Here is a 257,500-nt window from a genome sequence, read left to right as displayed (position 1 = left end):
GTTGTATCACCATTCTAGTACTGGTGCATAGGGCACTGCATCATATTGACGCAGTGTTATCTTGATCGTTAGCACATGAAAGAAAGGTGATCAGCCCTCCGCTTTAGGTACCAGTCCAGAGTAATACATATTGAATAATATTAGAGTGAAAAAACACTGATATTTATTTGACCCACCTTGGGAATCGAACCTGGAACCTCCAGTACGGTAGCTTAACACGCTAACCTTTACACCACGGAATCGGACAAGCACATCGCGCGCACAGACTATGACATGAAGGCAGGGTGATCACTCCTGCGCTTCAGGCACCAGTCCAGGATAATATTAAATAAATATTAGAGTGTAAAATCAGTAATATTTGTTTTCACCCCCCATGGGAGTCGAACCCGGGACCTGAAAACACTGCGTCAATACGATGCAGTGCCTTATGCACCATTGGGTGCGGATAAGGGTTAGAATAATAGGAATTCTTTGCAAAAACAGAGTGGTGCGGCGTTCTATTCTCTCTGCCTACCCCCACGGGAAGCAGCCTGATCTTTAGTTAGTTTTTTTTTTTTTTTTACTATATCCATGGTCGCCAAGTTGCAATTGTAAAACACCACGCGCATTCGTGAAGACATTCGCGCGCGTGTACGCGGGGCATAGGCCACACGTGATATCGGCGGATCGATCGATACGGGTTTTCCTTCTCCCCGGAAGCGGTGACTAACCGGTCGCTTTTTGACAAGTCATTTTTTTCTTTGAAAGTGTCAACGCGTTTACGGGACGCCATTGTCCACCGCTTCCTGTAACTATTTACGTAAATTGACATAATACGGCGAAAATTGAGCCGACATTTTGGGTGAACCGCTTGTAAACATACACCCATCCATCAAATAATCAGTATGTACTCGGTTTTGCGTGTAAATATGTAATTATTTTTTTTTGTCCAGGTAGGTACTTGCCAGAAACCAGCGCCTCCTATATCGGGAATTAGATATCGCGTCTTTGAAGTTTGGCGATTGCGGACGTAAACCGTGATCATATTCCGGTTTGGTATTGCAAAGGAAAATTTACATCTTATCTAGTAACTTTGAAGAAAACTACAATACTTTCATAAAATTTCATCAAATCCTTATCAGCACCCGATGGTGCATAGGGCACTGCATCATATAAACGCAGTATTTAACGTTAACTTATGAAGGAAAGGAGATCAGCCCTCCGCTTTAGGTACCAGTCCAGGGTAATACATATTGAATAAATATTACAGTGAAAAATCATTTATATTTATTTGACGCCCCCTGGGAATCGAACCCGGGACCTCCAGCACGGTAGCTCAACACGCCAACTTTTACACCACGGAGGTGGACAAGCACATCGCGCGCACAGACTATGGCAGCGCGCCGCGCAGGCTTGCCAACTTGACGACTAACGCACTTGCTAGTATTAACCCTTTCCGGTCCCCCAAAATTAAAAAAAAAAAAACTAGGTAGACAATTACATTCCATATGGAAAAATCCTTTTCCTCTGCTCCACATACTGTTGTAATAGATACACGAGTGACAAAAATGTAAGCTTGGAATTTAAATTGATAATACTAATGATGTCAAAAAATGTCGAATAACATCCGACATGGGACCTAAGAGGAAAAAATCAATGTCGAATGAGATTCGACATTGGACCAGTAAGGGTTAAGAATAAAAGATGTGGGTCGCTCAATTACGATTTACATTGTAAAACATGAGGACCTACAAAGTGCACAAAATTGGTGAGGAGCAAATTAACGCCAGGGCTTGAACTTAGACTGTGACAGCGCGCCGCGCAGGCGTGCCAACTTGACTAACACAATCGCTAGTCTTAAGAATAAAAGATGTGGGTCACTCAATTACGATTAACATTGTAAAACTCGAGGGTTACAAAGTGTACAAAATTGATGTGGCGTTGCCATGTCACGGCTTGGATTTTCCCGATATAGAAGGCACTGCAAAATTTGAAAAGAATATAATTATTATACATAGTTTTTTTTCATCTCTGTCCCTCTTTTTAATACCCTTAGTGTTGAATCATAGCACACCTTGTAAAATAAAAATATATTTGTGTGTGTGTGTGTGCGTGTGTGTGTGTGTGTGTGTGTGTGTGTGTGTGTGTGTGTGAGTGTGTTTGTGTATGCGTATTTGTGTGTAAATATATCAAACGATATAACATTATACTTTTTTTAAAGATAACTTTAAAGTGAAAACCTGTAATTGTAATAATAATTTTAATTTTTTTATTTTATTGTTATTTTTTTGCTGTAAATATCCTGTTGGTTTGAAAATAATTCTCTTCTTCTTCTTCTTTTTCTTATTATAGGCCTTGCGGCCTGTTTTTAAGAGGGATTAGCCTCCTGCGACGTCGATTCCCAGCTATAGGCCCATCACCTTGGTGGTCTGCCCGGGAGTCGTTTACCATGGGGTTGGCCGTACAGTGCGATGTGGGGGAGTCTGGATGGTTCCGTTCTCCTCACATGCGCATACCATTGTGAAATGGTATGAAAATAATTAATTAAATAAATATATATCTACCATTTACCATTAATAACCTGTACACGGCTCGCAATCTGACTCTCGAAACTGGCAGTTCGTAAACAAACCCATGGAAACATGAGGCTACTGTATAAACCATAGGTCTTTCAGGTAAAAAAAATAAATATGACGTCACAAAGCGGAATATGACGTCGGAAAATATTCGTTTTTCGTTTGATCAAAACGACCAGAGTTTAATTGCTTTGTATGAGAAAAGAACCAATTGACTAATATTTTTTTGATATCATATTGTAAGCAAATAAAAACATACTCTCACTCCTTTAAACAACGTCATATATCAAAAATCGTCAATTTTCAGTTGTGCATGTTTTCGGAATGCCCAGAAAATGTACTATATCCCAGCAAAAGCGGCGTATTTTTAACTTACCCGCTACAGGGCAGAAAGTGTTGTTTTTGCATTTTGAAGAAAAGGTATTGTTTTATTATTTTTTTAAATATACTTAATATTTTTCAAATGGAGAAAAAACCTTCAGGTTTTACCTAAAAAGATCTGTTGCACAGTAAAAAGTTCAGTAAGTGGCTTGATATTTATTTTTAATACATTGTATTATAATTTTAAACTTTAAGAACGTTCTCCTGAAAAATCAAGTTTTTATTTTATTTATGACGTTCTTGAAAGGAGTGAGCGATATATAACCAATATAATTAAACAATACCTTTTCTTCAAAATGCAAAAACAACACTTTCAGCCCTGTAGCGGGTAAATATTAAGATAAAAATATGCCGCTTTTGCTGGGATATAGTACATTTTCTGGGCATTCCGAAAACATGCAAAACTTAAAAATTACGATTTTTTTTATTTGTGACGTTCTTGAAAGGAGTGAGCGATATGTAAACCGTTTTTAAACACCCTACTGTCATTGTAGAATGCAGTTGCATACTTACACATTGCATATAAAAATCTTCAAGTTATAATTAATCCGTTATTCATTAATTATTTATATTTTAATTGTTATTTTTCAAATGGCGCCTCGTAGTTCCGGCCCTCATCATACGACGGCATATATGGTGACTGAACAATAAACGATGCGAGCATGCGTCCATATCCGATGAAAAAGATCCATCACATACTTGTATGTGCGTGGAAAACGCGCAGCGAAACTCTGTCGTTTGTATGTGCGGGCCGAATCCTGGATTGCATTCACATACTTGAGAAACGCTAGAAAATATCATTTTCATTCCATATTCTTCTTCAAAAAAATGTAAAAAAAATATATCCTGATTGAAGATTACCCAGATTTGTGCAACAGATCTTTTTGAATAAGACCCGAATGCTTTTTCTCCATTTCAATAATATTTAGTATATTTAAAAATAATAATTAAACAATACCTTTTCTTCAAAATGCAAAAACAACACTTTCTGCCCTGTAGCGGGTAAATATTAAGATAAAAATATGCCTCTTTTGCTGCGATATAGTTCCTTTTTTGGGCATTCCGAAAATATGCAAAACTGAAAATCGACGATTTTTTATTTATGACGTTCTTAAGAGGAGTGAGCGATATGCAAAATGAATCACAGAGGCTCTCATACACACCTTACCTCAAGGTTTAGAATAAAAATAAAATAAATACACATTTGAAGTGCATTATTATGACACTAATAACATATAAAAATGACAAATTCACGTATAATTTTTCATTTTAAAAACAAGAACATTTCCAACATAGCGTCACGATCGTTGGCCGCGCCCCGTATGATCGAATCCGAAAACCAAACTTAGCAAACAACCCACTTTTTTTTTAAAATTACCTAACGTCCAAGTGACTCTGAAATCTAGCTATGGCTTATGCAACACCGCTTATCATGTCCCTACTCAGGCTTCAACTTTATAAGTTTCATAGCCTACATCTAATCGTGAGTGGATTTACTCTTTATGTTTAAAGTTACTATGGTTTCATTTTTGTCCGCCTCCGTGGTGTAATGGTCAGCGTGTTTAGCTACCGTGTTGGAGGTCCCGGGTTCGATTCTCAGGGGGGTGAAAATATAAAATATTAGTGATTTTACACTGTAATATTTATTTAATATAACCCTGGACTGGTTCCTGAAGTGCAAGAGTGATCACCCTGCCTTCATGTAAGTAATGATCAAGAAAACACTGCGTCAATTCGATGCAGCGCCCTATGCACCATAGGATGCGGATAAGGGTTTGAATGAAAAATGAAATGATAATTTCATGTAATTCATGAGTGAAAATTCTAACCAAAAACACTCGCTCAAACGACCCACTTTCGAATCGGTCGTTTTTCAATTCGCTCGTGCGACAAGCGGGACATATCTCTCGGCCAGGAAGAGAACCCGGGACGCCTAATCTCGCGAGTGGGCGCGGCGAGCTCTATCCCACTCGGCGATATGTGGATGGCGTAATGAAAACGATTCATTAGCGCGGGAAGCTGCATCCTGCCAGCATGTGACGAGCGGGCACAAGAAATTTGATGTAAAAACAAACTAACCTTATGGTATTGACGAAATTCGATGAAAAACAAACTAACCTTATGGTATTGACGAAATTCGATGAAAAACAAACTAACCTTATGGTATTGACGAAATTCGATGAAAAACAAACTAACCTTATGGTATTGACGAAATTAGATGAAAAACAAACTAACCTTATGGTATTGACGAAATTTGATGAAAAACAAACTAACCTTATGGTATTGACGAAATTCGATGAAAAACAAACTAACCTTATGGTATTGACGAAATTCGATGAAAAACAAACTAACCTTATGGTATTGACGAAATTCGATGAAAAACAAACTAACCTTATGGTATTGACGAAATTCGATGAAAAATCTAAATTAGCCTTCTTATATAGACGAAATATGACGAAATAAAACAAACAGACCTTCTAAAATTGACGAAAAAACAAACTAGCCCAGTAATTTTTACGAAATTTGACGAAAATAACAAACTAACCTTCTAATGTTGACGAAAAAAAATAAACGAACCTAATATCGAAGAAATTTGAAAACAAACTAACTATCTAACATTGTTGATATTTGACGAAAAAACAAACTAGCCTTACGATATTGACGAAATTTGTCGAAAAAAAACCTAACCTAATATTGACGAAAATTTTCAAAACAAATAAACAAACTTTCCAATGTTGACGAATATTTGATGAAAAAAAAAAACAGACCAACTTTGTAATATTTTTACATTTTTAACATTTTTAATATGTTACAGTCAATGGAGAGCGCTCCAACCGTGTTAACTGACTACTTCGTTCCACAGTTGAATGGCATTGATGTGACGGAGCTGCGGTATCAACAATATGGCGCAACATGTCACACGGCGGGTCCCACCATCTAACCTAATTGGCGAAAAAAATAAACTAACCTTCCAATATTGACGAAAAAAACAAACTTACTATCCATCGCGTCGCTCCCTCTCAGGGGTAGGCAGAGAGAACAGACCGCCACACCGATCTGCATTTGAAAACAATCTCCGCCTCTTCCGCATTCATGCATCTAACACACACCCGCCGATCATTCCGACCCCTGACCAGACCGCGCCCAAGCATTTTGTACGATATGTATTAGTTACAAAACCACACGTTATTCGATACTTGTAAACTAGTAATAATAATATTTTAAAAAATTCTCTGGGTTAACTTTGATGTAATTTATTCACGAAGTGAATGTCCAAGTATCAAATTATGGTGACAGCTGCTGTCGAATTTAGTCCCCTCCCTTCCCCCTCCCCCCATACGAATGGATCTTTGTCAGACGGGAGGAATATCGGAATATCTAATTTAACATACTCAAACTATAAAGGATTGTATTAGACACGTTGTGTGTTTATAGCAGTCGATATAATCAATATTTTCATTCATCATTTTCTTTTGGAAAATTCGCCTTCGAAAAAACGTCACTTTCGTAAGTTGGCAATGAATGACGTCACAGAAACGATGGAGTTATTTTAATGCTGGTGTCGTTGCTAAATTCTGGCGGCTCTATTTGTTGATGTCTATGGTCCACCCTCCCACTCCCCTCTCCCCTCATATTTGTATAGGCAGAGAGAATAGAACGCCACACCACTCTGTCTTTGCAAACATTCTTCGCCTCTTCCACGCTCATGCATCCCCTCATACATACCCGCCGATTATTACGACTCCCAACCTGACCACTTTCAAGTATTTGGCATACCTGATCGTGCCATGTTTTTATCGGTCTTTCTCTGCTCCCTTTTCCAATTACATTCGCCTGATAAATTTGTTTTAACGTTCTTTCCTCACTCATTCGTTCCACATGCCCAAACCATCTCAACACGCCTTTCTTAATTGTATCTTTTTAATGATTATGATATGATATATCGCTCACTCCTTTCAAGAACGTCATAAATCAAAATACTTGATTTTTCAGGAGAACGATTTTAAAGTTTAAAAATATAACACAATGTATTACAAATAAATAACAAGCCACCCATTGAACTTTTTACTGTGCAACAGATCTTTTTAGGTAAAACCTGAAGATTTTTTCTACATTTGAAAAATATTTAATTTATTTATAAAAATAATTAAACAAAACATTTTCTTCAAAATGCAAAAACAACATTTTCTGCCCTGTAGCGGGTAAATATTAAGTTAAAAATATGCCTCTTTTGCTGGGATATTGTACATTTTCTGGGCATTCCGAAAACATGCACAACTGAAAATTGACGATTTTTGATTTATGACGTTCTTGAAAGGAGTGAGCGATATGATATGATGATATATATATATGATAATATATATATATATATATATATATATATATATATATATATATATATATATATATATATATATATATATATATATATATATATATATATATATATATATATATATATATATATATATATATATATATATATATATATATATATATATATATATATATATATATATATAATGATTAAAGAAAACACTTGTTTTTATACCACTTGAGTTTTTTTAAAGACTACTAGTTTCAGAAGCTAAACATCCATCATTCATTCAGGTCTGAATAATAACTAAGTTGTATTTTACTGTTATAATTCAGACATGAATGATGGAAGTTTAGCTTCTGAAACTAGTAGTCTCTAATAAAACTCAAACAAGTGTTTTCTTTAATCATTGTAACATGTCTTACCACAAAATGAATGCCGAAACAATAAATAAAATAATCTTTTTAACATTTAGTATTGTATACATATTTATTACATATTTTTGTCCGCCTCCGTAGTGTAATGGTCAGCACGCTCGGCTACCGTTCTGGAGGTCCCGGGTTCGATTCCCAGGGGGGGTCAAATAAATATAAGTGATCTCTTCACTGTTATATTTATTCAATATTACTCTGGACTGGTACCTGAAGCGGAGGGCTGATCACCTTTCCTTCATGTGTAAACGATCAAGATAACTCTGCGTTTATATGACGCAGTGCCCTATGCACCTTTGGGGTTCGGATAAGAGTTTTATTATTATATTATTATTATAATACATATTTATATCAACAGGCCTGTACGTGTCCATGTAACATAAAACCTAAAACGTATCAACGCCAAAAAAATGAGAATGTCTGTTTATTTATTTTTTATACAGTATCCGATTTCAAAATTTCAAGGTGCTGTCGTAATTGCCGTAACGCAATACGGAGTACAATGAAGAATTATCAAATGCGCAAGTTCGTAGGAATATGTTAAATAATGCAAAGATGTCGAAATATATTTTAAGTAATGCAAAGATCTGAGTGTGAAATATTGGTGTAAACGGAGAGGTTTTGGAACAGGTAGATGATTTCGTATATTCGGGTAGTATGTTTTCTATGGATGGAAAGATTGATAAAGACAGAAAGGAGAGTGAATGCTGGGAACAAAGTGAATGGTGCACTGAAATCAGTTATTGCGAATAAAAACCTGTCAGCGGAAGCTAAACTAGCAGTGCACAACGGTTTCAACTCTAATGTATGGAAGTGAAACATGGAGTTGGCAAAAGAAGGATGAAAGTAGACTGAATGCAGTCGAAATGCGGATCTCTCAGAAGAATGTGCGACAAAACGATGTATGATAGATGTGCGAATAGTGAAATAAGGAAGGAATGCAAAGCTGAGATAAGCATTATCGATAAAATTAAAAAAGGTGTGTTGAGATGGTTTGGACATGTAGAACGAATGAGTGAGGAAAGAACGGTAAAACAAATTTATGAGGCGAATGTAAGTGGAAAAAAGAGCAGAGCAAGACCGAGCAAAACATGGCACGATCAGGTATGCCAAATACCCGAAAGTGGTCAGGTTAGGAGTCGTAACAATCGGCGGGTATGTATGAGGAGATGCATGAACGTGGAAGAGGCGAAGAATGTTTGCGAAGACAGAGTGGTGTGGCGTTCTATTCTCTCTGCCTACCCCTTCGGAGAAGCGGCGTGATGGTTAGTTTAGTTTAGTTTAGTTCAAAGAGGTCGGAAACTCCGACCTATAAATATATGATAATAATAATATAATAATAATAAAACCCTTATCCGCACCCCAATGGTGCATAGGGCACTGCGTCATATAAACGCAGAGTTATCTTGATCGTTTACACATGAAGGAAAGGTGATCAGCCCTCCGCTTCAGGTACCAGTCCATGGTAATATTGAATAAATATTACAGTGAAAAAATCACTTATACATATTTATTTGACCCACCCTGGGAATCGAACCCGGGACCTCCAGAACGGTAGCCAAGCGTGCTGACCATTACACTACGGAGGCGGACAAGATATGATAATAACAATGCTAATATATACAAGTATGGACAAAGGAGGTTAGAATTCGCTGCTGTATGTATCTGAAATCGTTAGGAAATGGACACGCTCGAAGGATCAAGACGAATCTACAAAAAAAGGCCAAAACGAGGTACCTACCTTTAACTAGGTTACCTAGTACAGTATTTATCACCGACGAGTAAATTAAGAAGAGAGTATTTCGCAAACGTGAATGGAAGAACAGAACGAGGACGGCCGAGAAAGAGTTGGCGCGATCAAATCAGGGCTTGAATGCTAATCAACTAACTAACCACCACGTCGCTTCCCCGCAGTGGTAGGCAGAGAGAATAAAACGCCATAACAATCTGTCTTTACAAACAATCTCCACCTCTTCCACATTCACGCATCTCCTCATACATGCAACCGATTATTCCGACTCCTGACCTGAAACGCCCAAGTATTTGAAATACCCGATCATGCCAAGTTTTCCTCGGTCTTCCTCTGCTTCTATCACCAACCACATTCACCTAAATCTAGTCGCTAACTTCACATTCACCTAAGTCTAGCTCGAAATCTAGTCGCGTATAAAGTCTACGTAACCATAGGGCATGTATGACTATGATATAATTGCAGAGCTGTGGTTTCAACAAGATGGCGCAACATGCCACAAGGCGGGTGCCACCATCAATTTATTGCGGGAAATTTGAATTCGTATACCAAAAAACACTTATACATGTTACATATTTCATAAATTGAATTCAAATTAAAAAATACGTAGGTATTATTAAGTTAGAATAATTAATAAAAATGAGATACGTGTAAAACTGCTGTAGTTACTCCCTTTTGTAGTAAGTCAGTATTGTAAACAATAGCCTCGCACGAAAAAATGCAGCTGGCGAAAAATAAACCAAGCTTACTCCGAGTAAAATATGGTATTTTTAACTTTAAAAGAACAATGAAAACTTATAAATTGCGCAATTTGAAGTGTTGATATGTTTTAATTGATAATAAAACCTCGGAAACTCCAAATTATGAGCGGTTCTAGTGAAAAATGTCCAATATAAATGATCAACAAAAGAAGTACGATTTTGCGGTTAGTACGTACAATAATGACATATGCGCCGAGCGCCATTGCATTTATAAACAAAAGAGTTTGTTTATATTTTAGCTGCGTCTGGAATTAGTTGACGAGCATCATTTCCCATTCATCCGGATGTAAAATATTGCATAATTGGATAAATCCTCTTCTAAAACGGGTGTTGAATACAAAATACGTACGTGTTTAGGTTTGTCATACATAAAAACACAAGAGTGGGCGGCGGATGACAGCCGGAAGACGAGAGATTGATGCTAATATTCGGCATTTGCTATTGTTAAAAATACCACGTCTCGTTTAAAAAATGATAGAGATTATTTTGGAATAGATTATTCGGTAGTCGGAGGGGTTTAAAAGGCAGGAAATGGGTTCGTAAAAGTCATGTCGCGAAGGGAGGCTTAAGGCAAAAAATCAATACTAGGACACGAGGATGTTCGTACTCGGCGCTCCGGCCGCTTAATTTATACAATGTACTACAGATGTTTACTGTTTATTGTCAAAAGAGCGGCGTGGATGGCTAATTAATGCACAATTACAGCTCCGCACACATTTGTAATTAGAATACGAGACCCGAGGCGGGCATGCAGACTGACATGACAAGCGGACTGCACACTTTCAACACGAAAAAAGCCCGTTTAAAGAATGCATCGTAATGTGTAAATAGCGCATACTGCTGTATTGGAGCTTCTTGTATATATTTCTATAAATAATTCCTTCTAAAAACGGCGGAGAATACGTTTTATTTATTTGTTTTGTCGGCGAGGCTCGGCCCTCGCACTTACCTCATATTGATGTCCTGGGGCGCTTTTCCTGCAGATCACGCCAACTGGAAGACACAACCACACATTTGAGAAAAGTCTTGTTCACTTATAACACAGTGCACCATTCATCACAAGTAAAAACTTTCCTCATTTGTAGGAAACTATCACATATCACAGTAGACGTCCGAACGTATAGTCAGCCATGTTTGTCATAGAATACACTAATATAGATCGCAAGTTTAGAACATACGAATTTCAGCATTCAATTTAAACGTTTCTTCGCGTAGAACAAGATGGCGCGCTACAAAATGCTCTCTATCTCTGTTTTACTCTATTTTATTGCTGTTTCATTTTCAATTTGGGTCGTATATTTGCAAAAATAGCCACATCCACTCAACATCATTTTGAGAAAAATATGTAAAACGTTTGATACGAGTAAAGCGGAAAAATATTTCGTAATAAAGTTTATGTTGCTCCGATATTTTAAGAAACGTGGGTGGTAAAAATATACAATCAGTAACAATTATGGATTCGTATTTTTAGAGAAAATATACTTTGAACTTGCATGTGTCTAATTTGAAAGTAAATGGTGAATAAAAATGGTTAAGCCTGTTTATTTTTGTATAAAAATGACGTTTTATTTTGTTTTGACAGATTTTTGAGTCTTGTAAACGAACAAAAATACAATATTTTCTGCACATTAATATGACTTTCCGATTTGTGACCGAAGTTAAGATTATTATTGGGCCAAATTGAAACTTATTAAATTGTTGGATGTGGCTACTTTTGCTGGATATACGACGCACATCAGAGTAAAAGAGATACAAACTTTTAATTTAACTCTGGATCCTCTAATACAAAGCTTATAGTACCTGATCTTTGCACTAAACATCGTATTGCTCAGATTGTCTCGATTCTAGACGACACGCAGTTATAGTAAAAGTTATGAGTGCGAGCGAGAAGACAAGAGTATCTAAATTACTTTAAAACTAGAAAGGGTTCTACGACCAACCCTGAAAACGACCAATCACCTCGAAGTTGCTCTTTTGAAATCAAGTATGCAAGTCCATCTAGCGGCAAATGAGTGAACTATTTTATAGTTCTGTCCATTGTGCGTTTCAAAATGTAACTCATTGGTTCTGTCAGAATTACGGTGTTACCATTTCAAAATATTTCAAATTACTTACAACATACAAATAAGCGGGGTATGATCAAATAAGAAGGTATGGGGAAAAATTCTGGGGATTAGTTTATCGATTTAGAATTAAATCGAAATGCGAATTGGACGTTTTCTAGACGAGTTAAGATGAAATCTACTAGATTTGTAAACGAAGATATAAGGAAGGAATCTAAGGTTAAACAATTGATAATTGAAAAGATTGTAAAGATTGTTGAGTTCTTTGCGGTGGTATGGACATGTGGAGCGAATGGATAGCGAAAGAATGTCTAAGAAAATATATGTGGTGAATGTGAGCGGGAAAACAGAACGAGGACCACCCAAAAAGACTTGGCACGATCAGATCAATCAGAATCACATGATGGTGTCAAAGGTCTGCGTAATCGGAGGGCATAGATGACTAGATATATGGATGTGAAGGAGGCGAAGAGTGTATGTCAGGACAGAAGAGTGTGGCGTTCCATCCTTTCTGCCTACCCCTGCGGTAAAACGGCGTGATGGTAGTACTAGGTTTGTACGAAATCTTGGTTCAACGTCAAAACTTGTGGTAAACCAATTTGATTTTTGACAATTCCTGTTTGAAACACAACAGTTAGTAAACTTATGATAATATAAGTTTATGAGCGGAGTGGAATTTGATTTTGTTTGAGGATATGATCCCATGATTGACCCGTCCGTCACCTTATCTTCCATTCTTACCTTTATATTATTTTTCTTTTATTTAGGACTATGTCCTATCATTCTCAAGTCCGCTCCTTTGAGGTGGAAGACCAGCTGTCTCTCCATCGTTTAGGTGGTCTTCCTGGTGGTCTGATCCCGCTTATGCTGTTGTCCGCCGCTGTTATCCTCATGCTATTCTTACCAACAATGTTTTTTTTTTACCTAATAATAAATTATTTTGTATTGTAGCAACACTCGAAATGACTCATTAATATCGCTCGGTTTCCCCCCCTGCCGTGACGTTTCTTTGTGGCCAACTTGTTTTGGCAGCTGTCAAATTCTCCGTCGCGATATGTTTTGAATTCTGTTCGTTTTTCTTTTATTTTCCCGGCAGTTTTCTCAGCGAATATCACAAACTTACTATGGTGGGCGTCCTGCCGGCGCACTTTGTCAAGAACCTGTATAATGAAAGCATGGAAACCGAGGCAGAGGTCGCGAAATCTCAAGATATCGGTGTGGAAAGTCGCATAAGGTGTGATAACTCGACTGGGACCGTGAAATACGTCGGGGAAGTGTTCGGCTACGTCGGCTTGTGGTACGGCATAGACTGGGACGATGTTACAAGAGGAAAGCACAATGGTTCCGTAAATGGTGTCCGGTATTTTGAAGCCAGTGGTCAGACCTCTGGTTCATTTGTGCGTGCGAACAAAATTTCCCCGTCCGTTACTTGTGCAGACGCCATAAGAAAATATTACGGGGAGAAAGAGGTGAGTAATGAAGGAGTTATTGGCTTCTTAACACACTGTTGTCGGGCGGTTTTGTTCATCAACCCCGACCCTAATTATACTCTGGCAGTCTGCCGCCCGACCCTCAGTATACTAATCACAAGTAGCCGCAACACCCAATTCCCATCTGTACAATGTTTGCAGGCGTCTCTCGCGCTCTACCTAAAGTAAGCAAATAGAACGCTCGCAAGCGTCTCCCGCTCTCTACCAACAGTATGGAAAAGGACCCTAATTATACTCTGGCAGTCTGCCGCCCGACCCTCAGTATACTAATCACAAGTAGCCGCAACACCCAATTCCCATCTGTACAATGTTTGCAGGCGTCTCTCGCGCTCTACCTAAAGTAAGCAAATAGAACGCTCGCAAGCGTCTCCCGCTCTCTACCAACAGTATGGAAAAGGACCCTAATTATACTCTGGCAGTCTGCCGCCCGACCCTCAGTATACTAATCACAAGTAGCCGCAACACCCAATTCCCATCTGTACAATGTTTGCAGGCGTCTCTCGCGCTCTACCTAAAGTAAGCAAATAGAACGCTCGCAAGCGTCTCCCGCTCTCTACCAACAGTATGGAAAAGGACCCTAATTATACTCTGGCAGTCTGCCGCCCGACCCTCAGTATACTAATCACAAGTAGCCGCAACACCCAATTCCCATCTGTACAATGTTTGCAGGCGTCTCTCGCGCTCTACCTAAAGTAAGCAAATAGAACGCTCGCAAGCGTCTCCCGCTCTCTACCAACAGTATGGAAAAGGACCCTAATTATACTCTGGCAGTCTGCCGCCCGACCCTCAGTATACTAATCACAAGTAGCCGCAACACCCAATTCCCATCTGTACAATGTTTGCAGGCGTCTCTCGCGCTCTACCTAAAGTAAGCAAATAGAACGCTCGCAAGCGTCTCCCGCTCTCTACCAACAGTATGGAAAAGGACCCTAATTATACTCTGGCAGTCTGCCGCCCGACCCTCAGTATACTAATCACAAGTAGCCGCAACACCCAATTCCCATCTGTACAATGTTTGCAGGCGTCTCTCGCGCTCTACCTAAAGTAAGCAAATAGAACGCTCGCAAGCGTCTCCCGCTCTCTACCAACGGTATGGAAAAGGACCCTAATTATACTCTGGCAGTCTGCCGCCCGACCCTCAGTATACTAATCACAAGTAGCCGCAACACCCAATTCCCATCTGTACAATGTTTGCAGGCGTCTCTCGCGCTCTACCTAAAGTAAGCAAATAGAACGCTCGCAAGCGTCTCCCGCTCTCTACCAACAGTATGGACAAAAATATATTAAAATAACAACGACTTACGTTATTAAATTTTGATTGTGTCCAAATACTTGTACGCAAATCTGGATTATCTCCAATTATAGGTGTTATTTTTCATATTATTTTTTGATATTTCAACAAAGATGAGGAAGAATATGGAGGTCTGGGCATTTACGAGGCATACAACCGTCATGATCACTTTACACACGTGTAACATTCACCAACTCTATCCATGATTGACAGCCGTACTACTCAAATTCTTGGAAGATCTATATATTGTATATGATCCAATTTCGAAACATTGTGCTTGAATCTCTAGAATTTCACTAGAGACATCTATTGGTGAGATAAAATTCTCACTTCTGTCTTGTTTATCTTTACAAAAAAAAATACTACGCTTTCTGTCAGTCTATTCTACAGTATGGGATAATTGGTTGGGTTGGTAGGAGTGACGGACTATTAATTACATTCCATTTTGGAAAATATGTTTCGCGATTCTCACTTTTTTTTTCTAGGATGAGACCACAGAAGCTTTGCATAAGGCTGTTATAGATGACTTGAAGAGGCAGATAAAAGTGCCTTTCATTGAAATGGTGGGGTTTGACTCTATAAGAAAGAAACAGGGGTAAGTTGTTTATTTAGTTTATTATATATTTTTTATTTTTTATTATATATTTATTTTATTATAACAAAATGTTGGATATAACCTGTGTTTCGATGCATTCCGAATCATTGTCACAATAGATTTTTTTAAATAATGGCGTTTAACAAGTAAAACTTAAATTTAAAATGTATAGATATTATCAGTAAACTCAAATGGATATAGATATTACCACAAAGTGACTGCCGAATCAATAAATGTAAGTGTCGGGTTGTGGTCCCGTGGTTAGTGTTGCGGACTCAAGGGTCCGCGTTGGAAGTCAGAGTTTCTCGGTTCGAGCCCAACACAATTTGATACCTATTTCTAATTATGAGCCGCTTAGGCTCACAGAAATATGAAATTTTTGTAAATAATGAAAACACAAATATTTCTCTTTAAAAAAGAAAATAATCATTTTCCTTTAAAATGAAACTCTCCTTATCATTAATCGTTCACTTTGTGTAATATCACTTTAAAACACACTTTTTATACTGGTATTACACAAAGTCAACGATGAACGATAAGAAAAGTGTTATATTACCATACCATAAAGTTTACAACGCTTATAATACACTTGGGAGGAGAAGGGTATTTCTACCCGTTGGGTGGATTGATGCTTAAGGATGGGAAGGGTATTTTTACCTTCTGCGTTGGCCTTATTTCAAAGTCAGAAAAGAAGGAATTATTTAATGGTTTTATATGAATATTATGTACCAATCTCTTTGTTAAGGTCTAAACTATACGTATACAATTATCAAATCCTGTCGCCAACAGTCTATAGGCATAAAGGGTTTGAAAATGTATGATGAGATGCCTGAATGTATGAAGAATGGAAACAGTCTGAAAGAATTTAAACATAAATGTTTTGTTTACTGTAAGGAAATGTAAATATATATATGTAGATGTAGTAAATTAAGTGTATAAAATAATTTATATTTTATAATACAAGCTAACTAAATAATAAAAAAAAAAAAAACACCCGTCCAAATGTGCTAATATACAAAATATATGTTTTGTTTCTTTTAATCAGGACCTTAGACAAGCTGGTTGAGGCGTGCGTGTCGGATATGAACGTTTGGTCAGCGGGAGACCTGCTCACGCTGTGTCCGGCGCTCCGTATCCTCGACCTGTCCAAGAACCTGCTGGCCGACTGGAAGGTGGTGGCCGACTTCGGAGCTCAGCTACATCATCTGGAGACGTTGGATCTGAGGTACGCGGGCTATTATCCACTAAACTGACAAATTTTAGCGAGTAAATTTCCCGGCGCAAGAAAACATCACCTGCAATTGTAAACAAGACTGTCCGAACACCTCTCGGGTTAATAAATAAATAAACCATGTATGCAACATTTTGAGTGTGTCCAAATACTTGTTCACAAACCTGGATTATCTCCAATTATAGGAGTATTTTTCATATTATTTCATATCTCATCAAAGATGAAGAAGAATATGGAAGTCTGGGCATTTACAGAGCTGACAACCGTCATATCCACCAATTCTACCCATTATTGACAACCACAACACTTAAATTCTTGGAAGTTCTATATATATGAACAAATTTTGAAACATTGTTCTTGAATCACTAGAACTTCACTAGACATCTATTGGTGAGATGAAAAGAAGCTTTTTATTGAGCAGACAAGTATTTGGAGACACTAAAAATGTTGTCTATCATACATCGCTTACCGCACTATTACAATATTTTTTAAAAACATTGTTATTTGACCTTTTAAAATTTATTTTTACAGCAAAAATAGGATATCTCTCTCAAATTCAGATCGAGAAATTGAACAATACGCCCCGTATTTTCTTAAACTTAAAAAATTGATAGTTACACATTGCAATCTGGAGTGGCAACACATTCAGAGGGTGTCCGCGATGCTGCCGCACTTGCGAGTCCTGGTTCTCGCCTACAACAGCGTCTCGTGCGTGGCGGCCCCGACTGTGCCCGGCGGTAACCTGGCCAACCTTGCCAACCTGACCAACCTGACTGAGCTCGTGCTGGACGGCAACCCGCTAGCCGGTTGGAGGGAGGTCCTGAGACTCGGTTGCATGAGAAGCTTGACCTGCCTCAGTCTGAACGAGTGTCAGTTGAGAGATGTTCGCTTCGATGACAGATATAAAGGCGAGAAAACCGACTGTTTCCCGAGTCTGACCGTCTTGCATATGAAGCACAATTTAGTAAATGACGTAAGTGTTGGTTTTTTTATTAAAAAATTATCTATTATTTTTTAAAACTTTATAATTATAAATTTATAAAAAACTGGTGACACCTTTAAATCTAGTTGTGTCACACTGTCAACACATGTGCATTACTAAGCAAGTAGGTATTCATAATTGAATATAGCGCAGTTTTAAATTTCTCTTTATTTATAACTCTTCGGATTAACCCGAAAATCGATTATACGGGTATTTTTTTTCTCCATCCCTCCCAAAAATTCGGGAGTGTCCTGTACATGAATTTGTATTCTGTTTTTAGTGGAGGTCACTCAGTGAACTGGATAAATTATCTAACCTTCAAAAGCTGTACTTCTTGAAGAATCCAGTACTGGATGGAGAGGATTACGACACATGTTCACAGCTTATTGTGGCCCGAATAGGAAATTTAAAGGTAGGAAGAAAAAAAAGACAAATTTTTATCAAAAAGCCTTTGACTTTAATTTAAAGTAGGTAGGTGAATATGATCCAGGATTCGGACCTCACATACATACAAATGGAAAAAAAATTCTGCTTAATAAAAGCGTTCCTCATTCTACCGTAGATGGCTATTGTGAACTCTACTCGCATGCCGTAGAACGGGGCTACTTCAACTTTGATGTGTTACTTGAGCCCAGTATAAAAAAGAGATTTAAATCTGTATTTGGTCTACAAAAATGAACGTATCGTGACAATAAGTGTCACCTGTCAGGGAAACAATGAATCATGTCAATATGTTCATTATTATTATTTTTTTTTAACTAAGTTGCGAAATTTATTGAAAATGTGAAACAATATAAAATTGTATCCCGATTTCACTGTGAATTTACATTTAAAAGCTTTCAATATACCTGTCACTGCCAATCTAAATAAATACAAGTTTGTAAGTCCATCACCAAATTTTCTAGAAGTACCCCAGTGTAGGCAGTGAAAGGGATTAGTGTTTAGTTCAATTAGTCAGCTAGATCCGATTCCGACTCGACGTTGGCCGGTACACAGACGCCCACAACCCCGACCAGCACAGCAGACAGACACGGAACAGTGCAAAGACATTTGTTGAACTGTTATGAGGATTTATGTATTAATTTTAAATCAAAACACAGATTTTTTGAGTCTACTAAGTTGTATTTTATTAACAAAAAACACATAAAAAATTATATTGTGACAATTGTTTCGCCTTGTTAGGGCATTATCAAACGAATGTGAAGATCAAATGGACTACGGTCCTTATGTAGCTATACAATTCTATGTGACAGTTTTAACATGTGCAGTAATAATTTATGGGAGACAACAGTCGCTAATGGGGGATGTAGGTATGTAACCTTATATTTGTTTTCTGGGAAGGGAAGAATTTATTGACATGGCCATATTTTAGAGATTTTAATACAATTGTTGGTTATGTATTAAACAATTGTTGGTAATGTAATTAATAAATTAATAAAATACAACTTAGTAGACTCAAAAAATCTGTGTTTTGATTTAAAATTAATACATAAATTAAAATGGAGTTCTACAAATTAAACGCCAAGTCAATAAATAATATGTTATGAGGATGTATGAATGTGGAAAATACGAAGATTGTTTGCAAAGATAGAGTGATGTAGCGTTGTATTCTGCCTACTCCTGTGGTGAAGCCGTGTGATAGTTAGTTAGTACATTGTTCCGTCGCGTGTGTGCCGCGGCACACTGGTGTACCGTGGTGATTAGTTGGTGTGCCGCGGAAAAAAGGTCTAGTTTTGTGAAAATAACACAATGGCTCCAAATTTTTATTGCCGGCTCTCAGTTAAGTAGGCTCACATTTCGCATTGAACATAACATGTTAAATATGTTACCATAATATGGTAAATATGCACCTCTGAAATTTCTTAATTTGGTAGGTGTACCTTGAATAGAAAATGTTTGCGGAACACTGAGTAAGTAAGTATATGCATATATATCGACGGCTCCTACGTAAAGTACTCTATCTGCAAATCGGTTACTTTACAGGAGAGAGCTTAGAAGATTTTTTCAACATATTTTATTTTATTAATTAACGGTTTTATCTGAAATTCTAAACAAGTACTATACATTTGTCCGCCTCCGTAGTGTAATGGTCAGTACGCTCGGCTACCGTTCTGGAGGTCCCGGGTTCGATTCCCAAGGGGGATAAAAATAAATATAAGTGATTTTTTCACTGTAATACATATTTATTCAATATTACCATGGACTGGTACCTGAAGCGGAGGGCTGATCACCTTTCCTTCATGTGTAAAACGATCATGATAACACTGCGTTTATAAGACAAAGTGCCCTATGCACCATCGGGGTGCGGATAAGAGTTTTATTATTATAATATTATACTATACATTTAAAAAAAACACGATAAAATAATGTACTAAATCGTTTTTAAACTTTATTCACTCAAAATTAAGTAGTTGGCGTTTTAGGAGTTCAGTTCGTTACGAGAATTCGATGTAGATAGCGTCTTATACGCCTGAAAACTAGGCGTAATTTATTTTATATATTTTTTTTGTTTGTTTATATATGTAGGTAACGGTCAGTTGATAACATACACCAAATATCTCAAAAGTGACAAAAATGTAGTTAGAGCTCTTTACGTAGGGCACGTCGATATATGTATTTAATCTTTCAGGAATTCAACGGATCTGAAATAGCAAAGGACGCAAGACGAGGCGCCGAATACGACTATTTGAAGAAGCACGGGAAAGAGTGGAAGACGTTAGAAGCGACGAAAGAAGATACTAAACAATTTCTACTAGAACATTCCAGATTTAAGCAGCTCATACAAAGTAAGTATCGAATAAATATAAGTAATATAAAAATTCAGAGGCCAGTCAAACAAACTACTACAGAAGGACCTCTATAATCCGAATGCCAAAAATTTACCCTCTGTTTGGACTAGTGGAGCGTTCGGATTACAGAGAATCTGGAGAGTATTTTTATAAAAAAAAACAACATATCGCTCACTCCTTTCAAAAACTTGTATTTCAGGAGATCATTTTTGAAGTTTAAGAATGTAATAAAATGTATTAAAAATAAATATCAAGCCACTTATTGAACTTTTTACTGTGCAACAGATCTTTTTAGATAAAACCTGAATGTTTTTTCTCCATTTGAAAAATATTTAGTATATTTAAAAAAATAATTAAACGATACCTTTTCTTCAAAATGCAAAAACAACACTTTCTGCCCTGTAGCGGGTAAATATTAAGTTAAAAATATGCCGCTTTTGCTGGGATATAGAACATTTTCTGGGCATTCCGAAAACATTCACAACCGAAAATTGTCGATTTTTTATATATGACGTTGAAAGGAGTGAGCGATATGTATTGTGAACATCAAATAATTGTACTTTATAGTAGCACTTTTAAGCTAATTTTATTTCTGGTGTCTATTATATTCTTGTCAGTGCCCTTTTATTACAATCTAAAACAAAATGTATACCCACACACAGGCCATGCCTTTGTGGGATCTTTTGTTGTATTAGGATTATATATTTTTATGTACCTACTTGTAATTATAATATATTGTAAAATGCAAACGAAATTAAAATAAAGACAAAAAACAAATTGTTGATTGTTTTTTTTTTAGAAATCAAATATTTAATTTGGTCATGATTTATTAACCTTTTAACCACGTTAACTTTGTTCCTGAAAGACGCCAGTGTTTTTTAAATGATTACTTTTATCATGTATTTAGTTAAGAAACGATTTATTTTCCTAAACAAAATTGTTCAATGGGATTCATTGTGCCTTTTTGGTACTCTATAATACACTTGTGTCACATTATCCTTGAAATATATCGTAATATAAACAAATAAGATCGTAACATAAATAAATCAAAGCACCCATCGTGTGTCACTCTTACCCACTGGCGATGCGTAGCGTCGAGAGTGAGACAGATATTGGGCATGATTATGGCGCGGACTAATTATCGACCTTAAGAAAATTCAGGGATCTGTTCTTTTATTTATCCTTGTGATGTTACAAATTATTAGTCAGATATTTCAACAGATGTCATAAGGCCAAAGGATTGACGTAATTTTTTATCCACACTTTTTAAATTTAAAAATTATAGGATTACATTTCTTTCCATGTCCAGAGTATACCCTCCCCGATGACCGCCTGTTAGAGACGGTGCAACAGACGGATATCATAAGAAGTAAACTGATCGAAATCATACTGAAGGACGACAACTCCGGACGCAGCTTCAAGAAGAGACTTCCCTCTACCATGAGCGTCCAGAAGCTCTCCTCCCTCGCTCGAAGACTGTTTGCCACCAGGTTAGGCAATGAAACATTCAGTTACATTTTTGTTCTTCTTCTTCATGAGCCCTCTGACCTCCACTGCTGGATATAGGCCTCTTCCCCTTCTTTCCATCTCCTCCGGTGGGTTGCTGCTTGCAGCCAGTTTCTACCCCCCACAGCGACTATGCCGTCGGACCATCTCTTTTGGGGTCTTCTGACACCTCTTTTGTTCTCCCAAGGTCTCCATCGTACAATTCTTGACTGATGGTCCTTATGTAGCTATACAAGTACGTATATTGCAAGTACCTAGAATTGTATAGCTACATAAGGACCGTCAGTCCATTTAATCTTCGCATTTGTTTGAAAATGCCATAACTAGGCAAAACAATTGTCACAATATTAATATTTATGTGTTTTAAAATCAAAGACAACTTAGTAGACTCAAAAAAATCTGTGATTGATTTCAAAATTAATACATAATTGTATTTTATTGTTAAAAAAAACACATAAAAATCAATTTTGTGACAGTCGTTTCGCCTTGTTATGGCATTTTCAAAGTAATGTAATGATTAAATGGACTGTATCTTTTAACACTAAAGTACAACTTAGTAGACTTAAAAAATCAGTGTTTGATTTAACATTTAGTACATAAGAACAGCCATAGTACATTTAACAGCCCCTCATACTGGAAGTCCTAAAGAGGAGAAGGTGGACATGGTTGGGACATGTCCTTAGAATGCCACCGGAGTGCATCAATCCCTCGTGTCTCTCTTTCCAACCCCGAGGATTCCGGCGCCCCGGAAGGCCGCAGACGACCATTCACCGACTATATTCAGCGGAACTTCGAGACTCCGGACTGACCTGGGAGGAAGCCAAGGAGATGGCCCGTGACAGAGTGACTTGGAGACTTCTCGTGTTGGCCATATGCTCCACCTAGGGAGCGAACATGGAAAGAAAAAGAAGAAAAAAAAATACATAAAAACAATATTCTCCTTCATCTATGTTAAAATGTCGATTTGATTATTCAAAATACTTTAATTTATCGATTGTCTTAAATTTTTCAGGCAAGGAGGATCCATGTCTTCAGAACCGAGCCTCTACTGCTTGTACACCAGCAAGAGCAACGCCAAGGAGATGACGGTCCATCTGGACAACCAGCTCAAAGAACTAGACTACTTCTCAGTCTCCGACGGCGACACGGTCCTTGTCAAATGGTGACAGAAATCACACATCATCCTCAAAAGCCCACACAGTCAAATTCCATGGAGCGACGGACACTACCGTATTTTACGGACTATAAGATGCCATGGACTAAGATGTTGTTCTTAAGAATCTTATTTTTATTAGAACATTTGTTTTTTGTAACGTTTCCAAACATGACAAGATGTTTTATTTGTCATACACCATAGAAAAAACTATTTCAGTATACTTTTTTTATAACACTTAAATTGGGAGTTCAATGTTCAATCATTATTCCACAATGCTAAATGCCAGATGCACTACTCCGTAAACGATCAATATCTTATATCATTAAAGGTAAAATGCAATCTCTAACGGCATGTTCTAATGCATAGTTCCTGTGCGTGTGTGCCGCGGCACGCTGGTGCACCGTGGTGTTTAGTTGGTGTGCCGCAGAAAAACGTCTAGTTTTGTGAAAATAACACAATTGCTCCAAATTTTTATTGCCGGCTCTCAGTTAAGTAGGCTCGCATTTCGCATTAAACATAATATGTTAAATATGTTACCGTAATACGGTAAATATGCACCTCTGAAATTACTTAGTTTGGTAGGTGTACTTTGATTAGAAAATGTTTGCGGTACACTGGGCTAAGAGACGCTTTGGATTATAAGACACTCTTTTATTATTTTTTTAAAAAGAAAAATATTTGTAATTTATTATTAGATTAAAACCAATATTTTTAGCTTTTCCACTTTTTTATTTGACCAGCGACCGGGTTTCGTCGTTACCGACATCATCAGACTGGTCTGATGATGTCGGTAACGACGAAACCCGGTCGCTGGTCAAATAAAAAAGTGGAAAAGCTAAAAATACTGGTTTTAATCTAATAATAAATTAAAAATGCAATTCCATCACGAAGTGTCAGTGGATAGTATAAATCTATTAAAAATATTTGTGTTTTTATTATTTATACAAATCGTAGTCGTACAGGAGAAAGTGACCAACTAACAAAACAAAATGTTCAGGAGGGCCATTTAAGTCACTTTTGCTTGGCAAGAAAATAAACATCAATGCAGTTTTTCACTTTTAACAAGTCAATATATTACACTTCCGAGTTTAAAATCGCTTTGGGATTTTTTCAGGGCAATATTGAAGCTAGTAAGATATCAAATAGTCAATGGTCACATTTTTGTAAACAAATGCAATTGGTCACTTTCTCCTGTATGACTACGAAATATTTCAATTTCATACTATTTCTGTGAGCCTGAGCAGCTCATTGTTAGAAATATGTATCAAATTATGGTAGAGTGGGTTCGAACCGAGAAACTCTGACTTAAGAGTCCGCGACAGTAACCACGGGACCACAACCCGACAATTTTTTTAAATTTTCAAGTAATAACCTTTCCTGTTCTGATCATCCAAAATAACACGCGATCCGAAGGGGGTACCAACAAAACAATATTGCCACATAGAGATACATAAGTTTTCCACTGCATCAAATATATGGCCAAGGGAATTTTAAATGGAACTGGACATTCTTATATTAATTTAAAGTATAAGACACATCTGAATTTCGGAGGCAATTATAGTCTTATAATAATAAAACCCTTACCACACCCCAATGGTGCATAGGGCACTGCTTCATATAAACGCAGTGTCATCTCGATCGTTTACACATGAAGGAACGGTGATCAGCCCTCCACTTCAGGTACCAGTCCAGTGTAATATTGAATAAATATTAGAGTGAAAAAATCACTTATATTTATTAAACCCCCCTGGGAATCGAACCCGGGACCTCCAGAACGGTAGCCGAGCTGCTGACCATTACACTATGAAGGCGGACAAAAAATAAAATAGTCTTATAGTTATTTTTTGACATCTCATCAAAGATGAAGAAGAATATGGAAGTCTGGGCATTTACGGGGCTTACGACCGTCATAGGCTGGTTTAAGTGATCACTTTACACACGTGTAACATTCACCAATTCTACCCATTATTGACAACCACACTACTCAAATTCTTGGAAGTTCTATATATATGAACCAATTTAGAAACCTTGTTCATGAATAACTAAAACTTCACTAGAGACATCTATTGGTGAGATTTATTTAGATTTAGTCTTATAGTTCATTAAATACGGTAACTAACTAACTAACTAACTAACCATCACCCCGCCTTCCGCAGGGGTGGGCAGAGTAAATAGAACACCACACCAATTTGCCTATGCAAACAATCTTCGCCTCTTCCACACTCATACATACCTGTTGATTAATTAGACTTCTGACCTGACCACGCTAATGAAATACTTGATTATGCCAAGTTTTTCTCTGCTGTAAATAATAGGAAATATTAAACAATTTACAACTTATGACAGTCAAGCAACTATACGCTAAAACTATCCTTACATATGCATACGAGAATTACTCTCACATAACACAAGAAGGCACCTCCCAGCAAAGCACACTAATCACAATTAACACACTTAACATATCGCTCACTCCTTTCAAGAACGTCAAAAATAAAAAATCGTCAATTTTCAGTTGTGTGTGTTTTCGGAATGCCCAGAAAATATACTATATCCCAGCAAAGGCGGCATATTTTAAACTTAATATTTACCCGCTACAGGGCAGAAAAAGTTGTAGGTACATATTTTAATTTTGAAAAAAAATGTATTGTTTAATTATTTTTTTTAACTAATAATTTTTTTAACTAAATATTTTTCAAATGGAGAAAAAACATTCAGGTTTTACCCTAAAAGATCTGTTGCACAGCAAAAAGTTCAATAAGTGGCTTGATATTTATTTATAATACATTGTATTATATTTTTAAACCTTAACGTTCTCCTGAAAAATCAAGTTTTTTGATTTATGACGTTCTTGAAAGGAGTGAGCGATATATAGAACCACAAGAACCAAGAAAGGCATCAAATAAAACCTAACACACCTCTTTTGGTCTGAAGAACCTTGATTACTATATTTATTATATTATTTTGTACATTAGAACACTATTAATTTCAAACATGTATAATTGAAGACTGTATAAAAGTATTGAATAAAAATTATCATGTATTAAATGTGAGTTTCATTTTTAATTCTAGTATTTATTACAATTCTGACCTAATTTTTAACTAACCCGCACAGCTTCTATTTTAGATGCTTGTCTGCAGGTAGGATAGTAAGGATAGGGAAGGTAAATGTGAAATACATCACAAACACCCGGACCAATTGAAAATAAATCTTTCTTGAATTCATTTTGCAATTGGTGAGAATCGAACCCGGGACGCCAGTTTCGCAGTCGAGCGTCTACCCAACTACACCGCGGCGCCTCTCATTTGCATATATTAATTGCATTATAATAACCGCACCCAATGGTGCATAGGGTACTGCATCATACTGACACAGTGTTATCCTGATCATTACTTACATAAAGGCAAGGTGATCACTCTAGCACTTCAGGGACGAGTCCAGGGTAATATTAAATAAATATTAGAATGTAAAATCTATTTATTTTCACCCTCCACCCTGAGAATCGAAGCTGGGGCCTCCAGCACCTGCGTAAACCATCTCAACACACCGTTCTTAATTCGAAGGATAATATTATTTTTTGACAACTCATTAAAGATGAAGAAGAATATGGAAGTCTGGGCATATCAGATTTTGTGAACAAGTATTTGGACACTCTCAAAATGTTGTCGAAGGATAATGCTTATCTCAGCCATGAATTCTTTACAAGTGGTGCTCAGGTAGGTCCCTAAATAGACAGATGACCTACTTTAATCCTTCTTTTGCCAACTCCATGCTTTGCTTATTGATTTAAATAGATATATCATGACCTCGTTAAAGATGTCTCTCATTTAATGTAAATATGTAATTTTTAAAAAAAAAAAAGATTTAAATGGAAACAGATATGCAAAAGATGTAGTTGACAAAAAATTATAAGCCAATAGGCATAAAGATCTTATCAGATTTGGCGGTGTCTTATTTAGAAAATATGACAAGTTATTTAGTTATTTATTAAAATATGACAAAAGTTATTTATTAAAATATGACAAAATTATTTAGAAAATATAAAACAAATAAATGAACTATGTGACAAATCTTACAACATTTTGAGTGTGTCCAAATACTTGTTCACAAAATCTGGATTATCTCCAATTACAGGAGTTATTTTCATATTCTTTTTTGACATCTCATCAAAGATGAAGAAGAATATGGAAGTCTGCCCAGATGTCAAAAAATAATATGAAAATAACTCCTGTAATTGGAGATAATCCCGATTTTGTGAACAAGTATTTGGACACACTCAAAATGTTGTAAATAAATTGTCTGGTCAAATTATAAGCTTAAATAATAAAAATGAAAATGGTATTTTCTGGCGTTTCTCATGTGTGTGATTATAATCCAGGATTCGGACCTCACATACTAATATAAGAGTTTCTGCTTAGTAAAAAGCTTCTTTACATCTCACCAATAGATGTCTCTAGTGAAGTTCTAGTGATTCAAGAACAAGGTTTCTAAATTGGTTCATATATACAGAACTTCCAAGAATTTGAGTAGTGTGGTTGTCAATAAAAAAAAACTAACTAACCATCACGCCGCTTCCCACAGGGGTAGGCAGAGAGAATAGAGCGCCACACCACTCTGTCCTTGCAAACATTCTTCGCCTCTTCCACGTTCATGCATCTCCTCATACATACCCGCCGATTGTTACGACTCCTAACCTGACCACTTTCAAGTATTTGGCATACCTGATCGTGCCATGTTTTTCTCGGTCTTCCTCTGCTCCTTTTCCCACTAACATTCGCCTCATAAATTTGTTTTACCGTTCTTTCGTCACTCATTCGTTCCACATGTCCAAACCATCTCAACACACCTTTCTTAATTTTATCGATAATGCTTATCTCAGCTTTGCATTCCTTCCTTATTTCACTATTCGCACATCTATCATACATCGTTTTGTCGCACATTCTTCTGAGAGATCGCATTTCGACTGCATTCAGTCTACTTTCATCCTTCTTTTGCCAACTCCATGTTTCACTTCCATACATTAGAGTTGGAACCAGGACTCCGTTGTGCACTGCCAGTTTAGCTTCCGCTGACAGGTTTTTATTTGCTATAACTGATTTCAGTGCACCATTCACTTTGTTCCCAGCATTCACTCTCCTTTCTATGTTTTTATCAAATATAATGAAATGTATTTAAAATAAATATCAAGCCACTTATTGAACTTTTTACTGTGCAACAGATCTTTTTAGGTAAAACCTGAATATTTTTTCTCCATTTGAAATATATTTAGAAAAATAATTAAACAATACCTTTTCATCAAAATGCAAAAACAACACTTTCTGCCCTGTAGCGGGTAAATATTAAGTTGAAAATGTGCCGCTTTTGCTGGGATATAGTACATTTTCTGGGCATTCCGAAAACATGCACAACTGAAAATTGACGATTTTTGATATATGACTTTGTTGAAAAGAGTGAGCGATATATGAAACCTTTGTAAGCGTATCTTCTCTTGCATTTTTCTAGATAATATTAACAAATAAGTTTTCCAATATCTTGTCATAATGTTTCTTGGTAATATGACTTTCTAAGGAAGTGTTCCGTGTTCACCCATCCAACCACATTGTGTACTTATATGAGCCAATCACGGCTCTGCAAACACATTTGTTTGTTTTAATAGTTCACTCAATGTATGGGAACAGGGGTGCTAAACATTTTACCGTACCATTTTTTTAAAATAGATATTATTTTTTTTTTAAAAGATATAAATATTTTGTTTTCACGCATCTGTTTTTGTTAGATGGGAATTATGTACAAGGTTTAAAGATCATTAAGTGGATTTTTATCTGTGTTGGGAACAGGAGGGATAATCTAGTGTGGGCCAACCAGGAACTTGTCAGCATTTGCTCATTGCTGGGACGAAACCACGTTGCACTCCTCAGGAGAAGGCGGACTGCTGACGGTCCTCAACAGGCCTTCCGTTCCACTAGAAGAGGGTTCGGCATTTTGTGTCCTGGCTTGGTTTATGTTACCAATGTCCTTCACTATTTTTATCATGTATCTCAAACACATCTGGTTTTATCTGCTTAGTTTTATTTTTCATATTAATATCTCATAAATTAAAATTATTACACCTTGTTCCATATAAAGGCCAAATTATGAATTATCTTGAAAATTTAAAAATCCAAAAAAACCTGAATTCTAATAATAATTTATTAAATAATATATTGTTTCAAAATTCTTCACCATTGCTTTCCATTTTTCCTTTGTTTTCAAACTCCATCCCTTGACTAACCCCTTCCCCTTACTTTCCCTCTCCTTATTTATAGAACAATTTTATATTTTATATTTTAGTTATTATACAGACCTGAATGATGGAAGTTTAACTTCTGAAACATGTAGTCTATAATAAAACTCAAGTGGTAAAAAACGAAGTGTTTAATCATTTAATATCTCAGCATAGATGAAGAACAATAGGTGTAAGTATTTACAGGGCTTACAACTTTTCATAGGCTTGTTTAAGTGATTACTTTATACACTACTTCATACCATTCTACCCATGATGGACAACCACAATATTTAAATTTTGTTGAACTCAAATATAAATCATTAATCTCATGACACTGTACATGTGAGATTACTGGAGACATCTATGTCTGGTTTTAGAAACCTTTAATTTGGTGTAAATCCTTTTATTTAGATGTATGCAAGATGCTATGATGTATACTTTAACAAGTCATAAGCCCTGTAAATACCCAAACTTCCGTATGTTCCTTCATCTGTGTTAAGCTGCAAAATGTATAAATAACTCCTATTTCGACACTCGAAATATTTTGAGAGTGTAATGATAATAATTATGTAATGAGAGTGTAATGATTTTATCCGCCTCCGTAATGTAATGGTCAGCATGCTCGCCTACCGTTCTGGAGGTCCCGGGTTCGATTCTCAGGGGGGTTTAATAAATATAAGTGATTTTTTCACTCTAATATTTATTCAATATTACACTGGACTGGTACCTGAAGTGGAGGGCTGATCAGCTTTCCTTCATGTGTAATCGATCGAGATAACACTGCGTTTATATGAAGCAGTGCCCTATGCACCATTGGGGTGCGGTAAGGGATTATTATTTATTATTTAATGATAATAATAACATTTGACGTCCTTAGTCTTCTTCTTAGAAGAGTGTTGGGCATTTTAGGCTTGGTTTATGGTAGCAATGTCCTTCACTAGTTTTATCATAATAATGCTTGAAGGACCACTGGTAGTGAGCCCCTGGCCACCCTGTCCAGCTGAAATTACCAGTGGAGTTTATTATGAGTTGTTAGGCAACGACTATATGCTTTAAGTTCTCTTATACATCAAGAATGTCTGCAAATTAAATTTTTAATCAACAAATATGTAATACTGGGTGTTTACAGGGTTTACGACCTGTCATTTAGAATAACGAGTTTCACTTTATTTATATCTGAAGTTGTAAATATTTTTTACGAGGTAGAGTAATATTATAATAATAATAAAACCCTTATCCGCACCCCAATGGTTTATCATATAAACGCAGTGTTATCTTGATCGTTTACACATGAAGGAAAGGTGATCAGCCCTCCGCTTCAGGTACCAGTCCATGGTAATATTGAATAATTATTACAGTGAAAAAATCACTTACATTTATTTTACCCCCCTTGGGAATCGAACCCGGTACCTCCAGAACGGTAGCCGAGCGTGCTGACCATTACACTACGGAGGCGGACAAAAGTAATAGGACAGAGTAATATTAGTAGACTTTAATCTAATCCTATTGATGTGATAATCCAGGATTCGGGATCTAACATACTAATAAAAGAGTTTCTGCTCAATAAAAAGCGTATTTTCATCTCACCAATAGATGTCTCTAGTGAAGTTCTAGTGATTCAAGAACAATGTTTCAAAAATTGGTTCATATATATAGAACTTTCGACCAGGCACCCAATGATGCATAGGGCACTGCATCGTATTGACGCAGTGTTATCTTGATCGTTAAATATATAAAGATAAAGTGATCACTCCTGTGCTTCGGGGACCAGTCCAGGGTAATATTAAATGAATTTTAGTGTAAATTTTAAATATAAAATAAATACTCCAACTTCCTTGTTTCTTTGTAAAATAAAAACACTTGTTTTTTTACCACTTGAGTTTATTATATTATGTTATAATGAAATAAACTCAAGTGGTGAAAACAGGTGTTTTTCTTTCACAATTTCATCATATCTTACCTCAAAGTGAATGCCGAAATAACAAATAAAATATCTTTGTTTCATTATAGAAATATATTTTTTTAATAAATTTTAAAATTTATCTAAAAAAATATTTTTAAAACCAGTATTTTTCTCCTTAAGAATAACACTTTTAAAAAAAATTAAATCCGTAGATAGGTACCTGCTTAGAAACAAACCCGTGTACAAATTTACTATTTTTACGCTCGGAAAAATAAAATACCCAAGAGGATTAATTAAGGTAGGTACTTTTTTCGAGATTTTTTTTTTATCAAATATAAATAGGTTTATTTTCCATCTGAATAATATCGAGAAAATGAAAGAACGGTTTTCACTAATCACAAATTACTCCAAACATTAAAATAGGTTTGACATCTCAACAAAGATGAAGAAAAATTAAATAGTCTAGTATTTACAGAGTTTGCGACTCGTCAAAGGCTAATTAAGTGATCATTTAACACACATGTAATATTCACCATTCAACACATGATTGACAACCACACTACTCAAATTTGTGGAACTTCTATTATATGGAACTATTTATATCATTAATCTTATGACACTATACATGTGAGCTCATGGGAGCCATCTATGTTTGCTTTGAGAAAGCTTTTATTAAGCAGAGGCTCTTTTATTTAGATGCTATTTTAAAGTGGAACATATCGCTCACTCCTTTCAAGAACGTCATAAATCAAAAAACTTGATTTTACAGGAGAACGTTTTTAATGTTTAAAAATATAATACAATGTATTAAAAATAAATATCAAGCCACTTATTGAACTTTTTACTGTGCAACAGATCTTTTTAGGTAAAACCTGAAGGTTTTTTCTCCATTTGAAAAATATTTAGTATATTTTAAAAAAAATAATTAAACAATACCTTTTCTTCAAAATGCAAAAACAACACTTTCTGCCCTGTAACGGGTAAATAATAAGTTAAAAATATGCTACTTTTGCTGGGATATAGTACATTTTCTAGGCATTACGAAAACAAGCACAAATGAAAATTGACGATTTTTGATTTATGACGTTCTTGAAAGGAGTGAGCGATATCTACACTGTACAAGTTAAACGGTATCTTTCGTTTGTAATCGAAGCATAATAAAACAAGAAAGTAGTTAATAAATATATTTATTTTTATGGTCTTCAAACATTTTCTTACATTTTTTTATCCAGCAAACATTCAGTAATATATTATTCCTAACTACGTTTAAATTAATTTAATCATATTTATTTTTTTATATATTTGACATCTAAACAATGAACATACAATATACCTATCATTTACTGTGCTTATTTATATTTTAATTACTGTATGCAAATATTTATATTTTTACAATTAAAATCATTCGATGTTTAATGAATTCAACAAGTATGGAGAAAAAAACAACATGCAGAGAAAACAGTACATCGGATGCGGTATTCCTACGGAGCAAGCTTGTTAGAATGACCGAGATAAAGGATGAATGGCCCGAGGGAGAAACCTAGCCAGACTTTTCGTGATGTCAGAGGCGTTAGCCAAATGACTAGGTGTAGATGTAAAACATTTTTTTATTGTAATATAATATATATTAAATATAGTTCAAATCGACATCAATTTTCTAAATTATGGAGACAACAGAAAAACACAGAATTGCATATTACAAAACTTATTTTTAAATAGTTTTTATATACACACGAATCTAATTACATGAAAAAAAAACAGCATTTGATACGTTCGAATATAGTGTATAGAAAGATTTTACAGTCACCTGTCAAATGTCAAAAATTTCCCGCTCATATTTAGTGCTGCCATATTAAAAAAATATAACAATAATGCGACTAAAGTACTTACGTATTTAATAATTTTTATTTATTAGATTACATTCATGTATACGTAAAATAATATTATACTAAAAGCAAAACTTAAATAGAGTACATTTATTACATAGTATAATATCTAGGTTACATAATTCTGATATAAAATTATTTACAAAAGTTTATTTATATTTTACATTTTTTAATGTTAGTTTTTCTATATTTTAATTTAAACAGTTATAAATTTTCGTTAATTATTTTAATAAAAACATTTTTTAAATTACCATATTTCTTTTAATCTAGTAAAATTTTAAATATATTTTATATCGATTAAATTAAACGTAAAAATTTTATATATATTTTTTATAAATATGAGTATAAAAAGCTGGGCTCAGAAGCTTTTTAAACAAATATTTAATAATAATAATAATGATATTTATACCATTAATTAATTTTACTTTTTTAAAACATTATAATACTCCTATTGTAATACCATACTTAGGATAATTTAGAGGTGATAAAAAATTGTATAAAAAGATGTTTTTTTTTGTATAGGTAGGTACTTGAAGAAAATGTACCATTTTTAATATACCTATAATAAATATCCATATATTTTTCAAATATGTTAAACATAAAATAAATGTACTTTTAGGAGTTAAATAACGATATAATAGAGGCGTTTCGCCAAACACCGAATAAGGATCAATCGGAACAAAATGTCGTCCGATTATCAAATATTTTTTTTGGTAAAATATAAAATAATTATACATATAAGGGTTTTACAATCAGTTTCAAGGTTATACATAGAAAAATAGATGTATAAAGGTACATTTTATATAAAAAATAAAATCATAACACACTTATGGCTAATATATTTTATAAAGGTTACAATTTAAAATATTTATTTTTATTTTTTTATATACAAATAGGTACTAACATAAAACATGTATTTTGTTTTTAAAACAATATTTTGTAATAATTACATGAAATAATTACAGTGTTGTGTGTACCTATAATTAAGTTACAAATAAAACTGAATGTAAGGGTAATGTTTAAGGGGATTGAGAGTGAAAATAAGGAATGATTGGAAAATTGAGTGACACGACGTTTTGCAATTCATGATTGAAGAAAGAAGAACAGGTTTTTATCAGTAAGAAGTCATTTTCAACAAAATTTTTCTCTATGCTTGAAATCTAGCTTGACCATACACCACGGGACTTGTTTCAATGTACCTCAATACGGGACCATCTTAAAATGTACGACCATAAGAAAAACTCCGTCGTAAATATTACGAATGTCTTGTAATCTAAAGTTTGTTATTTCGAACGTGCACGAAATGCATTTTTAATTAAACCATGATAAGCACTTTTGAGTTTATTAATATAAACATTACTAGTTTTGAAAACTGCGAGTTTTTACTTTCTTTTAAACGTTTGTTGTTCTCGAAACAAGTCGTGTTTGCAATTATAAACTCAAAAAACAATTTTAAACAAGTGATTTCTTTTACATTACAATATACTTGGTAAAAAAATTTAAGGAACATCAGGATTTTAAAAAATGCGAGACGGAAGATGTCGTTACATGGGGAAGGCAACGTAGGAGACAATGGTATGCGCGTGTGAGGATAATGGAACCATCCAGACTCCCCCACATTGCACTGCACGGCCAAACCCAAGGAAGATAATTCCTGGGCAGACAACCAAAGAGATGAATTGACAGCTGGCAATCGACATCGCAGGAGGCTAATCGCTCTTTAAAAATAGGCCACAAGGCCTAGAATAAGAAGAAGAATTAATTTCACAAAGTTAATGCGAAATTAATAAATAATCTCAGACAGAGTTATTATTTAAAAATTACAATAAATTTTATGAAATCCGTTTAAAATTTAAATATAATAAAAACCACAAATACTTGAATGTTAATGTGTTACAATTATAAAATTAGAATTTTGGATAATTAGCGCTATTTTTGTTAAAGTATAACTCAAAAGTTCTTCGCTGTGGTTTGCGTAATGTATTATAATATAATGATTGAAAATGCCTGTTTTATTTCATCTCGATTACCATTTAATCTCCCCATTTGTGTATTTAAGCTAAAACAACAAACCGATATTCACGTTAATTAAACTGGGTGTACCGCAAAGTCGTCATTTGATATTTAAATTACACGCTTGGCGGCCATCTTGTTTTCAAATTTGACGTTTCTCGTCTCCCGCGCGAATCGAATTTTCGAGAGGGGTCACCTGTGACGTAATCTTGTCTGCGACTTATTCGATTTTAAAACATGATAGCTCTGTTTTTTGTTGTTTTTAAATCAAAAGCTTATAATAAGATTTCGTTATTGGCAAATGAAAAAAATCACAAAGCGATCTGTGCTATTGTCATTTGATTATGTAAATAAATTGGAGAAATACATGAAAGTACAGGTTTTTTTTACTTCGAATTGGAACTTTGAAAAATCGAATTTTACATTTTACAAAACAAATTTGTCGTAATACTGTATTGTATAAAAAGTTTGAATTTAAAACATAAGTACATTCATATTATTACTATATATACCGTCAGTGTGAATATCTGTAAACATTTTTTACTCTCAAGACTAGAAAGTGCGTAAGTCGTCAAGTTGGCAAGCCTGTACGGCGCGCTGTCATAGTCTTTGTGCGCGATTTTTACTCAAGATTTCAGACAAGATTTTCATACTACTTTAAATCATGAGTACTACATTGGATATATTTGAAAAAAAATCAAACTTCTGTATAAAATACAATATAACGTCCGATTTGAAGTCTGAAATTTGTATCACCTTAACGGACTCTATTATTTTACTTTATTATAGTCTATGGCCGTGGTGTTGCCACTCTGGGGCAGGTTTTAATAATTAAATGTCAAATCTGACAGGTCGGGTAGAACAAGGATAGCGTGAAATTAGGCCGCATTTGGGAATTTGTAATAACGTACTATATATGACGCTTACGCTACTAATATTCGATTTAAGCGGCCTGGTCACATATCCAATGTACGCGTAGGTACTGTATAATATATACATCGCTCACTCCTTTCAGCAACGTCATATATGAAAAAAATTCAATTTTCAGTTATGCATGTTTTCGGAATGCCCAGAAAATATACTATATCCCAGCAAAAGAGGCAAATTTTTAACATAACATTTACCCGCTGTAGCGGTTAAATGTTATGTTAAAAACAACACTTTCTGCCCTGTAGGGCAGAAAGTGTTGTTTTTGAATTTCGAAGAAAAGGTATTGTTTAATTATTTTTTTAAATATCCAAAATATTTTTCAAATAGAGAAAAAATATTTAGGTTTTACCTAAAAAGATCTGTTGCACAGTAAAAAGTTCAATAAGTGGATTGATATTTATTTTCAATATATTTTATTATAATATTAAATTTTTAAAACGATCTCTTGAAAAATCTAGTTTTTTGATATATGACGTTGTTGAAAGGAGTGAGCGACATAAACAGTGGAATTTCTCATCACGAGCACCTCTCATAACGAGTAATTCGCATAACGAGATACAGAGAAATGCCAAGTCTCCTTTTTTACGACATTGTAGTCAATCATGGGTAGAATGGCAAATGTTACTCGCGTATAAAAATCACTCGAACCAGCCCATGTTAGGTCGCGACGCCTGTAAATCATTAGGTAGAATAGTGAATGTTGCACGTGTGAAAAGTGATCACTTAAACAACCGATAACAGGCCATAAGCCCTGTAAATATCAAGACTTCCATATTCTTCTTCGTTCATGTAAAGATCATCGAAAAAATCTCGATAGAAATTACTAGTAATTCAAACAAAATCTTGAATTTTTGATCGAAAATTTGGACACACCGAAAATATTGTGATTAAAAATATTTATTTGGGTTTTTGAAGATAGCAATGAAATCGATGCTGGGTTTATACGGATTTTAATGCCAATCCATTCAGAAAATGGTGATTTTATATTAAATTGTTGGGTTACAATGATTAAAGAAAACACTTCGTTTTTTACCACTTGAGTTTTATTATAGACTACATGTTTCAGAAGTTAAACTTCCATCATTCAGGTCTGTAAAATAAATTATTATAGAGACCTGAATGATGGAAGTTTAACTTCTGAAACATGTAGTTTATAATAAAACTCAAGTAGTAAAAAACGAAGTGTTTTCTTTAATCATTGTAACATGTCTTACCACAAAGTTAATGCCGAAACAATAAATAAAATTGTTGGGTAATATATTCAAAATAAAACACGGTTTGTTGGATTGAATTCTACATTTATTTATGTATATGTTAATACGTGACGCGTTTCGTCTTCTTAGGACGAACTGTCTGCAGTTACAAGAACACGAACTGTCTGCAGTTACAATAAATAAGATTTTATATATTATTATTTGAAATTCGTGGGAGTTTTCAAGTGTTGACTCCCCTCTTGGCGCGATTTGTGCTGTAATTAATGTTTGTAAGGGTTGCTCTCGATAGCCTGAGATTATTTCGTCGTATTACGTTTCTAGGTAAATTCAATCCTTGTAATCAATTATCGCCGATGTGTATTTTAAGGTTCAGAGGACATTTTAAGCACTGCACCAGGGGTGATCAAACTTTTCAACATAAATATTAATATTAATGATCTAAAGAAATATTAATAATCTAAAGAAGCTCAACTGGCAGTGCACAACGGAGTCCTGGTTCCAACTCTAATGTATGGAAGTGAAACATGGAGTTGGCAAAAGAAGGATGAAAGTAGACTGAATGCAGTCGAAATGAGATCTCTCAGAAGAATGTGCAACAAAATGATGTATGATAAATGTGCGAATAGTGAAATAAGGAAGGAATGCAAAGCTGAGATAAGCATTATCGATAAAATTAAGAAAGGTGTGTTGAGATGGTTTGGACATGTGGAACGAATGAGTGAGGAAAGAACGGTAAAACAAATTTATGAGGCGAATGTTAGTGGGAAAAGAAGCAGAGGAAGACCGAGAAAAACATGGCACGATCAGGTATGCCAAATACTTGAAAGTGGTCAGGTTAGGAGTCGTAACAATCGGCGGGTATGTATGAGGAGATGCATGAACGTGGAAGAGGTGAAGAATGTTTGCAAGGACAGAGTGGTGTGGCGCTCTATTCTCTCTGCCTACACCTGCGGGGAAGCGGCGTGATGGTTAGTTAGTTAGTTAGTTAAAGAAACAAGCGCCTTCTCGATATATTAAAAGAGTTCCATAAATTTTGTCACCCCATCGAGATAGAGACAGCCAACAGTTATTGTTGCAATGTGTATTTAGTTCATATACTACTACTACTACATCTACCATCACGCCGTTTCCCCGCAGGGGTAGGCAGAAAGGATGGAACTCCACACTCTTCTGTCCTGACATACATTCCTCGCCTCCTTCACATCCATTCATCTAGTCATACATGCCCTCTGATTACGCAGACTTTTGACACCACCAGATTATGATTGATCATTTATGTTACACGTGTATAAAGCGATCACTAAAACCGGCCTATGACAAGTCGTTAGCCCTATAAATACCCAGCCTTACATATTTTATTCATCTGTATTGAGACGACAAAGAGAATAATGATTAATTAATTATTTTTTTAGTTCAATCGTTATAAGGTGTATTTTTAACAGCAAATTTCCGGATCTAAATCGAAGTTGCAATATTTTGGGCCGTCCACCGTTTCCGGTGGTATGTTTCCGTTTAATTACGTTCACATTATCCCGTTTTCAACGAGAAACAAACCTCTGAACGAATGGCAAAACTACTTCAAAGCGATTTTATATGATTTTTCAATTACACCTTCAGATAAGGTTTTTTTGTTTGTTAAAACATGTTCGTAATGTTAGTATATAACCACTCGCCGAGATTTTTGTCCACCGGTTTCGAGACGCACCCGTCTCTTCGTCAGGACAATTACTACACCAGCATGAAACAGTGACACACGACACTTTTTACACACACACACATCGTAAAATATGTTATTTTTTGACATCTCATCAAAGATGAAGAAGAATATGGAAGTCTGGGCATTTACGGGGCTTACGACCGTCATAGGCTGGTTTGAGTGATCACTTTACACACGTGTAACATTCACTAATTCTACCTATTATTGACAACCACACTACTCAAATTCTTGGAAGTTCTATATATATGAACCAATTTAGAAACCTTGTTCATGAATCACTAAAACTTCACTAGAGGCATCTATTGGTGAGATGTAGATGTACGTGTGTAAAGTGATCACTCAAACCAGCCTATGACGGTCGTAAGCCCCGTAAATGCCCAGACTTCCATATTCTTCTTCATCTTTGATGAGATGTCAAAAAATAATATGAAAATAACTCCTGTAATTGGAGATAATCCAGATTTTGTGAACAAGTATTTGGACACACTCAAAATGTCGTAAAATATGTATGAAGAGACGTATGAATTTGGAAGAGGAGAAGAATGTTTGAAAGACAAATCAGTGTGGCGTTCTGAATAGAGAATTCTCTGCTTTTCTGCGGGGAAGCGGCGTGATAGTTAGTTAGTTATTTTCTTACAATATCTCTGTGTATATGTCTGGGGTTTTTCAAGTACTGCTTTTGGAGCACGCGTGATTTTTTGATATTTTGAACGAGGAGGGTTAAAACGTTTAAAAATCAAAAGGACCCATTTCTGTATTTAAAACCTCCCTGCTTTAAATATTTCATTGTGATTCAAATTCTGAAAGCATTCGCGAAAAATATCGCATTTTCCCGTTTGATATTCTGTGGCAAGCTCGCGTGGAGAGAGGTATTTAAAACGTCTGCTCAATCATTATGGTCGCGTTTTTAAAGAGCTTTTGAATTTTTATAAACATATTCAAAAGGGAAATGGCGGTGTCTGCCTGGAGGATATTGCGTACATTGGGAGCTTTCAAAAGCGTTGGCCATTAGGGCAGATCTTTGTGCTTACCTTGAATATTATTCCGACAGAGAGAATGGAACGCCACACCGCTCTGTTTTTGTAAACATTCTTCTCCTATCACCGATAATTCCGACTCCTGACCGGGAGGGATCAAATATCGCTCACTCCTTTCAAGAACGTCATAAATAAAAAAGTTGATTTTTCAGGAGAACGTTTTTAAAGTTTGAAAATACAATGTATTAAAATAAATATCAAGCCACTTATTGAACTTTTTACTGTGCACCAGATGCCTAAAAAGGCAAAACCTGAAGGTTCTTTCTCCATTTGAAAATTATTTAGTGTATTTCAAAAAAAATATTAAACAATACATTTTCTTCAAAATGCAAAAACAACACTTTCTGCCCTGTAGCGGGTAAATATTAAGTTAAAAAATATGCCTCTTTTGCTGGGATATAGTACATTTTTTGGGCATTCCGAAAACATGCACAACTGAAAATTGACGATTTTTGATTTATGACGTTCTTGAAAGGAGTGAGCTATATGTCAAATACACAAATATTTGACATATAGCTAAGTTTTCCTCGATCTTATTCTGCTGCTATTTCTAACTACATTAGCCTCATAAACTTTTTATTTATATTTTAGAAAAAGGAGTCATTTTTGTGTTCTTATTATTCACATTTCATACTTTTTCTGTGAGTCTAAGCGGCTCGTTATTAGAAATAGGTATCGAATTGTGGTAAGGTGGGTTCGAACTCAGAAACTCTGACTCAAGCGACCGTGGCACTAACCACGGGACCACAACCCGTCACTTATACCGTTATTTCCTCATCCGTTCGTTTCACATGTCCAAACTATATCACCACGTCTTTCTTAAGACCTCAAACGTTCAAATTCAGAGCGCGACCGGCCGCGCTAAGGGCCACACGAGTTTCGCGCACATTTTTGTATATATTTTAATATTGGAGTAAATATTAGAATTTGACTTTTTTAGAATACATATTGAAAAATATTAAATTTTTTATTTTTTTAACTACTGATCTTTCAATAACTCTTTTCTTTTCAAAACCATGTATTTATTTGGAATTTTTTAATTTTTTTAAGGTTCCGAGACAGACTCCCACAGAAAAGATATTTAACAAAGTACAACTCAGGACAGTCAAACAACTAATCGCTAAAACAAGCCTTTTAATAATCAAAGTGTTTTCGACCAAAATAGGTTTTGTTTGAAGTGTTACAGTATTTCGGATTTATCTTTGGATACATCGTGAGTTTAATTTACCTTAAAATCTCTAAACGTTAGATTAAAACAGATCAAATAAATAATTGTCTATTTTCCGAAGTGAATTGCCTTTACTAGGTACCCTCTTGACAAGTTTCTTGAGCTATTTTCCGCCGCAAACAGCGTCACGATTCGTCCTTAACGTTACAGAGGGACAGAGACTCTCTTTTCCATAGACAAATTTGTCGTCATTAAGCCGAGATCCTTCTCCGCCGGGTCTGTTTCCCGCGCAAAGTGACAGCTCATTTTTAATTCCATAGAGAAAGAATATTAGACGCAGATTTTTTTTCTTATTTATGGCTGCTCATCAACAACCCGTTCCCGGGTAGGCACACAAGTAGGAGGAGGTACAGCCGATCTGTTTCTATTTCTGATTTAACGGGTGCTTGAATTCTTCGCGCTCTCCGGAGATTTGCACGATAAGAAGTTGGAATATGTGCTACCAAATGTCGAACTCGCCTAGTTTCAGCCTGAATGTGACAGTTTTGAAATTGGATGTGAAACTCGCGCTTTTAAATCATTTACGTTTGAATGAAAACATAAGAATGAATAATAATAATAATAAACAATCCCGTAAAACGTTTCAGTAGTTAGAAGTTAGAAAATATCTACTTACTAAACACACACATACACACACACACAATACACTCGCGCGCACACACACACTGTTATGTTATTTATAGTTTCACATTAAATTATAAAGAAAACACTTCTTTTTAACCACTAGTTACGGAAACTACAGATGCTTCCATCCACAGGTTTCAATGTAAACAGTTTTTTTTACACGCACACACACATAATTATATATATATATATATATATATATATATATATATATATATATATATATATATATATATATATATATATATATATATATATATATATATATATATATATATATATATATATATATATATATATATATATATATATATATATATATATATATATATATATATATATATATATATATATATATATATATGTATATTTATATACATATAAATATTTATATATATATATAAATATTTATATATAAATATTTATATATATATATATATATATATATATATATATATATATATATATATACATGGATAATGGAGAATTGAAGCACAAATCATTTACTATTCATAAAAAATAAAATAAAATAAGTGTTGTAATAATCGGCGGGTATGTATCAGGAGATGCATGAACGTGGAAGAGGCGAAGAATGTTTGCAAAGACAGAGTGGTGTGGAGGTCTAATCTCTCTGCCTATCCCTGCGGGGAAGCGGCGTGATGGTTAGTTAGTTAGTTAAAATAAGTATTGTAAAATGTAAATAAAACGGGAAAACCCATTGAGAGTACTTTCCTGTAAATTGTATTTTGTAAGTATGTGTGTGGATGTTAAAATATAAAATAAATATCATTGACTGCGAGAACGAATGGAATCGCAGAACTCAGAATTGTAGTCACAAATGAAATAAATATTTTATCTCCAGTGTTTATACGCTTTTTTGCAAATATGATCACATTTGTCTCAGGTAATGTGTCTTTTTATATGGAAACACGCGTGCGCTGGTGGGATTCCCCCATCAAATAAAACATTTATTGTGTCTATGGACGGTTATGGCGGACATTTCGGGTTTATCGCAATTTTCCCGCGGTTTGGCCGCCATTTTGCCGTTCGCTCTCTCCCGGGAAAGATTCGATTATTTATGGCGCGTTTCGTGATTCGTCCATAGTGCAGTGGTTAGCGTATTTGGCACTTACTGATGGTACCGGGTTCGATTAATAGAGATAACGAAAAATGCGAAAATTTTCCGTTTTTTTTTAATTTATTTACCAATTACTCGTATCTTTAACATTTATTGACAGAGTTGCAATAACTTTAAATATTATTTGATGAGAATTTAAAACGAAATGTTTTATTTACTATTATGGGTAGGTGCCGTAGCGTAGTCGGGTAGACGCTCGACTGCAAAACTGGCGTTGCGGGTTCGATTCCCGCCAATTGCTAAATAAATTATTTTTTGACATCTCATCAAAGATGAAGAAGAATATGGAAGTCTGGGCATTTACGGGGCTGACGACCGTCATAAGCTGGTTTAAGTGATCACTTTACACACGTGTAACATTCACCAATTCTACCCATTATTGACAACCACACTACTCAAATTCTTGGAAGCTCTATATATATGAACCAATTTAGAAACCTTGTTCTTGAATCACTAGAACTTCACTAGAGACATCTATTGGTGAGATGTAAACAAGCTTTTTTTTAATTTTTAAATTTTTAAATTTAATTTAATTTTTTTAAAGCAGAAACTCTTATATTATATACTCTTATACTATGACGGTCGTCAGCCCCGTAAATGCCCAGACTTCCATATTCTTCTTCATCTTTGATGAGATGTCAACAAAATAATATGAATATAACTCCTGTAATTGGAGATAATCCAGATTTTGTGAACAAGTATTTGGACACACTCAAAATGTTGTAGCTAAATAAATTCAAGAAAGATTTATTTTCAATTGGTTTGGGTGTTTGTGATGTATTTTTCACATTTACCTTCCCTATCCTTACATCCTACCTGAAGACAAGCATCTAAAATAGAGGCTTTGCGGATTGTACCTTAATAAAATAATGATAATAATAATAATGTAATAGTGTCCGCCTCCGACTCCGTAGTGTAATGGTCAGTACGCTCGGCTACCTCCAGGGACCTCCAGCACGATAGTTAAATGCTCTAACCATAAGAGACAATAGTATAATTGTGAATCATGGGTAAAATGGTGAATGTTACACGTGTATTGATTGATTACTTAATCCAGCCTACGACGGATCATAAGCACTGTAAATACCCAAACTTTCATACTCTTCTTTGTTTATGTTGAGATGTCAGAATGTAAGAACAACCTCTGTCTAAAAGTCGAGAATCGTAGATTTGTTAACAAGGATTTGGACACCCAAAATGCCACAGATTATATTAACTTTGCAACAACTTGATGCAGTGCCCTTTGCACCATTGGGTGCGGATAAGTGTCAATATTAAAAGAAGTTAAAAAAAAGGTTTTTTTATTTATTCAATTCAAACCCTTATCCGCACCCCAATGGTGCATAGGGCACTGCATCATATAAACGCAGTGTTATCTTGATCCTTAACACATGAAGGAAAGGTGATCAGCCCTCCGTTTCAGGTACCAATCCAGGGGAATATTGAATAAATATTAGAGTGAAAAAATAACTTATGTTTATTTAACCCTCCCCTGGGAATCGAACCTGGGACCTCCAGTACGGTAGCCCAGTGTGCTGACCATTACACTACGGAGGCGGACAACAATAAAAAACTGTCAAAATTAATAAATTCATTGTATTAAAAAAGAACTCCACCGACAGGACACACAAGGTGGCTTGGTGGGTCTCTGCAAAAAAAAGAGTTCTAAATATGTAAAAATTGTGATTTAAATAAATGTATACAAATGAAAGAAAATTAAAAAAATTAACTGCTTTTATTTTGTGCTTTAACAAAAAAAATTACTTTGAAAACATATACAATACATAAAACAAAATGTCGGTTGAAGCGTCCTTGCGTTCGCCTGTGCGTGGAGTAAAATGAAAATTTGTTTGTAGTTTTGTAATTTATGAACGTTTGGGCAGGGCGTCTCGTTAATCTGCTTTTAAATTGGACTAAGTATTTACGTGAGAAAGTTTGGAGTAGTTAGTTCACTGCCGAAAAGTTCACATTCGGGTCGCTCCTCCAAAGCCGCTTACCGATAGGTCAAAAACCCTAAGTAATTCGCTAGTGTTCGTGGTTATCAAATTTGATTATAACTTTCAACTAGGCGTGGTAGATCGAATGAAAAAACCGACTTGTTTTAAAGATTTAACCGTTACTTGATTTAATCACGTCAATCAACGTGCAATTTTTTTATTGTGCGTTTTTAAGATTTCTTGCATAATTCCTGTCAAAGTTTTTATTCGAAATTATAATACAAAATGCATTGCAGTCATACAGGAGAAAGTGACCGGGTGCATTTATTTTTTACAAAAACGTGATCATTGACTGTTTGATATCTTACTAGCTTAATATTGCCCTGAAAAACATCCCAAAGGATTTTAAACTTGGAAGTATAATATATTGACTTGTTAAAAATGACTAACTGCATTGATGTTTATTTTCTTGCCAAGCAAAAGTGACTTAAATGGCCCTCCTGAAAATTTTACGTTTTGTTATTTGGTCACTTTCTTCTTTACTACTACGATATACGTATTCTTCAAACCCTTATCCGCAACTTAATGATGGGTAGGGCACTGCATAATATAAACGCAGTGTTATCTTGATAGTCAGCACATGAAGTAAAGGTGATCAGCCCTCCGCTTTCACGGAGTGTGTGGAAGTTTTTTGGTGAGAGTATTTTAATGTTTTTAATGTTTTTGAATTAAAATAAACTCAGATGATGACAACGTTCTTGTCGAAACCGGTAGGTTAAATAATATTGGTAAAAAAGTAATTATAACAAAGTTATTTATTTTATAAAGTTTATAAAATGTGCTACAAAGTATCCGCGGAAAACATTCAAGAAATTTATATTAAAATTTAAATAAATTTGTGAGCAAACATCCGGACACACTCAAAATAATTGTGAAATTCAATTAATTTTTTAATTCGATCTCCCATGTCTATGGGTGCTGTTGTGCGCTCATAGCTTTTGGCACTAGAAAAGGGTTGCGAATTCCGGGCTTATTATTTAATTAACGGCGACGTCATACTTGGGGGTTGTTTAGATCCACTTTCAACGCAAGATCCTTTCAAATGCGTACTTAGTACTGCCTGAAAATCTGAAAACTTTGCTTATCCGAGTACTCGGAGTTTGTACGTCGACTTATGTTACTACGTATTATTAATATCGAGTCAATAACACACGATCTACAGGATGGTCCAGCGAGGAATGACAGTTTTTAATTTATCGTTATTTTTTTATGTTCACATCTTAAGGCGAGATAATCGACAGCCCGTACCTTTTCTTTTAACTCAGGTAACATTACTCATATCGCTCACTCCTTTCAAGAACGTCATAAATCAAAATTCGTCAATTTTCAGCTGTGCATGTTTTCGGAATGCTCAGAAAATATACTATATCCCAGCAAAAGAGACATATTTTCAACTTAATATTTACCCGTTTCAGGGCAGAAAGTGTTGTTTTTGCATTTTGAAGAAAAGGTATTGTATAATTATTTTTTTAAATGTACTAAATATTTTTCAAATAGAGAAAAAACCTTCAGGCTTTACCTAAAAGATCTGTTTCACAGTAAAAAGTTCGATAAGTGGCTTGCTATTTATTTAAAAAAAATGTATTATATTTTTAAACTTTAAAAACGTTCTCCTGAAAAATCAAGTTTTTTGATTTATGACGTTCTTGAAAGGAGTGAACGAAATGACTAAAGCCTCCCCCCTATTCTCTATGTTCCCACTGATAAGAAAATTTTTAAAAATTATTATATAAAGGTGCTTTTTGACCACCTTGTTCTTATGAATTTGATAATTTATCAGTTTCATAAAGGTAAAATTTAAAGTTTAATTAAACTGGAGAATTACCGTTACTTCAACAACTTCGTAAATTACTTCAAAACTATTCAATACTCTTCAAACATAACCGATTATTCGTAATATTTTAAGTTTATCCAATTTATACATTAAATGTAAATATCAAACACTGATTTCTATATACAACATTTTGAGTGTGTCCAAATACTTGTTCACAAAATCTGGATTATCTCCAATTACGGAAGTTATTTTCATATTATTTTTAACATCTCATCAAAGATGAAAAAGAATATGGAAGTCTGGGCATTTACGGGGCTGACGACCGTCATAGGCTGGTTTAAGTGATCGCTTTACACACGTGTAACATTCGCCAATTCTACCCATTGTGGACAACCAAACTACTCAAATTTTTAGAAGTTCTATATATATGAACCAATTTACAAACCTTGTTCTTGAATCACTAGAACTTCACTAGAGACATCTATTGGTGAGATGTATTGATTGGTGAGATGTACTGATTTCTAGTCTACAAAATTGTATTTTATTATTAAAAACACATAAAAATAAAATTCGTGACAATGGTTGAATATCACGTGTGATTATTGGCTAATAAATTAATTTGGAAAATCACAAGACGGTAACGTTCTTAATGAAATATGTAGGGAACTAAGGGAGATATGTCCGCCTCCGTAGTGTAATAATGGTCAGCACGCTCGGCTACCGTTGTGGAGGTCCTGGGTCCGATTCCCAAGGGGGGTAAAATAAATATAAGTGATTTTTTCACTGTAATATTTATTCAATATTACATATTACCCTGGACTGGTACCTGAAGCGGAGGGCTGATCACCTTTTCTTCACGTGTAAACGATCAAGATAACACTGCGTCATATTACGCAGTGCCCTATGCACCATTGGGGTGCGGATAAGGGTTTAAAAAAAGGGAGATATGAAGGTTTAAACTTTAGATATTTGAATAAAACGAAAAACGTGCGTTCGCATATGTCATCAAATTTCCGTCATCGAACGTTTTATGACGTCATATGGTTTATTGTTTATGGTTTATAGAGCTGTAATAGTAGTAGTGTGAACGTTTTGAGGACTACAGAAATAATTAGATCATTAACAGATGATTTTTAAAAATTATTATTAAGAAACTGTCGTATTTATTTACAACATTTCAAGTGTGTTCAAATACTTGTTCGCAAATCTGGATTATCTCCAATTATAGGATTTATTTTTCATATAACTTAGATCACTTGAACCACGGCCTATGACGGTCTTCAGCCCCTAAATGCCCAGACTTCCATATTCTTCTTCATCTTTGATGAGTTGTCAAAAAATTGTCGTGTTTACATTAACAATCTCAAAAGAGGTCTTGTATAAGTGTTTCATTTAATATATTCGAGGTATACGTCAGCGGAATTATAATATCCCACACTTAATTTACATTCCCGATCTAAGGAAGCCCACACACACTAACCTAACCTAATTATCGACACTGAACGCGACATAACCTCATTCCGGCGTAAAAAGGCGCGCCATATTCGCGCACATGTCGCTCACTCCTTTCAAGAACGTCATAAATAAATAAAAAACATGATTTTTCAGGAGAGCGTTTTTAAAGTTTGAAAATATAATGCAACGTTTTAAAAATAAATATCAAGCCACTTATTAAGCTTCTACTGTGCAACAGATCCTATGAGGTAAAACCTGAAGGTTTATTCTCCATTTGAAAAATATTTAGTTTATTTAAAAAAAATAATTAAACAATATCTTTTCTTTAAAATGCAAAAACAACACTTTCTGCCCTGTAGCGGGTAAATATTAAGTTAAAAATATGCCGCTTTTGCTGGGTTATAGTACATTTTTTGGGCATTCCGAAACCATAAACAACTGAAAATTGTCGATTTTTGATTTATGACGTTCTTGAAAGGAGTGAGCGATGTCATACTTTCCCGCCAAATTACATTACCAAGTGTCAAAAGAGTATATGAGCCGCCATGTTGGCATAGGATCTAATTTCCCCCTCCCACGAGGCCAATATCGACAGGCTTTACGGAATTGCGTAGCTATATTTTGCAGATAGTTGCAAAGTTCGATGACTGCGCAAAAAATGGATAAGGTTAAGTCATCTGTACCGATGTGCAAACCCGCCAGTTAAAAACAGTAGTTTTGAGATAAACGAGTAAAGTTAATTTAAAATGATGCTTTTTTCCAAAACATGTATCAAATTAATACAATTTTGCGGCTACATATCTCAGTAAAGGAAAAAGATAGAGCAAAATCTGTGATTGTATATGATAGAGGCCAGTTATGAGAATGATTTGAGCCGCGAAACGCCAAACAGCCGCAACTTGAGTTATGGCTAGTTGCCTTTACACGTCACACTTTATTACACCCTTTGTAACGTCACAAATTGGGATTATCTCCAATTATAGGAGTTATTTTTGAAAATTGACGCCTGTAATTGGAGATAATCCAGATTTGTCAACAAGTATTTGGACACACTCAAAATGTTGTAATTTTTTAAATGCATTTCTGCCCGTAAAATATAGTTTTTTTCAAATTTTGTCAGAAATCAATTTACCGTAATGAAATTTTGTTACACTAGAGCAACATACGCAAAATTAATTACACTTTTATTTACATCCGGGAAAATTCCAACTACTATTTTCCACTGAAAAATTTCGTACATTTCCTGAAATTCAGGTTTTCGTCTGCTGAAAATTCTCGGAACTCATTTTGCTCGTTTACTTTTTAGTTTTTTACTGAAAATAAACAGCCGGAAACGTGTTTTTATTATCGTTTTAGTAAAAAATACCGATAAATTAGTTTCATTATAATGTTTCTTTTCCCACAAATGTATTATATTTAGTATAATTGTTTTAGTAAAAAATCATTGATAAATTAATTTAACTTTAAAGTAAGACAATAACTCCGCTATCTCGCTAGGGTAGGCAGAGATGATAGAACGCCACACCAATTACATGTTCAAAATCGTGTTTAATCGACCAAAAACGTTACAAGTGTATAACGTATAAAGTGTTTTAATAAATCGCTCACTCCTTTCAACAACGTCATTTATCAAAAAAACTTTATTTTCAGGAGATCGTTTTAAAATATATTTAAAATAAATATCAAGCCTCTTTTTGAACTTTTTACTAAGCAACAGATCGTTTTCGGTAAAACCTGAATGTTTTTTCTACATTTGAAAAATTATTTAGTATATTTAAAAATATAATTAAACAATACATTTTCTTTAAAATGCAAAAACAACACTCTCTGCCCTGTGGCGGGTAAATATTAAGTTAAAAATATGCCGTTTTTGCTGGGATATAGTTCATTTTCTAAGCATTCCGAAAACATACACAACTGAAAATTGATGATTTTTTTAAAATATATGTTGTTGAAAGAAGTGAGCGATATATACATATATTCGGCATTCACTTTGTGGTAAGACATGATGAAATTATAAAAGAAAAACACTTGTTTTTTTACCACTTGAGTTTATTTTATTATGGCGACTAGTTTCGGAAGCTATGCTTACATATTCAAGTCTAAATATAAACTGAATATTTATATTCACACCTGAAGCTGGAAGCATAGTTTCCAAAACAAAAAAAAAAGTGTTTTTCTTTTGCAAGTACAAAGTGATCAATAAAGCCAGCCAAATACGAGTATATATAAATAATATTGTAAAAATGTCAGACCGTAACAGTTTCAGTTTAGTCTACATTTGACCTTATGATGGAATGATTATTCCGAAACCGATAGTCATGAAGTAATATTTTTTAAAGTGGTATTATACAAAGTGAACGATGAACCTACCAAGTCCTACCAAAAAATCGCTCACTCCTTTCAACAACGCAAATATCAAAAATCGACAATTTTCAGTTGTGCATTTTTTCGGAATGCCCAGAAAATTTACTATATCCCAGGAAAAGCGGCCTTTTTTAAACTTATTATTTACCCGCTAAAGGGCAGAAAGTGTTATTTTTGCATTTTGAAGAAAAGATTTTATTTCATTATTTTTTTTAAATATATTAAATATTTTTGAAATGGAGAAAAAACATTCAGGTTTTACCTAAAAAGGCCTGTTGCACAGTAAAAAGTTCAATAAGTGGCTTGATATTTTTTTTAATACTTTTTATTATATTCTTAAACTTTAAAAACTCTCTCGTGAAAAATCAAGTTTTTTGATATATGACGCTGTTGAAAGGAGTGAGCGATTTTTGCAATGTAATGCTTAATAAAATAGACATTAATAACGTTTTCTTTAAAACGTTTAAGAGAAATATTGTTGTTATAATATTATATATATAAAATATAAAAACTCTTATTCGCACCCAATGGTGCATAGGGCACTGCGTCATATAAACGCATTGTTATCTTGATCGTTTTCACATGAAGGAAAGGTAATCAGCCCTCCGCTTCAGGTACCAGTCCAGGGTAATATTAAATAAATATTACAGTGAAAAAATTACTTATATTTATTTTACCCCCCTTGGGAATCGAACCCGGGACCTCCAGAACGGTAGCCGAGCGTGCTGACCATTACGCTACGGAGGTGGACAATATTATATAGTTAAATTAATATACGTGACAGTTTTTTTTAAAAGATTATTTTTATGTGAAAACCTGTATTGTAATTATTTTAATTAAATTATTTATAAATTGTTATTTTAGTAATTATTTTGTTGGTTTTACAATAAATAAATAAATAAATAAAATGAATGGTAAGGAGACTGTTATTGGAGAATACCTTAAATGTGGATTCTTATCTTAGAAAGATGCTCAAAGTTGTATTTCAGTTATTTGCAAATGCTACGAAAATATATATTTTGCGCTGTAAGTATAATATAACAAATGTATTTGAGATTTTCAGGGTAAATAAATGAAATCGAAGACTCGAGAATTCAATATGAGGGGCGAGGAAGAAAGCGATCGAAAGGAAATTTGCATATAGATGTGAAGTGAAACGGAAGATTGTGAAAGCTAGGAGCGATGTAGTTTCCATATTGAAAAAATATCGAGATAAAATGATAAAGAATTCGGGAGAAAAGATTCTCAGAGAAAATTCTGGAAATATTTACGCTAAAATTTACAATAGACGAATGGAGAAAACATAAATAAAATTAAAATGTAATAATAATAATAATAAAAACCCTTATCCGCACCCCTATGGTGCATAGGGCACTGCGTCATATAAATGCAGTGTTATCTTGATCGTTTACACATGAAGGAAAGATGATCAGCTTTCCGCTTCAGGTACCAGTCCAGGGTAATATTGAATAAATATGACAGTGAAAAAATCACTTATATTTATTTTACCCCCCTTGGGAATCGGACCCGGGACCTCCAGAACGGTAGCCGAGCGTGCTGACCATTACACTACGGAGGCGGACAAATGTAAAATGTAACTTTTTTTAATTTTTTTATTATTGTAAAACCAACAGAATATTTCGACAAAAATAACATAATATGATAAAATTTAAAAAAATAACAATTCCAATAATAGGTTTCCACCTAAGTAATCTAAAAATAAAACAATTTAAATAAACTGTCAAAAAAGTATTACTATATATTTAGAACATTTCCTTATAAACTGGTCAAGTAACTTTGTTTTTTAATCTCGGTAAGTGGTTATATACTAATATTAGTTACATTTTTGTAAAAAAATAAATAAGTAAAAATGACTAACCACAAAGTAAATGCTTTAAATATTAATAATATTGAGAAGACTACCACACTACTCAAATTTCGGCAGTTATATTTATGTACAATATTTTGCTTGACTGGAGGCTTAGAAGCGTGGGTAGGCCCCATAAAAGATGGTCCGATGGCATTAGGAGAGTGGAGAGCCTACACTGGAAGAGAGTCACGTCCAACAGACAACTGTGCAAGTCCAAGAGGGAGGGTTTTGTTCAATACTGGTCACAAGAAGAAGGCTGAAGTAAGTTATTAGTAGTGAAGATGGTTTTGGTAAGGGAATGTAATTAATTATGAGTATTTTAATGTTTTAATGTTTTAGTATTTAATAAACCCTGACGATGACAAGGTTCTTGTCGAAACCGGTAGGTTAAAGTGTACTAATAATAGAAAAAGTGGTTAAAACAAAGTTGTTTAATTTTATACAGTAAGTACAACAGTTAGAAAAATGACTTACCCCGTTATTCCTCGTATATCATCTCAACGCATCCGTTTTGACAGGAAGTCACTACATGAGTACTACCGGAAGTAAGTGAACAATATTTGAACTAAGCGGGAATACGTTTTCCGGATATGACGTAAATATGGGTGAATTCGACGCATGCGCTATCTTATTTCAATGATAATATTATAAAGAAGAGTTTGATTCCATATTTTAGTGGTTATTGGATCTGGCTACCATGCTGGAGATCCCTGGTTCAATTCCCAACGGGTTCAAAAAAATTTAAGTAAATTTATTTTATTTTGAAAGAATAATTGTACAGCATAACTTTGCGGTACGGTAATATAACACTCTCCTTATAATTCGTCGTTCATTTTGCGTAATATCTCTTTTCAGTGGTATTACACAAAGTGAACGATGAATGATAGGGATAATATTATACAGGTTTTTAATTCCAAATTTTTATTTGGAATTAAGCTTTCACGAACCAAATTTTACGTTTATAAAATGTCCAAAAAGTCCAATTTCATTTGCAAAACGTCCAATTTGTTTTGTATAACTTCCAATTTTATTTATAAGCCATTCAATTTGATTTTTAAGACATCTTATTTAATTTGTAAGGTGTCCAATTTGGCATGTGAAATGTCCAATTAGATATTTTAAACGTCCAATATTATTTGTAAGTCATCCAATTCAGTTTGTAAAGCTTTAATTTGGAGTAAAAAAACCTTTATAACATTAATGTTAAATTTATTAAACCCTCCAATTAAATTTTTTAAACATCCAATTTGATTTATAAGGCATTTTATTTGATATTAAACGTCCAATTTGAATTATAAACTTCAATTTGATTTTCAATTCGTTTAATGTAATTTGTTAAACGTAAAATTTGTTTAATAAACGTTTAATTTATTCGATTTATTACGAGTTTTATTTGGTTTTTGAAACGTTCAATTATATTTAAGGCGTCCAATTTGATATAAAAACGTCCAATTTCATTTGTAAGATGTCCAATTTAATTTGTGTCAAGCGACCATTTTCTTTGAAAGGAGTCCAATTTGATCTTATACACTTCCAATTTAGTGTATAAAGCGTCCAATTGGATTAATATACGTCCAATTTTATGTGTTTTACGTCCAATTTTGTTTTTAAGTGAAAAACTTGTATTATCATTTCAATTTTTCAATTCAATTTGAATTTCAATTTATTCAACAAAAAAAAATAATATATACATAACAAACAATATTCAAGGCGTATATATTAAAAGTAAGCAAGAAGACTTAAAGGTGTAGAAGAATTCAGCTTCGGAAAACTCCTTCGGACACATGGAACAGATCAACATTCAATGTGATATCATTCCACTAAGGTTAACAATGCTTTCAAAATACAAAATAAAATATGTATTATGAGATATTATTTTTTGACATCTCATCAAAGATGAAGAAGAATATGGAAGTCTGGGCATTTACGGGGCTTACGACCGTCATAGGCTGGTTTAAGTGATCACTTTACACACAAGTAACATTCACCAATTCTACCCATTATTGACAACCACACTACTCAAATTCTTGGAAGTTCTATATATATGAACTAATTTAGAAACCTTGTTCATGAATCACTAAAACTTCACTAGAGACATCTATTGGTGAGATGTAAAGAAGTATTTGGACACACTCAAAATGTTGTAAATGTATTATGAGTATTATTACGAATTTTCTAACTCCTGTCTACGTTTAAGAATTAGGTCTGTCTATCTGAACACGCCTTGTTTTTTTCGGCTATCATAGGCCACTATTTTGAATTACGGAATTGTTTATGACAGTGCTTTGTAGTGACGTAATCCGATTAGATGTTTTGTTCACGTTTCAAATAAAGCTATTATGCAAAAGCTTTTCAGATTTGAATAAATGAACGAATGGCTTCAAATATTCCATCGTTTTATTTTTTGTACTATTTTCCATAAAGGGAAATGTATGTTGTCAGATATATGTATATTATCGTTTTTGATAAAAGAGATAAGTCCATAATTTTGAATTTTTTATGCCTTACACACATTAAAAATATATTTGCTTTGAAGTATCATAACAGACGATAAAAAACTAACTAACTGGCACGTTGCTTCCATGCAGGGGTAGGCAGAGAGAATAAAATACCAGGTAGTTCTGTCTTTTCACTGACATACTTCGCCTCTTCCACATTCATGCGTCTCCTCATACATACCCGCTGATTACTCCGACTCTTGACCTGACCACTTTTAAATATTTTAAATACTTCATAATGTCAAGTTTTTCTTGGTCTTATTCTGTTTCTATTTCGAATTACATTCGCTTCATAATTTTTTAAAACTGTTTTATCTTCACTCATTCGATTTACATGCCCAAACCATCTCAACACACCTTTCTTAATTGTATCGATAATGCTTATCTCAGCCTTGCATTCTTTCCTTATATCACCATTAGAACATCTATCACACATCGTTTTAAAGCACATTTGTCTGAAAATCGCTACTTTTATCCTTCTTTTGCTAACTCCATGCTTTACATTCATAAACGATATTTGAAACAAGGATTCCAGTTTGTACTGCCAGTTTAGCTTTCGCTGATAGGTTTTTATTTGGTCGAACTGATTTTAGTGCACCATTCATTCTCCATTCTATATCTTCATCAATCTTTCCATCCTTAGATAACATACATTCCAAATATATGAAATAAATAAATTCTACAATTGTAAATTTAATTAAGCGAATGCATATTTCGTGCACGATTCGAAGTGACGGCGTCGCTAGCTTATGGGGATTTTTATCAATATTTCCATCCCTAGTAAACATACTTCACAAATATATGAAATCAATTAATTCTGAAATTGTAAGGTTTAACTAAGCGAATGGGCATTTTGTGCACGATTCGAAGTGACTACGTCGCTAGCTTCCGGGTTTTTTTTATCATACATTGAAAGCTGTCCCACCGCATTCCCAGATCTGATACAGAAGCATCTAGACTTCTTGACGGACTTTCTCTTGCAAAGCAATTTTTTGTTTTTGTCTTATGAACCAAGTTGCGAACTTATAGAAAATTTATTTATTTAAATTTATATATTAAAATAATCAAAATTGTATCCCGATTTTACTGTGATCTTACATTTAAAAGCTTTCAATATTGTTTTATTATATTATTGGTTTTTCTTTTTCAATGTTCGCTCCTTAGGTGGAGCATATGGCCAACACAAGACGTCTCCAAGTCACTCACCACGCGCCATCTCCTTAGTTAGTCCAGCATACCGACTATACTCAGCAGTCCCGCTGAGTATAGTCGGTGAACGGTCGTCTTGGGTTTGGAAGAAGAGACATGAGGGGTTGATGCTCTCAACTGGCATATTAAAGACATGTACCAATCATGCCCACCTTCTCTTCTTAAGGACTTCCAGTATGAAAAGCAGTTGGGTTCTTTATCATAGTTAGGCTAGTTTGTCTGATGCTGTCGGCTATCCTGGTCTGATAATGTCGGCTGCGATAAAACCCAGTTTAAATTATGTGTATAAAACTACATACAGTAGAGTCTCGGTTATCCGACCTTCCGAGTTATCCGACCTACCGGGGCAATGCTTAAGTTTGGTTTCGAAGTTTACTGCATTGTACGTGAGTGTGTACCTACTGTTAAACATGTTTTATTACTTTGCCGTAAGTGTATTTTGATGTTTTAGTTGGTAACATGTATGAACATATTTGTCCGCCTACGTAGTGTAATGGTCGGCTGCCGTTCTGGAGGTCCCGGGTTCGATTCCTGGGGGGGTCAAATAAATTTAAGTGATTTTTTCAGTTTAATATTTATTCAATATTACCCTGGACTGGTACCTGAAGCGGAGGGCTGATCACCTTTCCTCATGTCTTTACGATCAAGATAACACTGCGTTTATATAATGCAGTGCCCTATGCACCATTGGGTGCGGATAAGGGATGAATTAATGAAAATGACATATTTGATAAGTTTTCCATGTGCAAATAAAATAACCATATTTTCAATGTCTTTTTTTAAAATCATTTTCCATGTTATCCGATCTTTTCGCTTATCTGACCTTGCCGCGGCCGGTTTAGGTCGGATAATCGAGACTCTACTGTAGTTGTTATTTTATTCTATAGTTAGGCTAGGTTTAATTTTTAATTTTTAATTTTGAAGTGGTATTTTTCCTTTTCAAGTCTTACAGTACAGTTTCATTGGTACAAGTCCTTGGACCGTTGACCAGCGAATAGCGGCTGGATCCCCCATTCTTCCTGTTAGTGTTGCCGCCTCTGACGAACAACTCCTTGAAAGTCTCCCTAAACTGTCTGGACATACCGCAATAAATGGCGAAATTCACAGGATACGAGGCCATGATGAAGAAATTGGTGATCAAGATAAGGATGTTGGCTATGTTGTAGTCGAGGATCTCCGCGATGGAGCTGGAGATGATGTGAAGGATTGTAACAACAGCCACGGGTATTTCGACCATCAGAAATACAGTCACGACTACGATGAGCATAAGTGTGGTGCAGTTCGAATCTCTGAGCTTTTTGCATTCCGATTTCCTGTTTTCTTTGAAGAGCTTTCTCCTCTTCAGCTGAGCTTCCCTCATGGCTCTGAACAGCAGGACGTTTAAGACTACCAAAGACACACAGGGGATCAAGTGGACAAATATGACTCTAAACATATAGTAGGTAGTAAAGTAGATGTCCTGTGTGATGATTTCGTCTACCCAGGCCGCGATGGTGACGCGGCAGACGTTCTCGATGCGTCCATTCCAGAGGATCTTGACAGGATGGTAGGTCCTGTCGAAGAAGCGGGTAGATTGGTGAAGAAGGGCCATCAGTCCTATGTAGGTCAGACACTTTGTGACGCGAGGCATGGTGCACCTGGAATGAAGAGAGAAATTGGATTAGAGATTGTTTAAAAAAATTGGCAGGTTTCCACGTTGGAGGTTTCATTTTTGATTGAAGATATTATTTGTGTCTCAACTTAATATGAAACACCTATGGTTCCTCTTTTTATTAAAAAAGATGGAAGTCAGAACATCCTAGGGCTTAAAGTCGAATGGTGAGCATATTATCCTGTCAGGAGCTTTAAAACCTTTGCTTCTCTGCATTGCATGTATGTCCCTACTATGTAGAATCAATATCACACACACATCATTTATTTGCTAGATCTAAATTTAATATTTTGTACTAATTTTTATGTTTCTGTAGTTAACTATAATTGGCTTGTAAAATATGTATATTTTAATTGTTTTGTTTTACATATGTTGCTGTGGTTATCCCAAATAAAAAAAAACCTGGCATTGACCTCGCTAAAAATTTTTTTTTGTAAATTTATTATTTGTGTTCCAGTCTTGTTAACCTTAATCCCATGTCCCAAAATGAGAAATAAAAATTACTCATCGGGAATATTATATGTATATATCATAGTCGTACAGGAGAAAGTGACCAACTAACAAAACGTAAAATGTTCAGGAGGGCCATTTAAGTCACTTTTGCTTTGCACGAAAATAAACATCATTGCAGTTAGTCATTTTTAACAAGTCAATATATTATACTTCCGTGTTTAAAATCCTTTGAGATCTTTTTTAGGGCAATATTAAGCTAGTAAGATATCAAATAGCCAATAATCACGTTTTTGTAAAAAATGCACTTGGTCAACTTCTCCTGTATGACTACGATATGATTTATGTATGTTATATGTTTTGAAATAAAAATAATAAATAATAATAAAAATAAATAAAAATAATAATATTTCATATGAAAAATTTATAATAATATGAAAAATCAGCATATGAGGACGAATGAACACTTCAATATATCGGCTGTCCAAACTTAAAACACAGTAAGGGACTTTTTTATGAAGTACGTTTTTTTGCATTTTTGGATTAAGTAGAATCTACTTAGTCCAAAAATGCAAAAAAACGTACTACAAAAATGTCCCTTACTGTGTTTTGAGTTTGGACAGCCGATATCGCACCAAACATTTTTAATTTCTTGCCGAAGTCGGCTATCCAAACATAAAACACACAGTAAGGATTTTTTTTTGAAAAACTTTTTTTTTTGCATTTTTGGACTAAGTAGATTCTACTTAGTCCAAAAATGCAAAAAAACGTTTTTACATAAAAATGCCCTTTACTGTGTTTTAAGTTTGGATAGCTCAGGTAAGAAGTCAGAACAAAGTATGGAACAAGGCAATGGAAAGGAATGGGTAAATGATCAAGAGTTAATTCTATGAAAATTGTAAATTAGCTTTTATTCAATATTTTTTTCCCTTTTTTGTGTATATGGTTAAAATGAAAAAAAAAACAGTAAAAAAAATATATAAAAAGAGAACTCTACCGACAAGATACACAAGGTGGCTTGGTGGGTCTCTGCAAAAATATTTTAAATATGTTTATAATTGTTATTTTAAATAAATATTTACAATTTATGTAAAAAATAAAAGAATTTTCGATATCACCTTTGATTAGTACTTGAAATGGAAAACCGATAACCTTGTCTTTATGTAAAAAACAGTGCCCTATGCTCCATTTGGAAAATCGAAGGGTGAAAAAAAAATAAAAAGTTTATTTTTCATAAGAAAAAAAATTAATGCCCATTACATATAAATGTTGAAAAAAAAAGAAAAAAGACTATTATACCATTAATTATATAAAATTTCCTTTGTCCGCCTCCGTAGTGTAATGGTCAGCACGCTCGGCTACCGTTCTGGAGGTCCCGGGTTCGATTCCCAAGGGGGGTAAAGAGAAAGTAATTTTTTCACTGTAATATTTATTCAATATTACCATCGACTGGTACCTGAAGCGGAGGGCTGATCACCTTTCCTTCATGTGTAAAACGATCATGATAACACTGCGTTTATAAGACACAGTGCCCTATGCACCATTGGAGTGCGGATAAGGGTTTTATTATTAATTATATAAAACATTAAACCTTGAGTGTAAGTCCCTCTCCAAGCACAAGAGCTCAGTTTTTTTTTTGGAGAGGCACAGCGAATCTAAAACTATCAGTTTGCCATATGTATAAATGTCTAGAAATGTTGTACTTAAAAATGTAATAAATAAATATAAAAAATATAAGCCCACAACCCTTAATCTGAAAAACACATTTTAATAACCGGATATGTCTGTTTTCATTGTGCTCATTCTGTTTTGATATTCTCGGTGTGCCTAAATATTCGCTCGTAAAAATATAATATTAGGGAAAATTTACATATATTTAATATTACGTTTTTATGTGCTCACGTGTTTGCACACAAGGTGGATAATATCCCATTGAGGGTAGACTTACTCCGTTTCGCGTAAAGGTCATGTATTCTCATACACCACCATGATGAGCACAGGTGTAGACACATACTTCTATCGTTATATACACATATATATATATATATATATATATATATATATATATATATATATATATATATATATATATATATATATAATATTACATTATTAAGAATAAATATTACAGTGAAAAAATTACTTTCTCTTTACCCCCCTTGGGAATCGAACCCGGGACCTCCAGAACGGTAGCCGAGCGTGCTAACCATTACACTACGGAGGCGGTATATAAGTATATAAATAATTCTGAAAAGTTTAAATGTACTACTATTACATATTAATTTTGACATCTCATCAAAGATGAAGAAGAATATGGAAGTCTGGGCATTTACGTGGCTGACGACCGTCATAGGCTGGTTTAAGTGATCACTTTACACACGTGTAGCATTCACCAATTCTAGCCATTATTGACAACCACACTACTCAAATTCTTGAAAGTTCTTTTTATATGAAGCAATTTTGAAACATTGTTCTTGAATCACTACAGACATCTATTGGTGAGATGAAAAGACTTATATTCATCTTCATCTTTGATGAGATCTCAAAAAATAATATGAAAATAACTCATATGAAAAAATAACTAATATGAGATAATCCAGATCTTGTGAACAAGTATTTGGACACACTCAAAATGTTACTACTGTTACATTTATTACACCGATTGTACGATAGAGAAAAACCAACACACACAAGACAATTTGAGATGTCATTTCTTGGTTTTACAAAGAAAAACGAGTATTTTGAGACTAATATTATAAAAGTTTTAATTTATTATTTTTAACATTGTTTTAAAATCACTTTAAATATTTTATTATAACTTTATTACAATGTCTACTGGTTTCGAAGCTAACCGCTTCTTTGTCAAGACTGATTAATAATAAAATATTTATAGTGATTTTCAAACAAAGTTACATTTTAATTATAAAATGGAAAATCTCAAATGTTAGTGCTTCAAACATAAATTATAAATAACATATAACTTGAAAATAAATGTAAAACTTATGTGAGGCTATATATATATATATATATATATAAATAAATATATTTATATTTAAATATAAATATATATATATATATATATATATATATACATATATATATATATATATATATATATATATATATATATATATATATATATATATATATATATATATATATATATATATATATATATATATATATATATATATATATATATATATATATATATATATATATATATATATATATATATATATATATATATATATATATATATATATATATATATATATATATATATATATATATATATATATATATATATATATATATATATATATATATATATATATATATATATATATATATATATATATATATATATATATATATATATATATATATATATATATATAGAGTTTTTGCGACGTATAGTTGATATATATCCTTGGTATATTCGATGTATCCTTATGGTATATTTTGGTGGGTATGTTTGAATAATACTTGAGTAAATAGAAAAAAAAATCATCTCTCAATAAGTTTGTAGGATGAAGAATGAAACTCTTACATTTGGGGTGGTTTTTTCACGAATTTTTCCTACAACCATAATATTCTGTATACATATGCGTTCGTGAAAATATTCACTAGTGTCTATATAGCGAAAAAGTATGTAGGGGTGTCCATTTTAGAAAATTTAGTCATATCCTGTATTTTCACAATATGGTTCTGATAATCTCTTAGATAATAAGAATATGGCATTAAAATATTACACAGAGATATTTAACGGCATTAAAAATAGCGATTACTTTAACGATTATTACATTTTTAATGAAATTTTTAACGTTGAATAAATGGCTTTGGGAAATTATGAACTTAAATCCGGTATTATATATATACAAAATTTACAAAAGAATTTTATAGTATCATTAAATGTTTTTCAGATTATTCTCTTAATGATTTATTGTGACTTTATTCGATATAAATTATATTAACGATTTAGCTAATTAGCTAATACGCTGCTTCCCGCAGGGGTAGGCAGAGATAATGGAACGATACACCGCTCTGGCTTTGCAAACAATCTTCAACTCTTCCACATTAATGCATCTCTTCATACATACCCGCCGATTATTCCGACTCAGTATGTTTATGTACTCTGCTCTAATGGTTACAGGAGCAGAGGAAGACTAAGGAAAACTCGGCATGATAAAGTATTTCAAAAACTAGAAAGTGGACAGGTCAGGAGTCGGATATAAAAGAAAGGATGCCTGAATATAGAAACGGCGAAATTTATTTTGCAAAGACAAATTGGTGTGGCGTTCTATTATCTCTGCCTACTCCTGCAGATAAAGTAAGATGAAGTAATATTTGGTTCGTTTTTCGACTGCTTAAAACTTTTCTCAAGGATTTTCGATTTAGGTGAATTTCAAGTTATGAAGTTATTTATTTATCTCGGGGTATATATATATATATATATATATATATATATATATATATATATATATATATATATATATATATATATATATATATATATATATATATATATATATATATATATATATATATATATATATATATATATATATATATATATATATATATATATATATATATATATATATATATATATATATATATATATATATATATATAGATAATATGCAAGTTAAAACACGTTTTGACGTATTTGCTACGCAATGCACAAGAAAAACAACATTTAGGAGTTATCAAATCATATTTTTAATCATATTTTCATATGGTATACGGAGTGCGTGGAAGTTTTTGGTAAGGAAGGGGTAATTAATTATGGGTATTTCAATGTTTTAGAATTTAGTACATAAACCCTGATGATGACAAGGTTCTTGTCGAAACCGGCTGGATAAAGTGTACCAATAAAAAAGTGGTTAAAATAAAGTTGCTTTATTTTATAAAGTTTATAAAATGTGCCACAAAGTATCTGCGAAAAACATTCAAGAAAAAACACATTTTCTTCACAGTATTGCTTTTCACATTACATTGTTTTTCACTATAGCAAGGTAGGTACTATAATGCGCCAATTCACTTTTAATAATTTTAAACTAACTAACTATCTAACCATCACGCCGCTTCCCCGCAGGGGTAGGCAGAGAGAATAGAGCGCCACACCACTCTGTCCTCGCAAACATTCTCCTCGCAAACGCCTCTTCCACGTTCATGCATCTCCGCATACATACCCGCCGATTGTTACGACTCCTAACCTGACCACTTTCAAGTATTTGGCATACCTGATCATGCCATGTTTTTCTCGGTCTTTAATAATTTAAAGGAAGAAATCATTGAAAGTGCGGTCATGCATGGTACAAACAACCAGCAAAACTTCCTTTGAAATATGGACCACATAAAAAGAGAAAAAAACATCATTTGGAACCCATTTAAAGTCGAAAAGCGATATAAAATAAGCCCAATAATACGAAAAAAATAATGTAATAAATTCCCCTAATACTTGGAGAGTTCAGACAATAAAAGAATGGAGGTTTAACTAAATGTTTTAAACATGATAAGGGTATAAGAGTCTGCGAAGAAAAATGATGAAAACGTACTTTTTTGAAAATTGTTCATCACATTTTCGAAGTCAGCAAAGGCTTTAATTTGAAATTGTAATTTTGCCCTACGGTGTTTTTGCGCGTAGACTTCGCAAACAGGGGACTCGCTTTAATAAAAACGATTATTTTCTGCATTATGTTTTCCTTAATATATCGCTCACTCCTTTCAACAACGTCATATATAAAAAAAGATTTTTCAGGAGATCGTTTTTAAAGTTTAAGAAAATAATGAAATGTATTAAAAATAAATATCAAGCCACTTATTGAAGTTTTTACTGTGCAACAGATCTTTTCAGATAAAACCTGAAGGTTTTTTCTCCATTTGAAAAATATATAGTATATTTGAAAAAATTATTAAACAATAAATTTTCTTCAAAATGCAAAAACAACACTTTCTGCCCTGTAGCGGGTAAATATTAAGTTAAAAATGTGCCTCTTTCGCTGGGATACAGTACATTTTCTAGGCATTCCGAAAACATGCACAACTGAAAATTTACGATTTTTGATTTATGACGTTCTTGAAAGGAGTGAGCGATATGTTATAATTTCGCTCGTTATATTAAGTTGAATTGTTTTAGATTATTTATTGATTCGGCATTAACTTTGTGATATGACATGTTGAATATTTTTTTATAATTAAACATTTGTATATCCTACATTTTGAGTGTGTCCAAATACTTGTTCACAAATCTGAATTATCTCCAATTATCGGAGTAATTATTCATATTATTGTTTGACATCACATCAAAGATGAAGAAGAATATGGAATATCCAGATTTGTGAACAAGTATTTGGACACACTCAAAATATTGTAAATAAATTATCTGGTCAAATTATAAGCTTGAATAATATAAATGAAAATGATGTTGTCTGGCGTTTCTCATGTAGGTACGTGAATATAATCCAGGATTCGGACCTCAGATACTAATATAAGAGTTTCTGCTTAGTAAAAAGCTTCTTTACATCTCACCAATAGATGTCTCTAGTGAAGTTCTAGTGATTCAAGAACAACGTTTCATAATTGGTTCATATATATAAAGAACTTCCAAGAATTCGAGTAGTGTGGTTGTGAATAATGAGTAGAATTGGTGAATGTCACACGCGTGCAAATTGATCACTTAAACCAGCCTATGACGGTCGTCAGCCCCATAAAAGCCAGGACTTCCATATTCCTCTTCATCTTGATGAGATGTCAAAAAATAATATGCCCAAATAATTTTTAACCTCCACCAAATTCAAAAAGACACTCAAAATGCCATTAAAATGTGTATGTTTTGACCCATAAATCATCGTACTTTCCTCCATAATATCCAGCCACATTTTGGATTTCATTGTAATCGCAAAATTATGCAGACAAATCACTCTCAAATGCGCCATAAAACGCGATATTCCCCTCAAATGCGAGTACTGTCAGCTGAGAAAATTATATGCAATTATTCAGAAAGCTCAAATCCTGTTTTACAGTAAGAATTACATTTGTATGGAAGCGGAACGTGAACTATCGGGCAGGCGGAACGAAAGCGGGTGGAGGCGTTTGGGATGTGGTGCTACAGGCGCATGTTGGGATTCGTCGGTCGGGGCATGTAGGGAACAACGAGGTATCATGTAGGGCTGGGGAGTCTAATCGCTATTTGTTATATTAAAAGCACCCTCCTTATTATTTCTTGAATGTTTTCCGCAGATACTTTGTGGCACATTTTATAAACTTTATAAAATCAATTAACACTGTTTTCACCACTTTTTTTAAATTAATACAATTTAACCTACCGGTTTCGACAATATTTTGTCATCTTCAGGGTTTTAGGATTTTTGCTGAGTGTGTGGAAGTTTTTGGTGAGAGTATTTTAATATTTTTAATGCTTTTGATTTATAATAAACCCCGATGATGACAATATTGAGTATTAATAGAGTATTGTCGAAACCAGTGGGTTAAACTTTATTAATTAAAAAAAAGTGGTGAAAACAAAGTTAATTAATTTTATAAAGTTTACTCTCCTCATCGTTCATAGTTCACTTTGTATAATACTACTTTAGAAAAACCTTTAAAAAATATTCCCATTGTGATTCATTTGTCTTCTTTCTCTCTTTCAAAAATTTATATATGACAGATCGTTACAATTTTATTTTAATCTATCAGCACTAATGTGTGGAAGTGAAGCATAGAGTTGACAAAAGAAGCGCCCGTGAGGTAGTATTTTACGAAATTGGCGCTTTATAAATTATTCAAATTTATTATTATGAAAGTAGACTGAATGTTTGTAAAAACAAAATATTTAAAAAAATGCGAAAACATTTTTTTTTCTTTATCACAGCCCCTTCTTAAAACCTTCACTGCACACCCTTGCCACACATATCTTTCAGTTAGCAAGTAAATTAGTTACAGGATATTCTATCACCCCCCTGAAAAATAAACTGAGGGTTACATTGTCTGTTAAATAACTTTAGTTCTGGCTTTGAAACAATGCGAGGAGCTTTTTCAGTTTTTCAGAATTTCAGCACAAATTATGCCATCGGGATTTTAAAAATATTTCAGGAGTTCCATGGAGGTTTTGTTATGCATGTTTATGGGAATGGCAGAGCTTTGGAACAAGCTCCATTCGAGCTTTGCTGGCAGATAGCCAAAACTTATACTGAGCTTGAAATACTTTTTAAAAATGTAATGGAGTTGCTCGCTGCTACCAACTCGATTAGCTTATATTAAAATAAATGCTTTGAATTTTTATGAGAAATTATATTTGCTATTTTAAAGCTTCACATGCTCTTTTCATTGTTCTATACATATATATATATATATATATATATATATATATATATATATATATATATATATGTATATATATATATATATATATATATATATATATATATATATATATATATATATATATATATACATATATATATATATATATATATATATATATATATATATATATATATATATATATATATATATATATATATATATATATATATATATATATATATGTATATATATATATGTATATATATATATATATATATATATATATATATATATATATATATATATATATATATATATATATATATATATATATATATATATATATATATATATATATATATATATATATATATATATATATATATATTTATATATATATACATATATAAGCATCACGTGGCGAATTTTTACTAGTTTCCCTTCAACTCTTTTCGATCTGAAGCGTCAATGTGTATGTAAAGGACATGTAGAACTAAATGGCAAACAGTTCTGTTTATATTTCATCCCTCCTCGACCATCCCCTCCTGAATAATCAAACGAACAAACATCGGAAAGGGATACTCGTGTACTTCCATTCAACCCCTACAGCTCGGCACTGATTCGGGAGAAATACAATTTTGTGTTTTTAAGAGATTTATCAAAACAAATTTTATTTTTGCACTTTTTCATCCGAGAAAAAAACGGAGTATAAATGATAATATATCATAATATATATCATTCATACTCCTGTACGACTACGATACACTATCATTATATATATAATATAATAATGATAGTATATCGTAGTCGTACAGGAGAAAGTGACCAACTGACAAGATGTAAATTGTTCAGGAGGGCCATTTAAGTCACTATTACTTCTAGTATATACTTCTAATATATTATACTTCCATGTTTAAACCTTTGGGATTTTTTCAGGGTAATATAAAGCTAGTGAGATATCAAATAGTCAATGATCACGTTTTGGTAAAAAATGCACTTGGTCACTTTCTCCTGTATGACTACGATATTTGGGGATACTTGTTGCTGAATTGGAATTCTCTACCTGCATAGTCATAGACTGGTTAAGGCCTTACTCGCAATGGTAAAATTCATTTAGAGTCCTTCTACGCTGAGACGGTCATTTCACGCCAAATTTTTTTATTTTTTTTTGTAGTCGTTTTTTTTTTATTATTTAAAATACTTATTTATTTTTAACTACTTAACTAACTAACTAACCATCACACCGCTTTTCCGCAGGGGTAGGCAGAGAGAGTTGAACGCCACACCACTCTGTCTTTGCAAACATTCTTCGCCCCTTGTACATTCATGCATCTCCTCATACATACCAGACGATTATTACGACTCCCGACTCGGCCGCTTTCAAGTATTTGACATAACTGATTGTGCCAAATTTTCCTCGGTCTTTCTCTGCTTCTTTTTCCGACTACATTCGCCTCATACACTTGTTTAACCGTTCTTTCCTCACTCATACGTTCCGCATGTCTAAACCATCTTAACACACCTTTCTTAATTTTATCGATAATGCCTTGCATTCTTTCCTTATTTCATCATTCAAACTTCTATCAAACATCGTTGTGTTTGTTTATATTATAAAGTTGGTGTATATTATTTTATTTGTTCGGGAATTGTACAGCTTTGCATTTTAATAAATGATCTTATAAACAAAAGTTACATTAACAATAATAAACATTACATTACACTAACGAAAATAGTTTCCTTAAAAAAAGCCAATTAAACAATTCCACATTTATGTTATAAAACTGTTTAAAAACATTCAGAGATTAAAAAAAGGGTATAGTATAAAATAACAGATTGAGCAGGAAGGAGAATGTAAGGATAGGAATTACTGAGGGTGGTTAAAGGATTTTTTTTTTCTAGATAAGTAGTTTAAAAATAATAATATACTTATAAATATACATACTTACATATACTTACGCATACATACACACATACTTACATTTATTCAGTTTTTATAACATATAATAATTTTTTTATAATAATTTTATTCAGTTTTTATTCAGACCTGAATGATGGAAGTTTAGCTTCTGAAACTAGTAGTCTTTAATAAAACTCAAGTGGTATAAAAACAAGTGTTTTATATAATCATTACAAACATATATATATATATATAAATATATACTTATATATAATATATATATATATATATATATATATATATATATATATATATATATATATATATATACGTATACACATAAACATACATATACATATACAGAAAAACAATTGTCATGCACCGTTCACCCAATTAAAAAGTTAAAAAGAAAATTCTTCGTTCGTTGGACTCGCTTGAATGGTTAAATATCCCGAAATGTTGCATGGAACATTCGGTACCAAAGGGTCGAACGCCCGACGTTATGAGTAAGAAGTTATACGTCTTATTACGAGCGAAACCATGTCCTGTGCAAATATTTGCCGTGCGAATATTTCGTATCTACTTAATAAGGGGGTTTCTCATTAACCTAGCCCCCATGTTTCGTATTACGGGTAGAAGAGATGCCTTCACGTAATATTGAGGCTCGTCAAACAAACCGACGGTCCTTGCGCAAAATGCGTCATACAAAAAAAGCAATTTTGTTTAAGGGAAATTCTGATAGAAAGTGAGTTTATTTTTCCGTTTACATATACACACATACAAAAGGAACAAATAAATACTGGGAACAAATAAGAATCCTTACCAGGACCTTGACAGGACACTGCAGACATTTATTTATATATACATATCGTTCACTCCTTTCAAGAACGTCATAAATCAAAAATCGTAAATTTTCAGTTGTGCATGTTTTCGGAATGCCCGGAAAATGTACTATATCCTAGCAAAAGCGACATATTTTACATAATATTTACCCGCTACAGGGCAGAAAATGTTGTTTTTGCATTAAGACACAAAGGTATTGTTTAATTATTTATTTCAATATACTCAATATTTTTCAGAGAAAAAACATTCAGGTTTTACCTAAAAAGATCTGTTGCACAATAAAAAGTTCAATAAGTAGTTTGATATATATATATATATATATATATATATATATATATATATATATATATATATATATAGATATATACATATACATATATATATATATATATATATATATATATATATATATATATATATATATATATATATATATATATATATATATATATATACATATATATATATATATATATATATATATATATATATATATATATATATATATATATATATATATATATATATATATATATATATATATATATATATATATATATATATATATATATATATATATATATATATATATATATATATATAAATATATATATATATATTTATATAAATATATATATATATATAAAACATATTTTAAATGTATAATTTTCCAACCATGCATCACCATCAATTTGTTTTCTCTAGATAAGGTAGTGCGCCTGAATGGAGCCGTGTAGGCAATAGAATCCTTTCAACTGTGAAGCCTATTGCCTACATCAAGGCGCAATCAAAGCAACCACGGCTGTACCCCGAGATGTGTTAGCAAAGCGATTCGTAACTTGAAATTGACTTAAATAAAATAATCTAGAACGAGTTTTGAAGCTGTTAAAAATCTCCAATCACTAAGCCGCCTCCCCGTAGGGGTAGGCAGAGAGAATTGAACGGCACACCAATGTAACTTTGTAAACAATTTTGAGCTCTTTTACATTCATGCATCTCCTCATACATATCCGCTGATTATTCCGACTGCTGACCTGACCGCTTTAAGTGTTTTATAAACTTGATCATGCCAAGTATTCTTTAGTCTCCTTCTGCTCCAACTTCCTACTACATTCACCTCATAACTTTGTTTTACCGTTCTTTCCTCACTCATTCGCTTCTTCACTATTGAACTATCAACACCATTGAATTATTTATTAACTTTTTCGATATTTTTCGATCACCATCAACACCGTCTTTGCAAAGAATCTTTGCCTCTTCAACAGTCATGCATCTTCTCATACATGCCCGCCGATTATTCCAACTCCTGACCATTCTCAAGTAATATACAAACTTGATCATGTCAAGTTTTCCTCGGTCTTCCTCTGCTTCTATTTCCAACTTGTCGCCTCGTAAATTAGTTTTACTGTTCTAGCTTCATTCATTCTATTCACATGCCCAAACCATCTCAACAATTTTTTCTTAAGGCTGAGACCTCAAACGTACTGATTCAGCGAATCATTTTTTTAATAATAAATTATTCCCTATATATTGAAATTAGTATTTTTTTTAGAATACACATTGAAATTTTTCGATCTCCTGATTTGATTCAAAACCATGTGTTTATTTCGAAGGAAATCTTAGTTTTTCAATAAAAAATTAAGTACATAAATATTTTCATTTAAAGATTTGGCAGTCACTTTGTGGTAAAATTAATCCATTTTTAATTAATGTATTACTTAGTAAATACCACTTTTCCTTAAAATCTACTGTGACAAGTGTTTCGATGCATTCCGCATCATTTTCAAACACCGAAACCCGTGTCACAGTAGATTTTAAGGAAAAGTGGTATTTACTAAGTAATACATCAATTAAAAATATATTTATGTTACCTGTGTTATTTATCGTAATTTTGATGGACAATCTATATTCACGATTTGTTTTCCTTCCTTATATCACCATTCGAACAGATTTACTCAGATTTTATGATTTTATTTTCCAAAAATTATATTTTGTGATCTAGCGTAAGTCGAATGGTACGTAGGTCGGGGTGCCACTGTACATCTTCTTTCATTATTCACTCGCTTCTTTATAAATTTTTCGCTAGTAAATAACTTCAATACATGTCACGTAAACGACCTTATATTTCTTTGGCAATACATATGGTATATAAAGCTTTTCTCAGCTTTCTACGAAACAGCAATGCAGATAATTTTATGAAATTTCTAGAAATATCAATGATTTTTTACCAAATAAAGTGATGTATAAGACCTAAACGTTGCTTTCATAGTGTAGTGGTCAATGCGTTTGGCTACCAAGCTGGAGATTCTGGGTTCGATGCCAGGGGGGTAAAAGTAAATATGAGAGTTTTTTTTTAGTCTTATTCACTTATTTATCGTATTTTATGAATATTATTTTAAATATTGCTATCGATAAAATTAAGAATGGTGTGTTGAGATGGTTTGGACATGTAGAACGAATGAGTGAGGAAAGAACGGTAAAACAAATTTATGAGGCGAATGTTAGTGGAAAAAGAAGCAGAGGAAGACCGAGAAAAACATGGCACGATCAGGTATGCCAAATACTAGAAAGTGGTCAGGTTAGGAGTCGTAGCAATCGGCGGGTATGTATGAGGAGATGCATGAACGTGGAAGAGGCGAAGAATGTTTGCAAGGACAGAGTGGTGTGGCGCTCTATTCTCTCTGCCTAGCCCTGCGGGGAAGCGGCGTGATGGTTAGTTAGCAAGTTAGTTTTTATTTAAAAAAAATAAGAATACAAGAATAAAAAAAAAAAAAAACATTTTAACATTTTTAGTCATCTTCTTCTTTGTCTACCGTCTCACTAATGCTAGATGTAGGGCTCTTATTTCCAGACTTTATCTTTAATATTAGATTGCATAGCCAGACTATGAATATTTGTTCACGAATCTGGGTTTCTCCACACAGGAGTTATTTAAAAAATATAAATATTCATCTCAACATAGATGAAAGATAATACAGATTTATAAAATTAAGTTTTACTTAGTAAATACCGCTTTTCCAATTTAAGTTTCATTTCAATTTTATAGTTTAAGGTAAGTAAGTAAAATTTCAATTAAAAATAGATAGATGTTACCAAAAATGAGTGCCGAATCAATTAATGAAAGAATATGGAAGTATAGATATTTGCAGGGCTTATGACCTATCGTAGGCTGGTTCAAAGATCACTTTACACACGTTCGAAATTCACTGTTCTATTAATTTATATTAATTGTTAATTAAAATTTTACTTGGTTTATTAACCGCTATTTATTAAAATCTATTGTTATGCGTATTTCAATGCATTCAGCATCACCAATACCGTATGTCGCGAAATCCATCGAAATACGTGTACAACAGATTTTTTTAAAAAAGTTTTTTTTTAAAAACCCTTATCCGCACCCCAATGATGCATAGGGCACTGCGTCATATAAACGCAGTGTTATGTTAATCGTTTACACATGAAGGAAAGGTGATCAGCCCTCCGCTTCAGGTACCAGTCCAGGGTAATAATATTGAATAAATATTACAGTGAAAAAATCACTTATATTTATTTTACCCCCCTTGGGAATCGAACCCGGGACCTCCAGAACGGTAGACGAGCGTGCTGACCGTGATTACACTACGGAGGCGGACAAAAAAAATATAATATTTACTAAGTAAAATTAATATTAAAAATTGATTGATCGAAAGTGACTGCCGAATCGATTAATGAATTTATATTTAAGTACGCAAATTGCGATAATTAGAAAATTATTCGTGAGAGATTTTCAAACCACCCTGTAGTCGGACATCGAGGAGACAGACATCTTGAAGTGTCAAAGCTGTGACGTCATAACAGGAAGAAGTGTCAGTTTTGACATACTGATTCAATCTAAGGGACCCGTCACTCCAGACTTTAAGAAAAGAAAAATGAGATATTATTATTCCGCGCGGGGATACTTTCTAGGGCATTGGTCGTCAAACTGCGGCCCGCGGCAGATATTTGTGCGGTCCGCGATATAGCAAACAATTTTAGTAGACAATAATGAATAATGACTACCGCAACCGATTTTGCGTGCAAAGTAAACTATATAAAAGTACTTACGCGGGACGGGAATTTGGGAATAAGAAGAGCAAGTGTGCGGGTAGCTATTACATTTTCAATTGACACGACGCAATATTAATATTTGTTTTAAGTTAAGACAGATAATCTTTGACTGTTTTAGCACTGCGACTAACTTTATTTTTACAAAATTTTGAGTAATTAAAATCTCGATAGAGACAAAGAATATTTTAAATTTATTTCAGGGAATAGCATCAAGTGGCCACTTAAACCAGCCAATGACAGGTCATAAGCCCTGTAAATGCCTAGATAGAGGTAGGGGTTGGCTAGGAGTATGTGTAGGAGCTTGGAGCTGGAAGCTAGCATGTAACAGTCGGCTATCGTACATAATACCCAATTCATAAGTGTGCGGCCCGCAGTGATACCTCGCATTGTCCCATGTGGCCCTTGACCAGAAAAGTGTGACGACCGCTGTTCTAGGGAGTCTGGATTATCACACGAATACTACAAAGTCGTTTAACATAATTGTCAAAGTAAAAATGCTCTATAATTATTAAGTACCTACTATTTGTGCAATGGTCAGAATGCTTGGCTACTGGAGGTCCCGGGTTCGATTCCCAGGGGGGGGGGGGGTCAAATAAATATGAAGTGATTTTTTCACTCTAATATTTATTCAATATACCCTGGACTGGTACCTGAAGCGGAGGGCTGATCACCTTGCCTTCTTGCAATTAACGATCAAGTTTAAACTGCGTGAAAAGTTTAAACTGCGTAAAACATGAAAATTGAGACACGCCATGATATGAATATCGACTTACAATGTACGCGATCGCAGTGCTGACAATGTCGAGTAGAACATCGAAGTTCCCATATTCGTCGTTGACCAATTTTGATGAACGATAAATATAGGAAACATATTTAGAGTTTGTTCTACTTGTGGGAAGCGCTAAGGTGTCAGTTGTCCTAATGACCCGACCGGGAAATCTAAAACTTTATTTGAAATAAAGAATGCGTGTAGTACATTCACAGTGAAGCGCCCTTGAGGTATTATTTTACGAAAATGGCGCTATATAAGTTATCCAAATTTATTATTATTATTATTAACAACATTTTGAGTGTGTCCAAATACTTGTTCTCAAAATCTGGATTATCTCCAATTACAGGAGTTACTTTCATATTATTCTTTGACATCTCATCAAAGATGAAGAAGAATATGGAAGTCTGGGCATTTACGGGGCTGACGACCGTCATAGGCTGGTTCAAGTGATCACTTATTTTCTAGCGTTTCTCATGTGTGTCATTATAATACAGGATTCGGATCTCACATACTAATATAAGAGTATCTGCTTAGTAAGAAGCTTCTTTACATCTCACCAATAGATGTCTCTAGTGAATTTCTAGTGATTCAAGAACAAGGTTTCTAAATTGGTTCATATACTTATATATGGAACTTGAGAGGTGTGGTTGTCAATAGTGGGTGGAATTGGTGAATGTTACACGTGTGTGAAGTGATCACTTGAACCAGCCTATGACGGTCGTCAGACCCGTAAATGCCCAGACTTCCATATTCTTCTTCATCTTTGATAAGATGTCAAAGAATAATATTATTATTATTTGTACATATAGTATTTCTGCTCTTATAACGCTTCATCAAGAATTGCACGAGTCTTCAGATACGCCATCAATCTTCTCATCACTTACCCCCGTCGATTTTACCCGATTTTTATTTATTTTGAAGTAAGACTTCTCCCGATTTAAAAATTGTGAATTTTTTAATTAGTTTTTTGTTTGTGTGTAATTAATTACGCCGTATATTTCCGATTGGCGCTAAGCGAGTCGTGTAACAGGATTGCAAAGAGAAATAACTCCAAAGCTGTAATTCGACAGGAATCAAAGGCGAGAGGGATGAATGGGTACACAGGGGAAATTCGCTATGCAAACTAATTTATTAAAAATCCTGAAAAAATAGGTACAATCGAATTTAAAAGAGGTATGATAATCGTAAGCACCGTAAAAGCCCAGACGTCCATATTCTTCTTCATCTATGTTGAGATATCAAAAAAAAAAGTTTCCGCGATAAATTGATGGTAGCAAGTACCGTGTGCTATGTTGCGCCATATTGTTGAAACCACAGATCTTTCACATCAATGCCATTCAACTGAGGTACGTAGAAATCTGTCATGGTTCTGTAGTGCTCTCCGTTAACCTTAACATTATGTGTGTATATGTATATATGTATATATATATATATATATATATATATATATATATATATATATATATATATATATATATATATATATATATATATATATATATATATATATATATATATATATATATATATATATATATATATATATATATATATATATATATATATATATATATATATATATATATATATATATATATATATATATATATATATATATATATATATATATATATATATATATATATATATATATATATATATATATATATATATATATATATATATATATATATATATATATATATATATATATATATATATATATATATATATATATATATATATATATATATATATATATATATATTTAAATATATTTATATATATATAAATATATATGAATATATATATATATATATATATATATATATATATATATATATATATATATATATATATATATATATATACATACATAAATATACGAGTAAACGTGCAATTTAATGCCATATATCACACTCACTCCATTCAACAACGTCATACATAAAAAAAAAGATTTTTCAGGAGACTGTTTTTAATGTTTATAGAATATGATAAAATGCTTTAAATATAAAAATCAAGCCACTTATTGAACTTTTTACTGTGCAACAGAACTTTTTAGGTAAATCCTTAAGATTTTTTCTCCATTTGAATAATATTTAGTATATCAAAAAAATAATTAAACAATATATTTTCTTCAAAATGCCAAAATAACACTTTCTGCCATGTTGCGGGTAAATATTAACTTATAAATATGCCGCTTTTGCTGGGATATCGTAAATTTTCTGGGCATTCTGAAAACATGCACAACTGGAAATTGACAATTTTTGATATATGACGTTGTTGAAAGGAGTGAGCGATATGTGGCATGTGTCATAAAGATTTCACGCTAAACTTTGTCCATCGTTATTACGAGTTATTGTATGTAAGTATTGGTTTTACGTATCAGTCGAAACGATATGATAAATGACACGAATGGATAAGTAAAAAATATAATAATTGCCTCTGGGCGTGTTTGATCTCAGCTAACTGTTCCGCTCCAGATCAAAGCACTTTCGCGACCCAAATCCTCTTTGATGATTAATAGAATTGGGATATTCGGGAATGGCCCATCTTCTTGAATTAACGATATTTATTATAACCACTTCAGTCCAAGGCGAGAGTTCGAAAAATTAATTTTTAAAAATGATTTATTTTTATTTTTTGTTTGTTTGCAGTGGCTCATTACACAAAGAAAGTATGCAAAGTTTATGAAACAAAAATTTATGTTTTGTTAGATATATGTTATTTGCAATTTTAATTATTATTATTCAAAAAAAGAAGAAGAAGAATAAATCTTAGTATTTACACGGATAATGTTATTGGTATTGGTTTAGTGATCAAGGTGTAAACTAACGAAAATATGCATAAATATACACACTGTATAGATACTACCACAAAGTGACTGCAAGAAGAATATGAAGAATATGGAAGTCTGAGCATTTACAGGGGTTACGCCCGTCATAGGTTTAGTTTAGTGATCACTCCACACACGTGTAACATTCACCAATTCTTCCCATGTTACCACACAAATCAATTTTTTAGAACTCCTGAATATTGGCCAAACTCGTAACACAGCATGTGCGAGTTCACAACAACCATCTATGTTAGTAAGTTAGGGAAATAAATTTTCAAAATCAATGCCTTCGTGGTAAGGTGAGAACCTTTAAGACCTGCGTAAGACCGACCTTGACATACGGCACAGAAACAAGAACCGACACCGCGAGAACAAAAAGCCTTTTTAGGCCATCCGAAATGAGGACTCTACTACCCATTGCAGGCCTAACACTTCGCGACAGAGTTATAAATTCTGAAATAAGAAAATCTACGATGTTGAAGATGTTGTGCGATGGGGAAGTGAAAGAAGACGTTTCTGGAGAGATCATGTGGCAAGAGCGAGTTCGGATCGAGTTGTGAGGATAGCAGCGGACAGCAGCATAAGCGGGATCAGACCCCCAGGAAGACCACCTAAACCAAGGGTGGCCAACCTGCGGCCCGCGGATCATTTCATATATTTTTTCTTTGAGTGTATATAAAACCACCAAAAGAACATTTCACCGTGCGTGATTCGTATCATATCCCATATATGGAAGTATTTCACTATCGTGACGATTTTAAGACCCATATAATGGCGTCAAGTAGAATAGACGCTGGACCAAAGGAGAGAAGAGTAACAGAAGAACTGATATATATATATATATATATATATATATATATATATATATACATATATATATATATATATATATATATATATATATATATATATATATATATATATATATATATATATATATATATATATGTGTATATATACATATATATATACATATATAAATATATATATATATATATATATATATATATATATATATATATATCTATATATAAACATATATATTTATATATATATATATATATATATATATATATATATATATATATATATACATATATATAAGTATATATATATATATATATATATATATATATAAATATATATATATATATATATATATATATATATATATATATATATATATATATATTTATATATATATATATATATATATATATATATATATATATATAAATATATATATATATATATATATATATATATATATATATATATATGACCTAAACGATGGATAGATAGCTGGTCTTCCACCTCTAGAAGCGGACCGGAGAATGACAGGACATAGTTCCAAAAAAAGAAGAAGAAGATTACCGTCGTTTTTGCAAATATTTCATAGAGCAGTTAGCAACAGTTGGCAGCAAGACGATCAGTTCCACACATGCCACATTCAGCAGATCAGTTAATCAGTATTACAGAGAGGGTGTGAACATCCCGGGTAATCAGTTACCCGCGAGGGGTTGAACGTGTTAAGGGTTGATTTATCACCCTTCATGGAGCGGACCCGATGGAGCTCGCTCCGACACGTTATTGAAGATTTCCACTAAATGCCGTTAATTATTCTACCGTTCCATCTTCGGGGATGCGAGGCAGACTAAGCAAGGTGGATTAAAAATATTTAATTAAAGAATTAAAAATAAAATATGATAGGTATATACAATATATACAGGTGGCTTTTTAGTTAAATTGGGGATTTTGATGTTTCGTTAACTATGTTATTAATATTTAAAGCATTTACTTTGTGGTTAGTAATTTTTACTTATTTTTTTATACAAAAATGTTAATAATATAAGTATATAACCACTCACCGGGATTTTTATGTCTACCGGTTTTGAGACGTACCCGTCTCTTCGTCAGGACAATCACTACCACAGCATGCAAACAATACCACTCTTCAGCATAGCACCATTTACACACTTAAAACTACAAAAAATGTTTAACACATGCGATTTTTGGTCTACCTCACGACCAACATACTAGTTCACTAGTGCATGCTTAACCTCGGCTCGTAAAGCATGTTTGTGTTGAAACCTTTAGTGCATGTTGGTCTTCGGGTCGACCAAAAATCGCATTTTGTGTAGTTTTAAGTGTGTAAATGTTGCTATGATGGTGAAGGGTGGTATTGTTTGCATGCTGTGTTAGTGATTGTCCTGACGTAGAGACGGGTACGTCACGAAACCGGTAGACATAAAAATCTCGGTGAGTGATTATATACTAATATTATAAACATTTTTGTTGAAAAATAAAAAAAGGAAAAATAAAATATTAAAGGGATATACAATATATTCAGGTGACTTCTTAGTTAAATTGGGGATTTTGACGTTTCATGAACTGATTGAAAAATCATGTTTTTAGAGGCTTTTTAGTATGTAAAATAATGTAGATCTGGCATAAATTCAAATAATAGTCTCTGCTAAATAAAAGGTTTTTCAATCCCGCTCTAGCTCTAGTGAACTCATAAGTACAGTGTCATGAGATTGGTATGTGTAGGAAATCCAAATAATTGAGATGTGTGGTTGTCAATCATGGGAGGATGGTGAATGTTGCACGTGTGTAAAGTAACATGTTGAATGTAAAATCGGCCTGTGAAGGGTCGTAAGCTGTGTAAATACCCAGACATCCATATTTTTCATCGTCTTTATTTGATGGAAGTTGCATTTATTATTTACCTAGCTTATTATGTACAAGGTTTATAGATCAATCAGTGGATTTTTGTTTCTTCTAGCTAATAACATGTTTTAATTTAATCTGTGTTAGGAACAGGAGGATCATCTAGTGTGGGCCAATCAGGAACTTGTCAGCATTTGCTCATTGCTGGGAGGAAACCACGTTGCACTCCTCAGGAGAAGCCGGACTGCTGACGGTCCTCAACAGACCTTCCGTTCCACTAGAAGAGGGTTCGGCATTTTGTGTCCTAGCTTGGTTTATGCTACCAATGTCCTTCACCATTTTACACATTTTCTCTGCCAGTATATAACAATAATATGGCACACTTTAACTCCATTTCTAGGATGCTAAGATTGTATAATAATTTAGAAAATACTGATAATCTGACCATCGACATATTTAATGATGGCACGGAGAAATACAAGAGGACTATTACCGGATTGCTGAAAGCAATTTCAAATTTATTTCACCAATCTGATGGAGTCCTGAATTTCGGACCTTATGTAGCATTGTTTAAGTTCACTTTTAATTTTTACTTCTAATTTTTTTTTCACTTCATTACTTTTAATTGTTATAACCCTTTTTTTTACAACCAAATTTCTATTCTTTATATATGTGTTTAATCTGCACCTTTATTGTTTCTGTAAGCTTGTTGTGTTCCCATCTAATTGATGAAAAACATCAAAACTATTTGTATTGCACTGTATTTCGTTAATTGTAATAGGTTTTTCATTGTTTGTGAACCATAAATAAATAAATCATATACAAAACCATCTTCGTCTATGTTGAGATGCTAATATAAATGAAATATACGTCTTCAGAGGAACCAAACGCTGAGAAGATCATTCTCCATCTCACGCAAGAAGGCTAGCAATATAATAAAACAAAAAGATAATCCCGGAAGATAAAAATAATTCAACCGCCTGACATAAAGATTAAAACCCTTTATTCCTTATTCGGCGAACCAACCCCTAAAGATTTCTTTATTAAATTTCGAGGGAAAAACATCCCCAAAGGATTCCACTCCCCAATTTTCAGTTGCGCAATTAATATAAAGAGTCTCACAGACTCTAAGTCGGGCCCAAATTTTCCTTATTTTTAACTCTGACTTGGTTTTACCGTTCACTGTTATATCACCAGCATTCAATTAAATTCAAACCCTTATCCGCACCCCAATGGTGCATAAGGCACTGCATTGTATAAACACAATGTTACCTTGATCGGTAACACACGAGAGAAAGGTGATCAGCCCTCTGCTTCAGGTACCAGTCCAGGGTAAAGTTGATTAAATGTTAGAGTGAAAAAATCAATTATATTTATTTGAACCCCCCCCCCTGGGAATCGAAACCGGGACCTCCAGAACGGTAGCCGAGCGTGCTGACCATTACACTACGGAGGCGAACAAATAATATAATGTAATCAGCATGGTTGACAAAAAGTATGTTTTTTAATAAAAAAAATATATACGACTATTTTTGAGATTACTAATGAAAAAGTTTAGTTTCGAGAGCTAAAAATGTTTTTTACATTTTGAGTGTGTCCGAATACTTGTTCACAAATCTGGATTATCTCCAATTATAGGAGTTATTTTTCATATTATTTTTTGACATCTCAACATAGATGAAGAAGAATATGAAAATTCTGGGCATTATAGCATGTTTTAAGTGATAACTTTACACCAATTCACCAATATGTTTAAAAATTGGTTCATATATATAGAACATCCAAGAATTTGAGTAGTGTGGTTGCCAATCATGGGTAGAATCGGTGAATGTTATATATCGCTCACTACTTTCAACAACGTCATATTAAAAAAAAATTGATTTATCAGGAGATCGTTTTTAAAGTTTAAAAATATGATACAATGTATTAAAAATAAATTTAAAGCCACTTATTGAACTTTTTACTGTGCAACATATCTTTTTAGGTAAAACCTGAAGGTTTTTTCTGCATTTGAAAAATATTTAGTAAATTTAAAAAAATAATTAAAAAAATATTTTCTTCAAAATGCAAAAACAACACTTTCTGCCCTGTAGCGGGTAAATATTAATAATAATAATAATAAAACCCTTTTCCGCACCCCAATGGTGCATAGGGAACTGCTTCATATGAACACAGTGTTATCTTGATCGTTTACACACGAAGGAAAGGTGATCAGCCCTCCGCTTCAGGTACCAGTCCAGGGTAATATTGAATAAATATTACAGTGAAAAAATCACTTTTATTTATTTGACCCCCCTGGGAATCGAACTCGGGACCTCCAGAACGGTAGCCGAGCGTGCTAACCATTACACTACAGAGGCGGACTATTAAATCAAAAATTTGTTGCTTTTGCTGGTATATAGTACATTTTGTGGGCATTCCGAAAACATGCATAACCGAAAATTGACGATTTTTGATATACGACGTTGTTGAAAGGAGTAAGCGATATGTGTAAAGTGATCACATAAACCAGCCTATGACGGTCGTAAGTCTCGAAAATGCCCAGACATCCATATTCTTCTTAATCTGTGTTGAGATGTCTAAAAATAATAGAAAAATCTTATTATCAGTTTGGGAATGATGATAACGTCTTATCTAAATTTTTCAGTCCATTAAAAAAATGAACAAGAGCCTGTCAAATTTTCAGGCGTCTAAATTTTTGATTTATTTAAACGATTCCTTGGAAGTCATTCAGAGTAATTAATTAGGGGTTGATGAATGAAAGCTAATTACAAAAAAGGATGAGATGTGAAAAGTCCTAGTATAATCTGCAGACGTTAAAATACGAAGAAAATTTCTAGCTTAAATGTGACGTGAAGAACCCAAAGAGATAACGAGAAAATTTAATAATTTCGGAAAATTAAATAATTTTGACTTTGCATTTTTGATATTTAAACAAAGATGAAGAAGTCTATGCAAGTCTAGGTATTTACAGGGCTTTTGACCTTTCATTGGCTGGTAAAGTAGTCTATCTACACACGTGTAACATTTACCAATTCTACCCTGGATTGACAACCGCATACTCAAAGTTTTGAAACTGGTGAAGGTTACACATGTTTTAAGTGATCACTTAACCAACCTTTGATAGGTCATGAGCCTTGTAAACACCAAGATTTTCATATTTTTCTTCATCTTTGTTGTGAAATCAAAAATGTTAAAATTATCTATGCATTTTGCATTAAAGTTTTCTTGTTATAGCACTATTTCCTAAATTCTGTTGTTTCGACAAGTGTTTCGATGCATTCCGCATTAAATACTACATTTCAAATGCTTTATTTTCAAATACTGAAAACGATTCATCGAAATACGTGTCACAATACATTTAAAAAAAAGAGGTAATCACCAAGTACAATGTTACTTGTCTGCCTCCGTGGTGTAATGTTTAAAGTGTTTAGCTACCGTGGTAGAGGTCCCAGGTTCGATTCCTAGGAAAAGGGGGTGAAAATAAATATTACCGATTTTACAATATAATATTTATTTGATATTACCCTGGACTGGTTGGTCCCTGAAGCGCAGGAGTGATTACCTTGCCTTCATGTAAGTAAGGATTAAGATAACACTGGGTCAATATGATGCAGTGCCCTATGCACCATTAGGTGCGTATAGGGTTAAAAGAAGACTATATAACTTAAATTTAAAGAAAATATCGGTAGTGACTGTCGAATCAATTAATGAAAAGATAAATTATGTACTACGTTCTAGGAAAAGATAAGAAATTTTCGATGTTATATTTATTTTTTAATAATTCATATGACCTTTGATATGAAAAGCTAAAAAAGTCGAGTTTTATAAAGAATTATTAACGGAGAGATATTAATAAAGCCTTAGGAAGTTCTCAAAAAGCTTTCGCGTGCTTTCAGTACAGGAAAGCCAACTAAAGCACAGATAAGGAGACAGACAATGGGCATATCTCTCGGGTTGGGAGGACTCCACAAGTCATGTCCCTTATATGAAATCATACCCTTGAGTGAAAAAATCACTTATATTTATTTGACCCCCCCTGGGAATCGAACCCGGGACCTCCAGTACGGTAGCCGAGCGTGCTGACCATTACGCTACGGAGGCGGACTATATATATATATATATATATATATATATATATATATATATATATATATATATATATATATATATATATATATATATATATATATATATGTATATATATATATATATATATATATATATATATATATATATATATATATATATATATATATATATATATATATATATATATATATATATATATATATATATTTTTTTTTTTTTTTTTATCAACGCTTTCATTTAACAGTTAGCTCCAGACTAGAGATTTCATTAAGGCCTTTTCTTATTTTAAAACTTATTAGATTTGAAAAAAAGAGAATGAAAAAATAATTAATAAAAGTAGCATTTCATTTACTTAAGAGGGTTCTCTTATTAATTTGACGAGACCATTTTCTAATTCTGAAGTAATAAAATGGTCAATAAATGCATAGAAAGCAATGTTCAAAACTAACTTTTTCTAGAACCTACAAATAGAACGAGACTTCTGGGTGTATTTAATCAAATATATACGCCATATAAGCCTTACAGGCTTGAACACTCTACCTCAAGGTTTATAGTAGAGATAAATAAATAAATAAACTAGTCACCGAATGCGCGATATACGAGACATTCGTGTGTATTTCAGATAATGTATATGCCACATGAGCCTTACAGGCTTGAACACTCTACCCCAAGGTTTAGAGTCGAGATAAATAAATAAATAAACAAGTCACCGAATGCGCGATATACGAGGTGGGGGGAGGTGTTGCCGGCGTGATCACGTACTGAGGGGGTGGTTGGTATTAGGGTGGGAACAAGGGGGTCGTGTTGGCTGAGGTCGCCTTGCCTTCACAAAACAACTCATTAGTTCATGTTTTCCACCGAGTACAGACCCGAGAATACGTGGCACGTTTTTCAATATTATTTTAGACTTGTTGGGTAATATATCCAAAATTAAACACGGTTTATTTGGTTGAATTCTACATTTATTTATGTATATGTTTATATAGGACGCGTTTTGTCTTATTAGTACATTATCAAACATAATTTTGTTTGTTTATATTATAAAGTTTAGTTTATTTTAAAGTTTATATTATAATTTTTGGGTAAAATATGCAAAATTAAACAAGGTTTATTGGATTGAATTATACATTTTTATTTTTATATGTTAATACGTGACGCGTTTCGTCTTATTAAGACATTATTAAACACTTTTAATATTAGTGTTTGATAATGTCTTAATAAGGCGAAACGCGTCGTATATTAACATATTCATAAATAAATGTAGAATTCAACCAAATAAACATTGTTTATTTTGGATATATTACTTAACAATTCAATATGGAATTCTACCAACTGTCTGTAGTAACAATAAATTATTTCAGACCTTATCAGCGGTTGGAAAACTTATTATGAAAAAAACCAAATTAAAGTGTGTCTTGAGAGATAAATCTGTTTGTGATTCTACTATAACTCTGAAATAATAATGAAAAAAATATATATTTGACAAATGATGTGAATCTGATATTAGAATATTGAATAAGCAAGAAAAGTACAAGTAAATAGAATAATATTAAAAAGTAAGTATGGAAATTTTTTAGTATTTAACTATTCCGACTTCCGCTTCCGTTGCGTAATGGCTAGCGTATTTAACTACCATGCTGGAGACCCAAGGCTTAATTCCTAAGGGGGGTGAAACAAAATTTAAGTGATTTTACACTCTAATATTTATTTCATATTGCCCTAGACTAGTCCATAAAGCACAATAATGATTACTTTGCCTTCATGTAAGTAGCGGTTAAGATAACACTGTGTCATTACGATAAAGTGTCGATCAATGGTAAGGTAGAGGAAAGGCAATTGAGATGGTATGGGCATATGGTGGACCCTGTGTGTTTTGGTGACGGAATGCCAGAGCAGGATATTTAAAAGAAATGCGTACTTACAGTTTGTTTATTGATATAAAATTCTTACACGATTTGATGATGATTTGATATTAACTTATTATAATTTATCTAATTGATTATTGAACTTTAAATTAAATAAGAAGCTAAAATATACGTTCTCTAACAATCAAGCGATGGCAGGCGATTCTCGTCGGCGCGCTCCGGTTGGCCGCTTGGCCAGACCAATATAGTGAGCAAGTGTGTGTGTGATTGACGGGATGCCAGAGCAGGATATTTAAAAGAAATGCGTACTTCAGTTTGTTTATTGATATAAAATTCTTACACGATTTGATAACGATTTGATATTAACTTATTATAATTTATCTAATTGATTATTGAACTTTAAATTAAATATGAAGCTAAAATATACGTTCTTTAACAATCAAGCGATGGCAGGTGATTCTCCCATGGCGTGGCCAGACGGCTACAGGCATTTAGGACGTGGAGAACCTGATTATATTGTAAACCAAGTGATCGCCATACATCTTCCTCGAAAGAAATCTAGAGGGAGACCAAAGAATTCATGGATGCTGCAGAAAGATAATATGAAACGAAGGAATGTCCTAGATGACGTTGTTCATGAAAGCGAAGAGCTGACCACAACAGTCTACAAACACGATACGTCGGGATGATGCCAGGAAGAAAATATATAACATATCGCTCACTCCTTTCAAGAACGTCATAAATAAAAAATCGACAATTTTCAGTTGTGCATATTTTCGGAATGCCCAGAAAATATACTATATCCCAGCAAAAGGGGCATATTTTTAACATAATATTTACCCGCTACAGGGCAGAAAGTGTTGTTTTTGCATTTTGAATAGAAGGTATTGTTTAATAATTTTTTTAAATATCATAAATATTTTTCAAATGTAGAAAAAACCTTCAGGTTTTACCTAAAAAGATCTGTTTGACAGTAAAAAGTTCAGTAAGTGGCTTGATATTTATTTTTAATACAATGTATTATATTTTTAAACTGTAAAAACGTTCTCCTGAAAAATCAAGTTTTTTGATTTATAACGTTCTTGAAAGGAGTGAGCGACATGTTATAAATGATCAGCTTAACATTTCATCCATTTGTTTCAGTGCCCTATGCACCATTGATTGCCGGTACAGGGCAAAAAGTGTTGTTTTTGCATTTTGATGAAAAGGTATGGTTTAATTATTTTTTTAAATATACTTTAAATTTTTCAAATTGAAAAAAAAACTTCAGGTTTTACCTAAAAAGATCTGTTGCACAGTAAAAAGTTCAATAAGTGGCTTGATATTTATTTTTAATACATTGTATTATATTTTTAAACTTTAAAAACGTTCTCCTGAAAAATCAAGTATTTTGATTAATGACGTTCTTGAAAGGAGTGAGCGATATGTGTACATATTTAATACTGTTAAATGTTTTTTGTGAGTTAAGTAAATAAATAGTGAATCATAATATAAAAATCATTGTAAAACTACAAAAACTCCGATTGATAAACTGAGCGCAATATAGCTAGCATACTTCATAAACTCATGTTTATGAAAATAATTGATACAGCTATTTAAAGCAATTGTACGTGTATACTAAATTACTTGAGGTGAGTATGCTTTATTACAAAGAGGCTGTGTATTGCACCCTGTGTGACGTCAGTAATATGTCACAGGACATAGTGAGCGACTCTAATTGAAAGGAGTGTACATCTCATTGTATACACTATACAGTCTGCTAAATATCAAAACTTTTTTTTTACCTTATATTAATATTGTCCCTTATCCACACCCAATGGTGCATAGGGCACGTTTAATTTTTTGCGTTAATTAAATGTGGCATTTAAGATGTGTCTAAATCTTGTTTCACAAATCTGGGTTTCTCATAACATAATATGAAAAACCTACAATTTATGTATTAATTTTAAATCAAACACAGATTTTTTGAGTCCACTAAGTTGTATTTTATTAACAAAAACACATAAAAAATTATATTGTGACAATTGTTTCGCCTTGTTAGGGCATTATCAAACGAATGCGTTATCCCTAATGCCCAAACAAGGCGAAACAATTGTCACAATATAATTTTTTATGTGTTTTTTGTTAATAAAATACAACTTAGTAGACTCAAAAAATCTGTGTTTGATTTAAAATTGATACATAAATTAAAATGGAGTTCTACAAATTAAACGCCAAATCAATAAATAAAAACCTACAACATAACAAAGTTTTTAAAAGTCATACATATATAGATTTATATTATCCACTGACATGGACATGACCAGCCTGATGATATCGGTAACGACGAAACCCGGTCGCTGGTCAAATAAAAAAAGTGGAAAAGCTAAAAATATTGGTTTTAATCTAATAATAAATCATACATACATGATCATTCTCATGACGTTCCACGATTGAGTTGACAACAGCCATCTATTATTAAATTATGTACGTTTCTATTGAGCAGAGACTCTTTTCTTTGTATACAAGATCCGAACCCGGAATACTTTACATACTGGGAATAGTCTGAAACGCTTGATTGTTGTAATGTGCTTATTTGGTTCTTTGGCTATTCAAGTTGCCGACCGCTGGTCTAGATACTACCTGAAATATTCATAGCAAGCTTTGCAGACAAATTAGCTTCCAAAACTTCCATACATTCTTCATGTTACTCTGAAGTTGATTTATCTATTTGAGGAGCTTTACATATCAATGTTTTTTTAAATTTTTATATTCATTTGATATATTTACATTTTTATTTATAACATAATACATTTGAATCATTTCTACATATGGAGAACTTTTATGTTTCGATTCGCTGTGCCTCTCCATAAAAGAGACCGTGCTCTTGTGCTTGGAAAGGGACTTACACTCGTGGTTTAATGTTATATAATAAAAGATATAATATTTTTTTTTAATATTTTTTTTTTAAGATTTAAATGTATAGAGCTTTAATTTTTTTCTTAAGGATTTTTATATCATCTATTTTTTTTATTTCTTTAGGGAGTTTATTGAAATGTTTGATTGCCAAATATTTGAAGTTTTGCTGAAATTGCTTGGTGTTGCATTTTGGAGTAGAAAAATCGTTTGAGAATCTCGATGATAATTTTTTTGTTAAATTTAAATAGTTGCCACCCTTTAGTATTTGAAAAACTGCGGTTTTTTTATAAATGGATTCTATATTTGGGACTTGAAATTTTTAAATAATAATTTTGTTGGAAATATGTTTTTTTTTCAAGATGACTTTAATTATGGTCTCTGTACTATTTTCACTGTTGGTTGTCTGAGATAAAGCTTCATCAATTGAAATTCTATTATTTCATTAATTGATTCGGCAGTCACTTTGTGGTAAAATCTTTCCATTATTAATAAATGTTTTACTTAGTAAATACCACTATTTCTATTGGTATTTACCAAGTAAAACATTAATTTAAAAAATATATTATCTTGTCAAATTTCAAACTCTATAAGACGATGCAATATTTTGAGTGTGTCAAAATTTTGTCAAAAAATACTGCGTTTAAAAATTCTCCACTTATAAGTTAAGAATATTTTATAGTTGCAATTTTGAGTTACGTTTATTATATTGTTATACTTCCGTTTATTATATAGTTATACTTCCGTTTATTATATAGTTAAACTGGCAGTGAACAACGGAGTCCTGGTTCCAACTCTAATGTATGGAAGTGAAACATGGAGTTGGCAAGAGAAGGATGAAAGTAGACTGAATGCAGTCAAAATGCGATCTCTCAGAAGAATGTGCGACAAAACGATGTATGATAGATGTGCGAATAGTGAAATAAGGAAGGAATGCAAAGCTGAGATAAGCATTATCGATAAAATTAAGAAAGGTGTGTTGAGATGGTTGCGACATGTAGAACGAATGAGTGAGGAAAGAACGGCAAAACAAATTTATGAGGCGAATGTTAGTGGGAGAAGAAGCAGAGGAAGACCGAGAAAAACATGGCACTATCAGGTATGCCAAATACTTGAAATCGGTCAGGTTAGGAGTCTTACCAATCGGCGGGTATGTATGAGGAGATGCATGAACGTGGAAGAGGCGAAGAATGTTTGCAAGGACAGAGTGGTGTGGCGCTCTATTCTCTCTGCCTACCCCTGCGGAGAAGCGGCGTGATGGTTAGTTTTTAGTTTATATAGTTATACTTTTATGAACATGACAGTTTATTTTTATTTTTAGATTACTTAAGTGAAAACCTCTAATTGGAATGTTATTTTATTTTATTTTTATTAAATTATTTGATTTTTGTTAAATATTCTGTTGGTTTTCCAATTTAATTTTTTTTGACATGATTAACTAACCAACTGACCATAGGCAGAGAGAATAGAACGCTACACCAATCTAAGCACAATCTTCGCCTTTTCCACGTACATGCATCTCCTCATACATACACGCCAATTATTATCCTGACTTGACCACTTTCAAGTATTTGAAAAACTCGATCATCACAATTTTTTCTCGGTCCTGCTCTGTTTCTATTATTAAATTAACAAACACACACATTCACCTCAAATTTTTTGTAATTATCCTTTATTCACTCATTCACATGCCCGTACCATCTCAACACTCGTTTCTTAATTGTATCTATAATGTTTATCTAAGACAGCATTCAATCTACTTTCATCCTTCTTTTGCCAACTCTGTGCTTCGATTCCACTAGAGTATATGTATACATATATATATATATATATATAAATATATATATATATATATATATATATATATATATATATATATATATATATATATATATATATATATATATATATATATATATATATATATATATATATATATATATATATATATATATATATATATATATATATATATATATATATATATATATATATATATATATATATATATATATATATATATATATATATATATATATATATATATATATATATATATATATATATATATATATATATATATATATTTATATATATATATATATATAGACATATATATTTAAAAAATATATAAAAAAACCCTTATCCGCACCCAACGGTGCATAGGGCACTGCGTCATATAAACGCAGTGTTATCTTGATCGTTTACACATGAAGGAGGGGTGATCAGCCTTCCGCTTCAGGTACCAGTCCAGGGTAATATTGAATAATTATTACAGTGAAAAAATCACTTATATTTATTTTACCCCCTTGGGAATCGAACCCAGGACCTCCAGAATGGTAGCCGAACGTGCTGACCATTACATTACGGAGGCGGACATATCTCCCTTCGTTTCCTACATATTTCATTAAGAACGTTAGCGTCTTCGTCTATATAGTCCGTCTCCGTAGTAACGAAGGCGGACTATATATATATATATATATATATATATATATATATATATATATATATATATATATATATATATATATATATATAGTCCGCCTTCGTTACTACGGAGACGTATATATATATATATATATATATATATATATATATATATATATATATATATATATATATATATATATATATATATATATATATATATATATATATATATATATATATATATATATATATATATATATATATATATATATATATATATATATATATATATATATATATATATATATATATATATATATATATATATATATATATATATATATATATATATATTTATATATATATATATATATATATATACATATATATATATATATATATATATATATATATATATATATATATATATATATATACATTTAAAAATCATTACTTCATACAAGTTTCAAGTCGAAAGCAATGAAAAAGCATTTCAATATAACAAACATTTACTTCAAAAATGATTTGTTTTCTCTCGTAAATTTCATTGTTTCACGTTCAAAATACAAAAGCTTTTGAAAGATTCAAACTTTAGTTATTAGGGACGTTTACATTCTTCCGAAGCTCTTAGCGAAACTACTCAATTGATTGCTTTATTAACAAGAAGTGAAAACTTCGAGTTTTAACTGATGATAAATAAAATTCTACTTACAACACTTTGAACAGAGATAATGGTGCACTGAAACAAGCTATTACAAATAAAAAGAAAAATATTTGTAACATCGCTCACTCCTTTCAAGAACGTCATAAACCAAAATTCGTAAATTTTCAGTTGGGCATGTTTTCGGAATGTCCAGAAAATTTACTATATCCCAGCAGAAGCGGCATATTTTCAACTTAATATTTACCCGCCACAGGGCAGAAAGTGTTGTTTTTGCATTTTGAAGAAAAGGTATTGTTTAATTATTTTTTAAAATAAACTAAATACTTTTCACCTTCAGGTTTTACTTTAAAAGATCTGTTGCACAGTAAAAAGTTCAGTAAGTGGATTGATATTTATTTTTAATACATTGTATTATATTTTTAAACTTTAAAAACGTTCTCCTGAAAAATCGAGTTTTTTTATTTATGACGTTCTTGAAAGGAGTGAGCGATATGTCCAAATACTTATTCAGGGGTTAAATAACTTCTTAACAATACTGAATTAAACTATATAAAATAAAACAACTTTGTTTTAACCACTTTTTGTTGGTACACTTTTTCCAACTGGATTCGACAAGAACCTTGTCATCCTCAAGGTTTATGTACAAATTCTAAAGCATTGAAATACTCTTAGTTAGGTAATAGTTAATTAGGTTATGGTTGGAAAAGTGTACCAATGAAAAGTGGTGAAAACAAAGTTTTTTTAATGTATAAAGTTTATAAAATGTGCCACAAAGTATCTGCGAAAACATAAAGAAATACTAATTTAGTTATTTAATGTTAAAATTGTTTTCAACACAGTTTTTTTTGACATCTCAATAAAGATGATGAAGAATATAGATGTAAGAAGATGTCAGGACCTTTACAGGGCTTACGACCGCCATAGGCTTGGTTAAATAATCACTTTACACACGTGTAACATTCATCAATTCTACCCATGATTGACAACCTCATTACTCAAATTCTTGAAATTTGTAGATACTCGTATATTGATCAAATTTGTAGCACAGTATGTGCGAGTTCACAACAGCCATTTATGTTGGATTAGAAAAGCTTTTATTAAGCAGAGACATTAAAAACTAAAGTTGCGGGAAAGAAATGTGAACTGAAAAATGCAACGGCTGGCCGAAAATGTAACAATCAACCATCATAAAATTCTTTTTCATGTTTACTTAAAAATTCAAATTAATAACACACTCCATTATAGTGATATATTTTTTTGAGTCATTCCTCAAACTTAATTCCCAAAGGAAGAATTACTTTCTTAACTTCACGCGATAAAAACGTCATTTTAGATAATGGTGACTAATTAACCCGTCTCTTATGTAAAGCTTTCGAAAAATGGTCCAATCCACTGGGGCTATTGTCTCTGAGCTTGATTTCAGGACCGTCCCAATTTCCATATTTAACTCTGCCAAGTTTTGAATAACTCTGTTTAATTGCTGGACTGAAAGATACTGAAATGTACTGAAAGGGACTGAAAGATTTCAGGCGGAAAACTAGAGCGATTGGGGGATAAATACGATTTTCAGGCACCCTTCAGGAAATTTTAATCAATTTGACAATGCATTTTTCAGAACAATGAACGCGATACTGTTTAAATTCGTAACGGATTTGAATATCTGACTTCAGTCAGAATAAATAAAATATGTATAATTGTATAATTCAAGTAAAACACCGTTTTTTTTTTATTAATGTTTTACTTAGTAATTACCACAATGTCTTAAAATCTACTGTGACACGTGTTTCAATGCATTCCGCATTTTCAAACACCGTATGATGCGGAATGCATCAAAACACGTGTCACAGTTTTAAGAAAAAGTGGTGTTTACCAAGTGAAACATGAATTAAAAATGGATAGATTTTACCACAAAGTGACTGCCGAATCAATTAATGAAATTAAAATAATCTTATCAAATATAAAAAAATAACAACTATATATGTATTTCTTTTGACCGAATTTCGTAATCGCCGACATCATCAGACCAGTCTAAAAACGACTAAACCCAGTCACTGGTCAAATAAAATATTTGTGGGAGAAACTAAATAGTTATTATTTTATTATATAAAATGCATTTGCACCAAGAAATATCAGTACAAAACCAAAATAAATAAATTAATATACACATAACACTAAATCATATGTTTTTTTGTCGATATGTATGTATAAATATCATATAAATATCATCCGCCTGTGGTGTTATAGTCAGAGTGTTTAGCTACCGTGCTGGAGGTCCCGGGTTCGATTCCCAGGCGGGGTGAAAATAAATGTGAGTGATTTTTCACTCTAATATTTATTTAATATTATTCTGGACTGGTCCTTGAAGTGCAGAAGTGATCACCTTTTCATAATTTAAGTTAGGATTAAAATAACACTGCGTCAAAAAGGTGTTTTGTTCTATGCACCATCGGGTTCGGATAACTGTTAGAGGAGTATATATATATATATATATATATATATATATATATATATATATATATATATATATATATATATATATATATATATATATATATATATATATATATATATATATATATATATATATATATATATATATATATATATATATATATATATACACATAAATAATTTTAAGCTAGTACCTTTAAGATAAGAGAAACCAAATACTCGTATAGAACATATTACTTAAATTGAATGTAGTCTACCCTAATTTTCATTAACGTTTTCAATTTCACGACACATGCGTCCTTTGACCCTTTTCATAAACTGCCTGCAAAAACGTCGCTGTATTCTAGCGTACGAATGTGATAAAAACCACCCCTAACAGAGAATTTAGTTTATCATCCCCTATTTGGCTAAACCTCAAACGTCATGCTGTGTTCACTCTGATGTTCGTATGCATGTATGTACTTATATTTAGTAAGGTCCAAAAGTTTGTCGTCAGGTGGGGTTAATTTTTTTTTAATTTCACTGATTTTTATTTAAAAAAAAAAAAATACTGACTTGTTTGCATTTTATGAAATATAAAAAACCATTTTAAAGTTTTTTCACATTTATTTTATTTGACCAGTGACCGGATTTCGTCATGGATTTTGACCGGATCATCAGATCGGTAGGAGGCTAGAAAAAATTCTATATACCACGATTTATAATATAGGAAATAGGATATATATACGAGTATAACAAGGCAGTGGTTAAATACCTATAATTTTATATCATTTTTCAGAAAAAAAATTGATCAATGAATTGGTAAGTAGTCTAAATATGTTTATTTTTATCAATTGTTATTTTGCGATTATAAAAAAATAACCTTAATTAACTAAAAATATTAGAAAAAACATCAAAAAATGATAAACATGAACATTTTTTTCTAGTTCTGAGCACATTAATGTTTCTTTTATTTTGTTGTTTTATTTATTTTTTTTTAATTATTCTTAACACACTTCATAAATATTATTAAAAGAACATTTTTTCTACCAAATAGTAAAAAGTATTTAAATACAAACAAATATTTTAGGCTACGGGTTTCAAGACTTACCCGTCTCTTCGTCAGGACAGTCGTTACACTTGCATGCAACAGAAATGCTTAGGAGTTATTTCGAGTGAAGTAGTCCAAATTTATGAACAAGTATTTGGACACACAAAAAAATTTGTAAATATTTTTTTAAAATAAGTTTATTACAGACATTTCCTGGTGAAAAAGTATTTTATACAATAAAATAACAACTGAAGAGTTTTTTCCACATTTATTTTATTGGTGCAGTGATCGGGTATTGTCGTTACCAACATCATCAGATTAGTGATGTTGGTAAGGACGAAACCCAGTCATTGGTCAAATAAAATAAATGTGGAAAAAACTAAATATAATACTTTACTTATAACCCTTATCCGCACCCAATGGTGCATAGGACACTGAATCGTCATTACTTACATGAAGGCAAGGTGATCACTCTTGCGCTTCAGGAACCAGTCCAGGGTAATATTAAATAAATATTACAGTGCAAAATCACTAATATTTATTTTCACCCCACTGGGAATCGAACCCGGGACCTCCAGCACGGTAGCTAAACACACTGACTATAACACTACTGAGGCGAACATAATAGATTTATTTTATATTTCTAAAAGGCGTGGCTCAAAACTTTTGGGACAACTTTCGTATACTCTATTCACGCTTTGTAGAAAAGGCAGGCGGCACATAAGAGTAGATATTTATGTATGTTAATAACATTCATCACGGTGAATTGAGCATAGTTTATATAATATTTATGCCCCGCTTACGAAACTCAATCTAATGGTTGTCAGACGAACAGACGTTCTAAATGTACTAACAGGGTTGCCAAAAGGATATTAACCGAAAACAGATTTGAAAAATGATACCGGAGAAGTCTGGATACTGGATGGATAAACGAAAATGAAAATTTTGAACATGTATTTAAAAATAAAATGAATTATTATTTTACAACATTTTGAGTGTGTCCAAATACTTGTTCACAAAATCTGGACTATCTCCAATTACAGAAGTTGTTTTCATATTATTTTTTGACGTCTCATCAAAGATGAAGAAGAATATGGAAGTCTGGGCATTTACGGGGCTGACGACCGCCATAGGCTGGTTTAAGTGATCACTTTACACACGTGTAACATTCACGTGTAGCCCCGTAAATGCCTAGACTCTCATATTCTTTTTCATCTTTGATGAGATGTCAAAAAAAAATTAGTATATTAAAGAATAAATTTAAACATACTGCAGAACTCATTTAAAAAATTATAATTATTCCACATTTAGGTTACTGCTCCACAGTAGAATTTTTGGCAAACGAAGGAAATTTAAATAAATTGGAGATTATATTTTGAATATTGAAAGCATTTACTTTGTGGATCATAGTGATAAATTTTTTTGAGAAATAAAAAGACTTTGTTTATTGATTCACTCACATTTTTATTAACAACCTAGTAGTTTCGGCAACAACCTGTTGCCCTCTTCAGGGTTTATTTTATGACCATAAAATAACCCATTAAATAAAAACTGAAGAGGGCAACAGGTTGTTGCCAAAACTAGTTGGTTTTTAATAAAAATGTGAGTGGATAAAAAAACAAAGTATTTTTATTTCTCAAAATAATATATGAATTAGAGATTGTTCACAATGAACCTATGAGGATAGTGCTTATACAACTAGATAGTTAAGTATTATTATGATAAGTTATAGGTAATATAGTAAATATCTAATGCCTGAGTAAACTCATTTCCTATGTAAACTCCCTTGTATAATCACACAACCAGATAATCGAAACCGGAGCTTCCATTTCGGTCGCTAAAACCGTTAACCATTACACTCTACGGATGCGGACTATGCAAGAGTGGACTAAAAAAAGGTTTTCGACTAATCACATTCGAACAATACTATTCGACAGCTTGTGGCAGCCCTGCCGAGTTCGCACAAGGAGGCGTTAATAGCGTTATAGGCTTTACTTCCTTTGGACGCCCATGCCGTCGGCTTCGCTGGCGTCGCCGTCACGACGTTCCTGAAAAACGTTTTCAGTATCAAACCCGTCCAAGGTGGAATTATGAGCGCTATATCTATGCAAATATATACAGTGTCGGTTACTGCCGTATAAGTGTCGTGTAAGAGATATCGCATTTTTAATGAAGAATTAGATAAAGATGTGCCAATTTCATAACCGCTTAGTAATTCTGATTTTGATATGTCAACATAGATGAAGAAGAATATGGAAGTCTGGTAATAAATAACTTTATACACGTAAACATTTCCCATTTTACCTATAATCAACAACCACACTACTCAAATTTTAGACCTCATCTATATATATCGTTAAATCGACACGTTATTTCATGTGAGTTCTTGGCAGCGTTTATGGTTCACTTGACCAAGTTTTTTTTTAACTATACTAAGCAGAGACCCTTATTTTAAATCAGTGCAAGATTCTGAATTTTTTTATGAAGCTTATTATTTGACGACATATTTCATTCGCAAAATTTTGAGTGCGTCCAAATATTTTTTTAGACAAATCTTGGTTTTTCCATTTAAGGTTTTTCTCATTATTTTATGGGTGATATATATCTAGTTATGATCGGTAGCCTGGAGGGGAAGAGAGGGAGAGGAAGATCCCCACACGATGGACCGATGGAGTTAAGGCAGCAGCAGGCACCTCGGTGGTTGGAGCGCTACGTGCAGTGCAGTCAAGGGATAACTGGAGAAGAGTCATTGCTTCCACAAGGGTCACAACCCTCAGTAATGAGGAATAAGACGGAGAAGAAATATTCGAATGGCGATATAAGGAAATAATGCCAAAGATAAGCACTATCCATGGAATTAAGAAAGATGGGTTGATATGATTTGGACATGTGGAACGAATGAGTAAAGAAAGAACAGTAAAATAAATATATGAGGCAAATGAAGTAGGAAATAGAAGTAGATAAAGACCGATTAAAACATGATCTACTTGAGAACATTTAGGTCAGGAGTTGGAGCAATCGGCGGGTTTGTATGAGGAGATGTATGAATGTAGAAAAGGAAAATAATGTTTGCTAAGACATAGTTTTGTCTATTCTATTAAATCTATTCTCTCTGCCTACCCCTGCGGGTGAGTGGCATGATGGTAGTTAGTTAGTTAGTTACACAAAAATATCGTTATGGTGATTATATTTCCTATTATTTTTTGACATCTCATCAAAGATGACGAAGAATATGGAAGTCTGGGCATTTACGGGGCTGACGACCGTCATAGGCTGTTTTAAGTGATCACTTTACACACGTGTAAAATTCACCAATTATACACATTATTGACAACCACACTACTCAAATTCTTGGAAGGTCTACATATATGAACCAATATTGAAACATTGTTCTTGAATCACTAGAACTTCACTAGAGACATCTATTGGTGAGATGAAAAGAGGCTTTTCATTGAGCAGAAACTCTTATATCCTTTTAGGATTACTATATTATTCTTTTTCGTATTAAGGTTAGTTGGCAAGGAAATGAGGGGTGATTTATTTATTTATTCACATACAGGGTTGTCCAAAAAGATGTAATCGCTTATATGGTACGCTAATATCATAAATTATCGTGTATATGCTAATATCAGTATAATATATTATTAGATTAAAACCAATATTTTTAGCTTTTCCACTTTATTTTTATTTGACCGGCGACTGGGTTTCATCGTTACCGACATCATACACCGTTAACGACGAAACCCGGTCGCTGGTCAAATAAAAATAAAGTGGAAAAGCTAAAAATATTGGTTTTAATCTAATAATAAATTAAAAATGCAATTCCATCACGAAGTGTCAGTGGATAATATAATATCAGTATGTGAGGTCCGAATCCTGGATTATAATCACACACATGAGAAACGCCAGAAAACATTATTTTCATTTTTATTATTTTACCTTATAATTTGACCAGATAATTTATTTACAACATTTTGAGTGTTTCCAAATACTTGTTCAGAAATCTGGATTAATCCAGATTTGTGAACAAGTATTTGGACACACTCAAAATGCTATGTTATGTTAACACTTACATGGAATAGGTATTATACACACACACACACACACACACACACACACACACACACACACACACTCACCCCAACCAAAATTAATTTCATAAGAATAACATTATCGGTGGATTTTTGTAATTGGCTGTAGATTTGTTAATTGATGTTGTATATTGTTTTGTAGTGGCTGTAAAAATCCCAAATAACTAACTAACTAACTAACCATCACGCCGCTTAGAGAGAAATAGGCAGAGAGAATAGAGCGCCACACCACTCTGTCCTTGCAAACATTCTTCGCCTCTTCCACGTTCATGCATCTCCTCATACATACCCGCCGATTGTTACGACTCCTAACCTGACCACTTTCAAGTATTTGGCATACCTGATCGTGCCATGTTTTTCTCGGTCTTCCTCTGCTTCTTTTCCCGCAAACATTCGCCTCATAAATTTGTTTTACCGTTCTTTCCTCACTCATTCGTTCTACATGTCCAAACCATCTCAACACACCTTTCTTAATAAAATAAAAAAAAAAATAAAAAAAAATCATTAATTGATTTAGCAGTCACTTTGTGGTAAAATCTATCAATTTTTAATTAATGTTTTACTCAGTAGATACCACTATTTATTTGAAAGAATTTTGGAAACACTTTTTGTTTTAAACACGATTGATTGAAGTAAATATTTAAACACACAACTCTATATTTGGTCATTAACTTCCTAAAATTAAAATAGTGGTATTTACTAAGTAAAACATTAATTTAAAAAAAAATGATTTTTTTTTTTGTTGTTTATAATTCCGACTCTGTATATACTTGTACAGGTATATCTTCACGGGGCAAGAATATTTAATTCAGATTTATTATACTACTTGAAGGAAATTAATAAAGAGTTTCCGACAAGAATATCAAATATTGATTTTGAGACAACCCTGATTGAATACTGTCTGTTCTTTAAGATATTTGGTCACAATTAACATAATCAAACCGGTATTCAGAAATTCTGTTAAAATATTAATAATAATTTTTGATAACACTGGCCAACAATGATTTTGTAACTGAAATTTTGATGACTGATTTGGACTAAGTTAATCGTTCTTATTCAAAGTCTATATGGTGACAAGCTTGTATCACGTCAAGTTTTGATGTTACAGTCATATTATTGTTTGTATGGAGCCCATACGTTGAAACCGTAATAGTGGTTGGTATCTAGACATGCTTTAGTCTAAGGTCTAAGGGATTCAAAAAAAGTATTGATAATTATGGAATAACAGTGGAAATATATTAACTTATTAATATTGAATACAACATTTTGAGTGTGTCCAAATACTTGTTCACAAAATCTGGATTATCTCCAATTACAGGAGTTATTTTCATATTATTTTTGACATCTCATCAAAGATGAAGAAGAATATGGAAGTCTGGGCATTTACGGAAAAAAAGATGTAAAGCTTCTTTACATCTCACCAATAGATGTATCTAGTAAAGTTCTAGTGATTCAAGAACAAGGTTTCTAAATTGGTTCACATATATAGAACTTCCAAGAATTTGAGTAGTGCGGTTGTCAAAAATGGGTAGAATTGGTGAATGTTACACGTGTGTAAAGTGATCACTTAAACCAGCCTATGACGGTCGTCAGCCCCGTAAATGCCCAGACTTCCATATTCTTCTTCATCTTTGATGAGATGTCAAAAATAACATGAATATTGAATACGATAGCATTATATGTTTATATTTATATATATATATTTTTATACATAAATAATAAGATAAACTTTAGTCGAAATCAGAATAAAAAATATCCATAGCTAAAAAATGTGAAGTGCTACATTTTTTTTGCTTTCGTTTTTGAATTCTGCTCTGCAAAGTGCATAAAGGTCAGGTATTTTCATGTCAGTTATAAAATAAAAGTTGTAAATTGTTGGCCAATGTTATTTATAAAGCGCCATTTTCGTAAAAAAAACTACCTAAAGGGAGCTTCAATGTGATTTTATAGCGTCAAAAGAAAATACATTTTTAAGTGTGTCCAAACACTTGTTCACAAATCTGGATTATCTTTTGAGTGGTTTTTACCTATCAACATCTCAATATAGATGACGAAGAATATGAAGAAGAAGTCTGGGTATAAAAATAATCCGTGGCTAGGATTTTGCACACAAATAAAAAAAATGTCTCCTCATCCCACCATAGATGGCTATTGTGAACTTGCATATATTATGTTACAAGTTTGATCAATGTATCTAGATATTTCAAAATTTTTAGTAGTGTGGTTGTCATTCATGAGCAGAATTAGTGAATGTTACATGTGTGTAAAGTGATCACCTAACCAAGCCTGTGACGGTCCTAAGTCCTGTAAATGCCCATATTTTTCTTCATCTGTGTTGAGATGTCAAAAAATAATGTAAAAAAATAACTCATAATTGCAGATAATCCAGATTTGTGAACAAGTATTTGGACACAAAATGTTGTATATTTATCGTAAGCTCTGGAACGCTAAGACTACCTTCTTTTACAAAAAAAAGATAGAAAGATACACGTTTCTTATTGAGTTGAGATACCATCAAAAAAGCTTTCTATTTGATTTATTTTCCAGTTAGCTAGACTGAGTCATGGCAATGCATGGCCGGATACAGCCGGTATAAAATGCAATACAATAGAAACATTTTGTCTTTTTTCAAAGCAGTTATGAAATTGAACAAAAAAACGAGTAGATATTTCCAATACTTCATTGATTTCATCAAGGCATAGTTGGAAAATACAAGTCTTTTGCTTATTTTCTTTAGAGAGATAGGATAGGGGGTAGAAACGGAGTATAAAGCTTCTAGAAGTGGAGGGGTGGTACAAAGAAACCACCCAGTTTAATATTATTAATCAAGGGAGGTATTATTACATGCCGAAGGGGATGAACTATAGGATCAGAGAGGCTTTCACGTGATTTGCTAGGGGGTACTTCTGATTTCCAATCGAGGTAGAACTTAGCTGCATTAAAAAAAATCTGCTCAGTTTTGCGCTGAAAACAGCATTGATTTTTATTTCATTATAATTTTCTAGCTAGCCTAACAAAAATGTTGTTTATCCGTAGGAATAGATAGAGAGAATAGAACGCCATACCAATCTGTTCTTGTAAATGTGAAAGTCCTCGAATAGTGTATTTAAATATATTTGGCAGTAGTGAAGACATAAGGTGAGTTTGTTTATAAATATATATATATATATATATATATATATATATATATATATATATATAAATATATATATATATATATATATATATATATATATATATAAATATATATATATATATATATATATATATATATATATATATATATATATATATATATATATATATATATATATTTATAAATATATATATATATAAATATATATATATATATATATATATATATATATATATATATATATATATATATATATATATATATATATATATATATATATATATATATATATATATATATAAATATATATATATATATATATATATATATATATATATATATATATATATATATATATATATATATATATATATATATATATATATATATATATATATATATATATTTATAAATATATATATATATATATATATATATATATATATATATATATATATATATATATATATATATATATATATATATATATATATATATATATATATATATATATATATATATATATATAGATATATATATATATATATATATATATATATATATATATATATATATATATATATATATATATATATATATATATATATATATATATATATATATATATATATATATATATATATATATATATATATATATAAATATATATATATATATATATATATATATATATATATATATATATATATATATATATATATAAATATATATATATATATATATGTATATATATATATTAAAATATTTAAATATATATAAATATAAATATGTATTTGTGTCCTAGGCTGGTTATATCATTATTTTACACACGTGTAACATTCACCAAAGACAAAAACACTATCTACACAACCACATATATCTTGAAAATCACGCGCGTGTGTTCTTGCTTCACTCACTCATAGAGTGATCACTTAACCAAACTATGTCAGGTCGTAAACCCTGTTAAAACCCAGAAATCAAAATTCTCCTTCATCTGTGTTGAGATAGATGTTATTTTTTTATTTTTAAGACGTGACTTATCCTTTTTGGCCCCTTACCGCGGGGTAATTTAATCTTCATAATTTAAAGCCAAGCTTTTCCGTTGCAACGAGACCACCATAACCTCCCAAGGCTATTTATCTACCCACCATGATGCGGCGATGCCTCATAATTAGCTTCGGGGCAAGTGGTTCCATCGAGCATGGCGCGATTTTCATTAAGCGAACGGCGACTCTACTAAATATCACTTACTTATGAAAATGGCCGAGGTATTTTTTTCAATTTCGCGCTACAGATGGATAAATTCTCCTTTTAAGGGTGGAATTGAGAGATAAGGGTTAGATCGTAAGCTCTGTTAGTGGTCAGAGTGAAATAAATAGACTTTTTGATTTATAAATTTATATTATTAAAATTAAATTATGAATATTGCCCTGAAAAAAGTCCTTTTAAAAAGGATTTTAAACTTGGATGTATAATATATTGACTTGTTTTTTTGCAAAGAAAAAGTGGCCCTCCTAAACATTTTACGTTTTGTTAGTTGGTAACCTGTAAGACTACGATATACATGTATATATATATATATATATATATATATATATATATATATATATATATATATATATATATATATATATATATATAATAAAAATAATTAAACCCTTATCCGCACCCCAATGGTGCATAAGGCACTGCGTCATATAAACGCAGTGTTATCTTGATCGTTTACACTTGAAGGAAAGGTGATCAGCCCTCCGCTTCAGGAACTAGTCCAGGATAATATTGAATAAAAATGACAGTGAAAAAATCACTTCTATTTATTTTACCCCCCTTGGGAATCGAACCCGGGACCTCCAGAACGGTAGCCGAGCGTGCTGAGCATTACACTACGGAGGCGGACGAAATATAAATATATATATATATATATATATATATATATATATATATATATATATATATATATATATATATATATATATATATATATATATATATATATATATATATATATATATATATATATATATATATATATATATATATATATATATATATATATATATATATATATAAATATATATATATATATATATATATATATATATATATATATGTATATATATATATATGATCCAATTTCGAAACATTCTGCAAGAATCACTAGAATTTTCTCCAGTGACATCCATTGGTGATACGATGAAGATCGTAAGAAAGAATGTGTAGGATTATGGGACCGATTATGGGAGATACATATATATTTTTTGACATCTCATTAAAAATGAAAAAGATATAGCGACAGTCGATTTAGCGACGGTCGATTTAGCGACGGTTGATTTAGCGACGGTCGATTAAACGACGGTCGATTTATCGACAGTCGATTTATCGACGGTCGATTTAGCGATATCCATAAAAAATATTGGTAGGTACATTAACAGACGCCATGATTAGTAATTATAACGATAACTCCCTACGACCGCTCTTCTTAGGCCGCCGGCCGTCTGTGCAGCGATATATTTTTTGTCTCATATATAAACATAGATGTAAATAAACATGAAAAAAGGTTTAAAAGTATTTTTTTTATTTATCAGCATTTTGTACAAATATATTTATTTAATATAACCCTGGATTGGTATTTGTCCCACAAAACTGATTACCTTGTCACCATACATGTTATAAATGATCAGCTTAACATTGCATCCATTCGTTCCAGTGCCCTATGCACCATTGAGTGCAGATTAGAGTCTGTACTACTTCTATAAATACTAATATTTATTGAAAATTCAAACATTTATTGGCTTTAAATTACATTATTTATGAGAACATAACATATACAATGTCGGCAGACCCGTTGTCTGCAATTAAAAACACATGTGGCCACACTGTTCAAAAATTGGGGCAACCCTGCTTTACATTCTAATAATTTTTAATATGCCGACGTATTTGCACACGTACGAACAAAAAACGAGATATTAAATCGCGAATCCGAATTTTTCGTCTCGAATCACATTGGTTGCGTGAAGCGCCTGAATAGCGCCTTCCAGGCAATGCAGCGCACCGGAGCGTACAACCGTTTGCGGCGTATAGGCGCATGCAAAGCTTTTCATTACATAAGTTTACTCAAGTGTATAAGTACATATTTGTTTGGGGTTTGAAGTAATATCAATAGTGAGACTTGCTGTAAATAAACTATTCAAGAAAGGTCGAATTCGTGTTTGTATATTTTAAAGGCATTTGGATTAAAATGCCTATGAAAATGAGTAATTTTTCAATATTCTTCTTCTTCTCCGTCTTATTCCTCATTGCTGAGGGTTGTGACCCTTGCAGAAGCAATGACTCTTCTCCAGTTATCCCTTGACTGCGCTCCAACCACTGAGGTGCCTGCTGCTGCCTTAATTTGATCGGTCCATCGTGCGGGGATCTTCCTCTCCCTCTCTTTCCCTCCAGGCTACCGATCACAACTAGTCGTTCCAGGCTATCCTCGTTGCCACGCGCAACGTGTCCAAAGAACTGGAGAATCCGTCGGGTACAGATATTGGCCAGAGTCAAGCCATCCGAGCGTAGTTCCTGGCGAATGGACTCATTGGTGCGTCTAGCTGTCCATGGAATTCGGAGCATGCGCCTCCAACACCACATTTCGAAGGCATCAATTTTTCTCCTCCTATTCAATAAAATATTTATTTAATATTACCCCGGACTGGTTGGTACCCACAGCGCAGTCTTGATCACCTTATTTTTTCATAGTATAGCGATCAAAATAGTACTATTTGTAATCAGGTTGTGAAATGTGCGAAAAAATACATAAATGGCGCTAACTTTTGATCGTGTTTTAACTTACATAAGCATCTATCTCACCCTCATCCCTTATACGAGTATATAAGCGAGAGGGAGCTTTTAGTAGCACCTTGGGCGCGTCTCACTGACTTGGAAATTAAAGTTTTACCGTGAAAAACGACTTAAGTTAGCTTATAGTATCGGTTTTCTTGTAATATTTAAGTTATGGTATTAGCGATAGGCTATCTGACACCATTACGAGTTATCGCTTCGAGGAAATGGGGTTTGAATAAAGCTCCGCTTTGCGAGGCTTAAACTGAGTATAGACTTAGTGGTTATTAACTGGTGCTCCACGAGCTTGATAAAAGTGCATTTATTTATTTATTTATGGTCCACAAACGATGAAAAACATATAATAATAAAAGAAATACAGTGCAATACATTTAAAAAAAATGTTTTTCATCAATTAGATGAGAACACAACAAGCTTACAGAAACAATAAAGGTGCTGGTTAAATACATATAAAAATAATAGAAATTTGGTTGTAAAAAAGGGTAATAACAATTAAAAGTAATGAAATAAAAAAAAAACATTAGAAGTGAAAATTGCAAATCACATAATAGATACTAATCACTCATTTCACTCTCATAAATTAAAATTATTACACCTTGTTCCATATAAAGGCCAAATTATGAATTACCCAAAGTCTAATAATAATTTATTAAATAATATATTGTTTCAAAATTCTTCACCATTGCTTTCCATTTTTCCTTTGTTTTCAAACTCCGCCCCTTGACTAACCCCTTCCCCTTACTTACCCCTCTCCTTATTTATAGAACAATTTTATATTTTATATTTTAGTTATTATACAGACCTGAATGATGGAAGTTTAACTTCTGAAACATGTAGTCTATAATAAAACACAAGTGGTAAAAAACAAGTGTTTTCTTTAATCATTAGAAGTAAAAATTAAAAGTGAAATTAAACTATGCTACATAAGGTACAAAATTGAAGACTCCACCAGATTGGTCAAATCAATTTGAAATTGATTTCACAAATCTGGTAATAGACCTCTTGTGTTTCTCCGTGCCATCATTAAAAATGTCGATGGTGACATTATCAGTATTTTCTAAATTATAATACAACCTTAGCATCCTAGAAATGGAGTGATGAAAAGCTATGAAAACCAAAATTGAATGTTGGCTTATTTACTGTGCGATTTGAGTTAAAAATATAATGGCTAGATGGCAGCACCGTTGCAAAGTGAAGTTGTGTGCGCTCACCTCACTAGAGCCGTCGAAATATTTTTGATTCTATATCATCATACTTAGAACAACTGTACATATCATTGGAGCTTTGTGTAGCATTTTGTATCGACGGTGCTCAATAGCAGGTTCATTAAAAGGTTTTATGACCCTTGGCTTAGCAATTTGTATGAATAAATAAGGGTAGCTATATCAAATCGAAGGCCCCTACGTAAAGTACACTATCTGCAAATCTGTTATTTTACAGGAGAGAGATTAGAAGATTTTTCAAATAACGGTTTTATCTGAAATTCTAAACTAGTATTATACATTCAAGAACACGATAAAATAATGTATTTAATCGTTTTAAAACTTTATGCTTTGTCAAAATTAAGTAGTTAGCGTTTTAGGAGTTCAGTTCATTTCGAAAATTCAATGTAGATAGCGTCTTATATGCTTGAAAACTAGGCGTAATTTATTTTATATAATTTATTTGTTTAATGGTCAGTTAAATTATAACGGTTGAATGTTATAACGGTCAGTTGATAACATACACCAAATATCTCAAAATTGACAGAAATGTATTTAGAGCACTTTACGTAGGGCACGTCGAAATATTAGAATAAGTATTATTTTTTGACATCTCATCAAAGATGAAGAAGAATATGGAAGTTTGGGCATTTACGGGGCTTACGACCGTCATAGGCTGGTTTAAGTGATCACTTTACACACGTGTAACATTCACCAATTCTACCCATTATTGACAACCACACTACTCAAATTCTTGGAAGTTCTATATATATGAACCAATTTAGAAACTTTGTTCTTGAATCACTAGAACTTCACTAGAGACATCTATTGGTGAGATGTAAAGAAGCTTTTTTATTAAGCAGAAACTCTTATATTAGTATGTGAGATCCGAATCCTGGATTATAATCACACACATGAGAAACGCCAGAAAATACCATTTTCATTTTTATTATTAAGCTTATAATTTGACCAGATAATTTATTTACAACTTTTTGAGTGTGTCCAAATACTTGTTCACAAGTATTTGGACACACTCAAAATGTTGTAGAATAAGTATTGCTGAAATTTGTAAAAGCCGACAAGCTCAGGTGTCACGTTAAATCATTTTTGCCACAAAAAGTTTCATATTAGTACATATTTACGTATTTTTCATGTTAAGTAATTTATCCCTATCAGCGGAAGCTAAACTGGCAGTGCACAACGGAGTCCTGGTTCCAACTCTAATGTATGGAAGTGAAACATGGAGTTGGCTAAAGAAGGATGAAAGTAGACTGAATGCAGTCGAAATGCGATCTCTCAGAAGAATGTGCACAAAACGATGTATGATAGATGTGCGAATAGTGAAATAAGGAAGGAATGCAAAGCTGAGATAAGCATTATCGATAAAATTAAGAAAGGTGTGTTGAGATGGTTTGGACATGTAGAACGAATGAATGAGGAAAGAACGGTAAAACAAATTTATGAGGCGAATGTTAGTGGGAAAAGAAGAAGAGGAAGACCGAGAAAAACATGGCACGATCAGGTATGCCAAATACTTGAAAGTGGTCAGGTTAGGAGTCGTAACAATCGGCGGGTATGTATGAGGGATGCATGAACGTGGAAGAGGCGAAGAATGTTTGCAAGGACAGAGTGGTGTGGCGCTCTATTCTCTCTGCTTACCCCTGCGGGGAAGCGGCGTGATGGTTAGTTAGTTTTTTTTTAGTAATTTAACTTATCCGTAATAAAATAATCGGTTTCATTTTTAATAAAAGTTATCTTTTTATGTTTTTTGAGTCTTTAATTTTGGTGTAAAATTTTTTTATGATCAAAAGTGCTCCCTGACTTTAAAAACGTTCAGAACCACTGAACTAGTGTTATGAATAGTAACTTATACATATTTTTGAAATATTGGGCGTATGTAAATGTAGGATGTAATATGAAATCCAAGATAATATCATTTTAAAATAATTAATTTATTAGTCATTTTCATGAATTTTTTTATCATCACTATTTTTCAAGAAATATCATATTTTCACGGAATCAATTTTATATTATTTTTTGACATCTCATCAAAGATGAAGAAGAATATGGAAGTCTGGGCATTTACGGGGCTGACGACCGTCATCGGCTGGTTTAAGTGATCACTTTACACACGTGTAACATTCACCAATTCTACCCATTATTGACAACCACACTACTCAAATTCTTGGAAGTTCTTTATAAATGAACCAATTTAGAAACCTTGTTCTTGAATCACTAGAACTTCACTAGAGACATCTATTGGTTAGATGTAAAGAAGCTTTTTATCAAGCAGAAACTCTTACATTAGTATGTGAGGTCCAAATCCTGGATTATTGGATGACGGTCGTCAGCCTCGTAAATGCCCAGACTTCCATATTCTTCTTCATCTTTGATGAGATGTCAAAAAATAATATGAAAATAACTCCTGTAATTGGAGATAATCCAGATTTTGTGAACAAGTATTTGGACACACTCAAAATGTTGTGAATCAATTTTATCGATTTGTTAAAGATTGTAAAACATATTTTTAATACGCGAGAAAAATTAAAGTGTCTGAGAGTCATTGTGACTCTCTGAATAGGCTTAAAGGAAGCACAGTGTTTCCCCAAACATTGTCGGACAGGACCAGCCAAAGTTTCACATAAACCAAACAATGGGCTAGCCAAACAACATGTTTACAGCTGTCGGGGTATAGGTATTGCACATCCTTTACCTACACCGTCTCGGCTCGCGGCGCTGTCGAGGCTTTGTCTGATTCAGACAGGTTGGCATGTAGACAAGACATATGAGTGAAAAGGAATGTTGCCTTTTGAAATTGTACTTGAAATGAGCCAAGAAAGATAAAAAGTAAAAGAAAAATACTTCTTTTCTAAGAGTTAATCTAAAAGTGTACACGGCACGCACAGCTACGTTATGAAGGTCCCGGGTTCGATCCCAAAGAGGGTCAAGTGATTTTTACATTTTCACTCTAATATTGATTCAATATTACCCTGGACTGGTACCTGCAGCGGCCGGCTGATCACATTTCCTTCATGTGTTAACGATCAAGATAACATTGCGTTTATATGATGACTTGCACTATAGTTCATTGACTATTTGATATCTTACTTATCATAAACAAGTAAGATATCAAATAGTCAATGATCACGTTTTTGTAAAAAATGCACTTGATCTCTTTCTTCTGTATGACTACGATATATATATATATATATATATATATATATATATATATATATATATATATATATATATATATATATATATATATATATATATATATATATATATATATATATATATATATATATATATATATATATATATATATATATATATATATATATATATATATTGGGTTGATGCAAAAGTAATGACCGTTTTTATGATCCCAGGTAAAAAATTTTTTTTTCATAAATTATGAAAAGTATCTTATTTTTTTATGATTCCATTGTATAAAGGATGCTTTCCCTCTACTTTCTATTCAGTTTTGGCCTGGCCAGAGTACAGTAATAACCCCTTGTATTTTTTCAAAATGTCGTTCGATAAAGTGCATTTACGTCATTGTTTACTTTATGAATTCCGTAAAGACAATACCGCGAGTGTGGCAACCAAAAACATTTGTGAAGTGTATGCAGCAGATGTCATCAAAGTTCGACAGGTACGAAGATGGTTTGCAAAATTCCGATCTGGAGATTTTTCACTCATTGATAAACCACGTACCGGGCGGCCATTGAAGTCTGATGACGACGAATTAAAAGTCATAATTGACACCGATCCACGTCTAACCATCAGGGAGATTGTGTCAATGATGGGAGTCAACCAAACAATCGCATTAAGACATTTGAAGCGTATGGAAATGGTTTGGCGGTACGACGTTTGGATACCTCTTCAATTGTCGGCTGCCAATTTATTGTATCGTATTTCAACGCGCGTTGCTTTGAGTGCGAGACAAAAACATGAACCTTTTTTGCATCGTTTGGTGACGGATGATGAGAAATGGGTCGTGTGCAACAACGTGACAAGAAAAAGACATTGGACTATACCTGGACAAGCCCCATTAACAACTTCGAAGGCCGAAATCCATAGAAAAAAGTTATACTTTGTGTTTGGTGGAATAATACGGGTATTGTGTATTTTGAACTCTTGGAACACGATAAGACAAGTACAACAGAACGATATTGTCAGCAATTATCCAAATTGAACAAGGTCCTTCAAAAGGATAGACCAGAATTGGTAAACAGAAAAGGGGCAGTGTTTCATCACGACAACGCGCGACCACATGTGGCTATGATGACCCAACACAAGCTAAATGAGTTAAATTGGGATGTTATCAAGCATCTAATGTATTTTTCAGATCTTGCTCTTTCTGATTTTTATTTATTCCGATCACTGCAAAAAAAATTAAATGATGAAAAAAATTATTCAATAGAGCAGGTAAAAACATCCCTTACTTCATTTTTCGCATTAAAATCCACGGAATTTTATACTACTGGTATTAATAACTTGATAGAAAGATGGGAGAAGGTTATGAGAACTGATGGAAATTATATAATTTATTAAATAAATAATACACAAGAAAAAAAAATTAAAAAAAAATATATGTAAAAAACGGTCAAAACTTTTGCATCAACCCAATATATATATATATATATATATATATATATATATATATATATATATATATATATATATATATATATACACACATACATATGTGTATATATTTTATTTTATTTTATTTTTATTCATTTAATATATTTACATTTTTATTTATAACATAATAACATTTGAATCATTTATACATATCGCTCACTATATATAAATGCATATTTTAGAAAACTTGCCTTGTTATTTATGTACAAGGATTTATAGCATATTTAGTTTAAATCTCTAAAAATGTTATTGGATATGTATAGTTATATGTTAGAATATGCCATAAATAATAGTTGAAATTTTGTTTTTAATTTTACTGAAATATTTGTAATATTAAAGACGGATAATAAACTTAAAGACGGATAATAAATTTAGACGGATAATATACTCGTATCAGGGATGAATCGACATCGTCCGGAGATATTCTGAAACGGACGCGTCTGATGAGTTACAGGAAGAGGAAATACGTGCGCTTCAAGACACTGTCCGCTGAAATTATGACGGAAGCAATGTTTTCAGGAAACGGCGTGAAGTTTTCAGTTTTTGTGTGAATAATTATTAAAGACGATACTGTTGACTTACCAAGTTCTCGCTACAGGGGCGTGGCAGACGTATATGTACCGCTGAACGGCCAGAGCTAGGGTCAGCCATATGCTGGCAGTGTGGAACATAGCCGGGATGACCTGAAAACAGACAAAATCGTACATCAAAAACTCAAGTAAAAGACGTTTTTTTGAAATATAATACATATCGCTCACTCCTTTCAAGAACGTCATAAATAAAAAAAACATGATTTTGTGGAGAACGTTTTTAAAGTAAAAAAATATAATACAATGTATTGAAAATAAATATCAAGCCACTTATTGAACTTTTTACTGTGCAACAGATCTTTTAAGGTAAAACCTGAAGGATTTTTCTCCATTTGAAAAATATTCAGTATATTTCAAAAATAATTAAAAAATACCCTTTCTTCAAAATGCAAAAACAACATTTTCTGCCCTGTAGCGGGTAAATATTAAGTTAAAAACATGCCTCTTTTGCTGGGATATAGTACATTTTCTGGGCATTCCGAAAACATGCACAACTGAAAATTGACGATTTTTATTTATGACATTCTTGAAAGGAGTGAGCGATGTGAGATAAAAATATGATACAGGTGATATTTCAAAAAATGTATGTAAAATAACTCCTCAGCGGAGATAATCCAGATTTATGAACAGGTATTTAGACACATTCAAAATGTTGTAAATAAAAACTTAAGCTACAAAAAAATTTAAAATCATGGTTTTACGCGGTGCTCAAGTATGTGAATTAAATCTCTTTATCAAATTTCTGTATCAGATCTGGGAATGTGGTGGGACAGCTTTCAATGTATCCAGTAATTGCTGAATGATCCGACGAAGCGTCTATATTGTAATGCTGTGTCCAGGAGAGATCGATAACTGTTCCCTGATCCTGGAATCGCTCAGGAACAAGCAACACATTGTCCAGCTTACAAACAATAGAGTTTTCACTCCAAATCCCTTTACTATGTGTTTAACACGTTAAGACCAAATGAAGCTTACAAACTACCAAATATAAAAAAAAAATAGAATTTAACATAAAGTTACATCAAGTGAGAAAATACATGATATCAAAAAGGCCAGGATTGTGTACAAAGATATATTGGTGTGGCATTTTATTCGCTCTGCCTATCCCTGTAGTCAAACGGCGTGAAGATTAGTTAGTAAGTTGATAAGTTATAAATATATATATATATATATATATATATATATATATATATAAATATATATATATATATATATATATATATATATATATATATATATATATATATATATATATATATATATATATATATATATATATATATATATATATATATATATATTTATATATAATATATATATATATATATATATATATATATATATATATATATATAAATATATATATATATATATATATATATATATATATATATATATATATATATATATATATATGTATATATATATATATATATATATATATATATATATATATATATATATATATATATATATATTTTGTTATATATACGCTTGGCTACCGTTCTGGAGGTCCCGGTTTCGATTCCCAAGGAGGGTAAAAATAAATGATTTTTTTCATTGTAATATTCATTCAATATTACCATGGACTGGTACCTAAAGCGGAGGGCTGATCACCTTTCCTTAATCTGTAAAACGATCAAGATAACACTGCGTTTATAAGATACAGTGCCCTATGCACCATTGGGGTGCGGATAAAGATTTTATTATTATTATTTTATATATATATATATATATATATATATATATATATAATATATATATATATATATATATATATATATATATATATAATATATATATATATATATATATATATATATATATATATATATATATATATATATATATATATATATATATATATATATATATATATATATATATATATATATATATATATATATATATATATATATCGTGGGTGTACTAGAAAAAAAACGTTTTCTTGAAAATATGCAATTTTTAACTTAATGATGCAAATTATAATGTTTTCAATGTTCAAACTGGCAAAATATACTAAGTAGTTTTAAATGTCATATTTATTTGGTTGTTAAAGTAATTTCAACTTAAAGTCACATATCGGGTATTTAATTCAGGCTAATTGCTTAAAATAACAGGGATTATTCAAACAGGGATTTTAGAGTTAAGGTTTTTTGAAAAATGAGTAATACAATACTTGTACTGTTACAATTACGAATAATAAAAAAAAAAGTAAAATGTATGTAGCGTCATTTTCGTAAAATACTATCTCAAGGGCGCTTATAAAGAATTGAATGATAATATGATTCAAACCCTTGAATATGAACCAATTTAGAAACCTTGTTCATGAATCACTAAACTTCACTAGAGACATCTATTGGTGAGATGTAAAGAAGCTTTTTATTAAGCAGAAACTCTTATATTCTGAGGATCGATATCGACCCCACATACTAATATAAGAGTTTCTGCTTAGTAAAAAGCTTCTTTACATCTCACCAATAGATGTCTCTAGTGAAGTTTTAGTGATTCATGAACAAGGTTTCTAAATTGGTTCATATATATAGAACATCCAAGAATTTGAGTAGTGTGGTTGTCAATAATGGGTAGAATTGGTGAATGTTACACGTGTGTAAAGTGATCACTCAAACCAGCCTATGACGGTCGTAAGCCCCGTAAATGCCCAGACTTCCATATTCTTCTTCATCTTTGATGAGATGTCAAAAAATAATATGAAAATAACTCCTGTAATTGGAGATAATCCAGATTTTGTGAACAAGTATTTGGACACACTCAAAATGTTGTAATTAAATATAAGTTACCGGGTGCGAAAAGGTTAGCTATCCGATTTCTCCGGTCGGGTTGACTCAAATTCGCACTAAAGCGCATTAATAAGGGTCATTCACAAAGTGGGCTTAGCGAAAGGGTCAATATTGGGGCTCTGGACGCGGCGCGCGGAGAGACTTCATCTGGATTAACGGACGATTTCACCAAAAGTAAAATTAGATTAACCCTCGACAGGGTGACAAGTAACCCCAATATCAATTTAGTTTTTATATATTATATCTTATACATATATAGAAAAACCACACTACTGAAGAATTTGATATTATTTTTTGAATTTGAAAATGTAAATGCCCAGACTTCCATATTCTTCTTCATCTTTGATGAGATGTCAAAAAATAATATGAAAATAACTCCTGTAATTGGAGATAATCCAGATTTTGTGAACAAGTATTTGGACACACTCAAAATGTTGTAGAAGAATTTGAGTAGTGTGGTTGTCAATAATCGATAGAATTGGTGATTGTTACACGTGTGTAAAGTGATCACTAAACCAGCCTTTGACGGTCGTTAACCCCGTAAATGCTAAGACTTCCATATTCTTCTTCGTCTATACTGAGATGTCAAAAAAATAACATGGAAAATAACACATATAATTGGTGATTATCCAGATTTGTGAACAAGTATTTGGACACGCCGAGAGCTTTTTTCTTCCATCTACTTAGGGGGTCTTTCACGGTAATAAGAATAACAAAATTATTTCCATACAATGCCTTTTCAATCAAGCCACCCTCTTCATCCCTTATATGAGACCGAGCTGGTCGTACAAAAGAACATGATTTCGATACCGCCCCGTGGCCGTAATGAGGCTCCATCCTTCGTAATGATAGGGTGTTTCCGCCGAAATAAGGCTGTAACGACGCCATTATGAGAGCGTCCGGACGCCATAAGTCGTCTAAATATAGACGCATGTAAATACAAAGCCGATGGAACAAATAACAAGTAATAATTTGAACTACTAGTATTTTTTTTGTATATCAAAAGCATTGATAACTTCGAGTCCACTTTTGAAAATATTCCCATTGTGATTCATTTGTCGTATTTCCCTCTTTCAAAATTTAATTAAATTATTATACAAATGTCAAATCGTATCAATTTTATTTTAAATTTTAAAAAATAAATGCCATAATTTCATTTTAATTTTAATTGTCTGATGATGAAATGATTTTCCGAAACCGATAGTCACAAATAAGTGTTTAAAAAATGTGGTATTACACAAAGTAAACAATGGATGGTAAAGAGAGTGTTTTACTAGTATTTTTTATAAAAAACGATAGCGAACCGATAGAACAACTTCGAAGTGATAATTTGAACTATATATTTTTTTAATAAAAACGATACGGAGCCATGTATAAAGTGATCACTTAAACCGGCCTATGATATGTTCGCCTCCGTAGTGTAATGGTCAGCATGCTCGCCTACCGTTCTGAAGGTCCCTGGTTCGATTCCCAGGGGGGTTTAATAAATATAAGTGATTTTTTGACTCTAATATTTATTCAAGATTACACTGGACTGGTACCTGAAGTGGAGGGCTGATCACCTTTCCTTCATGTGTAATCGATCGAGATAACACTGCGTTTATATGAAGCAGTGCCTTATGCACCATTGGGGTGCGGTAAGGGATTATTATGATAGGTTGTAAGCCCTGTTAAGGTTGTAATACACAGACGTTCACATTCTTCTTTATTTTTCCCGAGAAACCCAGATTTGTGTAAAAGGATTTTTTAATTAAAAGAAATCTTACGAATAGTTTTGGAAGCTACAGATGCGTCCTTCTACATATGTTTTCTCGTAAATAAAGCATGTATAGCTTTTGAAACTAGTATAATACTCGCGTGGTAAAAAAACAAATGTTTTATTTATAATTTAACTCTTCATTGGTCTCATACAAGGATTTTGTAGTATAATTTATATTTAAAGAAGTAGTCATCAATAAACTCAAGTGGTAAAAAAAACAAGTGTTTCCTTCATCATTTTTACATGTCTTACCACAAATTAAATGCCGAAACAATAAACAAAATATATTTAAAGAACTAACTTTGTTTTAAAATCACTAAAAACATTTTAGTAAAGCTGAATTTTAATAAAAAATGTAAAGTGATTTTAAAACAAGGTTCCATTTTAATTTAATTTTATAATATTTTTATATTTAATTCATCATTTCATTCCACAAACTCGATACCAGATCAATAAACTCAGTACGGTAGGTAAGTTCAAATCGAATTAAGACCGTCTGGAGGGGTTGGAAGTTATTAATACGCCTTGAACTGTGTCTGTTGCAATAAACCACCCCTGCTCCGACGCTATGGACGCCATCATTCCACCGGCGTCGCTACCTCGTTATAGGGGCGAGTGAGAACAAATTGATGACTTGGCCTGAGATACGATTCGATGACGTCCAATTTATGGATTCAAGGCAAGGCGAACTGTTGTTTCTTCTCCCCCAAGTGGTGAATAGGGCACCTAATTGAATGATTGCTGTAAACATACATATAAACCGATTGAATATATTCAACGATTGAATCAAACATACATATAGACATATTAAACTGATCGTCATTTTATGAAGGCCTTATATTTGTCAAAAAAAAAGTTTATGACGTCCAATTTACTTTAACACTCTCCTTATCATTCGTCGTTCACTTTGTGTAATACCACTTCAAAAATACAATTCGTGACTACCGGTTTTGGAATGATCATTTCATCATTAGGTTATTAAAATAAAATTATTATAGTCTGATATTTGTAAAAAATTTAATCATTGAAAGACAAAAAGAACACATACAAATCATTGAAAATATTCCCATTGTGATGATGATATATCGCTCACTCCTTTTAGGAACGTCATAAATCAAAAAACTTGATTTCTCAGGAGAACGTTATTAAAGTTTAAAAATATAATACAATGTGTTAAAAATAAATATTAAGCCACTTATTGAACTTTTTACTGTGCAACAGATCTTTTTAGGTAAAACCTGAACGTTTTTTTCCCATTTGAAAAATATTAAGTATATTAAAAAAAATAATTAAATCATACCTTTTCTTCAAAATGCAAAAACAACACTTTCTGCCCTGTAGTGGGTAAATATTAAGTTAAAAATATGCCTCTTTTGCTGGGATATAGTACATTTTCTGGGCATTCCGAAAACATGCACAACTAAAAATTGACGAGTTTTGATTTATGACGTCTTTGAAAGGAGTGAGCGATATGTTTATACAAATATATGTATATATATATGTACATGTATATATATATATATATATATATATATATATATATATATATATATATATATATATATATATATATATATATATATATATATATATATATATATATATATATATATATATATATATATATATATATATATATATATATATATATATATATATATATATATATATATATATACATATATATAAACCATATATTTATAATCATCTATGGAATACGATGTGAATATGGAAGCAAAAACTAGTTGCATCGACGTCACACATTGTCTGCACTCTGTCACACCGCTTGACATTTAATACCTCAACGGACAAGCTCGTGACAGCCAATATAGAGTCTCCAGCCGTGGGATGTCATTATGACGTAGGCTCTCAGAAAATGCACAAGCATAGCTAACATTCAGAATGGTAAAGTTCCAACTCTCATTCTGTGAAATGAGACAATAGCCTTAAGTATTGTGTATGTACCATATATCAGTAGTGTTAAGGCAAAGGGATATATCTGTCTCAGACCAAATTTTACAGGAGACCAAAAACAAATTTGTGAAATTAAATAACTCATTCGTTTTATGTTTTATTTTTATTTTTACATGTACATATCGCTCACTCCTTTCAACAACGTCATAAATCAAAAAACTTGATTTTTCAGGAGATCGTTTTTAAAGTTTTAAAACATAATAAAATGTATTAAAAATAAATATTAAGCCACTTTTTGAACTTTTTACTGTTCAACAGATCTTTTTAGGTAAAACCTGAAGGTTTGTTTCCCATTTAAAAATTATATATAGTATATTTAAATAAAATAATAAAACAATACCTTTTCTTCAAAATGCAAAAACAACCCTTTCTGCCCTGTAGCGGGTAAATATTACGTTTAAAATATGCCACTTTTGCTGTGATAAAGTACATTTTTTGGGCATTCTGAAAACATGCACATCTGAAAATTTACAATTTTTGATATATGACGTTGTTGAAAGGAGTGAGCGATATGTGAGTACTACCAGAAAAAATAGAAATAACGAAAGTCGTAAAAATAATTAATGTCGACTTTCCATAATGTAAAGGAGTTTCCTTAAAATAAGGAATTTGCATAGTACAATTTCTAAAGCACTAGTTTATCTCAATTCCCTTTTAAACCTATTATTTTCCATGTTTTTAAGAATTCCTTTATATTACATTAATTCACCAATTTGATTTGACTTACAAAGACATTTTTAACCCTCGATAACTGGCTTGCTATCCAACTAACTAACCAGCACGGTTCTTTCCTCGCAGAGCTGATACTTTTAAGCCATTTATTTTAATAGAAACTAACTTACTTCTCCACAAAAATAACAAACAAACTAACTTACTAGCACCATATCCCCAAAGGGGTAGGCAGAGAGACTTGAACTCCACACCTATCTGTCTTTGAAAACTATTTACAACGTGTATTCATACATACCCGCCGATTATTTCGACTCTTGAATAAACTACTTCACAGTATTTGAAATAACCAATCAAACCAAGCTTACATCAATCTTCCTCTGCTTCTATTTTCAACTTCATTCGCCTCTTAAATTTGTTTTACCGTTTATTCTTCACACATTAGTTTCACATGTCCAAACCATCTAAGCACACTTTTCATAACTTGCATTCCTTCATATTTAACGATTTGTACATTTAACATACATCGTTTTGCCGTACACACGTCTAAAAGATTGCATTACGACTGCATGCAGTCTACTTTTAACTAACTTCAGACAACTTCATATTTTACTTACAGTACAGGTACCATAGCGTAGTTGGGTAGATGCTTGACTGCGAAACTGGCGTCGCGGGTTCGATTCAAGTGCAATATAAATTCAAGAAAAAATATTTTCAAGAAAAAGTGTTTGTTAAATATTTTTCCTTTTGCCCTTCCTATCCTGCAGACAAGCATTTTAAAAGTAGCGACTTTGTGGGTTAGTCCTTAAAAAAACTAATGACCATGATCCCACTAATAAAAAATAAAAAAAATGAATAAATAAATAAATAAATAAAAATAAGTAACAGCTCTTACCTGCTCTTTAACTTTCAAACTTTCAAACCTCCCAAAACACAACTATTTAAAAAAAATAGATTTAGCTTCACAAACGGTATTTTGAAAATTATGCGGAATACATAAAAACACTTGACACAATAGATTTTTAGAAATTGTGGTTTTTACTATTATTTTTTGACATCTCATCAAAGATGAAGAAGAATATGGAAGTCTGGGCATTTACGGGGCTGACGACCGTCATAGGCTGGTTTATGTAATCACTTTACACACGTGTAACATTCACCAATTCTACCCATTATTGACAACCACACTACTCAAATTCTTGGAAGTTCTGTATATATGAACCAATTTAGAAACCTTGTTCTTGAATCACTAGAACTTCACTAGAGGCATCTATTGGTGAGATGTAAAGAAGCTTTTTATTAAGCAGAAACTCTTATATTAGTATGTGAGGTCCGAATCCTGGATTATAATATAAACACACACATGAGAAACGCCAGAAAATACCATTTTCATTTTTATTATTTAAGCTTATGACCTCACAAACTAATAAAAGAGTTTCTGCTTAGTAAAAAGCTTCTTTACATCTCACCAATAGATGCCTCTAGTGAAGTTCTAGTGATTCAAGAACAAGGTTTCTAAATTGGTTCATATATACAGAACTTCCAAGAATTTGAGTAGTGTGGTTGTCAATAATGGGTAGAATTGGTGAATGTTACACGTGTGTAAAATGATCACTCAAACCAGCCTATGACGGTCGTCAGCCCCGTAAATGCCCAGACTTCCATATTCTTTTCATCTTTGATGAGATGTCAAAAAATAATATGAAAATAACTCCTGTAATTGGAGATAATCCAGATTTTGCGAACAAGTATTTGGACACACTCAAAATGTTGTTATTTACTGAGTAAAATTTAAACTTAAATTCATTTTTCTTTCGGCGTGAAAGTAAGTAACTTTCATAGCAAGGCGCCAGAGATCTAGGGTTAAAAGTACTTTCGTAAATTTTCTAAATAGACCCATTCGAGATGTTCATTGTGTTGTTTTAACATTATAAACTGCTTCCAGCTAACTGTTCCTCCAAACAAGGGTAGGGGCTAAACGCTTTTATTTTCGAATTGGCTACATTATACTCGGAAAAAAATGAGAAAATGTCTGTCGAAATTTGTGTAACAGCTGTTGTATTCATTAAATTTCTACGCTTAATATAAAACTGTAATTTTGATTATTAAAAATATTTAAATTTTAATACGACTGATTTTCTGGGAATGTTGCCATCTTTCGATTCGATCGTATTCATTTATTAAAATATGAAATACTTTGCTTATATTAAATCCATTCTCGTATAAATTAAGACACGCTTGAATATACCTTTTTTTTACAACATTGTAAGTGTGTAAAAATACTTGTTCAACAAATCGCTCACTCCTTTCAAGAACGTCATAAATCAAAAAACTTGATTTTTCAGGAGAACGTTTTTAAGGTTTAAAAATATAATACAATGAATTAAAAATAAACATCAAGCCACTTATTGAACTTTTTACTGTACACAGATCTTTTTAGGTAAAACCTGATGGTTTTTTCTCCATTTGAAAAATATTTAGTATATTTAAAAAAATAATTAAACAATACCTTTTCTTCAAAATGCAAAACCAACACTTTCTGCCCTGTAGCGGGTAAATATTAAGTTAAAAATATGCCGCTTTTGCTAGGATATAGTACATTTTCTGGACATTCTGAAAACATGCACAACTGAAAATTGTCGATTTTTGATTTATGACGTTCTTGAAAGGAGTGAGCGAAATATGGATTCTCTCCATTTTGAAGTTATTATGAAATTTTGTCATCTCAATATAAGAGGTATTTATAGGGCTTATAACCTGTCATGATTTGTTTAATTTAACTAATATTTTAAACAGTTAACACTAATAATAATAATAAACAAAACCCTCATCCGCACCCCGATGGTGCATAGGGCACTGTGTCATATAAACGCAGTGTTATCTTGATCGTTTATACATGAAGGAAAGGTGATCAGCCCTCCGCTTCAGGTACCAGTCCATGGTAATTTTGAATAAATATTACAGTGAAAAAATCACTTATATTTATTTTACCCCCCCTAGGAATCGAACCCGGGACCTCCTAGCCGAGCGTGCTGACCATTACACTACGGAGGCGGACAAATATTTTACTTATATAAAATCCATTTTGTAAGAGTTAATATATACTTAAATATCCATAAATAAATGTAGAATTCAACAAAATAAACCTTGTTTAATTTTGAATGTATTACCCAACAATTCAATATGGAATTCTACCAACTGTCTGCAGTTACAAAAATAATATAAAATTCATTCTCGTATAAACGAAGAGACGCTTGAAAAAATGGTTTCAATTTTTTTATTTAACTTTTTTTTACGACATTGTTAGTGTGTAAAAATACTTGTTTACAAATTTTAAATTTCTCCACTTTAAAGTTATTTTAAAATTTTGACATCTCAGTATAGATAAAGAAAAATAAGTCTAGGTATTTACAGGGCTTATGACCAGTCACGATTTGTTTAATTTAACTAATATTTTAAACAGTAAATACTATTTAACAATATTCACAATATTTCGAGTGTGTCCAAATTTATGTTCACAAATTTGAGTTTCGTATCGTTTACATATTTTTGAATCATAAGAAATTTGGGTGATTTATTAACGAGAAAGTGTAAAAAACGGTTTAACGATGATTAATGTAACCATACACATCGCACTGCATGGCCAACTACACGGTAGACGACTCCCGGGCACACCACCAAAGAGATGGGCTGAGAGCTGGGAACCAACATCACAGGAGCTAATCCCTCTTAAAAACATGCCACAAGGCCTACACCTAGGAGAAAAAGAATAAAAAAAGAAAAAAAATGGTTTAAATGGATTCTTTTTTGTATCACAATATATAATGTCATCATTGAAATATATAATTATAATCATTTTTGCTCAGATGTGTATTATTATTTTTTTAAAGTGTCGGGTCGTAGTCCCGTGGTTAGTGTCGCGGACTCTTTAGTCAGAGTTTCTCGGTTTGAACTACTCTACCGCAATTTGATACATATTTCTAATAATGAGCCGCTTTGGCTTACAGAAATAGTATTAAATTGAAATATTTGTGTAAATAACAACAAACAATCGTGCATGTTTAACCTCGGCTCGTACCGCATGTTTGTGCTGAAATATTTAGTGCATGTTGGTCTTCGGGTCGACCAAAAATCACATGAGTTAAAATTTTTGTGTTTAAGTGTGTAAATGGTGCTATGGTGGTGAAGGGTGGTATTGTTTGCATGCTGTGGCAGTGATTGTCCTGACGAAGAGACGGGTACGTCTCGAAACCGGTAGACATAAAAATCTCGGTGAGTGGTTATATACTAATATTATTAACATTTTTGTAAAAAAATACATAAGTAATCTCTCTTTTATTTAAAAATAAAACTAACCTTTAATTATATGATGAACCAGAATTTGTAAACGAGTGACGTCTTTGAAATTTTAAAACCACACGCACATATTTACATCTCACGTTATACAAATTGAGTATTTTCATGATTTCATGAAAGCCATTTCAGTTTCAGCAGTCTGAAATTTCAGGGGAGTCATTGCGGTAACTCCAGAAATGTAGCGAACAAAAAAGGTTCTGGAGCTGAGCCTCACTTAGGAGTGAAGGGTTGGTGCTTTCGGCCTGATCTCGGAAGGGTATAATGTAGTTTAAAACAGAGCTTCTAAATATTTTCATAGTTACTACCTCCGAAATAAAATTATGCAACATTTTAGATTTTATGCCAATTTTGTACGATATTTTTGATTTATAAATTCTTACATGTCATTGTGGGCCAGCCAATGACCATGGGTCTTCATCGAAAGTATTAAAAAATATTTGGGTTAACAGCAGCAACATACAAATGTAAAAAAAAATTAAAATAAATACATTAAACAAGCCAATTAAAGTTAACCACGGAAACATAAAGGTTGGTACAAAATATTTAGTGTGGATATAGCAAATAAACACGTATTTATGAGAAAAAATGTGAGTAAGAGGGTGTGTGTGTGTGATGTTGATACAAGTAGGGACATACATACAATGCTGTCATTGTGCATGTTTTCGGAATGCCCAAAAAATGTACTATATCCCAGCAAAAGCGGAATATTTTTAACTAAATATTTACCCGCTACAGGACAAAAAGTGTTGTTTTTGCATTTTGAAGAAAAGGTATTGTATAATTATTTTTTTAAAATTTACTAAAAAAAATTTCAAATGGAGAAAAAACCTTCAGGTTTTACCTAAAAAGATCTGTTGCACAGTAAATTGTTCAATAAGTGGCTTGATATTTATTTTTAATACATTTTATTATGTTTTTAAACATTCAAAACTACCTCCTGAAAAATCAAGTTTTTTGATATATCGCGCACTCCTTTCAAGAACGTCATAAATCAAAATACTTGATTTTTCAGGAGAACGTTTTTAAAGTTCAAAAATATAATACAATGTATTAAAAATAAATATCAAGCCACTTTTTGAACTTGTTACTGTGCAACAGATCTTCTTAGATAAAATCTGAAGGTTTTTTCGCCATTTGAAAAATATTAGGTATATTTAGGTATATGTAACAATACATTTTATTCAAATGCAAAAACAACACTTTCTGCCCTGTAGCGGGTAAATATTAAGTTTAAAATATGCCTCTTTTGCTGGGATATAGTAAATTTTCTGGGCATTCCGAAAACACGCACAACTGAAAATTTACGATTTTCGATTTATGACGTTCTTGAAAGGAGTGAGCGATATGACGTTGTTGAAAGTAGTGAGCGACATATTCATGTGAATGTAGTTGGAAACAGGAGCAGAAGAAGTATTTCAAAAACTTTTACAGCCAAGATTTACAGGAGATGCATAAATGTGAAAGAGGCGAATTACGTTTGCAAAAACAGAGAGGTGTGGTGTTCCGTTTTCTCTACCTACCCGTATGGAGAAGCGCGTGGTAGTTATATATTTGTCGATATAACACAAGGTTTTCAATATTATTAGTAAGCTCTTTTAAAGCTTTGATCTGTTCAATAGTATGGTATACTTCACTTGAATATCAGTGCCTTATATTAAGTTCAAGGACACATATTTTAAGTGAACAAATATGGTAAACAGTGTTAATTTATTTCAGAATGGTCTCTTGAGAAAATTCAGGACTTTAAATTTCATGGTCCTTTTCATCGCCGATATATTTAGGTCATTATTTAAGCACAGTAGAATTAACTTAGTAAAGATACATAACGCCTTTTACAGTTTTTTGTAATTACGAAATAAATACATTTATTCTTATGACAGATACAAAAAGTATGATGAAAGTACAAAATTTAGAGTTTGTCCAAATACTTGTTCACAAATATGGATTATCTTCAATTATAGGAGTATTTTTCATATCTAATATATAATATTTGTCCGCCTCCGTAGTGTAATGGTCAGCACGCTCGGCTACCGTTCTGGAGGTCCCGATTTCGATTCCCAGGGGGGTCAAATAAATATAAGTGATTTTTTCACTGAAATATTTAATCAATATTACCCTGGACTGGTACCTGAATCACCTTTCCTTCATGTGTAAACGATCAAGATAACTCTGCGTTTATATGACGCAGTGCCCTATGCACCATTGGGGTGCGGATAAAGGTTTTATTACGATTAATATATAATAATGAAAAATATGAAAATATGAAATATACTCCTATAATTAGAGATAATCTAGAATTGTGAACAAGTATTTGAACACACTCAAAATATTGTAAATAAATTATCTGGTCAAATTATAAGGTTAAATTATAAAAATGAAAATGATATTTTCTGGCGTTTCTCATGTGTGTGATTATAATCCAGGATTCGGACCTCACATACTAATAAAAGAGTATCTGCTCAATAAAAGGCGAAGAATTGTCACAATATTAATTTATATGTGTTTTTTTTAACAATAAAATATACCTCAGTAGACTCAATAAATCTGTGCTTGATTAAAAAATTAATACATAAATTAGACATATTTATTTTATTTTTTTAATAAACACTTGTTTTATACTATTTGAGTTTTATTTCATTCATTACATTAATAAATAATAATAATAAAACCCTAATCCGCACCCCAATGGTGCATAGGGCACTGCGTCATATAAACGCAGTGTTATCTTGATCGTTTACATATGGAGGAAAGGTGATGAGCCCTCCGCTTCAGGTACCAGTCCAGGGTAATATTGAATAAATATTACAGTGAAAAAATCACTAATATTTATTTGACCCCCCTGGGAATCGAACCCGGGACCTCCAGAACGGTAGCCGAGCGTGCTGACCATTACACTACGGAGGCGGACAAATATTATATATTAGATATGAAAAATACTCCTACAATTGAAGATAATCCAGATTTGTGAACAAGTATTTGGACACACTCTAAATTTTGTACTTTCATCATACTTTTTGTATCTGTCATAAAAATAAATGTATTTATTTCGTAATTACAAAAAACTGTAAAAGGCGTTATGTATCTTTACTAAGTTAATTCTACTGTGCTTAAATAATGACCAGTGAAGCAGTGAAAAAATCACTAATATTTATTTGCCCCCCCTGGGAATCGAACACGGGACCTCCAGAACGGTAGCCGAGCGTGCTGACCATTACACTACGGAGCCGGACAAATTAAATAATTCAATAAATTAATAAATACACTACACATTAAACTATATAATTAAATAAAACTTAATATGTTGAATTAAAAAAATGTTTAGTTAAAAAAAATAGTTATGTCCATTTTTGAAGCAAGGCCATACATACAAGGGTCGCTAAATTACCCCTTACTGAATTAAATATTAATTCTCTCCCGAGTCTTCTGGACTTCACACATTCTTTGCTGCATACTAAACTAGGCACTGCTTGCTTTCACACCCTTTGAATAGTTTATGCGACTACCCTGTGAAATAATGAGGGACAATGTTTTTCAAGAGAAAACTGAAAAAAGAAAAAAATGTAGCTGAAAACCCATTATTTTTTATTTCTATAAAAGTGAAATGAAAAATTTTCGTTTTGTGTTTTTAAGATTTTGAATAAGGGACATTGGGAGCGGATAAGGATGCACAGAAGAATATATAGATATGTATCAATACATAAATATTAATATATGTTATGTACCTATATATATATATATATATATATATATATATATATATATATATATATATATATATATATATATATATATATATATATATATATATATATATATATATATATATATATATATATATATATATATATATATATATATATATATATATATATATATATATATATATATATATATATATATATATATATATATATATATATATATATATATATATATATATATATATATACATATATAACGTGGTAATATTTTTCTTTGTAAATTGGGTGTAAATAATATGTAAAGTGGGTGTATAATAATAAAATAAACAATGTGTTGCTTTGTAATTAAAGTTTATAATTAAAGTTTATTCTTAATCTATCTTTATAATATTTGTCTATCTATCTATCTGATTCTGACAGTTCAGAATATTATATTTTTTCTATCTGATGTCTTTTGTTGTATAATGTGCGACGCATGCGACATCTGGTGGTAGAACTGTTTTATGTAGGTACTATTTGTAAGTACTTAATAAATGTATAGGTAGGTACCTAGGTATTTTATTACACATATATGTTTACATACACGCATACATAAATAATGTATATTTAAAAATAAATGTTTTATTTGTTTAACATTGAAAAATATTTAAATTTTATTCATTACCATTAAAATTTTATTAACACGTGTCTACGTATATCATATCTTATACTATACTAGTTACGTTGTTCCTCTTCAAAAAAAGAGACTAAGTTCTTGTGCTTGTGAGGGACTTAAACTCAATTTTTTTATTTAATTACAGAAAGTCTTTTTTCTTTTCTTAATTTTTTTAGTTTCCATGTATAATAAGCATTTTGTACAGTATTTTGTTTATTTTTTTTATTTTTTGGCACTCGTATACCTAGAGAAATTGTTGATATATTTGATTCCCAAATATTCAAAACTTTTTCGAGATTGCCTGGTGTTGCATTTTGTTGATCTGAAATCATGTTGAAACATCAGGGATGTACTTTGAAAAAAAAACTATAATTTTTAAATAGTTGAATAATTCATAATTTAAAAAATACGCATATTTACATTATATGTAAAAAAACGTATAAACACAAACGTTGTAAGTGTTTATTGTAATGATTATACATATAAATTGTGCAAGCTTTTAAAAGCTTTATTTGGACATATGTTATCGCTAAAAGACTTTCTGAAATTATTTTTTACGTAGAGGGGTGTGATTGTAATATTTAACATAAAACATTTATTCTTCACCCTCGTCTGTTTCCACCCTAATAAAAAAAATGGAAAATTCCTTAATGTAAACGAAAGCAAGCATTACATTCCACGATAAAATTTCTAAAGCAATATTTTCAAGGAAAACCTGCGTATACGAGAGTCGTTGGATATGTGAGACATTATTAAAATTCCTTAACTTTAAATAGGTATAAAAAATAAAATGTTTTTCTCGGTCTTCCTCTGATTCTTTTCTCACTAACATTCGCCTCATAAATTTGTTTTACCGTTCTTTCCTCACTCATTCGTTCTACATGACCAAACCATCTCAACACACCTTTCATAATTTTATCGATAATGCTTATCTCAGCTTTGCATTCCTTCCTTATTTCACTATTCGCACATCTATCATACATCGTTTTGTCGCACATTCTTCTGAGAGATCGCATTTCGACTGCATTCAGTGTACTTTCATCCTTCTTTTGCCAACTCCATGTTTCACTTCCATACATTAGAGTTGGAACCAGGACTCCGTTGTGCACTGCCAGTTTACTTGAAAGTGGTCAGGTTAGGAGTCGTAACAATCGGCGGGTATGTATGAGGAGATGCATGAACGTGGAAGAGGCAAGAATGTTTGCAAGGACAGAGTGGTGTGGAGCTCTATTCTCTCTGCCTACCCCTGCGGGGAAGCGGCGTGATGGTAAGTTGGTTAGTTTTTTTTTTCGTTTTTCAAGAATTAAATGTTTAATTAATTTTTGAATACCTACATCTTTTTTCTATTCAGCGTTTTCCTTCAACTTTGCCGTGCAATACAATATATTTTACTGTATGTTAATTGTAAAATCAAACACAGATTTTATGAGTCTACTAAGTTGTATTTTTTTGTTAAAAAACACTTTAAAATTAATATTGTGACAATTTTTTCGCCTAGTTATGGCATTTTCAAACGAGTGTCGCTTTACGCTTTACACTTTACCAAATTCTTTTTCATCTTTGATAAAATGTCAAAGAATAATAAGAAAACTAACTCACTTAATTGGAGATAATTCAGATTTGTGGACAAGTATTTGGACACACTCAAAATGTTGTAAATAAATTAACTGGTCAAATTATAAGATAAAATAATAAAAATGAAAATTATATTTTCTGGCGTTTCTCATGTATGTGATTATAAATCCAGGATTCGGACCTCACATACTAATATAAGAGTTTCTGCTCAGTAAAAAGCTTCTTTTCATCTCACCAATAGATGTCTCTAGTGCAGTTTTAGTGATTCAAGAATAATATTTTATTTATTGTTTCGGCATTAACTTTGTGGTAAGACATGTTACAATGTTATTATACAGACCTGAATGATGGAAGTTTAACTTCTGAAACATGTAGTCTATAGTAAAACTCAAGTTATAAAAAACAAGTGTTTTATCATTCAATAATAATGTTTCAAAATTGGTTCATATATAAAGAATATCCAATAATTTGAGTAGTGTGGTTGTCAATAATGGGTAAAATTGGTGAATGTTACACGGTCGTCAGCCCCGTAAATGTCCAGACTTCCATATTCTTCTTCATCTTTGATGAGATGTCAAAAAATAATATGATCGTATTTTGGCTACATTCTTTTATATCATCCTTCCCTTGCTAACTCTTTGTTTTAATTTCTATATATAGGTGTGGTACCAAGACTCCATTGTGTACTGCCAGTTTATTATCTGTGATAGGCTTGTATTGGCTATAACTGATTTCAATGCATAATTCATACTGTTCCTAACATTTTTCCTTTCTTTATCTGTAAACTTCAGCCTGAATGGCGTAAACGTGAATGTAGGCTCTATCTGAAGGCCTTTTATTAATAGTATTTCTCCTTATTCCATTAATTTCTTTTCATTAATCCCTAATACAAAAATTTCTGAAATTCCCGGTATCATCGATAATACCCCATTAATTGTTATGTGCGTGTGTGTGTGATTATAATAATAATAATAAAACCCTTATCCGCACCCCAATGGTGCATAGGGCACTGCTTCATATAAACGCAGTGTTATCTTGATCGTTTACACATGAAAGAAAGGTGATCAGCCCTCCGCTTCAGGTATCAGTCCAGGGTAATATTGAATATATATTACAGTGAAAAAATCAATTATATTTATTTGACCCCCCCTGGGAATCGAACCCTGGACCTCCAGAACGGTAGCCGAGCGTGCTGACCATAACACTACGGAGGCGGACAAAATTTCAATTAATATTTATTTATTTATGTACAAAAATGTTAGTTATATTAGTTTACAACAACTCACCGAGATTTTTATGTCTACCGGTTTCGAGACGTACCCGTCTCTTCGTCAGGACAATCACTACTTCAGCATGCAAACAATACGAATAATATTTGCAAAGACAAAGTGGTTTGGTGTTCTAATTCTCTTTGCCTACCCCTACGGAGAAGCGGCGTGATAGTTATGTAATATGTCCTTAGTAAATGTTGGTCCTCGGGTAGGCCAAAGTGGTGTGGCGTTCTATTCTCTCCGCCTACCCTGCTGGAAAGCGGTGTGATAGTTAGGGGGCCTGGGCCTACACGGAATTTTACTGTCCGGCAGTCCGGTTGCTGATAAAACGGATGATTGGCTGGGATTGGCTTGTGTTTTTGGGAGTCTTTCTTCGGATCGGTGCGTGAACACGTTGCGCGTAAATTAGATCACTGTCGTAGTCGTTTTATTTAAAAAAAAAAACCGGACTGCCTGGCGGTGAAATTCTGTATACTGCACAACCGCTCTTAGTTAGTTAATTAAAACTATGAAATTTTCCCTAGATATCAACATTTCCATGAAATTCCCGCCAATTCTTATTTCGATCTTGCGAATTTCCATTAAAATCTCTCATATTTTAAACGGCCAAGGGATGTTTATCCATCAACAGGATACAGCAGTGTGTGTTTTGAATATTGAAAGTATTAACTTTGTGGATCATATTGATATATTATTTTGAGAAATAAAAATACTTAGTCTTCTGATCAACTCACATTTTTATTATTATTTTATATATATATATTTATACATATATATATATATATATATATATATATATATTTATATATATACATATATATATATATATATATATATATATATATATATATATATATATATATATATATATATATATATATATATATATATATATATATATATATATATATATATATATATATATATATATATATATATTATATATATATATATATATATAAATATATATTTATATATATATATATATATATATATATATACATATATATATGAGTTTAGTAATAAATTAATCCCTAAAGGGGGCAACAGGTTGTTGCCGAAACTAGTTGGTTAATAAAAATGTGAGTGGATCAGAACACAAAGTATTTTTATTTCTCGAAATAATATACAGCAGTGTAATTCCTGGAAAATGGTTGTTGAATAATTGATTTCGAAAACACAACCTGGGACCGTAATCGTACATTAATAATGAGGGGATGATGGGTGGGTAAAAAGCAAAAACGGCAATATGACGAATTTCATTTGTGTTGAAGTATACACCTATAACCACATATTCTTTGTTTGCCCAATAAAAGACCGAATGCCAACGTTTTTTAAAAATCTGGCCCCGCTTATTCCCCTCCCTACAGATATCCATCTCATCCTGGCGAGCAGGAACCCAATTATGTACAGACTTTTAGTTGTTTTTTTTTAATTAAATGGAATAAATTTATAGTTTAATAATAAGTCCATCATATTTTATACTTCAAAACAATATTCAATTAACTTGACATTGGAAAAAGCAATGTATTTCATGTGCAACGCCATTATATATTTAAAAAAAAGTATATACCTACTGTTGCAACTAATGGTACTGGAACATTGAGAATGAGGAAGACGGAAACGCGCAAATTAAGATCAATTATTTCATCAAAGATGAAGAAGAATATGGAAGTCTGGGCATTTACGGGGCTGACGACCGTCATAGGCTGGTTTAAATGATACACACGTGTAACATTCACCGATTCTACCTATTATTGACAACCACACTACTAAAATTCTGGGAAGTTCTATATATATGAACCAATTTCGAAACATTGTTCTTGAATCACTAGAATTTCACTAAAGACATCTATTGGTGAGATGAAAAGAACCTATTTATTGAGCAGAAACTCTTTTATTAGTATGTTTTGTGCAAAGTAGACTCGAGAGTGGCTCGATTATCTGGGGGCCACACGAGCCTAAGTACTCTCTTATGGTAGAGAAAGTCCAAAAGAAGTTTTTGAGGTATCTCTACATGAGAGAGTACGGCTATTATCCTTGGCTCTACCCGACCCAGTTTCTCCAGGGTATGCTTGGCTACAATAGTTTAGAGACTAGAAGGAATGTGTATTTGATTACGCATTTTTATCGATTGTTGCGCGGTATGCTCGATAATCCTGAAATTATCCAGAGCATTGGTCTGTATGTTCCCGATAGTTACCTAAGACAGCGTCGGCATAGATTGTTTCACATTCCTATACACAGGACCAACCTGCCGATGGTTATGCCTGTAGGAAGAGCTACCGCTATGTTGAACAATATCACATTGGATATTGATCTGTTCCATGTGTCCGAAGGAGTTTTCCGAAGCGAGATTCTTCTACACCTTTAAGTCTTCTTGCTTACTTTTACTTTTAATATATACGCCTTGAATACTGTTTGTTATGTATATATTATTTTTTTATTGAATAAATTGAATTGAATTGAATTGAATAATCCAGATTTTGTGAACAAGTATTTGGACACACTCAAAATATTGTGACTTTTATTTCATTGCACAGGACTAGTTTCGAAAACTATAGATGTTTTCATATAAAGGTGAAAAATATATATTTTTATTTATTATTCCTGCCTAGGAATTGAACCCGAGACCTCCAGATCTACATTACTAAGGCAGAAGAACTGGATATTTTTTTAGAAAATATGTATACTCACAAGTATCTTATAAAACAACCCTTAATGCTGTAAATGGCGCGACGTGGAGTTCCGGAAGAATTAACTACCTTCCGGTGTATAATTTCATTATTTCCGGCGTAATTCCGCTTCCGCCGAACGATATTAATTATACTGAGGGCTTGACCGGCATTTTAAGTTGATAAGTTACCCCAGACGGCGTTCTGGTGAAATCGACGCTGTTTTGGTGAAACGACGCCATCTTGCGTCGCTGAATTATACTAAACTGTCGACGGATTATAAACCAAAATTATAATTTTTTGATAACATTTTGAGTGTGTCCAAATGCTTGTAAATAAATTGACTGGATAAATTATTAGCAGAAATAAATTGAAAATCATGTTACACTCTCCTTATCATTAATTGTTCACTTAGTGTAATGACACTTTTAAAACACTACTTACTTACTTAATCTACATTTGCCCTGATGATGGAATGATTATTCCGAAATAGGTAGTCACAAAGTAGTGTTTTTTAATGTGGTAACACAGATTGATCGATGAATGATAAGGAGCGTGTTGTATTACCATACCACAAAGTAATCAATGCTTTTAATAAACCAAATATGAAAATCATGTATTCTGGCGTTTTTCAAGTATGTGAATATAACCCAGGATTCGGACTTCACAAACAAATGGAAAGAGTCTGCTTAGAAAAAAAATGTATATATATATATATATATATATATATATATATATATATATATATATATATATATATATATATATATATATATATATATATATATATATATATATATATATATATATATATATATATATATATATATATATATATATATATATATATATATATATATATATATATATATATATATATATATATATATATATATATATATATATATATATATATATATATATATATATATATATATATATATATATATATATATATATATATATATATATATATATATATATATGTGTGTGTGTGTGTATATATCGCTGACTCCTTTAAACAACGCCATATATCAAAAAACTTGATTTTTCAGGACATCGTTTTTAACGTTTAAAAATATAATGAAATGGATTAAAAATAAATATAAGCCACTTATTGAACTTTTTACTGTGCAACAGATCTTTTTAGGTAAAACCTGAATGTTTTTTCTCCATTTGAAAAATATATAGTTTATTTAAAAAAATAATAAAACAATACCTTTTCTTAAAAATGCAAAACAACACTTTCTGCCCTGTAGCGAGTAAATATTATGTTGAAAATATGCCGCTTTTGCTGGGATATAGTACATTTTCTGAGCATTACGAAAACACGCACAACTTAAAATTTACGATTTTTGATATATTTATGTTTATATTTATATATGTACTTAAATTTGCTTACAACATTTTTAAATTACTTTTTCTTAAGTTAAGGGCGAGTTTAAATTATATTACGTATGTCACGAGCCTCCCTGTATTTTCCTTCCAGCACTTTTGGGAACAAATTTAAGAAATAAACAAGAAAATGGAGTTTGGCATAAATTTCGTTTTGTATTGAAGAACACGGATGTCACCTTTTTCGCTAAAAACATACTTCTCTCCTCACTCATTTAGAACTTTAAATTGAACAGAAACGTTGTAAAGTAGCAATTTTTTTTTGGAAAGTGAATTTAATTATTTTTAACAAATTTTTTGTATACTCCTTACCATCCATTGTTCACTTTGTGTAATACCACTTTTATAAACACATTCGTGACTACCGGTTTTGGAAAACCGTCTCATCATCAAGTCATTGTAATAAAATAATAACAATTTGACATGTATAAAAATTTAGAGAAAAGAATAATGAGCAACGTGAGCATTTTCAAGGAGAAGCAGTCATCTTCAGTTTTCAAAAGTTGAAGGTCTACTGGATTTTAGTCGCTTCAACCAACTGCTTCTCGACCACCCGCAGCAACAATCAAGTTTATCTCAACAATTTAGAGATGAGAATCACGAGCATCGTGAGCATTTTCAAGGAGAAGCCGTCATCTTCAGTTTTTGAAAAACTGAAGGTCTACTGGATTTTAGTCGCTTCAACCAACTGCTTCTCGACCACCCGCAGCAGCAATCAAGTTAATCTCAACAATTTAGAGATGAGAATCATAAGCAACGTGAGCATTTTCAAGGAGAAGCCGTCATCTTCATTTTTGTAAAATGAAGGTCTACTGGATTTTAGTCGCCTCGATCAACTGCTTCTCTACCATCCGCTGCAGCAGTCCGGATAATCTCAAATATTTTGTTATGAGAATCATGAGCAACGTGAGCATTTTCAAGGATAAGCCGTCATCTTCATTTTTTGAAAACTGAAGGTCTACTGGATTAAAGTCGCTTCAATCAACTGCTTCTCGACCACCCGCAGCAGCAATCAAGTTTATCTCAACAATTAAGAGATGAGAATCATGAGCAACGTGAGCATTTTCAAGGATAAGCCGTCATCTTCATTTTTTGAAAACTGAAGGTCTACTGGATTTAAGTCGCTTCAATCAACTGCTTCTCGACCACCCGCAGCAGCAATCAAGTTTATCTCAACAATTAAGAGATGAGAATCATGAGCTACGTGATCATTTTCAAGGAGAAGCCGTCATCTTCAGTTTTCAAAAGATGAAGGTCTACTGGAATATAGTCAACTCAATCAACTGCTTCTCGACCACCCGCAGCAGCAATCAAGTTTATCTCAACAATTTAGAGATGAGAATCATGAGCAACGTGAGCATTTTCAAGGAGAAGCCGTCATCTTCAGTTTTAAAAAGATGAAGGTCTACTGGAATATAGTCAACTACAATCAACTGCTTCTCGACCACCCGCAGCAGCATTAAAGTTTATCTCAAAAATTTAGAGATGAGAATCATGAGCAACGTGAGCATTTTCAAGGAGAAGCCGTCATCTTTATTTTTTGAAAACTGAAGGTCTACTGGATTAAAGTCACTTCAACCAACTGCTTCTCGACCACCCGCAGCAGCCATTAAGTTTATCTCAACAATTTAGAGATGAGAATCATGAGCAACGTGAGCATTTTCAAGGAGAAGCCGTCATCTTCTGTTTTCAAAAGATGAAGGTCTACTGGAATATAGTCAACTAAATCAACTGCTTCTCGACCACCCGCAGCAGCGATAGAGTTTATCTCAACAATTTAAAGATGAGAATCATGAGCAACGTGAACATTTTCAAGGAGAAGCCGTCATCTTCATTTTTTGAAAACTAAGGGCTACTGGATTTTAGTCGCTTCAACCAACTGCTTCTCGACCACCCACAGCAGCAATCAAGTTTATCTCAACAATTTAGAGATGAGAATCATGAGCAACGTGAGCATTTTCAAGGAGAAGCCGTCATCTTCATTTTTAGAAAGATGAAGGTCTAGTTGGTTTTAGTCACTTCAATCAACTGCTTCTCGACCACCCGCAGCAGCAATCAAGTTTATCTCAACAATTTAGAGATGAGAATAATGAGCAACGTGAGCATTTTCAAGGAGAAGCCGTCATATTCATTTTTAGAAAGACGAAGGTCTACTGGATTTTAGTCGCTTCAATCAACTGCTTCTCGACCACCCGCAGCAGCAATCAAGTTTATCTCAACAATTTAGAGATGAGAATCATGAGCAACGTGAGCATTTTCATGGAGAAGCCGCCATTTCCATTTTTCGAAAGATGAAGGTCTACTGGAATATAGTCAACTCAATAAACTGCTTTTTGGCCATCCGTAGCAGCAATCAAGTATATCTCAACAATTTAGAGATGAGAATCATGAGCAACGAGAGCATTTTCAAGTAGAAGCCACCATATCCATTTTTCGAAATATGAAGGTCTACTGGATTTTAGTCGCTTCAATCAACTGTTTCTCGACCACCCGCAGCAGCAATCAAGTTTATCTCAACAATTTAGAGATGAGAATCATGAGCAACGTGAGCATTTTCAAGGAGAAGCCGTCATCTTCAGTTTTCAAAAGATGAAGGTCTACTGGATTGAGTCGCTTCAATCAACTGCTTTTCGACCACCCGCAGCAGCAATAAAGTTTATTTCAACAATTTAGAGATGAGAATCATGAGCAACGTGAGCATTTTCAAGGAGAAGCCGTCATCTTCATTTTTAGAAAGAGGAAGGTCTACTGGATTTTAGTCGCTTCAATCAACTGCTTCTCGACCACCCGCAGCAGCAATCAAGTTTATCTCAACAATTCAGAGATGAGAATCATGAGCAACGAGAGCATTTTCAAGTAGAAGCCACCATTTCCATTTTTCGAAAGATGAAGGTCTACTGGAATATAGTCAACTCAATCAACTGCTTTTTGGCCATCCGTAGCAGCAATCAAGTTTATCTCAACAATTTAGAGATGAGAATCATGAGCAACGAGAGCATTTTCAAGTAGAAGCCGTCATCTTCAGTTTTCAAAAGATGAAGGTCTACTGGATTGAGTCGCTTCAATCAACTGCTTTTCGACCACCCGCAGCAGCAATAAAGTTTATTTCAACAATTTAGAGATGAGAATCATGAGCAACGTGAGCATTTTCAAGGAGAAGCCGTCATCTTCATTTTTAGAAAGAGGAAGGTCTACTGGATTTTAGTCGCTTCAATCAACTGCTTCTCGACCACCCGCAGCAGCAATCAAGTTTATCTCAACAATTCAGAGATGAGAATCATGAGCAACGAGAGCATTTTCAAGTAGAAGCCGCCATTTCCATTTTTCGAAAGATGAAGGTCTACTGGAATATAGTCAACTCAATCAACTGCTTTTTGGCCATCCGTAGCAGCAATCAAGTTTATCTCAACAATTTAGAGATGAGAATCATGAGCAACGAGAGCATTTTCAAGTAGAAGCCGTCATCTTCAGTTTTCAAAAGATGAAGGTCTACTGGATTGAGTCGCTTCAATCAACTGCTTTTCGACCACCCGCAGCAGCAATAAAGTTTATTTCAACAATTTAGAGATGAGAATCATGAGCAACGTGAGCATTTTCAAGGAGAAGCCGTCATCTTCATTTTTAGAAAGTGGAAGGTCTACTGGATTTTATTCGCTTCAATCAACTGCTTCTCGACCACCCGCAGCAGCAATCAAGTTTATCTCAACAATTCAGAGATGAGAATCATGAGCAACGAGAGCATTTTCAAGTAGAAGCCACCATTTCCATTTTTCGAAAGATGAAGGTCTACTGGAATATAGTCAACTCAATCAACTGCTTTTTGGCCATCCGTAGCAGCAATCAAGTTTATCTCAACAATTTAGAGATGAGAATCATGAGCAACGTGAGCATTTTCAAGGAGAAGCCGTCATCTTCATTTTTAGAAAGATGAAGGTCTACTAGATTTTAGTCGCTTCAATCAACTGCTTCTCGACCACCCGCAGCAGCGATCAAGTTTATTTCAACAATCTCGACCACCCACAGCAGCAATCAAGTTTATCTCAACAATTTAGAGATGAGAATAATGAGCAACGTGAGCATTTTCAAGGAGAAGCCGTCATCTTCATTTTTAGAAAGATGAAGGTCTTCTGGATTTTAGTCGCTTCAATCAACTGCTTCTCGACCACCCGCAGCAGCGATCAAGTTTATCTCAACAATTTAGAGATGAGAATCATGAGCAACGTGAGCATTTTCAAGGAGAAGCCGTCATCTTCAGTTTTCAAAAGATGAAGGTCTACTGGAATATAGTAAACTTAATCAACTGCTTCTCGACCACCTGCAGCAGCAATCAAGTTTATCTCAACAATTTGGAGATGAGAATCATGAGCAACGTGAGCATTTTCAAGGAGAAGCTGTCATCTTCATTTTTTGAAAACTGAAGGTCTACTGGATTTTAGTCGCTTCAACCAACTGCTTCTCGACCACCCACAGCAGCGATCAAGTTTATCTCAACAATTTAGAGATGAGAATAATGAGCAACGTGAGCATTTTCAAGGAGAAGCCGTCATCTTCATTTTTTGAAAACTGAAGGTCTACTGGATTTTAGTCGCTTCAACCAACTGCTTCTCGACCACCCACAGCAGCAATCAAGTTTTTCTCAACAATTTAGAGATGAGAATAATGAGCAACGTGAGCATTTTCAAGGAGAAGCCGTCATCTTCATTTTTAGAAAGATGAAGGTCTTCTGGATTTTAGTCGCTTCAATCAACTGCTTCTCGACCACCCGCAGCAGCGATCAAGTTTATCTCAACAATTTAGAGATGAGAATCATGAGCAACGAGAGCATTTTCAAGTAGAAGCCACCATTTCCATTTTTCGAAAGATGAAGGTCTACTGGAATATAGTCAACTCAATCAACCGCTTCTCGACCACCCGCAGCAACGATCAAGTTTATCTCAACAATTTAGAGATGAGAATCATGAGCAACGTGAGCATTTTCAAGGAGAAGCCGTCATCTTCTGTTTTCAAAAGATGAAGGTCTACTGGAATATAGTCAAGTCAATCATCTGCTTCTCGACCACCCGCAGCAGCGATCAAGTTTATCTCAACAATTTAAAGATGAGAATCATGAGCAACGTGAGCATTTTCAAGGAGAAGCCGTCATCTTCATTTTAAGAAAGAGGAAGATCTACTGGATTTTAGTCGCTTCAATCAACTGCTTCTCGACCACCTGCAGCAGCAATCAAGTTTATCTCAACAATTCAGAGATGAGAATCATGAGCAACGAGAGCATTTTCAAGTAGAAGCCACCATTTCCATTTTTCGAAAGATGAAGGTCTACTGGAATATAGTCAACTCAATCAACTGCTTTTTGGCCATCCGTAGCAGCAATCAAGTTTATCTCAACAATTTAGAGATGAGAATCATGAGCAACGTGAGCATTTTCAAGGAGAAGCCGTCATCTTCAGTTTTCAAAAGAGGAAGGTCTACTGGATTGAGTCGCTTCAATCAACTGCTTCTCGACCACCTGCAGCAGCAATCAAGTTTATCTCAACAATTCAGAGATGAGAATCATGAGCAACGTGAGCATTTTCAAGGAGAAGCCGTCATCTTCATTTTTAGAAAGAGGAAGGTCTACTGGATTTTAGTCGCTTCAATCAACTGCTTCTCGACCACCCGCAGCAGCAATCAAGTTTATCTCAACAATTCAGAGATGAGAATCATGAGCAACGTGAGCATTTTCAAGGAGAAGCCGTCATCTTCAGTTTTCAAAAGAGGAAGGTCTACTGGATTGAGTCGCTTCAATCAACTGCTTTTTGGCCATCCGTAGCAGCAATCAAGTTTATCTCAACAATTTAGAGATGAGAATCATGAGCAACGTGAGCATTTTCAAGGAGAAGCCGTCATCTTCATTTTTAGAAAGATGAAGGTCTACTGGATTTTAGTCGCTTCAATCAACTGCTTCTCGACCACCCGCAGCAGCGATCAAGTTTATTTCAACAATTTAGAGATGAGAATCATGAGCAACGTGACCATTTTCAAGGAGAAGCCGTCATCTTCATTTTTAGAAAGATGAAGGTCTAGTTGGTTTTAGTCACTTCAATCAACTGCTTCTCGACCACCCGCAGCAGCAATAAAGTTTATTTCAACAATTTAGAGATGAGAATCATGAGCAACCACCTGCAGCAGCAATCAAGTTTATCTCAACAATTTAGAGATGAGAATCATGAGCAACGAGAGCATTTTCAAGTAGAAGCCACCATTTCAATTTTTCGAAAGATGAAGGTCTACTGGAATATAGTCAACTCAATCAACTGCTTCTCGACCACCCGCAGCAACGATCAAGTTTATCTCAACAATTTAGAGATGAGAATCATGAGCAACGTGAGCATTTTCAAGGAGAAGCCGTCATCTTCTGTTTTCAAAAGATGAAGGTCTACTGGAATATAGTCAACTCAATCATCTGCTTCTCGACCACCCGCAGCAGCGATCAAGTTTATCTCAACAATTTAAAGATGAGAATCATGAGCAACGTGAACATTTTCAAGGAGAAGCCGTCATCTTCATTTTTTGAAAACTGAAGGTCGACTGGATTTTAGTCGCTTCAACCAACTGCTTCTCGACCACCCACAGCAGCGATCAAGTTTATCTCAACAATTTAGAGATGAGAATCATGAGCAACGTGAGCATTTTCAAGGAGAAGCCGTCATCTTCATTTTTAGGAAGATGAAGGTCTTCTAGATTTTAGTCGCTTCAATCAACTGCTTCTCGACCACCCGCAGCAGCGATCAAGTTTATCTCAACAATTTAGAGATGAGAATCATGAGCAACGTGAGCATTTTCAAGGAGAAGCCGTCATCTTCTGTTTTCAAAAGATGAAGGTCTACTGGAATATAGTCAACTCAATCAACTGCTTCTCCACCACCCGCAGCAGCGATTAAGTTTATCTCAACAATTTAGAGATGAGAATAATGAGCAACGTGAGCATTTTCAAGGAGAAGCCACCATTTCCATTTTTCGAAAGATGAAGGTCTACTGGAATATAGTCAACTCAATCAACTGCTTTTTGGCCATCCGTAGCAGCAATCAAGTTTATCTCAACAATTTAGAGATGAGAATCATGAGCAACGTGAGCATTTTCAAGGAGAAGCCGTCATCTTCTGTTTTCAAAAGATGAAGGTCTACTGGAATATAGTCAACTCAATCATCTGCTTCTCGACCACCATTTTATCTCAACAATTTAAAGATGAGAATCATGAGCAACGTGAACATTTTCAAGGAGAAGCCGTCATCTTCATTTTTTGAAAACTGAAGGTCGACTGGATTTTAGTCGCTTCAACCAACTGCTTCTCGACCACCCACAGCAGCGATCAAGTTTATCTCAACAATTTAGAGATGAGAATCATGAGCAACGTGAGCATTTTCAAGGAGAAGCCGTCATCTTCATTTTTAGAAAGATGAAGGTCTTCTAGATTTTAGTCGCTTCAATCAACTGCTTCTCGACCACCCGCAGCAGCGATCAAGTTTATCTCAACAATTTAGAGATGAGAATCATGAGCAACGTGAGCATTTTCAAGGAGAAGCCGTCATCTTCTGTTTTCAAAAGATGAAGGTCTACTGGAATATAGTCAACTCAATCAACTGCTTCTCCACCACCCGCAGCAGCGATCAAGTTTATCTCAACAATTTAGAGATGAGAATAATGAGCAACGTGAGCATTTTCAAGGAGAAGCCACCATTTCCATTTTTCGAAAGATGAAGGTCTACTGGAATATAGTCAACTCAATCAACTGCTTTTTGGCCATCCGTAGCAGCAATCAAGTTTATCTCAACAATTTAGAGATGAGAATCATGAGCAACGTGAGCATTTTCAAGGAGAAGCCGTCATCTTCATTTTTAGAAAGATGAAGGTCTACTGGATTTTAGTCGCTTCAATCAACTGCTTCTCGACCACCTGCAGCAGCAATCAAGTTTATCTCAACAATTTAGAGATGAGAATCATGAGCAACGAGAGCATTTTCAAGTAGAAGCCACCATTTCCATTTTTCGAAAGATGAAGGTCTACTGGAATTTAGTCAACTCAATCAACTGCTTTTTGGCCATCCGTAGCAGCAATCAAGTTTATCTCAACAATTTAGAGATGAGAATCATGAACAACGTGAGCATTTTCAAGGAGAAGCCGTCATCTTCTGTTTTCAAAAGATGAAGGTCTACTGGAATATAGTCAACTCAATCATCTGCTCTCGACCACCCGCAGCAGCGATCAAGTTTATCTCAACAATTTAGAGATGAGAATAATGAGCAACGTGAGCATTTTCAAGGAGAAGCCGTCATCTTCATTTTTAGAGAGATGAAGGTCTTGTTGGTTTGAGTCACTTCAATCAACTGCTTCTCGACCACCTGCAGCAGCAATCAAGTTTATCTCAACAATTTAGAGATGAGAATCATGAGCAACGAGAGCATTTTCAAGTAGAAGCCACCATTTCCATTTTTCGAAAGATGAAGGTCTACTGGAATATAGTCAACTCAATCAACCGCTTCTCGACCACCCGCAGCAACGATCAAGTTTATCTCAACAATTTAGAGATGAGAATCATGAGCAACGTGAGCATTTTCAAGGAGAAGCCGTCATCTTCTGTTTTCAAAAGATGAAGGTCTACTGGAATATAGTCAAGTCAATCATCTGCTTCTCGACCACCCGCAGCAGCGATCAAGTTTATCTCAACAATTTAAAGATGAGAATCATGAGCAACGTGAGCATTTTCAAGGAGAAGCCGTCATCTTCATTTTAAGAAAGAGGAAGATCTACTGGATTTTAGTCGCTTCAATCAACTGCTTCTCGACCACCTGCAGCAGCAATCAAGTTTATCTCAACAATTCTGAGATGAGAATCATGAGCAACGAGAGCATTTTCAAGTAGAAGCCACCATTTCCATTTTTCGAAAGATGAAGGTCTACTGGAATATAGTCAACTCAATCAACTGCTGTTTGGCCATCCGTAGCAGCAATCAAGTTTATCTCAACAATTTAGAGATGAGAATCATGAGCAACGTGAGCATTTTCAAGGAGAAGCCGTCATCTTCAGTTTTCAAAAGAGGAAGGTCTACTGGATTGAGTCGCTTCAATCAACTGCTTCTCGACCACCTGCAGCAGCAATCAAGTTTATCTCAACAATTCAGAGATGAGAATCATGAGCAACGTGAGCATTTTCAAGGAGAAGCCGTCATCTTCATTTTTAGAAAGAGGAAGGTCTACTGGATTTTAGTCGCTTCAATCAACTGCTTCTCGACCACCCGCAGCAGCAATCAAGTTTATCTCAACAATTCAGAGATGAGAATCATGAGCAACGTGAGCATTTTCAAGGAGAAGCCGTCATCTTCAGTTTTCAAAAGAGGAAGGTCTACTGGATTGAGTCGCTTCAATCAACTGCTTTTTGGCCATCCGTAGCAGCAATCAAGTTTATCTCAACAATTTAGAGATGAGAATCATGAGCAACGTGAGCATTTTCAAGGAGAAGCCGTCATCTTCATTTTTAGAAAGATGAAGGTCTACTGGATTTTAGTCGCTTCAATCAACTGCTTCTCGACCACCCGCAGCAGCGATCAAGTTTATTTCAACAATTTAGAGATGAGAATCATGAGCAACGTGACCATTTTCAAGGAGAAGCCGTCATCTTCATTTTTAGAAAGATGAAGGTCTAGTTGGTTTTAGTCACTTCAATCAACTGCTTCTCGACCACCCGCAGCAGCAATAAAGTTTATTTCAACAATTTAGAGATGAGAATCATGAGCAACCACCTGCAGCAGCAATCAAGTTTATCTCAACAATTTAGAGATGAGAATCATGAGCAACGAGAGCATTTTCAAGTAGAAGCCACCATTTCAATTTTTCGAAAGATGAAGGTCTACTGGAATATAGTCAACTCAATCAACTGCTTCTCGACCACCCGCAGCAACGATCAAGTTTATCTCAACAATTTAGAGATGAGAATCATGAGCAACGTGAGCATTTTCAAGGAGAAGCCGTCATCTTCTGTTTTCAAAAGATGAAGGTCTACTGGAATATAGTCAACTCAATCATCTGCTTCTCGACCACCCGCAGCAGCGATCAAGTTTATCTCAACAATTTAAAGATGAGAATCATGAGCAACGTGAACATTTTCAAGGAGAAGCCGTCATCTTCATTTTTTGAAAACTGAAGGTCGACTGGATTTTAGTCGCTTCAACCAACTGCTTCTCGACCACCCACAGCAGCGATCAAGTTTATCTCAACAATTTAGAGATGAGAATCATGAGCAACGTGAGCATTTTCAAGGAGAAGCCGTCATCTTCATTTTTAGAAAGATGAAGGTCTTCTAGATTTTAGTCGCTTCAATCAACTGCTTCTCGACCACCCGCAGCAGCGATCAAGTTTATCTCAACAATTTAGAGATGAGAATCATGAGCAACGTGAGCATTTTCAAGGAGAAGCCGTCATCTTCTGTTTTCAAAAGATGAAGGTCTACTGGAATATAGTCAACTCAATCAACTGCTTCTCCACCACCCGCAGCAGCGATTAAGTTTATCTCAACAATTTAGAGATGAGAATAATGAGCAACGTGAGCATTTTCAAGGAGAAGCCACCATTTCCATTTTTCGAAAGATGAAGGTCTACTGGAATATAGTCAACTCAATCAACTGCTTTTTGGCCATCCGTAGCAGCAATCAAGTTTATCTCAACAATTTAGAGATGAGAATCATGAGCAACGTGAGCATTTTCAAGGAGAAGCCGTCATCTTCTGTTTTCAAAAGATGAAGGTCTACTGGAATATAGTCAACTCAATCATCTGCTTCTCGACCACCATTTTATCTCAACAATTTAAAGATGAGAATCATGAGCAACGTGAACATTTTCAAGGAGAAGCCGTCATCTTCATTTTTTGAAAACTGAAGGTCGACTGGATTTTAGTCGCTTCAACCAACTGCTTCTCGACCACCCACAGCAGCGATCAAGTTTATCTCAACAATTTAGAGATGAGAATCATGAGCAACGTGAGCATTTTCAAGGAGAAGCCGTCATCTTCATTTTTAGAAAGATGAAGGTCTTCTAGATTTTAGTCGCTTCAATCAACTGCTTCTCGACCACCCGCAGCAGCGATCAAGTTTATCTCAACAATTTAGAGATGAGAATCATGAGCAACGTGAGCATTTTCAAGGAGAAGCCGTCATCTTCTGTTTTCAAAAGATGAAGGTCTACTGGAATATAGTCAACTCAATCAACTGCTTCTCCACCACCCGCAGCAGCGATCAAGTTTATCTCAACAATTTAGAGATGAGAATAATGAGCAACGTGAGCATTTTCAAGGAGAAGCCACCATTTCCATTTTTCGAAAGATGAAGGTCTACTGGAATATAGTCAACTCAATCAACTGCTTTTTGGCCATCCGTAGCAGCAATCAAGTTTATCTCAACAATTTAGAGATGAGAATCATGAGCAACGTGAGCATTTTCAAGGAGAAGCCGTCATCTTCATTTTTAGAAAGATGAAGGTCTACTGGATTTTAGTCGCTTCAATCAACTGCTTCTCGACCACCTGCAGCAGCAATCAAGTTTATCTCAACAATTTAGAGATGAGAATCATGAGCAACGAGAGCATTTTCAAGTAGAAGCCACCATTTCCATTTTTCGAAAGATGAAGGTCTACTGGAATTTAGTCAACTCAATCAACTGCTTTTTGGCCATCCGTAGCAGCAATCAAGTTTATCTCAACAATTTAGAGATGAGAATCATGAACAACGTGAGCATTTTCAAGGAGAAGCCGTCATCTTCTGTTTTCAAAAGATGAAGGTCTACTGGAATATAGTCAACTCAATCATCTGCTCTCGACCACCCGCAGCAGCGATCAAGTTTATCTCAACAATTTAGAGATGAGAATAATGAGCAACGTGAGCATTTTCAAGGAGAAGCCGTCATCTTCATTTTTAGAGAGATGAAGGTCTTGTTGGTTTGAGTCACTTCAATCAACTGCTTCTCGACCACCTGCAGCAGCAATCAAGTTTATCTCAACAATTTAGAGATGAGAATCATGAGCAACGAGAGCATTTTCAAGTAGAAGCCACCATTTCCATTTTTCGAAAGGTGAAGGTCTACTGGAATATAGTCAACTCAATCAACTGCTTCTTGACCACCCGCAGCAACGATCAAGTTTATCTCAACAATTTAGAGATGAGAATCATGAGCAACGTGAGCATTTTCAAGGAGAAGCCGTCATCTTCTGTTTTCAAAAGATGAAGGTCTACTGGAATATAGTCAACTCAATCAACTGCTTCTCGACCACCCGCAGCAGCGATCAAGTTTATCTCAACAATTTAGAGATGAGAATAATGAGCAACGTGAGCATTTTCAAGGAGAAGCCGTCATCTTCTGTTTTCAAAAGATGAAGGTCTACTGGAATATAGTCAACTCAATCAACTGCTTCTCGACCACCCGCAGCAGCGATCAAGTTAATCTCAACAATTTAGAGATGAGAATAATGAGCAACGTGAGCATTTTCAAGGAGAAGCCGTCATCTTCATTTTTAGAAAGATGAAGGTCTTCTAGATTTTAGTCGCTTCAATCAACTGCTTCTCGACCACCCGCAGCAGCGATCAAGTTTATCTCAACAATTTAGAGATGAGAATCATGAGCAACGTGAGCATTTTCAAGGAGAAGCCGTCATCTTCTGTTTTCAAAAGATGAAGGTCTACTGGAATATAGTCAACTCAATCAACTGCTTCTCCACCACCCGCAGCAGCGATCAAGTTTATCTCAACGTGAGCATTTTCAAGGAGAAGCCGTCATCTTCTGTTTTCAAAAGATGAAGGTCTACTGGAATATAGTCAACTCAATCAATTGCTTCTCGACCACCCGCAGCAGCGATCAAGTTTATTTCAACAATTTAGAGATGAGAATCATGAGCAACGTGAGCATTTTCAAGGAGAAGCCGTCATCTTCATTTTTAGAAAGATGAAGGTCTTCTAGATTTTAGTCGCTTCAATCAACTGCTTCTCGACCACCCGCAGCAGCGATCAAGTTTATCTCAACAATTTAGAGATGAGAATCATGAGCAACGTGAGCATTTTCAAGGAGAACCCGTCATCTTCTGTTTTCAAAAGATGAAGGTCTACTGGAATATAGTCAACTCAATCAACTGCTTCTCGACCACCTGCAGCAGCAATCAAGTTTATCTCAACAATTTAGAGATGAGAATCATGAGCAACGAGAGCATTTTCAAGTAGAAGCCACCATTTCCATTTTTCGAAAGATGAAGGTCTACTGGAATATAGTCAACTCAATCAACTGCTTCTTGACCACCCGCAGCAACGATCAAGTTTATCTCAACAATTTAGAGATGAGAATCATGAGCAACGTGAGCATTTTCAAGGAGAAGCCGTCATCTTCTGTTTTCAAAAGATGAAGGTCTACTGGAATATAGTCAACTCAATCAACTGCTTCTCGACCACCCGCAGCAGCGATCAAGTTTATCTCAACAATTTAGAGATGAGAATAATGAGCAACGTGAGCATTTTCAAGGAGAAGCCGTCATCTTCATTTTTAGAAAGATGAAGGTCTTCTAGATTTTAGTCGCTTCAACCAACTGCTTCTCGACCACCCACAGCAGCAATCAAGTTTATCTCAACAATTTAGAGATGAGAATCATGAGCAACGTGAGCATTTTCAAGGAGAAGCCGTCATCTTCATTTTTAGAAAGATGAAGGTCTAGTTGGTTTTAGTCACTTCAATCAACTGCTTCTCGACCACCCGCAGCAGCAATCAAGTTTATCTCAACAATTTAGAGATGAGAATAATGAGCAACGTGAGCATTTTCAAGGAGAAGCCGTCATATTCATTTTTAGAAAGACGAAGGTCTACTGGATTTTAGTCGCTTCAATCAACTGCTTCTCGACCACCCGCAGCAGCAATCAAGTTTATCTCAACAATTTAGAGATGAGAATCATGAGCAACGTGAGCATTTTCATGGAGAAGCCGCCATTTCCATTTTTCGAAAGATGAAGGTCTACTGGAATATAGTCAACTCAATAAACTGCTTTTTGGCCATCCGTAGCAGCAATCAAGTATATCTCAACAATTTAGAGATGAGAATCATGAGCAACGAGAGCATTTTCAAGTAGAAGCCACCATATCCATTTTTCGAAATATGAAGGTCTACTGGATTTTAGTCGCTTCAATCAACTGTTTCTCGACCACCCGCAGCAGCAATCAAGTTTATCTCAACAATTTAGAGATGAGAATCATGAGCAACGTGAGCATTTTCAAGGAGAAGCCGTCATCTTCAGTTTTCAAAAGATGAAGGTCTACTGGATTGAGTCGCTTCAATCAACTGCTTTTCGACCACCCGCAGCAGCAATAAAGTTTATTTCAACAATTTAGAGATGAGAATCATGAGCAACGTGAGCATTTTCAAGGAGAAGCCGTCATCTTCATTTTTAGAAAGAGGAAGGTCTACTGGATTTTAGTCGCTTCAATCAACTGCTTCTCGACCACCCGCAGCAGCAATCAAGTTTATCTCAACAATTCAGAGATGAGAATCATGAGCAACGAGAGCATTTTCAAGTAGAAGCCACCATTTCCATTTTTCGAAAGATGAAGGTCTACTGGAATATAGTCAACTCAATCAACTGCTTTTTGGCCATCCGTAGCAGCAATCAAGTTTATCTCAACAATTTAGAGATGAGAATCATGAGCAACGAGAGCATTTTCAAGTAGAAGCCGTCATCTTCAGTTTTCAAAAGATGAAGGTCTACTGGATTGAGTCGCTTCAATCAACTGCTTTTCGACCACCCGCAGCAGCAATAAAGTTTATTTCAACAATTTAGAGATGAGAATCATGAGCAACGTGAGCATTTTCAAGGAGAAGCCGTCATCTTCATTTTTAGAAAGATAAAGGTCTTCTAGATTTTAGTCGCTTCAATCAACTGCTTCTCGACCACCCGCAGCAGCGATCAAGTTTATCTCAACAATTTAGAGATGAGAATCATGAGCAACGTGAGCATTTTCAAGGAGAAGCCGTCATCTTCTGTTTTCAAAAGATGAAGGTCTACTGGAATATAGTCAACTCAATCAACTGCTTCTCCACCACCCGCAGCAGCGATCAAGTTTATCTCAACAATTTAGAGATGAGAATAATGAGCAACGTGAGCATTTTCAAGGAGAAGCCACCATTTCCATTTTTCGAAAGATGAAGGTCTACTGGAATATAGTCAACTCAATCAACTGCTTTTTGGCCATCCGTAGCAGCAATCAAGTTTATCTCAACAATTTAGAGATGAGAATCATGAGCAACGTGAGCATTTTCAAGGAGAAGCCGTCATCTTCATTTTTAGAAAGATGAAGGTCTACTGGATTTTAGTCGCTTCAATCAACTGCTTCTCGACCACCTGCAGCAGCAATCAAGTTTATCTCAACAATTTAGAGATGAGAATCATGAGCAACGAGAGCATTTTCAAGTAGAAGCCACCATTTCCATTTTTCGAAAGATGAAGGTCTACTGGAATTTAGTCAACTCAATCAACTGCTTTTTGGCCATCCGTAGCAGCAATCAAGTTTATCTCAACAATTTAGAGATGAGAATCATGAACAACGTGAGCATTTTCAAGGAGAAGCCGTCATCTTCTGTTTTCAAAAGATGAAGGTCTACTGGAATATAGTCAACTCAATCATCTGCTCTCGACCACCCGCAGCAGCGATCAAGTTTATCTCAACAATTTAGAGATGAGAATAATGAGCAACGTGAGCATTTTCAAGGAGAAGCCGTCATCTTCATTTTTAGAGAGATGAAGGTCTTGTTGGTTTGAGTCACTTCAATCAACTGCTTCTCGACCACCTGCAGCAGCAATCAAGTTTATCTCAACAATTTAGAGATGAGAATCATGAGCAACGAGAGCATTTTCAAGTAGAAGCCACCATTTCCATTTTTCGAAAGGTGAAGGTCTACTGGAATATAGTCAACTCAATCAACTGCTTCTTGACCACCCGCAGCAACGATCAAGTTTATCTCAACAATTTAGAGATGAGAATCATGAGCAACGTGAGCATTTTCAAGGAGAAGCCGTCATCTTCTGTTTTCAAAAGATGAAGGTCTACTGGAATATAGTCAACTCAATCAACTGCTTCTCGACCACCCGCAGCAGCGATCAAGTTTATCTCAACAATTTAGAGATGAGAATAATGAGCAACGTGAGCATTTTCAAGGAGAAGCCGTCATCTTCTGTTTTCAAAAGATGAAGGTCTACTGGAATATAGTCAACTCAATCAACTGCTTCTCGACCACCCGCAGCAGCGATCAAGTTAATCTCAACAATTTAGAGATGAGAATAATGAGCAACGTGAGCATTTTCAAGGAGAAGCCGTCATCTTCATTTTTAGAAAGATGAAGGTCTTCTAGATTTTAGTCGCTTCAATCAACTGCTTCTCGACCACCCGCAGCAGCGATCAAGTTTATCTCAACAATTTAGAGATGAGAATCATGAGCAACGTGAGCATTTTCAAGGAGAAGCCGTCATCTTCTGTTTTCAAAAGATGAAGGTCTACTGGAATATAGTCAACTCAATCAACTGCTTCTCGACCACCCGCAGCAGCGATCAAGTTAATCTCAACAATTTAGAGATGAGAATAATGAGCAACGTGAGCATTTTCAAGGAGAAGCCGTCATCTTCATTTTTAGAAAGATGAAGGTCTTCTAGATTTTAGTCGCTTCAATCAACTGCTTCTCGACCACCCGCAGCAGCGATCAAGTTTATCTCAACAATTTAGAGATGAGAATCATGAGCAACGTGAGCATTTTCAAGGAGAAGCCGTCATCTTCTGTTTTCAAAAGATGAAGGTCTACTGGAATATAGTCAACTCAATCAACTGCTTCTCCACCACCCGCAGCAGCGATCAAGTTTATCTCAACGTGAGCATTTTCAAGGAGAAGCCGTCATCTTCTGTTTTCAAAATATGAAGGTCTACTGGAATATAGTCAACTCAATCAATTGCTTCTCGACCACCCGCAGCAGCGATCAAGTTTATTTCAACAATTTAGAGATGAGAATCATGAGCAACGTGAGCATTTTCAAGGAGAAGCCGTCATCTTCATTTTTAGAAAGATGAAGGTCTTCTAGATTTTAGTCGCTTCAATCAACTGCTTCTCGACCACCCGCAGCAGCGATCAAGTTTATCTCAACAATTTAGAGATGAGAATCATGAGCAACGTGAGCATTTTCAAGGAGAACCCGTCATCTTCTGTTTTCAAAAGATGAAGGTCTACTGGAATATAGTCAACTCAATCAACTGCTTCTCCACCACCCGCAGCAGCGATCAAGTTTATCTCAACAATTTAGAGATGAGAATAATGAGCAACGTGAGCATTTTCAAGGAGAAGCCACCATTTCCATTTTTCGAAAGATGAAGGTCTACTGGAATATAGTCAACTCAATCAACTGCTTTTTGGCCATCCGTAGCAGCAATCAAGTTTATCTCAACAATTTAGAGATGAGAATCATGAGCAACGTGAGCATTTTCAAGGAGAAGCCGTCATCTTCATTTTTAGAAAGATGAAGGTCTACTGGATTTTAGTCGCTTCAATCAACTGCTTCTCGACCACCTGCAGCAGCAATCAAGTTTATCTCAACAATTTAGAGATGAGAATAATGAGCAACGTGAGCATTTTCAAGGAGAAGCCGTCATCTTCATTTTTAGAAAGATGAAGGTCTTCTAGATTTTAGTCGCTTCAACCAACTGCTTCTCGACCACCCACAGCAGCAATCAAGTTTATCTCAACAATTTAGAGATGAGAATCATGAGCAACGTGAGCATTTTCAAGGAAAAGCCGTCATCTTCATTTTTAGAAAGATGAAGGTCTAGTTGGTTTTAGTCACTTCAATCAACTGCTTCTCGACCACCCGCAGCAGCAATCAAGTTTATCTCAACAATTTAGAGATGAGAATAATGAGCAACGTGAGCATTTTCAAGGAGAAGCCGTCATATTCATTTTTAGAAAGACGAAGGTCTACTGGATTTTAGTCGCTTCAATCAACTGCTTCTCGACCACCCGCAGCAGCAATCAAGTTTATCTCAACAATTTAGAGATGAGAATCATGAGCAACGTGAGCATTTTCATGGAGAAGCCGCCATTTCCATTTTTCGAAAGATGAAGGTCTACTGGAATATAGTCAACTCAATAAACTGCTTTTTGGCCATCCGTAGCAGCAATCAAGTATATCTCAACAATTTAGAGATGAGAATCATGAGCAACGAGAGCATTTTCAAGTAGAAGCCACCATATCCATTTTTCGAAATATGAAGGTCTACTGGATTTTAGTCGCTTCAATCAACTGTTTCTCGACCACCCGCAGCAGCAATCAAGTTTATCTCAACAATTTAGAGATGAGAATCATGAGCAACGTGAGCATTTTCAAGGAGAAGCCGTCATCTTCAGTTTTCAAAAGATGAAGGTCTACTGGATTGAGTCGCTTCAATCAACTGCTTTTCGACCACCCGCAGCAGCAATAAAGTTTATTTCAACAATTTAGAGATGAGAATCATGAGCAACGTGAGCATTTTCAAGGAGAAGCCGTCATCTTCATTTTTAGAAAGAGGAAGGTCTACTGGATTTTAGTCGCTTCAATCAACTGCTTCTCGACCACCCGCAGCAGCAATCAAGTTTATCTCAACAATTCAGAGATGAGAATCATGAGCAACGAGAGCATTTTCAAGTAGAAGCCACCATTTCCATTTTTCGAAAGATGAAGGTCTACTGGAATATAGTCAACTCAATCAACTGCTTTTTGGCCATCCGTAGCAGCAATCAAGTTTATCTCAACAATTTAGAGATGAGAATCATGAGCAACGAGAGCATTTTCAAGTAGAAGCCGTCATCTTCAGTTTTCAAAAGATGAAGGTCTACTGGATTGAGTCGCTTCAATCAACTGCTTTTCGACCACCCGCAGCAGCAATAAAGTTTATTTCAACAATTTAGAGATGAGAATCATGAGCAACGTGAGCATTTTCAAGGAGAAGCCGTCATCTTCATTTTTAGAAAGAGGAAGGTCTACTGGATTTTAGTCGCTTCAATCAACTGCTTCTCGACCACCCGCAGCAGCAATCAAGTTTATCTCAACAATTCAGAGATGAGAATCATGAGCAACGAGAGCATTTTCAAGTAGAAGCCGCCATTTCCATTTTTCGAAAGATGAAGGTCTACTGGAATATAGTCAACTCAATCAACTGCTTTTTGGCCATCCGTAGCAGCAATCAAGTTTATCTCAACAATTTAGAGATGAGAATCATGAGCAACGAGAGCATTTTCAAGTAGAAGCCGTCATCTTCAGTTTTCAAAAGATGAAGGTCTACTGGATTTTAGTCGCTTCAATCAACTGCTTCTCGACCACCCGCAGCAGCGATCAAGTTTATTTCAACAATTTAGAGATGAGAATCATGAGCAACGTGACCATTTTCAAGGAGAAGCCGTCATCTTCATTTTTAGAAAGATGAAGGTCTTCTGGATTTTAGTCGCTTCAATCAACTGCTTCTCGACCACCCGCAGCAGCGATCAAGTTTATCTCAACAATTTAGAGATGAGAATCATGAGCAACGTGAGCATTTTCAAGGAGAAGCCGTCATCTTCAGTTTTCAAAAGATGAAGGTCTACTGGAATATAGTAAACTTAATCAACTGCTTCTCGACCACCTGCAGCAGCAATCAAGTTTATCTCAACAATTTGGAGATGAGAATCATGAGCAACGTGAGCATTTTCAAGGAGAAGCTGTCATCTTCATTTTTTGAAAACTGAAGGTCTACTGGATTTTAGTCGCTTCAACCAACTGCTTCTCGACCACCCACAGCAGCAATCAAGTTTATCTCAACAATTTAGAGATGAGAATAATGAGCAACGTGAGCATTTTCAAGGAGAAGCCGTCATCTTCATTTTTTGAAAACTGAAGGTCTACTGGATTTTAGTCGCTTCAATCAACTGCTTCTCGACCACCCGCAGCAGCGATCAAGTTTATTTCAACAATTTAGAGATGAGAATCATGAGCAACGTGACCATTTTCAAGGAGAAGCCGTCATCTTCATTTTTAGAAAGATGAAGGTCTTCTGGATTTTAGTCGCTTCAATCAACTGCTTCTCGACCACCCGCAGCAGCGATCAAGTTTATCTCAACAATTTAGAGATGAGAATCATGAGCAACGTGAGCATTTTCAAGGAGAAGCCGTCATCTTCAGTTTTCAAAAGATGAAGGTCTACTGGAATATAGTAAACTTAATCAACTGCTTCTCGACCACCTGCAGCAGCAATCAAGTTTATCTCAACAATTTGGAGATGAGAATCATGAGCAACGTGAGCATTTTCAAGGAGAAGCTGTCATCTTCATTTTTTGAAAACTGAAGGTCTACTGGATTTTAGTCGCTTCAACCAACTGCTTCTCGACCACCCACAGCAGCGATCAAGTTTATCTCAACAATTTAGAGATGAGAATAATGAGCAACGTGAGCATTTTCAAGGAGAAGCCGTCATCTTCATTTTTTGAAAACTGAAGGTCTACTGGATTTTAGTCGCTTCAACCAACTGCTTCTCGACCACCCACAGCAGCAATCAAGTTTTTCTCAACAATTTAGAGATGAGAATAATGAGCAACGTGAGCATTTTCAAGGAGAAGCCGTCATCTTCATTTTTAGAAAGATGAAGGTCTTCTGGATTTTAGTCGCTTCAATCAACTGCTTCTCGACCACCCGCAGCAGCGATCAAGTTTATCTCAACAATTTAGAGATGAGAATCATGAGCAACGAGAGCATTTTCAAGTAGAAGCCACCATTTCCATTTTTCGAAAGATGAAGGTCTACTGGAATATAGTCAACTCAATCAACCGCTTCTCGACCACCCGCAGCAACGATCAAGTTTATCTCAACAATTTAGAGATGAGAATCATGAGCAACGTGAGCATTTTCAAGGAGAAGCCGTCATCTTCTGTTTTCAAAAGATGAAGGTCTACTGGAATATAGTCAAGTCAATCATCTGCTTCTCGACCACCCGCAGCAGCGATCAAGTTTATCTCAACAATTTAAAGATGAGAATCATGAGCAACGTGAGCATTTTCAAGGAGAAGCCGTCATCTTCATTTTAAGAAAGAGGAAGATCTACTGGATTTTAGTCGCTTCAATCAACTGCTTCTCGACCACCTGCAGCAGCAATCAAGTTTATCTCAACAATTCAGAGATGAGAATCATGAGCAACGAGAGCATTTTCAAGTAGAAGCCACCATTTCCATTTTTCGAAAGATGAAGGTCTACTGGAATATAGTCAACTCAATCAACTGCTTTTTGGCCATCCGTAGCAGCAATCAAGTTTATCTCAACAATTTAGAGATGAGAATCATGAGCAACGTGAGCATTTTCAAGGAGAAGCCGTCATCTTCAGTTTTCAAAAGAGGAAGGTCTACTGGATTGAGTCGCTTCAATCAACTGCTTCTCGACCACCTGCAGCAGCAATCAAGTTTATCTCAACAATTCAGAGATGAGAATCATGAGCAACGTGAGCATTTTCAAGGAGAAGCCGTCATCTTCATTTTTAGAAAGAGGAAGGTCTACTGGATTTTAGTCGCTTCAATCAACTGCTTCTCGACCACCCGCAGCAGCAATCAAGTTTATCTCAACAATTCAGAGATGAGAATCATGAGCAACGAGAGCATTTTCAAGTAGAAGCCACCATTTCCATTTTTCGAAAGATGAAGGTCTACTGGAATATAGTCAACTCAATCAACTGCTTTTTGGCCATCCGTAGCAGCAATCAAGTTTATCTCAACAATTTAGAGATGAGAATCATGAGCAACGTGAGCATTTTCAAGGAGAAGCCGTCATCTTCATTTTTAGAAAGATGAAGGTCTACTGGATTTTAGTCGCTTCAATCAACTGCTTCTCGACCACCCGCAGCAGCGATCAAGTTTATTTCAACAATTTAGAGATGAGAATCATGAGCAACGTGACCATTTTCAAGGAGAAGCCGTCATCTTCATTTTTAGAAAGATGAAGGTCTAGTTGGTTTTAGTCACTTCAATCAACTGCTTCTCGACCACCCGCAGCAGCAATAAAGTTTATTTCAACAATTTAGAGATGAGAATCATGAGCAACCACCTGCAGCAGCAATCAAGTTTATCTCAACAATTTAGAGATGAGAATCATGAGCAACGAGAGCATTTTCAAGTAGAAGCCACCATTTCAATTTTTCGAAAGATGAAGGTCTACTGGAATATAGTCAACTCAATCAACTGCTTCTCGACCACCCGCAGCAACGATCAAGTTTATCTCAACAATTTAGAGATGAGAATCATGAGCAACGTGAGCATTTTCAAGGAGAAGCCGTCATCTTCTGTTTTCAAAAGATGAAGGTCTACTGGAATATAGTCAACTCAATCATCTGCTTCTCGACCACCCGCAGCAGCGATCAAGTTTATCTCAACAATTTAAAGATGAGAATCATGAGCAACGTGAACATTTTCAAGGAGAAGCCGTCATCTTCATTTTTTGAAAACTGAAGGTCGACTGGATTTTAGTCGCTTCAACCAACTGCTTCTCGACCACCCACAGCAGCGATCAAGTTTATCTCAACAATTTAGAGATGAGAATCATGAGCAACGTGAGCATTTTCAAGGAGAAGCCGTCATCTTCATTTTTAGAAAGATGAAGGTCTTCTAGATTTTAGTCGCTTCAATCAACTGCTTCTCGACCACCCGCAGCAGCGATCAAGTTTATCTCAACAATTTAGAGATGAGAATCATGAGCAACGTGAGCATTTACAAGGAGAAGCCGTCATCTTCTGTTTTCAAAAGATGAAGGTCTACTGGAATATAGTCAACTCAATCAACTGCTTCTCCACCACCCGCAGCAGCGATTAAGTTTATCTCAACAATTTAGAGATGAGAATAATGAGCAACGTGAGCATTTTCAAGGAGAAGCCACCATTTCCATTTTTCGAAAGATGAAGGTCTACTGGAATATAGTCAACTCAATCAACTGCTTTTTGGCCATCCGTAGCAGCAATCAAGTTTATCTCAACAATTGAGAGATGAGAATCATGAGCAACGTGAGCATTTTCAAGGAGAAGCCGTCATCTTCTGTTTTCAAAAGATGAAGGTCTACTGGAATATAGTCAACTCAATCATCTGCTTCTCGACCACCATTTTATCTCAACAATTTAAAGATGAGAATCATGAGCAACGTGAACATTTTCAAGGAGAAGCCGTCATCTTCATTTTTTGAAAACTGAAGGTCGACTGGATTTTAGTCGCTTCAACCAACTGCTTCTCGACCACCCACAGCAGCGATCAAGTTTATCTCAACAATTTAGAGATGAGAATCATGAGCAACGTGAGCATTTTCAAGGAGAAGCCGTCATCTTCATTTTTAGAAAGATGAAGGTCTTCTAGATTTTAGTCGCTTCAATCAACTGCTTCTCGACCACCCGCAGCAGCGATCAAGTTTATCTCAACAATTTAGAGATGAGAATCATGAGCAACGTGAGCATTTTCAAGGAGAAGCCGTCATCTTCTGTTTTCAAAAGATGAAGGTCTACTGGAATATAGTCAACTCAATCAACTGCTTCTCCACCACCCGCAGCAGCGATCAAGTTTATCTCAACAATTTAGAGATGAGAATAATGAGCAACGTGAGCATTTTCAAGGAGAAGCCACCATTTCCATTTTTCGAAAGATGAAGGTCTACTGGAATATAGTCAACTCAATCAACTGCTTTTTGGCCATCCGTAGCAGCAATCAAGTTTATCTCAACAATTTAGAGATGAGAATCATGAGCAACGTGAGCATTTTCAAGGAGAAGCCGTCATCTTCATTTTTAGAAAGATGAAGGTCTACTGGATTTTAGTCGCTTCAATCAACTGCTTCTCGACCACCTGCAGCAGCAATCAAGTTTATCTCAACAATTTAGAGATGAGAATCATGAGCAACGAGAGCATTTTCAAGTAGAAGCCACAATTTCCATTTTTCGAAAGATGAAGGTCTACTGGAATTTAGTCAACTCAATCAACTGCTTTTTGGCCATCCGTAGCAGCAATCAAGTTTATCTCAACAATTTAGAGATGAGAATCATGAACAACGTGAGCATTTTCAAGGAGAAGCCGTCATCTTCTGTTTTCAAAAGATGAAGGTCTACTGGAATATAGTCAACTCAATCATCTGCTCTCGACCACCCGCAGCAGCGATCAAGTTTATCTCAACAATTTAGAGATGAGAATAATGAGCAACGTGAGCATTTTCAAGGAGAAGCCGTCATCTTCATTTTTAGAGAGATGAAGGTCTTGTTGGTTTTAGTCACTTCAATCAACTGCTTCTCGACCACCTGCAGCAGCAATCAAGTTTATCTCAACAATTTAGAGATGAGAATCATGAGCAACGAGAGCATTTTCAAGTAGAAGCCACCATTTCCATTTTTCGAAAGGTGAAGGTCTACTGGAATATAGTCAACTCAATCAACTGCTTCTTGACCACCCGCAGCAACGATCAAGTTTATCTCAACAATTTAGAGATGAGAATCATGAGCAACGTGAGCATTTTCAAGGAGAAGCCGTCATCTTCTGTTTTCAAAAGATGAAGGTCTACTGGAATATAGTCAACTCAATCAACTGCTTCTCGACCACCCGCAGCAGCGATCAAGTTAATCTCAACAATTTAGAGATGAGAATAATGAGCAACGTGAGCATTTTCAAGGAGAAGCCGTCATCTTCATTTTTAGAAAGATGAAGGTCTTCTAGATTTTAGTCGCTTCAATCAACTGCTTCTCGACCACCCGCAGCAGCGATCAAGTTTATCTCAACAATTTAGAGATGAGAATCATGAGCAACGTGAGCATTTTCAAGGAGAAGCCGTCATCTTCAGTTTTCAAAAGATGAAGGTCTACTGGATTGAGTCGCTTCAATCAACTGCTTTTCGACCACCCGCAGCAGCAATAAAGTTTATTTCAACAATTTAGAGATGAGAATCATGAGCAACGTGAGCATTTTCAAGGAGAAGCCGTCATCTTCATTTTTAGAAAGAGGAAGGTCTACTGGATTTTATTCGCTTCAATCAACTGCTTCTCGACCACCCGCAGCAGCAATCAAGTTTATCTCAACAATTCAGAGATGAGAATCATGAGCAACGAGAGCATTTTCAAGTAGAAGCCACCATTTCCATTTTTCGAAAGATGAAGGTCTACTGGAATATAGTCAACTCAATCAACTGCTTTTTGGCCATCCGTAGCAGCAATCAAGTTTATCTCAACAATTTAGAGATGAGAATCATGAGCAACGAGAGCATTTTCAAGTAGAAGCCGTCATCTTCAGTTTTCAAAAGATGAAGGTCTACTGGATTGAGTCGCTTCAATCAACTGCTTTTCGACCACCCGCAGCAGCAATAAAGTTTATTTCAACAATTTAGAGATGAGAATCATGAGCAACGTGAGCATTTTCAAGGAGAAGCCGTCATCTTCATTTTTAGAAAGAGGAAGGTCTACTGGATTTTAGTCGCTTCAATCAACTGCTTCTCGACCACCCGCAGCAGCAATCAAGTTTATCTCAACAATTCAGAGATGAGAATCATGAGCAACGAGAGCATTTTCAAGTAGAAGCCGCCATTTCCATTTTTCGAAAGATGAAGGTCTACTGGAATATAGTCAACTCAATCAACTGCTTTTTGGCCATCCGTAGCAGCAATCAAGTTTATCTCAACAATTTAGAGATGAGAATCATGAGCAACGAGAGCATTTTCAAGTAGAAGCCGTCATCTTCAGTTTTCAAAAGATGAAGGTCTACTGGATTGAGTCGCTTCAATCAACTGCTTTTCGACCACCCGCAGCAGCAATAAAGTTTATTTCAACAATTTAGAGATGAGAATCATGAGCAACGTGAGCATTTTCAAGGAGAAGCCGTCATCTTCATTTTTAGAAAGAGGAAGGTCTACTGGATTTTAGTCGCTTCAATCAACTGCTTCTCGACCACCCGCAGCAGCAATCAAGTTTATCTCAACAATTCAGAGATGAGAATCATGAGCAACGAGAGCATTTTCAAGTAGAAGCCACCATTTCCATTTTTCGAAAGATGAAGGTCTACTGGAATATAGTCAACTCAATCAACTGCTTTTTGGCCATCCGTAGCAGCAATCAAGTTTATCTCAACAATTTAGAGATGAGAATCATGAGCAACGTGAGCATTTTCAAGGAGAAGCCGTCATCTTCATTTTTAGAAAGATGAAGGTCTACTAGATTTTAGTCGCTTCAATCAACTGCTTCTCGACCACCCGCAGCAGCGATCAAGTTTATTTCAACAATCTCGACCACCCACAGCAGCAATCAAGTTTATCTCAACAATTTAGAGATGAGAATAATGAGCAACGTGAGCATTTTCAAGGAGAAGCCGTCATCTTCATTTTTAGAAAGATGAAGGTCTTCTGGATTTTAGTCGCTTCAATCAACTGCTTCTCGACCACCCGCAGCAGCGATCATGTTTATCTCAACAATTTAGAGATGAGAATCATGAGCAACGTGAGCATTTTCAAGGAGAAGCCGTCATCTTCAGTTTTCAAAAGATGAAGGTCTACTGGAATATAGTAAACTTAATCAACTGCTTCTCGACCACCTGCAGCAGCAATCAAGTTTATCTCAACAATTTGGAGATGAGAATCATGAGCAACGTGAGAATTTTCAAGGAGAAGCTGTCATCTTCATTTTTTGAAAACTGAAGGTCTACTGGATTTTAGTCGCTTCAACCAACTGCTTCTCGACCACCCACAGCAGCAATCAAGTTTATCTCAACAATTTAGAGATGAGAATAATGAGCAACGTGAGCATTTTCAAGGAGAAGCCATCATCTTCATTTTTTGAAAACTGAAGGTCTACTGGATTTTAGTCGCTTCAACCAACTGCTTCTCGACCACCCACAGCAGCAATCAAGTTTTTCTCAACAATTTAGAGATGAGAATAATGAGCAACGTGAGCATTTTCAAGGAGAAGCCGTCATCTTCATTTTTAGAAAGATGAAGGTCTTCTGGATTTTAGTCGCTTCAATCAACTGCTTCTCGACCACCCGCAGCAGCGATCAAGTTTATCTCAACAATTTAGAGATGAGAATCATGAGCAACGAGAGCATTTTCAAGTAGAAGCCACCATTTCCATTTTTCGAAAGATGAAGGTCTACTGGAATATAGTCAACTCAATCAACCGCTTCTCGACCACCCGCAGCAACGATCAAGTTTATCTCAACAATTTAGAGATGAGAATCATGAGCAACGTGAGCATTTTCAAGGAGAAGCCGTCATCTTCATTTTAAGAAAGATGAAGGTCTACTGGATTTTAGTCGCTTCAATCAACTGCTTCTCGACCACCCGCAGCAGCGATCAAGTTTATTTCAACAATTTAGAGATGAGAATCATGAGCAACGTGAGCATTTTCAAGGAGAAGCCGTCATCTTCATTTTTAGAAAGAGGAAGGTCTACTGGATTTTAGTCGCTTCAATCAACTGCTTCTCGACCACCCGCAGCAGCGATCAAGTTTATTTCAACAATTTAGAGATGAGAATCATGAGCAACGTGACCATTTTCAAGGAGAAGCCGTCATCTTCATTTTTAGAAAGATGAAGGTCTTCTGGATTTTAGTCGCTTCAATCAACTGCTTCTCGACCACCCGCAGCAGCGATCAAGTTTATCTCAACAATTTAGAGATGAGAATCATGAGCAACGTGAGCATTTTCAAGGAGAAGCCGTCATCTTCAGTTTTCAAAAGATGAAGGTCTACTGGAATATAGTAAACTTAATCAACTGCTTCTCGACCACCTGCAGCAGCAATCAAGTTTATCTCAACAATTTGGAGATGAGAATCATGAGCAACGTGAGCATTTTCAAGGAGAAGCTGTCATCTTCATTTTTTGAAAACTGAAGGTCTACTGGATTTGAGTCGCTTCAACCAACTGCTTCTCGACCACCCACAGCAGCAATCAAGTTTATCTCAACAATTTAGAGATGAGAATAATGAGCAACGTGAGCATTTTCAAGGAGAAGCCGTCATCTTCATTTTTTGAAAACTGAAGGTCTACTGGATTTTAGTCGCTTCAACCAACTGCTTCTCGACCACCCACAGCAGCAATCAAGTTTTTCTCAACAATTTAGAGATGAGAATAATGAGCAACGTGAGCATTTTCAAGGAGAAGCCGTCATCTTCATTTTTAGAAAGATGAAGGTCTTCTGGATTTTAGTCGCTTCAATCAACTGCTTCTCGACCACCCGCAGCAGCGATCAAGTTTATCTCAACAATTTAGAGATGAGAATCATGAGCAACGAGAGCATTTTCAAGTAGAAGCCACCATTTCCATTTTTCGAAAGATGAAGGTCTACTGGAATATAGTCAACTCAATCAACCGCTTCTCGACCACCCGCAGCAACGATCAAGTTTATCTCAACAATTTAGAGATGAGAATCATGAGCAACGTGAGCATTTTCAAGGAGAAGCCGTCATCTTCTGTTTTCAAAAGATGAAGGTCTACTGGAATATAGTCAAGTCAATCATCTGCTTCTCGACCACCCGCAGCAGCGATCAAGTTTATCTCAACAATTTAAAGATGAGAATCATGAGCAACGTGAGCATTTTCAAGGAGAAGCCGTCATCTTCATTTTAAGAAAGAGGAAGGTCTACTGGATTTTAGTCGCTTCAATCAACTGCTTCTCGACCACCTGCAGCAGCAATCAAGTTTATCTCAACAATTCAGAGATGAGAATCATGAGCAACGAGAGCATTTTCAAGTAGAAGCCACCATTTCCATTTTTCGAAAGATGAAGGTCTACTGGAATATAGTCAACTCAATCAACTGCTTTTCGGCCATCCGTAGCAGCAATCAAGTTTATCTCAACAATTTAGAGATGAGAATCATGAGCAACGTGAGCATTTTCAAGGAGAAGCCGTCATCTTCAGTTTTCAAAAGAGGAAGGTCTACTGGATTGAGTCGCTTCAATCAACTGCTTCTCGACCACCTGCAGCAGCAATCAAGTTTATCTCAACAATTCAGAGATGAGAATCATGAGCAACGTGAGCATTTTCAAGGAGAAGCCGTCATCTTCATTTTTAGAAAGAGGAAGGTCTACTGGATTTTAGTCGCTTCAATCAACTGCTTCTCGACCACCCGCAGCAGCAATCAAGTTTATCTCAACAATTCAGAGATGAGAATCATGAGCAACGAGAGCATTTTCAAGTAGAAGCCACCATTTCCATTTTTCGAAAGATGAAGGTCTACTGGAATATAGTCAACTCAATCAACCGCTTCTCGACCACCCGCAGCAACGATCAAGTTTATCTCAACAATTTAGAGATGAGAATCATGAGCAACGTGAGCATTTTCAAGGAGAAGCCGTCATCTTCTGTTTTCAAAAGATGAAGGTCTACTGGAATATAGTCAACTCAATTCCAACTCAATATAGTCAACTCAACACCCGCTGCACCCGGAATATAGTCAACTCAACACCCGCTGCTGCGGGTGCTTCTCGACCACCCGCAGCAGCGATCAAGTTTATCTCAACAATTTAAAGATGAGAATCATGAGCAACGTGAGCATTTTCAAGGAGAAGCCGTCATCTTCATTTTAAGAAAGAGGAAGGTCTACTGGATTGAGTCGCTTCAATCAACTGCTTTTCGACCACCCGCAGCAGCAATAAAGTTTATTTCAACAATTTAGAGATGAGAATCATGAGCAACGTGAGCATTTTCAAGGAGAAGCCGTCATCTTCATTTTTAGAAAGAGGAAGGTCTACTGGATTTTAGTCGCTTCAATCAACTGCTTCTCGACCACCCGCAGCAGCAATCAAGTTTATCTCAACAATTCAGAGATGAGAATCATGAGCAACGAGAGCATTTTCAAGTAGAAGCCACCATTTCCATTTTTCGAAAGATGAAGGTCTACTGGAATATAGTCAACTCAATCAACTGCTTTTTGGCCATCCGTAGCAGCAATCAAGTTTATCTCAACAATTTAGAGATGAGAATCATGAGCAACGTGAGCATTTTCAAGGAGAAGCCGTCATCTTCATTTTTAGAAAGATGAAGGTCTACTGGATTTTAGTCGCTTCAATCAACTGCTTCTCGACCACCCGCAGCAGCGATCAAGTTTATTTCAACAATTTAGAGATGAGAATCATGAGCAACGTGACCATTTTCAAGGAGAAGCCGTCATCTTCATTTTTAGAAAGATGAAGGTCTTCTGGATTTTAGTCGCTTCAATCAACTGCTTCTCGACCACCCGCAGCAGCGATCAAGTTTATCTCAACAATTTAGAGATGAGAATCATGAGCAACGTGAGCATTTTCAAGGAGAAGCCGTCATCTTCATTTTTAGAAAGATGAAGGTCTTCTGGATTTTAGTCGCTTCAATCAACTGCTTCTCGACCACCCGCAGCAGCGATCAAGTTTATCTCAACAATTTAGAGATGAGATTCATGAGCAACGTGAGCATTTTCAAGGAGAAGCCGTCATCTTCAGTTTTCAAAAGATGAAGGTCTACTGGAATATAGTAAACTTAATCAACTGCTTCTCGACCACCTGCAGCAGCAATCAAGTTTATCTCAACAATTTGGAGATGAGAATCATGAGCAACGTGAGCATTTTCAAGGAGAAGCTGTCATCTTCATTTTTTGAAAACTGAAGGTCTACTGGATTTTAGTCGCTTCAACCAACTGCTTCTCGACCACCCACAGCAGCGATCAAGTTTATCTCAACAATTTAGAGATGAGAATAATGAGCAACGTGAGCATTTTCAAGGAGAAGCTGTCATCTTCATTTTTTGAAAACTGAAGGTCTACTGGATTTTAGTCGCTTCAACCAACTGCTTCTCGACCACCCACAGCAGCGATCAAGTTTATCTCAACAATTTAGAGATGAGAATAATGAGCAACGTGAGCATTTTCAAGGAGAAGCCGTCATCTTCATTTTTTGAAAACTGAAGGTCTACTGGATTTTAGTCGCTTCAACCAACTGCTTCTCGACCACCCACAGCAGCAATCAAGTTTTTCTCAACAATTTAGAGATGAGAATAATGAGCAACGTGAGCATTTTCAAGGAGAAGCCGTCATCTTCATTTTTAGAAAGATGAAGGTCTTCTGGATTTTAGTCGCTTCAATCAACTGCTTCTCGACCACCCGCAGCAGCGATCAAGTTTATCTCAACAATTTAGAGATGAGAATCATGAGCAACGAGAGCATTTTCAAGTAGAAGCCACCATTTCCATTTTTCGAAAGATGAAGGTCTACTGGAATATAGTCAACTCAATCAACCGCTTCTCGACCACCCGCAGCAACGATCAAGTTTATCTCAACAATTTAGAGATGAGAATCATGAGCAACGTGAGCATTTTCAAGGAGAAGCCGTCATCTTCTGTTTTCAAAAGATGAAGGTCTACTGGAATATAGTCAAGTCAATCATCTGCTTCTCGACCACCCGCAGCAGCGATCAAGTTTATCTCAACAATTTAAAGATGAGAATCATGAGCAACGTGAGCATTTTCAAGGAGAAGCCGTCATCTTCATTTTAAGAAAGAGGAAGATCTACTGGATTTTAGTCGCTTCAATCAACTTCTTCTCGACCACCTGCAGCAGCAATCAAGTTTATCTCAACAATTCAGAGATGAGAATCATGAGCAACGAGAGCATTTTCAAGTAGAAGCCACCATTTCCATTTTTCGAAAGATGAAGGTCTACTGGAATATAGTCAACTCAATCAACTGCTTTTTGGCCATCCGTAGCAGCAATCAAGTTTATCTCAACAATTTAGAGATGAGAATCATGAGCAACGTGAGCATTTTCAAGGAGAAGCCGTCATCTTCAGTTTTCAAAAGAGGAAGGTCTACTGGATTGAGTCGCTTCAATCAACTGCTTCTCGACCACCTGCAGCAGCAATCAAGTTTATCTCAACAATTCAGAGATGAGAATCATGAGCAACGTGAGCATTTTCAAGGAGAAGCCGTCATCTTCATTTTTAGAAAGAGGAAGGTCTACTGGATTTTAGTCGCTTCAATCAACTGCTTCTCGACCACCCGCAGCAGCAATCAAGTTTATCTCAACAATTCAGAGATGAGAATCATGAGCAACGAGAGCATTTTCAAGTAGAAGCCACCATTTCCATTTTTCGAAAGATGAAGGTCTACTGGAATATAGTCAACTCAATCAACTGCTTTTTGGCCATCCGTAGCAGCAATCAAGTTTATCTCAACAATTTAGAGATGAGAATCATGAGCAACGTGAGCATTTTCAAGGAGAAGCCGTCATCTTCATTTTTAGAAAGATGAAGGTCTACTGGAATTTAGTCAACTCAATCAACTGCTTTTTGGCCATCCGTAGCAGCAATCAAGTTTATCTCAACAATTTAGAGATGAGAATCATGAGCAACGTGAGCATTTTCAAGGAGAAGCCGTCATCTTCATTTTTAGAAAGATGAAGGTCTACTGGAATTTAGTCAACTCAATCAACTGCTTTTTGGCCATCCGTAGCAGCAATCAAGTTTATCTCAACAATTTAGAGATGAGAATCATGAGCAACGAGAGCATTTTCAAGTAGAAGCCACCATTTCCATTTTTCGAAAGATGAAGGTCTACTGGAATTTAGTCAACTCAATCAACTGCTTCTCGACCACCCGCAGCAGCGATCAAGTTTATCTCAACAATTTAGAGATGAGAATAATGAGCAACGTGAGCATTTTCAAGGAGAAGCCGTCATCTTCTGTTTTCAAAAGATGAAGGTCTACTGGAATATAGTCAACTCAATCAACTGCTTCTCGACCACCCGCAGCAGCGATCAAGTTTATCTCAACAATTTAGAGATGAGAATAATGAGCAACGTGAGCATTTTCAAGGAGAAGCCGTCATCTTCATTTTTAGAAAGATGAAGGTCTTCTAGATTTTAGTCGCTTCAATCAACTGCTTCTCGACCACCCGCAGCAGCGATCAAGTTTATCTCAACAATTTAGAGATGAGAATCATGAGCAACGTGAGCATTTTCAAGGAGAAGCCGTCATTTTCTGTTTTCAAAAGATGAAGGTCTACTGGAATATAGTCAACTCAATCAACTGCTTCTCCACCACCCGCAGCAGCGATCAAGTTTATCTCAACGTGAGCATTTTCAAGGAGAAGCCGTCATCTTCTGTTTTCAAAAGATGAAGGTCTACTGGAATATAGTCAACTCAATCAATTGCTTCTCGACCACCCGCAGCAGCGATCAAGTTTATCTCAACAATTTAGAGATGAGAATCATGAGCAACGTGAGCATTTTCAAGGAGAACCCGTCATCTTCTGTTTTCAAAAGATGAAGGTCTACTGGAATATAGTCAACTCAATCAACTGCTTCTCCACCACCCGCAGCAGCGATCAAGTTTATCTCAACAATTTAGAGATGAGAATAATGAGCAACGTGAGCATTTTCAAGGAGAAGCCACCATTTCCATTTTTCGAAAGATGAAGGTCTACTGGAATATAGTCAACTCAATCAACTGCTTTTTGGCCATCCGTAGCAGCAATCAAGTTTATCTCAACAATTTAGAGATGAGAATCATGAGCAACGTGAGCATTTTCAAGGAGAAGCCGTCATCTTCATTTTTAGAAAGATGAAGGTCTACTGGATTTTAGTCGCTTCAATCAACTGCTTCTCGACCACCTGCAGCAGCAATCAAGTTTATCTCAACAATTTAGAGATGAGAATAATGAGCAACGTGAGCATTTTCAAGGAGAAGCCGTCATCTTCATTTTTAGAAAGATGAAGGTCTTCTAGATTTTAGTCGCTTCAATCAACTGCTTCTCGACCACCCGCAGCAGCGATCAAGTTTATCTCAACAATTTAGAGATGAGAATCATGAGCAACGTGAGCATTTTCAAGGAGAAGCCGTCATCTTCTGTTTTCAAAAGATGAAGGTCTACTGGAATATAGTCAACTCAATCAACTGCTTCTCCACCACCCGCAGCAGCGATCAAGTTTATCTCAACAATTTAGAGATGAGAATAATGAGCAACGTGAGCATTTTCAAGGAGAAGCCACCATTTCCATTTTTCGAAAGATGAAGGTCTACTGGAATATAGTCAACTCAATCAACTGCTTTTTGGCCATCCGTAGCAGCAATCAAGTTTATCTCAACAATTTAGAGATGAGAATCATGAGCAACGTGAGCATTTTCAAGGAGAAGCCGTCATCTTCATTTTTAGAAAGATGAAGGTCTACTGGATTTTAGTCGCTTCAATCAACTGCTTCTCGACCACCTGCAGCAGCAATCAAGTTTATCTCAACAATTTAGAGATGAGAATCATGAGCAACGAGAGCATTTTCAAGTAGAAGCCACCATTTCCATTTTTCGAAAGATGAAGGTCTACTGGAATTTAGTCAACTCAATCAACTGCTTTTTGGCCATCCGTAGCAGCAATCAAGTTTATCTCAACAATTTAGAGATGAGAATCATGAACAACGTGAGCATTTTCAAGGAGAAGCCGTCATCTTCTGTTTTCAAAAGATGAAGGTCTACTGGAATATAGTCAACTCAATCATCTGCTTCTCCACCACCCGCAGCAGCGATCAAGTTTATCTCAACAATTTAGAGATGAGAATAATGAGCAACGTGAGCATTTTCAAGGAGAAGCCACCATTTCCATTTTTCGAAAGATGAAGGTCTACTGGAATATAGTCAACTCAATCAACTGCTTTTTGGCCATCCGTAGCAGCAATCAAGTTTATCTCAACAATTTAGAGATGAGAATCATGAGCAACGTGAGCATTTTCAAGGAGAAGCCGTCATCTTCATTTTTAGAAAGATGAAGGTCTACTGGAATTTAGTCAACTCAATCAACTGCTTTTTGGCCATCCGTAGCAGCAATCAAGTTTATCTCAACAATTTAGAGATGAGAATCATGAGCAACGAGAGCATTTTCAAGTAGAAGCCACCATTTCCATTTTTCGAAAGATGAAGGTCTACTGGAATTTAGTCAACTCAATCAACTGCTTCTCGACCACCCGCAGCAGCGATCAAGTTTATCTCAACAATTTAGAGATGAGAATAATGAGCAACGTGAGCATTTTCAAGGAGAAGCCGTCATCTTCTGTTTTCAAAAGATGAAGGTCTACTGGAATATAGTCAACTCAATCAACTGCTTCTCGACCACCCGCAGCAGCGATCAAGTTTATCTCAACAATTTAGAGATGAGAATAATGAGCAACGTGAGCATTTTCAAGGAGAAGCCGTCATCTTCATTTTTAGAAAGATGAAGGTCTTCTAGATTTTAGTCGCTTCAATCAACTGCTTCTCGACCACCCGCAGCAGCGATCAAGTTTATCTCAACAATTTAGAGATGAGAATCATGAGCAACGTGAGCATTTTCAAGGAGAAGCCGTCATTTTCTGTTTTCAAAAGATGAAGGTCTACTGGAATATAGTCAACTCAATCAACTGCTTCTCCACCACCCGCAGCAGCGATCAAGTTTATCTCAACGTGAGCATTTTCAAGGAGAAGCCGTCATCTTCTGTTTTCAAAAGATGAAGGTCTACTGGAATATAGTCAACTCAATCAATTGCTTCTCGACCACCCGCAGCAGCGATCAAGTTTATCTCAACAATTTAGAGATGAGAATCATGAGCAACGTGAGCATTTTCAAGGAGAACCCGTCATCTTCTGTTTTCAAAAGATGAAGGTCTACTGGAATATAGTCAACTCAATCAACTGCTTCTCCACCACCCGCAGCAGCGATCAAGTTTATCTCAACAATTTAGAGATGAGAATAATGAGCAACGTGAGCATTTTCAAGGAGAAGCCACCATTTCCATTTTTCGAAAGATGAAGGTCTACTGGAATATAGTCAACTCAATCAACTGCTTTTTGGCCATCCGTAGCAGCAATCAAGTTTATCTCAACAATTTAGAGATGAGAATCATGAGCAACGTGAGCATTTTCAAGGAGAAGCCGTCATCTTCATTTTTAGAAAGATGAAGGTCTTCTAGATTTTAGTCGCTTCAATCAACTGCTTCTCGACCACCCGCAGCAGCGATCAAGTTTATCTCAACAATTTAGAGATGAGAATAATGAGCAACGTGAGCATTTTCAAGGAGAAGCCGTCATCTTCATTTTTAGAAAGATGAAGGTCTTCTAGATTTTAGTCGCTTCAATCAACTGCTTCTCGACCACCCGCAGCAGCGATCAAGTTTATCTCAACAATTTAGAGATGAGAATCATGAGCAACGTGAGCATTTTCAAGGAGAAGCCGTCATCTTCTGTTTTCAAAAGATGAAGGTCTACTGGAATATAGTCAACTCAATCAACTGCTTCTCCACCACCCGCAGCAGCGATCAAGTTTATCTCAACAATTTAGAGATGAGAATAATGAGCAACGTGAGCATTTTCAAGGAGAAGCCACCATTTCCATTTTTCGAAAGATGAAGGTCTACTGGAATATAGTCAACTCAATCAACTGCTTTTTGGCCATCCGTAGCAGCAATCAAGTTTATCTCAACAATTTAGAGATGAGAATCATGAGCAACGTGAGCATTTTCAAGGAGAAGCCGTCATCTTCATTTTTAGAAAGATGAAGGTCTACTGGATTTTAGTCGCTTCAATCAACTGCTTCTCGACCACCTGCAGCAGCAATCAAGTTTATCTCAACAATTTAGAGATGAGAATCATGAGCAACGAGAGCATTTTCAAGTAGAAGCCACCATTTCCATTTTTCGAAAGATGAAGGTCTACTGGAATTTAGTCAACTCAATCAACTGCTTTTTGGCCATCCGTAGCAGCAATCAAGTTTATCTCAACAATTTAGAGATGAGAATCATGAACAACGTGAGCATTTTCAAGGAGAAGCCGTCATCTTCTGTTTTCAAAAGATGAAGGTCTACTGGAATATAGTCAACTCAATCATCTGCTTCTCCACCACCCGCAGCAGCGATCAAGTTTATCTCAACAATTTAGAGATGAGAATAATGAGCAACGTGAGCATTTTCAAGGAGAAGCCACCATTTCCATTTTTCGAAAGATGAAGGTCTACTGGAATATAGTCAACTCAATCATCTGCTCTCGACCACCCGCAGCAGCGATCAAGTTTATCTCAACAATTTAGAGATGAGAATAATGAGCAACGTGAGCATTTTCAAGGAGAAGCCGTCATCTTCATTTTTAGAGAGATGAAGGTCTAGTTGGTTTTAGTCACTTCAATCAACTGCTTCTCGACCACCTGCAGCAGCAATCAAGTTTATCTCAACAATTTAGAGATGAGGATAATGAGCAACGTGAGCATTTTCAAGGAGAAGCCGTCATCTTCATTTTTAGAAAGATGAAGGTCTTCTAGATTTTAGTCGCTTCAATCAACTGCTTCTCAACCACCCGCAGCAGCGATCAAGTTTATCTCAACAATTTAGAGATGAGAATCATGAGCAACGTGAGCATTTTCAAGGAGAAGCCGTCATCTTCTGTTTTCAAAAGATGAAGGTCTACTGGAATATAGTCAACTCAATCAACTGCTTCTCCACCACCCGCAGCAGCGATCAAGTTTATCTCAACAATTTAGAGATGAGAATAATGAGCAACGTGAGCATTTTCAAGGAGAAGCCACCATTTCCATTTTTCGAAAGATGAAGGTCTACTGGAATATAGTCAACTCAATCAACTGCTTTTTGGCCATCCGTAGCAGCAATCAAGTTTATCTCAACAATTTAGAGATGAGAATCATGAGCAACGTGAGCATTTTCAAGGAGAAGCCGTCATCTTCATTTTTAGAAAGATGAAGGTCTACTGGATTTTAGTCGCTTCAATCAACTGCTTCTCGACCACCTGCAGCAGCAATCAAGTTTATCTCAACAATTTAGAGATGAGAATCATGAGCAACGAGAGCATTTTCAAGTAGAAGCCACCATTTCCATTTTTCGAAAGATGAAGGTCTACTGGAATTTAGTCAACTCAATCAACTGCTTTTTGGCCATCCGTAGCAGCAATCAAGTTTATCTCAACAATTTAGAGATGAGAATCATGAACAACGTGAGCATTTTCAAGGAGAAGCCGTCATCTTCTGTTTTCAAAAGGTGAAGGTCTACTGGAATATAGTCAACTCAATCATCTGCTCTCGACCACCCGCAGCAGCGATCAAGTTTATCTCAACAATTTAGAGATGAGAATAATGAGCAACGTGAGCATTTTCAAGGAGAAGCCGTCATCTTCATTTTTAGAGAGATGAAGGTCTAGTTGGTTTTAGTCACTTCAATCAACTGCTTCTCGACCACCTGCAGCAGCAATCAAGTTTATCTCAACAATTTAGAGATGAGAATCATGAGCAACGAGAGCATTTTCAAGTAGAAGCCACCATTTCCATTTTTCGAAAGGTGAAGGTCTACTGGAATATAGTCAACTCAATCAACTGCTTCTCGACCACCCGCAGCAACGATCAAGTTTATCTCAACAATTTAGAGATGAGAATCATGAGCAACGTGAGCATTTTCAAGGAGAAGCCGTCATCTTCTGTTTTCAAAAGATGAAGGTCTACTGGAATATAGTCAACTCAATCAACTGCTTCTCGACCACCCGCAGCAGCGATCAAGTTTATCTCAACAATTTAGAGATGAGAATAATGAGCAACGTGAGCATTTTCAAGGAGAAGCCGTCATCTTCTGTTTTCAAAAGATGAAGGTCTACTGGAATATAGTCAACTCAATCATCTGCTTCTCGACCACCCGCAGCAGCGATCAAGTTTATCTCAACAATTTAAAGATGAGAATCATGAGCAACGTGAACATTTTCAAGGAGAAGCCGTCATCTTCATTTTTTGAAAACTGAAGGTCTACTGGATTTTAGTCGCTTCAACCAACTGCTTCTCGACCACCCACAGCAGCGATCAAGTTTATCTCAACAATTTAGAGATGAGAATAATGAGCAACGTGAGCATTTTCAAGGAGAAGCCGTCATCTTCATTTTTAGAAAGATGAAGGTCTACTGGATTTTAGTCGCTTCAATCAACTGCTTCTCGACCACCTGCAGCAGCAATCAAGTTTATCTCAACAATTCAGAGATGAGAATCATGAGCAACGAGAGCATTTTCAAGTAGAAGCCACCATTTCCATTTTTCGAAAGATGAAGGTCTACTGGAATATAGTCAACTCAATCAACTGCTTTTTGGCCATCCGTAGCAGCAATCAAGTTTATCTCAACAATTTAGAGATGAGAATCATGAGCAACGTGAGCTTTTTCAAGGAGAAGCCGTCATCTTCATTTTTAGAAAGATGAAGGTCTACTGGATTTTAGTCGCTTCAATCAACTGCTTCTCGACCACCCGCAGCAACGATCAAGTTTATCTCAACAATTTAGAGATGAGAATCATGAGCAACGTGAGCATTTTCAAGGAGAAGCCGTCATCTTCTGTTTTCAAAAGATGAAGGTCTACTGGAATATAGTCAACTCAATCAACTGCTTCTCGACCACCCGCAGCAGCGATCAAGTTTATCTCAACAATTTAGTGATGAGAATAATGAGCAACGTGAGCATTTTCAAGGAGAAGCCGTCATCTTCTGTTTTCAAAAGATGAAGGTCTACTGGAATATAGTCAACTCAATCATCTGCTTCTCGACCACCCGCAGCAGCGATCAAGTTTATCTCAACAATTTAAAGATGAGAATCATGAGCAACGTGAACATTTTCAAGGAGAAGCCGTCATCTTCATTTTTTGAAAACTGAAGGTCTACTGGATTTTAGTCGCTTCAACCAACTGCTTCTCGACCACCTGCAGCAGCAATCAAGTTTATCTCAACAATTTAGAGATGAGAATCATGAGCAACGAGAGCATTTTCAAGTAGAAGCCACCATTTCCATTTTTCGAAAGATGAAGGTTTACTGGAATATAGTCAACTCAATCAACTGCTTTTTGGCCATCCGTAGCAGCAATCAAGTTTATCTCAACAATTTAGAGATGAGAATCATGAGCAACGTGAGCATTTTCAAGGAGAAGCCGTCATCTTCATTTTTAGAAAGATGAAGGTCTTCTGGATTTTAGTCGCTTCAATCAACTGCTTCTCGACCACCCGCAGCAGCGATCAAGTTTATCTCAACAATTTAGAGATGAGAATCATGAGCAACGTGAGCATTTTCAAGGAGAAGGCGTCATCTTCAGTTTTCAAAAGATGAAGGTCTACTGGAATATAGTAAACTTAATCAACTGCTTCTCGACCACCTGCAGCAGCAATCAAGTTTATCTCAACAATTTGGAGATGAGAATCATGAGCAACGTGAGCATTTTCAAGGAGAAGCCGTCATCTTCATTTTTTGAAAACTGAAGGTCTACTGGATTTTAGTCGCTTCAACCAATTGCTTCTCGACCACCCACAGCAGCAATCAAGTTTATCTCAACAATTTAGAGATGAGAATCATGAGCAACGAGAGCATTTTCAAGGAGAAGCCGTCATCTTCATTTTTTGAAAACTGAAGGTCTACTGGATTTTAGTCGCTTCAACCAATTGCTTCTCGACCACCCACAGCAGCAATCAAGTTTATCTCAACAATTTAGAGATGAGAATCATGAGCAACGAGAGCATTTTCAAGGAGAAGCCGTAATTTTCATTTTTTGAATGATGAAGGTCTACTGGAATATAGTCAACTCAGTCGACTGCTTTTTGGCCATCCGCAGCAGCAATCAAGTAAATCTCAACAATTTAGAGATGAGAATCATGAGCAACGTGAGCATTTTCAAGGAGAAGCCGTCATCTTCATTTTTTGAAAACTGAAGGTCTACTGGATTTTAGTCGCTTCAATCAACTGCTTCTCGACCACCCGCAGCAGCGATCAAGTTTATCTCAACAATTTAGAGATGAGAATCATGAGCAACGTGAGCATTTTCAAGGAGAAGCCGTCATCTTCAGTTTTCAAAAGATGAAGGTCTACTGGAATATAGTAAACTTAATCAACTGCTTCTCGACCACCTGCAGCAGCAATCAAGTTTATCTCAACAATTTAGTGATGAGAATCATGAGCAACGAGAGCATTTTCAAGTAGAAGCCACCATTTCCATTTTTCGAAAGATGAAGGTTTACTGGAATATAGTCAACTCAATCAACTGCTTTTTGGCCATCCGTAGCAGCAATCAAGTTTATCTCAACAATTTAGAGATGAGAATCATGAGCAACGTGAGCATTTTCAAGGAGAAGCCGTCATCTTCATTTTTAGAAAGATGAAGGTCTACTGGATTTTAGTCGCTTCAATCAACTGCTTCTCGACCACCTGCAGCAGCAATCAAGTTTATCTCAACAATTTAGAGATGAGAATCATGAGCAACGAGAGCATTTTCAAGTAGAAGCCACCATTTCCATTTTTCGAAAGATGAAGGTCTACTGGAATTTAGTCAACTCAATCAACTGCTTTTTGGCCATCCGTAGCAGCAATCAAGTTTATCTCAACAATTTAGAGATGAGAATCATGAACAACGTGAGCATTTTCAAGGAGAAGCCGTCATCTTCTGTTTTCAAAAGGTGAAGGTCTACTGGAATATAGTCAACTCAATCATCTGCTCTCGACCACCCGCAGCAGCGATCAAGTTTATCTCAACAATTTAGAGATGAGAATAATGAGCAACGTGAGCATTTTCAAGGAGAAGCCGTCATCTTCATTTTTAGAGAGATGAAGGTCTAGTTGGTTTTAGTCACTTCAATCAACTGCTTCTCGACCACCTGCAGCAGCAATCAAGTTTATCTCAACAATTTAGAGATGAGAATCATGAGCAACGAGAGCATTTTCAAGTAGAAGCCACCATTTCCATTTTTCGAAAGGTGAAGGTCTACTGGAATATAGTCAACTCAATCAACTGCTTCTCGACCACCCGCAGCAACGATCAAGTTTATCTCAACAATTTAGAGATGAGAATCATGAGCAACGTGAGCATTTTCAAGGAGAAGCCGTCATCTTCTGTTTTCAAAAGATGAAGGTCTACTGGAATATAGTCAATTCAATCAACTGCTTCTCGACCACCCGCAGCAGCGATCAAGTTTATCTCAACAATTTAGAGATGAGAATAATGAGCAACGTGAGCATTTTCAAGGAGAAGCCGTCATCTTCTGTTTTCAAAAGATGAAGGTCTACTGGAATATAGTCAACTCAATCATCTGCTTCTCGACCACCCGCAGCAGCGATCAAGTTTATCTCAACAATTTAAAGATGAGAATCATGAGCAACGTGAACATTTTCAAGGAGAAGCCGTCATCTTCATTTTTTGAAAACTGAAGGTCTACTGGATTTTAGTCGCTTCAACCAACTGCTTCTCGACCACCCACAGCAGCGATCAAGTTTATCTCAACAATTTAGAGATGAGAATAATGAGCAACGTGAGCATTTTCAAGGAGAAGCCGTCATCTTCATTTTTAGAAAGATGAAGGTCTACTGGATTTTAGTCGCTTCAATCAACTGCTTCTCGACCACCTGCAGCAGCAATCAAGTTTATCTCAACAATTCAGAGATGAGAATCATGAGCAACGAGAGCATTTTCAAGTAGAAGCCACCATTTCCATTTTTCGAAAGATGAAGGTCTACTGGAATATAGTCAACTCAATCAACTGCTTTTTGGCCATCCGTAGCAGCAATCAAGTTTATCTCAACAATTTAGAGATGAGAATCATGAGCAACGTGAGCTTTTTCAAGGAGAAGCCGTCATCTTCATTTTTAGAAAGATGAAGGTCTACTGGATTTTAGTCGCTTCAATCAACTGCTTCTCGACCACCCGCAGCAACGATCAAGTTTATCTCAACAATTTAGAGATGAGAATCATGAGCAACGTGAGCATTTTCAAGGAGAAGCCGTCATCTTCTGTTTTCAAAAGATGAAGGTCTACTGGAATATAGTCAACTCAATCAACTGCTTCTCGACCACCCGCAGCAGCGATCAAGTTTATCTCAACAATTTAGTGATGAGAATAATGAGCAACGTGAGCATTTTCAAGGAGAAGCCGTCATCTTCTGTTTTCAAAAGATGAAGGTCTACTGGAATATAGTCAACTCAATCATCTGCTTCTCGACCACCCGCAGCAGCGATCAAGTTTATCTCAACAATTTAAAGATGAGAATCATGAGCAACGTGAACATTTTCAAGGAGAAGCCGTCATCTTCATTTTTTGAAAACTGAAGGTCTACTGGATTTTAGTCGCTTCAACCAACTGCTTCTCGACCACCTGCAGCAGCAATCAAGTTTATCTCAACAATTTAGAGATGAGAATCATGAGCAACGAGAGCATTTTCAAGTAGAAGCCACCATTTCCATTTTTCGAAAGATGAAGGTTTACTGGAATATAGTCAACTCAATCAACTGCTTTTTGGCCATCCGTAGCAGCAATCAAGTTTATCTCAACAATTTAGAGATGAGAATCATGAGCAACGTGAGCATTTTCAAGGAGAAGCCGTCATCTTCATTTTTAGAAAGATGAAGGTCTTCTGGATTTTAGTCGCTTCAATCAACTGCTTCTCGACCACCCGCAGCAGCGATCAAGTTTATCTCAACAATTTAGAGATGAGAATCATGAGCAACGTGAGCATTTTCAAGGAGAAGGCGTCATCTTCAGTTTTCAAAAGATGAAGGTCTACTGGAATATAGTAAACTTAATCAACTGCTTCTCGACCACCTGCAGCAGCAATCAAGTTTATCTCAACAATTTGGAGATGAGAATCATGAGCAACGTGAGCATTTTCAAGGAGAAGCCGTCATCTTCATTTTTTGAAAACTGAAGGTCTACTGGATTTTAGTCGCTTCAACCAATTGCTTCTCGACCACCCACAGCAGCAATCAAGTTTATCTCAACAATTTAGAGATGAGAATCATGAGCAACGAGAGCATTTTCAAGGAGAAGCCGTCATCTTCATTTTTTGAAAACTGAAGGTCTACTGGATTTTAGTCGCTTCAACCAATTGCTTCTCGACCACCCACAGCAGCAATCAAGTTTATCTCAACAATTTAGAGATGAGAATCATGAGCAACGTGAGCATTTTCAAGGAGAAGCCGTCATCTTCATTTTTTGAAAACTGAAGGTCTACTGGATTTTAGTCGCTTCAACCAATTGCTTCTCGACCACCCACAGCAGCAATCAAGTTTATCTCAACAATTTAGAGATGAGAATCATGAGCAACGAGAGCATTTTCAAGGAGAAGCCGTCATCTTCATTTTTTGAAAACTGAAGGTCTACTGGATTTTAGTCGCTTCAACCAATTGCTTCTCGACCACCCACAGCAGCAATCAAGTTTATCTCAACAATTTAGAGATGAGAATCATGAGCAACGAGAGCATTTTCAAGGAGAAGCCGTAATTTTCATTTTTTGAATGATGAAGGTCTACTGGAATATAGTCAACTCAGTCGACTGCTTTTTGGCCATCCGCAGCAGCAATCAAGTAAATCTCAACAATTTAGAGATGAGAATCATGAGCAACGTGAGCATTTTCAAGGAGAAGCCGTCATCTTCATTTTTTGAAAACTGAAGGTCTACTGGATTTTAGTCGCTTCAATCAACTGCTTCTCGACCACCCGCAGCAGCGATCAAGTTTATCTCAACAATTTAGAGATGAGAATCATGAGCAACGTGAGCATTTTCAAGGAGAAGCCGTCATCTTCAGTTTTCAAAAGATGAAGGTCTACTGGAATATAGTAAACTTAATCAACTGCTTCTCGACCACCTGCAGCAGCAATCAAGTTTATCTCAACAATTTGGAGATGAGAATCATGAGCAACGTGAGCATTTTCAAGGAGAAGCCGTCATCTTCATTTTTTGAAAACTGAAGGTCTACTGGATTTCAGTCGCTTCAACCAACTGCTTCTCGACCACCCACAGCAGCAATCAAGTTTATCTCAACAATTTAGAGATGATAATCATGAGCAACGTGAGCATTTTCAAGGAGAAGCCGTTATTTTCATTTTTCGAAAGATGAAGGTCTACTGGAATAAAGTCAACTCAATCAACTGCTTTTTGGCCATCCGCAGCAGCAATCAGGATAATCTCAACAATTTAGAGATGAGAATCATGAGCAACGTGAGCATTTTCAAGGAGAAGCCGTAATTTTCATTTTTCGAAAGATGAAGGTCTACTGGAATAAAGTCAACTCAATCAACTGCTTTTTGGCCATCCGCAGCAGCAATCAGGATAATCTCAACAATTTAGAGATGAGAATCATGAGCAACGTGAGCATTTTCAAGGAGAAGCCGTAATTTTCATTTTTCGAAAGATGAAGGTCTACTGGAATAAAGTCAACTCAATCAACTGCTTTTTGGCCATCCGCAGCAGCAATCAGGATAATCTCAACAATTTAGAGATGAGAATCATGAGCAACGTGAGCATTTTCAAGGAGAAGCCGCCATCTTCATTTTTCGAAAGATGAAGGTCTACTGGAGTATAGTCTCTATATGTAACTTACTCCCATCATACATTAAGTCATTAAATAAATTGTAAGCATGTAAATATAAGAAAGAAAAAACAAACACATACAAAAATAAAATGAAATCATCAGACTGGTGATGGTGTCGGTTACAACGAAATCTGATTGCTGGTCAAATAAAATTCATGTAGAAAAAATTACAGTTGTCATTTAATTCTGTAAAATGCAGTTCCACCAAGAAATATCAGTACAAAACATAAAAATACAAAAAATTATTTTTATAAAAGTAAATTATATTCCAAACAAAAATAAACAATAAGCAATGAGCGTAAGTCCCTCTCCAAGCACAAGAGCTCAGTCTCTTTATTGGAGAGAACTGCGTTATTCATTTTGAGATTGTAAATGTAGAAATGTCAGAAAATGTATGAAATTAAAAAAAAATTGTGGCAATATTAACAATAATAATAATAACAAAACCCTTATCCGCACCCCAATGGTGCATAGGGCACTGCGTCATATAAACGCAGTGTTATCTTGATCATTTTCACATGAAGGAAAGGTGATCAGCCCTCCGCTTCAGGTACCAGTCCAGGGTAATATTGAATAAATATGACAGTGAAAAAAAGTGGCCATATTAAATAAATAAAAATAAACAATATCCACAAATTAACATATCTTGAATTCTTCTTCCTTTTTTTAAAATTCCGATATTTCTTTAATCATGTATTTTCATATGAAATATGTAGGTACATATTTTTTATTTATTGATTCCGTATTAACTTTGTAGAATGAGGTGTTGATTATTTTTTTAAGAAATTTAACTCCTGAATATACCACAAAATTAGTTTTATTTTTATATACGACTAGTTTCGAAAACTTACAAATGTTTTCATCTACTGGTAAAAATTCTAAACGGGCAAAAAATATTTAGGGGTATGTACTGATAGGGTTATATTAATACATATTTTTCCTTAGTGTGTTGAACAATGTCAATGCTACATTTGGCAAGTGTGCTAGCCTCTACGGCTCATTAGCCGTAGAGGCTTGCACACTTACATCTTCTTCTTTTTTAGGACTATGTCCTGTCATTCTTCGTCCGCTTCTGGGAGGTGGAAGACCAGCTATCTCTCCATCGTTTAGGTGGTCTTCCTGGGGGTCTGATCCCGCTTATGCTGCTGTCCGCTGCTATCCTCACCACTCGATCCGAACTCGCTCTTCCCACATGATCTCTCCAGAAACGTCTTCTTTCTCTTCCCCATCGCACAACATCTTCAACGTAACAGATTTTTCTTATTTTTGAGTTTCTAACTCTGTCGCGAAGTGTTAGGCCAGCAATGGGTCGTAGAGTCTTCATTTCGGGTGTCCTAAGAAGGCTTTTTGTCCTCGCGGTGTCGGCTCTTGTTTCTGTGCCGTATTTCAAGGTCGGTCTTACGCAGGTCTTATAGATTCTGACCTTATAGATTCTGACCTACCACGACGGCATTAATTTTTACAATTTATTTTCCTAACTTTCTAACACAGATGGCTGTTGTGAACTCGCACATGCTGTGTTACGAGTTTGGCCAATAACCAGGAGTTCTAAAAAAATGAGTTGTATGTTTGTCTATCATGGGTAGAATTGGTGAATGTTACGCGCGTGTAGAGTGATCACTAAAACAAACCTATGACGGTCGTAACCCCTGTAAATGCCCAGCCTTCCATATTCTTCTGGCAATCACTTTGTGGCAATATCTATCCATTTTTATTTTAAGTTTTACTTGGTAATTACAACTATTTCTTCAAATCTTTTCTTGTTTTCGATAACATTGCTTACAATATTTTGAGTGTGTCCTAATCGTTGCTAACCAATCTGGATTTTAAATCTATTGATATTTTGGGTATAAAAGTAAATGGTTTATGTAAATATATATATATATATATATATATATATATATATATATATATATATATATATATATGTATATATATATATATATATGTATATATATATATATATATATATATATATATATATATATATATATATATATATATATATATATATATATATATATATATATATATATATATATATATATATATATATATATATATATATATATATATATATATATATATATATATATATATATATACTTAATTAATAATAATTTAACCCTTATCCGCACCCCAATGATGCATAGGGCACCACGTTATATAAACGTTGTTATCTTGATCATTTACACATGAAGGAAAGGTGATCAGCTCTCCGCTTCAGGTACCAGTCCAGGGTAATAATATTGAATAAATATTACAGTGAAAAAATCACTTATATTTATTTTACCCCCCTTGGGAATCGAACCCGCGACCTCTAGAATGGTAGCCGAGCGTGCTGACCATCACACTACTGAGGCGGATATATATATATATATATATATATATATATATGTATAAATATATGTAAATTCATATATATATATATATATATATATACAATATATATATATATATATATATATACATATATATATATATATATATATATATATATATATATATATATATATATATATATATATACATATATATATTTATATATATATATATATATATATATATATATATATATATATATATATATATATATATATGTATATATATATATATATATATATATATATATATATATATATATATATATATATATATATATATATATATATATATATATATATATATATACATATATGTATATTTATTTATTTAAATATATCTTTATATGATAAATTAATATATTGAGTGGTTTATTAGATTGACGACTCGAATCGGATATTAATTAATATTCATTACATATAATTGGGAAGAATGTAAAATTTTAAATTTAATCGAGCCACGTCCGAACTGACTGCCATTAAACGGCAGTGAAACGAAGATAGGGCTGAGAAATAAGGGTGACTTTTACTTTCCCCCATCTAGCATAATTGCAATGCCTCCTAGATAGGGTTTAGTTTAAAATACGCAATATTCAGTCGAAGTGCCTCCACACACAATTACTGAAGCAATCCTAGGGAATTTATTTATTTAAATATGGTATATTAATAAATACGGAGCGTTGAGAAGCTGACCACTTTCAAGTATTTGGCAAACTTGATCGTGCCAAGTTTTTCTCGGTCTTCCTCTGCTCCCTTTTCCAATTACATTCGCCTCATAAATTTCTTTTACCGTTCTTTCCTCACTTATTCGTTCTACAAGTCCAAACCATCTCAACACACCTTTCTTAATTTCATCGATAATGCTTGTCTCAGCCTTGCATTCCTATCTTATTTCACTATTCGAACATCTATCATACATCGTTTTGTCACACATTTTTCTGAGATATCGCATTTCGACTGCATTCAGTCTACTTTCATCCTTCTTTTGCCAACTCCATGTTTGACTTCCATACATTAGGGTCGGAATAATAGATATGCGAATGGTGATATAAGGGAATAATGTAAGACTGAGAAGAGGATTAACGATGGAATGAAAAAAAAGGTGTTTTGAAATGGTTTACGCATGGGAATCGAATGAGTGAAGAAAGAATGGTAAAACAAATTTACGAGGCGAATGTGTTTACTAATAGAAGCAGAGGAAGTCGAAGGTACAGTTGGTATGAAAAATATGATATTTTGAATACTTGAAAGTGGTCAAGTCAGGAGTCGTAATAATCGGTGGGTATGTATGAGGAGATGTACGAATGTAGAACAGGCGAAGATTATTTGCAAGGAAAGATTGGTGTGGCGTTCTATTATCTTTGCCTAGCTCTGCGTGGATGCAGCTTGATAATAAGTTATTTGGTTATTTGGTACATGTTTAGGGATTCTTCTACACCTTTAAGTCTTCTTGCTTACTTTTAATATATACGCCTTGAATATTGTATGTTATGTATATATTATTTTTTTGTTGTTTAATGAATTGAAATTGAAATTGAAAAAATGTTGGCCAGATCAGCCGAAAAACATATTTGGTCAATTTGTGTGTCTGGGCATTTACGTCATAGGCTGGTTTAAGTGATCACTTTACACATGTGTTACATTCACCGATTCTCCCCATTATTGACAACCACACTACTCAAATTCTTGGAAGTTCTACATATATATATATATATATGAACCAATTTTGAAACATTGTTCTTGAATCACTAGAAATTCACTAGAGACATCTATTGGTGAGATGAAAAGAAGATTTTTATTGAGCAGAAACTTTTTTATTAGTATGTGAGGTTCGAATCCTGATGAGATGTGAAAAAATAATATGAAAATAACTCCTGTAATCGGAGATAGTCCAGATTTTGTGAATAAGTGTTTTTACACACTCAAAATGTTGTAAATATTTGTGTGGTTGTGAGTATGTGAATAGTAGTAGTTATTGTCCTGACGAAGAGACGGGTACGTTTCGAAATCGGTAGACTTAATCAATGGTGAGTGGCTACATAGTAACATAACTAATATTTTTGTAAGAAAAAAATATAATGACGTTATTCTTGCATATTATATAGTTGGCATTGGATAGTCATAAAATAGGTACTTACCTTCTTTCATTTTGTTTTAAAGCATAAAAGAAAGTACCCTGTTGTTATAAATTAATAAATAAACTGCTATAAAGTCATATAATGTGTTTTTAGTTACGATCGCTTTCCAAGGTAGGGAAAACGAAATGCGATTCTATTCACCCCTTAAGCGTAATTTAAAATACAATAAAAGCACACATCAGATAATGACTAATTATTTGTACTAACTAACTAACCATCGATGCACTTCTCCGCGAGGGTAGGCAGAGAGGATAGAACGCCACCACTCTGTGCTTGCAAAAACATACTTCGCTTCTTACACGTTCATGCATCTCCTCATACATATCTGTCGATTATTTCATTTTAAGAATACATGCTTATAATATTTCGGCTCGGCTCGAACCCACTCTACCACAATTTGATACCTATTTCTAATAATGAGCCGCTGAGGCTCAGAAATAGTATGAAATTAAACTCCTTTCAACAACGTCATAAATCAAAAATCGTCAATTTTCAGTTGTGCATGTTTTCGGAATGCCCTGAAAATGTACTATATCCCAGGAAAAGCGGCATATTTTTAACTTAATATTTATCCACTACAGGGCAAAAAGTGTTGTTTTTGCATTTTGAAGAAAAGGTTTTATTTAATTATTTTTTTGAATATACTTAGTATTTTTCAAATGGAGAAAAAACCTTCAGGTTTTACATTAAAAGATCTGTTGTACAGTTAAAAGTACAATAAGTGGCTTGATATTTATTTTTAATACATTGTATTGTATTTTTAAACTTTAAAAACGTTCTCCTGAAAAATCAAGTTTTTTCATTTGTGACGTTGTTGAAAGGAGTGAACGATATGTGCAAATAATAAAAACACAAATATTTAAAATAAAAAATAAATAAAAATGTTTTATAAAAGTGAAAAAGTCAAAATGAACTATCCTAAATTTCTTTCAAGTCAGTTTTTTCTCAAACTATGGGGTGGGTGGGTGGTGGGGAGAGGGTATACCGGATCACGTGACCCATGCAGTATCTCCTCTGTTGCCATGCCAACAAGGCTACAGATACTGCTTCTAGTCACGGTAGACTCGACATATGTAAAGGAGAACTATCCTCATCCACCTGTTCTCAAACTGTGGAGTTGGATTATTTTATAAACTTATTTTTTTCTTGTCTGCCTCCCCTAGTGTAATGGTTAGCACATTCGGCTACCATTCCGGAGGTTCCGGGTTTGATTCCCAGGGGTGTCAAATAAATAAAAGTTGTTTTTAAACTCTAATATTTATTCCATATTACCCTGGACTGGTACCTGAAGCGAAGGGCTGATCACCTTTCATTCATGTGTTAACGATCAAGATAACACTGCGGTTATATGATGCAGTGCCCTATGCATCATTGGGGTGCGGATAATGTTTCGATTTTTTTTCTTAAAATATTCAAAAAGCAAAATAAGTTATACTATAATTTTTTATTATGATTTTTTTTGACATCTCATCAAAGATGAAGAAGAATATGGAAGTCTGGGCATTTACGGGGCTGACGACCGTCATAGGCTGGTTTAAGTGATCACTTTACACACATGTAACATTCAACAATTCTACCCATAATTGATAACCACACTACTCAAATTATTGAAAGTTCTACAACATATATGAACCAATTTTGAAACATTCTTGAATCACTAGAACTTCACTAGAGACACCATATTTTCATATGGTGTACGGAGTGTGTGGAAGTTTTTGGTATTGTAAGGGAAGGGTAATTAACTATAACATAACTATGAGTATTTCAATGTTTTAGAATTAGTACATAAACCCTGATGATGACAAGGTTCTTGTCGAAACCGGTTGGATAAAGTGTACCAATAAAAAGTGGTTAAAAAAAGAGTTGTTTTATTTTATAAAGTTTATAAAATGTGCCACAAAGTATCTGCAAAAACATTCAAGAAATAAATGACTTTATTCAACACATTTTGATATATCGCTCACTCCTTTCAAGAACGTCATAAATCAAAAATTGTCAATTTTCAGTTGTGCATGTTTTCAGAATGCCCAGAAAATGTACTATATCCCAGCAAAAGAGACATATTTTTAACTTAATATTTACCCGCTACTGGGCAGAAAGTGTTGTTTTTGCATTTTGAAGAAAGGGTATTGTTTAATTATTTTTTTAAATATACTAAATATTTTTCAAATGGAGAAAAAACCTTCAGGTTTTACCTAAAAATTTCTGTTGCACAGTAAAAAGTTCAGTAAGTGGCTTGATATTTATTTTTAATAAATTGTATTATATTTTTAAACTTTAAAAACGTTCTCCTGAAAAATCAAGTATTTTGATTTATGACGTTCTTGAAAGGAGTGAGCGATATGTCCAAATATTTGTTTATATTTTTTATTTGTCTAGATGAATGTTTGAGAAGCACTAGTTTCCAGTCCAGCGATTTCCCAAATGAACGATAATTCCGCCATCCGCTTCTCTCTCGTCTTGTGACTCGTAAGATATAACAACACACAAGTTCTCTAGTCACTGCACTGCTATGCAACTCGAAACGGACTTAGGGAACTTGTCTCAGTTACATCACCACGTTTCTGAACATACACGGCTACACGTGAGGAGAAATTATGCAAAGGTGGGTGATATATTTGGAACACCCCTTGATAATTTGGATCGGATCAAACTACATAATTAAATTTAATGTTTTACTATTATTTTGACACCTCAATAAATATGAAGAAGAATATGAAAGTCTGGGCATTTACAGGGCTTACAACAGTTCTTGGAAGTTCTATAAATATGAACCAATTTCGAAACATAGTTCTTGAATCACTAGAATTTCACTAGAGACATCTCGGCTGTCCAAACTCAAAACACAGTAAGGGAATTTTTTTGTAGTACGTTTTTTGCATTTTTTGACTAAGTAGACTTTGTTTTGAATATTGAAAGCATTAACTTTGTGGATCATATTGATATATTATTTCGAGAAATAAAAATACTTTGTGTTCTGACCCACTCACATTTTTATTAACCAACTAGTTTCGGCAACAACCTGTTGCCCTCTTCAGTGTTTAATTTATTACTAATAATAAATTAAGTTTCTATAAAAAAATACAAAAAAAATAAAGTAAGAAATTAAACCCTGAAGAGGGCAACAGGTTGTTGCCGAAACAAGTTGGTTGATAAAAATGTGAATGGATCAGAACATAAAGTATTTTTCTTTCTCGAAATAATATAAGTGGACTTTACTTGGTCCAAAAATGCAAAAAAAAACGTACTACAAAAAAATGTCCCTTACTGTGTTTTAAGTTTGGACAGCCGATCTATTGGTGAGATGAAAAATATAATAAAAATAATCCAGATTTTGTGAACAAGTATTTGGACACACTCAAAATGTTGTAAATTTATTAAGATTTATAGATTGCTTTTGGTACTTCAACCCTGCTTACTGAATACACTCTTAGTTATTTATTTATTTGTTTAAACTTCACTAATAAATACATTGGCGGTCTTATTGATAAAAAGCAATATCTTCAGCAGATTGATAAAGACTTAGAAAGGAGAGTGAATGCTGGGAACAAAGTTAATGGTGTACTGAAATCAATTATAGCAAATAAAAACCTATCAGCGGAAGCTAAACTGGCAGTGCACAACGGAGTCCTGGTTCCAGCTCTAATGTATGGAAGTGAAACATGGAGTTGGCAAAAGAAGGATGAAAGTAGACTGAATGCAGTCGAAGTGCGATCTCTCAGAAGAATGTGCGACAAAACGATGTATGATAGATGTACGAATAGTGAAATAAGGAAGGAATGCAAAGCTGAGATAAGCATTATCGATAAAATTAAGAAAGGTGTGTTGAGATGGTTTGGACATGTAGAACGAATGAGTGAGGAAAGAACGGTAAAACAAATTTACGAGGCGAATGTTAGCGGGAAAAGAAGCGGAGGAAGACCGAGAAAAACATGGCACGATCAGGTATGCCAAATACTTGAAAGTGGTAAAAAGCGAATATTGTTTGCCAAAATAGATTCGTGTGGCATTCTATAATTTTCTCTCTGCCTGCCCCTGCGGATAAGCGTTGGAATATTTAGTTAGTTTATTAAAAAAATACAAAAAAAATATAAAATAAAATATATTTTTATGATTTCGTAGTTGAATTCCCATTCTACCGACAGCCTTTCAGCTTGAACTCTTTCAGTCTGAGAGCAGTTTCATTCAGAGGGGCTGTTTTAAGTGCTGAAACTATACAAGATCAATTCAATGGGAAACTTTTGACGTCAGGGGGTTGATATACGTAGCTCTTGATAAAGCTGTGATGAAAAGTATTTATTTCTTTATATATACATATTTCATCATGCACATAATTGCAAATTACAATAATGTGCCCTCATTGAGTTTCCTCGTGCCGAGAGCATATTTTACAGTACATGTTTATAAACTGAACAAAAGTTAATTTTTTTAAAAAATGTTTTGAAAAAAATAATATATGTATACATATATATATATATATATATATATATATATATATATATATATATATATATATATATATATATATATATATATATATATATATATATATATATATATATACATATATATATATATATATATATATATATATATATATATATATATATATATATATATATATATATATATATATATATATATATATATATATATATATATGTATATATTTATTTATATATATTTATATATATATGTATATATATAGATATTTATCATAAATAAAAAATCGACAATTTTCAGTTGTGCATGTTTTCGGTGTGCCCAAAAAATGTACTATATCCCAGCAAAAGTGGCATTTTATCTACCTTATATTTACCCGCTACAGGGCAGAAAGTGTTGTTTTTGCATTTTGAAGAAAAGGTATGATTGCATATTGAAAACAAAATTAAAACCTTAAGTATAATCATAATTTGGAAAAAGCTTTGTCATTAAATATTGAATTTTTTTATTACATTTCAGACAGAAAATTTCAGTCGAATAAATTGCTCCGAAGTATTTTTAAGCCTCGCATAAATTCCTCATTAAGCCTTACTCCAATTTCGGCTGTAAATTGGAGTTATGAGGTTTTGATTCACCATTTGAATCTTCCATGATTTCATTTTCTTCGTGAAATTTCACGACCGAACCGCCTCTACTCTGGTCGAGTCAATTAAGTTTGATGGATGAAATTGTTTTTATTAGATTATCCTTCTTTGTAGGACTAAAGGAAAAATATCGTTTCGTTTATTTCAGGATAATTTTTCAGCTCAGATTTTACCGATTCGATGAATTGGCTAACTTTTTCAGATAGATATACTTTATTAAATATTTATTTAATATATATTTATATATATATATATATATATATATATATATATATATATATATATATATATATATATATATATATATATATATATATATATATATATATATATATATATATATATATATATATATATATATATATATATGTATAAATATATATATATATATATATATATATATATATATATATATATATATATATATATATATATATATATATATATATATATATATATATATATATATATATATATATATATATTAACTTTGTGGAATGACATGTTGATTATTTAAAAAAAATTAAAACTGAAGTTTAAATTTTTACCAGAAGATGAAAACATCTGTAAGTTTTTTTAATTCAACACATACTCCAGTTTTATAGCCAATCGAGCGGCTACTCTACTACGGTGCCTTTCTATATATATGATATTAAAGTATGTGTAAGTACGTATGTGTGCGTGTTGTATTTGTGTGTTTTGGTATGCCCGTGTGTGGGTGTGGGGATAAATTTCAAAACCAAATAATGCATGAACTTTCCTCAAGTGAAATATTCAAATTGTATATTTACAACCTCAAAACGACTTTGGATACTTTTCCATTTTTAATCCGCAGATTCTCAAACTGTGTGCTGCTGTGCAAGTTCGGTTTCCTTATACCAAAATATCACTCATATTGCATTAATCAAGTATGTTAGTTTTTATACTGTAATCTCAAGGGTGGGCAGTTATTTTCAGTGTACAAAACAGGTTTTTGGAACCCCAACCCTGTTCGGCTGTCCAAATTTAAAACACAGTTAGGGATTTTTTTTTGTAGTAGGTTTTTTTTTTGCATTTATGGACTAAGTAGACTCTACTTAGTCCAAAAATGCAAAAAAAACCTACTACAATAAAAATGTCCCTTACTGTGTTTTAAATTTGGACAGCCGTGTTGCGCTACGAGTAATGATAAATCCATTTCCACAGTGTAGCGGCTAGCGTATTTGGATACCGAGTTAGATGTCCCGGGTTCAATTCTACAGGAAAGTGGTTAAGATAAATGTGAGGCAAATTTTACACACTTATAATTATTTGTTTAACTTTTTTTAATATCGGTGTATAGTGTATATAGTTATCACTTGAACTATATTTCAGATTTTTAAATTTCCGTAGTGTACTTAAGATTTGCTTTGTCTCTGTTGAAACACCTTATATTTATGTGTATATGTTTATAAACATACATATACATATGTAGTACTTATTACTTATTAATTTTTTTACAAAAATGTTAATAATATTAGTATATAACTACTCACCAAAATTTTTATGTCTAACGGTTTCGAGACGTACCCGTCTCTTCGTCAGGACAATCACTACTACAGCATGCAAACAATACCACCCTTCACCACCATAGCACCATTTACACACTTAAAACTACACAAAATGTTTACACATGCGAATTTTGGTCGACCCGAATTGATTGTCCTGACGAAGAGACGGGTACGTCTCGAAACCGGTACACATAAAAATCTCGGTGAGTGGGCATATTCTAATATTATTAACATTTTTGTAAAAAAATAAATATAAATGACTAACCACAAAGTAAATGGTTTAAATAATAATAATATTGAGAAAAGTATTTATTTATTATTTTAATTGCATTTTATACAATGTTTATATCCCGTGAGTTCTAATGGCCTACACACTTTACCTTATAATAAATAAAAATGAATAAATAAAAAAAATATATATGGGGTATATCTTACGTAACAAATAAACACGTTTCGCCATGTTAAACCCCAGTGTGGTCGTATGGTTCCCAATTTTGTATAACATCTGTATTTTAATATTGAAAAAATTAAAAAATCAGGTGACGATATTTCTTCTCGCACGACCGTTTGAGGGCTGCCGATCGGGGAACAGGGGTACGCAACTGGCGGCCCCAGAGACCGCCCAGCTTTTAGACTAATTGACAAAGTGTCAGTCTCGACAACACACGAGAGCTTCGTTTTGTTACTCCTGCGGCGAGCTCCTAGATCCCAGACACACCTTATCGTTTTGAGAAATATATACACAGAGGGATGAAAGGGTTGTAATTTCAAGTTATCATAGTTTACGTATTATATTTGTTCGATTCCCATGGGGTCAAAATGAATACGAGAATTTTTTTCCCATTATTTACGGCTGTAGCTAATTTGTTTACTATATAATAAGTATATTACATTGGAAATCCGAAAAAAACTTAAATTCTAATCATGATTTAAAATTAAATATATTTTCAACATTTTGAGTGTGTCCAAATACTTGTTCACAAATCTGGATTACCTCCAATTATAGGAGTTATTTTTCATATCATTCTTGACATCTCATCAAAGATGAAGAAGAATATGGAAGTCTGGGCATTTACGGGGCTGATGATAGGCTGGTTTAAGTGATCACTTTACACACTACAAAATGAATATGTTATTTTGGATAAGTACCTTGTGCTATTTATGTTTGAGTTTAATAGGCTTTTTATTTGGCAAAGACTCTTATTTAAATGTAAGGATCTAGGATTCCGATCTCACATACATAAGAGTTTCTGTTCAATAAAGAGCTTCTTTTCATCTCACCAATAGATGTCTCTAGTCAAGTTCTAGTGATTCAAGAACAAGGTTTATAAATTGGTTCATATATCTAGAACTTCCAAGAATTTGAATAGTGTGGTTGTCAATAATGGGTAGAATTGGTGAATGTTACACGTGTGTAAAGTGATCCTTTTGTCCGCCTCCGTAGTGTAATGGTCAGCACGCTCGGCTACCGTTCTGGAGGTCCCGGGTTCGATTCCCAAGGGGGGTAAAATAAATATAAGTGATTTTTACATTGTAATATTTATTCAATATTACCATGGACTGTTACCTGAAGCGGAGGGGTGATCACCTTTCCTTCATGTGTAAAAACGATCAAGATAACACTGCGTTTATATGACACAGTGCCCTATGCACCATTCAGGTGCGGATAAGGGTTTTATTATTTTTTTTTAAAGTGATCACGTAAACCAGCCTATGACGGTCGTCATTCCTGTAAATGCCCAGACTTCCAAATTCTTCTTCATCTTTGATGAGATGTCAAAAAATAATGTACATAAAAAAAAGTATTTAATAGCATAAGCGATCCAACAAAGATGGCTGTTGTGAACTCGTGTACTATGTCACGAAATATTTAGTATTCAAAAAAATTGTGTAGAGTGATTGTCAATCATGGGTAGAATGGTGATTGTGGCACGTGTGTAAAGTGATCACTTCAACATCCTACGACAGGTAATAAAACCTGTAAATGCCTAGACTTCCTTATTCTTCTTCATCTATGTTGAGATGTTAAAATAATGTAAATTTCTGGAATAATGTTTTAGAATTAAATAATGTTTTAAAGGGATTTCAAATTCCCCTCTGCTGGTACACATGTTAAATGTTCTGACAGATGTCGATATGGGAGACAATTTGGTGATCCATGACACACAGCTTGCCAAACATGCGATGTGTTTTAGGGATGAAAACAGATTGATGTCAACACATTACTAAATCATATGTGGGAGTAACTACACACAGTGTACATCATTAAATCACAAGATTACAATTTGCACGAATCGTCAACAGTTTCATAAGAATATATGTATTGAATTTTCAAATCTAACACTGATTTTTAGTCTGCTAAATTGTATTTTATTGTTTAAAAAAAAACATATTAAAATAAAATTTGTGACAATATTCTTTAAATGCAACCACTATACCTCTAACAGCAATTATATATCTTTGTTGGATAATGTATCCAAAATTAAACACGGTTATTGGATTGAATTCTACTTTTATTATAACATATATATCGTTCACTCCTTTCACGAACGTCATAAATCAAAAAACTTGATTTTTCAGGAGAACGTTTTCAAAGTTTAAAAATATAACACAATGTATTAAAAATAAATATCATGCCACTTATTGAACTTTTAACTATGCAACAGATTATTTTAGGTAAAATCTGAAGGTTTTTTTTCCATTAGAAAAATATTTAGTACATATATTTAAAAAAAAATTAGTACACATATTTAAAAATACCTTTTCTTCAAAATGCAAATTTTTTTTCGGTTAAAAGAAGATTTTTTAAATGTTTATACATGATTTTAATTAAACAGTGAAGATAAAACATGTTCTTGCAGAGCATTGTGTAGTATTTAAAAAAATATTTAAAAAAATCCGTTGCCAAAAATACTTGTCACCGATCTTATAACATAAAATTTACAAAAAGAAAAAAAAATCACTTACCATAATCAACCGTGTAAAATCTTGACTTACCTAAAAAAGAAAAACGCATATTAGTAATATAAAAGATGCCTTAACAGAGATGGTGTTTATTTTCAGATAAAAAAAGATCTAGGTAAGAGATTGTGTTTTCACTTTGTGAAGAAAACATTTGTAGAGGTCCTCACAATAACGTTTTTCATTTCTCATGTATGTGAATATAATCCAGGATTCGGACCTCACATACTAATATAAGAGTTTCTGCTTAGTAAATAGCTTCTTTACATCTCACCAATAGATGTCTCTGGTGAAGTTCTAGTGATTCAAGAATAAGGTTTCTAAATTGGTTCATATATATAGAACTTCCAAGAATTTGAATAGTGTGGTTGTCAATAATGGGTAGAATTGGTGAATGTTACACGTGTGTAAAGTGATCACTAAAAGCAGCCTATGACGGTCGTCAGACCCGTAAATGCCCAGAATTCCATATTCTTCTTCATCTTTGATGAGATGTCAAAATATAAGTTATAGGAAAACATTTGTAGTGATTTCAAAACATAGTTATACTTTAATTATAAATTTTCTCTCGCTGCTCGCTAATAGTGTGTATTCACCAGTGCTTACTATTTGTTATTTTACTGTTATTTTATGTTTAAGACTTTTTATTTCTCTATCAGTGTATTCATTAGTGTATTTTTATACTAGATATTGTTTGTATATATCGTAGTCGTACAGGAGAAAATGACCAACTACCAAAACATAAAATGTTCAGGAGGAATATTCACGTCACTTTTGCTTCGCAAGAAAATAAACATCAATGCAGTTAGTCATTTTTACTAAGTCAATATATTATACTTCCAAGTTTAAAATCCTTTGAGATTTTTTCTGGGCAATATTAAGCTAGTAAGATAGCAAATAGTCAATGATCACGTTTTTGTTAAACAATGCACTTGGTCACTTTCTCCTGTATGACTACGATATGTATTATGTTAAAGGCATTAGCCGTTCATTAAATAAATAAATAAAAAAATAGCTCCCAATCGGAGATATCCAGATTTGTGAACAAGTATTCGGACACACTCAAAATGTTGTTAACCCTTCATTGCACGACTTTGTTTTGCATAACTGCATGACTGCATTGACAGTTCGTCTTCGGGAGACAAGTGAAGCTATTGTTTTGGCGTTCATAGCGCGTTTTTTGGCCAAATTATGAACTATATACGTGAATTATGAATGTATCTAATCAGTAACAACAAAGAATGGTTGTTTATATTTTAAAGAACGTTTAAACAATAACTTTTGGGTATGTAACCAATTCAATACACTATGCAGTGAAGGGTTAATACATTAAAGTTGTTTTTAAAAATGTATGCAAAACATTTAACCCCGATAAATTGGAGTCGAGAAAATAATTACTGTTTAGCATTCCGCAGGTATTAAAGTAAGTGAGTTTAAAAGGTGCGAAGCGAAAAATAAATGTTTTACGAATAGGGGGTGGTTTATTGTTGGAAGGGTGTCACGTGACCCGTGGTAGGGTGTCCCGAGGGTCCAAACTAGATTAGGGTAGGTAACGGGGTAAAAGGATGAAATAATAATGTCCGGTACAGGGTGATACAAATAAAATTAACAATTAATTGCTGGTCAGATTTTTTTTAATGTGCGATCAAAATACATTATTTTGAGTGCGTCGAGATACTTCACGAATCTTTTACTTAGGATTATTTTTATCTTTTACATCTCAGCGAAGACGAAGAATAATATGGGATATTTATAAAGTGACCACTTTAAACGCGTATTACATTCACCATTCTACCCATGACTGACAACAACACTACTAAATTTTTTGAACTCATGTTTATATATATATTTATATATATAAATATATATATATATATATATATATATATATATATATATATATATATATAAATATATATATATATATATATATATATATATATATATATATATATATATATATATATATATATATATATATATATATATATATATTATATATATATATATATATATATATATATATATATATATATATATATATATATTTATATATATATATATATATATATATATATATATATATATATATATATATATATATATATATATATATATATATATATATATGTATATATATATATATATATATGTATATATATATATATATATATATATATATATATATATATATATATATATATATATATATATATATACATATATTTATATATATATATATATATATATATATATATATATATATATATATATATATATATATATATATATATATATATATATATATATATATATATATATATATATTTTTTTTTTTTATTATTAGATTAAAACCAATATTTTTAGCTTTTCCACTTTTTTATTTGACCAGCGACCGGGTTTCGTCGTTACCGACATCATCAGACTGGTAATGTCGGTACAAACACCAGTCAAACACCAGTCTGATGATGTCGGTAACGACGAAACCCGGTCGCTGGTCAAATAAAAAAGTGGAAAAGCTAAAAATATTGGTTTTAATCTAATAATAAATTAAAAATGCAATTCCATCACGAAGTGTCAGTGGATAATATAAATCTATTATATATATATATATATATATATATATATATATATATATATATATATATATATATAATATATATATATACATATATATAAATATATGTATATATATATATATATATATATATATATATATATATATATATATATATATATGTTTGAAAGTGTTTGAAATAATTTGGGTAGAATGTTGCATGCATTTAAATGGGGATCTCTACAAATTAAAAGCTTACTAAACTCAAACAAAAATGATGCCAGGAACTAATAAATGTAAGAAAGTTACCAATTTTATCATTTATGATTGTTAAAAAAAAAAGATTTATTTGGCTTCAAATCATGTGTAGAACAACGGTAAATGTTACACGTGTGTAAAGCGATCACATGTACGAGTTCACGATATAAGTCACACGTCGTTTCATGTGTGAGTTCATAGCAGTATCTATAGTTCATTTGAGTAAACAATTTATCAAGTAGGGACCTGTTTGATTTCTAATGACAGCAAGATCGTTCCCAAGTTATTTCACACACTGGCATACGCCTTAAAACATTATTTTCAACTTTTATGAAGCTTTAAATTTGACCAGTCATTTTATTCACAAAAAACCACAAAATAGTTAATCTGAACCACCCTGTTTCAGAATGAGTTATCTACGCTAGGTATATATCCGGATAAAATTGATGTCACTTCCATACATATTTTATCTGAACTACTCGTCAGTTCTTTACGTTCATACATTATATATGGTATGTTTGTTTAGTTCGTAAGCCGGAAAATGTCATGGCTCTGAGGGATTCTGGCAGTACACGATTTAAACATTTATTTGAAATTTTTGTGGATACATTATCAAAAAAAAAAAAAACATTGAAACGCTTTCAAAAGGAGCATCGATTTTATCATTTTGAATTCATCGAGACTGACGCAATGATTGATTGAGCGTCATAAAGTTGTGAGTAAAAGAAATAATTTGCAAATTATAACTCATGACAGTCGAACAAGTACATATGTATATCACAGTCGTACAGGAGAAGGTGACCAACTAACAAAACGTAAAATGTTCAGGAGGGCCATTTAAATCACCTCTGCTTGGCAACAAAATAAACATCAATGCAGTTAGTCATTTTTAACAAGTCAATATATTATACTACCAAGTTTAAAATTACTTTCGGATTTTTTCAGGGCAATATTAAACTAGTAAGATGTAAAATAGTCAATGATCACGTTTTTGTAAAAATGCACTTGGTCACTTTCTCCTGTATGACTACGATATGCTTAAACAATCCTTACATATCACTCACTCCTTTCAAGAATGTCATAAATAAAAAAATATGATTTTTCAGGAGAACGTTTTAAAAGTTAAAAATATAATACAATATTTAAAAATAAATATCAAGACACTTATTGAATTTTTTACTGTGCAACAGATCTTTTTTTGAAAGTTGTTGAAAGGAGTGAGCGATATGATTTAATTATTCCTCTTGGTGTAGGCCTTATGGCCTGTTTTTAAGAGGGATTAGCCTTCTGCGATGTCAATTTACAGTTGTCAATCTATCTCTTTGGTGGTCTGCCTAAGGGTTGGCTGTGCAGTGCAATATGGGTGAGTCTGGATGGTTCCATTCTCCTCACATGCGCATACCATTGTATCCTTCACACCTTTCCTACTAAACGACGTCTTGGATCATGCATATTTCTTTTATCCTGGTGTTCCTTATTCTATCTCGTAGACTCTTGCCAGATATGCTACTTAGAGTCTTCATTCTGACACTCTGTTTTTGTTGCTACGGTGTCATTTGTAAGATCGATTGCCACATATGGGATAGAGACCAGAAAATACACAGCTAGGACTAAATCACTTCTACAAACATCAGAAACGAAGATTCTGAGGTGCATAACCGGAAACACATAAAAAGAAACATGAAATTTACAAAAATGTAGAACGGAAGATAAAATCAGATGGGGAAGACAGCGAAGACGATTCTGGAATGCCCATGTCAATAAAATACAAGAAATTAGACTGGCTTGAATTGCTCTTCAAAGAACCCAGACGGAAAAAGACCACCTGGAAGCCTCCAAAGCGATGACGTGACAGCTGCCAGTACACGTCATAAGAAACGGAAAACGGAACAGACAGATCCAAGGATGTATAGGAAGGAAGAAGGAGAATTTTAGTAATATAACATCATTAACTCTTTTCACTCTGACCATTTTTCTCATAACTGATCAGCTACTCTGATAAAAAAATGCGACGTTTTTCTACCATTAAAATAAATATTTTGGTTCCTTAATTTTGGGAGACTCTGCCTGGCAATTCGTATGATCATGTTAATTAAGATTAACTGTATTTATCTGAAATGTTTTTTAGTAGAATATACTTGGGTGATAGAGATCAGTGATTAAAGTTATACCTGCGCCGGGCCAGACGTTGTGGCCCACGGAGCTGCCTACTAGAATCATACGAGCCAGAATCTCTGGCCTATAGAGTGGTAAGAGTTAAAATCATAAAAAAAATATTTGAACATTTAAATACTCAAAATAGAAGGTCGACGAGGTTATGGGCAGAACGCAGATCTCCTGGCTCCGGAATATACGAGATTAAACAGAGATCAGAAACATTGAAGCGCTGTTAGCTTGCTGCCCAAGACAGAGACAATAGCTCTCAAGTGATAGACCACATCAGAAAACCTGACATGCCACACAGAGAAGAAGAAAATTCAAACAAATTCAAACAAATTTTCCAGAATTATTTCTATAAATACCAGGAGCACAGCGCCTAAAGAAGATGTCCGATAAATTCATATCTGCACTTGAAGTATGGGAAATATAACCACTATTACACAATCAATCTCTTGCAAAAATTCTATTAAATCCGAATTCATCAAAACATTGCGCAAGAATGTCAGTCACCCTTTTTTGCTCGGTATGGTAGTAGATAATGATGTCATATATCAATTTTTTTCCTAGTGTCATGAAATGATGAAAAATTTTCTGCAAAAAGGGTCATAAAATGGTTTAGTCGATTAGGGGATTATAACTCATCCCTACTGGCAGTAAGCATGTGTATGTATATACATATATATACATATATATATATATATATATATATATATATATATATATATATATACATATATATTCATATATATATATATATATATATATATATATATATATATATATATATATATATATATATATATATATATATATATATATATATATATACATATATATATATATATATATATATATATAAATATATACATATATATATATATATATATATATATATATATATATATATATATATATATATATATATTTATATATTTATATATATATATATATATATATATATATATATATATATATATATATATATATATATATATATATATATATATATATATATATATATATACATATATATATATATATATATATATTTATATTTATATATATATATATATATATATATATATATATATATATATATATATATATATATATATATATATATATATATATATATATATATATATATATTTATATTTATATATATTTATATATATATATATATATATATATATATATATATATATATATATATATATATATATATAAATATACATATATATATATATATATATATATATATATATATATATATATATATATATATATATATATATATATATATATATATATATATATATATATATATATATATATATATAAATATATTTATAAATATGTATCAATCAGAAATGTTGTATATCCAAAGCATTTTTAAACTGTTGTATGGTAATATAACACTCTCCTTATCATTAAATTGTACATGTAAACACTTTTTACTAGATTTTTACTTGGTTTTTTACTTGTTTTTCACTTTATTAATATTTATTTTAACGACTTGTTTTGGAAGCTACAGCTGCTTCCATCTCCGGGTCTGAATATATAAAGTTAATATTTAGACCCAAAGATAGAAGCATCTGTAGTTTCCGAAACATAATAAATACAACATTTCAAATTTCATCATGTCTTAACAAAAAAATAATGCCAAAACATTAAATAAAACTCATAATTATTCATCGTTCACTTTGTGTTTTACTTCTTAACCCTTTAAAGGAAACAAATAAAAGGAAATAAAAGGAATTATAAAGAAAACTTTATTTAAATTGAAAATTTGCATTTTTTTAAGACAATTTTTATTTTTCGCTTAACGCGCTCAAAGGGTTAAAAACACTGTTTCGGAATAACCATTCCATCATCGGGACAAATGAAGGATACATTTATATGTGAACGATGAATCGTGAGAGATTGTAAATAAATCAGAACCAAAATTTGGCCGTATGAGAGCTGTTGTATGACTAGATGTGAGTGTGGAGGAAGCTAGAATGCATGTCAGGACAGACGACTGTGGCGTTTTATCCTCTCTGCCTACCCCTGCATGGAAACGGCTTAATGGTATTACTCTTAGTAGATTTATTTCAAGTGACGATATAACGTTCAACTCGCGAGTTCACTCTTAAGAGAATTTCGCCAAAAGTAAAGAAAATTGATTTTATTTTCGAGGTCGAAGAACTAAGAGAATTTAGGATACAGCACAAAGGTCTTTCCTCTACTTCTGAAAGGCGAAGGACGAAAAGGACATATTTCATGGTACATACAATACAAATATGATATTACACTTTTTATAATACATACTTTTTATGTAGGTAAATACTGTATGTACAAAATATCAAACCTATACACCGTGTCCCAATTTTTTTTCAGAGATTTATATCAAAGAGTTTTTTTTCTGAATGATATCTTGTTATAATATATATTTTTTTTGATATTCTATTTATTTTTAGAAATTTATTTCAATTTATATGTCATTTGTATACCTTAATACGTTTTATATATTATTTTTAGTTTTTTTTTTAAATATCATATTGTAAAACAAAAAAATAAAGAAATAAAAACAAAAACAATTTTTTTGGCATCTCATCAAAGATGAGGAAGTCTGAATATGGAAGTCTGGGCATTTACGGAGCTGACGACCGTCATAGGCTGGTTTAAGTGATCACATTCACCAATTCTACCCATGGCACTGCATCATATAAACGCAGTGTTATCTCGATCGTTAACACATGAAGGAAAGGTGATCAGCCCTCCGCTTCCGGTACCGGTCCAAAGTAATATTTAATAAATATAAGAGTGAAAAAATCACTTATATTTATTTGACCCCCCCTGGGAATCGAACCCGGGACCTCCAGTACGGTGGCCGAGCGTGCTGAACATTACGCTACGGAGGCGGACATGAAATAAAAGTTCAATATAATACTGCATCAATACTGTATAGTGCCCTATGCACCATTGTGTGCGGACAAGGGTAAGAAGTATTACACAGCTGTCTAATGGAGCGCGGGCTCATTGTCCATCGATCCGGGATTTTTTCTTCTCGGATTTTTCGCTCGCCCTAGTCCTGGGTAATTTTTTTTGATTCCCGAATATTTGCGTCTCGAATCCCGGGAGTTGAAACAGCCCGAGGCTTCGAAATTCCCCGTCATAGGGATTAAATATTATACGTAACCATGGCAACCCTTACAAACTATAGTATAGCACATAAGAGAGTGCTCAATGTTTTTCTTGCAAATAAATTTATTTAATTATTTATTGCAACTTCGTGTACTGAAAATAAATAAATACATTAGCGGGCTTATTAATAAAAATTAATATCTTCTAACCTAACAAAAACCAACTAGTGATATTGATCAAAACGTTTGATACCATATATATCGTAGTCGTACGGGAGAAAGTGACCAACTAATAATAATAATAAAACCCTTACCGCACCCTAATGGTGCATAGGGCACTGCTTCATATAAACGCAGTGTTATCTCGATCGTTTACACATGAAGGAATGGTGATCAGCCCTCCACTTCAGGTACCAGTCCAATGTAGTATTGAATAAATATTAGAGTGAAAAAATCACTTATATTTACTAAACCCCCCTGGGAATTGAACCCGGGACCTTCAGGACGGTAGCCAAGCGTGCTGACCATTACACTGCGGAGGCGACAAAACGTAAAATGTTCAGGAGGGCCATTTAAGTCACTTTTGCTTGGCAACAAAATAAACATTAATTCAGTTAGTAATTTTTTACAAGTTATTATATAATACTTTCAAGTTTAAAATCGCTTTAGGTATTTTTTAGGGCAATATTAAGATAGTAAGATATGAAATAGTCAAGAATCTCGTTTTTGTAAAAAAAATGCACTTGGTCACTTTCTCCTGTATGACTACGATATAGCCCTTGCAATCAGAGGGTAGATAGTATGGTAGATAGTATGGCCATGTTTTTCTCGGTTTTTACACATCTTGATTGGCTAGCGTCCCGGGTTCGATTCCCGGGTGGTGTCAAATAAAAATAAGTGATTTTTTCACTATAATAATTATTCAATATTACCTTGGACTAGTACCGGAAGCAGAGGGCTGATCACCTTTCCTTTATGTGTTTACGATCAAGATAACACTGCGTTTAATGATGCAGTGCCCTATGCACCATTGGGGTGCGGATAAGGGTTTGAATGAATATATATGTTTAACCTCAGCTCGTAACGCGTGTCTGTGGTGAAGACTGAAGTGCATGTTGGTCTTCGGGTCGACCAAAAATCGCATGTGTTAAACATTTTCTGTAGTTCTAAGTGTGTAAATGGTGCTATGGTGGTGAAGGGTGGTATTGTTTGCATGCTGTAAATAGTGATTGTCCTGACGAAGAGACGGGTACGTCTCGAAACCGGTAGATATAAAAATCTCGGTGAGTGGTTAAATACTAATATTATTAACATTTTTGTAAAAAAATAAATAAGTAAAAATAACTAACCACAAAGTAAATGATTAAAATATTAATAATATTGAGAATTATATATATATATATATATATATATATATATATATATATATATATATATATATATATATATATATTTATATATATATATATTTATTTATTTATATATATATATATATATATATATATATATATATATATATATATATATATATATATACACACATCAGCAGGTTAATTTTTTTTGATTGCGTATCTATATCAACATCACCTTTAGTTAACACAAAGCCAATATAAGATACTGATAAAACAAATTAAAAAGATGAAATCAACCCTCATTATATTCCATTCAGAAGACAGCCTTTGCGTGGGCGCCCACCTGTTGCTACCCACGCTATAATCAGGCTACAGGGGTTGGCAAAGGAGGCTTTTGTTAAAACCTTTTACCCCATTGATTTCTCAGAATTCACACGCACTTGTTTGAAAATTATACTTAAAAACTGTTTGCTTTTTTCCTGTTTTATTTTTATTATTTATATTTATTTTAAATGAATGACCCGCAAAGCCCCAACTTTTAGTTTAGAGGTTTGTATATTTTGTATTGATTTGTAGAACTCCATTTTAATTTATGTGTTAATTTTCAAATCAAACACAGATTTTTTGAGTCTATTAAGTTGTATTTTATTAAAAAAACACATAAAAATTAATATTGTGACAATGGTTTTGCCTAGTTCAAATATTCAAATATTATTTCAGTATTTTCAAACGAACGATTCATGGCATTTTAAAACGAATGACCTAATGATATAAATAAGTTATGGCACTTTCAAACATTCGTTTAAAAATGCCATAACTAGGCGAAACAATTTTGACAATACTTATTTTGATTGTATTTTTTTATATAATACAAGTAAATAGACCCAAAAATCTGTATTATTTTGAGAAATAAAAAGACTTTTTTTATCTATCCACATTTTTTTAACAACCAACTAGTTTCGGCAACAACCTGTTGCCCTTTCAGGGTTTAATTTGTGACAATTTAAAAATTAATACATAAATAAAAAGTGATGGATAGTTAGTTAATTTTAATAATGACTCTTTATCTGATGTGTGTTTTTATCGTGTTTTTTATTACGCTGCAGGGGTGAATAGAATCAAATAGTATATATACACTTTAGGGATCAGTAGATTTTTTTTTGTTTTACCTATCTTGAAAGGCGATTGTTACTAAAAACACATTTCGTGAGTTTAAAGCAGTTTATAAATTAATTTATAACGGCGGTAAATTTTTAATTGCTTTTAAACAAAATAAAAAGTGATGGTCAGATAGTTACTTATTAGATAAGAACTATTCATTTTCTAATGTGCGATTTTAGTGTGTTTTCCATTATGCTGAAGTGGTGAATAGAAACGCATATACACTATAGGGGTGAATAGAATCGCAAATCGTATTTTCTACTTTAGAACGCGAGCGTACGTGTAGCTAAAAACACATTAATATACTTTATAGCAGTTTATTTATTAATTTAAAATAACAAAATAGTTATTTTATGCTTTTAAACTAAATAAAAAGTGTTGGTACTTAGTTCATTTAGTTAATTTGGTAGTCATAATATGATATGCGCATTTTTTTTGTCTAGCATTCCGCTGAAGGGGTGAATAGAATCGCATTTCGTTTTCACTACCTTGGAACGCGAGTATAACTAAAAACACATTATATAAACACATACATTACTTGATAACAGTTTATTGATTATTAAAATTAATATATTTTTAAACGTTTGTCTAGTTATGTCCATCCTAACACCAACAAAATGGTCTATCATGCACTTGTACAGTCTTCTCTTTGTTATGGAATAATTGGATGGGGGGGAGCATTCAATAGTCATTTAAAGCCTTTAGAAACAGTCCAAAAACTTATTATTAAAATCATGATTAAAAAAAAAATCTACTTTTCCTTCCAACCAATTATTTCAGGAAGCCGAACTTTTGGAGCTACGAGAAATCTATTGCCAACAGTGTCTAAAATATGTTTATTTGCGCCAACATTTATTTCCTAAAAATAATAATAGATCTAGCCAACGAATTAATAATTTATTAGAAATCCCTTTTTGTCAATCCAGACTTGCGCAAAGACACTCATTTTTCATAGCCCCAAAACTGTTCAACTTATTCCACAAAGACTATTTGTTAGATGTTAATTCCCTAAGTTCGTGTAAATTAAAAAATTTGCTTAGATTATTTATAAAAGAGACAGATTTAAGTTCCTTTTTCATTTAGAACATGATCGCTAGCTTTTTACTTTTTTACTTTGTCATCTTTTTTATGTTTAAGTTTTAATTAAAAATAAAATAAAATAAAAAATTGCTCACTGAGAGTCAAGTATTTTTATTTTTAATTTTATTTTTTTTTGTATTTAATTTAAGTTTTTTGTATTTTGTATTAACTAATTATACTTAGAAACCTATACCCTTATACCCTGTACTATGACTATTTATTTTGTATACCCACACACAGGCCATGCCTTTGTTGGATCTTTTTTTGTATTTATTTTTATTTTTTATAAATATTTTTTGTTTTTGAATTTATGTAATGCAAAAGAATTTTAAATAAAGAAAAAAAAAAAAAAAAAAAAAAAAAACAACAGAAAACTTCCTTTTATGCTTTTAAACTTATTAACACCTAAAGCGCGATGGCCTCAAACAAAACGCGCCCAGCGGTGGTGGGTCTGATCTGACCCAGTACAGAAATCGCCTTTTAGGCGTTTTTCGTCGGGTTTTTATATTTTATATTTTATTCAAAATAGCCTACATAGCAATAGGATAATGTGTCATAAGTTTTGTATGAGAATTTTCAAGTTTTTGATAGTTTTGAAATTAAATTATCCAAGCGCATAATTTTACATCCAAACGCGACCGCGCGCTGCGGCTCACTACCACAGACTAACTAATTTATATACTCACTACTACCGCGGAGCATGTCACACGCGCATGTAGCATGGTTGGCAATGAAGCAGTGATTGTAAACATTTGTATTTTTACTGAATTCAAATAATTTGTGTTTTTAATTTTATAACTATATTTTAAGTCAACATCATAACAGATAGAATTATTAACAAAATGCAACTAAGTAATTATCTTTAAATATAAAACGTGGCAGTTAGCTCCAAAAACCACAAAATGATTCTAGGATTTTGAGTTAATATTTCAAGATAAATTTTTGTCCATAATGCAATTAAAATTCATTTTAAATACAGTGAAAATATTTAAATTTTCATTGAAAAATATATACGGAATTGCCCAAAATGGTGTAAATATTCATTTAAAGTTCGCCATTTCTTACATAAACATTTTGCGGGTTTTAGAAATTATGAATACAATTTTGTACGAAACCAAATAAAACTAATTATTATAAAAATTTTATATACAAGTTCGTTAGACATAATAGGTATGATATTTAATTTTATTATTGACCAATAAATTGTTACCAAAAAATAAGAGGACAATCGGTACTTTTCTTGTTGAAATCGATGTTTTTATCACTTACTGACATTTCTTATAAAACCACGTTTTCCGTTGCACTTTCAAATTCTGAATCTAAGGTTTTTGAATTCTAAATCACTGTCATCTGCGCTATTCTCTCACTTTTCTTTCACTTTTAGAACTGTCCAAAAGTCGTTCAATCTCGTCATGAGATAATTATTTTTTTCCTGCCATTGTGGTAAAGTATCGAAAAGATTTAAAAAAAATAAAACTAGAAATCGTTCAAATATAAAACAGTTTATTGTGAAGGTCTGTGTTTTGTAATATTAATATTTTTTAAATGTAGATTTACCTTATAGTCTATATATATGATATTTAATCCGTCATACAAGTAAACAAATAAATCAGTTAAAAACAAATATAAAAAAAAAACAATAAACGGAAACAATCGCCAAAGATTGACAATGTATGCTTTTGTTTTTGGGATTTCAAAATCACGGCAGACGGCACACTAACACATTGATAGCGATCAACTGACCTTACTCAATATGATTTTTGATATTTTATTTGTTCTTTTTTTTTAAATAACTCATTTGAATCTGGTCCAATAATTTTCGTTTGTATCTCAATTTGTAGGTAATTTTTTGAAGAACGATTACACTCAAGGAAAACGACGTAAACAAATTACCTATTACGTAATCAATAATTTTCCGCGATGGTGGGTCTGACCAGACCCACCATCGCAGAGGAAGTGTTAAAAAGAAGAGAAATTCCCCAATTTATGACTTTCCAATGCCATCTATATAAAAGCATTTTTACCGGTTTTTTTGGTTGGAACCTTGTGTCAGATTCGACTTATGCGTTTAGTGGGGGATTGGAAAACTTCCGAATTCGATTAATACTTGTTTGGATAGAGCGCACGACTGACATCGGCTGTGTCAATAAGACCATGAATGGCCTACGCTCGAGAGATTTGAGGGTTGTGATTTATTATGAGGCACATTTTGCGTGTGATCGACTACCTGTACGAAATGGTGAAAAAAAAGAGCTTTCTAGATATTTTTTTTATTTGACGAACTACAAAATGACGATGTCTGAATATCATAGAAAAAAACATTGTTACATGTATGTATATATATATTTATATTATATATATATATATATACATATATATATATATATATATATATATATATATATATATATATATATATATATATATATATATATATATATATATATATATATATATATATATATATATATATATATATATATATATATATATATATATATATATATATATATATATATATATATATATATATATATATAAATATATATATATTTATATATATATATATATATATATATATATATATATATATATATATATATATCTGTGTATTTACATATACTTTCAAAATCCGCCAGATCCATGTTAGTCGATTTTCCAAAAAAGGCGAAATTCTCTGGGTAACATTTATGTTTAAAAAATTTGTCTATCTTGAGATAAAATATTGTGTAACAGAAAATTTTAACATTTTTTCAGTATTAAAAAAAATACAAAAGACACAAATCGATAATGATGTCATCTTAATTTTTGACCTATCCCCGCTCTCTGATTGGCCAATATGGGTCAGAAGGCAAGTTCCATGAATATAGCGAAATTTGAAATACAACGCTGTTTTTAAGTATTTTTAGCAGGGTATATAAATATTTTAAACAATAAAACCCACAGTTGGCATTCTGATAGAGTATTTATTTTAAAATGTTTTAAAATTGGATCTGGCGGATTTTGAAAGAAGCGACACATAAACAGGACTTTTATTTCCATGTAACGCGGTGGAACGGCGTTCTGGAACCTTTTTTTACGGATAATTTAATTGAATTTTTATAAATTTTCAAAATCAATTAGTCCAAACATTGTTTGCGCTTACGTTATTACTGTCTACATTACATGATTCGTCAAAATGATAAAATATGGTATTGTAATAAATATTTCAATGATATTTGAATAATTATTTTTTTAATAAAAAGCTTGACATGGAGTGAGTTCTGTGACCTTTTTCGCTAAAAAAACCCTGCAAATCTGAAATAATTCAAATGTCGCTCCACGTGCGAGTTTGAAAAAGTATCTATGGTTGATTTGAGTAAGCTTTCGCTAGTAAGAAAGGTCGTTAGCCTTGTAAATACCCAGACTTTCGTATTATTTTGTTAAATTTACATTTTTATTGGCACATACCTCTTTTTCTTAAGATCTATTATGACAATTTAAATAATGACTCTTTATCTGATGCGTGTTTTTATCGTATTTTTTATTACGCTGCAGGGGTGAATAGAATCAAATAGTATACACTTTAGGGATCAGTAGATTTTTTTTCGTTTTACCTATCTTGAAACGCGATTGTTACTAAAAAAACATTTCGTAAGTTTAAAGCAGTTTATGAATTAATTTATAACAACGGGAAACTATTATGACACGTGTTTCGATGCTTTATCCATCATTTTTAAATACAACCAAAAAAAGTGGTATTTGGCAAGTAAAACTTTTATAAAAATATGGATACATTTTATCACAAAGTGACTGCTAAATCAACCAATAAAATTCCATATCCTTCTTCATCTTTATGAAGATGTCAAAAATGTAATTATCTCATTGTTTGGATGTTTTGTTACAAAGATAGGCGTCGTGGCGTAGTTGAGTAGACGCTCGACTGCGAAACTGGCGTCGCGGGTTCAATTGAAGAAATATTTATTTTCACTTAGTCTGGGCGTTTATGAGGTATTTTTTACATTAACCTTACTTATCTATACTATCATACCTGCAGAAAAGCCTCTTAAAAAGAGGTTTTGAATTTAATTCCCTTAAAAATAATAATTATAATGAGAAAATGTTTTTTAACAGCCTTCATGAATACTATTTTTTGACATCTCATCAAAGATGAAGAAGAATATGGTTGTCTAGGCATGTACGAGGCTGACGACCGTCATAAGCTGGTTAAAGTGATCACTTTACACACATGTAACATTCCTGCCCATTATTGATAGCCACACCACTCAAATTCTAGGAAGTTCTAAGCCTTTCTGAATATGCCTTTCATTGGTTTTGAAATTCAACTTATCATACAAACCCTGGTCGTACTAAAAACGTAACTACCCTTAAAAACGATAAAAAATAATGATCAAGACCCAAACATCTGCGTTTTACAGTCAGAATCCATCGCGTTTCAATAAAATCAATTCCCATTCGCTTTATATATTCTGCACGCGATAAGCCGCTGTTTGATATGCCTTCTGAAGAGCCTAGCGATAAAGGCAAGGCAAATGAACCATAGAGATACTCAAACGAATGTGGATGCTAATTTTATGGCTAAATTTTATTAGGTCTGCACTTTTATTTATTTACTACATATGTATTTTTTTACAATTTTCTCGGGGTGAAAAGATTGATAACGATATTGAAGATTAGATGATTCATCTCACCATAGATGTCTCTTGATAAATGAAAATTTCTGTTAACATATCGCTCACTCCTTTCAAGAACGTCATAATACAAAAATTGAAAATTTTTAATTTGTGCATGTTTTTGGAATGTCTAGTAAATGTACTATATCCCAGCAAAAGCGGTATATTTTAAACTTATATTTACCCGCTACAGGGCAGAAAGTGTTGTTTTTGCATTCTGAACAAAAGATATTGTTTATTTATTTTTTTAAAGTATACTAAATATTTTTTAAATAGAGAAAAAACCTTCAGGATTTACCTAAAAAGTTGCACAGTAAAAAGTTCAATAAGTGGCTTGATATTTATTTTTAATACATTGCAATATTTTTTTAAACTTTGAAAACGTTCTCCTGAAAACTCAAGTTCTTTGATTTATGACGTTCTTGAAAGGAGTGAGCGATATATAAAAATCCCACGAATATACGTTTTGTATAATATTTCATATTTCATCAAATCTTTCGTTCATCATCTCGAACTAACATTAAAGCAAAACAATAATATATTTAAAAAAAAAATAGATCTTTTTCTGAAAGGTTGCCAAAGCCAATCCCAGTAGCGATTATTCGCTCGCTGAAATCTCTGAAAACACAGACTCCTTACGCTGAAAAACATCACGTAGATCAAATACGCCGAAAACACGTAGAGAACGTATTATTTGTGTGTGTAGCGTCTATTTGAACGTGAAAGTAAATGTTGGAGGGCGTGATAAGACTCCTGAGCGAATAAAATGAAAAAAATCTGGTTTTCGCAATCCTAAGGGAGGAATAATTAAATAAAATATTATTGGTAGCAATTCGTTATGGGGATGAAATCGAATTTATTATATTAATTTGATGTTTTATTCAAGAAGATAATATAAATAACCAAGATACATAATCATACATTGAGTAATGAGAATATCATTCTCATTATCATCATTGTGTATCAAAGAATTAGAAATCTAAAAAAAAAAAAAAAGTCAAAGGTCTGCGTAATCGGAGGGCATGTATGACTAGATGTATGGATGTGAAGGAGGCGAGGAGTGTATGTCAGGACAGAAGAGTGTGGCGTTCCATCCTCTCTGCCTACCCCTGCGGGGAAACGGCGTGATGGTAGTAGTAGTAGTAGTAGTAGTACATAGTGTATCAAAGTAGGTACAACATTTTGAGTGTGTCCAAATACTTGTTCACAAAATCTGGAATATCTCCAATTCCAATTGGTGAATGTTACACGTGTGTAAAGTGATCACTTAAACCAGCCTATGACGGTCGTCAGCCAGACTTCCATATTCTTCTTTATCTTTGATGAGATGTCAATAAAATAAAGTATCATTCTCATCATTGAATATCTTGAATGTTCTGGTTGGTTGGAAGATATTGCTTTTTAGCAATAAGCCCGCCAATGTATCCATTTATTTTCTGTACATGAAGTTTAAACGAATAAATTAATATCTAAGAGCACATTGAGTAAGCAGGGTTGAAGTACCAAAAGCAATTCACACATCTTAATATAAAATATTTTAAAATAAATCTTAATCTTGACCGTCGCTAAATCCCAATATCGACCGTCGCTATATCGACCGTCGCCATATTGACCGTCGCAATATCGACCGTCGCTAAATCGACGGTCGCTATATTGACCGTCGCAATATCGACCGTCGCAATATCGTACGTCGCTTAGTCGACCGGCGCTAAATCGACCATCGCTAAATCTACAATCGCAATATCGACCGTCGCAATATCGACCGTCACTATATCGACCGTCGCTATATCGACCGTCGCAATATCAACCATCGCAATATCGACCGTCGCAATATCGACCGTCGCTATATCGACCGTCGCAATATCGACCGTCGCTTAATCGACCGTCGCTAAATCGAGCGTTGTAATATCGACCGTCGCAATATCGATCGTCGCAATATCGACCGTCGCTAAATCGACCGTCGATAAATCGACCGTCGCCATATCTTTTTCATCTTTGATGAGATGTCAAGAAATAATATGAAAAATATCTCCTATAATCGGTTCCATAATCCTACGTATTCCTTCTAAGATCTTTTCACCAATAGATGTCACTAAAGAAAATTCTAGTGATGCTTGCAGAATGTTTCAAAATTGGATCATATATATATAGAACTACCAAGAATTAGAGTAGTGTGGTTGTCAATCATGGATAGAATTGGTAAATGTTACACGTGTGTAAACCAGCCTTGACAAAGTAACACGTGGTATTTTCGTACAGTTTCTACGCGGATATCATTTGGTGCTACAAGCGGCAAAATGGGTCCCCGGCGCAAGTTGGCGCAGACAAATTTTCATGATTCTTAAACTACAGACATATGCCTACATTTTGAAATAGAAATCGTTCACGCAGGATAATAAGAGATAAGTTAAAATTTTATATAAAGAAAAGAAAGAAGAAAGACGAAATAATAACACGATTTTACGTACTGCGTAGCACCCATATAATTGAGTCAACCTATGTAAAATATTGTACTAACCTTCTTGAAATTACATTTTAAACAACCGTCACAATTAAACTTTTTCTAGGAATCAATCTAGGATCAATTGAACGCAGAGTGAGTAATTTCCGCTCGGAAAACGTTAATGACAGCTAATGCGATATGGTCACTTTGGATGCCAAAAAGTGAATAAATAATTTGAAAATCCTGGATTTCTTTTAAACCCTCAGGTAGTATGGCTAATGATTATTACTTGAGGGTAGTGTGAGGTCATAATTCAGACATCGATATTTGAAGCCTATGACCTATTACCGGCCCACTGAGCAACGAGGCAAATTGCAACGATTCTCCATCTTTACATGAATATTATAATTTATATATTTTCCTGTTGTAATTCTAGTCTTACTATTTGTACTTAATTCCTTAATGTTTACTTGTTATATGTGTATTTAAAAAATATATTTTATCTTTTTAAATAAAAATTACATAAATGTAAATGTTGAAAGTGTTGCATTTAACCCCATCTTCCCCTACGAGACGACTCCTGAAAATAATGTTTTTTTTTCTTTCAGAAGTATGGATTAGCCTGGAGCTGACCATTCCTGAAAGATGAAAGGATCAGGCTTAGCGCGAAATCACTTGACATCGCTTCAGGCAATCGCTCAACCTTTTTATTGTACGTAGAGAGTCACTTTGCCATTATCGTCTGACCGTTTTTACGGTCATATATCGGTAGTGCAAAGGCAAAGGGGTATATCTGTCTCAGACCAAATTTTACAGGAGAGCAAAAACAAACTTGTGAATTAAATAACTCATTTGTTGTACGTATTTTAGTACGAACATATCTTAATAACACTAAATAAGTTTTGCAACTACAGCTGTATCCTTTTAAATATTACTAGTAATAAGGATAAAATCAGACTGCTATTGTTGAAAAAAATCGAGTCATAAATTTGTTTAATGTATAAGGGTTTGAAAATGTATGATGAGATGCCTGAATGTATGAAGAATGAAAAGAGTCTGAAAGAATTTAAAAATAAATGTTTTGTTTACTGTAAGAAGATGTAAATATAGAAATAAATAATGTAAATTGAGGATAAATAATAATTAATAATAAATAATTATATATAAACATGTGTAATATAAACCAACTAAAGAAATAAAAAAAAAAAAAATTTTGTTAAAACTTTAAATCATTCATTGATATTCTAAAGGTGTCCTTAAAAAATCTTCACAAATATAATTACTTACGACACTGGGCTTTTCATATCCAAACTTTGTTTTGTCAAAACAAAACCTTGTTCTGACAAAACAAAACCTTGTTAGGCAAAACAAAACATTGTTTTAGTTCAACACGTTTTCCCCTCGTATTATACTAAAACCGGACTATTGATTTCATAAGCTGAATACTTTGAATGGAATTTCAGTAGAGTTTGAAACAATTACGCATTGTCTGAGTTTCAGCCAATGAAAATATAACATGACTGAAAATGCATTCAAAGTGTGCAAATTCGTGGGGTAGAGCTTCAGGTTTGTGCTTTTGTTAACAATCCTTTCTTTCAGCATAAATATATATAAATATATATATATAACCATATATATATATATATATAAATATATATATATATATATATATATATATATATATATATATATATATATATATATATATATATATATATATATATATATATATATATATATATATATATATATATATATATATATATATATATATATATATATATATATATATATATATATATATATATATATATATATATATATATATATATATATATATATATATATATATATATATATATATATATATATATATATATATATATATATATATATATATATATATATATATATATATATATATATATATATATATATATATATATATATATATATATATATATATATAAATATATATATATATCTCGATATGGTTGACATGGCATTGGTTAATTGATAAGGGTAGGATGAAGAAAAAAGATAGAGAAGAAATTAGGTTGGAATAAGGTTGAAAATAGGTTGGAGGAAGCTTGTAAGGCGTTTATCGGGGATAAATTATTACTCTCTGAGGTATAGTGGTTGCATTTAGAAGAAATTTAAGAAAAATGGAATCGACGTATTGATTTTAACTAGAAAACTTTCTTGGTAATATAATAATTATATATTTTTTACCACAACAAAATTTTTATGTCCACCTTTTAAAAAGTATATATATTTATTTATTATGTCACACATGTGTACATTCATGATTTACCCAGCATTTAACAGGTCGTTAGCCCTGTAAATACCTAAACTTTCATATTTATCATCATCTATGTTGCGATGTCATAAAAGTATATAATTATATTATTTATTCATTTGGCATTAATTTTGTGGATTGACATGTTGATTTTTATTAAAAAAATCTTTTAAATTTTTTAATATAGCGACAATAAAATTTTTACAGACGTTTGTTTATCATTTATACTTAAATATAAGAATGATGTTTTTTTTATTCCTTTATATGATTTATTTAGTGTATTATTTCTTAACATCTCATCAAAGATGAAGAAGAATATGGAAGTCTGGGCATTTACGGGGCTGACGACCGTCACAGGCTGATTTCAGTGATCACTTTACACACGTGTAACATTCACCAATTCTAGCCATTATTGACAACCACACTACTCAAATTCTTGGAAGTTCTATACGTATGAACCAATTTATAAACCTTGTGCTTGAATCACTAGAACTTCAGTAGAGACATCTATTGGTGAGATTTAAAGAAGCTTTTTATTCAGCAGAAACTCTTATATTAGTATATGAGGTCTGGATTATAATCACACACATGAGAAACGCCAGAAAATACCATTTTCATTTTTTTTATTTTTAAGCTTATAATTCATCTTTGATGAGATGTTCAGAAATAATATGAAAATAACTCCTGTAATTGGAGATAATCCAGATTTTGTGTATAAGTATTTGGACATACTCAAAATGTTGTAAATTTATTTAGTGTGTATTTTTATTAAAACGTTTAAGTTTAAAAGACATTTAATTTATTTTTTAGGAAATTTATATTTTCAATTTATGAAATAAGGATAAATAAAATATTAATAGATCCATTTTGAATTTTGGCATACTCGTATACTTAGTAAATATAAAATAATTTGATTGATTGATTTGACAGTCAATTTGTGCTAAATTTTTTTTTGTTTTACTTAGTAAATACCATTGTTTCTTAAAATCTATTTTGACACGTGTTTCGAAGCATTCAACATCAAAATCAAATATTGCATGTACTTGTATATACATATTTCGTAGAAATTATAACACTTTTCTATGAAAACATGTTTTGCTTTTCATTTTCCGTTTGAAAAATGTTTTTTGCGCTGTTTTTCAAGTCGGCCATGCTGTAGTTACATTTATTTCGCGAGATTAAATCCATTTTTCATGTTTCTTTCAGGATTTCAGTCGGAGACATCAATACTGATCCCGCTCCGCTTCCTTGGAAAGAATTTGTATATCCTGAATTTCAAATTCTGAAATTCTCGATAATCTAAAATTCCCAATACAACACGACAGTAAGATGGCTGCCGGCTCTAACCTCCTGTTACCCTGATACTTGAAACTAATTTTTATGAATAAAATTGTAAATAAAAAAAAACTCTTTTTTCTTCTACAAACCCTTACCGTACTCCAATGGTGCATAGGGCACTGCATCATATAACTGCAGTGTTATCTTAATCGTTGATATATGAAGGAAAGGTGATCAGCCCTCTGCTTCAGGTACCAGTCCAGGGTTATACAGATTAAATATTAGAGTGAAAAAATAACATATATTTATTATTTGTTAACAAACACCTTACTAGTGTAAGTCCCTCTACAAGCACAAGAGCTCAGTCTCTTTTTTTAAAAAAAAAACTGGGTTATTTATTTTAAGATTGTAAGTAGAAATGTTAAGAAAATGAATTTAAGTTATAAAAAAGACACATTTGTAACTATATAAATCAAATAAATAAAAGTGATTTTTTCACTGTAATATTTATTCAATATTACCATGGACTGGTACCTATGCGGAAGGCTGATCACCTTTCCTTCATGTGTAAACGATCAAGATAACACTGCGTTTATATAAAGCAGTGCCCTATGCACCATTATGGTGTGGATAAGGGTTTTATATTGTATATTATATAACTATATTAATCAAAATAAAAATATGTCTAAAATAAAATAAAATATTTAAATAAATACCACAACAATTGAATTACCAAAATGTAATAGTTTTTTTATTTTTTTATATTTTTTTATTTATTGATTTGGCGTTTAATTTGTAGAATTCCATTTTAATTTATGTATTAATTTTAAATCAAACACAGATTTTTGAATCTACTTAGTTGTATTTTATTAACAAAAACACATAAAAATTAAATTGTGACAATTGTTTCGCCTTGTTAGGGCATTATCAAACGAATGCCACAATATAATTTTTATGTGTTTTTGTTAATAAAATAAAACTTAGTAGACATAAAAATCTGTGTTTGATTTAAAATTAATACATAATAGATACGCGTTAGAAGCATCGCTACTAGAAAGGGTTTGATCATATTCAAACCAAAATCCGGTTTAAGGTAGGATAAATTGGATGATGGCGATGTTTGCTCGGAAGGAATATTGAAGACTTGCTTTTAAAGCACGTTTCTCTTTAAAGTATTCAAACTACATATAATTCTAAAAGTATATAGATAAACACAAATTTATATTATTTTTTGACATCTCATCAAAGATGAAGAATAATATGGATGCCTGGGCATTTACGGGGCTTATGACCGTCATAGGCTGGTTTAAATTATCACTTTACATATCGCTCACTCGATTTTAAAATTTAAGAATATAATGAAATGTATTAAAAATAAATATCAAGCCACTTATTGAACTTTTTACTGTGCAACAGATCTTTTTAGGTAAAACTTGAAGGTTTTTTCTCCATTTGAAAAATATTTAGTTTATTTAAAAAATAATTAAACAATACCTTTTCTACAAAATGCAAAAACAACACTTTCTGCCCTGTAGCGGGTAAATATTAAGTTAAAAATATGTCTCTTTTCCTGGGATATGGTACATTTTCTGGACATTCCGAAAACATACACAACTGAAAATTAACGATTTTTGATTTATGACGTTCTTGAAAGGAGTAAGCGATATGTGTTACATTCACCAATTCTACACATGTTTGACACCCACACTACTCAAATTCTAGGAAGATCCATATACGAGTATGTGATACAATTTCGAAACACTGCTCTTGAATCACTAGATCTTCACTAGAGACATCTATTGGTGAGATGAAAATAAGCTTTTTATTGAGCAGAAACTCTTTCAACATAACATAACATAATAGGCAAGAGTCTTAGAGATAGATTGAGAAATGCCAAGATCAGGGAAATATGCGAGATCGAAGATGTCGTTAGGTGGGGAAGGCAACAAAGAAGACAATGGTATGCGCATGTGAGGAGAATGGAACCATCCATACTCCCCCACATCGCACTGTACGGCCAACCCCATGGTAGACGACTCCCGGGTAGACCACCAAAGAGATGGGCCGATAGCTGGGAATCAACGTCGCAGGAGGCTAATCCCTCTTAAAAACAAGCAAGGTCCATAATAAGAAGAAGAAGAAGAAGAGGAAGAAACTCTTTTATTAGTATGTGAGGTCCGAATCCTGGATTTTTATCACACGCATGAGAAAAACATTTTTTTTTATTTATTTAGGGGGGGCCTAGGAATTGAACCCGAGACCTCCACCACCGTAGCTAAACATGCTTACCATGGAGGAGAAATAAAATAAACCTCTAATATTTACAAATTCTAGCTAATACATTATGGAACAGGTATTCTAGTTTTCTCTTTAAGACGCAACAAAGAGATATTAAATAATAAATTTCTGTTATAAAATGATTCGCGTCTGAAGGGAGGTGGTGAATATTATATGATTCTGAAAGGAGTATCGCTTTTCAATGGAAGTGTTTGAGTAAACACAAAAGACATTTCCTGTCGGTAAGAAATTATTAATTTCCCATAGAAAGAGGGCCTAATTAATGGTGTTTTAACTGAAATGCGGTGAAATTTCAATATTCGTTCGTAATTTGCTTCAGGTGGCTAAGTTGTTCGAATTTCGATTTAAATTAATCATATCTTCAACCCTTTCCACTCTGACCATTTTTTCTCATAACTGATCATCTACTCTGATAAAAAAAGAGACGTTTTTTTAACATTAAAATAAATATTTTGGTTCTCTAATTTTGGGACACTCTGTCTGTCAATTTGTGTGACCGTGTTAATTAAGATTAACTGTATTTATCTGAAATATTTTTTGGTAGAATACTCGGGTGATAGAGAAATCAGTGATTATACCTGCGCCGGGCCAGACATTGTGGCCCACGGAGCTGCCTACTAGAATCATACGGGCCAGAATGTCTGGCCTACAGAGTGGTAAGAGTTAAATATCGGGGTACCTAAGAGGAAAAATCTGGAAGAATAAACATATACAGGGCTTTTTTCCATGTGACGCGATGAAATGGCGTTCCGGCACCTTTTTCAAAGGATAATTTAATTTTTTTAATTTTCAAAATCAATAAGACGAAACAATACTTGTTGCTTACGTAATTAAAATTTTTATTTATATGATCGTCCAAATGATAAAATATGGGAATGTAATGAATATTTGAAACTTTTTTGTTTAAAAAAATAACCCTGAACATATGAATATTGAAAGTAAAGTGAAATTTACAAGATATGTTGTCACCGCTTGCACATATCGCTCACTCCTTTCAAGAATGTCATAAATCAAAAAACTTGTTTTTTCGGGAGAACGTTTTTAAAGTTTAAAAATGTAATACAATGTATTAAAAATAAATATCAAGCCACTTATTTAACTTTTTATATTGCAACAGATCTTTTTAAGTAAAACCTGCTAGTTTTTTCTCCATTTGAAAAATATTTAGTGTATTTGAAAAAATAATTAAACAATACCTTTTCTTCAAAATGCAAAAATAACACTTTCTGCCCTGTAGCGGGTGAGTATTAAGTTAAAAATATGCCTCCTTTGCTGGGATATAGTACATTTTCTGGGCATTCCGAAAACATGCACAACTGAAAATTGACAATTTTTTATGGGATAGAGACCAAACTTCTTTAATGTCATCTCGATTGACTAGCGTTCTGGGGGTCCCGGGTTCGATTCCCGGGTGGTGTCAAATAAAATTAAGTGATTTTTTCACTCTAATAATTATTCAATACTACCCTGGACTGGTACCTGAAGCGAAGGGATGATCACCTTTCCTTTATGTGTTACCGATCGAGATAACACTGCGTTTATATGATGCAGTGCCCTATGCACCATCGAGGTGCGGATAAAGGATTGAAGAAGATTTTGATATCTTTAAAAAATGTTCGTTCCTTCTTAATCTTAATTTTTAATATTTAATAACGTGTGTTGAAATGGTTAAGACATATAAAACGAATGAGTGGAGAAAGAAATGTAAAACAAATTAAGTAGGCAAATGTAAGTAGAAATAGGAAAAAAAAAAGACCGAAGAAAACTAATTATGATTAAATATGTCAAATACTTATTGAATATATTATTTTGAGAAATAAAAAGACTTTGCGTTTTGATCCACTCACATTTTTATTAACCAACTAGTTTCGGCAACAATCTGTTGCCCTCTTCAGGGTATAATTTATAAACTCGTATACTGTTTTTTTTTTATATATATGTTTTGTAATAAATTAAGCCCTGAAGAGGACAACAGGTTGTTGCCGAAACTAGTTTGTTAATAAAAATGTGAGTGGATCAAAACACAAAGTCTTTTTATTTCTCTAAATAATATATCAATATGATCCACAAAGTTAATGATTTCAATATTCGAAACACTTATTAAATATTTGAATGAGATGCATGACAGAGTAGTGTGGCGTTCTATCAGCTTACCTTTGCAAAAAAGCGGTGTGATGGTTAGTTTTAGACGAATATCGGGGCAAACGAGTATTGGAATCTCACCTTAGAAATCCTCCAAATAATAAAAGCTCGTTAATCAAAAGAATTCAAGTTGGATGTACTCGTAACAATATTTTCAATAGATTTTTGAACAACACTTCATAAGGGATGAAAGTAATAAAAGGTTTAAAAAAATGTATGGAGTTTAAAAGTGAACTATTGGAAATATCCGTGTAAGTTTTATTGCAACATGAGGTTTATATTTTCAACCCCTACTTAAATTATTATTACATCGTAATTAACCGAGAATTTCACATTGCGGTTCCAGTTTCACGACCCTGAAACCCTTTCAGCGGATTTCAGCGAATTCCTGAAAACCTTTATCGTCATTATAACAAGATAATTTTGAATTTGCTCGTTTTCAGAACGCAATATTATTGTATATTGGGTAATATAAATATTGATATTAATATTTAGGTACAACATTTTGAATGTGTCCCAATACGTGTTCACAAATCTGGATTATCTCCGATTATGGGAATTATTTTTCGCAACATTTTGAGTGTGTCCAAATACTTGCTCAAAAAATTTTCATATACCAATATAAGAGTTTCTGTTTTAAAATTATTTTTTTAACATCTCACCAATAGATGTCTCTAGGGAAGTTCTAGTGATTCAAGAACAAGGTTTCTAAATTGGTTCATATATCGCTCACTCCTTTCAAGAACGTCATAAATCAAAAAACTTGATTTTTCAGGAGAACGTTTTTAAAGTTCAAACATAAAATACAATGTATTAAAAATAAATATCAAGACACTTATTTAACTTTTTACTGTACAACAGATCTTTTTAGGTAAAACCTGAATATTTTTTCTCCATTTGAAAAATATTTAGTGTATTTGAAAAAATAATTAAACAATACCTTTTCTTCAAAATGCAAAAATAACACTTTCTGCCCTGTAGCGGGTGAGTATTAAGTTAAAAATATGCCTCCTTTGCTGGGATATAGTACATTTTCAGGACATTACGAAAACATGCACAACTGAAAATTGACGATTTTTCATTTATGACGTTCTTGAAAGGAGTGAGCGATAAATAGAACTTCCAAGAATTTGAGAAGTGTGGTAGAATTGGTGAATGTTTTACGTGTGTAAAATGATCACTTAAACCAGCTTAAGACGGTCGTCAGCCCCGTAAATGCCCAGATTTGCAAATCCTTCTTCATCTTTAATGAGACGTTAAAAAAAACCAATCCGTTTGAAAATACCATAACTAAGCGAAACAATAATTTTTTTTGTATTTTTAATATTATACAACTTAGCAGACTCAAAAATTCTGTGTTTTATTAAATAATTGATACATAAATTAAAAAGTTTTAAATGAAGACTTTTTGAACTGACCACATCAAAAGAATTATTAAACGCTTTTTTGTATCATTATTTTTTCTGCGGTCGTTAACAACCTTATCTTGCTCCATCGTGTGTGAAATTCTTTTATCTTTCACTCATTAAAAACTTTACATAATTTTCAGCGGACTATAACGTGAAGAATTTCTTTCAGTTCTGAAAACCATCGAAACGTTTCCGGTTTGTTAATTCCTATGGAAGCGCGCAAAAAGCAAGAGGGTTGGTTCATCCCTTCTGACCGCCAGACGCCAAATACAAAGGAACCAAAATAAATTTGGACAGTTTAAGAAGGGTAGTTCTGTATTTGTATAACGTCAAGGGTCGTCTACATTGGCAGTGTCTAAATTACACATGTGAGTAATTCTCATTACCATATAACTGTAACATCCTTCATCCTAAACTCCTTGACCTATTATCGAAACAATTTTAATCCTTGAGTCGAAAATTCAGAGTTGATAATTTCTTTAAAAATTAAGTGGAATTTAACAAGTGTTAATCTCAATCAATGAAAGTTAATGTCGAATCAATGAATAATATTTTTTTTCTTTATTTCTTAAGTAAGCTTATATTTCAACTAATAAAAACTATTGTTTACACTTAGTTTATCTCATATATATATATATATATATATATATATATATATATATATATATGTACATAAATATATTATTTTTTGACATCTCATCAAAGATGAAGAAGAATATGGAAGTCTGGACATTTACATCTCACCAATAGATGTCTCTAGTGAAGTTCTAGTGATTCATGAACAAGGTTTCTAAATTGGTTCATATATATAGAACTTCCAAGAATTTGAGTAGTGTGGTTGTCAATAATGGGTAGAATTGGTGAATGTTACACGTGTGTAAAGTGATCACTTAAACCAGCCTATGACGGTCGTAAGCCCCGTAAATGCCCAGACTTCCATATTCTTCTTCATCTTTGATGAGATGTCAAAAAATAATATGAAAATAACTCCTGTAATTGGAGATAATCCAGATTTTGTGAACAAGTATTTGGACACACTCAAAATGTTGTATATAAATATATATTTAAATATACATATATATATATATATACATATATATATATATATATATATATATATATATATATATATATATATATATATATATATATATATATATATATATATATATTGTATATGTATATATATATATATATATATATATATATATATATATATATATATATATATATATATATATATATATATATATATATATATATATATATACATATATATATATATATATATATATATATATATATATATATATATATATATATATATATATATATATATATAAATATATATATATTAAGATTTAAAACCCATATCCGCACCCCAATGGTGCATAGGGCACTGCGTCATATAAACGCAGTGTTACCTTGATCGTTTACACATGAAGGAAAGGTGATCAGCCCTCCGCTTCAGGTACCAGTCCAGGATAATATTGAATAAATATGACAGTGAAGAAATCACTTCTATTTATTTTACCCCACTTGGGAATCGAACCCGATATACATATATAAATATATATATATATATATATATATATATATATATATATATATATATATATATATATATATATATATATATATATATATATATATATATATATATATATATATATATATATATATATATATTTATATATATTTACATCTCCTTACAGTAAACAAAACATTTTATCGTTATTTCTAGTAATATGTTCTTGAAAATTTTTGTTTTAAACTAATTTTTCCTTAAAATACTTAAGTAATTTAGCGTTTAAAAAATTATGTATGAAGATCAGAATATTTTATTTTTCTCTCTTTTTATAGATAACCAGTTGAGTTGTTCTCTAATTTTTTCTATTTTATTAAAACTATTTTTCTTAAGAACTATACTCATCATTTTATCCGCCTCTGTAGTGTAATGGTCAGCACGCTCGGCTACCGTTCTGGAGGTCCCGGGTTCGATTCCCAGGGGTGTCAAATAAATATAAGTGATTTTTTCACTGTAATATTTATTCAATATTACCCTGGACTGGTACCTGAAGCGGAGGGCTGATCACCTTTCCTTCGTGTGTAAACGATCAAGATAACACTGTGTTCATATGAAGCAGTGCCCTATGCACCATTGGGGTGCGGATAAGGGTATTATTTTATATTTTGATGTTTTAGAATTTAATGAACCCTGATGATGCCAAGATTCTTGTTGAAACCGGTAGGTTAAAGTGTACTTATAATAAATAAAAAAAGTGGTTAAAACAGAGTTGTTAAATTTGATAAAGTTCATAAAATGTGCCACAAAGTATTTGCGAAAAGCATTTTTAAAAAAAATACTAACTTACCACCATGCTGCTTTTCTGCATCAGTTTTATTATTTTATTCCTAATTTATTTAAATTTCCTTCATCTGACAAAAATAATACTGTTGATGGAACTGATCATCTTGCTTCACTTGTCATGTCGTCAACTATCAAGTCTTATTTCTCATTTTTCTTCTTCAACCCCTCGTCGTGTTGGCATGAATACGTAGAGTCGAAGAGCCTTTCACGGATATTTGTACCGGGTCCGCACTTAAAGCTCAAAGAGCCGCACTTGGCCGACCTCTGCACTACACTTTAGAGGACGAAGATACAAATTATTTGCTCCATTATTTCAGTTTACCGACGCACGGTAGTTTTAATGGAAGTATGATGAAAGATAGACAAATACCAAGTATTTGCTCGTTACATTTGTGATTGGTTTCGGTACCGTTTCGTGTTTGGCGTTTCGGTGGATCGGATTGCTGTGGGTTATACAGGGTGGAGCGATTAGTATTGACGGATTTAAATGTTTTTTTTTTTCGTTTGGAAATCATACACCTGATACATATACAATATTTAAAAAAATGTTAGATTAATAATGACTTAAGCTAGTTAAATAGTTCCACACATATGTAATGAATACTGTTGTATATTAAGAGAGAAAAAAGAGAAAAGAGGGAGATATATATATATATATATATATATATATATATATATATATATATATATATATATATATATATATATATATATATATATATATATATATATATATATATATATATATATATATATATATATATATATATATATATATATATATATTTATAAATGTATATATATATGTATTTATATATAAAAGGAGCAGAAGAAGACCCCGAGAAAAACATGGCACGATCAGATATGCCAAATACTTGAAATCTTTCAGGTTAGGAGTCGTAATAATCGGCGGGTATGTATGAGCAGATGAATGAACGTGGAAGAGGCGAAAAATGTTTGCAAGGACAGAGTGGTGTGGCGTTCGATTCTTTCTGCCTACCTCTGCGGGGAAGCGGCGTGATGGTCACTTACTTTTTTTAAATTTTATTATTTAACGCACTATTCACTCTGTTCTCAGCATTTACCCTCCTTTCTTTACCTCTATCAATCTTTCCATCCCTAGAATAACATTCTACAAACCTTGAACAACTATTGCGCCACCCTGTATAACAGTTTTCCGTTTCTGGGAAATAAGAAATTTAATTAAAACTCAAAACAGCCAGCAGATGGAGAACAAAGAGAAACTTTCGTAATTTGAAACAGTACAGCAGAGTTGCCTGTGTAAACTTTAATAATTATTAGTATTGACCCTCAATTGATAACTATTTTTGGGGCGAATCGAAAACGTACTGAAAACCACCCTTTTTCGACATGTGACTTCATCTCGTATCTGAATATTATTTAAATTATTTGTCTTTATTTAAAAATTACATAATGATGTTTTTAAAACATGTTTAACCATGGCTCGAAACGCATGTTTGTGCTGAAACTTTAAGTGCATGTTGGTCTTCGGGTCGACCAAAAATTGTATATGATAAATTGCATTTTGTGTAGTTCAAGTGTGTAAACAGTGGTATGGCAGAAGATCAGAATTCTCAGGAGTAAACGAGAGAAAGACATGTGACAGTGCATGTTTAACCTCGGCTCGTAACGCATGTCTGTGGTGAAAACTTTAGTGCACGTTGGTCTTCGGGTCGACCAAAAAACGCATGTGTTAAACATTCTGTCTAGTTTTAAGTGTGTAAATGGTGCTATGGTGGTGAAGGGTGGTATTGTTTGTATGCTATGGTAGTAATTGTCCTGACGAAGAGACGGGCACTTCTCGAAACCGGTAGATATAAAAATCTCGGTGAGTGGTTATATACTAATATTATTATCATTTTTGTTAAAAAATAAATAGGTAAAAATGACTAACCAAAAAGTAAATGCTTTAAATATTAATAATATTTAGAATATGAAAGACATGTAAGTTTCTAGCATTTCTAAGTTATATTACATTAAATATACGATGAATGATAAGGAGAGTATTATATTACCATACCACAAATTAACAATACTTTTAATATATCATACAAAATTTAGAAAATAATCTCCAAATTGTATAAACTAGCAGAAAATAATGAACTCCCGAGTAATTTGATTCAATATTATAAGTTGAATAGCAAAATAATTCTCTACTTTGTACATTAAAAGTATTGATAACTTTGTGGTATGATAATAAATCACTCTCCTTATCATCCATTGTTCACTTTGTGTAATACCACTTTTAAAAAAAACTTATTCGGGAATACCGTTTTTTTTATACATTTGTCAAATCGTGATAATTTCATTTTAATGACCTGATGATGGAATGATTTTATGAAACCGGTAGTCACGAATAAGTGTTTATAAAAGTAGTATTACACAAAGTAAACAATGAAAAATAAGGAGAGTGTTTTATTATCATAACATAAATTTATCAATGCTTTTAATATACCCCATATTTACTGTTCACTCTTAGGACCATCATCCCTTCTTTGCGTTTGATGCAGCTATCACAGTCGTGCACTAGAATTTTTTCATATTTTTTTTTTACATGATCGCCAGTGTTCGTCCATCTCGCATTCTCGGCACCACTGTCACTTATAAACAACGCTATTCGCTAGTCGCGTATGTTTTTATGAAAGTGGTATTACACAAAGTAAACAATGGATGATAAGGAGATATACATCTCTTCCCATTCACTCCTATCTAGACTCCTAACACAGCATCCCAGGAGATCAGAATGCTTAGGAGTAAACAAGAGAAAACCATGTAATTTTCTACCCTGCATATTATTCACGTCCAAAATTCTGCATCAACTGCATTGCCCTGTCTGTGATTATATTCAGAATGCATAAGGGATCATCCTCGGAGACGCTGAGCGAACCAACAGCCTCCCAAAGTTCTCCCGTCCCAGCTTGGAATAATTAATTCAAGGAATAATTAACTTTTAATTTGTATGCAAAATCTCCGAGCTGTGTAAAAATCTGGACAAGTTTCGCGAAACCAATTATCTCTTGAATGCTATTCAAATCCCTTTCGTGACGTCGAAACGTTTTTGAGGATTATGTTTAGAGATTATGGAATTTCTGAAACGCTGTCAGAAAAAACTGATTTCAAAGAGAAAACGCTAATTTACTAACCAAGCATTATGCCGCTTCACCGCAGAGGTAGGCAGATACAATAAAACGTACGACATATTGCCTTTAACTTGATATGAAACTTAATGAAACACAAATAACAAAGTTTAAAAAAATATAAAAAATTATAGTTTCTAACACAGGGTAAAACATGAAATATAAAAATATAAAAAAAAACACTTGCTAAGAAAAGTATTTTTAAAGTATTTTTTTAGTTAATTCATTTTGGATATTAAATATTGATATTGAAATACACATTTTAAATTTTATAATTAATATATGTGTAATTTTTTACTTATTAAAATATTTTTTATAACCCTTATCCGCACCTAATGGTGCATAGGGCACTGGATCAAGTTATCTTGATCATTACTTACATGAAGGCAAGGTGATCACTCTTGCGCTTCAGGAACCAGTCCAGGGTAATATTAAATAAATATTACAGTGTTAAATCACTAATATTTATTTTCACCTCCCCCCCTGAGAATCGAACCCGGGACCTCCAGCACGGTAGCTAAACACGCTGACCATTACAACACGGAGGCGGACAAATTTATATTTTAACAAAAATGTTAATAATGTTAGTATATAACCACTCACCGAGATTTTTTTGTCTACCGGTTTCGAGACATGCCCGTCTCTTCGTCAGGACAATAACTACCATAGCATGCAAACAATACCACCCTTCACCACCATAGCACCATTCACACTTAAAACTAGACAAAATGTTTAACACATGCGATTTTTGGTCGACCCGAAGACCAACATGCACTAAAGTTTTCACACGTTAAACATGCACTGTCACATTTCCTTCTCTCGTTCACTCCTGAGAATTCTGATCTCCTGGTAGGAATGAGTGGGAATAAATACCTCTTGCTTATTTAACCGAACTTTTGAATAAAACATGGCTTCAAATTATTTTTTTTTGCCAGTTTATATTAGTATATACCTTTTCGAGGTTATTTTCAAAATTATGTACTGTATATTAAAAGCATTGTTTAATTTGTGGTAAGGTAATACAATACTCTCCTTATCCTGCATCGTTCAATTAATGTTATCTCACTTTTATTTAAACAATATTTATCTTTGCCTATATAGTATATTCAGTTTAAACATCTTAAAAATGATAATGAGTGTGTAAAATAAATAATAAATGAACGAGGTTCAAAATACACAATGGATTCAACACCCATATTTGCATTCTGCATATAATCACAGATAGGGAAATGCAGCTAATGCAGATTTTATAGGTAAATAATATGCCGGGTATTTGGTTTTATAATGTAGGTACTTATTTTTTTCTGTACAAGAATTTTAAATAAATATTATTTTTTGACATCTCATCAAAGATGAAGAAGAATATGTATGTCTGGGCATTTACGGGGCTGACGACCGTCATAGGCTGGTTTAAGTGATCACTTTACACACGTGTAACATTCACCAATTCTACCCATTATTGACAACCACACTACTCAAATTCTTGGAAGTTCTGTATATATGAACCAATTTAGAAACCTTGTTCTTGAATCACTAGAACTTCACTAGAGACATCTATTGGTGAGTTGTAAAGAAGCTTTTTATTAAGCAGAAACTCTTTTATTTGTATGTGAGGTCTGAATCCTGGATTATACTCACACACACGAGAAACGCCAGAAAATATTAATAATTATAATTTTTCCGTAAATGCCCAGACTTCCATATTCTTCTTCATCTTTGATGAGATGTCAAAAAACAATATGAAAATAACTCCTGTAATTGGAGATAATCCAGATTTTGTGAAAAAGTATTTGGACACACTCAAAATGTTATAAATAAATAATTATATACTTTTATATGCATATTTTTATTGTGTCATATTTATACTAGTATCCAAGTCAGTCTCAAGTATGATCTGTCAATTCATTGAAGTTCAAGATTGAAGATGCGTTAACTTGTACTGAAAAACGCAGGAAGTCTGTTTTAAATTCTGTATCTGCGAAGCCAAGTTTTACTTGTAGGTATGTCAGGATAACAAGATAACGCTATTTGCATAACAAGTCCAAAAGTTCGGACAGGCGAATCCTATCTCCAAGTCTGTACTTGAAGTCAGGAATATTTTAAAGAATATTTTAGGAATTTCGATTGTATGGACCACGAAGAAAAAATATTTTTCAATTAAAAAGTTCGACATAGCTAGAGGACAATGCTGAAAACGGTATTATGAGCGATGATAATGTTTTGACGTGTTTAATTTACATAAATAGATTTGATTAATTTTTATTTTATTAAAATTAAACACCCGAATAATCCACTTTATAAGGTTTTATTTTTATTTACGACTAGATAAGATGACCAATTTCATCACAATATTTTAAGTGAGTCCAAATACTTGTTCACAAATCTGGATTATCTCCAATTAAAGGAGTTATTTTTCATATTCATAGTAACTGCAGACAGTTGGTACACTTCCATATTAAATTAGTGGGTAATATATCCAAAATAAACACGGTTATTGGATTGATAGTAATTGAAAATGTCTTGATGATGGATTGATAGTGTTTGACAGTGTTTGATAATGTCCAAATAAGACGAATTTGAGTAGTGTGGGTGTCAAACATGTGTAGAATTGGTGAATGTAACACATATCGAGAACTCACTCTCAGCTCACTCCTTTTAAGAACGTCATAAATCAAAAATCGTTAATTTTCAGTTGTGCATGTCTTCGGAATGCCCAGAAAATGTACTATATCCCAGCAAAAGTAGCATATTTTTAACTTAATATTTACCCGCTACTGGGCAGAAAGTGTTGTTTTTGCATTTTGATGAAAACGTATTGCTTAATTATTTTTTTAAACATACTAAATATATTTCAAATGGAGAAAAAGTCAGGTTTTAACTAAAAAGATCTTTTGCACAGTAAAAAATTAAATAAGTGGCTTGATATTTATTTTTAATTCTATTCATTATATTTTAAAACATAAAAAACGATGTCTTGAAAAATCAAGTTTTATGTTTATTAAGACGTTGTTGAAAGGAGTGAGCGATATATTTAAATTAAAGTAGAATTCAATTCAATAACTATGTTAAATTTTGGATATATAACCCAACAATCCATTATCTCTAGTCTGAACAGACGGAGAGAGAAACATCTTCAATTCAAACAGTGATCTGTAAACTTGGTAATAGAGAACCTTATTACATTTTGAGAACAATGTGTTTAAAGAGAGATTTCGCAAGTAAGAAGTGTATTTTGTGTTTGCTCCAATGTAATAAAACGGGAATTTAGTTTCATTACGGAATTATTACTCGTCGGAATATAATGGTTCATCCCGATATTAACACATGCTGGGAAACTTTACAAGCGGCCCGTTTGAAAACTAGAGTTTAGTATTATTTGAATTTAATATTTTATTTCGTAAATACCTCTTTTTATTATATTTAATTGCAATGTGTTTTTCGAAGGAATCAATATCAATATCAAAAAATATTTGGTTTTACATATATATATATATATATATATATATATATATATATATATATATATATATATATATATATATATATATATATATATATATATATATATATATATATATATATATATATATATATATATATATATATATATATATATATATATTTATATATATATATAAATATATATATATATATATATATATATATATATATATATATATATATATACATATATATATATATATATATATATATATATATATATATATATATATATATATATATATATATATATATATATATATATATATATATATATATATATATATATATATATATATATATATATATATATATATATATATATATATATATATATATATATATATATAACATTTTCTTATTTGAACATCTCAATATAGTATATTATTAGATTAAAAACAATATTTTTAGCTTTTCCACTTTATTTTTATATTTTGTAGAATTTTTTTTGAGAAAAGTTTTCTCAACAAAATTATATCAAATCATGGTTATCAACTACTGCCTTGTTTTATACATAACATAACAATTTGTATAGCCTCCCACCAGTCTGATGATGTCGGTAACGACGAAACCCGGTAGCTGATTTATATAACCAACGCGTTATTACGAGCAATAACACACGTGTGTTATTATGTTTATGCTGAAATACATCTAATCGGGGTTGGTTAAAATCTCACTTGGTAAATACAATTTTTTCTTAAAATCTTTTGTCACACGCGTTTTGATGCATTCCGCATAATTTTCCTACGATATTTGAAAATGACGCAGAATGCATTCGGAATGCAAGGCAAAAGTAAAACAAGTGTCAAAATAATCGTCGGCGGATATGTATGAGAAGATGCATGAACGTGGAAGAGGAGAAAAATGTTTGCAAAGACAGAGCTGTGTTGCGTTCGTCAGTTAGTTGAAACAATGATTTTTTGCTTCTATTTTTTTTTGTATATATGCAGCTGTCTTGGATCACTTTCATTGTTTTATTGAAAATTCCAAATTTATTTATTGTTAAAAATAATAATTGTTCAAAATAATCAGCGGGTATGTTTGGGGAGATGCATAGAATCCAATGTGGAAGAGGCGAAGAAAGTATGCAAAGACAGAGTAGTGTGGCGTTCTTTTCTCTCTACCTACTCCTACGGGGAAGCGATGTGATGGTTAATTAGTTAATTTTTTTTGGTAATAATAATCAACTGAAAATACGATTTACAAACTGGCCCCAGGCATGTTTAACGGCAACTTTTGCAAAACAATTCAAGTGTAAATAATAGTAATTTCTGTATAGACAGGGGTTGGTTTTCCTCTCGTCGGGTTGTTCTGTGTATTATTTTTAACATTTAAGTTCATTATTGTGAGCTGAAGGCAGCATTAGGGTGAATTCACAATACCTGGGGCGGTTTTCTACGAGCCGAGCTGAGTTTGTTCAGGATTTTTTGATGTTTTATATCGTGGGTATACTGGCAAAAAACCTTTATTCGAAAATATGAAATTTTGATTAAATGATGCATATTTTAAAGTTTTCAACGTTCTATAAACAACTGTTATAAACAATGTAAAAAAACGTACCTTCCCTAATAACTTTTTAAAAACGTCTGAGACATTACTATCTATCATTAAAATCCTAACTAACCATCAAACCTCCTCCCTTAGTTTTTCCTTCTACCTCCTTCCCCAAATTCCTTTTATCCTTTCCCTTCCTAATTATCATCAATTTGTAATTTATGTTTTTTTTAATGTTTAAGTACTATCTACCCTCTGATTGCAAACAGCTTTATATGGTATCAAACGTTTTGATTAATATCACTAGTCTGTTTCTGGTTAGTTGGAAGATATTGCTTTTTAACAATACGCTCGCCAATGTACTTATTTCTTTTCTATACATGAAGTGTCGGGTTGTGGTCCCGTGGTTAGTGTCGCAGACTCTTAAGTCAGAGTTTTTCGGTTCAAACCCAGTCTACCACAATTTGATACGTATTTCTAAAAATGAGCTGCTTAGGCTCACAGAAATAGTGTGAAATTAAAATATTTGTGTAAATATTAAAATAACAAATATTTCTCTTTTTTCTTTAAAAAAAAATTCAATAAATAAATAAATTGGAAAAATACACCGAGTTGTTTGATATATCACATTTTTGTGGTTTTAAAAGTAAATGCAATATAAATAAGTTTAAAAGTGGGTATTTTATGCATGCTTAAAGATTTGCAACATTTTGAGTGTGTCCAAATACTTGTTCACAAAATCTGGATTATCTCCAATTACAGGAGTTATTTTCATATTATTTTTTGACATCTCATCAAAGATGAAGAAGAATATGGAAGTCTGGGCATTTACGGGGCTGACGACCGTCATCGGCTGGTTTAAGTGATCACTTTACACACGTGTAACATTCACCGATTCTACCCATTATTGACAACCACACTATCTGGTCAAATTATAAGCTTAAATAATAAAAATGAAAATGGTATTTTCTGGCGTTTCTCATGTGTGTGATTATAATCCAGGATTTGGACCTCACATACTAATATAAGAGTTTCTGCTTAGTAAAAAGCTTCTTTACATCTCACCAATAGATGTCTCTAGTGAAGTTCTAGTGATTAAAGAACAAGGTTTCTAAATTGGTTCATATATAAAGAATTTCCAAGAATTTGAGTAGTGTGGTTGTCAATAATGGGTAGAATTGGTGAATGTTACACGTGTGTAAAGTGATCACTTAAACCAGCCGATGACGGTCGTCAGCCCCGTAAATGCCTAGACTTCCATATTCTTCTTCATCTTTGATGAGATGTCAAAAAATAATATCTTAAAGATTTGAAGAACAGGGATTATTCAAACAGGGATTTTAGAGTTAACGCTTTATGCCAGTGTACCCACGATGTAACAACTCATTTCAAACTGCTTTGAGCAATGTCTGCAAGAAGCAAATATATTTCTAAGTAAGTTAGAATAGAATAAATAGAACTTTGTTTTAAATAAATAGAATATATTATTATGACGCGTGTTTCGATTCGCTCTATATCATTCTTGAACATCGGATAATGATGTTGGATGTATCGAAACACGTGTTACAACACGTATCACATAAATTTGAAGAAAATGTTGCATAAATACATGGTATAAATATATGGTAAACCATGTAGAAGTTTATAAAGTTTGATATTCACAAAAATTTAAACTAAATATCGCTCACTCCTTTTAACAACGTCATACATTAAAATACTTGATGTTTCAGGAGATCGTTTTTTAAGTTGAAAAATATAATGAGATGTATTAAAAATAAATATCAAGCCACTTATTAGACTTTTCAATGTGCAACAGATCTTTTTAGGTAAAACCTGAATGTTTTTTTCTGCATTTGAAAAATATTTAGTACATTTAAAAAAATTGATATACAATACTTTTTCTTTAAAAGGCAAAAACAACACTTTCTGCCCTGTAGCGGGTAAATATTAAGTTGAAAAAAATTATAGCTTTTGCTGGGATATATTAAAATACTTGATGTTTCAGGAGATCGTTTTTTAAGTTGAAAAATATAATGAGATGTATTAAAAATAAATATCAAGCCACTTATTGGACTTTTCAATGTGCCACAGATCTTTTTAGGTAAAACCTGAATGTTTTTTTCTGCATTTGAAAAATATTAAGTTTATTTAAAAAAATAATTAAACAATACCTTTTCTTTAAAAGGCAAAAACAACACTTTTTGCCATGTAACGAGTAAATATTAAGTTTAAAAAAAATTATAGCCGCATTTGCTGGGATTATGGTAGGTACATTTTCTGGGCATTCCGAAAATATGTACGAGTACAACTGAAAATTGAAGATTTTTTTATATATGACGTTGTTGAAAGGAGTAAGCGATATGTTAACATCAAGTCGTTTCTCCTCAGGGGTAGGCAGAGAGAATAGAAAACCAATGTCATTACACACAATATTCGTCATACATACTCCCCGATTATTCCGACTCCTGACCTGACCAGGCCAAAATTTCTCTACTCTTTCTCTGCTTCTATTGCACACCAAATTTGCCTGATGAATTTGTTTTACTGTTCTTCACTCATTCGCATCACACGCCCAAAACATTTTTTAAAAATTAAATTAATTAAAAAACCCTTATCCGCACCCCAATGGTGCATAGGGCACTGCGTCATATAAACGCAGTGTTATGTTGATCGTTTACACATGAAGGAAAGGTGATCAGCCCTCCGCTTCAGGTACCAGTCCAGGGTAGTATTGAATAAATATTACAGTGAAAAAATCACTTATATTTATTTTACCCCCCTTGGGAATCGAACCCAGGACCTCCAGAACGGTAGCCGAGCGTGCTGACCATTACATTTTTTACACTTTTCTTATTACATTTAATTTTTAAGTGAACTATTTAGAAGCTACACAGTCTTAGACATACGACAACTGTTCATCAAAGAAGCATGATTCACTTCTGGAATAAAATGGATAAGGTAAGAACTCAATAAAATATTCCAACCCCGGCAGCATTAAATATAAACTATGTTGGCCCATCGAAAAAACCTTTTCATTCCTTGCGCCAAAATATTAAATTTGCTGCCCGAAACCATTAAGAATTCCAGTAGTGATCATGTCTTTAAGAACAGTGTCCGTCGATGGTTGCTTCTCGTTGGAAGGGACAAGGTAGAAAGTGAATTAATTAAAGTCCAGGTGTAATTATTTTATTGTAAAACCTTTATACTGTAAATTATTATCATATTTATAGTATGTAATGTATTTAATCTAATAATAATAAAAAACAAATAATAATAATAAAAAAATGTGTTAATGTCTATGTATTTCGGCTCAACACAGGCTATGCTAAAAGAGCTGTATTACATTTAGTAAAAAATGTCCGCCTCCATGGTGTAATGGTCAGCGTGTTTAGCTACCGTGCTGGAGGTCACGGGTTCGATTCCCAGGGGGGGGGGAAATAAATATTAGTGATTTAACACTATAATATTTATTTAATATAACCCTGGACTGGTTCCTGAAGCGCAAGAGTGATCACCTTGCCTTCATGTAAGTAATGATCAAGATAACACTGCGTCAATTTGATGCAGTGCCCTATGTACCATTAGGTGCGGATAAGGGTAATAATAAAAAAAATAATAAATGTATGTATCTAAGAAATAAATAAAAAATAAATAAAAAATAAAAAAATGAAAAATAATATTTTTCTTATGTATTTTCTAAAAAAGTAAAATTCTAATTTATATTTTTAAAAAAAGTGAGCGTGAATATCTATTTTTTTGCCTAACGCCCAAGTGACTCTGAAATCTAGCTATGGCTTATGCAACACCGTTCATCGTGTCCCTACTCAGGCTTCAACTTTATAAGTTTCATAGCCTTTGCCTACTTGTGAGTGGATTTACTCTTTATGTTTAAAGTTACTATAATTTCATGTAATTCATGAGTGAAAATTCTAGGCAAAGACACTCGCTGCGTGAATGTCTAGCCCTTGTCAAAGAGCATCTTTAGTCAATTTATTCATCTCGCGAAAAATGTGAAAGGTCAGTAAATTGGGGTAGGTGTCTGACGCTGGGGAAAGTTCTATTTTGGGTGAAACTATTTATTAAGAATTTCCTCCCCTAAAACTTTGGCGAGATTGTAAGGGTTGTGTGATCGTGTGAGAATTAATAGGAATTTAAACGAGAAGGGTAAAAGTTCTATTTAAATTAGCCCTATTAGGTTCATTTAAGTTTCTTCTTGGTTTGGTTCCCGGTAGCACAGATTTTTATTTATTTATTTATTAAGGTATTTAATAAATAAAAAAAAATTAAAAATTAATAAACATTTTTAATTACTTTACAACATTTTGAGTGTGTTCAAATACATGGGAAACGCCAGAAAATACCATTTTCATTTTTATTATTTAAGCTTATCATTTGACCAGATAAATTTATTTACAACATTTTAAGTGTGTCCAAATACTTGTTCACAAAATCTGGATTATCTCCAATAACAGGAGTTATTTTCATAATATTTATGATATGAAAATAAATAATATGAAAATAACTCCTGTAATTGGAGATAATCTAGATTTTGTGAACAAGTATTTGGACACACTCAAAATGTTGTAAATAAATTATCTGGTCAAATGATAAGCTTAAATAATAAAAATGAAAATGGTATTTTATGGCGTTTCTCATGTGTGTGAATATAATCCAGGATTCGGACCTCACATACTAATATAAGAGTTTCTGCTTAGTAAAAAGCTTCTTTACATCTCACCAATAGATGTCTCTAGTGAAGTTCTAGTGATTCAAGAACAAGGTTTCTAAGTTGGTTCATATGTATAGAACTTCCAAGAATTTGAGTAGTGTGGTTGTCAATAATGGGTAGAATTGGTGTATGTTACACGTGTGTAAAGTGATCACTTAAACCAGCCTATGACGGTCTTCAGCCCCGTAAATGCCGAGACATCCATATTCTTCTTCATCTTTGATGAGATGTCAAAAAATAATATTTTTAATTACGTTAATAAGTTTTTCAATTCAAAAAATTAATCGTTAGATTGTATTTTATAAAAATCTTCACTATTTATTAATAAGAGTAACAAAAAGTGAATTCAATTTAATTAATTTACTAGAAATTTCTACTTTCTTACATAAGTTTTTTTACGTGAAATTTCACATTCAACAAAACAAATAGGACTTTTAACAAATCAAATTTGACTTTTCACAAAACAAATTGTACGTTCGATTGTATTTGTCAGTTTTTATACAATATATGTGTCAACTAGAGATGAAACCTCTAACATTACGCTAAAAAATATAAAAGTTTTACGTTAAAAAAATTATATATACTTAATCAATTTTATAAATTAAAAAAAAAAATTAACCACTTTCTATTGGTACACTTTTTCCAACCGGTTCCTCAGGGTTCATGTACTAATTCTAAAACATTGAAATACTCAAAGTGAGGTTATAATTAATAACCTTTCCCTTACGACAGCAAAAACTTCCACACACTCCGTACACCATATGAAAATATGATTTAAAAAATCCTAAATGTTGCTTTTATTGAGCATTGCGCAGCGAATACGTCAACTCTAGATCACAACTTAAAACAAATTGTTTTATTTTATAAAGTTTATAAAATGTGCCATAAAGTACCTGCAAAAAACATTCAAGAAATGTGTTTACGTTCAAAAAATGTATAAATTAAAACTGATTTCGCCTATGGTACGAAAAATTAAACGAGGATAATAGTGGACATGCGATCACTCAGACGAATGTATTAAAGGTGTTCGAATAGTTAAATACGGAAAAAATGCAAGGCTGAGGGTTGTGTTGGATGGTTTGGATAAGTGGAGTAAATGGGTGAGGAAAGAACGGAGAAACATATCGCTCACTCCTTTCAAGAACGTCATAAATCAAAAACTGACAATTTTTAGTTGTGCATGTTTTCGGAATGTCCATAAAATGTACTATATCCTAGCAAAAGATGCATATTTTTAACTTAATATTTATCCGCTACAGGGCAGAAAGTATTGTTTTTGTATTTTGAAGAAAAGGTATTGTTTAATATATTTTTTTAATATTCTAAATATTTTTCAAATGGAGAAAAAACCTTCAGGTTTTACTCAAAAAGATCTGTTGCACAGTAAAAAGTTCAATGAGTGGCTTGATATTTATTTTTAAAACATTGTATTATATTTTTAAACTTTAAAAACGTTCTCCTAAAAAATCAAGTTTTTCGATTTATGACGTTCTTGAAAGGAGTGAGCGATATGTATGAGAACAATAATAATGGAAATAGGGGCAAAGGAAGACCGAAGAAAAATTATGAAGATCAAGTATATCAAATATTTGAAAGCGGTCAGGCCAGGAGTCGGAATAATTGGTGGGTATGTATGAGATATGGAAGAAGCGAAGAATGTTTGCAAATAAAGAGTTGTGTGGCGTTCTATTCTCTCTGCCTACTCCTGTGGAGCAGCAGCATGATGGTTAACTAGTTTGTCATATGTTTTATGAAATGAAACGTCATTTTTCCGCCCTAATCCTAGTTGATACGCCCGAAAAGTACTAGGAGCTCAGCATTCCATGAGGGTATTCGAATATGTTAATTGCGTCATATTTTTCCTTTCAATACCGAATGCTGCGATCGTTCTTTGCAAAGTTTCGGTGTTACGGCACCCCGCTGGGACGGACCTGTTTGTGACGCAAATCCGGGATGACTTACGCAAAACGTATTGGGGATATCGAGGCATTTTTACGAGGAGAGTGAGGTAATGACAGCTCGTTAAGAGGGTGTCAGTTGCACAAGGGAATATCACGTTCACAATCTTGTCTTTTGAAAAGAATATCATATTTACAATTTTCTCTTATTCCAAGTATTACAATATCAAAGAGAAAATTTATTTATTTCGATTTGATATTGTTATTATCTAATCTACTCTGCTACCTGCAAATCTATCGAATAAAAAAATAGCTTGTCAAAATATGATAAGGGTTGAAATTAATTTCAGTTTTTTTTTTTATTTTAAAATAATTAGATTTTTGTTTTGTACTGACATTTCTTGGTGGAACTGCATTTTAAAGAATAAAATAACATTTTTTTGACATCTCATCAAAGATGAAGAAGAATATGGAGGTCTGGGCATTTACGGGGCTTACGACCGTCATAGGCTGATCTAAGTGATCACTTTACACACGTGTAATATTCACCAATTCTACCCATTATTGACAACTACACTACTCAAATTCTAAATATATTATACAAACTAATTTTGAAACATTGTTCTCAAATCACTAGAACTTCACTAGAAACATCTTTGTGTGAGATGAAAATAAGCTTTTTTTTTTCTTTTATTAAACTCTTTTATTAGCATGTGAGTTCCGAATTCTGGATTATAATCACACACATGAGAAACGTCAGAAAATTTCATTTTCATTTTTATCATTTTAGCTTATAATTTGACCTGATAATTTATTTACAACATTTTGAGTATGTCGAAATACTTATTCACAAATCTGGATTATCTCTAAATGAGAGAAAATCCAGATTTGGAGATAATTCGGATAGTCCATATAAGTCGATTTTCAAAAAAATGCTACATTTTCCAAGTAACATTAATGTTTAAAAGATTTGTCTACCTTTAGATAAAATATTATGAAATAGATTATTTTAACATTTTTTAAGATTTATTTTCAGTATAAAAAAAACACGAAATACAAACCGATAAAGACGTCATCTTAATTTTTGACCTATCTCCGCTCTCTGACTGGCTGATATGGGTCAGAGGGCAAGTTTCATGAATATAGCGTAATTCGAAATACAACGCTGTTTTTAAGTATTTTTTGGCAGAGTTTTCAAGTATATAAATATTTTAAACAATAAAACCAACAATTGGGATTCCGATAGAGTATTTATTTTAATATCTTATAAAATTGGATCTGGCGGATTTTGAAAGTAAGCGACACAAATCAGTTTATGATGAATCGTAGGCCTTATGAATACACAGACTTCCATACTCTACTTAATCTATATTGAGATTTAAATTATCCACTGACACTTCGTGATGGAATTGCATTTTAATATATTATTAGATTTAAACAAATATTTTTAGCTTTTCCACTTTATTTTTATTTGACCAGCGACCGAGTTTCGTCGTTACCGACATCATCAGACTGGTGGGAGGCTATACAAATTGTTATGTTATATATAAAACAAAGCAGGAGTTGATAACCTTGATTTGATATAATTTTGTTGAGAAAACTTTTCTCAAAAAAAATTCTTAACAAAATTATATCAAATCATGGTTATCAACTCCTGCCTTGTTTTATATATAACATAACAATTTGTATAGCCTCCCACCAGTCTGATGATGTCGGTAACGATGAAACCCGGTCGCTGGTCAAATAATAATAAAGTGGAAAAGCTAAAAATATTGGTTTTAATCTATTAATATACTATATTGAGATGTTCAAATAAGAAAATGTTATAGTTCTTCGAACTTAAAGTCCTGAAATAAAGTTGAATCTATCTACTTATGTAATTTAAAGCTTTATCTTTTCACTGTAATTCCAACAAATATATAAGCAAAGGTTAGCACACTCGAATCCTTTGTCTCTCAATTTTATTTACACAATTTCACCCATTTAAGACATAGTCTGACAGATAAGAGACACACATATCGCTTACTCCTTTCAAGAACGTCATAAATAAAAAATCGTCAATTTTCAGTCATGCATGTTTTCGGAATGTCCGGAAAATGTACTGTATTCCAGCAAAAGCGGCAAATTTTTAACTTAATATTTACCCGCTACAGGGCAGAAAGTGTTGTTTTTGCATTTTGAAGAAAATGTTTTATTTTTTGATTTTTTGAATATACTAAATATTTTTCAAATGGAGAAAAAACATTCAGGTTTTACCTAAAAAGATCTGATGCTCAGTAAAAAGTTTAATAAGTGGCTTGATATTTATTTTTAATATATTTTGTTATATTTTTAAACTTTGAAAACGATCTCCTGAAAAATTAGGTTTTTTGATATATGACGTTGTTGAAAGGAGTGAGCGATGTGTATACATCTGCTCGCTTAAATTCGGTTCACTTGCCCGACCGTCCCTTGATTAACGATCTCCTATTTAGCGCATTCGATTCATCCCCTGTAATCCAATACAGCCTCCACACACGTAGGGGTGTCATTTCACAGCCACCTTCAGGACGACCACTTATTAAGCCTGAAAGATAATATTATTAAGCCTGAAAGAGGAGACAGACAAAGAGCCCTGCCGCCTGAAAACTGAAAGGCACCTGAATTACAGTACAAGAGTTTGGACTTGTTTAAATAATGTATCAAATTAACTTGCTAGAGTTATATACGGATTTATTTGTTATACAGTAAATGCGGTGGTGTTCAAAGTTGGGTGCGCGAAAATTCGATAGGTAGGACATATTTTTCTAATATACAATTTCTGTAATATACATGTCCGCCCCCGTGGTGCATTGGTCAGCACGCTCGGCTACCGTTCTGGAGGTCCCGGTTTGATTCCCATGGGGGGTTAAATAAATATAAGCGTTTTTTTTACTCTAATATTTATTCAATATTACCCTGGACTGGTACATGAAGCGGGGGGTTGGTCACTTTTCCTTCATATATTAACAATCAAGATAACTCTGCGTTTATATTATGCAGTGCTCTATGCACCATTGGGGTACTGATAAGGGTTTGAATGAATGAATTATTTGTTTGGAAATTATACAGCTTGTACATTAAAAAATAGTGACATTGACAAAAATAAAGCCAGTTAAATAATTCCACATTTATGTTATAAATACTGTTGAACATTAAGAGATAGAAATAAGAAGAGAGCGATTATACGTTGGGCTATATATAGGGGTATAATTGATTCTTATTTTTGTAATAAGGATGTGTGGTCAAAAACGTTTGGAAACCGCTGGAGCACTGTATGAAATTTAGACGAAAAAGGTCAAGGTTATATTAATCATTTCAAGTTTACCACGTAAGGGTAAAAATACGTGGAAAATATAGCTACGTGGACGTGCTTGTACATATAATATAATTTACAATTCATATTATTTTTTGGAATGAGTTTTTAAAAAATAAAAATAAAATTTAAAAAAATGCTACCATTTACTTAAACACATACTTTTACTTACTTTACTTACTTTTGTGTATTACACAAAGTAAACGATGAATGAATGAGAGATTAATATTACCATACCACAAAGTTAGCAATGCTTTAAAATACATAAAAATACCATTAACAAAAGCCCAGTATTAATTCGAAGGTTTTTATTAATTTGATTGAAGATTATTTTCAAACATTTATCAAAACCCATAAATTAATTGAAAAAAAATAATTCATTTCTTGATTGTTTTTCACAGATTCTTTGTGTCACATTTTATAAACTTTATAAAATAAAACAACTTTGTTTTAACCACTTTTGATTGGCACATTTTTTTCAGCCGGTTTCGACAAGAACCTTGTCATCATCAGGGTTTATGTACTAATTCTAAAACATTGAAATACTCATAGTTAGGTTATAGTTCATAACCCCTCCCTGACGATACCAAAAGTTCGATGCACTTTATACACCATATGAAAATGTGATTGAAAAAAACGTGATTTAAAATAATATAATAACAATGCAATATGGATGTCCATTAAGGCAGAGTGGTAAATTTACACAAGTGTATAAAGTGATCACTTCAGCCAAAAAAATGCCAAACAAATTTTGAAATTTTCGGACCTTAAAATAAAGTCAGCATATTTAAATTAATAAAATGTAATAAAATGATTTTAGAACAGGTAGATGATTTCGTGTATTTGGGTAGTATGTTTTCTAGGGATGGATAGATTGATAAAGACATAGAAAGGAGAGTGAATGCTGGAAACAAAGTGAATGGTGCACTGAAATCAGTTATAGCAAATAAAAACCTATCAGCGGAAGCTAAACTGGCAGTGCACAGCGGAGTCCTGGTTCCAACTCTAATGTATGGAAGTGAAACATGGAGTTGGCAAAAGAAGGATGAAAGTAGACTGAATGCAGTCAAAATGCGATCTCTCAGAAGAATGTGCGACAAAACGATGTATGATAGATGTGCGAATAGTGAAATAAGGAAGGAATGCAAAGCTAAGATAAGCATTATCGATAAAATTGAGAAAGGTGTGTTGAGATGGTTTGGACATATGGAACGAATGAGTGAGGAAAGAACGGTAAAACGGATTTATGAGGCGAATGTTAGTGGGAAAAGAAGCAGAGGAAGACCGAGAAAAACATGGCACGATCAGGTATGCCAAATACTTGAAAGTGGTCAGGTTAGGAGTCGTAACAATGGGCGGGTATGTATGAGGAGATGCATGAACGTGGAAGAGGCGAAGAATGTTTGCAAGGACAGAGTGGTGTCGCGCTCTATTCTCTCTGCCTACCCCTGCGGGGAAGCGGCGTGATGGTTATTTAGTTAGTTTTTAATGGTTTTTTTTTACCCGTCTTCATAAACAAACATTTTTAAATACGTTATTTTGCCAATGGAAAAGTTATTTTCTTTAAGCGAAAGCTGAAAAAGTCACCTGCTTATTTTAAGTGGGGTTTAACTTTTTATCTGAAAAATCATAAAGGTCCTTTGTGAAGTTTTTCATTTACAAAAAGTTAACTTTTCGGATATACGCCGAATGAAAGGGCCCGTCGGACATAATTTAAAAGTTAGTCGAAAAAAATAACTTGTTGCTCAAAGTCGCGACGTAAGTGACAGGAAACAGATTGTTACGTTGAAAGAAATTTAAAAAAATATTATAAATTATTTGTCCGCCTCCGTAGTGTAATGGTCAGCATGCTTGGCTACCGTTCTGGAGGTCCCGGGTTCGATTCCCAGGGGGGTTTAATAAATATAAGTGATTTTTTCACTCTAATATTTATTCAATATTACACTGGACTGGTACCTGAATTTTCCATTTTTCCTTTGTTTTCAAACTCCGTTCCTTGACTAACCCCTTCGTCTTACTTTCCCCTCTCCTTATTTATAGAACAATTTTATATTTTATATTTTAGTTACTATACAGACCTGAATGATGGAAGTTTAACTTCTGAAACATGTAGTCTATAATAAAACTCAAGTGGTAAAAAACGAAGTGTTTTCTTTAATCATTGTAATAAGAATAACATTATCGGTGGATTTTTGTAATTGGCTGTAGATTTATTCATTGTTATTGTTTGTTGTATTGTTATAGCTGTAAAAATGCTGAATAAATAAATAAAATAAAATAAAAACTTACCTCGTTCATGATGTTCCAGGCGTAACAGGCTTCTATGGGTGTCAGAGGCTTGTAGTGGTTCCCGAAGGTGTACATGTAGAACAGCCATGGAGCAGGAAACAGCAGCGTGAACATGTCACAGAGGGCCATCGCCATCAGCACAGCATTGGTAGGGGTCCTCATGTGCCTCCTGCTCAAAACCACCACGATAAGGGTGTTGGCAACGATCGTGGTAGCGAGCAAGAACGGAGCTATGTAACCATACATGGGCTGAGCATACCTTATAGGCAACTCACACGTTACGTTGACGAAATCGTTAGAATTATTGCAGGACTCTTGACCTGTCACATTGATGAACGAAGGAGATGTAGAATTTAATTCAAAGCCAGTGAAGTAGTCGTCTGACGACGTGCTGGCGAAAGACGTCGTGTTGGGATACATCGTGCTTCTCAGATCGCTGTCCAGCCTGGTGTTGAAGATTGTCTCCAGCATCTCGAATCTGTGCTTGGATTCCTGGTGACGATTCGGGTGTCGGATGCTGTCCGTCGGGATGTCGTTGGATTCTATTAAGGATTGGTTCGATGTGTACAAATCGCTAGGACGATCGCTCGAGCGACCCCCAAAATCAATGTGCTGCAGCATATTATCCACTTTTCGTCGAATTAGTACAAATTAATATCTTTAAAAGTATCTATGAATCATTGATTTGATGATATTACATCAAAAACTTAGGATGAAATCAAATCAAATCGATATCAGGCTGTTACTGTATGTTATTCACTTTTCGTCGAATCACTACTAATATTTATCTTTAAAAGTATCTATAATACATCCATTTGATGATTTTACATCAAAGACTTAAAATAAAATCAAATTTTCAAGACGATCGCTTAAGCGATATTAGGGTGTTACAGCATGTCAATCCACTTTTAACCGAAACACTTAAAATAAATTTGTACGTTTAAAAGTATCTATGATTCATCAATTTGACAATTTGACATAAAAAACGTAGGATGAAATAAAATAAAATAAAATCGTTAAGACGACAACTTAAGCGATATTAGGGTGTTACAGCATGTCTTTCACTTTTCGCCGAATCACTACAAATAAATACCCTTAAAAGTATCTATAATTCAAGGTCTCAGCTTTTCACTCCGTTCAGAGCACAAATTTGGTAACTTACTAGCTACTGATTCATTTGATAATTTTATATCAAAAACTTAAGATGAAATTAAATTAAATCAATCCGTCAAAACGATCGATTTAGCGGTCTCCAAAATCAGGATATTGTAGCATTCCATCCGCTTTCCGTCGAGTCACCAGGAAATATATATTTCAACAGCATCTATAATTCAGCTTCTGTTTCGAAAATTGTTAAGTTCATTCTGAAAAACAGAGTTTTCTTCAAGATCGACCACCAGTTTGAGGGGAATTTGACGAAGACGTAAAGGGTGTAGAAAAACATGTTTAAGAAGCACAGGGAGAAAAACAGTTTGACCTTTTCTGATATTTCTCTTTGATGGGCCCTTATAGCTTCATCGTTGTTCATTTTGGATGGGTGAGAACTTCAAGTAACAACGATTAAGAGCAAGTTGGAATCGGGGTTGATTTTGGACCCCACCAATGCACTTAAGGGTTGATTATGAGCAATGCACACTCAGTTACACAGAACACTTTATGTAAAGTTTTATTGATTATTTCAACTATCACTCTGGATCGATCTGAAAAGAAAAAAAAAACGTGGGTAAGTTTTTTGAAATGACAGCTTTAATTTACATTTTTGACATCACAACATAGATGAAGAAGAATTTGAAATCATTAATTGATTTGGCAGTCACTTTTTGGTAAAATCTACGCATTTAAAATTTAAGTTTTACTTAGTTAATTACCACTTTTTCATAAAATCTACTTTGACATGTGTTTCGATGCATTCCGCAATACGGTGTTTTAAAATGATGTGGAAAAATATGGAGCTCTAGGTTTCGGAAATTTTCGGAACTTCTGGATATATTCATCAAATTCGTGACATAGTACATGTGAGTACAACAGCCATCTTTGTTGGAATAGTGAAAGAATTTTATTAAGCTACCATATTCTTCTTCATCTATATTGAGACCGCATGACTTCGTCATATATATATATATATATATATATATATATATATATATATATATATATATATATATATATATATATATATATATATATATATATATATATATATATATATATATATATATATAAATATATATATACACATTTATATATATATATATATATATATATATATATATATATATATATATATATATATATATATATATATATATATATATATATATATATATATATATATATATATATATATATATATATATATATATATATATATATATATATATATATATATATATATATATATATATATATATATATATATATATATATATATATATATATATATATATATATATATATATATATATATATATATATATATATATATATATATATATATATATATATATATATTTATATATATTTATATGTATATATATATATATATATATATATATATATATAAATATATATATATATATATATATATATATATATATATATATATATATATATAAGGAAAGTGGTAAATTAAATAACAGGTAAATTAGGAAATAAAGGTAGTTTGGGGGAGTTCACGGAACAATGCCCCTTATGGCGAAGGCCCTAATATTAATATTCCGTATAAAATTATTCGCAGAGCATAGCGTTTCCTGAATATGTATGACCTCAAATTTGTTCCGAGATATCTGGTTTTTCAAACGAACCCTTAAAACTAACTAACTAACCATCACGCCGCTTTCCGCAGGAGTAGGCAGAGAGAATAGAACGCCACACCAATCTGTCATTGCAAATATCCTTCACCTCTTCCACATCAATGCGTCTCCTCATACCCCAGACCTGACCACGCATATGTATTTGAAATCCTTGAACATGCCAACTTTTTCCAGGCGTTTTTATGCTCTTATTGGTTACTTACTACATTCGCCTCATAATATAGTAAGCGATCAACATTACATTTCGTCAATTTAATGCCGTGCCTTATGCACCAGTAAAAGAAGAGAAATATACATTTATTTATATGAATAACATGAAAAATTCCTATAATTGGAGATAATCCAGATTTGTGAACAAGTATTTGGACACACTCAAAATGTTGTAAGAGAAATATATGTTTACAAAGATACAATATAATTTTTGTTCCGTTAAGTATTTGAATTGTTTTAATTTTCGACAAGTTCGTCAATATTTGATCAATTCGTCAATTCGGTCAATTCATCCTATTTAGCCAATTTAATAAATTCGGTCAATTTAGCAAATTCGGTGAATTCGGTAAATTCGGTGAATTCGGTAAATTCGGTAAATTCGGTCAATTCGGTCAATTCGGTCCAATTGGTCTATTCGGTCAATTTGGTCCAATTCGGTCAATTCGGTAAATTCGGTGAATTCGGTAAATTCGGTAAATTCGGTAAATTCGGTCCAATTGGTAAATTCGGTCCAATTGGTCAATTCGGTCAATCTGGAAAATTATGATAAAAGAGACCTATAATGAAAATTACTTCAGTTTTTTTTTTTATCTTTCAGCTGGTTTGAGCTATCACGGACGAAATTTGATTTATTTGGGTGAAATCGTCTGGAAATAATCTACTAAATTCAGGATTTCTTTTTACAAACTTGGCCACTACTAAAGGAAGTTGGATAACTGAAGGTTAAAGGTCATTCGCACTATATATAATATAAACACATGTTGGTATGTACAGTGACGTGCATAGAATTTTAATATTTATTAAAATTTGTTGATTTTAAACATATTCTTTAACAAATAATGTATATTTTATGAACTTATTGTCAAATCAAACACAGATTTTATGAGTCTACTAAGTTGTATTTTAATATAAAAAAACACATAAAAATTAATATTGTACCTAGAATTGTATAGCTATATAAGGACCGTCAGTCCATTTAATCTTTACATTCGTTTGAAAATGCTATAACTTGGTGAAAAAATTGTCACAATATCATTTCAATGTGTTTTTTTTAACAACAAAATACAACTTATTAGACTAAAAAAATCTATGTTTGATAAACAATCAATACAAAAATTAAAATGGAGTTCTACAAATTAAACGCCAAATCAATAAATATAAAATATAATTTTTAAAAGTAAAGTAGTCTCTTTTATTTTAATTTGAAATTAATTCCACGTCAATGCAAGGTTGTGCCCATTGCACTATTGACTGGGTTAGTGTAAATAAGGTTTTGAAGAAAGCAAGGTAAGCAAGCATTTGTGATATGCTCGTATGAAACGCACGCCACTGCACAGAAATCAACCACCAGCGGTGAGACCGGAAACGCCATATTTCTGGTGTATATATTATATTATGTACATATTTAATTAACATACTGGTATAAACAAAATAATTCTGGTATAATTTAGAACTGTTCCGGAATGCCGGAAGTCGAAGTTGTATAAATGTACACTGTGGAAGTAGACAAAGTACATAGACATATATATATATACATATATATATATATATATATATATATATATATATATATATATATATATATATATATATATATATATATATATATATATATATATATATATATATATATATATATATATATATATATAGATACATATATATATATATATATATATATATATATATATATATATATATATATATACATATACATATATATATATATATATATATATATATATATATATATATATATATATATATATATATATATATATATATATATATATATATATATATATATATATATTTATATACATATGTGAGGGTTGGAATAATCAACGTGTATGCATGACGAGATGCATAAATGTGGAGACTAAGATTGTTTGTAAATACAGATTAGTGTGGCGTTCTATTTTCTCTGCCGACGCCTACAGGAAATGGCGCAGTGGTTAGTTAGTTAGCTAATTGTGTATTTATATATATTTTTAAATGTTTTCAATCATGGGTAGAACAGTGAATGAAGAAAGTAGTCAGGTCGTGAACCCTGTGAATACCCAGACATCTATATTCTTCTTCATCTATGTTGAGATGTAAAAATGGTTGTATATAATCCAGCATTCCATTTTGGGTTTTAATGATATTTAAATTAAAATTATTTTTATATCATCGAAAAACCCACGTATAAAAATAATTCAGGTTTATTAGTTTTACTGAGATTTTCTTTATTTTTATGGGCGCTTTTTATTCATTTAAATCGTTCTCATTAATTAAGAATATTTTATACGCCCGCAGTTGAAATAACACGAAAAAATATTTAAAATCTCACATTACATACTGTGAATTCTCGTGAATTTAAAGAAAAAAGTTTTTCCAAGGTCTGTTACCAGAGTCCTTCATATAATTCATAATAAATTATAACAAAAAGTAATGTAAGATTCAAAGGTTAATAATACTTTAAACTAACGTTATTATAAATAAGTCATATATGTTTCAGCAGGCACCGTGGCGTAGTTGGGTAGACGCTCGACTGTGAAACTAGTGTCGTGGGTTCGATTCCCGCTAATTGTAAAATGAATACATGAATAATTAATTTTAATTGGTCTGGGTGTTTGTGATGAATTTTTCATATTTACCTTCCCTTCTCTTACTATCCTACCTGCAGACAAGCGTAGTGTCATGGTCAGTACGCTTGGCTATACTAGAGATCCCGGGTTCGATTCCCAGGGGGGGGGGGTTAAATAAATTCAATTTCACTTAATATTTATTTTAAATTACCCTGAGGCTGGACTTGAAGACTGGTACCTGAAGCGGAGGGCTGATCAGCTTTCCTTCATGTGTTGACGATCAAATTAACACTGCTAATATGACGCATCCTTATGTACCATCGGTGTGGATAATGGTTCGAAGAAGAAGAATTTGTATATACAAATAGATATTCAACTAAACCTCATCCACACCCGATGGTGCATAGGGCACTGCATCGTCTTGACGCAGCGTTATCTCGATAGTTACTTACATGAAGGCAAAGGGTGTGTATATATATATGTATATATATATATATATATATATATATATATATATATATATATATATATATATATATATATATATATATATATGTATATATATATATATATATATATATATGTATGTATATATATATATATATATATATATATATATATATATATATATATATATATATATATATATATATATATATATATATATAAATATATAAATATAAATTTAATATATATATATATATATATAAGTATATGTATATATATATATATATATTTATATACAACATTTTGAGTGTGTCTAAATACTTGTTCACAAAATTTGGATTATCTCCAATTACAGGAGTTATTTTCATATTATTTTTTGACGTCTCATCAAAGATGAAGAAGAATATGGAAGTCTGGGCATTTATTTTTTGACATCTCATCAAAGATGAAGAAGAATATGGAAGTCTGGGCATTTGGACCTCACATACTAATATAAGAGTTTCTTAATAAAAGGCTTCTTTACATCTCACCAATAGATGTCTCTAGTGAAGTTCTAGTGATTCAAGAACAAGGTTTCTAAATTGGTTCATATATAAAGAACTTTCAAGAATTTGAGTAGTGTGGTTGTCAATGATGGGTAGAATTGGTGAATGTTACACGGGTGTAAAGTGATCACTTAAACCAGCCGATGACGGTCGTCAGCCCCGTAAATGCCCAGACTTCCATATTCTTCTTCATCTTTGATGAGATGTCAAAAAATAATATATATATATATATATATACTTATGTATATATATACATATATAAAACACATATGTTTGCTCTTCATAATTGGTTACAAACGCTACCTTCCGACAACTCAAGCGTCATATGACTTCTCTTATAACATTGTACATACATACCTATGTAAACCAATTTGAGTTTATACATCACGGCGTAGGTATCTTTTATATAAACATAATTATGCGATTCAAACACATCATTTATATAAACATAATTATGAGGTTCAAACCTCAGCTTCCAAATTACAACACGTTGATCCAGATGGAGCTTGTACAGGGTTAGTCATCTATTTGTAATTTGAATCGACTGTAAAATAACTAATATAAAATTAAACAACTTTGTTTTATGTTTCGAATATTGAAAGCATTACCTTTGTGGATCATATTGATATATTATTTTGAGGAATAAAAAGACTTTGTGTTTTGATCCACTCACATTTTTATTAACCAACTAGTTTCGAAACATCGAAACTTTTTTATTTCTCAAAATAATATAACTTTGTTTTAACCACTTTTTTATAATAAGTATAATAATAATAAAACCCTTATCCGCACCCCAATGGTGCATAGGGCACTGCGTCATATAAACGCAGTGTCATCATGATGGTTTACATTAAGGAAAGGTGATCAGCCCTCCGCTTCAGGTACCAGTCCAGGGTAATATTGAATAAATATGACAGTGAAAAAATCACTTATATTTATTTTACCCCCCTTGGGAATCGAACCCGGGACCTCCAGAACGGTAGCCGAGCGTGCTGACCATTACACTACGGAGGCGGACGAAATAATATAATATATAATATAAAAGTATACTTTAACCTATCGGTTTATTAAATTCTAGAACATTAAAATACTCATAATTTATTAGATTTCCTTCCAAAAAACTAAATCCTAAATTAGGTAAGGTTTTTAGTAAGGGAATGTAATTAATTATGAGTACTTTAATGTTTAAGTAATAATAGTCCGCCTCCGCAGTGTAATGGTCAGCACGCTCGGCTACCGTTCTGGAGGTCCCGGATTCGATTCCCAGGGGGGTCAAATAAATATAAGTGATTTTTTCATTCTAATATTTATTCAATATTACCCTGCACTGGTACCTGAAGCGGAGGGCTGATCACCTTTCTTTCATGTGTAAACGATCAAGATAACACTGCGTTTATATGAAGCAGTGCTCTATGCACCATTGGGGTGCGGATAAGGGTATTATTTTATATTTTTATGTTTTAGAATTTAATGAACCCTGATGATGCCAAGATTCTTGTTGAAACCGGTAGGTTAAAGTGTACTTATAATAAATAAAAAAGTGGTTAAAACAGAGTTGTTTAATTTGATAAAGTTCATAAAATGTGCCACAAAGTATTTGCGAAAAACATTCAAGAAAAAAAAATTACTAACTAACTAACCACCATGCTGCTTTTCTGCATTAGTGGGCAAAGAGAATAGAACGCCACACTACTCTGTCATTGCAATCATTCTTTGCCACATACATACCAGTAAATTTTTTTGACTATTTATCCGACCTTCAAATATTTAAAATACCTTTTTTTTGTCTCTTTTTATCTCTTTTCCAACCATTTTCACCTCGGACTTTACATACAAAGACAAAGAGTCTTTGCTTGACAAAAGCTTCCCGTATTCCAACATAGTTGTCGGTAGTGAACTCACATGAACTGTGTCACGAGTTCTATCAATATATCTAGGGGTTCCGAAAATGGAGTATTGTGGTTGTCAATCATGGGTAGAATTGGTAAATGTTAAACGTGTGTAAAGTGATCACTTTAACCAGCATATGACATTTGTAGGCTCTGTAAATGCCCAGACTTCTATATTATTCTTTATCCATGCTGAGATGTCAAAAAAATTATAAAAATTACTCCTAGGCGGATATAATTCAGATTTGTGAACAAGTATATGGACACACTAAAAAAATGTAAAATGATTAACGGAACCCTTTTTTTATACCACTTGAGTTTATTAATGACTACTAGTTTCGGAAGCTAAACTTCCATCATCAGGTCTGGATAATAACTGAAGTTAAGCTTCCGAAACCAGTAGTTATTGATAAACTCAAGCGGTATAAAAACAAGTGTTTCCTTAAACATTTTACAATTTATGACTACTAGTATCGGAAAGCAAATTTCCATCATCAGGTCTGAATGATAACTGAAGTTTAGCTTCTGAAACCAGTAGTCATTAATACACTTAAGTGGTATAAAAACAAGTGTTTCGGTAATCATTTTAACATGTTTTACCACAAAGTAAATGCCGAAACAATAAATAAAAAAAAAATTAAAAAAAAAATTGTATGTGTTGTTTCAAATTTATCGAAAAATCAGAATTAAATGAATTATTTTGCCTATGCTAAAGGGTTGAAATGATAAATTCCTCTACAATTTACACAAGCGCTTTATCTCGATTTCTGTTTACATCCATTTTATTGTTTTCTCATTGTATAGACCGAAAGGGGTGTTTCAGCTTTCCTGAAAAGCGGTAGTACTAAATTACTAAAATAATATTTACGACCAGCGCTGTGAGGTACCTCCAAAACAAATACGGTGGTCCGTCGAACTTGGGAGACTAACAAACGACTCGAGAAACTTCCGGTACGGAAACAGAACGGAAACGTCCAACAAACTCGTGGCGATGAAACCGGAACTGACGTACGACATTTTTCTGAAATGGGAATTTTGAACGGAGAATGAAATGATATAAAAACATTGGCTCAACATGCCTGAATATGTCCACTTCCTGAGTAAAATCGAAAATTAAAATCATTTCATTTTATTACAAACCCTTATCCGCACCCCAATGGTGCATAGGGCACTGCATCATATAAACGCAGTGTTATCTTGATAGTTAACACATGAAGGAAAGGTGATAAGCCCTCCGCTTCAGGTAACAGTCCAGGGTAATATAGAATAAATATAAGAGTGAAATTAAAAAAAAAGTAAATATCATACACCTAAGTAACTTCACTGATAACTAAGAATCGATGAAATATATAAACTCATGCCTCTAGCGAAATAGCGAGTGTTTTCGCCAAAAAAATTCACTCATGAATTACATGAAATTAAAGTAACTTTAAACATAAAGAGTAAATCCACTCACGAGTAGGCATAGGCTATAAAACTTAAAAGTTTGAGGCCTGAGTAGGGACATGATAGGCTTTGTTGCATAAGCCGTAATTAGATTTCAGAGTCATTTGGACGTAAGGTAATTCATTAAAAAAAGTCTGAATATGTAAAATATAAATCTAGAGAAACTCTAGTGATTCAAGAATAATGTTTTGAAATTGGATCATATCTATGGAACCTTCAAGAATTTGAGAAGTGTGGTTGTCAATCATGGGTAGAATTGGTGAATGTTACATGTGTGTAAAGTGATCACTTAAACCAGCCTTTGATGGTCGTAAGCCACGTAAATGCCAAGACTTCCATATTATTCTTCATCTTTGATGTGATGTCAAAAAATAATATGAAAATAACTCCTGTAATTGGAGATAATCCAGATTTTGTGAACAAGTATTTGGACACACTGCAAATGTTGTAAATATTTACTCGCTACAGGACAGAGTGTGTTGTTTTTTCATTTTGAAGAAAAGGTATTGTTTAATTATTTTTTTAAAATATTTTTCAAATGGAGAAGAAACCTTCAGGTTTTGCATAAAAAGATCTGTTGCACAGTAAAAAGTTCAATAAGTGGCTTGATATATATTTTTAATCATTTTATTCCATTTTTTTTAATTTTAAAAACGATCTTCTGAAAAATCTAGTTTTTTTTAAAGGAGTGAGCGATATGCTAGAGTTAAGTAGGAATATCAGAGGAAATAAGATACTTTGGGTAGGTATATTGAGAGAATATTGCTATGAAGACTAGACATTTGAAATACCTAGTATTTATTCGTAGACATGGCAAAAAAAAACAGATAAATACCTTTCAAAGATCGATGATGAATAAAATAATTTTAATTCCTTCCCTAAACCCTTCAGAAAAACGAACACGTGCCTCCTAAATACGCAAATATCTGGATACAAATTTCTTTGTTACCGAAACCCATTTTAAGGAGATAATATAAACCTTGGCAAATGTATTTAATTGACGAATATTGGCAAATTTCGATTCGATTTCATGATTTTTTTGGTAAAAGATATTAAGTGAAACGTTTTTCACGTTCAGAATACGCTCCTTGTATTGTGGTATGGCTTTGAACGAGCACAATGAAATGTACAGGTTTTCACCCATTCCATTTCTATATCCCTGGTAATATGTTTTTTAAAGATGCGTAGGGGTGGTTTTTTCATGTGGTTTATATTATATTTTATTAAACATGTTATCCGCCTCCATAGTGTAATGGTCAGCACGCTCAGCTACCGTTCTGGAGGTCCCGGGTTGGATTCCTGGGGGGGAAGTCAAATAAATTTAAGTATTTTTTTCACTCTAATATTTATTCAATATAACCCTGGACTGGTACCTGAAGCGGAG

General features: G+C 33.2%; 2 protein-coding genes across 3 annotated transcripts; one reads left to right on the top strand and one right to left on the bottom strand.

Annotated features, from left to right (window-relative positions):
* The first annotated feature begins 13,263 nt into the window (after nt 1-13,263).
* Tbce (Tubulin-binding cofactor E) lies at nt 13,264-24,001 on the top strand. 2 transcript variants are annotated; one of them, XR_015838637.1, is made up of 9 exons: nt 13,264-13,728; nt 15,526-15,635; nt 16,681-16,860; nt 17,398-17,839; nt 18,129-18,260; nt 20,478-20,634; nt 21,947-22,127; nt 23,156-23,452; nt 23,516-23,974. XR_015838637.1 is itself a non-coding variant. In XM_088271562.1 (8 exons), the coding sequence occupies exons 1-8, from the start codon at nt 13,384-13,386 to the stop codon at nt 23,307-23,309; spliced, it is 1,701 nt and encodes a 566-aa protein (XP_088127688.1). In that variant the 5' UTR covers nt 13,264-13,383; the 3' UTR covers nt 23,310-24,001. The 2 variants fall into 2 exon arrangements, 1 of the variants encoding a protein (XP_088127688.1); XM_088271562.1 differs by having other exon boundaries at nt 23,156-24,001.
* A 33,323-nt stretch (nt 24,002-57,324) lies between these two features.
* LOC148302472 (sex peptide receptor-like) lies at nt 57,325-247,898 on the bottom strand. Its single transcript, XM_088271561.1, has 3 exons — nt 246,197-247,898; nt 112,872-112,972; nt 57,325-58,059 (listed from the first exon to the last, which is right to left on the bottom strand). The coding sequence occupies exons 1-3, from the start codon at nt 246,815-246,817 to the stop codon at nt 57,369-57,371; spliced, it is 1,413 nt and encodes a 470-aa protein (XP_088127687.1). The 5' UTR covers nt 246,818-247,898; the 3' UTR covers nt 57,325-57,368.
* Between the last annotated feature and the right edge of the window lie 9,602 nt (nt 247,899-257,500).

Source organism: Brachycentrus maculatus, unplaced genomic scaffold, assembly GCF_059751285.1.
Source record: "Brachycentrus maculatus isolate JH-2025_06_01 unplaced genomic scaffold, ASM5975128v1 h1tg000449l, whole genome shotgun sequence".
Classification (NCBI taxonomy): Eukaryota; Metazoa; Arthropoda; class Insecta; order Trichoptera; family Brachycentridae; genus Brachycentrus; species Brachycentrus maculatus.
Note: the sequence above shows the minus strand (reverse complement) of the source record. Positions and strands in the feature narration are given on the sequence as shown.

Excerpts from the sequence above, each read along its gene's own strand:
- LOC148302472 (XM_088271561.1), bottom strand. The coding sequence starts at position 246,817 with ATGCTGCAGCACATTGATTTTGGGGGTCGCTCGAGCGATCGTCCTAGC. Across the intron at positions 112,973-246,196 it reads CCTGGAACATCATGAACGAG|GTCATCCCGGCTATGTTCCA; the intron begins GTAAGTTTTTAT and ends GTCTGTTTTCAG. Across the intron at positions 58,060-112,871 it reads GCCCCTGTAGCGAGAACTTG|GTGCACCATGCCTCGCGTCA; the intron begins GTAAGTCAACAG and ends TCTTCATTCCAG.
- Tbce (XM_088271562.1), top strand. The coding sequence starts at position 13,384 with ATGGTGGGCGTCCTGCCGGCGCACTTTGTCAAGAACCTGTATAATGAA. Across the intron at positions 17,840-18,128 it reads AGCACAATTTAGTAAATGAC|TGGAGGTCACTCAGTGAACT; the intron begins GTAAGTGTTGGT and ends TTCTGTTTTTAG. Across the intron at positions 18,261-20,477 it reads CCCGAATAGGAAATTTAAAG|GAATTCAACGGATCTGAAAT; the intron begins GTAGGAAGAAAA and ends TTAATCTTTCAG.